General features: G+C 43.6%; 3 protein-coding genes across 4 annotated transcripts; 2 read left to right on the forward strand and 1 right to left on the reverse strand.

The window, feature by feature from the left end:
- Window positions 1-45531: 45531 nt before the first annotated feature.
- Window positions 45532-99460, forward strand: LOC137536075 (homeobox protein MSH-C-like). The gene is made up of 2 exons (XM_068258053.1): window positions 45532-46691; window positions 98850-99460. Exons 1-2 carry the CDS (start codon window positions 46301-46303, stop codon window positions 99266-99268), a joined length of 810 nt encoding a protein of 269 aa, XP_068114154.1. The 5' UTR covers window positions 45532-46300; the 3' UTR covers window positions 99269-99460.
- A 22290-nt stretch (window positions 99461-121750) lies between these two features.
- On the reverse strand, window positions 121751-161285 carry ZNF511 (zinc finger protein 511). The gene is made up of 7 exons (XM_068255356.1): window positions 161078-161285; window positions 159784-160219; window positions 144854-144927; window positions 130564-130765; window positions 126969-127093; window positions 126044-126196; window positions 121751-122147 (listed from the first exon to the last, which is right to left on the reverse strand). The coding sequence occupies exons 2-7, from the start codon at window positions 159934-159936 to the stop codon at window positions 122078-122080; spliced, it is 777 nt and encodes a 258-aa protein (XP_068111457.1). The 5' UTR covers window positions 159937-160219; window positions 161078-161285; the 3' UTR covers window positions 121751-122077.
- A 19-nt stretch (window positions 161286-161304) lies between these two features.
- On the forward strand, window positions 161305-227331 carry TUBGCP2 (tubulin gamma complex component 2). 2 transcript variants are annotated; one of them, XM_068255354.1, is made up of 18 exons: window positions 161305-161510; window positions 165552-165714; window positions 174951-175079; window positions 177688-177861; window positions 177978-178137; window positions 180523-180730; window positions 182840-183039; window positions 184223-184412; window positions 189114-189259; window positions 190907-191087; window positions 191872-192052; window positions 200042-200214; window positions 203690-203818; window positions 206454-206574; window positions 207329-207472; window positions 221853-221981; window positions 222061-222224; window positions 224061-227331. In XM_068255354.1, the coding sequence occupies exons 2-18, from the start codon at window positions 165565-165567 to the stop codon at window positions 224170-224172; spliced, it is 2691 nt and encodes an 896-aa protein (XP_068111455.1). In that variant the 5' UTR covers window positions 161305-161510; window positions 165552-165564; the 3' UTR covers window positions 224173-227331. The 2 variants fall into 2 exon arrangements, with proteins under 2 accessions (XP_068111455.1, XP_068111456.1); XM_068255355.1 differs by having other exon boundaries at window positions 165555-165714.
- Window positions 227332-288358: the final 61027 nt, after the last annotated feature.

Below are 288358 nucleotides of genomic sequence, written 5' to 3' on the forward strand. Positions count from 1 at the left end.
CTATCATTTAAAAAAATAACAATAATATTCCCTCTTGACATGCATTTTAAAAAAAAGTTTAGACCCTTAGGTAACTATTGATGTTTTTTTATTATTGTAAAAAAAAATTCAATTTCAAATTGTATTTGAGTATTTTGGGTGTGTGGGAGATAAACAGTTAATTTTAAATGTAAAAGTGTGTCTATTCATATAAAAAAATGTACACTCACCTAAAGGATTATTAGGAACACCATACTAATACAGTGTTTGACCCCCTTTCGCCTTCAGAACTACCTGTAACGATTGGTGTAGCAACACAGATGTCTGATTATGTGTGATCTGCAGAATCACCAATAATACAGACGTTATACCTGATTATGTGGTGATCTGCAGTATCACCAATAATACAAGTATAGCTGGCAGAATACAAAGTATGTAGTGCTTGGTGCAACAGTAACAGAATAGTTTAGCTATACCTCACCAGAGGAGCTGGTGGGTAGTATTAGAACACAGTTACTGATTAGTTTGGCTTAACCTCACCAGAGGAGCTGGTGGGTACTATCAGAAGAGCACCTCACCAGTGACAAGGGCTCACTGGTGAGTAGAAAGGTCAGGCAGGCTAGGATCAGTAACAAGTGGGCAGGTACAGTACAGAATCGGCAGGCAAGAGAGTAGTAAGATATCAGGCAGGTTTCAGCAACAGAGTCAGATGGGCAGAAGTACAGAAATGATAAGCAAGAGCAGAGTCAGAGGGTAGCTAGAGTCATACACAGAATATCAATAAACAGTAATATAATAATCCTAGTCTTGTGTGAAATCCCTGGTTTCCTCCCAGATCAAAGCACACCGGATACTATCTAAGGTCTGAGTGCTAGCACATAAGTATTCGCAACAGCAGACAAGTTGCGAGTGAACAGTGAAGGCTTATGAAGCAGAGGAGACCCCACAGCCGCGCCCACAACAATCAACCAATCCGGAGCGCCGTGAGTCTCCTCTGACATCAGCCGACCGGCTGGTCAGCTGACGCGCCTCCTCCCTGCATAAAGGTCCTGTCTCCCAGCACGCCCGCGAGATACGGCAACCCTATGTGCAAAAGACAAACCCGTTCTTCGGCGTACTAGACGCCAGAGGCACGGGTGAAGTCCCTGAACAGGAAGGCAAGGCGGCTGCGGAGACACCCTGCGTGCCCGCAGCCGCCATTAATTCTATGTGGCATTGATTCAACAAGGTGCTGAAAGCATTCTTTAGAAATGTTGGCCCATATTGATAGGATAGTATCTTGCAGTTGATGGAGATTTGTGGGGTGCACATCCAGGGCACGAAGCTCCCGTTCCATCACATCCCAAAGATGCTCTATTGGGTTGAGATCTGTTGACTGTGGGTGCCATTTTAGTACAGTGAACTCATTGACATGTTCAAGAAACCAATTTGAAATGATTTGAGCTTTGTGACATGGTGCATTATCCTGCTGGAAGTAGCCAACAGAGGATGGGTACATGGTGGTCATGAAGGGATGGACATGGTCAGAAACAATGCTCAGGTAGCCCATGGCATTTAACCAATGCCCAATTGGCACTAAGGGCCTAAAGTGTGGCAAGAAAACATCCCCCACTCCATTACACCACCACCATCAGACTGCACAGTGGTAACAAGGCATGATGGATCCATGTTCTCCTTCTGTTTACGCCAAGTTCTGACTCTACCATTTGAATGTCTCGACAGAAATCGAGACTCATCAGACCAGGCAACATTTTTCCAGTCTTCACCTGTCCAATTTTGGTGAGCTCATTCAAATTGTAGCCTCTTTTTCCTACTTGTAGTGGTACTTGATGAGTGGTACCGGTTGGGTCTTCTGCTGTTGTAGTCCATCTGCCTCAAGGTTGTGTGTGTTGTGGCTTCACAAATGCTTTGCTGCATACCTCTGTTGTAACGAGTGGTTATTTCAGTCAACGTTGCTCTTCTATCAGCTTGAATCAGTCGGCCCATTCTCCTCTGACCTCTAGCATCAACAAGGCATTTTCGCCCACAGGACTGCCCCATACTGGATGTTTTTCCCTTTTCACACCATTCTTTGTAAACCCTAGAAATGGTTGTGCATGAAAATCCCAGTAACTGAGCAGATTGTGAAATAGTCAGACCGGTCTGTTTGGCACCAACAACCATGCCACGCTCAAAATTGCTTAAATCACCTTTCTTTCCCATTGTGAGGATCCGCTCGGCTGCCTGCGCAGGCAGGCAGCCTTTTGACCACTGTCCAGGTCTGCATTCTGCAGGTCTCTGGAAGAGAGAACTTTTGTCAGTTTTGCAGCTTGCTGCTGAGGAATTTGCATACGTTTGTCATGCAGATTGCCTAGCCACATCCTTTGTAGGCTTGCTCTATATATACCATGTGATATCACAAACCTGGGCTGGTCATAAGGGTTAGTCCTGTGTAACACTCCTGGAGTGTCAGCCTTGCTCATTGTTTGAAGATTAGCTTAGAGTAATTCCTGGGACTGCACTAGGCAGGTTCCCTAGTGCAGTTAGGATTGCATATCTGTTTTGTCTGTTGCGATTGTCCTGTCCCAGTGGTGGTCGACAGGAGATCGTTCTGATCTTTGTTCTTGAAGTATAGCTGGAGCAGCGGTTGCTACCAGCTATCTCATCTGCCTGTCTAGCTTGGATCGCACTCGCCTTGCGCTAGTGCTGTGGATCCTTCTGTTCTGTCTTCCTGGATCGCACTAGCCTCTAGCGCTAGTGCTGTGGATCCTATCTCTCACTTATTCTTGTTTTCGTGTATCTGTCTTGTCTGCTACGAACGCTTGCTGGAGGCTCGGTGAGGTAACCGTTAAGCAAGCGCTCGCGTCCTCTGTTTCATGTTTGTCTGTCGGTGGTTAGTTAGGCATGCTTGTCTCTGTTGTGCTTAACACGCGGAGACCGTGCATAAACGCGTGCACTGTTGCGAATGAGTGCGGTGTTCGCGTTTAGTTAGCGTTTGTTATTTTCCTTATCTTCTCATTGTATGATTTGCTGTGCCTTTGCTACTCTCGTTCTCTGCCTTGCTGTAGCCTTGTGTCACCTCTGACAATCGCCTCTCTCGCGATTGCGTTCCTACTTCATATCTGCTGTTGTGTATGCACCGTCGCGGGTTGGCGACTAGTTTGGTGCACACACATACAATCTGTCCCTTTGCTCAATCTCATTCGCAATCGCTTCTCAGGCCATTGCGTTCTCACTCGGTCTCCTTTGTTGTGTGTCCGTCGTCTCAGGTGGCGGCTGGATTGGTGGACATACATACATTCCTCATCTGTGCTTATTCGGTCTTGTGTCACTGTTAGCAATCGCCATCTCTGGTGATTGCCTTCTCACTTTATCTTCATGGTGGTGTGTTCATCGTCGCAGGGTGGCGACTAGTTTGGTGGACACACATACCCTCTGTCGCTTTGATCTCTCCCTTTCAGGGCTATCTTGCCCTGCGTTTCTTCCCTTCGTACAATTCCTGTCTGGCGTCTGTGGCAGGGCAGAGGAGCTGTTCCTCTGCACTCCACAGCTCCTCCTGTCGACAGGAATTTCCCTCTACAGGTGCATTGCACCTTTTGCTGGGTTCCCTCAAATTATACGCTTGTGGAGGATTTCCGCAGTGTCAGCGCACGTCATCACGGAGAGAATTCCACATTCTTTACACCCATTCTGACATTCAGTTTGGAGTTCAGGAGATTGTCTTAACCTGGACCACACCCCTAAATGCATTGAAGCAACTGCCATGTGATTGCTTGATTAGATAATTGCATTAATGAGAAATTGAACAGGTGATCCTAATAATCCTTTAGGTGGGTGTATGTAGATGTAGTTTTACTATTTGGCCACAAGTTGGCCTCAGTACTTTTTTTTTTTTTGGCTTCCTGTAAGTGTACGCTTACAGGAAGTGAAGAGGGGAGGTGTAACAGAACAATTGCAGCTTCTCTATAGAAGCCAGCAATCATTCTAACAGGGACTTAAATCAATAAATGGGATCTGTGTTCCCATTCATTGATATCCGGGCTAACAGGCAGCCCTGTGGACCCCGGCGGTTGCAGTCCAGCGTGCATTTTTGGACGTAGAAGCTACATTCTAAAAGCTAAAGTAGTTAAGAGGGGTAAATTGTGGATGGAAGTGTGTAGGATTAAACCACTGGTTCTTTTTTAACAGGAAACTCACTTTTGTCGGGATAAAGTATGCCCTTGTACATGTTTGATAAGTGTTTTTTTTTCTAATTCCCCAATTAAAAGGCTAAAGGGTTTGCTATTGCAATTGAGAAGAATTGTCCATTTGTTCTTTTGGAGGAGATGTCTGATGAGTTGGGTACATATATTTTTTTTAAAGGCCAAATAATGGGGCAAATATATATTTTTGCTAATATTTACCCCCCAATGGGTCTCAGGCAATTTTTTTTTAGGTCTACATTAGAACAATTGGAATGATTTAAGGAAGTATGTGTTATATTTGGAGGGGATTGCAATTGGGTCTCTGATCCTTGATTGGATGTGCCATTAGGTTCCAGGGCTTTTTCTGCAGTGGTGAATAAATTCATAAGGAAATCCATTGGAGATTTGCATCTTGTGGATGTGTGGAGAATTCTTCATCCTTCAGAGAGGGATTATTCATTTTTTTCTAATGTTCACAAGGTATATACTAGGATTGATATGTTGTTTTTGGATAGACTTAGCAATTCCCAAATTGGATATACTGGAAATATTACTATTTCAGATCATGCACCTGCACGGTTTGACTTATGCTAGGTACACACTATGAGATTTTCTGGCCGATTTACTGTCAGATCGATTATTTCCAACACCTGCTTTCCAATCGATTCCCGAGCATTTTCCAATCGATTTCCATTCACTTCAATAGGAAATCGCTCGGAAAGCAGATCGGACATGTTGGAAATAATCGATCTGAAGGTGGCCTCTAATGATCCAATTTCTAGCGAAAAATCGCTCGAGCGATCAGAAATTCTGATCGGACGTGAAATCATTCACTACACCATCAACAAACCAATATTTGCTTCCTATATATCACTAGAGATGGCCCGAACCTCCGATTTTCGGTTTGTGAACAGGGTTTGGTTCGTGCGAACTTCTGCGAACCGCAATAGACTTCAATGGGGAGGCGAACTTGGAAAACTAGAAAAATTTATGCTGGCCACAAAAGTGATGGAAAAGATGTTTCAAGGGGTCTAACACCTGGAGGGGGGCATGGCAGAGTGGGATAGATGCCAAAAGTCCCGGGAAAAAATCTGGATTTGACGCAAAGCAGCATTTTAAGGGCCGAAATCACATTGAATGCTAAATTGCAGGCCTAAAGTGCTTTAAAACATCTTGCATGTGTATACATCAATCAAGGAGTGTAATTAAAGTACTGCTTCACACTTATGCTGGGTACACACTATGAGATTTTATGGTCGATTTACTGTCAGATCGATTATTTCCAACATGTTCGATTTGCTTTCCGAGCATTTACCGATCAATTTCCGATTGCTGTTAACGGAAATCGATCGGAAAATTTGCGGAAATCGATCGGAAAGCAAATCAAACATGTTGGAAATAATCGATGTGACAGTAAATCAACCATAAAATCTCATAGTGTGTACCCAGCATGACACACCAAACTCACTGTGTAATGCACCGCAAACAGCTGTTTGTGTTGTGACGGCCGTGCTGGACTGGTGCGCACCATGGCCAGAGTGCAGGCGATGGTGGTTTTTAGGCCCATATGGTCGCCAGGCTGAGGTAGCTCAATGACATAACAACAGTGACAGTCCAGCTGATCGAATTTGGTCTGTTCACAATGAAGCAACGACCTTATTGTCTTTGGTGTGCCACCCACCGAGACACTCATATAGCCGGCGGTAATTGCTTCATTGCAATACGCAAGCCCCTTCACCGCGGCAAGGTAATGATCACGAAGGGGAATTAGCACATGTACATGCCTTTTGTTTTGTTGTTGCAGCTGCAGTGCAGCCAGAAAAATTAGGCAGGCATGTACATGCACCAGAAAAATTAGTATAGCGGCCGCTGCTAGCATCAACTTAAAAATTAAGGAATCCACCTGGAGTACTGGACCCTGTTGGTGGTGGAGGAGAAGGCAAGTGGCCTGCGGGCAGATATGCTGTGTGGGGAGCGACTTAGTCTTGGGGCAGGCAATCACACGGCGTGCAGGCAGAGATGCTGTGTGGGGACTGACCTAGTCTTCGGGCAGGCCTGAGTGTGCTTTGCAGACCAGGCATCCGTGGTCAGATGGACCCTTGACCCAACGATGTGTGCCAGAGATGTCACCACTTGCCTTTCAACATCCTGGTACAGTTTAGGTATCGCCTCTTTTGAGAAAAAATTGCAGCCTGGTGTTTTCCACTGCGGTGTGTGGCTTTGCTTTTGTGTACTGCTTTTCCTCAGGTGGTCATCCCGTTGCAGTTTGTGCTTTGTAATCATGTGCCTTCAAATGCTTACCTTGAGAAAATGTATGCGTGCTCAAACACCAAGTTTTAACCCTAGCAAGCAGGGGAGGACTGGGACCTTTTGGCCTGGGGGGAAAACACAAACTAGAGGCCCGTTTTCATGGCAGCCTCAGCCTAAATAACGCCACACATGCTCTCTACTTGCTATATGCCGGTAGTCACGTGTGGTGCCAATGCAGAAATACAGCAAGGATACTTGTAGGACAGCAGGACAGGTAAAGTATAACTGCACAGGCATCGGGTCACATAATAGATTTGGAGGGATGACAGCCAGGGGTTTCCGTTATGTCCGTCCTGATTATGTTACGTCCTTTCGTGATTATCACACGCCGTTAGCGCTGCACACCTAATCAACCACATCGGCCTGAGATTTCCCAGCATCTCAGATTCGACCAATTTTCGCCTGAAATCAGTCAAATTGTCGATTGGGCATGCATGTGGCAGCACCGATTTTCATCCAATTCGATAATAATTATCAAAACATTTAGTTAATCCCCCAGTTGACAGATGTGTGCCACCTTAATTCCCCACCAAGGGTCACCCCCCCACACACAATTATGTTCAAAGAGGGACTGTCCCTTCAAAAGAGGGACAGTTGGGAGCTATGATTGTGAGAGGCCAGACAATTTTTTTACCTACGGACTCCGCAGGCAAGCCTCTGCTCTGCATCATGCTGTATATATTTACCACTGCTTGCCCACCCTCTAATTGCTCTGTAATTGTGCTTTTATTTTCCTCAGCCAGCTAGCCTAGTTGTTCACATTGCCTTCTAAAAAAATGAATGCATCAGGCCCTGCACCAGCCCTAAATCATTAAATGAGAGGCAGCCTGGGGGAAATCTCCCCCCATCCCCGCTGGCCAGTCCTCCCCTGCTAGCAAGGCTGGCTTTGCAAATCTGGCCTAATTGGCTATTCATGAGTCATTGCTCATGCAAATATGCATTTGCTTTCGCATGCCAAACTATGCAGGGTCAGAAAACCAATACCGCAAAGCGGTCACCCTGTGGGAATTAGTTCATGCTACATTAGCACTATCCAGGAGCGCCACAGGGAGGCTTCCCAATGCCCCCATACATGCCCCCATAATTGCATATCTTCCACTGCGGTGTGTGGATTTGCTTTTGTGTGCTGCTTTCCCTCAGGTGGTCATCCCATTGCAGTTTGTGCTTTGTAATCATGTGCCTTCGTAAGGTAGTTGTCCCTATGCGGGTTTTGGTCTTTCCACGGCTCAATTTTCGGTGGCAGAGAGTACAGATGGCATTGCTCTCATCTGAGGCAGACACACTAAAAATTTTCCACACCGCTGAGCCCTGGGGTGATGGCACTTTGGTGGTGGCGGCCCACTGATTGTTAAGTGGGGTGCCAGAATCAGAACAGGAGGAGGAAGATATGTCACGCTTCCGTGCGGAAGCTGAGAAAGATGAGGTGTTCTGTGTTAAATAGTCAACTACGTCCTGACAATATTGGGGTTTGATGGCACGTGCCTTCTTCTGAACACTGTACTTTGGTTGAGGGCCGCACAAAATCACGACAGCGCGACCTCTAACAGATCTGCCAGGTGGCCTGCCTCTGCCTTTTGTTTTGTCCATATTGGGGGGGATGAAGTGAAAGGTATGCACTGACTTGACTAATACAATGTGCAGTGACACACGTGCAGTTAACAAGTATGCACAGAGTGGTATATCACACTGCGTGCACTCACGTAGGTGGGTGCACTGGACACAACAGGTAGGTATATGCAGGGATGGGTATTAAAATGTGCACCTGTCACACACAGACAGGTAGCGGACAGGCACAGTGACACTGCATGGCTCAACTCATGTAGGTAGGTGGGTGGGTGCACTGTGAACAGCAGGTAGGTGATATATGCAGTAATGGGTATTAAAATGTGCACCTTTCACACACACAGGTAGTCAATGAATGTGCTGGGCCTGGCAGTGGCACACACACAGTATGCATTATCAAGGCTGTCTATAAAACACAAGTGTCAGTGGGACACACAGAAAAAAAAATAGATCACAAGAACAAGATTAGCTCTCAAAAGAGCTGTTGTGGGGTGCTATTTTAGCAATAAGAATCAGCAAGGAGCAAGCTAACAAGCCTGAAAGAGCCTAACTAAGCTTTCCCTATGAGAGAGTCTGCACTGCACCAGCTGTCCCTTCTCTATTTACTGCAGGCACACGAGTGAGTATAATGGCCGGTGGGGCCTGCCTTTTATAAGGGGGGGGAGTGGCTCCAGGAGGGAGTGTAGCCTGATTGGCTACAATGTGTCTGCTGACTGTGATGTAGAGGGTCAAAGTTGACCCTAATGGTGCACTATGGGGGCGACCCGAACTTCTGGAAAAATTTGCAGTTCTCCGTGAAGTTCGTTGGGAACCGTTCGCCGGCGAACCGTTCGGGCCATCTCTATCACAACCAACAAGAAAATCCAAATTTTGGTTCGATGAAAATCCAATCGGACGACTATTTTTATAATCGTTCATAATCGATTGTGCCCATCAACTGAGATGATTTACAACCAATCCGATCAGAATTTCTGATCGCTCAAACGATTTTTCGCTAGAAATTGGACTGTTGGTGGCCACCTTCACAGTCATATTTCTGGCGAAAAGTCATTACAGCAATCAGAAATTCTGATCGGATTAGTTGTAAATAATCTCTCTTGATGGACGCAATCGATTACAAATTATTATAAAAATCCATCGTCCGATTGGATTTTTGTCAAACCAAAATTTGGATTTTCTTGTTGGTTGTGATAGATAGGAAGCAAACATTGGTTTGTTGATGGTGTAGTGAACGATTTTTCGCTAGAAATTGGACCATTAGTGGCCACCTCGACAGTAAATCGGCCAGAAAATCTCATAGTGTGTACCCAGCATAAGAGCTTAGGCAGAGAAATAGATGAGATTGGCATTGGAGACTCAATTGCAATCTGCTAGATGACACTGACATTAGAGATAAGGTGAAAGATACAATAATAGAATATTTTGATAAGAATGAGTTGGAGAACACGGACAAGGGCATGGTGTGGCAGGCCCATAAGGCTGTGGTGAGAGGGGTTCTTATCTCCCAGGGAGCCCAAAAAAAAGAGAGAATATTCTGAGAGAATTTTGGGCTTATTGAGTGAAATAAGGGCTTTAGAGACAAATAATAAGAGTACTTTGGATCAGGGAGTCCTTGCTAAACTAAATGTGGCGAGGAGCAGATTATCTGATTTGTTGGAAGGTAGATTAAGGTAAAATAATAGGATTTATTCAGCTAAATGGTTTGAACATGCAAACAAAAGTGGCAAATGGCTAGCTAATGCTCTAAAAGGACAGCCTAATGGCCCATACTCACGGGCAACTTTTTGGCCTGTCGCCAGCACACGTGAGCGTGTGCGCGACAGGCCGGCGACAGCTCGTCGCCAGGTCCCTCCGCATACACACGGCGGAGGGACCTGGCAACTGATGCGGCGGAAGCTGTCGCTGTTGCGCCTCCCCCCGCCGGAAGCCCAATGTGTTACTTATCTTGTTGCTGTCGCTAGTCCGCGTACTCATGCGGACTAGCGACAGTTGCGGCGGAGTTGTGGCGGCGACTGTCGCCAGGCGATTGAGCGGTTCAATCGCCCGGCGACATCAGCGACGAGCGACAGTTCGGGGTGCGCGCCCGTGCAACGCCGCATACTCACGGGCGATCTGTCACTGCAACACGCGCGCTGCGTGTTGCGGCGACATTTATAGCCCGTGAGTATGGGCCATTAGAGTATGTATGTTTCTAAGATTAAGGACTCAAAGGGGGTCTCGGAGTTGCACGCACACAAAATTGCTAATTTTATTTAAGGATTACTATTCCTCTTCGTATGGTCTTTCCAAAGATAGGTCAAACAATTTTGTGAAAGGGATGTGGGAGTATGCCTAAAATATTGCAGGATAGCAGGGAGGTAATGGAGAGGGAGATCTCTGAGGAGGAAGTGACTGCTATGATTAAAGCAATGAAGTTGGGTAAATCGCCAGGACCAGATGGATATTCCCAAAAATATTTTTACACTTAAAGTGATATTTTGGTACCTCCTCGGTGCATATTCTGTAATTCTCTTAAAAATTGTAATGCCTTGCTTTGGGAGGAGCTAGAGCAGGGGTCTCAAACTCAATTTACCTGGGGGCCGCAGGAGGCAAAGTCAGGATGAGGCTGGGCCGCATAAGGAATTTCACAATCGCGGCGCATCGCCGTCTCTGCCCGCCCCTCTCACTCTTACTTCACAGAGAGGGGCGGGGAGAGGCGGCGATCCGTGCGGCGATTGACGTCAGGAGGAGCATAGCTGAAGCTGAAAGCTCTGCCCCTTCCAGGAAATGCCTGCGGATTGCCCCCCGGGCGATTTGGATCGTTTAGCGGCGGGGATGCGGCGGATTACTTGGGAGCACTGAAACGAACTATAAGGAAGCTTTTGCCGGCAAGGGCCACAAAATATTGTATCGAGGGCCGCAAATGGCCGCGAGTTTGAGACCCCTGCGTTACAGGCACATATAACTGTTATTCATAAAAGCGGAAAAGATCCTGCTTTATATCAAAGTTATAGACCTATTTCATTATTGAATGTGGACATAAAGGTTTTTGCAAACATTTTGGTGGAAACAATTAAGCCTTGGCTCTATAATTTGATCAGGTGGGGTTTGTGCCAGGACAGGAAGGGAAAGATGATAAGGCTAAAGCTATGGCATTGTTTAGATGGTCTTCATTGAAAGAAATTCCTATGATGGTCTTGTTGACGGACGCGGAGAAATCATTTGACTGGGTGAATTGGGATTTTATCATGAAATTTGTGAGATTTGGGACGAATATGTTACAGTGGGTTAGTGCTTTATATTGTAATCCTACTGCTTGGGTTCAGGGCCGGGCCGAGGCATAGGCTGGAGAGGCTCCAGCCTCAGGGCGCAGTGTAGGAGGGGGTGCACAATTCATTCAGCTGTCATTCCTAATTGTGTTTGAAGCAGAAACAAATAAGAAAAGGGGATACATGGCAGTGACTGCAAGCCAGATAACTAGATATTAAGGTGTTGGGGAGGTTGTGGGCCCTGTGGCGCTTCTTAGTCTAATAGCAATCAGTGTGTGACGGCTGGGGTGGGAGGGATGGAGGGGCGCACTTTGGTGTCTCAGCCTTGGGTGCTGGAGGACCTTGTCCCGCCTCTGCTTGGGTTAGAGCGAATCAGGCCCTGTCGGATGCCTTCTCCTTGTCTGATGGTACGAGGCAGGGGTGCCCCGTCACCAGTAATATTTATTTTGACTTTGGAAGTTCTTTTTTGTGCTATAAGGAGGTTGGGAAGTATTCACCGGGTAAAGGTGGGAAATGAGGAGCATAAATTAAGTAATCTGACTCAAACATGGACTTTCCAAAAGGCCCATGCTTTTTCAGCGCTTTTTTTAGTTTACAGTATATGTTCCTACAAAAATACAGCTCTCATACTTCAACAGATATGGTTGTGATTTTGTAGTGGCCAAGGAGACCATATTTTCCACTGTGCTTTAACTCATCATAGAGGTGCTTTACAACCCTCCAAAGATCCATGCCTATTGTCCTCCTACACCCTTCTACATCTGAATCTTTACTGAGGCTACTTGTCTGGAAGTTAAGAAGGTAAAGTTATGCTGCTGCTGCATTCATAACAGATTGCAGGTGTCAGAGTCTGGTCTCAGGAAGTCCAAAAAGGATGGTGTTGCAGTAGTCCAGACAGGAGATGACCGGAGCATGGACCAATAATTTGATGGTGTCAGAAGTTAGGTAGGGGCAAAGTTTGCAATGTTGTAGAGATGGAAGTGGCAGGACCTTCCTGCAATGTTAACTTAATGATCACAGACCTGAGCATTTTATAATTGAAACTATATAACCCCACCTTTACTGCAGTCCACAGCCCAGGGACAGGACCTCAAGTGACAATGGCCACATGCTGGTTTGTCAAATCAGTTGAGGTAGAGCAGGCCACAGAAGTTAAAGGGACCCTGACTTCTAAAAATAAACGAAATTGGTACTTACCTGGGGCTTTCTGCAGCCTACCGTAGGTCGGGAGGTCCCCCGGCGTCGTCCTGGCGCCTCTCCCGGTCCGGGTGTCGCTGGTGCGGTATGCGGTGGAGGGAGCGGGAGAGGAGCCAGGATGATGCCGGGGGACCTCCCAACCTACGGTGGTCTGCAGAAAGCCCCAGGTAAGTACCAATTTAATTTATTTTTACTACTAATTTATTTTTAGATCTTGGAGTCCCTTTAAGTAATCTATTCAGAGTGAATTTGTGATTAAGGGGAGAGTATCTGGGCTTCCAGCAATGGATTGAAAGTGTACCTGCAGGTATCTCATGGTGCCTGCACCTATCCAATATTGTTGGTTTGAACTGTTGCAAGCTTCAGGAAGTGAGTAATGCAGATGCTCTTACTGAAGTGGAATAAGGTAAGTGGAATAAGGTGAGTGGAAATCAGAAAGGAAAACCAACTTCTGCAAGATACGGTGCTAGCTGGATTGTCAAGTTCATTCAAAGGGCAAATAAAGTTAAAGGCTTACAGCCCTCACAGGACAACAAGAGAAATTGCATTTTTCTGGCCTTCTGTACAAGATCCTACAAACAATATGTAAGGCAGCTAACTGGGCTTCTGGTCACACCCTTCTACAGTATTATTATGTGGAATCAGGAGCATTAACCTCAGTGGAATTTGAAGAAATATTATTTTCTCTGCTGTAAGAACTGCCATATAATTATTTTTTGTTAGCTTCTTGTTCAGGGTCAGGTTAATGTTAAGTGGGAAGGTTAGGTATCAGGAAAAGGTTAACATTAAGATAGAGGTTAGCGATATGTATCAGGAAGTGGTTAATGTTACACGGGTGGTAAGGGTTAGGTGTCAGGAAGAGGTTGATGCCACTGGGAGGTGTAGGGCAGGGCATTTTGTAACAGGAATAAGTTACATGTAGTCAAATGACAAGACAGACAGATTGAAGCACCACTGAAACTATCATCACAAAGCTGATATATTTCGCTGGCACCAAAATAAACAATACCTTATAAGCTATGTATTATGACACAGCAAATATGAAGGAGAGATTGCCTTACTATAAAAACAAATGCTGTAATTGAAAGGTCATATAATTTCTTGTTGTATATGAATATCATGATTTGCTATTACAGGAATATTCATGCAGAAGTATAAACATACTTACAATCACAAACAGCCTTTCTTGCTTCACAATCAGTTTCCACCCCCCCCCCCCCCCCTCAAATGCTCAAATGGAAACTTTTAACTTTTCCAAGCTTCTTGCATGAATTTCAGTTTCCAGTCCAAGATAAATTTTCTGATCATATTGAAAAGATTTACACATAATGAAATATTTCTATAGCTGGGTGTCATATGTTATTAATATATAGCTAAACATAGTGCTTGCCATATGCAGTGTACAGTGTTGCTTGTGTTCCCAATAATAGTTTTTCCTCCCCTACTGCCCTATGTGTAAGCTACCTTAAAATGCTTGTTCCACGTGATAAAATATAAAGCTAACATGCATATTAAACCACATGTGTTTAAGACAGATAGCCAAAAAAACTTTTCACTGTATAGCTGTACAGCCAAAATGCAGAGTTCTATATATGTCAGCACGACTGTTCAGCCAACAAATACAGAGAGCCTTATGTACTAAAATAAAGGTTTGTTAAATGAACCTATGATCCCCATCAATGCTTAATGGAATATAATACTGTACAAGCAATCATTTAGGAAGCAAATGCAAGACCTCAAGTAGGCATGATGCTTTGGCCCTTCATTATAATAGTTGTTCAAAGGTTGAGCATTTAGTAAATCTCGATAATCAAATGTTCGTGTGTCTGAGCCTGGATACTTCACCTTCCAGAGCCAGTGAAATCTGGATTTTAAATTATGTTTCAACAACACAACATTTATTATGACATTAAAAAAATTCTAATCAACTGCTGTAACTCCTAAAGGACCACCTCATGCCAAAGTGCGTGAGCTTGGCGGCAGCCCCAGAACCACCTAACGCCAATTGGCATTTAGTCCTGGGGCAGGAATTTGCAGGAGATCGCTTGAATGATGGAGCTCCGCTCAGTCATCAGTCTCGCTAGAAGACTGTTAGACGGCGAAACCGATCTATGGCAGCGTTGTACTGGGCGGCAAGGAAACAATCCATTGCGCTGATTGGCTGGCGGGGGGAGGGAGGGATAATAAGATAATTAAAAAAAGAAATGTATTATTATATTAACCCCCCTGGCGGTATGAAAAATTCCGCCAGGGGGCAGCGCAGCAGTTTTTTTTTTTTTTTTTTTAAATCATGTAGCGAGCCCAGGGCCCACTTCGATCGCCTTCGTCGATCTCCGATCAGGAAATCCCGTTCAAAGAACGGGATTTCCCGAAGGGCTTCCCCCCGTCGCCATGGCTACGGGATGACGTCACCGACGTCAGCGATGTCGGGACGTCATTGGGAGTCCCGAACCACCCCTCGGCGCTGCCTGGCACTGATTGGCCAGGCAGCGCACGGGGTCGGGGAGTGGGGCAGCGCGCCGCATCAGATAGCGGCGATCGGGCGGGGGCCGGCGGCGATCAGAGTGCTGGCGCAGCTAGCAAAGTGCTAGCTGCGTCCAGCAAAAAAAAAATTATGAAAATCGGCCCAGCAGGGCCTGAGCGGCACCCTCCGGCGGCTTACCCCGTGTCCAGCACGGGGTTACCGCTAAGGAGGTTAAACAAATAAATGTTTGTAACAAAAAATAAACGTTGGCGGAGCAATCAAATTGGGGGTGACTTGTGCTGAGTTGTACGGCCCTGCAGCGAGGCCTTAAAGCTGCAGTGGCCTATTTTGTAAAAAAATGCCTGGTCACTGGGGGGGGGGGGGGGGGGGGGGGGGTTTAAGCTCATGGTTCTCAAGTGGTTAAAATTGCATAAATGGAAAATGTTTTCAAAAATTCTTGGCTTCAGTTTCCTCGTTTGAATAACTTTTCTAAGACACTACTTTATTTCTTTTTAGTTTATTAATTTATAATAATTTTGCAATAAACATGTTTCTAATCAGCTGCGTACTGGGAATATAAATGTGAATGTACAGTAAGATTTTATTTGAAAAAGAACATCTGCATCTCATGTATAAATATTTTCCTGGCTTGTAGAAAGACTTTTATATTTGTTTTATTTCTAATTTTAAGTGAAGGAATATCTACAAGTTTCAAAATGATTTCACTGGTTCTTATCTATGTAAAAAAATACTATAAATACTATAAAATGTATTATGTCCTTTCTGCAAGATGACTTACTGATGCTAAAAAATACTAGGATTAAAAAACAGAACTACGGAGCCCATATGCAATTAACATTTTATATGTATATCGGAGGCGCCAGCCGCCAGAACGCCTCCTCCATCAGTGTCGCCAATCATCCCCTTCTTCAAGCAGCGGCCGTTCATATCGGAGGCCTTCAGTCCCGCCCCCTTCATCAGCGTGACCAATCATCCCATTCCCCTTTCTTAAAGTGCCAGACTCCAGTCACAAAATGTAACAGAGCAGCCAGCAGTAGAACAAGGGTTCACGGCGGGACCACACAAAATACTTGGGGGTAGTGGTGGAAGAAGCATCATCCTGGTCTGAAAGGCCTTAGAAAGAATGTCTTACATCAAAGTGGTGCTCGGGTCAAAAAAGGTTGGGGACCCCTGACCTAGGTGATAACTTAGGAGAAAAAGTGAATTGTATATAGGCCCATAATGCATTCAAAGTTACTTTTAATATATTTTTAATTATCGTGTCATTTTGGGGGCATACCGTTGTGTTCAAAATTATTCAACCCTCACTGAAATTGAGTGTTTTGGCCAGTTTGACATTGATTTTGATAATTTCAGCCATCTTGTTTACAATTAACTCAAAGAGACACTTGTAAGTCAGATAAATATAACATCACTTTTATAATGAAATAACCACAAATGTCTTTTCTGTGCTCACATCATTATCAGTTTTATTCAACCCCCAAGTGACATTCATTCTTAGTACTTAGTACAACATCATTTACCAGTTATAACAGCTTTTAAACATGAAGCATAGCTTGACACAAGTGTCTTCCAGCGAGCTACAGGTATCTTACCCCATTCCTCATGGGCAAAAGCCTCCAGCTCAGTCACATTCTTAGGCTTGCGCGCTGCAACTGCTTTCTTGCTTTCTTAAGGTCCCACCAGAGGTTCTCAATTGGATTTAAGTCTGGTGACTGCGATGGCCACTCCAAAATGTTCCAGCCTTTAATCTGCAACCATGCTCTAGTGGACTTTGAGGTATGCTTGGGATCAATGTCCTGTTGAAAGGTCCAATGTCTCCCAAGCCTCAGGTTTGTGATGGACTGCATCACATTTTCATCCAATATCTCCTGGTACTGAAGAGATTTCATGGTACCTTGCACGCGTTGAAGCTTCCCTGTTCCTGCAGAAGCAAAACAGCCCCAAAGCATGATTGACCCCCCGCCATGCTTAACAGTAGGCAAGGTGTTTTTTTCTTCATAAGCCTTGTTCTTCTTCCTCCAAACATAGCGTTGATCTATGGGCCCGAACAGTTCTAACTTTGTAGAGAAACAAGTGACACCAGCCAAGGTAAATCCAGCTTCATTTCTCCTTTGCAGAGTTGACTTCAGATATCAAAAGAAATGTGTGCACATGTAGATCACTGCTCACCCAGTCAGCTCAAAAGCAAATGGTCCCATCAGACAATGATCACCATATATCTGTACCTAGCTCAAGAAAGATGGTTTTCCTTACCATGACTTATTCTATTTCAAACACACAGTTTATGTTGTTAAATCATCATATTCCAAGTCTTAAAATAGAGCACTTTTAGAAAGTTATCATCATTCAACTGTCCAATTTCTTAACATGGTTTTCACTGGTTGGCATCTTATACAGATCCTGCTGGAAAGCATAATCATGATGGGCAGCACGGTGGTGTAGTGGTTAGCGCTCTCGCCTTGCAGCGCTGGATCCCTGGTTCGAATCCCAGCCAGGGCACTATCTGCAAAGAGTTTGTATGTTCTCTCCGTGTCTGCGTGGGTTTCCTCCGGGCACTCCGGTTTCCTCCCACATTCCAAAAACATACGGATAAGTTAATTGGCTCCCCCTAAAATTGGCCCTAAACTACAATACTTACACTACGTAATATAGACATATGGCAATAATAGGGATTAGATTGTGAGCTCCTTTGAGGGACAGTTAGTGACAAGATATATATATACACTGTACAGCGCTGCGTAATATGTCGGCGCTATATAAATACTAAATAATAATAATAATAATAATGCTTTCAATGTAAAGTAAAGCAACATCACAAAGCTTTATTTCAAGCTGAGGCTTGTAAACTAAAATAATACAGGAACTTTCCACTGAGGCTAATGAGAGTTAAATGGTAAATAAACAGACAAGGTTCATATTTTGCTATTGTACCATTGTGCAGTATATATATATATATATATATATATATATATATATATATATATATATATATATATTAGTAAAAAAGGCCGCCCATTGAGAAATGGGCGCTAGGCTACGGGAGACCCCCCCACCCCCCAGCAATGCTCACCTTTCCTCCACCACTGTCTGCAGTTTATGCACACAGGTAGATGCTGCTTGCTTGGCAGTTGGAAAAAGCTGTTATTTCCCACAATGCAATGAGGTTCACAGACAGCAAACTGTCAAGTCTGGAAGCAAGGACACACACACACAGGGACAGGACACAGAGACAAAGGGGTTTTATTATATAAGATTCCATTCAAGTACTCTGTCTCTTGGGCCTGATGCGGTACAGTAGCCGTGTGCCCGTTATTTGTAGCTGCAGTATGCATAACAGGTGGCCCCTGCACTTGCTATTTATCAGGCACGTCCGGAAGCCAAATATCCCACATTTGCCAATATTTGTATAAGCACCTATGCACCTATGTAAAAGTGCCATAATTCTGTGGTGCCTGAATTTGTTCATCTTCGCAGCAGGGGTGGAAGACGGTTAATGCTAGGTGTGTGGGGGAGGGGAGTCTAAGGTTAGGTGTCAGGAAGGGGTGGTGGTTAGGGTTAGGCTTCGGCAGGGGTGGTTAGAGTTAGGCATTGGAGGGTTCTGTGTGCGAGTAAGGTTAAGGTTAGCTGTAGTAAAATATCAGAAATACCATTGTAAAGTAGTAGAATATTGATAAATGTTAAGTATAAATTATGCACTACTTAATGTCTCAGGTGTCCTTTAAGTGTAGACTTAAATTGACCCTGAGATGGCAATAGTGGCATAATTTATGCTTACCTTGTGCTTCCTCCAGCCCCATGAGGTCCGTGGGCTAAACCGCTGTCCTCTCTGGTGGCTATGTTCAATTGTAAAAGCTCCTGGTATTCTGGCTGGCCGCACTCTGCTGCACATGTGCAAACCAGCCACGCACCGCCTGTCACACTCCCATCCCCGAGAGCTTACTGCACCTGCGCACTGTGCAGTACTACTGTGCAGGCACAGAATACTCAGAGGAAAGGGCTCTCGCACAGCCTGGCTTCGTATGCACAGACGCCCACGACTGGCCAGAATACCGGGAGCTTTTACAATTTAAAGGAGCCGTCAGAGAGCACTGCGAGGGAGCCCACGGACCTCATGAGGCTGGAGGAAGCCCCAGGTAAGTATAAATCATGCCATTGTCCCCGTCTCAGGTACTCTTTAAGGTGCACATTAACAGTGCATTGACTGATCAGATCATTTAGATAAGATGAAAACAAGCTGTGATATGTGTGTAAAAAAAATCCACCATGTGTATCCACCCTTTCTTTAAAGTGGACCTGAACTCTTGCACAGGACACAAGGAAAACATAACAGAAATGCACCCTGTATGTATTTAAAGAGTTTAGCTTTTGTAACTCCCCCTCATTTGTGTCTAATCACTAGTAATTTGATCTCCCCTTGTGTCACATGACTGCCTATGGCAGATAAGCAGATAAGCCCATTTGAAAGTACAGGCTGTAAACAATTATTCTGTTTCCATGGATCAGAAAGTAGAAACTGTGCAGATTTATTTTAGGATTTGTATCAGCTGTAACAAAGAAATGTCAGTCAGTCAGACGCGAAACGGCCGTCGCCCCACCACTTCATGCCTACACCCAACTCCAGCACCGCTGACCTTGCTCACCTGGACAGGTAAGAGGTGTCTCACATGCCCATATGCAATTCCATTTTTCACCTGTGTTTTCTCCTAGGTGATATTTTGAAACTTGTTGATAAAATTACTTTTAAACCATCAGCAAGCAAGAAAATGCTCAAAATAGTTTTGATAGTACTTTTTACCTACCTTTTGATACTTTTTCCATTGCAAAGTGGTAAAATATTATTTTAAATCGAAAATGAATTTTTTTCTCGAACGAGAAAACTCAGGTGAAAAAGTGAATTGCATATGGCCCCATGTCTTCATGATATTGGATATTGCAATGATATGAAGTGTCACTGCTGTCACTGTTGTCAGCTATGTTGAAACTATGGCTGTCACTCTGGAATAATTAAATTCAATAGACGGAAGGTGCACGTAGAGGATTCTTTTTTCTTGGTTTGAAAACTTATTATGCTGTTGTGTATCTTTTAGAGCAAAGAGGTGTTTGGGGTTCAGGTCCAGGATACCAGAGACAAAATGAATATGAGAAATGGGGGGAGCAGGCATGAATGGTGAGCTGTGCTGATGCTCACCACTTCCCCCATTCTCTATTCTGCCCCTCCGATCCTACTAAATGCCCTCCGGCACCCTCTTCCTGGTCGGCAGGGTCAGGCATCACTGCGCCTTGCAATGGGCTGGTTGCGCGCATCCTACAGCCCACGATCGTGGCTGGTAGTGCTCACCATACATGCCTTCTCCCCCTGTTTCTTGTTTTAATTTGGGCTCTGATATCCTTTAAGGAAAAATTGATAATGCAGTCATTCAGGATTGATTAAGCCCATTAGCATCTCTGTTCCCATACAATATGATTTGCATGAGCTGATCAAATATACAATCGTTCACAGAACTCAGAACTTCCTCTCTGCTCTAAAATATATGCAACAGCACAATATCCATTAAATAAAAACATTTATTTGTTATAGCTGATACAAATCCTGCAATAAATCTGTAGTGCGTCTACTTCTTGCTTTTATAGAAGCAGACATATTGTTAACACCCTGTATTTACCAATTAGCTCTCTACCATGGCAGGCAGCTGATACAGCTGAGGGATCAAATTACAACTTGGAATTAGACACAGATGAGGGGAATTAGACAAGCTAAACTCTCTAATTACATACAGAGTGCAAGTCTATATGTTTTCCTTCGGTCCTGTGCAAGAGTTCAGGTCCACATTAAGTCTTTGGTAGGGACTAGTGTTGGGCGAACAGTGTTCGCCACTGTTCGGGTTCTGCAGAACATCACCCTGTTCGGGTGATGTTCGAGTTCGGCCGAACACCTGATGGTGTTCGGCCAAACCGTTCGGCCATATGGCCGAACTAAGAGCGCATGGCCGAACGTTCCCCGAACGTTTGGCTAGCGCTGTGATTGGCCGAACGGGTCACGTGCTTCGGACCCGAACGCGCTCTGATTGGCCGAACAGGTCACGTGGTTCAGGTAAATAAATACCCGATCCACGTCATTTCTCCGCCATTTGTCTGTGGGTTTAGATTTGGGTAGGCAGGCAGGGTAGTTCTCGCTCCAGCCAGGCTAGCCAGGGTCCCCCCAGTCATTGTGACGCTGCTGGGAACAGTAGTACACCGCTCACCCACACTATATAGCATTGTGTTTACTGCCACTCTGTGTCTCTGCTGGGAACAGTAGTACACCGCTCACCCGCCACTGTATAGCATTGTGCTCTGTGTCGCTGCTGGGAATAGTAGTACACCGCTCACCCACCACTGTATAGCATTGTGCTCTGTGTCGCTGCTGGGAACAGTAGTACACCGCTCTCCCACCACTTTATAGCATTGTGCTCTGTGTCGCTGCTGGGAACAGTAGTACACCGCTCACCCACCACTGTATAGCATTGTGCTCTGTGTCGCTGCTGGGAACAGTAGTACACCGCTCACCCACCACTGTATAGCATTGTGCTCTGTGTTGCTGCTGGGGACAGTAGTACACCGCTCACCCACCACTGTATAGCATTGTGCAGCAAACAACACAAGCCACAGCTAGTGCCCAAAAGGGAATGGTATCGGCAGTGTCCTTGGAGTGGGAAAATTTTCTGACTCCCATGCAGCAGCCCACAGAACAGCAAGCGTGCAGATCCACCTCCAACACCGATCGCCTGGAGAAGATGGTCAAGGACTACATGTCAGATGGCGTAGCTGTGTTGAACAATCCATCTGCACCCTTCAACTATTGGGTATCGAAGCTAGACACCTGGCACGAACTGGCAATGTACGCAATAGAGGTGCTGGCTTGCCCGGCAGCCAGCGTTATGTCGGAACACTGTTTCAGTGCTGCCGGAGGCATCGTCACAGATCGGCGTATCCGCCTCTCCACAGAAAATGCAGACCGTCTGACTCAAATTAAAATGAATCAATCCTGGATTGGAAACGACTATGCAACACTCCTGGACCCCAACCAAGTAACATGAACAATGAACATCTGTGATGGGTTAGCGTTACCGGTCCCTTTTCCTGGAACCTCTCATCTGTATTACATTTATGACTGCATGCCGACAAAAAGCATGTTACCTGTGCAAAGAAAACAGACATTTCCCGCATTTAAAAGACAGTTTTCCCTTTGAAACTTTAAAATCGATTTTCTCAAAAACTATAAGCTCTTTTTGCTAAATTTTTTTTCCTCTTGTACCCACTCCCAAGGTGCACATACCCTGTAAATTTGGGGTATGTAGCATGTAAGGAGGCTTTACAAAGCACGAAAGTTCGGGTCCCCATTGACTTCCATTATGTTCGGAGTTCGGCTCGAACACCTGAACATCGCGGCCATGTTCTGCCTGTTCGGCCCGAACCCGAACATCTAGATGTTCGCCCAACACTAGTAGGGACTAGATTGAGAGAAGTTCCTCTGAGGGACAGTTACTTATGTGAATTATTTGTGGTACTCTGTAGAGTACTGCAGATGCAAATGTTAGCATACATAATGATAATAATAACCAGTAAAATTAATTTTGCAAGTGGCGAGTGTCCATCCAAGTTTTCATTACAGCCCATTACAGTTCCTTAAATTTTGGATCGCATAGCAATAGATGTTTCAGTACTACATTGCATCACATACATTTCTCCATGCTAGATCATGCTTTTTGCATAAGATTCCTCAACATTGATTGAAAGCACTGATTGACCCCTGATTGTGATTCTGTAAAAGAAAATGGATCTTCATTAAAGAGAACCTAAAGTGAGAGTGATATGGAGGCTGCCTTCTTCATTCTCTAATAAACAATGCTAGTTGTCTGTCTTTTGTGCTGAGGTTCTGACTCTAACTACTGGTCCAGAATGAGCAGATCAGATGCTTTGACTCTGGTCTGACTCCACTTGTTGCATGTGTGGGACTCAAAAAAAATAAAATCTAAAAGCTCAGCATGACAGCCAGGCAACTGTCATTGTTTATAAAGCAATGAAGATAGCAGCCTCTGCTTCAGGTCACCTTTAATTATGTGCGAGAAGTTTTGAATCGGGATGATACCATTTATTGTGCTAACTTAATCACTTAATCCTATCTGGACAGATATATCCATCCAGATAGGCTACACTGCTGCCGCTGCCTGGTGGTCACGATCGTGCGGGCTCCCGCCGCCTTCCATTAGCCTGGAGATTAATGAATATTCATTGATCTAAGTTTCCGTATGAAAGACCGACACCGTCAACAAGACAGCTCCGTCTTTCACAAATCCCCTTCTGTCCCATCCACTCATTACTTCCGCTTTGTGGAGGAAATTTCTACACGCAGAAGGGTACACGGTGAACCGCAAACTATATGCGAGTTCGACCCGCCCCCTATACTACATCATTAGGCTCAACTTGACCCCCTACATCACAGTCAGCAGACATAGGGTATCCGATCAGGCTACCCCCCCTTATAAAAGGCAGGCAGCGTCAGCCATTTCCCTCACTCGTGTGGCTGCAGTAATTAGCGAAGGTAGAGTTGCTGCAGAGACATAGGGAAAGCTTAGTTAGGTTCTTGTTAGGCTTGTTAGCTTATTGCTAAAAAGCACCCCTCAACAGCTCTTTTGAGAGCTAATGTTGTTCTTGTGGTCTATTTTTTTTCTTGTCTGTGTCCCACTGACACTTACATATACAGCCCAGTCAGTCAGTCACAGCTGGCCCTTGGCCCCTTGCTATTTCCTACTGTGCCACTGCCAGGCCCAGCACATTCATTGCCTACCTTTTCACTGCACGTGTGTGACAGGCAGCTGCACATTTGTAATACCAATCACTGCATACCTGTTCATGTTTACTGCACCTGCGTGACAGAAGCACGCAGTGTTATATACCAGTCACTGCATACCTGTTCACGATACCTGTGTGTGTGACAGCTGCACATTTGCAATACTAGTCACTATATACCTGTTCAGGGTACCTGTGTGTGTGTGACAGCTGCACATCTGTAATACCAGTCCGTGCATACCTGTTCACTGCACCTGTGTGACCACACTCTGTTTTATATACCAGTCCGTGCATACCTGTTAACTGCACCTGTGTGACAGCTGCACATTGTATTGTAATACCAGTCATTGCATACCTTTCACTGCACCTGTGTGACTGCACATTGTATTAGTCAAGTCAGTGCATAACTTTCACTTCATCCCCCCCAATATGGACAAAACAACAGGCAGAGGAAGAGCCAGAGGCAGACCCAGAGGCAGGCCACCCGGCAGGTCTGTTCGAGGTCGTGCTGATGTGATTTCGTGCGGCCCTGGACCAAAGTACAGTGCTCAGAAGAAGGCACGTCCCATCAACTCCCAAGATTGTCAGGGCGTGGTTGACTATTTAACACAGAACACCTCATCTTCTGCAGCCACCAGTGCTACTCCAAGCACCACATCCGCTGCATTTGACACTTCGCAGGAGTTATTTGGTGGGGAATTCACTGTTTCACAGCCATTATTGTTACAACAAGATGAAGGCACTAAGCAAGTTACACCACCTCATATGTCTGAGATAGGCGACACTATGGATGTAACATGTGAGGAGGAGGAGGATGAAGTACCTACTGTTGGTGCAGTTTTAGAGGTGTCTGATACAAGCGAAGCTGGGGAGTATGATTATGATGATGATTATTATGATGATACGAATGTCACGTGGGTTCCCAATAGAGGAGATGAACAGGGGGACAGTTCAGAGGGGGAGTCAAAAAGGAGTAGGAGGAGATGAGTTCCTGAAAGAAGCAGGGTAAGCTTGTTGTCATAAACAGCTGGTGGCAGTGTTCGGCACCATGTATCGCCACCTATGGACAGCCAGCCAATATGCCCTTCAATGTCAGCTGCTGACGCCACCATAGTGCCATCACCCAAGGGTTCAACGGTGTGGACATTTTTTTATGTGTCTGCCTCAGATGAGATCAATGCCATCTGTTCTCTCTGACACCCACGTAGGGACAACTGCCTTACAAAGACACATGGAGAAAAGGCACAACCTGCAATGGGAAGACCACCTGAGGAAAAACAGCACACAAAAGCAAAGCCACCCTCCTTCTTCTCTTCCTCCTTCAGGTGCATCATCTTCAGCCGCTTTCTCCCTTGCACCTTCACAATCACAGCCACCCTCCTCCACTCCGCCTCTCACCTTGAGCGGTTCCTGCTCCTCTGCACACAGCAGCAGCCAGGTGTCCATGAGGGAAATCTTTGAGCGGAAGAAGCCAATGTCTGCCAGTCACCCCCTTGCCCGGTGTCTGACAGCTGGCTTGGCGGAACTATTATATCACCAGCTGTTACCATACCAGCTGGTAGACTCTGAGGCCTTTCGAAATTTTGTGGCCATTGGGATACCGCAGTTAAAGATACCAACTATTTCTCAAAAAGGGCGATAACCAAACTGTACCGTGAAGTTGAGAGGCACGTGGTGTCATCTCTGGCACACAGTGTTGGGTCAAGGGTCCATCTGACCACGGATGCCTGGTCTGCCAAGCATGGTCAGGGCAGGTACATTACTTACACAGCCCATTGGGTCAACCTGGTGACCGCTGGCAAGCAGGGAGTACGTTCCTGTGCAGCGGATCTAGTTGTGACACCTCCATGACTTGCAGGCAGGCCTGGACACTCATGCCTGCAGGCTCATGCGGCCATTTGAGGAGGTGACAAACATGGTGAGTCGCAGTGAAGGCGCCATCAGCGACTTGATCTCATATGCTTTCTTCCTGGAGTGTGCCGTGCGTAAGTTGTGGAGGAGCATGAACAGGAACAATTACAGGAACAGGAGGAAGAGTTGTGGGATCAATTCTCAGCAGAACCAGATGTTTCCTCAACACCTGCGGCAGCAAAGAAGGGGGAAGAGGAGTCAGATGATGCGGAAGGTGTTTTTTTTTTTTTTTTGAGAAGGAGGCGATAGAACCACAGCAGGTGTCTCAGAGGGCTTGTGCTGCTCAACTTTCCTGTGGTATTGTTTGTGGCTGGGGGGAGGAGGCGAACTTACCTGACATTACTGAGGAAGAGCAAGAGGAGATGGATAGTACGTCTGCAACCAAATTTGTGCAGATTATGTCTTTCATGCTGTCCAGCCTGTTGAGGGATCCCCGTATAAAAAACTCAGGGGGAATGACCTGTACTGGGTGGCCACGCTACTAGACCCTCGCTATAAGCACAAAGTGGCGGCGATGTTACCAACTTACCTGAAGGCAGAAAGGATGCAGCACTTGCAGAACAAGCTGGCAACTATGCTTTACAGTGCGTTTAAGGGTGATGTCACAGCACAAAGGAATAAAGGTACCACTGCCAGTAATCCTTCTCCCTTGTCCACGCAGGCAAGGACAGGATGCTCCAGTGATCTCATAGTGATGTTGGACATGCGGACATTCTTTAGTCCAACGCCTCGCCTTACCCCTTCCGGATCCACCATCCACCAACGCCTCGACAGGCAGATAGCCGACTACCTGGCCTTAAGTCTGGATGTAGACTATGAGCAGCGATGAACCCCTGGACTGCTGGGTGCGCAGGCTTGACCTGTGGCCAGAGCTGTCACAATTTGCCATCCAACTTCTGTCTTGCCCTGCCTCAAGCGCCCTGTCAGAAAGGACCTTCAGCACAGCTGGAGGCATTGTCACTGAGAAGAGAAGTCGCCTAGGTCACAAAAGTGTTCATTACCTCACTTTTATCAAAATTAATGTGGCATGGACCCCGGAGGGCTACTGTTCGTCCGAAGACTAAGTCAGTCCCCACACACAGCATCTCTGCCTGCATGCCGTGTGACTGCCTGCCCCAAGACTAAGTCGCTCCCCACACAGCATCTCTGCCTGCAGGCCGCTTGACTGCCTTCTCCGCCACCACAAACAGGGTCCAGGACTCCAGGCAGATTCCTGAATTTTTAAGGCCGCTGCTAGCAGTGGCCACTATAATAATTTTTCTGGTGCGTGTACATGCCTGCCTAATTTTTCTGCCTGCACTGCAGCTGCAACAACAAAACAAAAGGCATGTACATGTATCAATTCCCCTCCGTGATCGTCACCTTGCCGCGGTGAAGGGGCTTGCGTATCACAATGAAGCAATGACCGCCGGCTATATGAGTGTCTCGGGGGGGGGGGGGGGCACACCCAAGACAATAAGGTTGTTGCTTCATTGTGGACAGACCAAATTTGATCAGCTGGACAGTCACTGCTGTTCAGTCATTGAGCTACCTCAGCCCGGCGACCATATGAGCTTGAAAACCGCTATTGCCTGCACTCTGGTCATGGTACGCACCAGTCCAGCACGGCCGTCACTACACAAACAGCTGTTTGCGGTGCATTACACAGTGAGTTTGGTGTGTCAGTGTGAAGCAGTACACTAATTACACTACCTGATTGATGTATACACATGCAAGATGTTTTAAAGCACGTTAGGCCTCCAATTTAGCATGCAGTGTGATTTCTGCCCTTAAAACGCTGCTGTGCGTCAAATCCTAATTTTTCCCCGGGACTTTTGGCGTGTATCACGCTCTGCCATGCCCCCTCCAGGTGTTAGACCCCTTGAAACATCTTTTCCATCACTTTTGTGGCCAGCATAAATGTTTCTAGTTTTCAAACTTCACGTCCCCATTGAAGTCTATTGCAGTTTGTGAAAGTTCGATCTTTTTCGGAAGTTCGCGTTCGAGGTTTACAAACTGAAAATCGGAGGCTCCAGCCATCTCTGCAAGGGCATCTTGTGGCCAAATAGTAAAATTACATCTGGAAATAAAAATTTCCAGATAATGAAATGTTTTTGTAAAAAGAATAAATAAATAAATAATACATAAATAGGGACTGAACTTTTTTTTAATATGTATGTAGTAAAGTATATTACTGTTATTTTTTTTTAATTATGGGCTTGTAATAAGTGATGGATGCAAATCTGAAAAAATGCACCTTTATTTTCAAATAAAATATCTGTGCCATACATTGTGATAGGGACATCATTTAAACAGTGTAATACCCACGACAAATGGAAAAATAAAATACATGGGTTTTAATTGCGGTAGCATGTATTATTTTAAAACTATAATGGCCTAAAAATGAGAAATAATGATTTTTTTTCCATTTTCTCTTAATCTTCCTGTTGAAATGGATTTATAATAAGATAATTCTTAGCAAAATGTACCACCCAAAGAAAGCCTAAATGGTGTAGGAAAAAACAAGATATAGATCATTTCATTGTGATAAGTAGTGATAAAGTTATTGGAAAATGAATGGGAGGTGAAAGTTCCTCGGATGCATAAGGTGAAACGACACTGAAGGCTGAAGTGGTTAAAGGACAACTGAGGCAAGAAAGATATGGAGCCTGTCATATTTATTTCCTTTTAAGCAATACCAGTTTCCTTGCTATCTTGCTGATCCTCTGCCTCTAACTTTTAGCCACAGATCCTGATCAAGCCTGCAGCAGATCAGGTGTTTCTGACATTATTTTTAAATCTATCAAGATTAGCCACATGCTTGTTTCTCGTGTTATTTAAACACTACTACAGTGAAAAAGATCAACAGAACAACTAGGCAACTGGTATTGTTTAAAATAAAATAAATATGGCAGCCTCTATATTCTTCTCACGTCAGTTGTCCTTTAAGCTCTCACTCAAGGGTAACTGACTGCAACCAAATCTAGTATGGCTCCAGCCAGAGTGGGTATAGGGACTTTCCAGCCAGGAAAGAACCTACTTTCCCCCGAAAGTAGTACAAATTATACTGATGCCATGGTAGTACATGTCAGAGTGATCAAAAGCCAGTTAACTGGAACTTGGGACATGGTTAGCGTGCCTTGAGGGTCTTGCATCAATCGTATGATCCAATGAGCAATGTGTAGTTTAGGCAACCTAATAATAATCCACCCACAGGCCACCTTCAATGGGATGTGACTAATCCTTTCTGTGTCTGATGCTAGGTACACACCATACAATTTTCTGGCAGATTTACCTGTCAGATCGATTATTTCCAACATGTCCAATGTGAATTTTGACACATTTTTAAATTTCCTGATTTTTTTAATTGTTTTTTTTTCTATAGATTTTCGTTCAGTTCTATGAAAATCGATCAAAAAATGATAAAAAAGAGATAAAAAAAAAAGAATCGGAAAATCAAAAAATCAATCAAAATTCAGAGCGGACATGTTGGAAATAATTGATGTGGCAGGTAAATCTGCCAGAAAATTGTATGGTGTGTACCTAGCATAAAAGATTGTTAGCCTATAAGAACACTTATCCCAGTATTTATTCAAAGCTTAGCTTCGCTTCGCTTCATCTATGCAAAATGTACTCTATACTGAACTGATGCCAAAAAACTTCCAATATACTCCGAGCATTTGAAGGTCTGTGTCTGTCTGCAGCAAACTGTGAGGACATACAAGAGACAGTTTTCAGCAAATTGCAGTTTTTATTGGACAAAGAAAAAATACTCACACTGGCTCTGAGGATCTAGGTAAAAAACACTAGCGTTGCGTAAAACGCTATCGTTAATGCGTATAATATAAGTCATTGGGCTGCAGGAAAAACGCATTTGTTCGCATTTTGCAATGTGTATTTTTAAAAACGCTGAGTTTGCTGCATATTTTTCCAAAACGCATCTAAAATGCACATAACGTATGTCAACGGTGACGCAGAGGTATAGCATTTCATTGCCTTTGTAATGCCTTTTGAATGCATTTAAAAAAAATCCAAAAAAACAAGTTTGATGATGTATTTCCGCAAAAAAAAAATGCATACAAAACCCACTTGCGCAGGATGGCGGTCACAGTGAGGCTCTCTTCTTCCTCGATCACGTCAGGTGTAGTGATCTCGCAAGGAGTGATACCTAGCGCTGTGACAGCCTTGTCACTTAACTGTCCTTCCTAACGGCTCACAATCTAATCCATAACTTTGGCTGATGCCTATGTATGGGTAATGTACTTGTAAAAACAAAACAGAGGACATCAAGAGCCCAATAGTGCAATATTGTCTGGTAAGCTCAATATATAATGTAATGTCTAAGGTTCTTATACTCACAAAGGTGGGTTACCATCAGGCAACCACTTGACAGGCAGGTGGGGAGTATTAGTACCTGACCCCACTCAGGTATAAAAGTCGCTCTCTGTAGATAGGAAAGTGGGGAAAGAACCCCTCCACCAGGGGTGGACTTAATAGTGCTGTAATATGTACGAACAGAGGCGCCAAGCAGAGTAAAACAATGTTCTAAAAAATGATAAAAAGAGGGAAGTTGAGGTGGACTTACCTCCCTCTGGTAGTAGACATATACTCAAATGCAGAGTAAAAAAATATACAATTTATTCGCAGCTCCATAAAATCGCAACGCGTTTTGCGGTCAACAGTCCCGCTTCATCAGGCAGTACAGGAGCATATAAAACTGGTTCAGGTCCATAAAGCGTGTGAGCGCTCACACGCTTTATGGACCTGAACCAGTTTTATATGCTCCTGTACTGCCTGATGAAGCGGGACTGTTGACCGCGGAACGCGTTGCGATTTTATGGAGCTGTGAATAAATTGTATATTTTTTACTCTGCATTTGAGTAGATGTCCACTACCAGAGGGAGGTAAGTCCACCTCGACTTCCCTCTTTTAATAATTTTTTAGAACATTGTTTTACTCTGCTTGGTGCCTCTGTTCGTACATATTACAGCACTATTAAGTCCACCCCTGGTGGAGGGGTTCAAAATGCACTTAAAAGGCACAAACGCATATGCAGCAAAACGCAACTTTTCACGCAATGCCTAGTGTGTTCCCAGCCTCAAATTAATTGTATAATAATACTTCAGATATAGTGGTAACTAGCTGATGGCCCGGCATTATTATGTATTTGGCTGGTGTTGGCTCCACCTACTTTTTCTAACCCTAACACACAATTACCTAATTACTCAATGACCTACTTTGTGAGCTTTGCAGTCTTTGGCATCAATAATTTGCATTGAAATGAAACAAATCTGATTGGCTGTGGCTCCACCACCTTTTCTGAATTTGAACCCCAGTCACCCAATGATCAACTTTACCAGGTTTGAGGCTTGTGTCATTAACATTGCAAGAATGGCAGCAATTAAATATTCCCCTTGAAAATCAATAGGTGCATTTAGATTTGCTTTTGTTGGCTCCACCCACTTTTCTGAAAATTAATTCCAGTCACCCAGTGACCAACTGTGCAAAGTTTGAGAACCCTACCATAAACAGTGTAAGAATGGCTGCAGTTTACATTTTCCCAGTGAAATTTGTATTTGTCTCCGCCCACTGATGACCCGGCGTTGCCAGGTTATGTATTTGGCTGGTGTTGGCTGCACCCACTTTTTCTAACCCTAAGGCCCCATTCACACTTGCGTTTTGCCTTGCAAACGGACCGGATCCTGATCGGATCCTGATCGGATCAGGACCTGATCCTGATCGGAACCGTACGGTTCCGATCAGGATCCGATCAGGATCCGGTCCGTTTGCATCAGGCATGCATCAGGCTGCCATCAGGATCAGTGGGCAAAAAATAGCGAAATTAAATAAAAAAATGTTGGGGTCAGCAGAAGGTGCACCTGGTGCACCTGTAGAATCAGGTTCCTCCGCTGTAGGCCTCACCTCCACCTCCGACATTCTGCCAAAACAGCTCCAGCACGTCTGTCACTGCTGCTCCACTCCAGACATGCTTGGCCCATGTGTCCCCATCCGAAATGGCCGCTTGGATACACATAGGAATTGGGGTAGAATGTCAGGTTTTTGTAGGCAGTGTGTTCTGTGCCTTCCGTTCCCCATTGGTTTCTGTGTGCCTGATGGTGCTGTCAGGCTCCGATCAGGCTCCGGTCAGGATTCGTGGGCCGGAGATCCGGACCCAAAAAATAGCGCATGTTGGAAAAGAGTCCGGAGTCCGGATCCGATCCGGCTCCGGTACGTACGGAACGGACGCGTGTGAACGTCCGCATAGACATTACATTGCTATGCGGAACGTACGTTCCGTTTGTACAGTATGCGTTCCGGATCCGATCCGGAAAATCCTGATAGCGAACGCTAATGTGAACCGGGCCTAACACACAATTACTCAATTACTCAATGACCAAGTTTGTGAGCTTTGCGGTCTTGGGCATCAATAATTTGCATTGAAATGAAATAAATCTGATTGGCTTTTTTTTAGCTTCACCCCATTTTCTGAATTTGAACCCCAGTCACCCAATGACCAACTGTACCAGGTTTGAGGCTTGTGCCATTAACAGTGCAAGAATGACAGCAATTACAATACATATTTCCCTTGAAAATCAAAAGGTGAATTTTGATTGGCTTTTGTAGGCTCCACCCACTTTTCTGAATATTATTCCCAGTCACCTAGTCACCAACTGTGCAAAGTTTGATAACCCAACCATTAACAGTGTAAGAATGGCTGCAGTTTACATTTTCCAAGTGATGTTTTTATTTGTCTCCGCCCACTTTTTGGTTAAGGGGATAAAAAGTGTCTCATATATTATTCCAGGTAATATACTATGTGTGTGCCAAATTTCATTCAAATCCGTTTAGCCATTGTTGCGTAAATGAGTAACAAACATCCAAACATCCAACCTTTCGCATTTCTAATATTAGTGAGATGAGACGATGTATTGCTTCAAATACACATTGTAGTATTGCAAAGAACAATTAGGTACACTCGGGAAACTGGAAATACATAATCCAGATGGATTAACAAAAGTATCTAGAACAGGAACATGTGGTGTGATGTTAATATATTCAAGTTATGGTACTTGTGCTGATTGAGAAATAAAATTATGTCCTTGTTTAGTTGTCTATACTCTATAGGATAATGTTGACATTCTGTTAAATTGGTATACAGTGCAAAAACAGAGTAGCATTGTCTAAATCAGGACAATGGAAGGGCAAAGAATGTACAAGATTTTGATAGGAACTGTGCATACCTAATTGTATATTTCTGATGCTTACTCAATTAAAAAAAGAAATAATAGAAAAAGAGTATGCTTTCAACTAATAAGCTGTCTTCAGACTCTACACCTCTATGATGACAAGATGCTAGAACAGACAGTTTATATACATTGAACATCAAAAGGAGGTAGATAAAGGGTTTTGCAAATACAGGCGGTCTCCCTACTTACAAATAGGTTCCATTCCAGGCTAGTAATTGTAAGTTGTATTTGTTTGTAAGTTGAGTCCTGTGTTATAAACAGTGAAAGGTGGGTACTTGATTTACTTTTAGCCAACTCTGGATTTGTACTAGTATACACTACAGTATGTTTTTCAGTTGTTCTCAATGTTCTTTTAAAATGTTTTCAACTACTTATAGCAGTTTATCCAATACTGCAACATGTAACAACAAAAATATGTATTAGCAAAACAGTATTGTGTATAGTATTGTACATGAAAATAAATTTGTCTTCATCTTGGAAATGTTGTAACTCGAGTCATGTGTAAATACGGGACTGTCTGTATACGTAGATCTGATTCAGATGCCTTAATAACGAACGGACATTTAAAAAGTTATTGCAAGGATGTTTACTAATTTATGACAAATAGAGAAGACTGTTTGTCTAGCTGTCACATACCTAGGACTCAGACTGTGCCAGGTGTAAGGTATAATGAAGGTAAGAAATGCTGAAATAGCATATAAAATTGCAACGTAAGGGTGAGTTCACACGTCACGCTTAGCCAATGATTAAATGGGTTTTTTAAGGTTTAAAGAAAAAAAGTTTCACTTATCTGGGGCTTCTACTGCCCCCCTGCAGAAGTCCTGTGCCTGCGCCGGTCCCCTACGGATTTTCAAGGGGGGGGATTAATAAAAGGTCTCCCTCCGCCACGCACAATGCAGTATAATAATAAGGTAGAAATCTATTAACCCTTCGCACTCTCACATGCAAATGTTCAAACAAATGCATTCACAGATTCACTCATCCAGGCACAACTGTTATCTCTACAGCTAAGTTAAAGGAAAGGTTCAGGGTAACGTGGGAAAAAATAAAAATCCATATCCACTTACCCGGGGCTTCCTCCAGCCCATGGCAGGCAGGAGGTGCCCTCGCCGCCGCTCCAGAGGCTTCCGGTCGTCTTCGGTGGCCGACCCGACCTGGCCAGGCCGGCTGCCAGGTCAGGCTCTTCTGCGCTCCACGGACGGGCTCTTCTGCGTCCCACGCGGGCGCGCTGACGTCATCGGACGTCCTCCGGGCTGTACTGCGCAGGCGCAGAACTACTGCAGAACTACTGCGCCTGCTCAGTGGAGCCCGGAGGACGTCCGATGACGTCAGCGCGCCCGCGTGGGACGCAGAAGAGCCCGTCCGTGGAGCGCAGAAGAGCCCGACCTGGCAGCCGGCCTGGCCAGGTCGGGTCGGCCACCGAAGACGACCGGAAGCCTCTGGAGCGGCGGCGAGGGCACCTCCTGCCTGCCACGGGCTGGAGGAAGCCCCAGGTAAGTGGATATGGATTTTTATTTTTTTCCACGTTTCCCTGAACCTTCCCTTTAAAAGCCGGGGTTTTAGTTCACAGAAGAATGCATTCTTATGCTTAGTCACCTATACTGCGCAGAAGTACCCAGGTAAACATAGGTGTCCTAACTCTGGCCCTGTAACATGCATAGTGCAGACATGCAAACACATTCATTGCATCAAACCTATCAATGGATTAGGAGCACACATCCTGACGTCCTCTCCTGGGACAGATAGTGCATCTTACCAATCGCACAAGGGAGATAACGTAATGTATCCATGTGCACCATGCACATACACCAGCATAAGCTGTGTGCATGCTGACAAACACACCCCCTTCAGCACCTCCCTTTCCTTAACTTATTTAATGTCCTAACTAGATGCGATGTGCCTGGATATATGTATTTTGTTCTTAATAATAAGGTAGGACATCATGCTGGGTACACATAATGCAATTTCCCGTCAGACCGACAATGGGACTAATCAAGAGCAGTTTGGATACAGATAATAATGAGGACAGCTGACATTGCTAATGAAGGGGAAAGTGAAGCATTCACACAGCAAGGCACAGGGCTGTGCTCATACCTGACTCTGTTAAGTTCACCAGAGCTGTTCCATGCTCTGTACACACGCTGTTGCTCTGTCCAAAGTCAACTGTAGCAGAGAAAGAAAGGGAGCAGTGCTGTAGATATTCTGGTGTCTCAACTTGTGCCTGTCTCCAGACACTGCACTGGCCCTGGTCTGAGGGGGGATTCTGGGCAGCTGTAATCCCCCCCTGCATTTGCCTCTGACCGCGGCTCACTGCGCCTGCACGTCCACTCTCCCGCTCACATTGCCGGGAGCATCCGGCGCAGGCACAGAGGAGAAAACTTTGTACTGCACCGGCGCAGGGCGCTCCGAGCGGCGGGAGAGGGAGCGAGGACTCGCCCCCACGGCTGCATAGGCGCAGTGTCGTTAGACTTGTAAGGTGATCAAACGGTAAGTGAGCCTCAGTGGGGGACCAGAGGATCCTTGAGGGACAGGATGTCTGCAGGGGGCCAGTAGAAGCCCGAGGTAAGTGAAGTTTCTTTTTAAACTTGAAAAACACCTTTAATAATTCTCTGCAAACGAGCAGAGATGTGTTTGACATAGAAGCAACACCATTGCCTGACATTGTCAGAGTATTTATTTGCAGCATCAGGGTCGGGACCCAATACAGCACTTTTGTGAGTGTTTTTGGACCGCTGACAATCGCCAGCGATTATAAAAAAAAGGCTTTGCCAATGAAATGTAATGGTAGTCAACCGACTTAAGCAGTTGCGAATAGAATTATTTGCAGTCACAGGACATGCAGCATTTGGTGAGCATTTGCACTCTAATGTATTGTATTAGAGCATGGAAATTCTTTCTAAAATCACTTGCAAAGCACTACTACAAAATGCAAGCGATTGCGATATCGCTTTGCGATTTGTTGTGAGTCTCAGCCATTACAGTACAGTGTACAGTCAACTACACAGCAGTACAACAAATGTTACAGTATACAATCAGCACGAGGACTCTCCAACTGTCACAGAAGACCAGCAATAAAGAGTGTATTATATATTGTCTGCTTGCTCCATGTATATCTCACGTTGCTCTTTTTTTTACAAACAAAAATGTTTGTGACTCTATTGTACAGCAGGCTAATGTAATGCCTCCACTTGCTATTGCTCCATTTAGCAATGAATTCTCCTCAGCCAAGATTGTGTACTGTTTATTATTACTGAGTTAATAAACGTTTCCCAGAGAAGAGAGGAGACTGGCCGGCTGTGAACAGGCTGATTGATACCTAGGAGCCCCCGCAGCGAGAAGCACAATATTATTATCACCATGCACCGAGCGCTAGACATAACAGCGTTTAGCTGAGATCAGCCCAATGACTTACAGATGAGGCGGCCAGCTCCGTGCTGGGCACTAACCGTGCGAAGAATGCGAAGTCCTGCTGGCCCATAGGACGAATAATGCAGCCCCTTGTGCACAAAGACCAAGGGAGGGGACCGGCACACATACCTTACATAACTATACAGGAAATGTCTCCAGCATCAAGACATTCCACTTCTCAGTCGTGATATTCAACTTAAACAGTATATGGATGGACATTATCATCATCATCAGCTGTTACATCGCGCCTATCGTGCCCTTCTCTTCAAACAGGATCCTAATAATTATTGGGCATCAATTAGGTGTTTCATGGGTGAGATCTTGCTTGTCCTCCCAGTAAAAAGATAACACTTTGGTAAATAGAGATTGTCCTGCTCATTATTTAACGTTTTAATATTATTACAATATTATGTACTGTAAAAGCACTGAATGGAAAATATGAAGGTGTCTCATACAGCAGAAATGCATTGTTACCGGTCCATCAAGCCGTTTCCCTTTCTCTAGATAATGGTCCATCAAACCGATACCTTGCTCTAGATAACGGTAAATGAAACCGATACCTTGCTCTAGATAATGGTGCATAAAACCGATACTTTGCTCTATCTGTATCCCGATGTCGGAGACTGTAACTAGGTTGAAGCTAAACATGGTCGTTTTGTCTGTGCAGCTTGTGAGTCTTCAAACCTCCATTTAGTTAATTTACCTTAATTTAGGTCATACTTGCCTTTTTGAAGCAATCATGTGATAACATTGCGCCAGTATCCATTTTTGCTTATGAGGAACTGGCTTGAGGTGAAATGCAGCCAAGTAAACTACATTTTGAAATGTAATTAGTGGGTTTGCGGGCCCGTTCACACTGCACGCGTTTCCAGCCGCGTTTTGGAAACGCGTGCAGGTGGCCAAAACGCACGACATCAGACATTGCATAGAGTGCAATGTCTGATGTTCACACTGCATGCGTTCCGGACCTGTGCGGTCCGGGGACGCATGCTGCACGCAGATTTTGCAAAAACGCGTGGCTGTCCCATTCACTTTCAGTGATGGGGTCAGCCACGCAACGCACACAAACGCGGATGGCCATGCGTTCGTACGCGTTGCGGTCCGCACGCGTTTCCGCACGCATGGCCATCCGCATTTCTGATCTGAACGGGCCCTAAGATGGAATGTGTTTTTGTTTTTTAGCGTTGTAGTTGAATTTACCAATAGTATAATTTGCAGTACAATGAAAGTTGTACAGTACAGAGGGCATCAGAACTCAGCCCACATAGAGCTTTGTGGACATCAAGCGTACCTGCAGAGCTCATCAGCCAATTCGATGTTTATGGACTGCTCTCTCCCCCACCCCCTTCCTGGTGGGGCTGCTAGCCTGAAAGATGAGCCTGTAATAATTACCCTTAATCAGCAGAAAGCATTTGTTCCTTTGAAGATACCATATTTATCTGCAGAACCTGAGCTTCAGTCCTGTCATGGAATCCTCCCTAAGTATTTCCCCAAAAAATGCACATCTCCCCCTTCTTGTGACTTGAGCACGACTGACTATTTATTTAATTGAATTTCCTTGAATTTTGCTGAGTGCTTATAATAAACTCAGCGTAGATCTGGATTTCATTTCACGATGTAATTAAAGGAGACAAGACCTCGCAATCTAGACTGGAGGGTGGGGCAGAGAGGCACTGAGTGCTACTAGCTGCTGCGAGAAGGCTGCTACACTGCACTGGTCACACAACACTACATCCCAGCCATATATATTATTATTTGCCCGGTTTAATAAGTGTTTCTGGACATTTTAAAGCATCAAATACTCCCTACTGTTTGTAATGTCATCTTAAGAGCTCCCTGACACATTTACAGTATATGTCAGCATTGCTCTATAATTGTATAAATGCTTCCCAAACATTCCCTCACGCTTCATTTGAAGCATTCTCTATTTTGTTTGTGTATGATTTATAATTTTCTTTTTATAAAGTAACTATATTCAGGTCACTGTGCCAAGTCCAAATCCAGTGCACCCACCTGAAATACAAGATGGGGTCCATGTAGGGTTTATAACAAAAGTTCTCAGGTAGTGCTGCCTGTACCACAGGGGACACTTTTAATAGGGTGAGACTAGAGCCCAGCATAACAATACATAGCCATGGAATAATGACCATATCTGTGCATATGTCTATTATACCAGGGTATATAAGCTGACACACCAGGGAGTCTTGGAGAATAAAATGCAATTGACAAGGAGGTACAGGCTTTAATAAAGTCTTGGAATGTAAAATACTTGGTGTAGCTGCTTAAAGCGGATCCGAGATGAAAAACTAACTATAACAAGTAACTTGTCTATATATCTTATCTAAAGTTTAGATAGTTTACACAGCAAATCTGGCTGCATACAGCTTCAATAGAATATAAGTATTTCTTCCTGTGATACAATGACAGCAGCCATGTTCTGATTGTAAAAATTACACACAGGAAAGCTGCTCTCCATCTCTAGCCCTCAGCCTGTGAAAACTTCACTCCCCTCTCCTCCTCCCTCCTCCCCTCTGCCTCTTAAATCTCTGGCTAGTAACACCTCCCCCTCCTGCCCAAACTGAGCTCCCATAAGCCCTTGCTCCATGGCTCTCAGAGTGCCAAGACACTGGGGAAGCTGTGGGCGAGGCTTGTTTAGTTTATAGGGAATTAGAGTATTAAAACAAAAACAAAAAAAAGTATTTGGCTTGAGGAATGCCCTATAAATTATATGGAACAAAACTATGCAATGAGTAAGGCTACTTGCACACCAAGACGTTGCGTTAGGTGCTACGTTAAGGTCGCATAACGTGCACCTAACACAACGTATGGTGCTGCAAGTGAGGACGGTAGAGTGAGCCGCGTTAGGCGGCTCGATTCCTATAATGTCTCCCAGAGTGGCGCTGATTGGCCAGCGGGACCACGTGATGCGGAGCGAGACACTCCGCATCACGTGGTCCCGCCGGCCAATCAGCGGCTGCCAGTGCAGTGAATATTAAGTAGCCATGTGCGCGGCTACTGTAGCTGGCTCTCCCCGCCTCCTCTCCGCCCCCCACTGCGCATGTGCAAACAGTCTAACGCGGCTATAGCCGCTGTAACGCCGTAGCATGCTGCACTTTCCGGAGAACGTGCAGCGTTACATGTAACGCAACGTGGGCTGTGTGAACAGCCCACTTGTGTTACATTGCTGTGAGTTGGGGGAGCGTTACAGGCGCACTGACGTGCGCCTGTAACGTCTTAGTGTGTAAGCAGCCTAAAAGTTTATCTCAGATCCACTTTAAATACTACTCCACCCTGTTAACTACCACTAAACTGAGTTGGGGTTTTTTTGCAATAGCTCACCAGTATATAGTTTGCCAATCAAATTTTAATAACTTGATTGTGCATGCAAGTTTTATGCAGATATGCAGGATGGAATTGGGCCAATTAAAATTAATAAACAAGTGCATTTCGTTGGCCCAGTTCCAAGCTGCATACACTTTTCATGAAATTTACATGCAAATTCAAATAATTCTCATGTCGCAGACCATCTCTATTGACTAGCTACTTCCTAGGACTACGAAGTTTGCCTTCCACATACATGACAAGTGATTTCTATTATTATTTAGGAATGTTGAGAAAGTAGTTTGCATGTATTGTTCTTCCTTTGACACAGGTCACACCTGACTGATTAGCCCACTAGCTAAATCCAGAGGACATTAAGCAAACACAAGCAAAGGTACGCATGGCGTCCCGCTGACTCCAAGTCAACAAAACCAAAACTTGCAGGCGGCAGGAACCGGAGGAAACGTGAGTGACTGTGAGGGCACAGGATGGCTGCAGTGGGCTGGTAGAAGCCCCAGGTAAGTGAAACTCATTTTTTTTTAAGTTTAGGTTCCCTTTAAAATGCTGCCAGAAATTTCTTTCTGCAAGTAGAAGCACTCCAATCTATTCAGGAATCTCTCTGTTGTTATTATATTTTCTCAGTCCCCAGGCTCTTTTCTGTGCCATTGCCAATGACCCTCCCACCTTCCTGCTTCTTACTGATTGGCTGAGCAGATTGCTGCCTAGCTGAAACATTATCCTCTGCTCACTGGTGTTTATAAACAAGGCTGATGTGACTCAGCAATTGGAGGAGAAAAGAAAAAAAGTTAAGGGAAGAAATTACATCAGGGTTTAGCCTCAAACTGTGGGCAAAAGACATGGTTCCCACCAGGAACAGAATTCTCTTCATTTACTATATAACATTCACTGAAATCAAAACATGGACAGTACAATACATGTGTTATGTAAGTAGATCAAGTATGTATCTACTTATATATGTGTTTTTTCCCTGGCATAGTATGGCTAATCCTCCTGCTTTAAAGCCCACCTGATGTGAGAGGAATATGGAGGACTACCTATATATTTCCTTTTAAACAATGCAAGTTTCCTGGCTGTCCTGCTGATTCTCTGCCTGTCATTTTATTCATACACCCTGAGCAAGCATGGAGATCAGATGCTCTGAGAGAAGTCCTAATGGTGTCCATACATCTCTCGACTTGGCAGCCAATCAACCATCCAATTATCTAAGTGGATGAAAATTTGTACCGCCAAGAGCATCTATTGATCAATGTATCTATCGGACATGCTGCAAGATATCGGGCAGTCATGGGCGATTGGTTGAACGGCAATAATGGCGAGTGATATCGGCATGTGCGACGAATAACAACAATAACAATAATATTTATATAGCGCTTTTCTCCCTGGGGAATGCAATTAAACCCTCCTTCGCTCTTCCCCTAGTGAATATGTGAGGATTAGCTGCATGTTTATTTCAGGTGTGAAATTCAGATGTTAGCATGATCAGCAGGTCTGCCAGGTAACTGGTATTGTTTAAAAGAAAATAAATATGGCAGCCTCCATATCACTCCCAATTCAGGCGTCATTTTTTACCTGGTACCCACCATGGAATTTCCCGTCGGATTGAGAAGTCGAATCAATAATTTCTGACAGGTCTTATCAGGTTTCCGATTGATTTTCCAATATTTTTCCGATCACTTCTGCACAAATTGGATTGGAAAAACCTGATCAGTAAATCAATTAGACTTGTCGGAATGTATAATTTTGACCCTCCAATCTGACATGAAATTGCATGGTGGGTACCAGGAATTAAAGACAAGAAAATTAAGTGGGACAACAAGCGCCACTAAGTGTTGTATTAGATCATATTCATGAAAATGTTGGTGTATACGGTAAATATACAGTATATATATATATATATATATATATATAGATATATATAGATATAGATATATATATACACTCAGTATAGTATATACAGTAAATATACATGCAAAACAGGGTCACACAACTGGGTGCCCAAAGTCTGAGAAAGCTTTAACCTCCACTTACGTAACAAAACTGCTCAGGTATCCAGTTCTCCCCACACTCCCAATACTAGTAGCATATATATATATATATATATATATATATATATATATATATATATATATATATATATATATATATATATATATATATATATATATATATATATATATATATATATATATATATATATATATATTAAAAGCAACACACAATGCTTAATGATGTATTTTTCCATAACAGTGTTTGTTTTTGATTGTGGTGTTTTTGTTTTGTTTTGTTTTTCAGGTGGGCAGTAAAGATTCTTACATCTCATATATTTCAATAATGTTATATTTTACGGACACCTCGTATTTTATAACCCTACTAGTCAATCTGGCATGGACTGACATTTTCAAACATGTGATTGATAGCTCCAGGGACTGACTGAAGGCAGCTGCACAGACAATAGAACTAATGTTTCTGCTCAAAAAACAAACTGTTTATTAGCTGGTTAAATGAGGACAACTGTACAAAGGTTTTTTTTCCTTCTTTCCAACCCTTTGCATGACACAGAGACATTAGATGGGCAGAAAATGCTAATTAGTTATATTAGATTGTAAACAAGAAAAAAAAGTAATAAACAATATATGTGCGGTGCTACGTTATTTGAATGCATTGTACAGTTACTTTTATTGAATGCATTGTACAGTTATTTTTGATGCATTGTTTGTGAGTGTACAAATTGAAAAAGGTTGATTTTAATACCCCAGAAACGCACCTTCTTCATTCCTGAATTGAAGGCAAGAACTACAGTATATAGTGTACATAGCAAGTAGTGCTAAACAGAATGCCTTTGCAATGTATGGAAGTATAATTCATACCACAAAACAGACCCTTCAAGAGACTGCAGGCATGTGGCATTATACAACCACAGGACAACGTGTTCCTGATTGATCTGACCAGAGCTGTGATCTTATCGGAGCTAGTGTTCTGTGATAAAATGTTATCAAGTAATGAGAGGCAGACCGCTAAATGCTGGTTCCTGCCAGGCAGCGCTTATCGCTACCATCTATATTATAGACATCAGTGTGTGTCATATTATCCGACCCATTGCTCACTTCTACAGCTGGAGGCAGTGGGGGAATATTGCCGGCGTGATGTGTATCTGCTGTAACTGAATAAATCGTACGTCCTGTAGACGTTTATATACGTCATAATAGTTGTGTGTTTACTACAATTATAACCCATTTGTGCGATGGGTTATGTAGAATACACGTGTAAATGAACGTGTCAGATAAATGATCGATGTAATGTAACTGAGTATTACCCATGTGTGTTACTGCTGCCACAGGTGTGTGTGTTTTATATATATATATATATATATATATATATATATATATACATATATATATATATATATACATATATATATATATTAGCTGAATAATTCGATAGATAGATAGATAGATAGATAGACAGACCCTGCGGTAGCTACTGCCATTTGAGATATTAATAATACTTATAATTGACAAGACCCCTTGAACCGGCTTCCCTCCAGCAAGTCCATGCGGCCACTGTGATGCTGAAATCCTACCTTTTGGGGCACCCGATATACTGCTGCGAAATCAATTCATGTCAGCTGAAGTTATACAGTCACGAGTTTATCAAAACAGCAATCCTTTTGGAGACTGTAAAGAGCTAAAATGCGAGGTTCGTCTGATTATTCCCCTGTTGTTACGTGTTCACCTCTACCTGTCTTTACCAAGTACGTCTAATTATATATCATTCTAGTTACTTTAGGTAAGTCGGGAATTACCTGAACTGACATATTTTAATTTAACCTGTATAAGTATTTATTCTACCACTTCTCAGTCACTAGTCAGACAGCTCTTTATGTAACCACTTTTTGTGTATCTATAAAATATGTATCTGTCTTTTCAAACAAATAGCACCTATGTATCAAAATTATCTGTGTTTCTACACATTCTTGCAACTAGTATCTTTCTAGCCATTTATATAGGGCATTTATCATGCCAGTGATGCTACCAGCTGCCCCTCACAGGAGCTCACAATCTTATGCGCCTATATCGGTCTCATTTCAGCATAAGGAAGCCTCCCATCAGTTTGTTTTGTGATGCAGGAGGATATTGAGTGCTGGGAGGAAACCCATGCAAACGTGAGGAGAAATTAGAAATTCCAAGTAGATTAGATTGTAAGCTTCGCAAGAACAGGGCTCTGTCACCTTTTTTGTGTCTTGGAATGTGCTTTACATTTTGCTCATCATATTACACTTATCACTGTAATTACTCTGTCTAATTCTTCATTTTGTATCAATGTCTATATTTTATGTATACCATTATCTATATTATGTACCCCGTATTTGTTTACTTTATACATTGCCACTGAATATGTTGCCGCTTTAAAAAATGAATAATAAAAATAGTGTCCTGGCTCAAATTCCAACCAGGGACGCTTTGGGGCAAGATAAGAGTTCTATCTATTATCGATCTATCTATCTATCTATCTATCTATCTATCTATCTATCTATCTATCATCCATTTATCTTTCTATTTAGCTGTTATCAATATGTCTGTCTGATTATTTATGTATCAATCTATGAGGTATCCAAATGTGAGCTATCTGTTATTTTCAATCTATTAATCTATCCTACAGCTATCTGTCTGATTTCAGTCTAGTTATCCTAAACTTATCACTGTGTCAATCCATGTCTATCATTTATCAAATTAATCTATTTAGCATTAGCTGAGTATTTACGTTCACCAAACCATCCATTGCAAATCTATCTACCCAGTCAGTATCTACCCAAAATTTTGTGTATCAAAATTATCTATCATTTACCTATCTTTCACTGATTAATGGCCTATCGACAAATGAATGATAGATAGGTAGATAGATAGATAGATAGATAGATAGATAGATAGATAGATAGATAGATAGATAGATAGAAGGGCTTTGTGAATGGCTATCATCCAACATTTATCTGTGTGTTTATGTATAAATCCCTCCAACTGACCTGTCCGTAATTTTTTTTATCATTTTCATAACGAGAACAAACTCTCCAGGTCTGCAGAATAGAGTAGCAGAGGCAGATGCTGTATGCAGTGGGTTGCAGTTGCACATTCGCTGCCAGCCAGCCAGGGTTTGGGCTCAGGCTCTGCCATGTCCTAGGCTGCTCCGGGCTGGCACGGGTTAAGCCAGGGAACAGGGCCGGCTGTGAGAAGGACAGTCCTGCGCTAGTGAGCGCATTCTCCCCGAGGTAGCTTCTCTGTTTGATCCCGCCGAGCCTGGCGCCTAGCAAAACATAACTTGTCTGCCTTATTAAATGCCCTGACTTCTGCTGAAGGATTGCCTGGTGATTTTCAATTCAGTGAACAGCAACAGTCCTGAGCGCGGCCATAAATTAACCATTACTCAGCTAAGTGGAGCAGCTCCCAGGGCTGAATTGAGCTGCTAATGAACTCCTCTGTACTCTGGCTTTGATGCCCAGAAAATAGTGTCGCCACTATGTAATAATAATTACTGTTATTAATTGTTCTGACAGGGGAAATATGTGTTGTTTAATTAAGCTGACAGCTTAATTAATGCTGGGAGAGGAGGGGCTCCTAGAGCCGCAGCTGGAGTGTGTGCCAGACCCTGGTTCAGTGGGCTGACACTCTAATCGCAGCAGGACGTGTAAACAACTGGATATTTAGTTTGTATTTAGTTGTGTAGTATTAATGTCAGCTAGGCTGGCACTGCAGTGTCTAATGCAGATTACACGTGTTTTGTGTCATTTATTTTTCTATGGAGTAGTGCTGTGTAGCTGTTAGGAACACACGTTTGTTATTTCAACGCTTTTTAGTGTAAACAGCAGAGGAAAGTACACAATAACTGCGCTAATAAAAGCAGCCTGATCTCTTTTATATGGCTGCCTACTGATTGTTTGCACTCACATAGCCCCTCACTGTGCAGCCATTAAAGCCACAGCCAGAACTATTTCATGAACTCTTCATTCCGCTCTCATTGTGCCTTTATTTTGGCCGAGTTTGGGATGAGGGAGTGTATGGGCCAATTGAAACCCTCTGAAGTGACGTTGGAAGGGGGTCGGTCCTGGTGATTGGAAGGCGGTGCAATGAAAGGAAAGTAAGAGGAGTTTATTAGGTGTGGAATAAGGGGACAGGAGGCTGGAACCTTCATCTCTGAGCAGAGCCCTGGAGTCTGGGGAACGTCCCTCCACATTGCCCACTGAGGGGAGGTTAGAGATATGTATTGTTCCTTGCTGCCATGGTTCCTGGTCACTCACATCTGACTGACACCTAGAGCATCGGTGTAGATATCCTAGCCGAGAAGTTCTGTAGCAGCACCTCCTGGCTCGGGACAGCTCCTCTCCTTTCCTGCTGGTGATGACCTAGTCCCCTGGGACCTGGGACAGCTCCTCATCTACTAGTGACCATCTAATCCCAGCCATGGGACAGTTCTTTCTCTACTAGTACCACTAATAATCTACCGGAACAAGGCACAGCTTCTCTCTGGTCCAATTCCCCTGAATCTGGACAGTTACTTATCTATTGGAGATCGACTATTCTTCCAGGACGTGGGGGATCTCTTCTCCTGGTCGGATATACTGTCTATTACATTGGCTGTCATTTTATGGCCCCGTATCCCCTGACTATGAATCCTGAGAAGTCAGGGTCCCCGGGGACACCAAGCCCTAAACATCCAGACGATAGCAAGACAGAGATGCCCGTTGCCAGCAACACTCCAGGGGCGGCCTGTGGGTGGAAAAGCCAAGCTTTACCTTTCAGTGTGGAGGCTCTGATCTCAGACAGAAAGTCCAGCAAGGCTCATTCACCGGACTCCCTTAGCACTGGAGAGCCACAGGCTTCATTTCCAGCTAGGGTGCTGAGTGCAGAGAATGGACCGTCTTCTATCGGTGGTCTGCCTCATTTGGATGAAAGGTGTAAACCAGACCCTGAAAACTATGGAGAAAAGGGGAGCAGCACCTGGTTCCAGAGTCCCTCCTATTCTTCTTCTCCATCTAGTGAGTACAGATAAGCGCCTATTCGTGTGAAATATTGTGTTTTTGTAAGTCTTCTACTCTCGGTTTCCAACACATCTTTCCCTGAAAATGAAAATAAATGTGTCCTCCACTATGAAAATGTCAACCTGCAAATGGGGTCTGACAACACGGTTTACAACCGATTTTTCCCCCCAAACTTTTCTTATGCTAATCTAATATTATTAAGCCAAGTTCGCCATCAGATTTTATAGGAGAACTCCAGGAAAACATTGCAATGCCAATCTCGGTTGGAATCTTCTAAATTCTGAATGACATTACCAGTGTCACATCAGATTCACCAGAATTGTACATACAATACAAACAGAGATCTTTTAAAGAAAGTAGTAAGTACAGGTAGGCAGATTTAACACATATGTAGAAGTGGAACCAAGCAAGTGAAGCTGATCTTCTAAAATAAAACTTAAAGATTATAAAATATAAATACTTCTTTATATAAATGCTGATGTAATTTGTTCAGTGCAGGAGGCATAAACAGCTAAATAAAGACAATGGTTATGATTATGATAACCACACAAATAATAATAACAGTAATAATGACAATATTAATAATCCATAATGATTATTATTATAATATTTATCATCACGTTTTGTGTTCAGTGCCTTGACCAAATATCACCAGCACTGATATGCATTAATATTGATGCACTAATTTAAGTATATTATCTACAGGAAAACAGCTCCAGGGTGTTCATCTGATACAAAGAAAGAGTAAATTACCACATCACATAGCTAACTTATTCCAGAGTTTGTCCCTGACAAAACATGACATTCCCCAAATGGTGTAATGGTTAATTCTCACAAACGTGTACATATCAGATGGGTCCAGGACAATGAAATAGCTCCAAAGGCATTGGCGAGGCATGGGTTAACTAAATTTACAGATACAAGATAACACTAGAGGGGGACACCCTTCATCTAACATCACAGGGTTAATATGCTCATTGTTCAACAAATATCAACTTTCCTGAAATTCTAACACTTGCAGAGAGGCGGAAATGCTCCCACTGAATCGAGATCTTTGTTGTGAAGAACTGCAGTATCTTTAGACTATTCTTCTGTTTCAATAAATTCTCCTATCAAACAAAATGTTCTGCAGTTGAGAAATGTCATCTGGAGATCAAACGGAATCTGCTTCTGAATAATGACTCTCTCTTTCTCCTATCCAACAAGACTGTTATTCACAGGCCCTCTGTTTGCAAAGCCATAATGTCTGCAAGATCCCCAGCAAAGAGAGTTCACTGTGGGCTAATTAGAATAATAAGGTCACATATGATGGGATCCCCTTTAAATCTAAAATACCACAAAATGAAAATGAGTTTAGCATGTAAAAAAAAAAGTAGAGTAGAGACTGGAATTAGTAATCTTTACTGTATATGCAAAACATGGAACATAAAGATCAGTACTGCTAGGAGAACCCATAAGATTTTTTTCTAGGCCCCATACAAAGTATACTTTAGGGTTGCATATGCAAGGTTAAATTAATGGCCTTTCCGACGCAGACCTGTGACAGCTTGTACCCCTAAAGGCAGCCCTGAGGAGGGTAGTCAGCTATGGCTGCATATGTAAGAGCTAAATATATTGCCCTATACAACAACATCTCAAGGCAAAAACAAATGTATGCACTGCAATTTATTAATCAGCATCATATATATATATTAATTAGGTACTGTATATGTAAAATACATTTTATCAGTATCACTGCCAGCATCAGTATCAGCAGTAAGCACCGTAATGGGCCAACATAATTTACTACATAGTTTTCTCTCTGTCAATAAATATATTTTGAAGAAAAAAAAACCTATAAAATAACTTCACTATTAGCTTACAACATTCCACATTTTGGAGCTCATAATGTTTTTAAATGCAAAAGGTTACGTAACTTTATTTTTGATGATCATGATGATCATGTTGTAGTTATCTGGTACTGTCAGTGAGGAGTATTTTTTTAATTTAGAGTGAAGTAAGGGAGGGGGTGGTGGATGCCCTGAGGCCTGCTCGGACACCACATGAATCCTCTACAATCAATTCTCTTTGCTTCATGCTGTTTTGGTTGTGCTTGTTCAATAAAAGTTCTTTATGAAAGGAATGGTACTTCACAGCCCCTCTTCTCCGGATCACACTGACCTGTATTCAGTTCATAACCTGGGAGCCGCAGTCACATTTTCACTTTGATCTGAGAATTCCGGCCTGCAGAACGAGGACTGTTTTAGTTTTGTTTGTAATGTGAGTTAGCAGAGCCATCGCACGGAAAATGGCATTCCTGTGCCCAGGGAGAAAATTCAAATGCTTTGGAAGCTGTAATGTTACACAGCATTAAGCCCATGTATGGATGGGCATGTTCAAACTGATGTGAAAACTTTCACTATAAGAATACCTTTAAGAGTGGGTATTTATAAGTTGAGTCCACAAGCAAGCATGGCCTGTAATACTAATTCATGTCAAGTGTTCTTATTATGAGGTCCTCCATACCCTACAATAAAGTCTAATGTACTAAATCTGCCAGGTCATAGAACCATAAACAGTCATATTATGTGTCAATAGCCAAGCAAGCTATACATTTATACATAATTATAAAAATGTTTTACTTTAAAGTGTTGTGGAACATGTGCAGTCACTAGATACTGGATCTCATCCTGCCTCTGTCAGCTTTAGGCCTCATTCACAATGAAGCATTTTACCAGCGATTTTAGCAGCTTTGGCAATTGCTGGTGATTGCTAGCATTTTGAAAAGTGCTAATGCAATGTAATGTGTATAGCAGTGTTCACACTTAGCGATTGCCTGCGATTTGCATTCTGCTTAAATCACAAAAGTGCTGCATGCAGCATTTTTTTTTAGTGATTTTGGAGCGATTGCATTTCAATGTTATAGAATTGCAAAACGCAATCACTCCAAAATCACTTTCCGGTACAGTGAAAAATCACTGGAAAATCGATTTACAATAGTGAAATTAATTGATAGTGATTTTGCTAGCATTTTGCGATTCCCAGTGTAAAGATGGCTTTAAGGTCCAAGATTTTAATCACAAAATCATTACACTGCCATTGTTCTTATGTGATTTCTTCTGTTATTTACTTAAAGAAGTGGATGTTTCTTCCAATACAAGTTCCATTACAGCCAGTGGGGATTTAAAATAGTTTTTTCTTCTGGTTTTCTGTTACAGTACCCATGATTATTTTTTATTTTTCATTTTCTTCAGACTGCTCTCCCATATTATGTTTTCTGACTTTTTTCTTTGTTATTTGTAAAAGTTTTTTTAGAATACTCATCAGCTGTTACAGAGGGCTGGCTAATTTCAGCTCCACTTTATCATGATAGAGATTTTAAAGCGATTTAGTAAAGCAAAAATGCAACGAAGAGCAGTGCAGTTCTATCAGGTTAATTTTTTTTTATAAATACCTCTTCATCTAAAAGTATGTTTGGAGTGAACAAAGTATAACTTCCAAAGGCAATTCTACAACATTACTGAATACGGAACATTGACCAATCATATGTAGCAAAGAATTGATTGATTTTAACATTTTAACTACTGTTTTTTTAATGTTATTGTTGTAAAAAACTATTGCCAGTACTCAACCCCCCCCCCCCCACCCCCACCCCCATCATATTAAGGCAACTCTGGGAATGCTGGGCTCCCACAGAAACATCAGATAACTTTAACATTTGGAGGTATTGTACTAGCAGGGCCTTGTGCACAAAACTTGTTGTATGAGATTGGAACAAGCAGAATGGGTTGAGCATCATTTTTTTTACTTGAATATATAAAGATAGAAACCGATTTTATTCTGTGATTATTGTCATTTTGATATTGGTTTAGATTGGTCAAGTCCTACCCAATTGAGACACCACACCACATGTTATACAACCCCATAAAAAACCCTAAAACAAGATAAATTGTATTTTAAGGGTTTGGAATAATAGCACTGAGTGTGAAAGGTGTGGGCAGCCCAGTTGTACTCTTGTTGATATACGTATTACTTTAGTTTGTCACTAAGGTATAACTTCTCTACACTTCATTGGACCCATGCATTAGTAAATCTATCCAACGTGGTTGACTAGTGGTAAAGTCATACAAATATCCTTGCATTTTGTTGGAGACTTTGTAAGGACAATAATTTCCTGTCAACCAAGCAAGTCTGTGGTGGCTTCAGACAGGGGACATTCAGTAGGATAAATGGTGAATGTGTAAATGTCACATTGATATGATTGTGCATTTGAAGAAAGTTGAGACTTTTAACTTTTCAAATTAGGTAGCCACAAGTTTGTTTATATAGGTACTTGTGCATGTGTACAGGGTTATTGTGACATATTAACATCATCAATAGTAGGGTTATAAATGTTAAATCTTGTCTCATTTACTAAATGGTGCATTTAATAAGTGGGACATTTAGTGTCATTAAATTATATTAATAAATCAACATCTACGGGGAGGTCTTGTCACATAAGTGTATTTTTAAATGGATTTTGAAGTGATGGTAGCTTGTATAAAGACATAAGTATCAGATTTTGTGAGTAAAGGAGATCCCAAAGAAGGAAAAAAATAACATAATTTATTTTAAAAGTATCATAATAATAATATCACTTAATTATAATTGTATATGTGTTTTATTTATTTTCTGTCTCCATTATGCCACTTAGATAAATCTTTGGAATATATTCATAAGGAAAAATATTTAACATTAAAAATTCCTCAAAACATTGATAAAATTAAGATTGTTTGTTCTTCCAGTGTTTGCATGAATGTTCTCAAAGTACTTTGGTACCCTACCACACCATACTCTAGTATCTTATATTAAATATACTCAGCTCTGATTGCTTTCTGCAGTGTAAATAAGTGATGCACACTTAGAAATACAGTAGGCTATTCAGAGCCCAGGGATGGATGCTTAATGGTAGGACAGAAAAGTGGGTACTTCTCATGTACACCACTCACACACCCATACCCAAAATGCTCACGCTTAGTAAATGAAGGTAAGGTATCTATGCTGACAGCCCAGGAATCCATTGCTTGACAATATAATAGGCAAATTATCAGACAATCGGTGCAAATTTCACCTGTTGTCTAAAGCTGGCCATACCCTTCCCTATAGATTGGCCCCTGTTGTGGCAAAACTATCTATTCTTGATAGGTATCAGTTCACAAATGAATCAGTTCCTACCATAGACAACACATCAATTTTCAATAGATTCCAGCAGGGAATCTACTGAAGATTGATCGAACTGCTACATTGCACTGTTCGATACAGTGTGACGCTATCAATCAATCAATCAATCAATCAATCAACTTCCACCCCTGCCTTGCCCCTGATCAACCTATTTCCTTTTCCTGTTTATTTGATACTTTTGATCTATTTTTTGTTTAAAATCGAGATTGCTAGGAGAATTGATTACGATCAGATAAGTTGAATATGCAGACAATCAAAGAGGAAAATTGATGAGTGTATGGGTACCTTATGACTTTACCATCTTGGGTGAACAGTACTTCACTTTTTTAAACTTTTTTTTTAATTCAGCCTATTGTATTCACTGAGGAGGTCTCCTCCCTCTCTCCTAGTAGCTCCTCATAGAAAGAAACACATTTGTATGGTTACCTTTCATGATACAGATAATTTAATTGGCTTCCCCCTAAATTGGCCCTAGACTATGATACATACATAGACATGTAACTGTGGTAGGGAATAGATTGTGAGCCCCTCTAAAGGGAACAGTTAGTGAAAAGACAATATATACTCTGTACAGCGCTGCATAATATGTCAGCGCTATATAAATACTTGCAATAAATACATAAAATAAATAACTAATGGTGACTGGACCATGCTTTTCCCTACCAAGCAAACGTGTCACTTAAATATTTGTGAAAAAACTAAACCTCTAGAGAAGCCATTAAAGGGTACCTGAAGTGACAAGTGACCTGATGAGATAAATGTGTATATAAAATCCCAGTTTCACTTACAACTAGCCTATGTTTTCTTTTTAAAACTGTAAGGGTTAAGAATTCAGGGTTCTAAATGTGAAATGCAGTTGGACTGTAGCCTACCGTAATTCACTGATAACTAATTTCAGTTGGACTCCTGTGTGGCTAAGAAACACATCTGAGTTCAGGCAACAGGTAAAAAAAAGTTTTATGGTTCAAGATACATGTGGGAACTGAAAAACATTAACTATTGCTCTGATTCCCCTGAGACAATAAAAACTTAAAACCTACACTTAAATCAGAGATAAAACGATGGGATTCTATACATACAATTATTTATGTCATCGGTTTAAGTTCTCATTGGGTTTGCTTTAATATCTTGTAGAATGATGGCTGCTACTTAACTCCAGATTTGAGAACCATTTTTTTGCTCCACAGGAAGTGGAATTTTCCTGGGCTGAACCTGAGTTGTATAACTGTATTCTTTCCTATAATAAAATATTTTTATACTTAATAATGAAATACAGTAGTAACAACCCCTTTCCTATTGCCTGAACTCAAACTTTGCAAGAAGCTAATTGAATATGGAAGTTTGTTGTTTAATTAAGCTTGATTCATTAAACTTCTGCATCAAATTAGTCCTGTGTAAAATCCAGTTCAGCCACAGGTGTTCCGCTCATCGAAGAGCAAAAGAAACCTGCCTATTACCCACCTTCCACTCTACCAGTGCTTTAAACATCTCCTGTAGGTGAACAGCCCAACTTCAGGGACAAATGTTTTCCTGGTCTCATGTAGGCACTTAGGGTTATATCCACCATGTGCTGGTAAACTTTACGTGTGCAGGCAGCGCATGTAATGTTCACCTTACTTTACACAAATTATGTAATGCATCGTGTAATTAGTGTAAGGGCCCATTCACACTGGGGCGATTAGTGGCCGTTTACTGCCGATCGACAAATCGCCGGCAATCACTTTAAAAAGAGCTAGTTTCATTAAAATTATATGGCAGTTATCTCACTGGTGGGATTTGCGATTCACAATTTTAGAGCAATCTCGATAGAAATGTAAAAAAAAAAGTAAATCGCGATTGCTGAAAAATCACAAAAATGTCCAATAAAAAATATGTGTTTAAAAAAAACCCATCACAAAAAGTTAGTGATTTTGCTAGCATTTTGGGATCCCCAGTGTAAATGGGCCCTTACTCACAATATACATGCAGTACCTACATTTCCTGTATAACAGGAAATGTAGGCTTGCCTGTATAATGTGGGTTATTCTGTTTGCATAACACACTAATGCTGGGAATACATGGTTTGTTTTTGCAGTGATTAAATGGTTCGATAGATAATTTCCGACATGTCCGATCTCTCTTTCGATTCTTTCGCCGCTCGATTTCAAAGAGAATGGACTGCAGAATCGAGCGGCAAAAACGATTGAGGGCAGAAACACACGGCAGAAACGAACTGTGTATTCCCAGCATAAGGTCCTAATAAAATTCACTTTTTCTCCTAAGTTTTCTTCTACGAGATAATATTCATCTTTTATTTAGAATAACTTTATAGCACTCTGCAATTGAAAAAGTACCAAAAAGTAGGTGAAAAAATAGTGTCAAGTATTTTCTTGCTTGCTGGTGTCTTAAAGGGACCCTGAGCAGTAAAAAGAAACAAAATTGGTACTTACCTGGGGCTTTCTCCAGCCCACCGTAGGTCGGGAGGTCCCCCGGCGTCCTCCTGGCTCCTCTCCCGGTCCATCCGCCGCATACCGCACCGGCGACACCCAGCCCGGGAGTTGGGCTCCCACTTCCTTAACGATGACGCTCTTCATCATCACGCCGGTCGCTGAGCATTATCATGGTGGCCGGCGTGACAGTACTGCGCATGCGCAATTAAACCGCGAAAGCCCCAGGTAAGTACCAATTTAATTTCTTTTTACTGCTCGGGGTCCATTTAAAAAGCATTTTATTGATAACATGTAAAATATAACATGGGACAAACAAAAAAGTGAATTGGATCTGGCCCTATGTGCATTGCCTAAAGCCTGGTAAACTTTGTGTGCTCTCTGCGTATGTATATTTTACAAGAGTTTTGTAAATATACCTCTCAGCTACACAGCTTGCTTTTTTTATGTGTGGAAGCTCCTTGACTAGCTGACATTACATAAACCACTTATTATTATTTAGCATTTATGTAGCACTGACATCTTCCGCAGAGCTGTACAGAGTACATCGTCTTGTCACTTAAAGCGGAACTGAAAAAAAAAAGTGTTTCACTAATATGGGGCTTCTGCCAGCCCCTTGCAGCCTTCCTGTCTCGCACTGGTCCTCCACGATCCTCCATTCCCACACCGCCAGCTAGTTTCATTTCTGCCGACATGGCAACTACACCTGTGCACCCGGGACACACGGATCTTTCTTCGTGTTCCTGCCCGCAATAGCATCCTGCGCTATTAAGTATGACAGTAACAAAAATAGTTGGTGGCGGGAGAACAGAGGATTGTGGAGGACCAGTGCGGGACAGGAAGGCTACAAGGGGCTGGCAGAAGCTCCTGGTAAGTAACACTTTTTTTTTCTTTCAGTTCCGCTTTAACTGGCCCTCAGAACTAGGGCTCACAATCTAATCCCTAGTTACCATAATTATATGTCTATGTATGCATCATGTAGTTTTTGTATTATAGTCTAGGGACAGGGGACAGGGATTTAAGGGGAAGCCAATTAACTTATCTATATGTTTATATAAAGTAGGTAGTCAGACAGAAGCTTCTTTAGCAACCACTACCTGTAGCACAAACTTCTATATCTATGGGCTGCAGTCTTTTCAGAGAGTTCAGTCTGTGGGCTCTATTCACTAAGGGCAGCTCGGTAAAATTATTTCGGTCGGTAAAATACTCCATTCGATATTTTACACTTTTTTTTCCAAATTCACTAAAGATCTTTTGCATGAGGCAGAAGTTCGGTAATTTACAGAACAAACATGCCTCAATTCACTAAGCCCTGCTCAGTAAGTGTCACTTACCATCCGTGTAGCAGGTCAGTGGTGAGGCAGGGAGCTGTGTGTGTGAGGCAGGGCTCTCTGTCCAGTGCATCTCTGACATCCCTTTAGATGTAGAGATGGCCCAAACTGTTCGCCAGCGAACGGTTCCTGGCGAGCTTCCGTGGTTCGCGGCAACCGCAAACTTTTCCAGAAATTTCGATTCGCCCCCATAGTGCATCATTAGGGTCAACTTTGACCCTCTACATCACAGTCAGCAGGCACATTGTAGCCAATCAGGCTACCCTCCCTCCTGGAGCCACTCCCCCCCTTATAAAAGGCAGGCAGCGTCAGGCATTGGACTCACTCGTGTGCCTGCAGTAATTAGAGAAGGGAGAGCTGCTGCAGACTCTCATAGGGAAAGCTTAGTTAGGCTCTTGTAGGCTTGTTAGCTTGCACCTTGCTGATTCTTATTGCTAAAAAAGCACCCCACAACAGCTCTTTTGAGAGCTAATCTTGTTCTTGTGATCTATGTTGTTTTTTTTTTTTGTGTGTGTGTGTCCCACTTGCATTATATACAGCCCTGTCAGTCAGTTGCAGCTGGCCTTTGGTGTAATTCCTACTGTGCGACTGCCAGGCCCAGCACATTCAGTGACTACCTGTGTGTGTGTGACAGGCAGATGCAGATTTGTAATCCCATCCCAATCACTGCACCTGTTCACTGTTCAGTGCACCTACCTACCTACCTATGTGAGCGCATGCATTGTTAATACCACAAGTCATTGCACCTGTTCACGGCAGTACGTGTGTGTGTGTGTGTGTGTGTGTGTGTGTGTGAGACAGGTGCACATTTGTAATATTCATCACTGCATATAACTACCTGTTGTGTTCAGTGCACCCACCTACCTACGTGAGTGAACGCAGTGTGATATTTAATACCACCAGTCACTCTACCTGTTCACGGTACGTGTGTGTGACAGGTGCACATTTGTAATACCCATCACTGCATATACCTACCTGTTGTGTTTAGTGCACCCACCTACCTACGTGAGTGCACGCAGTGTGATATACCACTCCGTGCATACCTGTTAACTGCACCTGTGTGACTGCACATTGTATTAGTCAAGTCAGTGCATACCTTTCACTTCATCCCCCCAATATGGACAAAACAAAAGCAGAGCCAGAGGTAGGCCACCTGGCAGGTCTGTTCGAGGTCGCGCTGTCATGATTTCGTGCGGCCTTCGACCAAAGTACAGTGTTCAGAAGAAGGCACGTGCCATCAACCCCCAATATTGCAGGACGTAGTTGACTATTTAACACAGAACACCTCATCTTCCTCAGCTTCCGCATGGAAGCGTGACATATCTTCCTCCTCCTGCTCTGATTCTGGCACCCCACAACACTCAGTCGTCCGCCACCACCAAAGTGTCATCACCCCAGGGCTCAGCGGTGTCTGCCTCAGATGAAAGCAATGCCATCTGTACTCTCTGCCACCGAAAATTGAGCCGTGGAAAGACCAAGACCCACATAGTGACAACTACCTTGCGAAGGGACATGATTACAAAGCACAAACTGCAATGGGATGACCACCTGAGGTAAAGCAGCACACAAAAGCAAAGCCACACACCACAGTGGAAGATACCAGGCCGCAATTTTTTCACAAAAAAGGTGATACCTAAACTGTACCGTGATGTTGAAAGGCAAGTGGTGACATCTCTGGCACACAGCGTTGGGTCAAGGGTTCATCTCAACAACGGATGCCTGGTCTGCAAAGCACGCTCAGGCCTGCCCGAAGACGAAGTAAGTCCCCACACACAGCATCTCTGCCTGCATGCCGTGTGACTGCCTGCTTCAAGACTAAGTCGCTCCCCACACAGCCTCTCTGCTCGCAGGCCGCTTGACTGCCTTCTCCACCACCACCAACAGGGTCCAGGACTCCAGGTGGATTCCTGAATTTTTAATATAATTTTTCTGATGCGTGTACATGCCTGCCTAACTTTTCTGGCTGCACTGCAGCTGCAACAACAAAACAAAAGGCATGTACATGTGCCAATTCCCCTTCGTGATCATTACCTTGCCGTGGTGAAGGGGCTTGCATATCACAATGAAGCAATGACCGCCGGCTATATGAGTGTCTCGGGGGGGGGGGGGGGGGCACACACAATATTATAAGGTCATTGCTTCATTGTGGACAGACCAAATTTGATCAGCTGGACTGTCACTCTCCTGTCATTCAGCTACCGCAGCACGGGACCATATGGGCTGGAAAGCCGCCATCACCTGCACTCTCGTCATGGTGCGCACCAGTTCAGCACGGCCGTCACTACACAAATAGCTGTTTGCAGTCACTGCATACCTTTCACTGCATCTTTGACTGCACATTGTATTATACCTGGCAGTCAGTGCATACCTTTCACTTGAATGGATGGCAAACTTGCCCTCCATAACAGATTCTTGTTAAAGGATTTAAAGTTGATTCATCTAATTTACAGCAGGGCCTCGAAAGTCCTCCTGTATTGTTATTTTTGGTCACTACCTCGAGACGTGCATGCCATGCCAGCTGCCTTCCTTGGATGTGTGGTAGCCGTTCCTGCTCCTTTGCCCACAGCGTGCCTGCTGCCTTCCTTGGATGTGTGGTGGTGGTAGCCGTTTCTTAGGCTCCCACTCTTGACCGGAATCGAACCAGGATTCCCCGGCCATTACCGGTGGTCACCATGGTACTGAGAAAGTACCATCGAAAGTTTCACACAGTTGAATGAATGGCAGACTTGCCCTCCATAACACATTCTTGGCAAATGCTTTCGATTTGGTTCATCTTGCGCTGGGTCAAGGGTCCATCTGACCACAGATGCCTTGTCTGCAAAGCACGGTCAGGGCAGGTACATTACTTATACAGCAAATGGGTCCGTACTTGGATGTGTGGTGGTGGTAGCCGGTTTTCAGGCTCCCACTCTGGACTGGAATCGAACCCTGATTCCCTTGCCATTACCCGTGGTCACAATGGCAGACTTGCCCTCCATTACAGATTCTCGTTACAGGTACTGAACAGCCAGCAGAAAATGTAATTTAAAAAAAAAATAGATGTAAGCTTTAACAATGGTAGAGAAAGAACCATCGAAAGTTGATAAGGCAGTCAGACATTACTTGATATCACTGAGGAAGAGCAATCTCACCATGGTGCGCACCAGTCCAGCAGAGCCGTCTCAACACAAAAAGCTGTTTGCGTTGCGTTACACAGTGAGTTTGGTGTGTCAGTGGGAAGCAGTACTCTAATTACACTCCCTGATTGATGTATACACATGCAAGATGTTTTAAAGTGACTTTGAAACTAAATTTTCAGCCTTATTTCGTCTATTCTATAAGTTCCTATGCCTGTTCTAATGTGGTCTGTGTTACTGCAGCCTTTCCTAATTGCACAGTGGCTGTGTTATCTCTGTTAGATAATCTAATCTTCTTTCCTCTGACGGCTTTGTTGGGTTCAGGCAGGAATGTGCTGTCTGCTGTTAATAGGCATAAGCTATACACACCATCTCCACAGCCTATCACATGCTGGTTAGCAGCTATGTCTTTTGTTTGTAAACACTGCCTAAAACTGGCAATTACAAGCCAGGATTGCAGCAGGGAGCATCAGAAACAGCACAGAGGGGCCCAGGAGAACATAATGAATAGAATGGTATGCTTTTTACTGTAAGAATTTTAGAGTACAGATTCTCTTTAAAGCACTTTAGGCCTGCAATTTAGCATTCAATGTGATTTCTGGCCTTAAAACGCTGCTTTGCGTCAAATCCAGATTTTTCCCCAGGACTTTTGGCATCTATCCCACTCATCCATGCAAAAACTCAGATGTTAGACCCCTTGAAACATCTTTTCCATCACTTTTCTGGCCAGCATAAGTGTTTCTAGTTTTCAAAGTTCGCCTCCTCATTGAAGTCTATTGGGGTTCGCGAAAGTTGGCGCGAGCCGAACTTTTGCAGAAGTTTGCGAACCCGGTTCGCAAACCTAAAATCGGAGGTTCGGGACATTTCTATTTAGATGTACTGCAGCCACCAAGGGGAGCTTTTCTGCGTGCCAGAATACAGATTTTCTCATCTAAAGGGACAAAGAACAGGCACAAAAAAAAATCACCTTCCTCTGCTCTGAGTGTGAAGACCCACCTGATACCCTGTCGCATCAAATCAGCATGAGAAGCAGGGCTGTGTGGCTCTCCCTATTGGCTGCCTGGCTCTCATGGCTGCCTGGCTCTCCCTAAAGGCTGTCTGTCAAATCTACCGCACAGAGAGAGCATGAGTGAGTTATCGACTACTGTGAGCTAGAGAAAAATAACAATGCCCAGTTTACCGAATGCGGAAATCTGTGTGAACTGCATTGACATTTCTTGAAGCATTTACCGCACAAGTCGGTAATTTAACTCACAAGTCGGTAATATAAATTTTCTGCGCGGTAATAGGTTAAGTGAATTGGAATTTGGGAAAGTGATCAGTAAAATCAGCTGTTTTCAGCATTACTGAATGCGGTAATGCTTAGTGGATAGAGCCCTGTGCTCTTTTGAAGTGTGAACTGCATGTACACTTTACTATGCAGCAGCTAACTTGAGATTTGATATTTAGAGCTATTTGTGGGTGGGGTTTAACTGCTTCTGGATGGCGGTGATTGAAATCTATGCCCTGTTTGGAGGCTGTTATTCGTGCCAGGGCGTAGTTTTCACCTCAACACCATCCTGGGGTCTGGCCACTGTCATCGCTCCCACCAATCGCATCACTCTCTGCCCGACGCAGCTCACTCTCCCTGCTGTTAGTATGACAGCAGAGTTCCATGAGCCAGTCAGGAGTCGATTTAATTGGCTACTGACCCTGTCATCAATGTGAGCAAATCCCATTGGCTTACATTGATCACAGGTTTAGGAGCCTATTTCATCAGCTCCTGAATGGCTCACAGAGCTCTAACGTCATAGAACAGCAAAGTGGGTGGGCTGATTTAAGTGACAAGACAATATACTCTGTACAGTGCTGCGGAAGATGTTGGCGCTATATAAATAATAATAATTTTGAAAGGAAAGCACCACACTTAATACAGTGACACTGCCTCTTCTGACATCATTCTGAGATCACTCCTGTTTATTTTAGCAGTGTGAATATCTGAACTATCTGTCTCTGAGAGCTAGGCAGTTCCTGTCATGTGATCAGAATTTTCACGCTCATGTTGGGCATTAGTCCTGACTAGTCAGAGATGACAATCCTGGTGCACTCTACGGATGTAAACAGAAGACGTTTGAACTGGGAAGCAGTGATTCCAGGGGTCACATCTGCAGAAGAAAACCATGTTGTTCAGTGGGATGCCCCACTTCACTACCAATGCTGACTCAATCTAATTCTTCTACAATTAACAGAAATTTTCCATCCATTTTGATCAAGCATTATTTTTGGCAGATATTAATTGGTTTGCATCAGTCGAACCTGCAAAATCGATTATGGCCACCTTTTATTTCTGTAGGGTTTGTTATATATTTCAAACTCAGCATCTTTACTGTCTCATTTATAACTGGAGGAAATATTTTTGCTGCATCAGGATTGGGAATTGTGTAGAAGACTCCTAGTTCTCAGTCTCAAATAATAGGGGAGGCAGTTTGCGGACCTAAACGCTGTTCAATTATTTTTATCAAATCAAAATGTTTTCTCAAGAATTGTACTGTTGTGGTGAAAAGATAAGTGGAAAAATCCTTCCTTTTATTAATCTCTGTAATGTACTTCATCTTATTTGAAGAGTACCTAAACCAAATAGAAAAAAATCGAGTTTCACTTACCTGGGGCCTCTACCAGCCAACTGCAGCCTCAATGATTGTCCGTTCCCCCGCCGCGGCTGAGTTTCCTTTTTGTCAGCAGGGCCACTGCACCTGTGCAGCCCTGGCCATCTATATACTTGTCCGCGTTGCCGTTTGCAACAGCGTCCTGCAAAGGCGCAGGGCGCTATTGCGAATAGCAATGCAGACAAGTATACTGATGGCCAGGGCTGCGCAGGCACAGTGGCCCGCCGACTCCCAGTGGAGTGAAAGTCAAACTTAGCTGTGGCGGGGGAAAAGAGGATTGTTGAGAAGCGGCGTGGGCACAGGACGGTTGCAGGGGGCTGGTAGAAGCCCCAGGTAAGTGAAGACATTTGGTTTAAGTTCCCTATAAGACAACATAGACTGCTGAGCTTCCCAGTGTCTTGCTAAACCTTCACAGAAGGTGATGGCGTTGTATAGCTTTGTATGACTGTTTATGGCTGGCTACACTTGCTTATCTATCATTGAAGCACATTAACATTCATAGCCTGGACCACTGCCCAGGAATGGTAAGTAGTAATGCATTTTTCATACATGTAGCAAGCTGCTAGTTATACATATGATTGTTCATGGACCAGTTATATACAAAATATGCCACAAATATGCAGTTTGATTATGAACACCTGGAAAACCACTATGCAGTTTTCCAGGCATTTGCATGGCAGCTGTTAGTGATTATGAAGCGGCTAAACCAAGCGTTTATCCGATCTTATACCCAAACCCCCACAATAAACTCCATCGTTCACTAAAATAACACATAAAAACTGCTACAGCCTGTTCACACATATGCGGTTGGGTGTGGTTGCCGCAACTCAAACACTGCAAGTTGCCGTCATCACAACAACTTTCAGCTGCGATATGAGGACATGACCAAAGGCTTATGCAGTGTGTGGTTCTTAAAGGCCCCATTGTGCTGTGGTTTTCCACCCTCAGTGTAAAAAAATAATTTATGACACTAAAGCATTTGTGACACTAAAGCAACAAAAGAGGACATAACTTTCACACATACAGTATGTGTGTATTAATGTTACGTATGCTTTGACTGCGTATTTATCTCATACGTATTTATTCTGTGCATATTTTGACCTTTTCCCACACTTATACATGAGTGTCAAGCTTATTTGGGCTAGTAATACCACTGCTTTATCACTCCAACATCACTGTTTGGAGGTCAGTCTAATTTGGAAACATATAAGAACATGCCCACCAAATGTTGTGCATTTTTCATTGCCATCTCCTGCAGGTTAGTCTCCTCATGCTCCTTAAAGTGTTGTCTTTGACAGTTGGTTAGGTGATCCCTTTATGTGACTTCCATTCAACACAATGTAATTAAAGGGGCACTACAGCGAAAAACTGTAAAAGTTAAAATATGTGCAAACATATACAAATGAAAATTACGTTTCTTCCAATGTAAAATGAGCCATAAATTACTTTTCTCCTATGTTGCTGTCACTTACAGTAGGCAGTAGAAATCTGACAGAAGAGACAGGTTTTGGACTAGTCCATCTCTTCATAGTGGATTATCAGCAAGGTTTTCATTCTTTATAAAGATATTCCCTAAAAAGAATTTGAACAATGATGCTGGCCAGCTTCCCCGCTCCCTACACAGTTTTTTGGCAGTTGGACAGAGCAACTGCCATTCACTAAGTGCTTTTGAAAATAAATATATCCCTGAGAATCCCCTATAAAGAGATAGACTAGTCCAAAACCTGTCACTTCTGTCAGATTTCTACTACCTACTGTAAGTGACAGCAACATAGGAGAAAAGTAATGTATGGCTCATTTTACTCTGGAAAAAAATGTAATTCTTACTTGTCTATGTTTGCACATATTTTACATTTTACAGTTTTTCGCTGTAGTGCCCCTTTAACACTCATTCTAGTTATACTGTATGTGAATAAGTCCCTAAAACATTTGGCTATTTGATGCTTCAGTGACCTAGGTCACAGCACAGTCACAATGGGGTAAGGAATTGTCTGTCAATATCAAAAATTTTCAATTAATGAATTCACATAAGTGACTGCAGGTCATATGTAAACAGTACACGTTATAATATTAACTTGGTACATTAAAGACATGATCCTCCATCAGAAAAATAGAGAATGTGTGTATGATGTGAAAATATCCAACAGCTCAGCACAGCTAAATGCCTTACAAATTAAAAGCATAGTTCTTTCTTTTTTAAATAACTATGGATGAAGGCATGGTTGACACTATGCGCATTGCGGTGTGTAAGTTATAATAACACAGCAATGCACAATAATGAAACAATGGGCCTATTTTCACCATCGCCTTGGATCCACAACGCATCAGGTTCTGACGTAACAACACCAGTGGAGCTGTGCATTACCAGACATCACACTTGTTAAATCTTTTGCGAAGTGCAATGAATTCTGTGTGAACTTGGGAATAAAAATTCTCAAAAAAAATGCATAATACATACAAAATAGGTCACAAATCACATACTATAGGTATAGAGCTAGGCAAAAAAAGGTAGATAAATATTGCAGCTATTGCAAATATCACATCTTTGGTCACAAAATAAAACTGACCTTAAATAAAAATGGTAATATCCTAATGTATAATGTAAACCATGAGTAAATGCATGAAGACTGCCTGACACAGTTCATGGTCAACAACCTACTTCATCACAGGGCATAAGAAATGTCAATTTTAGCTTGATCAACAGATAACCAATCTGCACAGCACAGATTAGTAACTGAAGTACCAAAATAGAACATCTAGTAGGTTTACTTGCCTGGTAAGATATGGACCTTAGAAGAAATGTAGAAACGTGATATAACATTTAGAGTTGGGCCGAACCTCCGATTTTAGGTTCGCGAACCGGGTTCGCGAACTTTCGCGGAAGGTTCGGTTCGCGTTAAAGTTCGCGAACCGCAATAGACTTCAATGGGGATGCGAACTTTGAAAAAAAAAAAAAATTATGCTGGCCACAAAAGTGATGGAAAAGATGTTTCAAGGGGTCTAACACCTGGAGGGGGGCATGGCGGAGTGGGATACACGCCAAAAGTCACCGGGAAAAATCTGGATTTGACGCAAAGCAGCGTTTTAAGGGCAGAAATCACATTGAATGCTAAATGACAGGCCTAAAGTGCTTTAAAACATCTTGCATGTGTATACATCAATCAGGGAGTGTAATTAAGGTACTGCTTCACACTGACACACCAAACTCCACTGAACAGAACAGGTATGCAGTGGCGGGTTCACTGAACAGAACAGGTATGCAGTGGCGGGTCCACTGAACAGGTATACAGTGGCGGGTCCACTGAACAGAACAGGTATGCAGTGGCGGGTTCACTAAACAGGTATACAGTGGCGGGTCCACTGAACAGAACAGGTATGCAGTGGCGGGTTCACTAAACAGGTATACAGTGGCGGGTCCACTGAACAGAACAGGTATGCAGTGGCGGGTTCACTAAACAGGTATACAGTGGCGGGTCCACTGAACAGAACAGGTATGCAGTGGTGGGTTCACAGAACAGGTATGCAGTGGCAGGATCAATGAACAGGTATGCAGTGGCAGGATCAATGAACAGGTATGCAGTGGCAGGATCACTGAACAGGTATGCAGTGGCAGGATCAATGAACAGGTATGCAGTGGCAGGATCAATGAACAGGTATGCAGTGGCAGGATCAATGAACAGGTATGCAGTGGCAGGATCACTGAACAGGTATGCAGTGGCAGGATCAATGAACAGGTATGCAGTGGCAGGATCAATGAACAGGTATGCAGTGGCAGGATCAATGAACAGGTATGCAGTGGCAGGATCACTGAACAGGTATGCAGTGGCAGGATCAATGAACAGGTATGCAGTGGCAGGATCAATGAACAGGTATGCAGTGGCAGGATCAATGAACAGGTATGCAGTGGCAGGATCAATGAACAGGTATGCAGTGGCAGGATCAATGAACAGGTATGCAGTGGCAGGATCAATGAACAGGTATGCAGTGGCAGGATCACTGAACAGGTATGCAGTGGCAGGATCAATGAACAGGTATGCAGTGGCAGGATCAATGAACAGGTATGCAGTGGCAGGATCAATGAACAGGTATGCAGTGGCAGGATCAATGAACAGGTATGCAGCCAGGGACAAGCTAAGGCTAACTAATCTTTCCCTATGAGAGACTGCAGTAGCTCGCCCTACTCTAACTAATGCAGGCACACGAGTGGCCACGGCCGCCGCTGCCTGCCTATATAAGGGGGGGTGGGGCTCCAGGGGCTAGTGTAGCCTAATTGGCTACACTGGGCCTGCTGACTGTGATGTAGAGGGTCAAAGTTGACCCTCAGTGCATTATGGGGCGAACCGCAATGGGGCGAACTTTTCCGCAATAAAGTTCGCGTGCGGTACCCGCACGCGAACCACCTAGGTTCGCGCGAACCAGGTTCGCCGGCGAACCGTTCGGCCCAACTCTAATAACATTCACACAGCAATGTAGGAGATACAGAATAGTGTAAACATCGAAGAGAGCAGTCTGTAACTAGGCCAGATAATGATTAAAATGGGGCCAGGAGCAGTGTGCCAATAACTAAACGTTTGGGCTTTAATATTCACATAGGTGACTGCTGAAGATGCAGGAATGGGTATTGGCTTTGGAAGCAATAACTAACTCGTTTTTTAAAGAGACATTTAGATCCAATTAAAAACAAAAAAGAACTTTAACATACAGGGTATTATCAATACCCCTTTAAGTTATATATTGTAACACAATATACTACTCACAATTATAACAAGTATTGTTATTGTTATTTTTGTTTTCTTTCTTTTTTTATAGCACCATCATCACCTGTAGCACTGTAAATGTTTACAAACAAGTAAAAAACTGAAATAATGCAAACCATAAATATGATGTCAATAACTTTTGTCTGAAAAGTCATAAAGCAAGGACAGCAAACAATAGAAAGTTATGCCCTTATGAGCATATACCCTTGAAGAAATACAAAATAAATATAAAAAAAAAATGCCTCATTAAAAAAAGAAAATGAACAGTGTGAACGTGAACACTGAACCTTAATGAAAAAATTACCAAATAAAATAAACTAGCAAATGTAAGTGAACAGAAAGTCATGTCACTCTCTAAAATGATAGTAATGTATTAAAAATAAAATGTATAAAGCCCATGGGTTTGGAGCAAAATTGAAAAAATACATTTTAAAGTCAGGATGAATGCTTTAGTGCATGATAGTTTATAAATTATGGGGAACGTCAGAGCATTGTGAAAGTTGCCAGTGAATAGTTTGTGGTCAGCCATTTGGGACTGAGCAAGTAAATGTGTCTTGTTTTTTTTTTAATATTCTATAGGCGTTCTTGTAGCATTGCTGCTGATTTATGACCTTTTGATTCTATGTTTGACTTTTCTTCTGGCAGAGAAAATATTATTGAACGCTACATTTACAGTATATTTTAGGATCTAATGTGTGACTTTTATCATTATTAATCCATTTATTAATTTAAGCTTCATGAAATTCATTGTTTGCTACTGGAAATGACAAAAGTTATATATCTCCACTTTTCCTATCCCTGAGAAACTGATGGCTAGCGACCAAGACTATTCTCATTCAGGGGCGTAGCAATAGGGGGTGCAGAGGTAGCGACCGCATCGGGGCCCTTGGGGCAGAGGGGCCCCGAAGGGCCCTCCCTCAACTACAGTATTAGCTCTTTATTGGTCCTATGCTCATAATAATCACTTCTATAGATACTTTGAATAGTGGTAATCATTAACAAGCGGTTACCCATCCCCTTCTTGCACCTCTGACACTGTAGTTGCCATTGGCAGGTTTTGGTGCACTGTATCAATTGTTATGTATATAGTGCTTGGGGGGCCCCGCTGTAAAACTTGCATCGGGGCCCACAGCTCCTTAGCTACGCCACTGTTCTCATTGCTTCAGCTTCATTTAGCAACCTGGCATTAGTTCATCAAACAGTTTTTCATACGTTAAAGGGGATGGGGGAGGGAAGTTCCTGTTAGGTTAGGTAAAAGTTAACTGTTAGGTAAAAGACTTAACCTGTAAAAATATCCAAATGACTAATTTCCTAACTATTAATTTAGTGAATGAAATGTCCACAATATGAAATGAAATAATAAGCCCTTATTACGCACTGACCTGAAATGCTCTTGTGGAGTGTCTCCATCCTGAAAACTAGCAGTTATTTTACAGCATAATACAGATACAGTAATATTCTATAAAACTTTATATTCCAATTACTTGGGGGATGAAACAGAAAGCTCCAGAGCATTCATCCTAATCACTTATACACGACTGTGTAGAGTAATAACAAAAATTCATATTACTCATTTTGCTTTAGTATTTGCTTTTCTTTGCAGAGGTTAAGTAAAGATGAACTTGTAGTACAAAACGAAAATGTCACTTTACTTAATTCCATGTTTCGCAACAGACATGTTATTTAATAAATGTATACAAAATATAAATATGTAGTTAAAAGAGCTATATGTGTGTTTTCTTCCTGTGCATGATCAAATAATGTATTTTCCATACTTGTGTACATTGCTTTACTAAGCTATATAATACAACTGAAATACAATAAAGTGCAGGACAATATTTTGTATGGAGGAAATGAAAAGCTTTAACCACTTCACCACTGAGGGGTTTTACCCCCTGAGCACCAGAGCAATTTTCACCTTTCAGCGCTCCTTCCATTAATTCGTCTATAACTTTATTATTACTTATCGCAATGAAATGAACTATATCTTGTTTTTTTCGCCACCAATTAGGCTTTCTTTAGGTGGGACATTATGCCAAGAATTATTTTTTTCTAAATGTGTTTTAATGGGAAAATAGGAAAAATGTGGGGAAAAAAATAATTATTTTTCAGTTTTCGGCCATTATAGTTTTTAAATAATGCATGCTACTGTAATTAAAACCCATGAAACGTATTTGCCCTTTTGTCCCGGTTATAAAACCATTTAAATTATGTCCCTATCACAATGTTTGGCGCCAATATTTTATTTGGAAATAAAGGTGCATTTTTTTCAGTTTTGCGTCCATCCCTAATTACAAGCCCATAGTTTATAAAGTAACAGTGTTATACCCTCTTGACATAAATATTTAAAAAGTTCAGTCCCTAAGGTAACTATTTATGTATTTTTTTTAATTGTAAATTTTTTTATTTTTTTTTAATTACAAAAAAAAATAAAAAATTGGGGAGTGTGGGAGGTAATGAGTTAATTTTATGTGTAAAAGTCATTTATTTGTATGTGAAAAATGTGTAGGGTGTAGTTTACTATTTGGCCACAAGATGGCCACAGTAACTTTTCGTTTTAATGCGACCTCCAAGCTTCCTTCCGGAAGCTTGGAGGAAGAATAAGGAGGCTGGACACGTGAGTTTTTTCTCACAATGATCGCGCTGCCCATAGGAGAGCAGCTGATCATTGCGGGGCTTAAATCAACGAACGGGAATGGATTTTCCCGTTCATTGATCTCTGGGCGAGCGGGCGGCGGCGTGTTTACTAGCGGCGGGCGGCGTGTTTACGAGCGGGAGCGCGGGCAGCGTCGGGAACGCGGAAAGTACGTGTTTCTCCGTCCCTGGTTTATAAAGGATGGAAAAAGGGGCGGAGAAATACGTACGCGCGGGGGTAAAGTGGTTAAACAATATTTTTTAGAATACTACTGGGGCCTATTTTATTTTTTGCATTTTCAGTACAGTGGGGGCAGGGCCGGCGCTACCATAGAGCCAAAGGGGGCAATTGCCCCAGGGCCCCAGTGGCTACAAGAGGAAAAAAAATGTTCAAATCGACCTTATAGTTTTTGAGAAAATCGATTTTAAAGTTTCAAAGGAAAAAAAACACACATTTAAAAACCTGCCAAATTTAATTGTTAATAGCAAATCCACCTTAAATGCTAGAAACCCTAAATGTGCAGGATAGGTTAAGGAGATCATTGGGAATAAGAGGAAAAAACAATTTTTCAAAAAGACCTTATAGTTTATGAGAAAATCGATTTTAAAGTTTTGAAGGAAAAAAGTATACTTTTAAATGCAGTAAATGTCACTTTTAGTAGCAAACCTAACGGTAGTGTAATTTTACATGCATCAAATGAAAGAGCAATACATTTCCTGATGGGGTTTCCAGGGGGTCCATACGCAGCCGCAACGCTTTGGCCAGCGATCGCTATACAGCCGCAATATGGCTGTATGAAGATCCCTGGCATTTTTTCCTATTTTCCCAATTTTTTTTTTATGTTTAGAGTATGGGAATTTAAAAAAAAAATGATGTGGGGCCCCCCCTCTTGAAACATTTTAACCCCTTGTCCCCCATGCAGGCTGGGGTATCCAGAATGTGGAGCTCCAAACGATTGGGGCTTCACACCCTGACTATACCAGCTGCAAAAAAGGTCCCTTAATGCCGATTTTTGTTCCGGGGTATCTGTTGGGGGGGCAGGTTTATTTTGCCCTGGGGCCCCATTGTTGCTTAAACCGGCCCTGAGTGTGGTGGGTTCAGTTAGAAACCACATACAGAAACAATTTTTTCACTAGCATGATTTTCATATAATCTATCTATCTATGCCTCTACAATCAGAATCATTTTATTTCACCAAGCACGACTGGGTCCTGCCCGGAGTTGGACACATACAAGACAAATAGACAAGATAAGACATACAATAGAGACATTTCACATACAGAAGTAGCATAGTGTACAAATACAGAAATTCCAGGCAAAAAAATAAATAAATTACCCCAACTAGTTTCTAAATTCAAAAGCACATAAAATAAGCCCATAAGGGAACCTAAGGGGGACTAATAAATAGCCCATTTGCAGTGCATCTAAAATACATTTTAGTTATTATTATTGCATTTTTATTAAAAGTGCAGGATAGTGTTGCAAAGTGCAAACTTTACCTTATTTTCTGGTTGAACTCCATCGACATATGTCTTTTTTTCAAACCAAATAACTATGTAAATATGTAAAGTGTTACATAAGATATACTTTGCTTGAACTTGCTGAATTTGGGTGCAATTGAGACAATCCTGACATCTACGAATAGAAATAAACATCCAGAATTGTCATTTTTTGACAGAATTGTCATTTGGTCAGAATGAGTGATGGGTGCAGAATGTGATGAATAAGCCAATGCCATTTCAATCGGTGACGGTAGTGGCATAGGCCTAATCAAAGCCAGAAGCTGCCAATAAATCCACCTACAGCTATGTAAATGTATTAGCTTCAGGTTAATTGATTGGCAGATCTTGGCTTTAATTCAGCCTCTGTCGCCTTTGATTCCAGTTTAGCAGAATTTATGCATATTTGTCAAATGTTACTGCTCCACACTAGTTACTAGCTAGGATAGATGTTTTCAGAGAACTGCTTTAAGTTCTAGAATGATGCAGCTAAAGTAGGAAAAGTCAGATATATCTATTCTCATCTGTCCATAAACATTAACACACATAACAGGGTGATCAGGGTGTGCAGGCAATAACATTGTTGTAAAGCAAATAGCACTCACTTGTAAGATTGGGCCTGCATGTTGGAATACTATGCAAAGTTCATGCCTAGCATTGAAATTCATAGGACTACCTCTTTTTAAAGAGTAACTGTCAGGCATAAAATCCATAATCAATTCTCTATTACAAACTGTGAAGTAAGTAAAAAAGATGCTAACAAGGCAATTCAGAAGTTTAAAACCAATTTCATTTTTGTTTTCAATAGATTATTAGTCCCCAATACAACCAGGCTCTTTTCTCATACGCTGGCCGCAAGAGAGAAGTTGTAATGCATGCTAATTAAGCCTGATTGGCTGAAGCCTCTGTCCCTCACCTCTGATTGGCCGCCTGTTCTTTAGTCACTTGCAGCTGCTAGGGCGCAGAGAGGGGGGCCAGATGGTGTCATCCGTCACTGTCCTCGGCCCCCCTCCTGTTGAGTGCCCCTCTCCGCATCCCCCCTCGCCCCGCATCCCTCCTTGCATCTCCTCTCCTCCACGGAATTTTACTCAGAGAAGCGGAGAGGTATAAAAGCAGTGCACACAGACTCACCTCCATATGGTTCCATGCACTGGAGTTCCTGTCCATACACTCTGCACTACCGCCGGCGGTACTGCAGAGTGTATAGACGGAAACTCCAGTGCGCGGAACCATATGTAAGTAAGTCTTTGCAAACTGCTTTTATTCCTCCCCGCTTCGCTGAGTAATAGTGCGGGAGGCAGTGGCATGCTGTGAGCCCCGATGCAAGTTTTACATTGGGGCCCCTAAGCACTCTGTACAGAACAATTGATATGGCGCCCCAAAATCTGCCAATGGCAACTACAGTGTCAGAGGTGCAAGAAGGGGATGGGGAGCAGTTTGTTAATGATTCCCACTATTCAAAGTATCTATAGAAGTGATTATTATGAGCACAGGACCAATAGAAAGCTAATACTGTGGTTGAGGGAGGGCCCTGCGGGGCCCCTCTCACCCGATGTGGTCGCTACCTCTGCACCCCCTATTGCTATGCCCCTGGTGGGAGGAGAGGATATGCAAGGGGGATGCAGGGCGAGGGGGGATGCCGAAGCCTGTGGGACCCAAGATGGCCCCTGCCATGGACAGAATTCTGTCCATTTCACTATATAAAATACCCTGAAATCAAAACGTGTACAGGGCAATACATGTGTTATGTAAGTAGAGCAAGTCAGTATCTACTTAAATATGTGTTTTTTTTCCCTGGCATAATATGGCTAATAGTTGTTCTTTAAGCATAAAAGACAGTCGGTGATTGATTTATAAATAACTGGTGAATGAGAAACATCAGCATTCAGTCATATCTGCTGCTTTCTATGAAGAGTATGGAAAAATGCAGCTTAATGTAAAAGTTGCCATATGTATATTCAGCTAAAGCTACTGAACACACATTTAGTCACCTGATCATTCATGATTGTTTCGAGTGACATTTGACTGAAGATATATTATATAAACCCTCTGTTTGGCTCTCTATTGAGCATCCTGTTCTTTTCTAGGACGTGGGTTGTAAAGCAATAGAAATCCTTCTTCATGGGGACTAAAATATCGGCAATCCCAGTTTCCTTCAAATATCCAGCTTGTCCGATGAGTAGAGAGGAAACTGACAGCATCATGACTAGAGATGGACAATGAGAGGCAAATCATTATGGCTTACAAACAAACAATGCAAACTGTATGCATCGTGGAAAAGGGCCAATCAAACGTAATTTTTGTTAATTTTGATTGTCTCAATTCCAAGTTGCATACAATTTGCATTAAATGTATAAGCAAGTTTGAATGATGTGCATCTCATTGAGCAGCTCCACTAATGATAGATTATCACCTGAAGTGGGCACATATTATTGAGTGACAAAAGACTAGCATATGTAGGCACATCTTAAAGGACCATTATCGCAAAAAAAAAATTATAATAATCTTTTTTTAAGGGAACCTAAACTGAGAAGGATATGGATTTTTCCTTTTAAAAAAATACCGTTGTCTGACTGTCCTGCTGATCCTGTGTCTCTAATACTTTCAGTCACAGCCCCTCAACAAGCATGCAGATCAGGTGCTCTGACTGAAGTCAGACTGGATTAGTTGCATGCTTGTTTCAGGTCTGTGATTCAGCCACTACTGCAGCCAAAGATCAGCAGGACTGCCATGCAACTGGTATTGTTTAAAAGGAAACATACATATCCCTCTCAGTTTAGGTTCCCTTTAAACTCAAAATACTAATGTACACATACATATATGAGATGTATATCTGTTCCTGGGTAAAATGCACTATAAGTGACTTATTTCCCGTGTCACTGTCACTTACACTTAGTATTATTAATCTGAAAGCTCTGACAGGGTTTTGACTAGTCCACCTCTTAATGAGTGATTCTCAAAGGTTTCTTTATTCTTTCTTTTTTCCTTGAAAAGACCTATATAAACTTGACGGCCAGCCTGCTTACTTGCTACACACTATTCTGGCAGGACTGTACTGCAGACATCAATGGCGTGCTTTTGGAAATAAAGGAAATCTTGAGAATCTCCCTGTCAAATTAAAGTGTACCTGAGATGAGCCATAAAAAAAATTAATACATTCCTGGGGCTTCCTCCTGCCCCCTTTGGCCTGATCCCTTCCTCGCCCCCATACTTCCCCTCCTGGATCTTCTGTTATCGATCGCGGTAGCTTCGGTCAGTCGGGTCCAGTTGGCGCAGGCGCAGTGCTGGCACGTGCTCCCCCATCACCCTCCCACGGCCCGGACTGGCAACAGGAGCGTGGCAGGGTGCTGTGCGTGGCCTGGCCGCGCATGCGCGGTAACACCAGACCAGGAGCAATAAAAAATATGCAGGAGGTGGAGGACGCGGGTAGGGGTAGATCAGGCCGAAGGGGTCTCATCTCAGGTTCTCTTTAGTGGCCTGTCCACAGTGCTCAGTTGCATTGCAGCATAATTCTGCATGTCAACTCACTGCCCATAAAATTCTATGGGGCTGTTCACAGTACTGCATTGTAACAGATAGTGTTATTCTACTTTCTGCATGCAGGCTTTGTACTAAAGTCTATGTCCAGTCTCCATTTCAGTGCATTTCTATATAATGCACTGCAAATTCAATTGAAAGTTACTAATATCATAAAACACTGTTACATTTAAAATGTTTGTATACCTACACATAAATCTGACCCATAGTAAAATGCACGTTAATTACTTTCTTCCCATGTAGCTGTTACTCACAGTAGGTAGTTCAAGGCTGGGTTCACAGTGGTAACAAATATATTTGTAATACCTCAACAATAAAATAATATTAATATGCATCATTGCTAGAACAATATGAATAAGGCTATGTTCACATTGAAGCATTGTAACAGAGGCAAATTACGCACTAACATACTGCAATTAAAGTCTATGTGACTATCAGAGTGCATCCGGTGTTTAAATCCCAAAATGGAGCATGCAGTGTGTTGCCGTATAGTGCGTGCGTTAACAGTGACAGTGAAGCATACTTTTCGTTGGCTATATAGTGCGTGCATAAATTACAATGAGACTTTTCCCCTACATTGCATTATGTTCCTGTTTTTACAGGGAACGCAGGCCATTTGGTCTGGCGCCATCTTCCCTTGGACTTGAATTATTGTTTTTCTGATGAAGTGAAGGAAATTCAGATTCACAAAATGCATTGAGTGTTACAAGCTCTTCCCAATTTCTGCACTATTATACAATAATAATTAGTGTGGATTACCTCACCTACATTGCTGTTGTAAAGGGAAGTTATGCCTATCCATACTCCCCTATTTGGAGATAGTGCCTCTTGACTTTTCCCTCCCACAAATTAGAGAAATGTATAAATTGATATGATTGACAGCCGACAGGAACTGTTCAAAGTCTATGTTTTTATGTTTTTACCTATTGTTGATCATACTTTTTATCTTTTGTTCAATAAATATGATTTTACGTAAACAAATTGCCTATCTTGTGTCCCCTTACCATCCAATAAGCATCATTAGATTAGACATCTTTATTTCTATCCTCCCGGACCCTGGAACCAGCTAGGAGACCCCCCCCCCCTTTCTCCTTAGTTCTCACCACCCTCCATTCTGGTGTATAGTTGTCCCCCCCAGGGCCCCTGGCTGCCAAGTATTGGGCAGGGGAGCGACTCACCTGTCCCAGCCACTGTGCTCTTCCACATAACATGCCACCAGGCTACAGAGAAGAGGCGGCCAGTAGGGACAAAGATGGGGAGCATGCAGACTGATGGAGGAGTGTGCTGGCTGGGACAATGGAGTCACTCAACTGCTGCATTCTTTACAGGGGCCCTGAGGACCACTCTACACCTGGTGGGGGTACCCGGTAGCAAGCTTAAAAAAGTAGGACCATCAAGTTTACAAGTGTACAGTAATACACTAGTATTATCTTTTGTCATGTCATTGCACTTTTTGGATTTGTATGACTGACATGTTTTAGGAAATTAAGATAAGAATTATGCACTACCTGCCAATAGTGTTGCTTGAATATGGGGATGTACAATTTTAGGACTATTTGGCAGAACAGCCCAATGTGTTCCACTAAAACCTGAATCTTAACACCACTGAAGTCCACGGAGGAAAAATTCTAGTGGTATGTTTGTCTCTCTGGGGGACAAAATGGAACCACAATTAACATGGGAAGCCCACCATGTTGCTATTAAATGCATTATGCTATTATTATAAATAGAGAAATGTGTCCATAAGTGAGGAGAAGACAAGTCACAAGGCTTTGGGGCAATATAGAAAAGATTACATTTTTTTCATAGATCTGTCTGAGGTAATCTCACAATGCTGCACTTGGTGCTAGATAAATAATAGATAATAATATTTGTCAAGTGCTATTTTACAATGTGTCCAGTGTCACTTTGTAACCATATGTTAAAGCCCAACTAAATATAAAAAAAAACAGCAGGACCCCTACTGCTGACCAAATCAGTACTACCCTGCATGTCTGCTCCTGGCCAAACAGAGCTCCTGACACATTAACACTAGGTGGTACTCAGTGCTGTTATTGTCAGTTGTTCTACCTGTTGTAACTGATATTTGAATTACAGCCCTGTGTTCTTCCATCTTCTTTGCACTAATACCAGCACTGAGGACTGTAACACAAAAAAGCAGAGTTCTTCTTTAACTTAAGTTAAGATTCATACACAGTAGGGTTCTTCTTTATTTAAGCTTACTTTTTCTAAAACACAGTGAACCAGATTAGAGGCTTAGATCTGCCTAGAGAACTTCAAAGCATTTCACAGCAAGGCTTACTATCTTTTTGCAATATTACAACTTTCAATCCCATACTCAGACTGCTACATGCACTGCAATTGTTGTCTCCACAAGGTCTGTTGCTGTGGAGAGGGGAGGAGATAAGACATTGCTCCTGGCAGGTGGTGTTGATCAGGGGATGGACATCACTAAAGATCCAAAGATCTTACGGCCGACATCGGGGATCTTTATGTACATACGTTAGATTTTTGACCAAGACGGTCCTCAAACAAGTTTAATCCAGCACATGTACTTAGATGTAATAGTACTGAAACCCAAGGGCAAGTCAGAACTAGTCCTCTACTGAGCAGAAGCTGTTTGCCTAAATTTGTGAGAAGCAGAAGTGCTATCTATGATAGTTATAACTGATCAGTAAGTTTCGGATGATGATCCTGCGCCATTCTGAGACTGAATGGCTGATTTTAAGACATTCTGAAAAATAGTTAAAGTTCAAGTAAAACGGTCACTGGAGAAAAGTTCTAATTTACTTATGTACCTAGGGCTTCTTCAAGCCCCACCAAGCCTTAAAAGTCCCTCGGCCTTGGTTTGCTCCCATTGCGCTCTGTTGATCAACTGTGACCCTCCAAAAGATTACCAGACGCGGGCTACTGAGCATGCAAGAGCACAAGTGAGGAGTGTGCACAGCTAGGACTGCGCATTTACAGTAGTTGCCGACCAGTGAGTCAGTAAACTTTTGGAGGGGTTTAGCTGATCAACGGAACACAAAGGTAGGAATCTACATCATCATTGTTTACTTTCACATCTGTATTAAATGCCTGTAAAGAAATGTAGAGCTAAAAGGAGTGTTTATAAATGTTGACAAAATGGCCATGACAACCAGGGTATGGCTGCGTGATTTACTGTCACAACGATATTATCATTATCGGGCTATGTTCACAGTGGCCATTGCGTTGACTGTAACAGCAGAGAAATGTGTCGAGCAGTGAGGAGAAATCAAGTTATAAGGCTTTGAAGGCAGCATAGAATAGATGACATTTTGATTTTCATAGTTTTTCCTAAGGTAAACTAAACTATCAGGTTAGCCACGTGTTGCATTGCCTGCAGAGACGCATAGTCAATGAAAGGTATGTTTCACTGTAACTGTTAATGAGCGCACTGCATACAGTGTGTTACAAAGCTGCATGGAATTATGCTGCAACGCCTACTGTGAATGTCACATAGGCGGTGCATTGCTGTGGCAAGTCGTGTTACAAAGTAGCCGTTATGCCACACTGCAACACAAAAAGTGATGCATGTTACCATAGCAATAGTTGCACTACTCGAGTACCACGAGTCATGCGTAACTCGCTGTACTACAGATAGAAGTAAGGGTAATATTGCAGTGTGCTGTCTGTGCACGGCAATATTACCACAGGTATGTGCATCATCCAATTGTCTCATGGCAGACAAACCCACATAACTCTCAAATTCAGTGTCCAGAAGGAAGGAAGGACATTTTTAGAGTTTGGGCAAAACCATAATTCCTCCTACCCTGCCCAACCTTGATTCACCTGCTGGACCAATGCTGAACTTGATTGTCATACTTCCTCTGCTGCCAAGCAGATTGCAGTCAGCTGTGTTTTTGAACAATCCTGTTGCTGCTCCTCTCCGATTTGCCTGCTTGTGACATTGTGCACTTAGATTGCCATATATCCATTACTTCATCCAAAGCTCCTTTATTTAAGGACTCCACCCTTGCTAGAACTTTGCCAGACCTCCACTCATGATTGATGTTTTACTTACTGTTTTCTTATCTCCTGACTTCTGTTTTCTTATCTCCTGACTTCTGTTTTCTTATCTCCTGACTTCTGATTTTCTTTGAACCTGACATGTCTTTATTTCCTGATTCAGTTCTGCCTGGTTTGGTATTTTCATTAAACTAAACTACACATAAATGTTTAATTAGTTGTGATTTGTTTGCTGTGTCAAGACTGGCTGCACTCAGAAGCGTATCAGGAGGGGTGCACATTGGGAACCTGTCATAGGCACCCCTGTCACTCATCGGGGGGGGGGGGGGGGGGCGTCTGAGCAAATAAATCACTCCCCTCCCTCAGGTCTGAGCACCTCCTGGCTACTTCCCATGATTCTTCTGGCCGCGACGCTGCCGCCAGTGCTGTTACCGCTACTATGCTGCTCGGTGCCCAGCCCATACACTAGGAGGAGAGGTTTCTGTGTCGTGTGGCGTCTCGTTACCCTGGCAACATCGGCGCCACTTGCATCCCACTCGCTCCTCCTTATTGGCAGCATAGAGCCATGTTGTGCCGCCAGGGCTGATGGGGTGAGAGAGAGGAGGTTGGAGGAGGAAAGTGTGTGTACCTGTGTAGCACGGTGAGGTGACACACGCACAGCCTGAGGCAGGCAAAGTGAGTCGCAGAGGCAGAGAGCTGAGCCTGAAAATAAGTTAAATCAGGTAATTAGAGATAAAGTTAAGAACAACTGTAATAACACATTAACAGGGCCGGTTTAAGCAACAATGGGACCCTAGGGCAAAATAAACCTGGGCCCCCCCCCCCCCCCCCCAACAGATACCCAGGAGCAAAAATTGGCATTAAGGGACCTTTTTTGCAGCTGGTATAGTCAGGGTTTGAAGCCCCAATCGGTCGGAGCTCCACATTCTGGCTACCCCAGCCTGCATGGGGGACAAGGGGTTTAAAAGTTTCAGGAGGGTGGACCCCACACAATTTTTTCTTTAAAATTCCCACACTCTAAACATAAAAAAAAAAATTGGGAAAAAAGGAAAAAAATGCCAGGGATCTGCATACAGCCATATTGCGGCTGTATAGCGATCTCTGGCCAAAGCGCTGCGGCTGCGTATGGACCCCCTGGAAACCCCGTCAGGAAATGTATTGCTCTTTCTTTTGATACATGTAAAATTACATTACCGCATTTAAAAGTATACTTTTTTCCTTTGAAACTTTAAAATCGATTTTCTCAAAAACTATAAGGTCTTTTTGAAAAATTGTTTTTTCCTCTTATTCCCAATGATCTCCTTAACATATCCTGCAAATTTAGGGTTTCTAGAATTTAAGGTGGATTTGCTATTAACCATTAAACTCGGCTGGTTTTTAAATGTGTATTTTTTTTTCCTTTGAAACTTTAAACTCGATTTTCTCAAAAACTATAAGGGCGATTTGAAAATTTGTTTTCCTCTTGTAGCCACTGGGGGCCCCTACAATCTCTGGGGCCCTGGGGCAGCTGCCTCCTTTGCCTCTATGGTAGCGCCGGCCCTGCACATTAATACAAAATATGCAACAGCAGCAGCCAGCCACTACTTTCTCACTGTCCCACATTTTACAATTTCCATACTACAGCACAGCAGGGCCCTGAATATGGGAGAAAAAAAGTAATCCCTTCTGTTAAGCTTTGAAAATTTGATAGGAATTATGTTACATATTTCTTCAGATTGTTTGCCCTGTGTATTTGGTTTCCGTTGCTAACTGAAACGAAGTGAAAAGCAAAATCACTCAGTTTGTGCAGGTGTGGAAAATAAACAACAGTTGTTCCTGGTCTGTGCACCTAATTCTTCCTACAGTAAGGGGAATGTAGCTGGGTTGTTTGCACCAAAAACTGGTGGAACACATAGGTACAGACTTCAAACCAGAACTGTAATACAACTTGGATTTGCTGTTAGTTTTGAAAAACTAAAGCCAACTGCGAACTGAAATCTAAGTGTAACTGTTAATATTATTAAATTGCAAAACATTTATGCAAGTGAATATGTTTTGCAAGCAAATGTATATTCATTTTTAGCAAAACTAGAAGTTTAGTTTTAAATGTACCTAAGGGTAACCTTGAGTTAAAGTGGACCTGAACAATAGTACATGATACAGTAAAAAAAGGGATTTATTTCCCAAATGGCTGCTGAAAAAATTCACTAGACTGTGTTCTGTGTTTTTTTAATCTAGATCACAGTATCTTATCATCAGCTATAAATCAGAGCTGTGAGTTGTGTGTGAGCTGTGCCATGGCAGTTCTCTGCCCTATGTAAACACAAACTTAACCTTTTTAGTACTTCTAGTGAAGTGAATCCAAGTAAAACTTCAGTTTTTTAGGATTTACATAAACTGTAAAGAAGAGGATTTTTTTGCCTAAAAGTTATCATGCTGTGGCTAATCCTTCAGAGAAGAGAGGAAGTTCTGAGTTTAGTTCCACTTTAAGAAACACACACCTAGGAAAAAGAAAGCCCCTGGCTCCAGATATGGATCCAGTATCCTGTTGCCAAGCACAAAACCCCACAAAAAAATTGACAAGGTCTTCTCAGATTGAAGATTGGAGCCGTGCTCCTCTTCATGAGTGAGCGCGGCTGTACTGCGCCTGTGTGAGTATGGCTGTGCTTGCACAGTAAGTCAGAGCCAGGTGCAGCCGGGCTTATGCATGAAGAGGAGTGTGGGCCTAAACATCAGGAGGGTCCCGATGAGTAGTGGCGAGGAGGACACGGGAAGCTTCTACAATATCCAGAGGCTTCCCCTTTTCTTCGGTAAGGGCTTGTTCACACTAAGGACGCGTTTGGCTTTTTTTAAGCGCAAATGATTTTCAAAATCGCCCTAAAGGTGCTTGTGCAATGATTCCCTATGAGAGTGTTCACATATGAGCGGTTCGATTCCAATCCACTCACCAAAGCACTGCCTGTACCATTTTTGGGGTGATTTGCCTCAATGGAAGATAAGGGAAATCGCAAAATGCTTGAAAAATCCAAATACATTGTATTTTTTCTTTTCCGGGTCAAAGAGTTCACTTCCTGACTTTCATCAGGAAGTGAAAAAACAAATTGCTCTGCAAAAAGCGCTTACAAAAGCACTTTACAAAAAAATCGCAATGCGCAGGTAAGCGCCGGGAGGCGTTAAAAATTATCGCGCACAAAATTGCAAACCTCTAGCGTCAGCGATTGCAATTTTAGATGTGAACAAGGCCTTAGCATGTGTTTTTTTAAATGAACTTCGGCTCAGGTTCTCTTTAGGTAGCCAAATACATTATAGATACACATTTGGACATCAGACAAAAATGGACATTAGACGAGGAAAGAGGGACAAGGGGGATTTGCTTCCATAGAGGGACAGTTGTTAGCTATGCATCTATGGTTACATTGGTTAGACAGCAGCATGAATGGTTAGTAACTTCTGTTATTGGTGAGAAAGAAATAGACCACAAAAACATATTGCATTAACATGAACTCCATTAGATTGGAAAACTGGGTAGGACATTTGTGAAGAACAAAAATTTAGCCTTGAATAATTTTGTGACCAGCAAGTTAATAGTATAGTAGCTGCATTTAAGGACACAGTACTTAACGTGGCCCTAAACTTTAGGGCCTAAAGTAACCCTAAACAATAACGTCAGTGAAAATTGCATGCCAAAACGATTGTTATTCCAGAAGTAGGCCCCTGATAATAATATGCAAATTAGCACTATTGCTGATAATTTCAGGAAGATGTTTTCCAGTGTCAGAAAGATGTGTCTCCCTTTGACCATCCAGATTGACCCTTTATTGTGATGTATTCCTCTTCTGTCCAATATGGATGCTCATGAGCACAGATATCAGTTCTTCTTTGCTTTATTTTATCTTCTTTGCTTTATTTTATCTGCTCAATCTCTGGAATCAACAAGATGTTCAGTTTTCACAGTGTGCAACCTCTAATGCAGCTGTTTTATTACATTCTGTTTTAGTTATCTGGGTCTTTGTCAAGTTTGCGTAAAAGTTTTACCTGTTGATTGAATGCTTGTTTACTGTATATGATCAAGATTGTAGTATATCTGCTTTTCGTTGTTCATGTTGCATTTCTGTATAATCTGGTTCTATGCTTGTCACAGAAACTCAGATACAGAAACGACTATAGCCAAAAGATCAGAATTTTCCGTTTTTTGTTCTTGCCTTTTTTAGATCTCCACACGACAATTTCTCGACAACCTTGCCTCCTGGCTCCCACACATCCTCTCCTCTGACCTCCCCCCCCCCCCCCCCATCATCCCCAGGGATTTCAATATTCCCATCGATGAACCCAAGAACTCTGTTGTAACCCGGCTACTCACCATAGCCAACTCACATGGCCTAGTACACTCACACTGCAGGTCACACTCTCGACCTTACATAGTTACACAGTTATTTTGGTTGAAAAAAGACATACGTCCATCGAGTTCAACCAGTATAAAGTACAACACCAGCCTGCTCCCTCACATATCCCTGTTGATCCAGAGGAAGGCGAAAAAACCCTTACAAGGCATGGTCCAATTAGCCCCTAAAGGGAAAAATTCCTTCTCGACTCCAGATGGCAATCAGATAAAATCCCTGGATCAACATCATTAGGCATTACCTAGTAATTGTAGCCATGGATGTCTTTCAACGCAAGGAAAGCATCTAAGCCCCCTTTAAATGCAGGTATAGAGTTTGCCATAACGACTTCCTGTGGCAATGCATTCCACATCTTAATCACTCTAACTGTAAAGAACCCTTTCCTAAATAAATGGCTAAAACGTTTTTCCTCCATGCGCAGATCATGTCCTCTAGTCCTTTGAGAAGGCCTAGGGACAAAAAGCTCATCCGCCAAGGTATTATATTGCCCTCTGATGTATTTATACATGTTAATTAGATCCCCTCTAAGGCGTCTTTTCTCTAGACTAAATAAACCCAGTTTATCTAACCTTTCTCGATAAGTGAGACCTTCCATCCCACGCATCAATTTTGTTGCTCGTCTCTGTACCTGCTCTAAAACTGCAATATCTTTTTTGTAATGTGGTGCCCAGAACTGAATTCCATATTTCAGATGTGGCCTTACTAGAGAGTTAAACAGGGGCAATATTATGCTAGCATCTCGAGTTTTTATTTCCCTTTTAATGCATCCCAAAATTTTGTTAGCTTTAGCTGCAGCTGCTTGGCATTGAGTACGATTATTTAACTTGTTGTCAATGAGTACTCCTAAGTCCTTCTCCAAGTTTGATGTCCCCAACTGTATCCCATTTATTTTGTATGGTGCTAGACCATTAGTACGTCCAAAATGCATGACCTTACATTTGTCAACATTGAATTTCATCTGCCATGTATGTGCCCATATAGCCATCCTATCCAGATCCTGTTGCAATATGACACTATCTTCCTGAGAGTTGATGATTCTGCACAATTTTGTATCATCTGCAAAAATAGCAACATTGCTCACTACTGCATCTACTAGGTCATTAATAAATAAATTGAAGAGCACTGGACCCAGAACAGACCCCTGTGGGACCCCACTGCTAACAGTCTCCCATTTTGAGTACCTTATATTCACTAAATCCACCACCATTGCAGACCTCGACATCGCACTATTTCCAACCATTAGACCATTACCTTCTCACCTTCAACCTCCTCACGGAAGGCACCTCCAAACTACCCACCCACCTGGTCGATGGCAGCGAGACCTACGCAAGCTCAACCCTGGCGTCCTTGCTGACTCCCTCCATGCCCTCTCCTCCACTCTCCCCACCCTAACCTGTCCTAATCTTGCTACAGCTCAGTATCACCAAACTCTCTCATCAGCCCTAGAGAAAGCTGCTCCACTAATATTCCGCCGCAACCGACCCCCTAACCCCCAGCCATGGCGCACTACCCATACTCGCAACCTCCAAAGGGAAACACCTGCCACTGAACGAAAATGGAGGAAAACTTGACTTAACCAGGATTTCCTACAGTACAAGACTAACCTGCTGCAGTTCCACACTGCCCTTGCTCATGCGAAGCAGGAATACTTTACCAAGCTCATCGGAGCGCAAGCTTCCTATCCCCGGCATCTTTTTGGCACCTTCAACTCCCTGCTTAAACCCACCCCCCCACCCTCTGTTTCCTCCCTCTCTGCCACAGATTTAGCCACCCACTTCACCAACAAAATAGTCTCCATCCGTCAGGAAATATCCAATCTTCACCTCCCACCCGCTCACAACCAACTCCTCCTCCACCCTATCCTCCCCTCACCTTCTTCACTCCTACTACCATTGAGGAAGTCAACCACCTACTGCAGACTTCCCATACCACTACCTCCCCCTTGACCCCATCCCTTCTGATCTACTTCAGCCTCACTTCACGGGTTTGGCCCCAGTCTTCACTACCCTGTTTAACCTTTCCCTATCCACAGGCACCTTCCCCTCAGACTTCAAGCAGGCCACAGTACTGCCCCTGCTCAAGAAACCCTCCCTCGACCCCTCGCTACCCTCCAACTACCGCCCTATCTCCCTCCTCCCCTTTGCCTCAAAACTCCTTGAGCGTCTGGTTCACAAATGCCTGACCCAGTACCTCAATGCCAACTCACTACTAGACCCACTGCAATCTGGATTTCGGCCTGCCTACTCAACCGAAACGGCTCTCACCAAAGTGGTCTATGACCTTGCCTTAGCTAAAGCTGAAGGTAAATACTCCATTCTCCTCCTCCTTGACCTTTCAGCAGCTTTTGATACAGTAGATCATCCCCTACTCCTCCAGTCCCTCCAGTCCATGGGCATTCACGATCTCGCCCTGACCTGGCTTTCATCTTACCTCTCCAAACGCTCCTTCACGACCTCCTTCAATGAGTCCTCGTCCACCCCCAACCACCTCTCAGTGGGAGTCCCCCAAGGCTCGGTCCTTGGCCCCCTATTGTTCTCCCTATACATATACTCCATTGGCAAGGTTATCTCCTCCATGGGTTTTAACTATCATCTGTATGCAGATGACACCCAAATCTACCTCCATACCCCTGACATATCCACCACTACAATGGACAAGGTTTCCTCCTGCCTATCTGCCATCTCCTCCTGGATGTCCGCTAGGTTCCTGAAACTAAATCTAGACAAAACGGAATTTATGATCTTCCCACCCCGGTCATCCCTGGACCTCCCAGATGTGCAGGTCACTGTTAACCACACTATCATTCGCCCTACCTCTCAAGCCCGCTGTCTGGGTGTCACCCTGGACTCCGCACTCTCCTTCACTCTCCTCATCCAAAACCTCACAAAGTCCTGCAACTTCCACCTTCGTAACATCTGTAAGATTCGCCCTTTCCGGACCTCTGCCACCACCAAACTCCTCATCCATGCCCTCATAATTTCCCACCTCGACTACTGCAATGCCCTTCTGTCTGGTCTCCCTATGACCCGAATTGCCCCAATGCAGTCCATCATGAATGCGGCAGCCAGAATTATCCACTCCTCCCATCGCTCCACCAGGGCGGCTCCCCTCCGTGAATCTCTCCACTGGCTTCCTATCCAGTCCAGAATCAGATTCAAGATATTGTGTCTGACCTACAAATCCGTCCACAAAACCTGTCCAACCTACATTTCTGATCTTACTCAGAGATACACACCAAGCTGCTCACTCCGTTCCTCCAATGAACTTCGCCTGACTCCCCCGCATCACCCAGTCCCATGCACGCCTCCAGGACTTCTCAAGAGCCGCTCCAACACTATGGAACTCCCTACCTCCACCCATTAGGGCAGCCCCCTCCTTCGACACCTTCAAGAATGCCCTCAGAACTCACCTTTTCACTCTGGCCTATCACCCCTCACAATTACTCTAAACCCACAGCTGAACTCTGGTCCCCTACCTCTCATGTCCCTACCTCTCCCTCTAGATTGTAAGCCTTTGGGCAGGGTCCTCCTCCTTTTGTGTCCTACCTGATCATGCACCTCCATTACTGTAAACCCATGCTATGCATTTGAGTGAACCTAACTTGCCTAATCTCCATGCTCCCATCCAGTGACTGACTAAGCATTACCTTGTACTCATACTGTGCTGTGTGATCTGGTTTTCTTGTATTCCTGTATTGTCATATTGCTGTATGTCACCCCTAAATATTGTCTGTAACCTAAATTAATGTCCAGCGTTGCGTAATATGTTGGCGCTTTATAAATACAATAAATAATAATAATAATAATTTTGAAGCAATGATGTTGAAGGTGTTATTTTTGCATTGACTATCTAGCCAACTTGTGATGTAAGGGAAGGCACTGAAATAGCCATATTCTGTTACTTTTGGTATATTAAAAACTCAACGTGAAAATTGCTGCGCTGGGTCCTTGGCAGGGAACACTGATAGAATGAAACAGCATAACTATCAGGCACCTGAACTTTTTAAACAGGTGAAAAAAAAATCTTAGCCTTTATATGTCTCTCACCGTAAGTTTCATTTAACATTCTACAAGCTGCACCCTCTCTTTTGTAATTAACCACTGACAAATACAACCCCATTTGAATAGTTTTGCAAAGCATGCGCTTTTGTTTGTAATCTCATTTTGAATAATAGTTTGATTATATTTGCCACATTTACATAGCAAAAATGCCACAATCATCTAAAGATTTGCCAAAAATCATTGACACTATTTTCTCCATCCAGTTGTTTTGAAAGCCTTTTCAGAAACATGGTTTAAATCTCAAAATATTACAGAGTAAGCTCGATACAATATAAAAGTGTGTATTCCAATGATACAAAATAATAAACAGCATCTCATAAAAAGTGCTTAAAACATCCTGAAAAGCCCTGGAAATTAACAATTGAGGCAGCAAGTGTATTCGCATGAGGGGGTCCCACTGTGCAAAAAAAAAACAAAAAAAAACAACAGAACAAACCCCCCATTAGTCAATATACGTTATAAGTTACTCCCATATCAAGTTGTACCTATCTATACTGGCATTCATAAGGTAGAAAATTCAGTCCGTCAGCATTATTTGGTTTGGTTAAATAGATTTTTCTGTTAGATTTTCTGTAAAATTTTCTGTAATTAGATTATTGTCTGTAAAGTGTACTGGTAGAGACTGGTCATTATCTCTGGTGCATTGTCTTCTGGTTATCTCCTGCTGAGTAGAAGTTAATGCTTAATTGCTAGCCAGATAGATGGTTAGATAGATAATTTTCAACATGGCAATTGTATGGTGGCAATTGTATGGTGTATACTATGCATAAGTAAATGGATGTTGTAGGTTTAGTTTCAATATTCAGTTAGTTTTGTAACATCCTCCTCTGGTGGTCACAAGCAGCACTGCACAACTGAAAATGCATCCAATTAAAGGAAACCTGAAGCCAGAGATATATGGATGCTGCCATATTTATTTACTTTTAAACAATAAAAGTTGCCTGGCTATCCTGCTTCTCCTCTGCCTCTACTACTTTTAGCCATAATCCCTGATCAAGCATATGCAGCAGATCAGGTGTTTCTGCCATTTTTGTAAAAGATTAGCTGACAGACAGAGAACATTTATATTGCGCTTTTCTCCTGGCGGACTCAAAGCGCCACAGCTGCAGCCACTAGGAGGCACTCTATAGGCAGTAGCAGTGTTAGGGAGACTTGCCCAAGGTCTCCTACTGAACAGTGGAGACTTTCACACTATGTTAACTGTATAACTAAATTTGTGGTGTATTTGCCCCCCCCCCCCCCCCTCCAGGTTGGAATGAAATGGAAGGCTTTGCCTCCTTTCTTCCGATTTAAGACGACTATCGCGTCAGGTGTCTCGTGTCTGCACGCGGGAGGTTTGACCTGCCACAATGCGTTGCATATATGGTGCACAACCTGTTTCCATCTAGGTGTCCTGAGCTTCCGCTGTTTTTTGCTCTATGGGTTTAATCATTACATTAAATATGAAAAGGAATTTATTTTGGCATGTAGCCATTAATACTGAGCTGCTGAGTGTTTGCAGCTCCTTATTTGTTGACAAGATGCCTTTAGATGATTATAGTTGGTGCAGATTATTTTACTTATTTTCAAACTTTTCATTAAAGTCTAGTTTTAATTATTGCATAGGCATGATTGGTATGCATGTGCATGTGAATAAGGTATATATGGAGTGTCTCCACAACCTACCTGCATTGCTGTTTGCCTAAAGCGCACATACTGCTCCGCTTCCTCCCTGTGGGCATTCAGTTGTCTGGGAGATGAGGGGCGGATGTGCGCAGACAGTGGTTGCGCGCACTTCCTCCTTCTCCCCCTGCCCACCAGAGTGATGTGGGCGGGTCTGGAGTGTGATGGGAGGGGGCTCGCGTCTGCTGACGTCGGGTGGGCGATGCGGATGGGTGGAGCCATCCATATGGATGCTTGGATAGGACACGAGGGCTGTTATAAGCAGCCAGATGCTAATTTGCAGTGAGCCACGCCTCCTGAGAAAACAAGCAGACGCTCGTGAAACATGTCGAGGCTGTGAGTGGTGTCACCGCTTGCTTGCCTGGCCACCTGACTGCAGCCACTGCACTGGACCCAGCGTTACCCTGTAACAGGGACGGCATTCATGCTCTCAGTCGTGGAGGAGACCACCGGAGACTTCCGGATACATACTTCGTTTGCCTGGTCTTTCAAGCAGCAGTACTTGCGGGTGACCACATCATCTAATTCATACATAGCCATGCTTGGGACTGCCAGTGTTTAGTTCGTGCAATCGAGTAGACCTGTTTGTGCATCAGCGGACAGCACTTAGAGCACGGTGTTTAAACTTGAACTTTGTGCATAACTGTGCCGCTATACATCTACATGGGACAGTGTTGTTTTAATGCCTGTCTTGCTGGCTCTCGCTTGGCTTTACTTTATCTGAGCGGCTGTGCCATCTGAGGAGGTCAATTGGACTGCTTTCTCTCACATGGAGCTTAATTTTGGAACTTATATGAATAGCAACTAACATGCTTCACTGCTTCTCTGCTTAAACTTGTTTCTCCGCTTTAACATTATGGACTCAAGGTGGTAATTACCACCTGTTTCTGATAATAGGTTGCAACCTGTAACAAGTATAACTATTTGTTGATCCCATCACCCAGGCTTGAACATTTCATGCATCCATTTGGATATGTGGTGTCTGGTATGTTTGGTCTGAGTATGAGTGCATAGTTTGCTTTAGGGGTAGCTGGGGTGGTTGGTAGCGGGGTGGTAGTCAGGTTTTGAGGCTAAGCTTTTTAATATATATATTTTTTGATACAATACATTTATACAGTATTCAAAAATACTTGTATGCTTTATCATTGGCATGTAGTGATGTGGTGGCTGGATGGTGCAATGGTTAGGGGCTCTGCCTCTGACACAGGAGACCAGGGTTCGAATCTCGGCTCTGCCTGTTCAGTAAGCCAGCACCTATTCAGTAAGGAGTTCTTTGGGCAAGTCTCCCTAACACTGCTACTGCCTATAGAGCGCGCCCTAGTGGCTGCAGCTCTGGCGCTTTGAGTCCGCCAGGAGAAAAGCGTGATATAAATGTTATTTGTCTTGTCTTGTCTACCATTCACTGCTCATTCACTCCTTCCTAACTGGTTTTCCTCCTACTGAATAGGTGCTGGCTTACTGAACAGGCAGAGACGAGATTCAAACCCAGGTCTCCTGTGTCAGAGGCAGAGCCCTTAACCAAGCTACTATCCAGCCACTAGCTGCAAGCTTGTTTATGGTGCTATTCAGACATTACTGCAGCCAAATAGATCAGTAGGGCTGCCAGGCAACTGGTATTGTTTAAAAGGAAATAAATATAGCAACGTCCATGTACTTCTGGCTTCAGGTTCCCTTTTAGACTAAGGGTGTGTTTAAAGTGGTGCGTTGCGGTGTGATGTAACAGCCGCATTGTAACCTGGCTTTCCGCACTCCTATGCATCACTTATAGCAACATTCACAACTTGCGGCATCCCAACGCACTGCATGGATTTTCATTGACTATATACTTTACTGTATTTGAGGCAAAGAGCAGAGAATGTGTGGTGCAACTTTCCTGTTCTATTGCATTGCATTCCTGCTTTTACAGGGAACGCAATGCACATTATGAACCTAGCCTAAAAGGTGACCACACATGATACTATAAAATAATCACATTTTACAGCAATTCGCTAAAAACAATTGGTTGTAAAGAAAAAGAGAAAGTTTTTTGTTGTTGTTTTTTTTAAATTTGATAACATTTCTCATATTCTCTTTCAATAAAAGAAGATTGGGAGTGGTGAACTTTTCTGATTCATTTTTATGAAAATTGAATAGTATAGAGTAGATGGTCAATGTCTTGATTTATAGAAACAAGCAATGTTTTTCATAATTGGGGAAAAAACACTTGTGTGACATATTCTATATGACAGATTTTTTAAATGTTACAATCAGTCAGAAAAACAAATTGCGATTCTTGAATTGAAAGTAGATTTAAAACGTGTTATTATTTACTAAATAATAATAAAAGAATAATAATTGTGTGCTGTGTTGCCCCAGGACCGCCTAATGCCAATCGGTGTCAAGTCCTTGGAGCAAAGATTAGCGGGGATCTCGCTTCGCCACTGAGTAAAGCTACGTACACACATACGACAACGATCGTTCGTTGTGAACGTCGAACGATCTTTTAATTAATGAAAGAACGATTGAAGCAAAAGTAGCTTTTAAAAGTGTGTAACGATCTGATCGTTTGTTAACGAACGATCCGGAACATGTCACAGTAGAATACAGGAAAATGCATGTTTTCTGCGATGGATATGATGCCAACGAATGTTTGGCTCACGTCTAGCCATTATTATATCTTCTGTACGGTGAAGATGTCACATACTGTTCCTGGAAGTGACATCATAGGAAGTTCCGCCCACATGTAACGAACGGTTCAAAACGTACATTACGGGGGCGTGGCCGGAAGCTTATGGAGTGAAGACGCAGGTTGGTGGAGCTCCCGCCTAGGCACCGCTAAAATATCCGACAACACTGATATGCACACCCAATAAAGAGCCACAACCTGCATCAAACGCTAGCTCAACTTCTCCTGCATCTGCCAAGGTAAATTATGTCCAGGAGACAATCGGAGGCAGTTGCGAAACTCCAGAAATACCGCATGGGTACTCAAGAGCAAGATGGCGCCGTGACGCCGGAGGAAGAAGAGGCCTCTCCGCCCACACTCAACCAGATAATGGAGGCGATAACCAGCTGTCAAGGCAGTCTTACCGCTATAACCTCCAGACTTGAGGAGGTGAAGACAGACACATCCCTACTCCGGCATGATCTACAGAACCTCCGCTCTAGAGTCATTAGTGTACTGGAAGACGACACCAGGCCTCTCCGCTCGGACCTCACGGCAGCACAAACTGACATACGCACCATGAGGGAGCGCCATGACGATCTGGAGAACCGAAACCGGCGATCCAAAATCAGAATCGTCGGGCTTCCTGAGAAAGCTGAAGGGACAAAACCCGCCGAGTTCACGGAACAACTACTAATAGACCTGTTTGGTCGCGACACGTTTTCCCAGGCCTTCATAGTGGAACGTGCTCACCGCATCACTCCAAAAGTGCCCCCCCCCCCCCCCCCGGGCGCGCCACCCCGCACTTTCATTCTAAAGTTACTGAATTACAGGGACCGTGACACCGTCCTACAATCTGCCCGGGAAAAAGGCGAAATACACTTTCAAAACGCACGCCTCTCCTTCTATCCTGACTACTCCATAGAAGTACAGAAACAGCGGGCTTGCTTCTTTAATGTAAAGAAACGGCTCCGGGATGCAGCTATATCTTACGCAATGATTTACCCAGCCAAGCTGCGGGTGGTGGCGGGGGGCCGCACACACTTCTTTCTAAAACCAGAGGAGGCCTCCAAGTGGTTGGACGAAAATAAAGCTCCGCGAAACTCCCCGAGGCATGAGGATGCCGAGTGATGTGCTGGATACCTTCCTCTATAATTTCTAAAGGTACTGTTCTTCCATATATGCCGAATAACTTTGTGCACACTAGTTACAATCTTTGCCATTATTGCCATAGACTTCCTTCTCCCTCCTTCCCCTTCTCCTCCACATTGTCCCTTGCCCCGCACAAGTAAGGCACAAAGCTGCCCCCAGAAACCAATGCTACTCTTTGCTCAGTGTGCACTTCTATTCTACCCCCATTAAACAAGGACGGCATATTCAAAATACTTTCTACTCCAGCCGAGTGGTATACAGTACCTCCCTGTTCTTTTCTGGACGGTTACCAGCATTGAAGGAACTGAACGTTCTTCAGCTAACATGGTAGCATGCTTCCACATCTCTTTACGCTATGTCTCCAAAAACTTGAGCCTACAGGATTTCCGAATTGCTCTCTGAGTTAGCCAATCCTAATAACCTAAATCCTTTTTCTACTACGTAGGGTCTTGTTATGTTATTGCGCTATATAATCCTATTGTCATTAGTACCCTGCTGCAGCAAACTAGGGTGGTATACATGTGCAATATCTAACCACACTTTCATTCCCTGCATATAGCGGTGTGTTGGGTGTGTATCTGTACCTTTAAGTTTGCAACCCTTTATAGGAATCCTAATCTAGTGTTTTCTCTCCACTCTTCGGGTTTCCCCCGGTAGGTGGGTCGCACACTTTAGTGCGTGCACCTATCTCTGGAAATCCTCCCTAGGGGACTTTTTGGGAACAAAAGTTTTGTCCTTGACAAAACCGGGTGGTATGGGGTGTTTGGGTTTTTTATTTTTCATTCAATGTTTAAGTTTGGTTTTCTGTTTTAAGGCTTTATACTATGTGGATGTGGTATGTAATTTCGTAGTAGCTCTTAGGCATATAGATATGGTCGTGGTGCACTTAAGTACACTACTGAGAAGTCAACCAAATGGCTAAATGTCTAAAAGCAATTTGTTGGAACGTTAGAGGTTTAAATGATAGGATTAAGCGGTCCACAATCCTGAATTACTTAAAGGGGTACAAACCAGATATCACTGTCCTTACTGAAACACACCTAACTGGTAATAAGACACTTGCCCTCCGCAGAAGCTGGATTGGCTGGATGTACCATGCTACGTACTCACAATTCTCCAGGGGAGTCTCTTTAATTATTAGCAAATGTATCCAATTCAATCCACTCCAAGTGCAAGCGGATCCAATGGGCAAATATATTTTTGTTCACTGTGAAATTTACGGTACCCCATTGCTTATACTAGCTTTTTATATCCCACCCCCATTCTCCTCTGCACCCATAAAAGAAGGTATAAATTTCATGCTACAGTTTCCAGGGGTCCCCTCTTTATGGTTGGGAGACTTCAACAATGTCTGCAATGCATCTAGGGAAAGACGCCCCCCGCAAGAAAACAAAAACACCACCTTTTATAACCTCATGTCAGATATGCAATTGGTTGACACATGGAGGCACGTACACCCCACTGAACTGGCCTATACATACTCCTCTAGCACCCACAATACAATGTCGCGGTTAGACTACATATTTGGCTCTGCCTGCCTTGCCCCTATGATTGAGGACGCTCAGATTTTACCAAGGTTGCTCTCTGACCACTCCCCCCTCACAATCTCCCTAAACTGGGGCCTAAAACCCCATTCACTTACTGGAAATTTAATCCATTTTGGTTGGAACTTATGAAAGCTGATACACTCCCTAAACACATTGATGATTTCTTCTTTATCCACAGGGATGAGGAGAATAGAAAACTTTTATGGGACACCTTTAAGGCCTACCTCAGAGGTGCTTTAATACAAGCGGTTGCCACACATAAATCTGCCACCCACAACAAGCTGCAAACACTGGCCACTCAGGTAACACAAGCCACAAACCAATACACTGCCCACCCAAATCCTGAAAATAGGAGAATAATGGACAAATCCCATAGTGAGCACTGTGAGTTACTAAAAGAAATGACCCTTAGTAAATTATTTTTCAATAAACAGATGAGATACGAAATGGGAGAAAAAGCTGGCGCACTGCTAGCCCACCTAGCCAAACCACATACATCCCCTCCAATTATCCCTTCTGTAGCTGACTCGACAGGCAACATCGTATCCTCACCCAGTAAAATCAATAAAGTCTTCTATGACTACTACTCAGACTTATACTCTAGTAAAACCTTAGCATCAAAATCAGACGCTGAAATATACCTTTCTGAACTTAATTTACCACGACTCAATGAAACGCAACGTACATACTTAGAGGGCCCCATCACACTAGAAGAAATAGAATGTGCCATTGCAAGCTTTCCCAACAAAAAAAGCGACTGGCCTAGACGGCATCCCCTCTGAAATTTACAAAAAATATGCAGATGAAATAGCTCCCACACTACTAGAAGTATTTCAACAGTCACTAGACACTATGGAACTTCCACGTTCAATGAGAGAGGCCCTCATAGTCGTTTTGCCCAAACCTGGCAAGGACCCACAGCTCTGTGAATCGTACAGACCTATTTCGCTTCTTACAACCGATGTGAAGGTTCTTGCCAAAATCCTTGCCACAAGGCTTAACACAGTTATACTTTCCTTAGTACATACCGACCAAACTGGGTTCATGCCAGGTAAAAACACAGCTATAAATATACGTCGTCTATTCTCCAATATGCAATGCCAACACACTAATGTAGGTAAAAGGGCCATTGCCTCGTTAGACATGGCTAAGGCCTTTGATTCTGTGGAGTGGCCTTTCCTGTCTGCGGTCCTTGCCAGGTTTGGGATTGGAGAAACGTTCTGTAAATGGGTCCAACTACTCTATACCAACCCCCTTTCCCGAGTCTGCACAAATTCCTGGATATCAGACACTTTCCCCTTGGGAAGAGGAACACGGCAGGGGTGTCCCTTATCCCCCTTACTATACGCCCTGGTAGCAGAGCCCTTGGCACACAGACTCAGAAACCACCCTGAGGTGGTGGGCCTAAAAACCCCCAACTCAGAAGACAAAATAAGTATGTACGCCGATGATACAATTCTATATCTGGCGGACAGTGGACCCTCCCTCTCCTGTGCCCTGGATACAATTGACGAAGCAAGCTATTATTCTGGGCTGTGTGTCAATCGCTCGAAGTCAGTGGTACTCTTGTTAGATGATCCCGGGGACCTATCCTCCACTTCAGTAATACCTTTACAAGTAGTGCAGTCCTTTAAATACCTCGGCGTGCACATCTTCACGTCCCCCAAGCAATACCTCACGGATGAAATATACAATCTAATTCCCTATGTGCAAACCCGCTGTAAAACTTGGGCCAAACTCCCTCTTTCTGTGATAGGCCGCACGAGCCTAATTAAAATGATATTGCTACCTAAACTGCTATATCTCTTCCACCATTCTCCCATATATATTCCCCAAAAAATGTTCAAGCGCCTTAGGTCTATTCTCCTGGCTTTTATTTGGGGCAATGGCAGAGCCAAACTAAAATACACATTGCTACAAAATTCAAATAACCTTGGGGGTATTGCCTTCCCCTCCTTTCACTTGTACTACCTGGCCTCACAGTTGCAGCACCTGGCTGCTTGGTTTGTAGTCCCACATGCAGTGAAGCCCGAAACTCTAGGGTATGACCCAGACCCCCACAGAGAGTGCTTGGTGCTAGAGGTCCTTTCCACACACCTCCCACCCAAAAGACAAGACAATACCATTTTGAGACAGTTTGTTGGTGTATGGAAATGTGTTAGGAAGGAATTCTCTATTGATGGGCATGAATATTATACGCCTCTTTGGAGTAACCCCGCACTGCCCGAATTTAACACCATCCCTGACCACAATTTCTGGAGTACACATGGTATTGTCTTCTTGGGACACATTCTTACGCAAGGGCAACTACTTACTTTCCATGCCTTGGTAGCTAAGTTCAAATTACCTACCAGTCAGCAGTTTAGATACCTACAATTGAAGCACGCCTTCATGTGTCAATTCAAGCATCTACCCCTTAAGATATATAACCCGCCCATCATAGATATGATAGCCAATGGCCCTACCCCACATTTGATAGGGAACATATATAAAGTAATGGCCAACAATAACGCCCTGGAGCGCACAATGAAATCCAGGGACAAGTGGGAGGTAGCGGGTGTTGAGATTCAGGATGACGACTGGGAAGATGCTCTTTTTATGGTTAAGAAGTCCACTCCTTGCCTGCGTGAACGCAGCACACAACTATATATATTACATCAAGTATACCTTACCCCAGCTATAGTCTCTAAATACAATTCCGCTCAGTCAGATACCTGTCCCAGATGCTTAATTGCTTCCCCCTCCTTCATGCATTTGTTATGGGAGTGTCCCCCCCTGACTGCTTTTTGGACCCAAGTCACCAAATTCATACACGACAAAATGGGAAGCCCCGTCCCACTGGACCCCATTCTATGCCTATTAGGCGTTATACAAGATGAAGACCTAGATTCCTCCTCCAAAACCCTCCTATCTGAAACACTTTTTATGGCCAGGCAAGAAATTGCCAGTAAAAGGCTGTCTCCTTTGCTGCCGACCATATCCAATTGGAAGAAAAGAGTCAATAACTCCATCCCATATAAAAAGTTAATATATGCCCACAGAGGCTGTGAGAAAAAATTTCACCTAGTCTGGGACAAATGGAAAATATCTTAATGTACCTCCCCTCCCACCATTCCTAGTAAACCTCCTCCTCTAAGTTTCCCTGCGAACCCTGACCTATAAATAGAATAAATGCTTGACTGCACCCTAGACCTAAGAGATCTCCTATGTCATGCTCAATTTGGTGTATGCCATCAACTCATTGAGAAGAAATAGTTCCACATCCACTTGATATACCTTCTTCAAAATGCCTGTACTGTATATGCATCTATAAGTTGTATATCTGTTTTTCTTGCTCTGTTGTCAGACATTTCCCCACTGATGTACACCCACCAGATGCAATTATGTACTCTCGTACTTCATTCCCTTTTACTCTGTACAATATTTGAAATTATCAATAAAGCCTTGTTTTTTGTTCAAAAAAACGTACATTACACTATAAAACTAACATTACGTACATTACATTACAGTACGAGAACTCATACTGTAGGTATGTATGTAGGTAGAGCATTTAGATAATGCAGTGTTGAAAACACATTAAAAAAGACACTCTGTCCTGTTTTAGTGTCCATTAAAATTACATTTATGGTATAATCATGGAGCAATTATCGTGTCACAGGACACATTCATAGAACAAACGTTAAATAACGAAAACCACTTGTTGTGCTTGCGCATTAAAATGAAAACTTTTATGGAGATAACGAAATGCGCATGTCAAGCCTAGTACGAACGACCGTTTTCTAACGATGTACTCGTTTTGCAAACGATCATCGTTTAAAAAAATCCGCCAAGGCAGATCTTTTGTTTTTAACGAACTAGCTCGTCCATCGTTTGGCTTAATGATCGTTGGAGGTTTTTTTTTAAACGATTGTCGTTTGAAATGATCGGGGAACGATCATTTCAAACGACTATAGTCGCATTTGTGTACGCACCTTCACAGAGCTCCACTCCATAAACAGCTTGCCAGCCACGATCGGAGCTGGAGGGCTGTAAATTTTTTTTTAAAAAGCCCGCCAATACTTTTAAATTGCTGCGATTTAGTGCAGCTGTAGGGGGGACCGCTTTGTCACTGAGCTGTCCCCAGGTGAGGCTCACAAAGAGATCCCTTTCTTAGGCTGATGCCTATGAGAGGCGATCACAGGGATTGGTTCTCGGGGGGTGGAAAATTTTGAAAAAGCACAATTTAATACAAATTAAAATGAACAAAAAAAAAAAATACAGATCACAGCAGCAATCAGATGCCACCGACAGAAAGCTCTGTTGGTGGCAAGAAAAGGAGGCAAGATTAATTTGTGTGCTAACTTGTATGGCCGTGGAATAAACTGTTAAAGCTGCAGTGGCCTGAATTGTAAAAAATGGCCTGGTCACTAGGGGGGGGTGTAAGCCTGTGGTCCTCCATCAGTTAAGCATCCACCAGGGGGGATAAAGTTAGGTGCCGACCAGGGGAGGGTTCCGTGTGAGAGTAGGGAGAGGTTAGATCATAGTAAAATATCTATGAATATTACCAATATTTTACTATATGAATGAAGTAGCAGGATATCTGTACATTTACCAATATTCTGCTACTGCTATCCTGTGCCTTTTTAAAACAGGCACCTTTATCAAATGTACACCTCTTGATGGTCATTTTTTCAGTATGCAAATTACATAGTTGTATGTAGACATACTGGCACTTTTTGCACGTAAAATATTTATTCTTACTACAGCACTGTGTTATTTAAAAACCAATAATCGCCTACCTTTTTTGGTTCATGACCTATATAATGAATTAGTAGGAATTCATCCGACAAATGTACTGTGATGATATACAAGACAGTTCCCCATTTTTATTTTAATTGATTTAAATTTTCCTCGGGATACGTCCTGTAATAAATAACTAATTACTCAAAATAGTAACTGTTCTAAAACTTTTTCTAGTGTGACTGGCTGAGAAACATTTATCTCTTTGCTGATTTGTATTTTTAATGGTTTTACAGTCAGCACACAATTGATCAAGGGTGGTGCAGGTCCCATCCTTTGCTATCCTATCCTATAAAACTCGTGTCTCTGCACACTGCAGCAGTTAGAACATGAGGACGACGGGGCCAGGGGCGCCGGCGTGTGCGCGCACGCGGTGTCTGCGTGGGCGCTTGCGCGCGTCTAATGAGGGAGAGATGCAGTGCAGGGAGTCACGTCAGAGCCTAGCGCCCCTTTTTAAGCCTAGTTTTAAATATATTGTCTGCGCCCTACAACATGTCAGTGTAAACGTACTACCTAAGGCTTGCCATCTTTCTGAAATGCCTCAACGGTTGATCCAGCTCAGGGATGTCTTTGAGAGCCATATTCATACCAGTAATCAGAAAGTGACAGAGCTATTTGACAGAAAATAACACTTTACCCAGCTTACCTATGGTAATTAGAGCTATGCTGTCTTTCATAATGTTGTTAACATAAATTCATATTTATTTCTGTTTCATTCACTAATACAGTCATAACTGCTGAAATGTATAAATTCACAGATTGTAGCTCATAATGGTGTCATGTTTCCTTTTCTTAGGACACCCAAGCCCTCCACCATGCACTTTGAGGAAGCATAAGAATAACAGAAAGCCAAGAACGCCATTCACCACTTCCCAGTTGCTGGCCTTGGAAAGGAAGTTTCGACAGAAGCAATATCTTTCCATTGCTGAGAGGGCGGAATTTTCAAGTTCTTTAAATCTCACAGAGACTCAAGTGAAAATCTGGTTTCAGAACAGAAGAGCCAAAGCCAAGAGGCTGCAAGAGGCTGAACTAGAGAAGCTAAAAATGGCTGCCAAGCCACTGTTACCATCATTTGCTTTACCATTCCCTTTAAGTGCCCACCAATTGGCGTCCACTTCAGCTTATGGACCTCCCAATTCATTTCAGAGACCAGGCATTCCTGTTCCAGGACTGTTCACAGCACCAGTCACATATGGAATGTATTATCTCTCTTAAAAATACAGACAATGCAAAGCACTATATCAATGTTGCTTCTGAATGATGCTGGAAGGCAAAGTAAGAAAATGAGTATGCTTCTTAATTCTAGCCCTACAAAGAGACTGATGGGCTGAAGGAGGTGCATATCTGAAAATGGAAATATTAAGTACTGAATCTAAAGTAGCAGTCACATTATATTGCATCTCTATTCAGAAGAATGTTTGATATAAACTCATTTTACAGTGACTGTGTAGAAGGCACTTTACTCTTAGGTGACTTCTCTTTTTCAGGTGTCTAAAAATTCTTCAGGAAAAAACTTCTCTTATTGGTAGTAAAGGAATTTGATATTTTCCAGCTTTCTTTTGTACACTTAATTTGATGAAGGAGAAGCACTGGGGTTTGGTTATGAAAGTTCACCAATTGCTGTGAAATGATTTGTTTTTAAATGCTGTTTACACAATAGTCATCTACTACTTCCAGTATCTTGTCCAGGTTTCTCTACACACATGCCTTATAACTGACCACATCTCGTCTTGTCATTATTATTATGTATTTTTATATCTCTGACATTTTCTGCAGCATTTTACAGTATAGAGTAGCAGTGGCGTAGCTAGAGATCATGGGGCCCCATAGCAAAATATTCATGGGGCCCTCAGATGGAGGCACTCTTAAGCTATGCCCCCTGCCTCTACCCTATGGATGTGAGTTTATTGAGCAATTTACATTATCATGCAATTAATATTGCACATAATTCATGGGCACTGAGACAAAGCCAGAGCTAGGAGTAACACAAAACAGTTACTAAGTGAATACATTAAGTACCCACTGGGCCCCCTATGCTCCAGGGCCCCATAGCAGCTGCTATGGCAGCTATGGCTATTGCTACGCCCCTGTAGAGTAGTCATTAACCTCGGAGGAGCTCACAACCTAATCCCTACCATATCGATAGTCTAATGTTGTTATCATAGTCTGCCAGGAGGGAGCCAATTTTACTTATCCATACGTTTTTCGGATGTAGGGAAAAAATAGTGCCTAATGGAAACCCTCTCAAATATAGGGTGAAAATACAATGTTTCTCTTTACTGATAAGTAATCATGATACATTGGCTGAAGAACCAACATGCTGCTCCATTAGCTTGTAGAGCAAAGAATTTCAGAGCTGGGCCACTCTAAGCAGAAAAGGTCATATGTGTATTATTCACCCGAGCTGAATGTTTAGAGTTACCCTGTGAACCCTTATGCTGGATACACACGTTTAGATTTCCCGTGCGATTCGCGGGATCGAACAGATCGAATCGAATATTTCCAACATACTCGATTCGGATTTCGATCGTATATACTTACGATCATATATACTTGGCATACTTAACATGCAAATCAATGGCAGAAACAATCAAAATCCGAATCGAGCATGTTGGAAATAATTGAATCGATCTGTTCGATCTCGCGAATCGCACGGGAAATCTCAACGTGTGTATCCAGCATTAGGCATCCTGATTCCCTTTTCTGTAACTAACCCTAGCCTTAATATCTAGGTGTTTGACCTAACCACCTCCCATCCCATACCTAACAATAACCTTAATTTTTGCTCCACTCCTATATGTCTTTCCTTAGCCTTGCAGATATTTGAGCCATGTCCAAGCTAAGTGCCTAACCTTAATATTGAACTTTCAACCATACCTAACGCCTCATGCCCAAGCTATAAGTGCCTTACCTTAATGCTGACCTTTTACCCATGCCTAGCCAACTAAGTCCAAGCTAGGAGCCTAACCTTAAAGAGAACCCGAGGTGGGGTTCTCACAAAAAAATCCCCATACAGAGGCTGGCTCTGCCTATCGAGCCCAGCCTCTGTTGCTAATCAGATCCCTGCTAAATCCCCCCTTCACTCAGCCAGACCCCATAAATCATAGCCGCGCTATGCGGCTATGTTTACCTTCTTAACGTCAGTCTCGGCGCTCCCCCCGCCTCCTGCAGAGCTCCGGTCCCCGCCCGCGTCCCTTCCCTCCAATCAGCGTGGAGGGAAGGGACGTGGGCGGGGACCGGAGCGATACAGGAGGCGGGGGAGAGCGGAGACTGACGTTAGGAAGCTAAACACAGCCCGCTGCGACACGCTGAGTGTCGGCAGCGCGGCTTAGATTTATGGGGTCTGGCTGAGCGCAGGGGGGATTTAGCAGGGATCTGATTAGCAACCGAGGCTGGGCTCGATAGGCAGAGCCAGCCTCTGTATGGGGATTTTGTTGTGAGAACCCCACCTCGGGTTCTCTTTAAGAGTAATCTTTCACCTGTACCTAACTATAACCTCCACCCTTGAGGTAATCCCTAAACTATTTTCCAATCATCATTAAGCTTAACCTAATTTGAAACTTCATTTAGCCTCATGCTAAAGCAAGACATACGCCATCTAGTTTTATTGTACATTCCTCCATAGTCTTATGCCTTCTGTCTGGTATGATGGTCAACAAATTACATATACTTTGGACAGATTGTTTTAGGTAACTCATTCTACATAGATTCGGTAAGATTGTGCAAAATTCACACAATCAAGCTTGAATGATGTATAGATAGTGGTAAAGTTCCCAAGACATGCACATGAACACCCCCTTCTCCTTCCCAGGTGTTTTCTTTTTAATGCTCCAAAATTATGATATTCACCCAGGTCCATAATAATAAGAGTTATGTGTGTGCAAATTAACACAGCAGAGGAATCAACTTGTACTGAAATTCACAGTTTCAGTACATCGAAATTCTCCAATGTACATGACTTTGCTTTTGTAAATTACATTTAGAGCTGGTTCACACTTTTTACAGAGGAACTGTCGCGAAAATCTTAATATTTAAAACACATACAAATAAATAAGAAGTACATTTCTTCAAGATTAAAATGAGCCAGAAATGACCTCTCCTATGTTGCTGTCACTTACAGTAGGTAGCAGAAATCTGACATTACCGACAGGTTTTGGATTAGTCCATCTCTTCATGGGGGATTCTCAGCATTGCCTTTATTCTTTACAAAGACATTCCCTGAAGAAGATTTATACAAAGATTCTGGCCAGCCTCCCTGCTCACTGCACACTTTTTTTGGCAGTTAGACGGAGCAACTGCCATTCACTAAGTGCTTTTAACAATAAAGAAAACCCTGATAACCCCCCCATGAGAATATGGGCTAGTCCAAAATCTGTCAGTAATGTCAGATTTCTACTATTTACTGTAAGTGACAGCAACATAGAAGAAAAGTAATTTATGGCTAATTTTACTCTGGAAGAAACGTACTTCTTATTTGTATATGTTTGCATGTATTTTAAATATTAATATTTTTGCGACAGAGGTCGTTTAAGCACTAGTGATTTGAAAAGTTCTTGCTAATGTAACGCTAGGGGGAATTTTTACGAAATCATATTGTTCCAGTGAGATCATTCAAATAGCATTACATTACTATTACTATTAGGGGCAGCACAGTGGCGTAGTGGTTAGCTCTCTCGCCTTGCAGCGCTGGGTCCCTGGTTCGAATCCCAGCCAGGGCACTATCTGCAAAGAGTTTGTATGTTCTCTCCGTGTCTGCGTGGGTTTCCTCCGGGCATTCCGGTTTCCTCCCACATCCCAAAAACATACAGATAAGTTAATTGGCTCCCCCTAAAATTGGCCCTAGACTACAGTACTTTCACTACATAATATAGACATATGGCAATGGTAGGGATTAGATTGTGAGCTCCTTTGAGGGACAGTTAGTGACAAGATATATATATATACACATTGTACAGCGCTGCGTAATATGTCGGCGCTATATAAATACTAAATAATAATAAAATAATAATAATTACTAAGAGCTTTTAAAATCACAAAGCGCTTACAAAAGCTTGTGTAGTGTGAACCAGCCCTTAGAGAAACATTTTTGGAAAACACTTTGGGCTCATTCACACTATGTGCTGCGCTGTCAGTTTTGACGCAAAACACATAGTGTACGATCTACATGGCAACATGAAAGTCCATAGACTTTCATGTTACCATTCACATTACAGGTGTGCGTTCCCATGCGTTACGATGTAATAACGCTTCTGGGAACATCTAATCGCACAACGCACACATTCTCCTGATGGGTTGGCTGCCGACGTCTGCACTCCCAGCGCACCACAACGTGTATTCTATGTGATGGACGCACGATGGCAACGCATGCACGAAATCGCATTCGTGTATGCGCTCTGTAGTGTGAATGAACCCTTTTGTAATGGTATAGACACAATGACATGAAATGCTGACAAACTGCCTTTCCAACAGCTTTCCCTGCCTCCTGTACTCTGTTGTGACAGAATTACCTACATATCTGAGATCTGCATCAACACATCAGGTCTAATGATTACTAACTTGGGCACAGACAGGAAAGGAAGGGATTACTAACAGAACAAGCAAGATCTGGGCCCACATGCAATTAACTGGTAATGGTAAGACATTATGAAAACTGGTAGATAAGATTCAATTAAAAATTGAAGACCACGTGTGATAATTACATGTAGGACAATTTTTTTTCCATAGTCCATTTTGTTTTAGCAATACAAATAAAGGAAATATTAGGACTCTCCATGTGGATAGGTAACTATCAATAGGTTCAATTGCTGGGAAGGGCAGGTAACATTAACAGTAGGGGATAGTTTCATAAATTAGAAATCTCAACCCAAGGACCCCCAAGGGTGTTGAGAACCTAGGATCCAACATATTTCGTTCTGTTCAAACTACCATCAATTATAAACAATAATTACCACTCCAATGTCACAAAAAAATATATGGTACGCTCATTCACTTACCGTAATTCACTTAACAGAATGCAGTTGTAAAAATACTGTATTTTCATTAAACTTGTGAAACATTGTTTGAGATTGGTTTATCTCACTTATATGATGCTACCAATAATAGATACCTTTTATCAGCTCATATTCATATTTATTTATGATCATGATCAGGTATATTAACCAGTTCAGCAGGTGTTTTCACCTCAAGGACGGAAGCAATTTTCCCGTCAGCGCTCCTCCCATTCATTCACCAATAACTTTATCACTACTCATCACCCGTAAATTTCCTATATCGTGTCTTTTTTTGCCACAAATTAAGCTTTCTATGGGCGATACTTGTTTTCAGTTATTACTTTTTTTTTATCTGCTTGGTAACTGGGGTGGGGGCTTTGAGAGAGATTGATTACCGGTTATATTATTTTTTAAATTAAAAATATGTGGTGTGTGTAATTTAGCCTTTCGCCACTCGATGGCGATAGAAACACTCCCTGGATTACCACGAAGTGTTTAATTTTCTACATTTTAATTCACAATCTTTATTATGAATGCACATGGCCCCTGAACAGGGTCATGTCCATTCGTTACACGCACTGCAATTGGTACAGGGAAGCCGTGCTTCCCTTCCCCAACCGCCGGCATGGAAAATTGCTGTGGTGCGCAGGGCTGCAGCGCACGCATGCACGTGCACTGCCACTCAAACACTGGACGCGGATACGCTGAACTGGTTAATAAAACTTTTTTTGTAAATAAAAATGAAGACATTTCATTTTATAGGTGGATTCCAGAACTTCTCTGAAGCTTTACAGAATTAGGTATGATCACTGTGATATGAATTACTAGCACTGAATCCATTTTGCATCAGCTATAGCATAATAATCATAATAATATGGTGATAGGTGTAGTATTCATGCATTGCTGTGGGCTGTTATAGGTACAAATAAACCATTATTTATATGGCTTGGCTATACAATACATTTGTTTGCCTCCTACATGTAACTGTGGCAACAGTTCTAAGTTGTTTTTTTTAACTAATACTTCTTCAAATTATCCTGTCTACTTATCAGGCTCTTCAGTGGTAGATTAGTGGTTATGTTTTACTATGTTAATTATGTTCAGCTCCCCAAATGGGTGCCAATGTAAATATTCACATTTACCAACATAAGTTACAATAACTTTTTAACAGCAACTCAAGTTTTTATTGGCTCTTCTTATTTTCTTTTTTTTTAAACACGTGGGCCCATATGCAATAAAACCTTTTTACCTAAGTTTTCTCCTAGGAGATAATTTTTTGAACTCATTTTAAAATAACTTTTCAGGGTGTTTTAATCAAAAAGTATCAACAACTAGGTGAAAAAGTACTATCAAAATATTTTTGAGTATTTCTAGCTTGCTGATGGCTTTAAAGGGCCTTTTATTGGCAAGGTGTGTAAATATCACCTAGGAGAAAACTCAGGAGAAAAAGTGAATTGCATATGGGCCATGGAGTTGATTCAGAAATTATATCTCATGATAAATAAAATAAATAAACAGTCATGTGATAAAGATTCATGAAGCAACTTCATAATAAAGTAAGCTTACAAATGTAAAAGACTTTGCTCCTCTTTAAAGAGAAGATCCGAGGTAAAAAAATAAATAAAAAGATTCTACTTCCTCCATCCCCTAGCAGCCGATCTGATCCTCACCGCAGCTTCTCTCCTAGTCGGTGGCCCAGGGTCCCCTCCTGGCAAGGTCAGCATCTTCTGTGACCGTGTGAGCACACAGCCGCGCCGCTTGCTATCACACTCACGTGGCTTGGAGCGTTCTGCACAGGAGCAGAAGTACTGCACCTGAGCAGAACGCTCCAGACCACGTGAGAGCAGTCATGAGTGGCCAGCCACGCCCTTGCGCAGGTACAGAAGATGCAGACCTGATGAGGTTGGCATCTCCAATGGAGGGGACCCCAGGCTGTCGACTGGGAGCGAAGCTACGGCAAAGGACATATGAGCTGCCAGGGGCTGGAGAAAGCCCCAGGTAAGTAGAACCTTTTTTTTTTTTTTTTTTTTACCTCGGATTGTACCTTTAAAGTGAACCGAGATGAAAGCCATCTCAGGTACCGCACTTTCCTGGGGTTTCCATAAGCCCTCGTTGTCTCCCCTGGTGGCTCCTGTCCCCGCAATACGGCCTGAATGCCTGGCCGAGTCACACTAAATCATGCATGTAGTACTGCGCAAGTGGAGAATGCTCCCAGCAACAGAAGCGTGACAGGGAAGCACGCCTGGCAGAGCCACGCATGTGCAGCAAAGCGCAACTTGGCCAGGCTTTCAGGCCATATTGCAGGGGACAGGAGCCACCCGGGGAGACACCGAGGCACTAAACAGCCTAAGGAGGTTTAAAGGGAAGAACTACTGCACCTGCACAGTACAGCCCGGAGGACGTCCGATGACGTCAGCGCGCCCGCGTGGGACGCAGAAGTGCCAGGCCTTGGAGCGCAGAAAAGCCCGACCTGGCAGCCGGCCTGGCCAGGTCGGGTCGGCCACCGGGAGCCTGCGGAGCGGCGGCGAGGGCACCTCCTGCCTGCCACGGGCTGGAGGAAGCCCCAGGTAAGTGGAAATTGATTTTTATTTTTTTACTCCCCTCCCTGAACCTTCCCTTTAAGGAAGCCCCAGGTAAGTACGGTACCCGAGAAGGCTTTCATCTCAGGTACACTTTAAGCCTCATACACATGTGCCAGGACTGTTGCCTGCAGGCACTTTGGGGACAAGTTTTGTACAGACGCCTTGCTAGCCTGTTCAGTTGCTATGGAGTGGTTAGAAGGGCCAATAGAGTAGCCCATGACTGAGCGATACAGAGTAGACTCGGTGAGTAAGAGAACAATGACCTCAGCCTACACTTGGGCGAGACAATCCACCAGGCTGATCTCTGACAAATTGTGGGGGATTAGGGACTGCTGTATACATGCTAGATTCTCATCAGGGACAGCCCTGACCAGCCCCTTTTGGCTGAGAACCATCTAGCGTATGTACAGGGCTTTTGTTTAGCTGCTGTTCATAGGTCAACACTCTCTTAGCGTTTAGATGTAGAAATTTGTAGATAAACCAGGACAGAAGGAAGCCAAATTATCCACAACTGCTTAGTAAAGTTTTCTTGGCATTAACCCAATCAAACCTGATAAGGTAAAGAAGAAATATATGGTGGTTATGAAGAAACTGCAGTGTACTAGAAACTGTTTATCTTCAAATATTTGTATACACACACACACACACACACACACACACACACACACACACACACACACACACACACACACACACACAAAAGTGTATATATTATGAACATATTATTTAACATTATTATAGTTATTTGGGATTTGTATAGCGCTAGCATTTTCCATGGTGCTTTACAATAGAGAATACACAGTACAGGCAGTTACAAGGCAATGGGTTACAGGTTAGCAATGAATCATACATGAAGTTGGATATATATAATGCTTTACACACCAGTAATAACACATAAGGGGAAAGAGCCCTGCCCAAATAAGCTTATATGATCACACACACCTGAAACCATTGTGCGGCAAATCCAGTAAGGCTTCAGTCAAACGTCTGATCTGCATGCTTACTCAGAATCTATGGTATTAGAAGCAGAGGATTAGCAGGACAGCCAGGAAATTTGCATTGCTTAAAAGGAATTAACCTCCCTGGCGGTAATCCCGACCTACGTTCGGGCTAGCCGCCGGAGAGGATCGCATGGCCCCCTGAGGATTTTTTTAAATAAAAATTGTTTTAAATGTTTAAGCTAGCACTTCACTAGCTAAATATTCCCCCCAAGTGCCTCCACTCTCCCCCCGATCACCTCCGGTATACGTACCCCCAGGGATCCCGCGATGGCGCACCCTACCAATCAGCTCCAGGCTTCGCTATGGGAAGGATCGGGACTGCGTATGACATCATGACATAGATGACATCATGTCCGATCGTTGCCATAGAGACCACTGAAGCTAAACAGTGAAGCTGCGGCTCTCGCGGGATCTCGGACGGGTAAATATTACCGGTAGCGATCGAGGGGATCAGAGGGGTGCCGGAGGACTTGGGGGGCATATTTAGCTAGCGAAGTGCTAGCTTAAACATTTAAATCAAATTTTATTTTTAAAAAATCCTCCCGCGGACGCAGCATCTGAAACGGAGTACCGCCAGGGAGGTAAAATATGGCAGCCTCCATATCCCTCTAACTTCAAGAGTAACTGTCGGGCATAAAATCAATTCTTTATTTTTACCTGGTAAACAAGTAATAAGGATGCTAACCAGGCAATCAAAAAGTAAAATCACTATTACTTTTCTTGTTGATAAATGATCATTCTCCAGTTTACCTGACTCTTATTTGGTACACACAAAAAGGAAGGTAGTGCAAAAAGGAAGGTCATGCTGGGTAGTCCTTTTTTGCTTCTTTACTTCCCCTCAGACTTAACAAATACAGCCTGATTGGCTGAAGCCTCTTTCCATCCTGTTTTCCCCTTCCACACCTCTGTTCCTCTCTGATTGGCCAATATTCTCATGCTGACACAATGCACTTTCTATAGTGAAGGGCGGGCAAATCAGGCAGAGGAGAGTAATGGCCCATACTCACGGGCTACATTTGTGGCCTGTCGCCAGCACACATGAGCGTTTGCGCGACTGCTCGTCGCCAGGTCCCTCCGCGTACACAAGCGGAAGAGGGATCAGCTGTGCGACGGAAGCTGTCGCCGACGTTCCTCCCCCCCCCAGCCGGAAACTCAGTTCTCTTGCTATCAGGGTGCTGTCGCTAGTCTGCATACACTCGCGGACTAGCGACAGTTGCAGGGAAGTCGCGGCGGCAACTGTTGCTAGGCGATTGACTGGTGCCTGGCGACAGCAGCGACGAGCGACGGTTCAGGGCACGCGCGCCACACTCACGGGCGACCTGTCGCTGCAACACGCGCACGCCATGTGGTTGCGGCAACAATTGTAGCCCGTGAGTATAGGCTGGAAATTACATCAGGATTTGCCTCAAAACAGCCACAGCTAAAATGGGAAATGTTAAAGACACTTTTTTTACTGTAGAAAAATCACTAAAATCAAAACGTGGACAGTGCAATACATATGTTATGTAAGTTGAGCAAGTATTTATCTACTTATATATGTGTTTTTTTTCTGAGATAGCATGGCTGACAGCTCCTCTTTAATGCTGGGAATACACGGTACGTTTTTCGCATTCGATTCGGCGTGCAATCTATTAGCCATTCGATTTTCTGCTCCATTCTCTTATCTTCCACTCGTTTTTCTTAACTTTTTTCCAGTCACTTCTATGAGAAATCAAGTGGAAACGAATAGAGCAGAACAGCGCACATGTTGGAATTTTATCATCGAAGGTATCTATCGGAACGATTCTTAGCAAAAAACGTACCGTTTATTCCCAGCATAAGGGCCTTAGCTAAAATTATATGCTTGCCTAAAGAGGTGAATTTTCAGGTTCTGCCTAAAGATAGCCAGTGTGGATATTCACATACTCTATTGTCTGGGACAGTTCACCTTAAATTGGACGCAAATGCTTGCACACAAGTCACAATTCAGTCTTCAATCCACATATTTATTGTTTAGAAATTCACTGCTTCTGTCTTATTTATTTAGCCAAATCAAACTGTCTTTTCAGTAGCTGTGAATACTCTTCCGGGATCTCTGTTGTCTCTTCAGGTTTGATACTTACCCAAGTAGAAGGAAGGCTCTGGTTAGAGCCTTCCCATTACTCTGTCTTTGTACATCTTTGCTATTCGTTCTAGTAAGGCAGAGGTGGGCTGATGGAGCAGCGCATGAGGAGCATCACATGGTGGGAGGGAGTGAGTGGAGAGAACAAGGCCCTCTGCAAGAGGGCCACTGTACACACAATAGATTCTCAGCAGAGGCAGTGGTTATCGGCCACCTTGGCTGAGTTTAATCTAGCATGCATACAAAGCTTGAGTGGGACCACTAGGAAAACCACAATGGTGTGTAAGGATAGCGAAATGGGCTTACTTGATGATGTGATGGAAAGTCCAGCAGCTTTTGCTATCAAAAAGACATCTACTTACCACACTTGAAAATGAAAAATTAAAAATTCCAGTTGACAGAAAATCAGATCCTCTCTGGTGTGTTCTGTGCCTTAATTGAACGATAACAAATGTACTTAACATCATGGCATGAAATAAAAATGTTCTACAGAAATTAGAAATTTTTGCTGCATGAGTTTTTCTTTGTAGAGTACAGGCATGTGGACTGCATTTGTTTGTGAACATATTATTTTGAAAAATAGCATTTACTATAAAGTGATGCACACTGGTGATGTGAACGCAATGCACAGTAGTACACAATTTATGTATACCGAGTGACATATCACTATAGTATAGTTACAATGGACTGACTAATAACGATCCTGCCTTTTCTGACACACAGGAAAGAACATGGATATAGATTTTGCAATTACAGCAATTTCTGGTGCATATCTTTAATGCCTTAAAGAATCCTTGTAAAAATAAGAATCACAAAGTCATTCAAAAGGACTGCAATTTAGTATGTTTAGATTTCATCCGGTTACTGCTATATCAGTCTGAAGTACAGTGACATGTCACACATTTCCTGGACTGCGTGGCCTTACAATCAGGTGGTGCCAGAGGCATTTTCAGTGTTGAAACTACTAATAGGGCAGAAACCAACTTTTACTATAGAAAATAATAAGTTAAGAACACAATGTTTATACCTGTATGCATGCACTGAAGACATATCATCTTTGTGACACATAAGTAAAAAGAGCAATAGTTGGACAAGTTTTTTACATTGATGAGACACCCATTGAGTTATTGGTGTATATAAAGCATATTAATGCTAAGATCTTAGGCCTAGTGGCCAAGGCTTTAACTGCTTTTATTGGTAGGCTTCAACAAAGAATCGTAATGTGCAGTAGTTGATGAACTTCATTTCCTAATATTGGAACAAGATGGGAATTTCTTGTTCTTTTTTCCTATGTGTGATTATTAATTGGGTTGAGGGCATACGAGAGGAATCGGCACGGGAGACTTGGGTGCAGGATACAGCCGGTATATGGCTGATCCTGCTGCTGCACAAGTTCCCGGCCATGTTAAATACTATTCCCCCTCCAGGCCACCATGGATGGTGGTGAATGGAATAAATCTGCTTCCAGCAATTATTGTGTTTTAAAAGAAACTTCAGCTCTGTCTTCTGACGGCGTCAAAGTCACTCCCTGTGCGCTGCTATAGCTGTAATTCCAATTACGGCCTATGGTGGTGCCAGCTGCGCCCAAGTCTCCCGCACTGTATTCACTGTGTTTGGGGTCGAGGACCCACTTTCCCCTAATTTTATATTATTCCCTTATTCTGGAAAGTTACTTGGCCCTGTTTGACCTAACATGGCTTGTATGCTCAAATGTGTGTGTTAAATGCCATATTTGTGACACACACCACAATATTTACATAAGAACGTAGTATAGAAATGATGGCATCCACATCTTGTATGATATCAAAGGGGTTTGGTGAAAGTAATGAAATCAAAACTACACAGAAAACATAGAGCCATATGCAATTCCCTTTTTGTCCTGAGTTTTCTCCTAGGAGATAATTTTTCATCTCTCTCTCTCTAAAATAACCTTTTAGCACTTTGCAATTGAAAATGTATCAAAAAGTTGGTGAAAAAGTACTACAAAAATTATTTTAAGTATTTTCTTGCTTGCTGGTGGTTTAAAGAGCATTTTATTGACAAGCTGTAAAATCTAATGAAGGAGAAAACTCAGGTGATAAATTTAGTTGCATATGGGCCATAGACTCAACATTATAATACATAAATCTTTTATTCTGTCAATGACTGATGTACATAATAAGTTTAATGTATATTGAAATAAAAAATGATATCTGTTTTGGGCTTCAAAAAAATAGTTGATTTGTGTTTTTCCTTGTTACCTTTTTAGACATGTTATTTTAGCTGTTTGCTCTCATTCCTGGAGACTTCCCATTGGGCATTATTACAATTGTGGTGCCAACCAGAGTTGTTTCTGGCTATTTCGGTGCCCCAGGCAAGCTAGCACATTCACTTTACCAGAACGGTTTTATTTCAGACACATTGTGAAACCTCACCAAGGAAAGTAAAAAGAATCCGGGCACCATCAACTGCGATCACCACACTTTATTCCATCCCCACAAATTGACAAATACAGGTGTAAAGGGCTGATCTGACAGCCGTTTCGCAAGCAGGCACGCTTGCTTCCTCAGAGACTGGTCCTTGGTGATGTGATGATTCTAATCGTCTGGAGGCACATCAAACTAAACCACCAACCCCCACCTGTTTGCCATCAGCAACTAGTGCCGATTCTGTTTACTCTTCAAATCTGACATTGTGAAACCTGTAGTTCACCGCCCTGGATTTTTCATTGTTACTTGGGGTTGAATATGGGGCTGTGCCAGCACTCCTATTTGATGCAGCAATCCCACAGATTTTCCGATGTCCCCAACTGTATCCCATTTATTTTGTATGGTGCTAGACCATTAGTACGTCCAAAATGCATGACTTTACATTTTTCAACATTGAATTTCATCTGCCATGTATGTGCCCATATAGCCATCCTATCCAGATCCTGTTGCAATATGACACTATCTTCCTGAGAGTTGATGATTCTGCACAATTTTGTATCATCTGCAAAAATAGCAACATTGCTCACTACTGCATCTACTAGGTCATTAATAAATAAATTGAAGAGCACTGGACCCAGAACAGACCCCTGTGGTACCCCACTGCTAACAGACTCCCATTTTGAGTACGATCCATTGACCACAACTCTTTGTTTTCTGTCCATTAGCCAGTTAACTATCCATGCACACAGACTCTTCCCCAGTCCTTGCATCCTCCACTTTTGCACCAGACTTTTGTGGGGAACAGTGTCAAAGGCCTTTGCAAAGTCCAAGTATATCACATCTACAGCATTCCCAATATCCATATTAGCATTGACTACCTCATAAAAGCTGAGCATGTTAGTCAAACAGGACCTGTCTTTAGTAAACCCATGTTGATGCTGAGAAATAAGATTATTTTCTAGTATGAAGTCATGTATAGTATCTCTTAGTAACCCCTCAAATAGTTTGCATACAACTGATGTTAAGCGTACAGGTCTATAATTTCCTGGATCTGATTTTTTGCTCTTCTTAAATAATGGGAAAAGGTGGGCTGTACGCCAATCCACTGGGACTCTGCCAGTAGAAAGATAAGGTAAAGGGGTTTATTTATAACTGAACTTAATTCCCTTAGGACCAGAGGATGCATGCCATCCGGGCCAGGTGCCTTGTCTATTTTTAATTTATTTAGTCTTGCCTTCACTTCTTCCTGCGTTAAGTATTTAGTATTACAGTTAGAAGATTGAGACTCTTCTGCCTCTGTAATTTTCAACAGTGCTGTTTCTTTTGTGAAGACAGAAGCAAAGAAAGCATTTAATAACTCTGCCTTACCTTGGTCATCCAACATTGAGTTCCCACCCTCATCCTTTAGGAGTCCTATACAGTCAACCTTTCTTTTTTTAGAGTTAATGCACTTGTAAAACTTTTTTGGGTTAGATTTGATATCCCTAGCGATTTGTTTTTCAGCTTCAATCTTTGCCTGCCTAATTTCTTTTTTACAATTTTTATTGCACTCCTTATAATTGCTTAGTGCAGCCTCGGTCCCCTCCTGTTTTAAGACCTTATAGGCATTCTTTTTCCTCTTCATTTTATCTTTAACCTTTCTATTCATCCATAGAGGCCTTTTTTTATTCCTAGATATTTTGTTTCCATACTTTATCTGATTAACGATCTGTAGTGGAATACCAGGCATAGGAGAAGAAGGGGAGGCGTCAATGGGCAAAAGAAGAGATTTGTGCCAGTTTATAACTAAATCTGAATAGGTACCGAAAGTGTTAATAGAATCTAGAGCAGAGGATAGAGATGGTTGCAGATCTGCAAATATAATAATAAATAATCAGCATATAGAGACACTTAATTTGCAAGCCCACAATATCCTTCCTGGATCGGAGCACTTCCGCCTGAGGTTTCATAGCTAAGGCAAAAAGAGCTGGGGAGAGAGGACAACCTTGACGTGTGCCCCGACCCAGGGGGGGGGGGGGGGGGAAAGGAGGAGACATAATTACCTGTACGCACTCTGGCTCTAGGTGAGCAATATGGTGCTTTAAAGGACTTCCGAGGCCAAATTTAGAAAAAAATAAAATTTAAAAAAAGTTAGATACCTGCATCAGTTTGGAAGACATTGAGGACACCGTCCGCGCCATTCCGCCGGGTCCCCGCCGCTCAATAGCCCCCGAACGGCTCCGGATCGCACGGCGCGGCTCTCCTGCCTGCACAATGATGGCCGCTGCGCAGTCCGCATAGCCGCAAGTGCGGCTGCGCAGCTCTAGGGCCTACCCCCGATCCACGCTACAGGAAACGTGGATCGGGGGGGTTGGCCCTATAGCTGCGCAGCCGCACTCGCGGCTATGCGGACTGCGCAGCCTTAGCCAGCTCTGGCGGCCATCTTTGTGCAGGCAGGAGAGCCGACCCGGGCTGTGCGGTCGGGAGCCGTTCGGGGGGCTATTGAGCGGCGGGGACCCGGCGGAACGGCACGGAGGGCGCGGACGGCGTCCTCAGTGTCTTCCAAACTGATGCAGGTATCTAACTTTTATTTTTTTTTTCTAAATTTGGCCTCAGAAGTCCTTTAACCACCCTGGCGTTCTATTAAGATCGCCAGGGCAGCTGCGGGAGGGTGTTTTTTTTTAATAAAAAAAAAAAAACTATTTCATGCAGCCAACTGAAAGCTGGCTGCATGAAAGCCCACTAGAGGGCGCTCCTATCTCGTATTTCTGATCACCTCCGGCGATTCGCAGTAACAAGGAAGGCCGCAATGAGCGGCCTTCCTTGTTTCGTTTTGCTCGTCGCCATGGCGATGAGCGGAGTGACGTCATGGACATCAGCCGCCTCAGATCCAGCCCTCAGCGCTGGCCGGAACTGTTTGTTCCGGCTGCGCAGGGCTCGGGCGGCTGGGGGGACCCTTTCGCCGCTGCACGCAGCGGCGATCAGGTAGCACACGCGGCTGGCAAAGTGCCGGCTGCGTGTGCTGCTTTTTACAGGGAGCAAATCGGCCCAGCAGGGCCTGAGCGGCAGCCACCGGCGGTAATGGACGAGCTGAGCTCGTCCATACCGCTAAGGTGGTTAATATACGTGATGTATTGCCTATGTTGAATTTTTTAAGAACTGCCCAGAGATATGACCACTCAACCGTGTCGAAGGCTTTTTCAGCATCTAGGGATGCTATTACTCTAGAACCGGAGTTTGAATGCTTTATGGAAAGATGTGTAAAAAGTCTGCGCAAGTTGACATCACACCCTTTTCCTGGTATAAATCCTGACTGATCTTTGTGTACAATGGATGTGATAACACTAATTAGTCTAGTGGCCAGGATTTTCGCTAGAATTTTCCTGTCCACATTGAGTAATGATATGGGGCGGTATGAAGAGCAGAGGGTGGGATCACGACCTGGTTTGTGTATAACAGTAATTAAAACTTCCGACATGCAGGGGCGTATCTGGGTAGTATAGTGCCTATGGCAAACAATGAAACTGCGCCCCCCCCCCTTCAGTCAGAGCCCCCCTTCCCCTCTAAGAACTGCATCCTACATGCATAATTTAAGTAGCCATGTTTCCCAGATAACAGCATTAATCTGATCTGAGGTCTGAATGACAGGGAGGCATGGATGGAGGCAGGCAGGCTAGTGCAGCACAGTGGCAGGCATGGCGCCCATGGTGCTGTGGCGCCCGTGGCACAAGCCATGTCTGCACCCCTCTAGATATGCCTCTGCCGACATGGAGGGGAGACTGTACCAGTTTTCAGCACCTCCTGGTACACAGATAGGAGCTGAGATGCAAACTGGCCTTTATAGGTGGAGTAAAGTTCAGAGAGTAGTCCATCGAACCCAGGAGCCTTTCCTTTTTTAAGGGATAGAATTGCTTGTTTAACTTCAGTCAGGGTTATATCTGCCTCTAAGAGATCAGCATCTTCCGCACTAAGAGTGGGGAGAGTGATATCATGTAGATATGATTCTATTTCATTATTAGCCTTCGACACGGTTGAGGTATATAGGGTCTGGTAGTATAATCGGAAAGCCTCATTCATATCTCCTGGAGGCATTAACGTCTCCCCTTTAGCGCTAACCAGCTGTGCAATTTGAGTTATACCTTGTTCTTGCCTGGTTAGACGGGCTAATAACTTCCCAGTTTTATCTCCATGTTCAAAAAGTCTAGTTTTGCATATTTGGAGCTCCTGTTTAGTATTGTCTATCTGCTTACTAGATAAGGAAAGGAGTATACTTTGCCAGGTTTGGATTTAATATATAATCTTGTTCTGCCTGTTTTGCATCTCGTTCTAAATTAGTTTATATAATAGCAGATTGACGCTTCTCTTCTGCAATACTAGCAATGTAAGCTGCACGGATAACCGCTTTATAGGCATCCCTGGTGATAAGGGGAGGGGGGGGGGCTGGATCATGTTTAATGAGTGGTATTCCCTCATTCTATCCTGCACCATATATTTAATCCTGGTTTCTGCTAACCAGTGCGGAGACAATCTCCATATACGAGTAGAGGTAGTATTTCCAAGGTCTAGAGCTAGTTTTAGGGGGCAGTGGTCTGAAATACCTCTAGGAAGCAGTGTAATATCATGCACCAGGGACTGAGCAGAGGCAGAAGCATATATTAAGTCTATCCTAGAAAGTGTATGATAGGATGCAGAATGACAGGTGAAACCTGGTTCTAAAGGATATTTCCAACGCCAAACGTTGGTTAAGGAGTATGCCTGTGCCCAGTCCGAGAGAGCTGCATTGCCTGGAGTGACGGATTTTAATCGGTCCAGTTGCGATGAGGTAACCATATTGAAATCACCCATAAAAAAGCAATATGGAGTAGAATAAGTAAGGGAGAGTTCTGCACGTTCATGTAGCAACTCAGTGGTGCCTGGAGGGGGATTATATACTGTAAACCCACTAATAGTATCTTGGTTTCATGGAATTTGCCATGGACTAGAACATATCCACCTGATCCGTCAATCTGGAGATCAAGAAGCTGAAAAGGAAGGGTTTTTTTTATTTAAAACACTCAAACCTCTAGAGTAGGAAGAGTTGTAATAACTCCCAACCCATGGCTTCTTGAGTGCAAGAATCCTGCTACCTTGAAGGTGCGTTTCTAGTAGAATAAGTATATGGGGTGAATATTTTTTAAGATAATTTAATACTAATGATCTTTTAAAGAGAGGAGATAAGACCTCAAGTGTTCCAAACAACACAAGTTACTTGGTGGCTGTTAGGTGACATGACTACACTGGAGAAGATCAGGATTCAAGTAATCATAAAGCCATAGCTTGAGCTCTAATGCTTGATAGAGACTGTAGCTAAGGACTGAGACTAGTTCCCATCCCCCACCCATCCCAAGAAAACACCCACCCTGCATCTTCACCCAACCTGAAGCTGCCTTATCCCTAGAACAAAAAACGTATCCCCTTAACTAATCTAACCTACGCAACCAGATCTTATAGCAAAATCACCAGAAATGAACTTCTTTCCTTCACTCTCCCCGCAAAAGGAGGGAGGGGAAGAAGAGTGGCGCTCGTATCCGCTGTCCAGCCCATACATCTTGCAGATAGTGTTGCACAACACCATCAGCCCTTAAAGAAAACCTGAACTGAAATTAAAAGTCAAAATAAGCATACACAAGCCATACTTACCTTCCATGTAGTCTACTCCTCAATGTCTTTCTCCTGTCCCGCGTCCTGTTTGTTCACTGTGATCAAGGGGATTTTCCGTCTTCCATTTTGAAAATGGCCATTACCCATAACAGCTTTCTGGTCAGCACACTGTTAAACTGTAACATCGCCCACTTGAGCCATAGGGAAACATGGACATTACCTGGTACATCAGTTTTCCTCTCAGCTATAACTGACAGCAACTGATATATTTCAGATCTGACAAAATATTGTCAGAACTGGAAGGGATTATTGTCAGAAGAAAATGGTGAGCTTCTGAGAGGAACTGATGGCAAGGTAACTATATAATGTTCATTTGAAGTTACCTCATGTGTTTATTTTAAATATTTTTACTCAGTACAGGTTCTCTTTAAGCATCCTAGGAAAGCAAACCATACTGCATAGAGAAAAAAAAAGGGGGGGGGGCAGTCATCACCCTTCCCTCAATAAACACCTTAGACGTAACATTGTAAACATAGAAATTTGCAGAATGTAGTAAGGATTCACAAAAAAAAAGGTGCATAAAGGTTCCTTCAATAATGGATAATCTCTAAATTGAATAGTGGAAACCTGTAAAATGAAGAGAGTTAGATCAGAGCCAGCAATACACAGAAAATGCAGTGATGGTGCCATCTAGTGGCATTGATTAAATATGGTTCTGCAATAGCTGAGATAAGCAGAACGGTTCAATAGTAAGACGATTATGCATAGCCTATCGGCAAAGTCAGTTTAATCACAAAACTGAGGAGAGGGTAGTGATGTAGCGAAGTCAGCCATTCTTATTTGGAAGAGTGTCAAGCCATTCAAACACAGCCTCTGGGGTATTAAACAAACGGATTGTTTCTCCGTCTTGAACGCGCAGGCGGGCTGGGAACAACATTGAGTATTGGATCTCTTTTTCTCTGAGTTTAGCTTTTGCATTTATAAAGGATTTTCTGGCTTTCTGAGTCTCAACCGGGAAGTCAGGAAAGAGCATAATGTGCGAGTTTTCAAACCCAAGTTGGCATCCTTCTCTCTGAAATTGAGAACTTTGAAAATAAGTGGCCTTGGAAGGGAGCCTGGGGGGCCTTGTTTAGCCGGTATGCGGTGTGCCCTTCAATCATGAAGTATTTGGAAAAAGTTTCAGGTGGGAGAAGTTTTTTCAGCAGAGATTCAACATAATCTGGTACATCTTTACTTTCAGCTCCTTCAGGGAGACCCAGAATACGGATATTACACCGTCGATTGCGGTCTTCCGCGTCCACAGCGTGGCCTAGTAGCGCTTTCATTTTTTTCTGCATAGTGGGGATAAGAACCACGTGTTGTCGGGAAGTGTCCTCCACTGCAGAGAGCCGGTCTTCTAGCTCTTGACTCTTCCCCTTGTTTTGGATAGTTCATCCATTACATCAAAACGTGCGTCTATATTGCCCACTTTAGCCGTAAGTGACGATTGGAATTGTTTAATGGCGTCCATAACATCAGCAATACTGAGTTGAGGTGCCTCTTCCTCGCCCTGATCAGTAAATTGGGCCTGCACTTTATCAATCTGTGCCTTATCCCCTTTCGATCTATTCGTTTTAGAGGGTCCCGGTGTTGGAGGGGGTCTCCCAGGGGATGGTGACCTGTCTTTCCTCTCCTTATTGTGCTTGCTCCTGGCCGCCATGTCTGTTATATCATAAGGGGTAAAGCTGTGTGAGGGTCTCTGCGGTTGCGGGGCCTTACGATCACACTGACCTGATGGTGAGCAGTTGCTGCCATTTGACTCACCGCACAGGAGGGGAGCACCAGTCCTCCAGAATGGCCTCGGTATACAGCAGATGTCCAGCTTCGATCACAGAGACTAGCGTCTAACCGCCCTGCCAGGAAGATGGTGGGCGGGACGAGTTACGCTACAGTGGAGTCCTCCGTGTAAGTAGGCCGCAGATGGATTCGGACACCGGTAAGTCCAGGAGCAGCTCAGGGGCATCAGCAGTGTTTCAGGCAGAAGGAGGGAGGTTGCTCAGGGCAGACAGCGCCAGCGGCGAGTACCAGGATGGCTGGTTAATTAGGCTGGACGGCGGAGCTCTTGGAAGTGCGACTTTTCACGGCGCCATCTTGGCCACGCTCCCCCTGATCCAATTTTTGGGAAAAAAACTAAGGGGATTGTCAGTCTAGCACAGGTTATTTCAGAAGATTCACATATACTTCCTATGGAAGAACCTATCCATAAATATCAAATACCCACCTCAGCTCACTTTAGAGCCTTTCAACAAACATTCTTTACAGCCCAATTTGGATCCTCCAGTCCGCCAATTTCCCAATATCCCCTAATTGGTATCCTAAAACACAAGGTGCACAAGGACTTATCTCTTATCTATACACACACACACACACCATTTAAATGCTAAGACTGATAACCAGACATTGAAGGCTTTTGATAAATGGGAACTCTGTAATATTACGGTCACCTCGGACGAGCATGAAGATTTTTTCATATAAGTAAAACTTTTCTTCCACAGCAGCTCACAACCGACTCATTCAGCTATATATCATTCACCAAGCATGTTGGACCCCCAAATCCATGTTTCTCAAACAACTGCGAGGTGATGCAGATTGTCCTAAATGTGGAACTGCAGATGCAGACTTTATCCACCTCATCTGGTCGTGCACTGCTGTGGGAAACTTCTGGTCCCAAGTACTCCAAACCTTATCCAAAATTTCTTGTTTCCCCATGGGTCCTGACCCCAAGCTTTGCCTGTTTGGAATTATGGAGGAACTAGACAGTCAACAACACCACAGGATATTTATTAGAGAAACTTTATTCCTAGGTAGGAAAACAATAATTCTCAAATGGTTAGCACATTGGAAATCCATGGTCCTTGAAGTCATTCAATTTGAAAAATGTTTATATTTACACCGTAAATTTCCGCAAAAGTTCTCCTCGATCTGGCAAGATTGGCTAGACGCACAATCTACGGTTGCGTAACCCCACTCTATACTTACCTCTGTATATATCACTGGCCTCAGCGTGACATGTCACGTTTTGTTTATTATTTTCGTATCAGTGCATTCTATTAGTTATATACCCCATATGACTTTCAATGTCATGTTGCATAATAGTAAAAATCCTTCTCTTATATGATTACATGTAGATGTTAATTCTAATCTACTTTTGATATATCATATCCTGTCATAATAAAGTATACTTTCACTCTACTGTATTATGGCATGTACAATTTAGACTATGTAACCTGTTATTATCCCTGGATAAAACCTTTAAAATTTGCTTGGAGAAAGTGGTGGACATGAAAGACTGTCTAAAAAGTGCAGTGCAACGCGTTTCGCAGGCCAAACCAGCTTCATCAGGCAATAAACGTGGGGACAAAACAGAATTTCAGCACTCACTAAGGTGCTACACCTGCTATTGCCAAAATTCTGTTTTGTCCCGTTTACTGCCTGAAGCGGGCTTGGCCTGCGAAACACGTTGCACTGCACTTTTTGGGGTACTATATAATAAATGTGATTGCAACTATTCAGTCTTTCGTGTCTGCTTTATGGAGGTATGTCCACCACTTCCTCCCAGCAAATTTTAAAGGTTTTATCCATTTTTATCCTGTTGGCGGCCTCTGTTCTCCTACTGCTATACCGTGTCCACCCCTGGTGGAGGGGTGATCTACCCCTTTTTCTGATCTACAGAGAGCCACTTCTTATCCCTGAGTGAGGACAGGTCTAATCTCCTCACCTGCCTATACAGTGGTTGCCTTTGTGGTAACCCACGCTTGTGAGTATACTCTTCTCACTGATTATCCTTACTTTATTTTTGCATAACATACTACACTATATTGGGCTCTCGGTTTCTCTAAATGTTATTATCCCTGCATAATAATTCTAATGTTTTTAAATTATCCTTTATATTATTAATAAAACTAATTAAAAAAACAAAAAAAAACAAACAAGATTTTCAACATGAGAAAACAAGAATTTAAAATCGTATTTTTATTTAAATCTAATAAATACAAAGCGTGGAAAACAATCTTAGAAAAACATAGAAATTGACCACACTCTTACACCTATAAAGAAAAAAAAAAAAAAAAAGCCGATATTCTGTAACGCCTCCTGACAGTTCATTACCTAAAAACAACCCCCAGTACCTGACGATGAGAAAACTACACAAGATCACCATTCTTAAATAACCATCAGATGATCAACACAAACTTGCTCGTTAAGGAGAGAGGCAACACGTTCTTCCAAGACACAGGTCTACATTTATAATGCTGCAGACTCCAAATTTACTTTAATTTGTGATTTTCACTTCTTTTTCTTTGTATGCTTAAATCCTCTCACAGACCCATGGCCAAAGCAGATAGTAGATGGAACCCTTTAAAAACACACACATAAGCAAATCAGGCAAATAATAACAGTGATATTTTAATTTGTTCTTTGTAAGCCTTAAAGTGAACCAGAGACGACACACCCGCATATATTTTACTAATATATATATATATATTGTTAGAGTTTAAAACCGATTTCGGGTTTGTTCACATAATTTAGAGCAGATGGCTGTGCAATCGGAACGCAACACGTAAGATCACACACACCATCTGCGCCGCTATGCACTGCGCTGATGATCCCATTCACCAGAGTGAATGGGTAAGCGCTGCGCTTCCCGAAAAATGCATGCAGCCGTGTGATGGCGCATCACACTGCTGCGTTGTGCATATGATGGGAACTATGCACTTCTGCCGTTCTCGCATGTCGCACATCATACACGCTGCCAAAATGCGCACGGCAGCGCGTATGGTGTGAATGAGGCCTTAGCTAAGAGGAAAATGGTGACTTTTTTTTGCTTTTTGAAATCCAATACGCAGTTACATTACCAAACATTGCTGCAGGCAGGATATAAAATATGCATCGTTTTTTAGAACAACAGACCCTTACTGCATAATATTAGACCTGTGGTCCTCTGCATCTATTGCTCGCTATGATATAGTACGGTAATTGCTCCTCCTCAGGATTGTCTGATATACAAGTAATGCATCCACCACTAATTTAATGCATCCTGAATTTTTGAGAACCAAGGTATTGCAAATGTTTTCAAATTTTTTTATTACTTATAATCATCATGATTTACATAAACAGCATTTTCAGTTCTTGTAAAAACTTTGTCCCTAAATTACTGTTTTATATCAGTAAAAGTCAATAGCCCTGTACTGTAAACACAAAACATTGAGGCATTAAACTCAGGACCATCTATGTCACGCTAAAGGTGTGTACACACCTGTGACGGATGTTGCCCGTTGGGGGATCAGGACCTGGTCTCCTTGGGTGAGATCGCTGGGCCGGGCTGCACGCTGGTGTGTCAGCTGTGTTGCTATGCGGGTGTCAAAGACAACAAGCAGCGCATGCATGACTTGGCGGACCAGCCAAGGGTTGAGTGGGGTTGAGTAGATCCGCGCATCAGATCGCTCACGGGTTGGGGGTCACCGGCTGCTGTACATACGCCTGATTGTCAGCTGAGGCAATTGTTGGCTGCCTCAGCCAACTTGAGTCAGGTGTGTGTATGACTCTTAAAGAGAACCCGAGGCGGGGTTCTGAGAATAAAATCCCCATACAGAGGCTGGGTCTGTCTATAGAGCCCAGCCTCTGTTGCTATATAGATCGCCCCTAAGCCCCCCCTGCGCTCTGTAATCCCCCGATAAAACACAGTCGCGCTGCTGACATGCAGCTTGCCAGAGCGCGCTGTGTTTACCTCTCCTCTGTCAGTCTCGCCGCTCCCCGCATCGCTCCGGTCCCCGTCCATGTCCCTTCCCTCACTGCTGATTAGAGGGAGGGGACGCGGGCGGGACCGGAGCGATGCAGGAGGCGAGGGAGCCACCGAGACTGACAGAGGAGAGGTAAACACAGCCGCACAGCGCGGCTATGAGTTATGGGGTATTGCAGAGCGCGGGGGGGGGGGGGGGGGGATGGGGCTTAGGGCTTAGGAGTGATCTATATAGCAACAGAGGCTGGGCTCTATAGACAGACCCAGCCTCTGTATGGGGATTTCATTCCCAGAACCCCACCTCGGGTTCTCCTTAAGACTCATTTATCTTGAAGCACACCTATATCATGTTATTAATCACAATCTTTAATGCTCATGAACACTAGCGTCACTAGGGGGGTGCGGGGGATGCGGTCCGCACCCCACTTGACACTGACAGGGGTGACAGGCTTGCCAATGCCAACCTGTCTATTATGCCTCCTTACACTAAAGCTCAATGCCGCCTGCAATAACAAGAGCGCATCGCTCTAGTTAGTTACAGGCACTCAGGCAGAGGATCTGGGCCACAGCAGAAGTAACATTTCCCTTCTCTTTCCGCCCTCCAATCAGTAAAGCCCTTTACCACGCTGGTGCCTCTCTCCAACCAATGAAACTGAGGCAGCCAGCTAAGAGCCCGCCCACACCATCCCCGTCCAGAGTAAAGACCAGCAGCAGCTGCAGGAGAGAGCAGCGTGGCCGTGTTTGTGACAGGCGGATCTTCCACACTCCACACAGATTTCTGTGTACTCTGCAGCCTGGTTCAAATGAAAGGTCCTGTCCTTTGTTTGTGATCTTATCTTTATTATTCCACTCTCTGCACTTTCTGGCCGCTGTCTGCCTTCTCCCCCTCTTTTCATTTACACTTTGCTTAGCACAGACACCTTCTCTTTCTCAATGGGACAGATTATTTTCATATCAACAGCAATTGATTCCATTGTATATTAGCTCATAAAACATGAATGATCTTTTATTTCATGTATTTGTCAGTGCAATACATTTACTCTCAAGGGGGCCATACATCAGGCAACTTGGCGGCTGATAGACTATCCAATTACAATCGAAAGCCAATGAAAATCGCTGCCACCAAGAGCATGCCCGACCGACAATGCAACCAATTTTGGGCTGAAATTAGCTGCATTCGTCAGTCAGACATGCTGCAAGATGTAGGGTGAACTTGCTTGATAGGGTGTGCGACGGTAACGGTGAGCGATATCAGGACAGGTGACGAAACCCCCAGCGCTTTTTCCCGTAATGTGTGTGTGTATATATAATGTGTAAATATGCTGTAATGTGCGTTTATACATTACCTGTCCTGTGTCGCGGTGGCCGTCCGTCTTCCGTCTCTCTTTAATTACCCGCGTACATGCTGCTAGTGCGTAGCATACCGGCACGACGTCACACAAACACGACACCGGGAGCAAAGTATGCGGATAATTGAAGAGAAGCAGAAGATGGACGGCCACGTCGACACAGGACAGGTAATGTATAAACACAAATTACAGCACATTTTTACATTACACACACACACACACACACACACATACATACATACATAAACACAGTGGCAAGGTGGAGAATGTGGCGTGCTCGGCCTATTCCCAAGATATTCCATGCTGAAATTGAAAATCGGTGTGGGGGGTGCTCGGGCGTGCTGGGAATAGTCCGCACCGGGTGTCAAATACCCTAGCTCATGAAGTTTAGGGCATTTTTTTCTTCTCAAGAGACTTCTCAAAACATGCCTCGCAGTATCACAGATTAATTCACAGCATTTCAATGTGTACCCATGCAAGATTTAAGAGAAATCTCTTCACAGGCATCAAACAAGTTGCCTGCACAGCCCAGCCATCTCCCCATCAGGAGAAAAAATGTGCCTTCTCACATTTTCAAATGCACCTCAGGCATGCAAAACTAGTCATTCCCAGGAAAAGAAGAGTGTATTGCACTCTTCTCCAAGCTTTTTCAACCAGAAATCCAACATATCCCTGGCAAAGCACCAGAACTCAATGGTAACAGAAGGGGAGCTGTGAAAGGACTTCAGGAATGCCAACACCATCAACCTGGACTCCCATCAACCACGATTTCCATCAGTTTTTAGCAAGCCACAGAACAGAGAGAAGAGGAGGCCTACAGCTCCAGTATACATAGCCCTGGAGACTGCTATGAAGAAAAGCAGTCAGTTTGCTTTGGGGGTATGGGGGAGGTTGGGGGGGAAGATGATACAGCCCAGGTCTGCAGGATCAGGGTCATTTTACAGCTAAGAATTTGGGAAATAACCCACACCATTTACAAACCTCCCCTTAGGGCAAGCTTTCTGTCTAGTATGATTGAGACGCCTGTTGTGGATTTGGTGTCAAATGCCTGTTCTTGTGCTGGTGCTGTATTGATTAGTACTGCCTTTGAGTGCAGCTCTTTCCAGTCAGTGGTAAAGTTATAAAAGTTTTTTTTTTAACTTTAATGACATGACCGTAGTTTACCTGGACTTTGCATAGGTGGTTGAAGTTGTACTTTGTCGTAGAGCACCACAGTCACCAGAAGGTAGTTCACTGATCTCCATGGATTCCACCACAATGCTGTTTTCAGTTGTAACGTCCATGGACAAACCTGCAATACCTTCTCGTATCTTACTGCTGCAATAAAAATAAATATTCTTCATGGCCAATCTACATTAGATGCTTGTTAATACTTTTTTTTCCTTTCAGCTGCATTCTGTTTACTTCATAGTAAAACATTCCTTATTTTAATATGATTTTAACCAAGTTTAACCACTTCCGGATTCTCGGAGCGTATATACACGCCCCTGAATCCTGAAGTGTATACCATGGACGGCCGCTCGTATGAGCGGCCGTTCCATGTCAGTTCACGGAGGGTGTCTCCGTGAACACCCTGCGAGCCGATCGGCGGCTCGCAGGGTAAATGTAAACACACGGGGAAGATCTTCCCCGGTGTTTACATGTATACGGCGCTGCTGCGCAGCAGCGCCGTAGAGGAGATCGGCGATCCCCGGCCTCTGATTGGCCGGGGATCACCGGCATCTGATAGGCTAAAGCCTATCCCATCAGGTGCAGGACGGAAGCGCCGCTCACAGGGGGAGGGAGAGGGAGGGAAGGGGAAGGAGGCCAGGAAGCGCTGCGGAGGGGGGCTTTGAAGAGCCCCCCCCCGCAAGCGCAAGCAGCCGGCGGCGATCAGACCCCCCCAGCAGGGCATCCCCCTAGTGGGGAAAAAAGGGGGGGAAGTCTGATCGCCCTGGCTGCTAGCTGATCTGTGCTGCGGGCTGGAGAGCCCACGCAGCACAGATCAGCACAAAATTTCATGGTGTGGAAGTGGTTAAAGTCCAATATAGACATGAAGCTATACAATTAAAACATATACGGTAAATAAGGGCAATCAAGGTAAACTCACGTCTTAGATTTCCTGGGCTTGTCAAATCTAAAGTCAGAAGGATACAGGTGAGTCTTGATCAAATGATTTTTTCTCTCTCCACAGGTTTTAAATTTCTCTACACATCCTTCCACCAAACACTGAAACTGATAAACATGAAAACTTCATTATTAGTCTTAAAAAAAAAACCTATATGAGAAATAACATTTACATAATCCATATTTAGCAAAAGTTTCACTTGCTGCTGACAGTTCGAGACTTATGATGGACACTGACTGTTAGCAATAAGAAGAATGTTGTGAATATGCACTCTGGGCAGGTGGTTCATCAGCTCCTATCATCCTTTTTACACAGCTATAACCCGCTGATCCATTTATTTAAATAAAATCTGAAAAAGGATTCTTGTAACAGGCTGTTCCTTTTGCAAGGAAACTCACTGATGTCTTAATTCAAAGACACAAAGTCTGTCCTTTATATAGCAAAGAATTCTATTGCTTTTGTCTCACACTATGTACAGCAGGGGTCTCGAACTCAATTTACCTGGGGGGCAGCAGGAGGCAAAGTCAGGATAAGGCTGGGCCGCATAAGGAATTTCACAATCGCGGCGTATCACAGAGAGGGGCGGGGAGAGGCGGCGATCCGTGTGGCGATTGACGCCAGGAGGGGCAGAGCTGAAGCTGAAAGCTCTGCCCCTTCCAGGAAATGCCGGCAGATTGCCCCCCCGGGCGATTTGGGGGCTCTGCAGCCCTCGTTTAGCGGCGGGGACGCGGCGGATTACTTGGGAGCACTGAAGCGATCTATAAGGAAGCTTTTGCCGGCGAGGGCCACAAAATATTGTATCGAGGGCCGCAAATGGCCCGCGAGTTTGAGACCCCTGATGTACAGTATATGTTATCTGTAGTGGAAGGCTTACAGTTTTTATATGGGAAATGTAGGATTGGGTATAGAGCTTATGTTATTGCACAGCTTCTATTTAGTATGAATAAATATAATCACTTCAAAATGTTATTGTACTTGAGTGTGCTTAAAAATGTCATAAATGGAATCACAATGCAGTATACTTGAAATACTGTAGTTTCAGTTCCATTTTAAAATACAGACATGTCCAGTATGTACAATGTAAGCTGATCTTTGATTACCTTAAAGAGACTCCGTAACAAAAATTGCATCCTGTTTTTTATCATCCTACAAGTTCCAAAAGCTATTCTAATGTGTTCTGGCTCACTGCAGCACGTTCTACTATCACCATCTCTGTAATAAATCAACTTATCTCTCTCTTGTCAGACTTGTCAGCCTGTGTCTGGAAGGCTGCCAAGTTCTTCAGTGTTGTGGTTCTGTGATGCATCTCCCCCCTCCAGGCCCCTCTCTGCACACTGCCTGTGTATTATTTAGATTCGGCAGCTTCTCTCTTCTCTCTTATCTTTTACAAGCTGGATAAATCCTCCTCTGAGCTGGCTGGGCTTTCACATACTGATGAATTACATACAGGCAGAGTTGTCTGCACTCTGCAGTAAGAAACAGCCTGTCACTTCAGTGGAAGATAGCTGCAGGGGGAAAGAAACACACAAATGATCTCTTGAGATTCAAAAGGAAGGGTGTATACAGCCTGCTTGTGTATGAATGTATTTTCTATGTGTGGACATACTGTACATCAACCTACTTCCTGTTTTGGTGGCCATTTTGTTTGTTTATAAACAAACTTTTTAAAACTGTTTTTAACCACTTTTAATGCGGCGAGGAGCGGCGAAATTGTGACAGAGGGTAATAGGAGATGTCCCCTAACGCACTGGTATGTTTACTTTTGTGCGATTTTAACAATACAGATTCTCTTTAAAGGACAACTGAAGTGGAGAATATGGAGGCTGCCATATTTATTTCCTATTAAACAATACCAGTTGCCTGGAAGCCCTACTGATCTGTTTTGATGCAGTAGTGACTGAAAAACACCAGAAACAAGCATGCAGCTAATCTTGTCAGATCTGACAATACCGTCAGAAACACCCGATTTGCTGCATGATTGTTCAGAGTCTATGGCTAAAAGCATTGGAGGCAGAAAATAAGCAGGACAGCCAGGCAACTGGTATTGCTTAAAAGGAAATAACTATGTGAGCCTCCATATCCCTCTCATTACAGTTATTTACTAATACTGACCTATTGTATGCTGATCACTGTTGGAATGATCAGCTTGTTTTCATTTACTTTTGTTGTAAACTGTATGTTTCCACAGCTAATCAAGGTCTATAGTGCATTCTGCAGATGCTCAAATGGTAAATGATGCCTTTCATCAACCTCACCTACCCTGTGCATCACCACTACTAGCAAACTATCCACCCACTCTTCACCTATCCTCCTACTTCCCATATCACAACCCGAGCCTCACCCATCCTCTTACCCTTGCCCAACACAAATGCGTACACACCTATACCTCATTACTTCCACCACCTTGATTAGCTCTCCTGCCTTACCTCTTATCTATCCCATTTCGCAAGTATTCGTCTATTTCCAATCCCCAGTTGGTGTAACCACTTAATCTCTCCTACTACATCCACTGTGTGTAGGAACAGAAGGGGCACAGATGGCATAATGGGGCAGTGGAGGCAAAGAAGTGGCATAATAGGGATGGTGGAGGCCCAGAAGGGGGCAGAGGTGGTACAAAGGAGCACAGAAGAGAGCCAAGGAGGACACTTTTGTATTTTAAGACAAGCATCTGTCCAGGTTTCTATACTTGTAATAGTATACCTGTTCCAAGCTAAGAAAAAGACTACAATCCCTATATAGTTTGTTAACTGGGGACTACCTGTATTTGCTAATTTGGGGTAGGAACATAACCTCATGCTCTGGAGGCTGCAGTCAAATAAGTTCAAAAACGTTTAGCAGACCTCACTAACAATCCTAAGTGCTTAATAAAACACATTTTCTAATACGCCAGGTGTCGTCTTATAGGGCAGGCGCTGTAACTTCCGAGCCGGACTGGAGAATCTGCGGTTGCCGCATACCGTATGCGGTGACTGTATGAAAGCAGAAAGGGCGGTGCTGTACAAGTATGGTAGAAGAAAATCCACTCACCAGGATTCCTGGAAAGAAGTGACTTAATGCGGTCCCGATGACGAGGTGAGGGGTGCACCTCACTGGGAAATCTTTTTATACAACAACCAATCGTCGCCGGTAAAGTACATCCCTTGCCGTGATTGGTCGTTGTTGTATACTGGGTACCACATACGGTACAGCACCAGTATCTGTACCTGCTTATACAGTATAGCACCAGTACATACAGTACAGTATACAAATGTCCAAGAGTCAAGAGGGGTAGTCTTATAGGGTGAGTATATCTCAAGATGTATATTTCAACTGCGGGTCATCTTATACGCCCAGTCGTCCAGAACATATGGTATATACACATACACAAATTAGAGATGCTCAGAAATCTCTTGAGATTCTTTAGGAAATACGACCATTTGAGTCATGTCATGCACAATTAAACTGAAAATGTATCATCCCACTGGTTCAGGTTTTGGCTGGCTGAATATTCTGACTCTGTAGTGCCCGGATAATTTTGGAGCAAAAGATCAGTAAAATCAATCTTTTTATCAAATGATATTAATGTGAAACTACATGCCATATTGCTTTTCTCTGCCATGATCAAAAACAAAGAATCATGCCATTCCAGTATGTGAATGTCCAGAAGTCGAGCTGATGGAAAGGAGCGTTTGCAAGTTGAACAGACATTTCGATGCAGGGTGTTGTAATGATGCTCATATGATTCCAATGTGTCAAAGACCTGAGAGCATCCTGCTGCCTGACACGGAAACTCTGACACCCTGAAACAGAATTAGACAAAGGTGATTTTCATCTTTATGACTTTTATCAACTTATACACATATCTAATTCCGGTATCTTTTCTGTTGATGGGTTACTAAAAAGAATACATTTATTTAGACAGAGTTTATGCCTTTTTTTTTTCCATTCAGTATCTTGGACATTTTTTTTAGATATGTTTTAAAGAAAACCTAAACTGAAAATTAAAAGTCAAAATAAGCATACACAAGTCATACTTACCTCCCGTGTAGTCTATCACCACTAAATGCGCTAATGGGATAAAGTTCAAGTTGCATAAAATTATCAAAATCACTACCACAGCACGGATTACTGCAATATAAAAATTAACTTTTATTTCTCATACATAAAATACCAAATCCTACAAAACCCTATATTTAAAAACACCCTCTAATAGGGTACTACCTGTGAAAGTCCCACAGTGCGCACTGTATATATGACCCAGGGCGATAAAAATCGCCTATGCACTTGATATAAAGCCTGAAATGACTGTCACAATGTCCATAAAAATGTATCCATCTGTAACTGCAGTGTTCAAAAAACATCCGTATTCATAATTGTGCAATAGTCTATGAGGTAGAATAAATTGTGTAAATTTCAACAATGCGCTCAAACAGTTGCATAGTCGGATTGGGCCTCAGTAGATATAAAGTTCATATAAAGCCGCTAACTGTGCTTAAAGCAGTACGATCAGCCATACTATGCCAGGGAAAAAAAAACCACATATATAAGTAGATAAATACTTGAGCTACTTGCATAACATGTATTATACTGTCCACGTTTTGATTTCAGTGAATGCTATATAGTAAATGATGAAAATTCTGTTCCTGGTGGGGGCCATGTCTTTTGCCCACAGTTAAGGTTAACTCGTGATGTCATTTCTGCCCTTCATTTTTTTTCTTTTCTTCTCCAATCGCTGAGTCACCTCAGCCTTGCTTGTAAACACAAATGAGTAGGGGATTAGGTTTCAGATAAGCAGCTGGCAGGGAAATAAAGGGAAGAGGAGGAATAGATTATAGATAAAAAGAACCCCCAGCATGCAATTCTTTGGCACCGACTACTAAAGAGCTAGTGCTCCTTAAGTATGTGATAACTCCAAATCATAACAGCAGAAAAAGTTTTGAAAGTTTTGAATGCAGGAATAGCATCTTTTTCACTTAATACACTCAGACCAGTTGCTGTTGAAATTTGATTTTATGGTGACGATACCGCTTTAATATTGGCCATGAGTGTAACAGAGGAAAATAAAGTATCACCATTTGTAGTCACCAGTTGGATTCGCTGGATATTAGCGGTAGTAGTTTTAGAGACCCTGCTTCACCACTCTGGCGTCATCTCGCCTTGTGGCAGTCAGTACTCCATGTCACCTGCATAAGGTTTACTGACCCAGTTAGTGTCCAACTCCCAGCGGTAATTCTGATTAGCACTGTAGCGGCACAATAGAGGCGCACACTGCGGGTCCATCACCCGTGTCGACTGGTTTCATGCCGGTTTTCTCAAGACACCTCAGTGTAGCTAACTGTGTAGTTTTAAAGCCCAAGCTGCAATGACATCACTTCCTTTTCCTGTAAAGCCATAATGCTCAGTATGGAATAAAAACGTCTGCACTATAGGTGCCATTTTGTTGAAGTCCCATTAGTTACTATTGCCATTTCAAAGCAGTGTTTCAAACAGGAAGAGATAAAAATGACCCATACAACTTCCACAAAGCTTAATACAAAAAGTGAATATTAAAAAGACTAATTTGCAGCATCCATGCTGTGGTTCAAATCATTTGATCAAAGTATACCTACTAAACAAACATAAATGCGTATCAGTATGCAGAAAACTTATCCATATTCATTTCACATATATATATTGCCATCTAGTGGCTTCAAAAAATATTGCATGGTATAAGTTTCCACTAATGACTATTCTTATCATAAACAATGGTCAGTGGCAATGCTATCCTTTTAGGAATATTATATTCAATCAAGATATTTTATTTCATACAATATCGGGATAGTGGGGGCCACGGAAGTCCAATGTGGATGCAAAGCACCATAATTAACTAAACCATCCAAAGTAAATTATATATTCACTATGTCGTCATTTAAGACTATCCATACACCCCAATATCTCGAAACATCAAAACTTATTTTTTATATTATATAATAAGTGTTGCAAAGCAACTGGCCAGAGTTAAAGATACGATACTTTCTATGAACCTTCTAAAAATGCAAATTTTTTTTCATGTAGCGAGATCGGAGATCAGGAGATCCCTTGGGGGGGCGGCTGCGGCGACGCGTATAGCGGCGGATCGGCGGCGATCGGGCACTGCACGCAGCTAGCAAAGTGCAGCAAAAAAAAATAATTATGCAAATCGGCCCAGCGGGGCCTGAGCGGTGCCTCCCGGCGGCATAGCCCGTGCTGAACGCCAGGGAGGTTAAGACCTGGGGGTTGCATGGCACACAGATCTATTTTCCACCTTGTTTCGATTTGCAGCAATCTTCTTTCAATATCACCTCCCCTGATATGTGGGTGTACTCTGTCAATCACATAGAAGCAGCATTTATTGTACTTTCTACCATGATTCAAAAATAAATGTCGAGCAACCGCAGACTTCAAATTCCCCGACAAACACATATGTATGGTCATAGATTCTCTGTTTAAATTGTCTTGTCGCCATACCGACGTAAAAAGCGCTGCATTTACACGAAAATAAATATATTACTGCCTTAGTATTGCAGTTACCAAAATATCTGCATTCTATAGTTCTGTTTCTACTCATAATTTTGTGTGACGATTTTTGACCAACATATCTGCATTGGTTGCAATCACCACATCTAGGTGTTCCTTTATAACTACAACACTGTTTTCGATTCTGTTGGAAATGACTACTCACTAATTGGTCCTTAATGGACCTACCTCTCCTATAGACCACATTGGAAACGCTCGGAACCAAACTCCCAAGACTGGCATCACCTGTTAAAAAGTGCCAATGTTTTCTCAAAATTGCTTGAATGCTCTTGCTCTGTTTAGAATATCTCATTGACAATCTCAAGTCATTATTAATCACTTTCTCTCTCTTTTCAAAGATCAAACTATGTCTATCAGCTTTTTTGGCCCTTCTGTATGCTTCACTCAACCATTTCTCTTGATAGATAGATAGATAGATAGATAGATAGATAGATAGATAGATAGATAGATAGATTTTGAATATAATGAATATGAATATGGGTAGGTTTTCTGCATACGATATGCATTTATATGTTTGTTGGTAGGTATACTTTCATCAAATTATTTGAACCACAGCATGGATGCTGCAAATTAGTCTTTTTAATATTCACTTTTTGTATTAAGCTTTGTGGAATTAAGTTGTATGGGTCATTTTTATCTCTTCCTGTTTGAAGCACTGCTTTGAAATGGCAATAGTAACTAATGGGACTTCAACAAAATGGCGCCTATAGTGCAGACATTTTTATTCTATACTGAGCATTATGGCTTTACAGGAAAAGGAAGTAATGTCATTGCAGTTTGGACTTTAAAACTACACAGAGGTGTCTTGAGAAAACCGACGTGTCCGGTGAAACCGGTCGACACGGGTGATGGTCCCGCAGTGTGCGCCTCTATTGTGCCGCTACAGTGCTAATCAGCATGACCGCTGGGAGTTGGACTCTAACTGGGACAGTAAACCTTATGCAGGTTGCCGGGAGTGTGACATGGAGTACTGACTGCCACAAGGCGAGACGTCGCCAGAGTGGTAAAGCAAGGTCTCAAACTTCTACCGCTAATATCCAGCGAATCCAACTGGTGACTACAAATGGTGAGACCGTTCCATACTTTATTTTCCTCTGTTACACTCATGGCCAATATTAAAGGGAAGGTTCAGGGAGGGGATTAAAAAAATAAAAATAAATTTCCACTTACCTGGGGCTTCCTCCAGCCCGTGGCAGGCAGGAGGTACCCTCGCTGCCGCTCCGCAGGCTCCCAGTGGTCTCCGGTGCCCGACCCGACCTGGCCGGCTGCCAGGTCGGGCTCTTCTGCGCTCCATTTCCTGGGACTTCTGCGTCCCACGCCGGCGCGCTGACGTCATCGGACGTCCGCCAGGCTGTACTGCGCACGCGCAGAACTACTGCGCATGCGCAGTACAGCCCGGCGGACGTCCGATGACGTCAGCGCGCCGGCGTGGGACGCAGAAGTCCCAGGAAGTGGAGCGCAGAAGAGCCCGACCTGGCAGCCAGCCTGGCCAGGTCGGGTCGGGCACCGGAGACCACCGGGAGCCTGCGGAGCGGCGGCGAGGGCACCTTCTGCCTGCCACGGGCTGGAGGAAGCCCCAGGTAAGTGGAAATTTATTTTTATTTTTTTAATCCCCTCCCTGAACCTTCCCTTTAAGCACAGTTAGCAGCTTTATATGAACTTTATATCTACTGAGGCCCAATCGGACTATGCAACTGTTTATGCGCATTGTTGAAATTTACGCAATTTATTCTACCTCATGGACTATTGCACAATTATGAATACGATGTTTTTTGAACACTGCACTGCCCTATAAACAGCTCATTACAAGGTAAACAAAACCAAACACAACATGAAACCCCTCATAATTAGCAGCTGGAATATTCAAGGCTTGAATGCTTCAGCTTTTAGAACCAAAATAAACGACCCAGACTTTGAAGAAAGACTAAGAAAGGTGGACATACAGATCCTCCTAGAGACATGGACCCAGACAGAGGACGAGTCATCAGTACCCATTGGTTATCGGGAATTCACTGTCGCAGCCCAGAAACACAAACAGATCAAGCAGGGCCGCTGCTCAGGAGGGATTATAATCTGGTATAAGGAGGAGCTCCAAGAATACATCAAACCAGTGAAGAGAGGGAACAGCCACATCTGGTTAAAGTTAAGCAGCCCCATCATCTCTTCTCAGACTGACATTTACCTCTGTGCAGCATATATTGCACCAGCAGAATCACCATACTCTAATCCAGAGAGCTACCAAGTTTTACAAAGGGAAGCTGCTCACTTCCAAACCTTAGGGAAAATACTTATCTATGGTGACCTAAATACCAGAACAGGAACAGAAAAAGACTACCTCACCTCAGAAGGCAATTTCCATATATTTGGACCAGAGACCCAGTACCCTGAAACCATACAGAAAGATAGAAACAGCTATGACAGCACAGTCAATAAGTATGGGAAACAACTGCTGAACCTCTGCAAAGGTCTAGGACTTCACATCCTTAATGGTCGAACCAAGGGGGACTCTCTAGGGAGATATACACTAAACTCCCATGTAGGTAGTAGTGTGGTGGACTATGCCATCAGTGACATGGACCCTGCAAGCATCCGTGCTTTCATAGTCACCCCACAATCACACCTGTCAGACCAGAACCAAATCCTACTATACATCAATTCCTCAAGCAAACCCTCTGAACAACAACATCCAGGAAGCCTGTGTAACCTACCACCCACTTTTAAATGGTCCAGAGAATCAACCATAAAGTACAAGGAGACTCTCAACAGACCAGAAGCAATACAGCTACTCCTGGACTATCAAACGTATACCTACAACCCTGATCAACAAGGTGTGCAGCAAGCAGCAAAGTACTTCAACCAGATATTACACACCATTGCAGAAATGGCCAACAGAAGGACAGCCCAAAAGAGACCATCACAGAAAAACTCAAACAAATGGTTCGACAGTGAATGCAAGTCACTAAGAAACAACCTGCGAGCCATATCAAACAAAAAACACAGACATCCAAACAACATAGAATTGAGGACAGCACATGACGCCGCACAACGTCAATATAAAGCGACCATTAAAAAGAAAAAACAAAATCACATCCAAAATCGACTCGAACGGCTTGAAGAATCCCTGCAAGACAACTCCTTTTGGGAGACCTGGAAACAAATTGGCAAAAAACCCAAACAAAATCAGCATATCCAAAATGGCCAAGTCTGGCTACAATACTTCAAAGACCTATACAGAGATATTCCTATAAAAGAACTCAGCCCAGAACAAGTACAAATATTCAGCAAATTAAAGAACCTGGAGGAGAAGGTGAAAGATTTTCAAAACCCACTTGACACACCTTTCACACTGGAGGAAATAAAAGAGAAGATAAAATCCATGCAAGGCAAAAAAGCTAGTGGCACAGATGGAATCCTATCAGAAATGATCAGATCTGACACCCCAGAAATCCATGCTGCAATATGGAAACTATTCAACCTGGTCCTGTATGCCGGTTACTTCCCTGAAGTCTGGAATGAAGGACTTATAACTCCCATTTACAAGAGTGGAGATCGCTATGACCCAGCCAACTACAGAGGCATCTGTGTGAGCAGCACACTGGGAAAACTGTTCAACAGCATCCTGAATAAGAGAATCCTCACCTTTCTCACACAGCACAATGTTATCAGTAAGAGCCAAGCAGGTTTTATGCCAAACCATCGCACCACCGACCACATCTACACCCTGCACACCCTTATCAAGCACCATGTACACAGACGAAGAAAGGGAAAAATATTTGCCTGTTTTGTGGACTTTAAAAAGGCTTTTGACTCAGTGTGGCATCCAGGTTTGTTCCTGAGACTCCTAGAGAGCGAAATAGGAGGGAAAGCATATGATGTCATAAAGAGCTCATACACTGGGAACAAGTGCAGTGTGAAAGTAAATGGGAAAATAACACCTTTTTTCCCCCAGGGTCGGGGGGTAAGACAGGGTTGCAGCCTGAGTCCAACACTTTTCAACATATACATCAACAAATTAGCCTCAGCCCTAGAGGCTTCACCAGCACCAGGACTCACCCTGCATGACACAACAGTGAAATTTCTACTGTACGCAGATGACCTCTTACTGCTATCGGCAACTAAAGAAGGTCTACAAGACAGCCTAGAAATCCTGGAGAAATTTAGCACAACATGGGCACTCCCCATTAATTAAGAAAACCAAAACCATGGTGTTCCAGAGGAAAAACGGGACAGCCCAGAGCCCATCCTTTATACTCAATGACTGTGAAATCAGCAGAACTGATACATATACCTACCTTGGTCTGGAAATCAACCAATCAGGAAGCCTTAAGTCAGCCATGGAGGCCCTAAAAGCCAAAGCATGCAGAGCGTTCTATGCCATCAGGAAAGAACTGTACCACCTCAAACCACCAGTAAAGGTCTGGCTGAAAGTATTTGACCGTGTCATCACCCCAATCCTACTGTATGGAAGTGAAGTATGGGGCCCCACCACCTACCCTGATCAATCAAAATGGGAATCCAGCCCAACAGAAATATTCCACCTTGAGTTCTGCAAACACCTTCTCCATGTCCACCGGAGTACCTCAAACAATGCCTGCCGAGCTGAGCTGGGGAGATTCCCATTACTGCTTGAGATACAGAAGAGAGTGTTGTCCTTCTGGGCCCACCTACAGAGCAGCAGCCCTGACTCACCCCACTACAAAGCCATGCTGCACAATGAAGACCAAGAAAAGCCGTGTGCGCTGAAAGTCGTGGTCAGCTCTATACTCCCTCCAACCCCCAACCCACAGGTCATAACAAAAGTCCAGATAAAACACACCACAGCTAAGAGCAAAGAAGACTATGTGGAAAAATGGAGTGAAATAAAACAGTCACAAAAGATAACCATATACCAGTCTCTACAAAGAGAATATAAAATGGCCCCATACCTGGAAAAGCTGCAAAACTCTCAAAAGAGGAAAATCCTGAGTGTCTACAGATTGAGTGCTCACAACCTCGAAATAGAGTCTGGGAGACACAGACAGACGTACAAACCCAGGGAGGAGAGACTATGCCAACACTGTGAGCAGAAGACCATTGAGGATGAAAGCCACTTCCTATTGCACTGCCCCAAATATACTGCAATCAGGGACACTTACTTTAAGAAATTGTTGGAACTATTCCCAGACTTTCTCACACTAGAAGATGAGAGAAAAACATATATCCTACTGGGAGAAGATGAATCCACAGATACAATCGCTGCACACTATGTCACAGCATGCCACAGACAGAGGAGCATAACGGAACTGTAAACCTAAAAATGTCCACAGACTGCTTAGCCATTGTCCCCATACCCCACCCCCTCCCATGTCCCCTATTTCCCCTTGCTTTGGCAATACCTGTAATGAATTTTAGTCATGCCAATAAAGCGATCTTTGATTTGATTTGATTTCACTGCAGTTACAGATGGATACATTTTTATGGACATTGTGACAGTCATTTGAGGCTTTATGTCAAGTGCATAGGCGATTTTTATCGCCCTGGGTCATATATACAGTGCGCACTGTGGGACTTTAGTACCCTATAAGAGGGTGTTTTAAATATAGGGTTTTGTAGGATTTGGTATTATTTTATGTATAAGCAATAAAAGTTCATTTTTATACTGCAGTAATCCGTGCTGTGGTAGTGATTTTGATAATTTATGCAACTTGAACTTTATCCCATTAGCGTATTTAGTGGCGATTGATTTATGGGTGTTTCAGATTTAGATCAATAGGCTGTATATTATTGTCTCCCGTGTAGTCTACTCATGAATTTGTTTCTCCTCTCCTGTTTGTCCACTGTGATCAAGAAAATTCTCTGTCCTCCATTTTGAAAATGGCCATTACCCCATAACAGCTTACTGGTCAGCACACTGCTAAACTGTAACATCGCCCATTTGAGGAACACATGGACATTACCTGACACATCAGTTGTCCTCTCAGCTATAACTGACAGCAACTGATATATTTCAGTTCTGACAAAATGTTTCCTCGGAGGGGTTACAGGTAGCTTTTAAAGCAAACCTGAACTGAAAAAAAAAACAAAAAAAAAAAAAACTTATGAGATAATTGTGTGTGTAGTTATTATGGTGAAATCAATACTATTAACATAGAACAGTCTCATATTTGCAACAGGCCATGGCACTCACTAAGGCTCTGTAGAGCCCCATTTGTGAATGAAGCCAGCATTGCTGAGTTAAGTAAGGCTACCTAGTTTGTGTCACAGAGCCAGATTTATCAAAGCATTACCAACAGTTTTTTTTTCTTAAACGGTTCTAACCAGCAGGGGAACAATAAACTTTTTAAATCCTACTTAACCACTTCAGCCTTCAGTGTTTTTTCACCTTATGCTTCCGCGCAACCTTCACCTCCCATTCATTAGCCAATAACTTTATCACTGCTTATCACAATGAAATGATCTAGATCTTGTTTTTTTCTGCCACCATTTAGGCTTTTTTTTGGGTGGTACATTTTGCTAAGAATTATTTTATTATAAATTCATTTATACAGGAATATTAACGGGCAGCGGTGGGAGCGGCAGCAGGAGCAGTATTTTGGAAGTAGCAGCTACATCCAAAATGCTTAAAGGGATACTTAAGTGTGAGATAAAAAATGACTTACTTACCTGGGGCTCCCCTCAGCCCCCTGCAGCTGAACGGTGCCCTCGCCGTGTCCCTCCGATGCGCCTGGTCTCGCCGGCGGCCATTTCCGGTTTGGCCGTCACCAGCCGACAGGCTGTGAACGCGGCTGATTATCCACGTCCCCAATAGCGCCCTCTATAATGCTATTGCGGCCGGGGACGCGGATAATCAGCCGCGTTCCCAGCCTGTCGGCCGGTGACGGCCAAACCGGAAGTGGCCGCCGGCGAGATCAGGCGCATCGGAGGGACACGGCGAGGGCACCGTTCAGCTGCAGGGGGCTGAGGGGAGCCCCAGGTAAGTAAAAGTCATTTTTTATCTCACACTTAAGTATCCCTTTAAGTAGTTAAGGAATGTGCACCATCTAGTGATTTCTTAAGATGTCTGAGACAGTTCTGCATGAATTTCTAAAAACCTACCAATATTTTGTTTGACACACTTGATAAATTTCCCCCAGTGTGCCCGACTACAGAGCAACTACCGTAATAAGTTTGCAAACATTCACTTAGAGTGAAGATCTGATATCACTGGCTATATGCATGGGAATAAAACTACTAAAGACAAAAATGACATTCACGCAACAGGCTTTTTTGAGATGATTATATTAACAATCATCATTGTCCTCTTAACTCAGTTTTCTTTAAACAAGAGCTTTAATCCAGGATTGAACATCATCCCAATCAGTAGCTCCCATAAGTAATCTTTTATTGAATAGATCATTGGGGACATGGCTGAAACCCATCCCAGTGTGATGTCAGGGTGTTTCCTCTCTGTGAACCTTGTTGCATTGTGGGAAATAATGTGTGTGTGTGTGTGTGTGTGTGTGTGTGTGTGTGTGTGCGTGCGTGCGTGCGTGCGTGTGTGAAATAAATATTTAAGATCATCTTAGTGTAAAGTTCCTCTTTAAAGAGAACCCAAGGTGGGCAAATGGGACACAGGGGCATGTTCTCTGCCTCATGACATACCTGTGTCCCCACATCGCTGCTCTGCATGTCTCCCCCCCCCCCCCCCCTCACTGCACTATAGCCCCCCGAGATTAGCGGCATCATTTGTCGCCATCTTGGAGGTAAACACAAGGAGAGGGATTTCCTGTTAAAAGCGCCCACCAGGGGCGTTCTTACAGGATTTCCAGAGCTGCCATTGAGCAGCTCTCTCCCTGGCCGCACCCCCTCCTCCCTGCACACTGGATGAGAGGATGAATCTCTCATCCCAGCGTCTTGACCTATAGGTCACGAGAGTGAGAGTGGGCCGCGGCACCGAGCAGCAGTTTTTGCGGCTACCTGATCCGCTCAGCCCCACGGATCAGGTAGCCTACTTTTTTTTTTTTTTTTTTAGCCCACCTCGGGCTCTCTTTAACCACTTGAGGACCGCGGGCTTTACCCCCCTTAAAGAGGAACTGTAACGACAAAACGGCCCCTGGGGGGTACTCACCTCGGGTGGGGGAAGCCTCAGGATCCTAATGAGGCTTCCCACGCCGTCCTGCGTCCCTCGGGGGTCTCGCTGTAGCCCTCCGTGCAGCGGTGACGCAATATTTACCTTCCTGGCTCCTGCGCAGGCGCTCTGATGCCTCTCGGCGCCGAAGTAGGCGGAAATACCCGATCGCCGTCGGGTCTGCTCTACTGCGCAGGCGCAAGTTTCCGGCGCCTGCGCAGTAGAGCGGACCCGACGGAGATCGGGTATTTCCGTCTATTTCCGTGCCAAAAGTCGCCACAGCGCCCCCGCTGGAGCCAGCAAAGGTAAATATTGAACTGACAGTCGGCACAGTCGCCGGCTGTTCGGAGGGCTGCGGCGAGACCCCCGTGGGACAGAGGACGGCGTGGGAAGCCTCATTAGGATCTGGAGGCTTCCCCCACCCGAGGTGAGTACCCCCCAGGGGAGGTTTTTGTTGTTACAGAGTCTCTTTAAGGACCAGACCCTTTTTTTCTATTCAGACCACTGCAGCTTTCACCGTTTATTGCTCGCTCATACAACCTACCGCCTAAATGAATTTTGGCTCCTTTTCTTGTCACTAATAAAGCTTTCTTTTGGTGCTATTTGATTGCTCCTGCGATTTTTACTTTTTATTATATTCATCAAAAAAGACATGAATTTTGTCAAAAAAATGATTTTTTTAACTTTCTGTACTGACATTTTTCAAATAAAGTAAAATTTCTGTATACATGCAGCACGAAAAACGTGGACAAACATGTTTTTGATAAAAAAAAAAACCCATTCAGCCTTTATTTATTGGTTTGGGTAAAAGTTATAGCGTTTACAAATTATGGTGCAAAAAGTGAATTTGCCCATTTTCAAGCATCTCTGACTTTTCTGACCACCTATCAGGTTTCATGAGGGGCTAGAATTCCAGGATAGTATAAATACCCCCCAAATGACCCCATTTTGGAAAGAAGACATCCCAAATTATTCACTCAGAGGCATAGTGAGTTCATAAAAGATATTATTTTTTGTCACAAGGTAGCGGAAAATGACAGTTTGTGACAAGAAAAAAAAAAAAAAAAAGTTTCCATTTCTGCTAACTTGTGACAAAAAAAAAAAAATGAAATCTGCCACGGACTCACCATGCCCCTCTCTGAATACCTTGAAGTGTCTACTTTCCAAAATGGGGTCATTTGTGGGGTGTGTTTACTGTCCTCGCATTTTGGGGGGTGCTAATTTGTAAGCACCCCTGTAAAGCCTAAAGGTGCTCATTGGACTTTGGGCCCCTTAGCGTACTAAGGGTGTAAATAAGTGCCACAAATGTGGTACCGCCGTACTCAGGAGAAGTAGTATAATGTGTTTTGTGGTGTATTTTTACACATACCCATGCTGGGTGGGAGAAATATCTCTGTAAATGACAATTGTTTGATTTCTCCCACCCAGCATGGGTATGTGTAAAAATACACCCCAAAACACATTATACTACTTCTCCTGAGTACGGCGATACCACATGTGACACTTTTTTGCAGCCTAGGTGCGCTAAGGGGCCCAACATCCTATTCACAGGTCATTTTGAGGCATTGGTTTTCTAGACTACTCCTCTGGGTTTAGGGCCCCTAAAATGCCAGGGCAGTATAGGAACTCCACAAGTGACCCCATTTTAGAAAGAAGACACCCCAAGGTATTCCGTTAGGTGTATGGCGAGTTCATAGAAGATTTTATTTTTTGTCACAAGTTAGTGAAAAATGACACTTTGTGAAAAAAAAAAAAAAATCAATTTCCGCTAACTTGACAAAAAATAAAATCTTCTATGAACTAGTCATACACCTAACAGAATACCTTGGGGTGTCTTTTTTCTAAAATGGGGTCACTTGTGGGGTTCCTATACCACCCTAGCATTTTACGGGCCCAAAATTGTGAGTAGTCTGGAAACCTAATGTCTCAAAATGACTGTTCAGGGGTATAAGCATCTGCAAATTTTAATGACAGGTAGTCTGAGGGGGCGAATTTTGTGGAACCGGTCATAAGCAGGGTGGCCTTTTAGATGACAGGTTGTATTGGGCCTGATCTGATGGATAGGAGTGCTAGGGGGGTGACAAGAGGTGATTGATGGGTGTCTCAGGGGGTGGTTAGAGGGGAAAATAGATGCAATCAATGCACTGGGGAGGTGATCGGAAGTGGGTCTGAGGGGGATCTGAGGGTTTGGCAGAGTGATCAGGAGCCCACACGGGGCATTATTAGGGCCTGATCTGATGGGTAAGTGTGCTAGGGGGTGACAGGAGGTGATTGATGACTCAAGGTGTGATTAGAGGGGGGAATAGATGCAAGCAATGCACTGGCGAGGTGATCAGGGCTGGGGTCTGAGGGTGTGGGCGGGTGATTGAGTGCCCTAGGGGCATATAGGGGTCTAATCTGATGGGTAGCAGTGACAGGGGGTGATTGATGGGTAATTAGTGGGTGTTTAGGGTAGAGAACAGATGTAAACACTGCACTTGGGAGGTGATCTGACGTCGGATCTGCGGGCGATCTATTGGTGTGGGTCGGTGATCAGATTGCCCGCAAGGGGCAGGTTAGGGGCTGATTGATGGGTGACAGGGACAGGGGGTGATTGACAGGTGATCAGGGGGAATAGATGCATACAGTACACAGGGGGGGTGATAAGGAGGGAGCAGTTTAGGGCATTAAAAAAAAATAGCGTTTACAGATAGTGACAGGGAGTGATTGATGGGTGATTAGGGGGGTGATTGGGTGCTAACAGTGGTCTGGGGGGTGGGCAGGGGGGGGGGGCTGAGGGGTGCTGTGGGCGATTAGGGGGCAGGGGGGGGGGAATCAGTGTGCTTGGGTGCAGACTAGGGTGGCTGCAGCCTGCCCTGGTGGTCCCTCGGACACTGGGACCACCAGGGCAGGAGGCAGCCTGTATAAAACACTTTGTATACATTACAAAGTGTATTATACACTTTGTATGCGGCGATCCGGGTACTAGTAACCCGCCGGCGCTTCCGAACGGCCGGCGGGTTACAGCGCTAGGGGGGGCGGAGCCAGTCGTCGGTGGTTGATCGCATCACGAATGACGCGATCGCTCCGCCCATGCCCTTACAAGGACCGCCACCATTTGTACATGCGGCGGTCCTTGCGGGATCCACTTTCCAGCCGCCCCTGTGCAGTGGGCGGTCGGGAAGTGTGTTAAGCAAGCCCATTCAAAGTTTTAAAGAAGTGATCCTGAATAAAGACATAAAATGGTATATCTCAACTTTCAACATACTTTGACCTTTCCTCCACTTCTCCAATGCCAGTCAACACATCTTCAAGGTATAAATGGCGATGTACATCTCCATCCTGTCAAAGAAATAGGATTCAAGTTATGAACACAGTTAATACTTATCCATTTACAGCTATAACTGACTGTAATGCCTTTTCTCCATTTCAGTCCATTTTAGTCTTAACCTCCCTGGCGTTATTATTATTTCCAGATTTAAGGTCTAAAAGCCATACAATTTTTTTCCGCAAGCTTTTAGACCCTAAAAACAAGAAGACAAACATACCTCAGAGAGGTCAGCAGCAGCTACCAGGGCTGTGGAGTCGGTACAAAAATTCACCAACTCCTCAAGTTAGGATTCCACCGACTGACTTCGACTCCTGATGTGCAGGTACTCTGCAGGGGAATGATGGGATTCTTCCTCGATTACACATTCTTCAGGTACAATCTGAACCAGGTTTATGGGTGATAGACAACACCTCTGTATTCAATGTGCACAACATTACATAGTTATTTGGGTTGAAAAAAGACATACGTCCATCGAGTTCAACCAGAGAACAAAGTACAATACCGGCCTGCTCCCTCACATATCCCTGTTGATCCAGGGGAAGGTGAAAATCCTTACAAGGCATGGTCCAATTAGCCCCAAAAGGGAAAAGAAAAAATCCTTCCCGACTCCAGATGGCAATCAGATAAAATCCCTGGATCAACATCATTAGGCATTACCTAGTAATTGTAGCCATGGATGTCTTTCAATGCAAGGAAAGCATCTAAGCCCCCTTTAAAGAGAACCCGAGGTGGGATTTAATTATGCTAGTGGGGCACAGAGGCTGGTTGTGCACACTAACACCAGCCTCTGTTGCCCCATGGTGTGCCTCCAAGACCCCCCTGCGCGCCGCTATACCCCCCGCAGTGCTGGTGACACGCAGCGTGTCGCCAGCACAATGTTTACCTCTGCCTGTCTGTTAGCGCTGATCCCCCGCCTCCTCCGTATCGGCGCTACCCGCCCGCGTCCCTCCCCTCTAATCAGCGGGAGGGAAGGGACGCGGGCAGGTAGCGCTGATACGGAGGAGGTGGGGGAGCGGCGCTAACAGACAAGCAGAGTTAAACATTGTGCTGGCGACACGCTGCGTGTCACCAGCACTGCGGGGGTTCTCTTTAAATGCAGGTATAGAGTTTGCCATAACTACTTCCTGTGGCAATGCATTCCACATCTTAATCACTCTTACTGTAAAGAACCCTTTCCTAAATAAATGGCTAAAACGTTTTTCCTCCATGCGCAGATCATGTCCTCTAGTCCTTTGAGAAGGCCTAGTGACAAAAAGCTCATCCGCCAAGCTTTTATATTGCCCTCTGATGTATTTATACATGTTAATTAGATCCCCTCAGTGGAATCCCTGCAGCTCTGTGGGGAGGCCATATGTATAGTACTACTATGTAACAAAGTAAACCTGAGAAAGATGAAATTAAAGTTTTATACATACCTGGGGCTTCCTCCAGCCCCCTTCAGGCTAATCAGTCCCTCGTTGTCCTCCTTAGCCACCTGGATCTTCTGCTATGGGTCCAGGTACATGAGCCAGTCGGGCGTAGTGCGCATGCACACACTCCGCCGCCGGGAGCGTACTACACTTGCGCAGCACTATTGCGCAGGTGCAGAATGCTCCTTGCTGTGGGAGCGGCACACGGCCAGACTGCGCTGACTGGCTGAGTTACCGGGACTCATGGTAGAAGATCCAGGTGGCGGGGGGGGGAGGACAGTGAGGGACTGATTAGCCTAAAGGGGGCTGGAGGAAGCCCCAGTTATGTATAAAACTTTTCTTTTCATCTGTCTCAGGTACTCTTTAATTCATAGTCCTCAAACAAAAATTGAGCCTATCAAATTATTTGATTTCATGAACAAAGGGAGTGCATAAATTTGCATAAACCAGCATCAGCGCAGAATCATTTCCATCTCATTGACCATCTCTATTAGTGACACAGCTACACATCAGGCTTTATTCTTACAGCATAGATGTTATTTAGTATTCCTGCGTACACATCATTTACACAGTCACAATCAGATATGTTTATCTGACTTTAAAAATACGGGGACTACTTTATTGAAGCAGCACAAGTAACTATTTTTTGATTGGTTATTTAATTTTTATGGACTAAGCAGAGCTACTACTGTATATAAATTAATTATGACTATTGTCTATCATATTTTCTATTTTAATTACAGTTTAAATTCTTTAGGAGTCAGTGCATTTTTTCCCGACTGACTCCAGGTACCCAAAAGTTGCTCCGACTCCCACGTCTACTCTGACTCCACAGCCCTGGCAGCTACTGCATAAAACTCACTCTGGCACGAGGATTACCACCCTGTTCTGTGGCTTTCTGTCCCGAGCCTGGCTCGGAATTACCGCCAAGGAGGTTAATGACTACATCTACATTCTCTTAAAAATGACTCTTAAAAAAACTTGGAAATCTTTAATATGGACCTGAACTCAGCATTCCTCTCTGCTCTAAGGCCTATTTCACAGTGGGACGTTGCGTTTGATGCGACGTTAAAGTTGCACAACGTGCCCATAACGCAGAGCATGTAGGTTATGAAATTGGACGTTATTTTGCACTGCGTTGTCTCTTGGTGCGCCGTTTTCGTCGCATACTGATGGAACAAAACCGGCGCATGTATTACATTAAAAAAAAAATGAATTACTGAGCATGTGCAACACACAACGCAGCAAATGTATTGCTAAACGCACAGCATGCAGCACTTTCTAAATATTGCTACTCGTTACACACAACGCCACGTGTGCACCGTGAATGTCGCACAGACTTTGTATCGCTGTGCGTTAGTCTGCGTTATAAATTTTTATAACGTGCAACTTTAAACGTCCCACTGTGAGAGAGGCTACACAACATCCTAATAACCTTTAAACAAGTTTGTTACAGCTGATACAAATCCTAAAATAAATCTGCACAGTTTCTACTTCCTGATTCATGAAAGCAGACATATTGTTTACATCCTTCCTGTACATTCAAATGGGCTTATCTGCCATAGGCCGTCGTGTGACACAGGGGGGTTTGAATGAAAGTACAACTAGTGATTAGACACAAATAAGGGGGAATTACACAGGCTAAACTCTTTAAATACATGCAGGGTGCATTTGTTAGGTTTTCCTTGTTTCCTGTGTAAGAGTTCAGGTCCACTTTAAGTGTTCCTTCAAAACTCTTTTTTAGACAAGCAAACATTCTAACTTCAAGAGAACCCGAGGGAAGAGTGATAGGGAGGCTGCCATATTTATTTTCTCTTAAACAATACCAGTTGCCTGGCAGTCCTTTTGATCCTGTGTATCTAATACTTTTAGCCTGACCCTGAACAAACATGTATCAGATCAGGTACTCTGACTCAGCTTATACCGGCTTAGCCATATGCTTGTTCCATGGTTTTGACTCAAGACATTATTAATGCCAGAAAATCAACAGGGCTGCCAGGCAACTCCATATCCCTCTCAACTCCGGTTCACTTAAAGCTATTCCCCTTCAACCTCTTGCCAAGTTGCGCTTACTAAAATATAACCTAAAACACACAGCCTTTAGGTACACATTCTTGTACATTACCCCTACTCCTGTTTACTACCTATTCCTTTAGATTGTACAATTGCAAGGACAGGGTTCTCTCACTCTTTTGTGTCTTGGAAAATGCTACCTATTTTGTTCATCTTGTTACATTTATCACTATAATTACTGTGAAGCCTACCAAGTCTGTGTTATGTACTCACGTCTATATTTTGTGTATACCATTGTCTGTAGTATGTACTCCATGTTTGTTTCTTACTCGTTCAGCACCACAAATTATGTTGGCAATTTACAATTGAGGTTGTGTGAAATATGTCCTAATCTGCAATGCACTGAGTCTGTGCATCGCACCCAGTCACCCCATCATCACCCACGTGAGATAGTCAGACAGGGGCCGAGATAGCACCAGCCAGTCCCTTCCAATGAAAACCGATAACCTGACCCAATCCACCTACTCCCTCTGCTGCTAAGAAATTCAAATTTTGTGAGCAGCACTGAAGCTACAGAGCCACAGTCATAGCTTTCTGTGAAGATCATCTTCAGTCAGTGTGTCATAAAGCATTTAATCTATCCCACACCATCAAAGGTGTCTTTATAAATGGTTAAATAAAAGAGAGGTGAGAACTTGTCTCTTATTGCAGGCGGGGCGAACAGAAGTACACGTTTTTATAAACACAGAGGGTGTGGTAAGGGTTAAATGCTTTATTATACACTGAACAGGGTGTAACTCTGCTAAACAGAAGCGGCAATGCTGGCCACAAAGAGGTAATCTCAGCTACAGGCAAGAAGGTGGGCAAGGACTGTGCCAGCGAAGCAAATTGACTCTCCAGCTGCAGTTTTTCTAAAGCCTGGGTTACGCGATTGGTGTTTCCAAAGCAACGGTATAGTGCCCTATTTGCCTTTAATAACACACAATGTAATGTTTTGCTTTACTACTAGAAACTCCCATGGGCTTATCTGGATCTTTGCACAGGATCAGGCAAATTTTACATTGCAAATAGCAATTCTGATTTTTACTAGATTCTAGCAACACAAGAAGAAAAACATACATGCAGGACTTTTTTTTCTTCCCCATCGCATAAAAATACAAAAAAAAAAAAAAAAAACTAAATCACATGTAAAATCGCATCAAAATCGGAATCAGAATAGCATGTAGTGTAAAAGAGCCCTTAAAGATGGTCTACAAGATGCTAATAAATCTGATTTACATGTACATTTTATACAGCCTGGAAAAGGACCAATCATATGAACTTCTTGCCAACTCTGACCGTTGCATACAAGCCAGAATTAAGATTTGTAAGATTAATAACTGACATCTGTCTAGTTAATCAAGCTATCAGCAGAGCTGGACGAGGAGATGCTAATAATTCTGTCTTCATACAAAATGCAGCTTGAAATCAGCCCAATTCCATATGGTGTACAGTTACAGCAAGTCAGAACTATTACAATCTCACTGACCACCTTTAAAGGACTCACGGGGCGAAATACAAAAAAAAAAAAGTTAAATACCTGCATGAAATTTTAATGCACGCAGGACGCCATCTGCGCCGTTCCCCCACTACTCATTAGCACCCCGGGCCGGCTCCCGACCCCACAGCCCGGGTTGGGCTCTCCTGCCTCCACTAAAATGGCCACTTAAACTGGCCGCCGCTGCGCAGTCCGCACAGACGCGAGTGCGGCTGCGCAGCTCTAGGGCCCCCCCCCTGATCCACGCTACAGGCTGTCTCCTGTAGCGTGGATCAGGGGGGCCCTAGAGCTGCGCAGCCGCACTCGTGCCAGTGCAGACTGCGCAGCCGCGGCCAGCTCAAGCGGCCATTTTAGTGGAGGCAGGAGAGCCCGACCTGGGCTGTGGGGTCAGGAGCCGGCCCGGGGGGGCTAATGAGCAGCGGGGGCCTGGTGGAACGGCACGGAGGGCGTGGATGGCGTCCTCCGTGCATTAAAATTTCATGCAGGCATTTAACTTTTTTTTAGTATTTGGCCTCGTGAGTCCTTTAAGGTGCGTACACACCTTTCATGGATGCCGCCCGTCAGGGATCAGGACCTGATACCCTTGGGCAACATCGCTGGGACAGGCTGCACACACACGCATCAGCTGTGTAGTTGACGATGCGCTGTGTTGCTATGCGGGACGTCAGGGGGAGGACGAGCAACATGTGACATCATGAGGGGACAAGCGGCACGTGAGTGACGTGGTTGACGAGGTAGCGGCGCAGACAATGGGATTGGCGTTACTGGGGGTAGGTAGATCCACCCGACAGATCACTCGTGGGTTGGGGGTCGCCAACTGCAGTACACACACCTGATTATCGGACGTAGTAGTAGTTATCAGCCACCTCAGCCATCTTAAAGTGAACCTCCGGGCTAAAAATCTACTCAGCAGAACTGAAAAGGCTTGGTGTTTCTTTAACACAGTTTCACAGCATCCGAACTTTGTTTTTCTTACTAAAGTATAATTTTTAGCTGCATTTTTATCTAAGCTCCACCCATCAAAGAAAAAAAGCCCAGGCTTTTTTTCCCCTGATGCTGTGCAGAGCATGATGGGATTTCCTATGTTGTTATTCACATTGCCTAGCAACTGGGAGAGGTGCTCAGGACACAGGACAGTTGGAACTGTGTCTCATGCTCCCTGTCACCTCCTTTCAACCAAAAGGATGGCTGCCATCATAAACTCAAACATTTGCCTGTTCTTTTAAAAACAGTGTGGGTAAGAGATTATATTACCTATTTTAATTAACATAACTAATGTAACTTAATGACAATATGTTTGTTTAGGCTGGAGTTCCTCTTTAAGTCAGGTGTGTACGGGCTTTTAGAAATCAGCCTTCTGAAAATGTTTAGCTCAGGTGAATTCTGCTTCCCCAAAGTCAGAAATCATGCCCATCTCTATTCATGGTTACACAAAACAGTCAGATTTCCCATACTTGACGTTAGACATCACATCCAGTTGCCTAGCAATGTTCCTGCTGGCTAGAAACAGTTTACTGAGTAGGTGCAACAAAGCTGTATGAGAGGGTGGATTAGGACATAGACAGTATGGTCTGATGTATAATTATTTTATCGTCTGTAACAGAAGGCGGCACTAAGTCAAAGGGTGAGACACTACGTGCAGTCTTAGGGGAAAGACTAATGGAATTTGTACTGAAGGCTAGGCTGACACTGGGGAGCCGCATGCCCTGAACAGGATTGCAACGCAATGGAAAAGTCACATTGCGACACCTACAGTCAATGAAAAGTATATTTCTTTGCAACCATGTTAACCAATACTGCACAGCATGCCTTGTTAGGGCCCTTTTCTACTATATCAGTTGCTGCGAGTTATAACTGACAGCACAACTAAAAAGACAGGTCCTGTTTGACTAACATGCTCAGCTTTTATGAGGTAGTGAACGCTAATGTGGATATTGGGAATGCTGTAGATGTGATATACTTGGACTTTGCAAAGGCCTTCGACACTGTGTCCCACAAAAGTCTGGTGCAAAAATTGAGGATGCAAGGACTAGGGAAGAGTCTGTGTGCATGGATAGGGAACTGGCTAATGGACAGAAAGAGAGTTGTGGTCAATGGATCATACTCAAAATGGGTGACTGTTAGCAGTGGGGTCCCACAGGGGTCTGTACTGGGTCCAGTGCTCTTCAATTTATTTATTAATGACCTAGTAGATGCAGTAGAAAGCCAGGTTTACTTACGGTAAGGCCTTTTCCAGAAGTCAGCAAGGACAGCACCCCTCATGAGACTTGTCTCTCTTCCCTCACCGTGGACAGGAAGCTAATGATTAGCATAAAAAAAATTAGGCAGACAGTATACAACCTGCTCCTCCGCAGTTACCTCAGTTATAAAAAAAGACGACCCGGAAAAAAATGCTATACATCAACCTTATATATTAGAACCCATATACCCCGGAAATTAGGGCGGGTAGTAGGGGAGCTGTCCTTCCTGACTTCTGGAAAAGGCCTTACCGCAAGTAAACCTGGTTTTCCCATAAAGTCATGTCAGGACAGCACCCCTCATGAGAGGATAAACAAAGATATACCTCTAGGGTGGGATCACAGCTTGTAGGACCTTTTTTCCGAAGGATAGATTAGAACTGGCCAGTATGTCCAGTCTGTAATGCTTAACAAAAGTGTTATGACTGGACCAAGTTGCTGCTCTGCAAATCTGCTCAATAGAGGCTCCTGCCTTCTCTGCCCAGGAAGCTGAAATACTCCTTGTTGAGTGAGCTTTCACTGAAGATAATGACAAGCTGTCGATGTCGCCCGTTTAATCCATCTTGCTAAAGTAGGTTTAGACGCCAGCTTTCCCTTGAATTTGCCTGCAAACAAAACTTCTCCAAGATCTGGTCTCCTCTAGGTAGCGAAGAAACTCCTAACATCCAAACAATGCAATCGTTTCATTAGCTGGATTATTGCAGAAGGACGGGAGATAAATTTCCGGTGAAACTTAGACACTACCTTGGGCAAAAAAAGAAGCGTCTAACTTCAAAGTGACTGTCATCAGAAATGATAGAATATCTCTTATAGAAAAAGCCTGTAGCTCACTAATTCCTCTAGCCGTTGTTATGGCAAGTAAGAAAACGGTTTTCAAAGTTAATAATTTTATAGATATCTCATCTAAAGGCTCAAATGGTGGGTCACACAAAGCTTGAAGGACTGTATTGAGATCCCAAGTAGGCACCTTTGATCTAACTATTGGTCTTAGTCTCTTCAAAGCCTCAAAGAATCGGATAAAATATTCTTCCTGAGCTAACTTTCGCTCCAAAAAAAACACTAATAGCAGAAGTTTGAACTTTTAAGGTATTGATACTAAGTTCTTTTTGAAAACCACATTGAAGGAATTCTAGGACTGATAATGGAGTGCACATCAGCAAAATTCATTACACACCATTCATTGTAAATTCTCCAAGCTTTCTGGTAGATTTGTCTTGTGACCTTCTTCCTACTCTGAATTCGAGTCTCTGATAATTTATCCGAAAACCCCTTATTCTTCAGAATGCTCCATTCAGGCTCCATACAGAAAGATGAAGCATCCTTAGATTTAGATGGAAAGCTGGTCCCTGTAGAAGAAGGTCCGGTCTGGTAATAATATTGGATATGTACTGGCTAAACCCTTTAGAAGAGTGAACCAGGACATCTTCAGCCACATGGGTGCTATGAGAAGAACCTGCGCTTGATCCTTCCGTATTTTTCTCAATACCTGAGGTAGAAGCGATAGAGGTGGAAAACAGTACATCAGACCCAGATTCCAAGTTATTGAAAGTGCGTCTATCACCTCTGGATTGTCCTGTGGGCACAGGGAACAAAACCTTGGACATTTTGAATTCTCCTTTCTGGTAAACCGGTCCATAACTGGAATTCTCCAATGCTTCGTTATATCCATAAATACCTCCTGGTTTAGTGTCAATTCGTCCTGATGTATGCTGTCCCTGCTTAGCTAGTCGGCTAGATGATTTAATGTTCCTTTTAGGTGAATGGCTCAAAGATTTTAGGCTGATCTCGGCCCAATGAAGCAGACGAGATACCCGATTCCATAACTAATAACTCCTCATTCCTCCCTGACGATTGATATATGCCACCATACAGCATTGTCTGTTTCGAATCAGTACATGCTGATGGGAAACCTCTATACTGAAGTGCTGCAGTGCTTGCCAGACTGCCTGCAATAACCGACTATCTTTCTCCAGACTTTGCTCCAGTGACCCTGAGCTTTAATCAAATGCAGGTGTGATCCCCATCCCCAGGTACTGGCATCGGTTGTGATGATTGTCTGTGATGGAAAATTCTATAGACGACCCTCTGAAAAATGTTGCCGGTCCAACCACCACAATAAGGAAACTTATGTTGTAAAGGGATTTTTACTCTTGTCCAGAGATCCTTGTTCCAACTTTTTAAGACCCATAACCGCAGAGGTCTGGAATGGAACTGACCCCATAGGATTGCCGGAAAAGATTATGTTAACATTTCCAGAATCACCATGGCTTTTCTTAAAGTAATAGAACCTGCATTCTGAAAAGAAAAAAATGTTAAGAATATTGTTTATATCTTTCTTTCAAGAAGAAAAGGTTTCTCACAGTTTGAGGAGATCAAAAACTCCCAAAATTCCATATTCGGTAAAGGGACCAGGGAGGATTTAGACCAATTAATTAACCATCCCAGTGACTGCCAAAAAGCTAAAGAAGTCTCCATCTGAAAATTAACAGATTCAATAGACTGTCCCCATATTAAAAAAAAAATCATTCAAATAACCCAAAATGTTGATGGATCTAGCCCTCAAAACCGCCAAAACTTCAGACAAAATTTTTGTAAACAACCAGGGAGCTGATGCCAGACTAAAAGGTAATGCATTAAATTGAAAATGTCTTACCTTCCCATGAAGCTCTATGGCAAACCTTAGATACAGTTGAGATCTCAGGTGAATTGGTATATGCATGTAAGCATCTTTTAGATCCAGAGGCTAGAAAACAGTCTTTTTGTAAAAGATTTGTTACTGATTGAAGGTTGTCCATACGAAACTTCCTGTATTTTACTAACTTGTTTAGGCGTTTTAAATTTAGGATGAATCTGTATTCCCCTTTTGGTTTCTTTACCAGAAATACTGGTGAATAACACCCCTGCCCTATCTGACAGGTAGGAACTTCCCGAATGACTCTTTTTTTGAAGGAGTGAGGCTCTTTTTGAAGGGCTATTTGTTGAGATAGATCTATAGCGGCTGGAGTGACTATAAAGTTTTTTGCTGGAGCCTGGTCGAACTCGATGGCGTAGCCCTCTAGAATGATGTTTAACAACCACTGAGTCTGAAAGACTTGGATCCAGTTTTCGTAGAAGTAGGAAACTCTCCCTCCCACCGCGATACTGGCGTCATTGTTTAGAGGACTGAGTGACAGAAGTGGGTGTGGTTTTTCCCTTCTGTGATCAATTAGGGACTCATTTTCTTCTAAAGGAATTCTTGATATCAGATTCGGTTATATTGAAACTACGAAAAGACCATTTATATTGAAACTCTCTCTTTAGTAGGAAAATTCTGTTTGGCGGACGCCGTTCTTTCCAGAGTGTCATCTAATTTTGAACCAAAAGTAACCCTCCTTCACAAGGAATTCCACATAATTTGGATTTTGATGAGTTATCTCCCTGCCAAGTTTCATCCCAGTAAGGAGACAAAAATATAGAAACGGGAGCCCTCAATAGTGTATTATTGATGATATTAGATGACAGTATGATAAGCAATTAGAGATCGACTCACAAACACGGGTTGCCGGGGTACAGGCAACCACTATATGCACATATGGGGATTTTAAACCTGTCCCCCCTCAGGTTAAGAAGTCGCTCTCTGTAGTAGGAAAAAGAAGGGGGGTTTTCACACCCATCCACCAGGTGGATAACAATGTACGATAATTACAGAGGCGCCAACAGAATAAAAGCAAGAACTGTATTAAAACGATAAAAAACAAGGGGGTAAGGGTGGACTTACCTCCCCAAATTCCAAACACAACACTGATCAGTATGCAAAAAACATTTAATCTGTACTCCAAATAAAACAAATGCAACGCGTTTTGCGGGTCTCAAGCCCGCTTCTTCAGGCAAAATACAAAAAGGAGCCGCTCAGAAGTTGTGCAACATAGCGCAGCACCTCACAGTGTTGTGTTTGGAATTTGGGGAGGTAAGTCCACCCTTACCCCCTTGTTTATCGTTTTAATACAGTTCTTGCTTTTATTCTGTTGGCGCCTCTGTAATTATCGTAAGTTTTAACCCAGATACCTCTTCTAGATGAATTAACTAGAGCGGATGTTCTGGCTGTTAATTTAACTGTGTCGTCAGCAGCATCAGTCATAAAGTCTGTTGCATTAAGAAGATTAGGAAAATCATTAAGAATCTCTTCTCGAGGTAGTCTGTAAAAGCCAGGTTTTCAGGGATCTACCCACAGCTGTGGAAGCCACGGCTAATTTAAAAGGTTAAAATAGAAGACTCCAAGGTTCTTCTGAGTAAATTTTCCATCTTTTTGTCTGTGGGATCTTTAAGATTTCCAAAATCTTCGAACTGCAGATCTGTCTTTTTGGACACCCTGGAAAATGATATATCAAGTCTAGGCACAGGCCTCCAAAATTTTTGGTCGTCAGGGCTGAAAGGATAACGTTTAGAAAGCAAACGAGGCCAGAACGCGCGTTTTTCCGGCACATCCCATTCATTCTTGATCATGTCCTTCAAGGAAGAATGAACCGGGATAAAAGAAGTTTGGGTGTCTGCCAGACTCTGATACATCCTATCCAGGGGAGTCAAAGATTTTTCCTCCACTGTAATACCCATAGTAGTATGCATAGCTGATAGTAAATCCTTCATTACATCAGGTGAAAAAGCAAACTTCTGTACTTTATCCTTTCTACGTTTCCTCAGAATCGGATATCTCTTCCAAGAGATAGCCAATTCTCCTTCAGATAACTCTGAACATTCAGAATCCATATGTTTCCTTTTCTGCGTCTGTTTCACATGAACAGGCGGAGGAGGAGGAGAAGGAGGAGGTAAAGAAGATGCTTCTACTGCAGCACTAGCAGGAATGGATACTGAAGTAGCGGGTTGTTCTGTGGAAGCTGGGGAAGGAATAGCTGAATCTTTAATCACTTTAACGGCATTGGACATTTCAGCTCTCATCCATCCCATTAAATCCTTAAAGACCATAGGTGACTCATCCTTTACCACCTTATTGGTACAATATTGACATAGCTTTTTAGAAGAGGATGATGAAATACGAGTGTTACAAATAGCACGTTTCTCTTTAGTCTCAGATTTAGTTTCTGTTTTAGATTTATCCGTCTTGTCAGATTTTGCTGGTTTGGGCTACAAGACAAAACAGAAAAGAACTAATCAGTATCCACCCCTTCTATATACAATCAGATTGTCTCAAAAAGAAGCCTGCCATGCAGCTTACCAGAGAAGGGTCAGAGCCAGGCTCTGCAGACTGCGGAGGAGTAGGGCCTGTAGTATCCTCCATGACCTATTCTGCTGGTCCTCCTCAGCGCTGCTCCTGTCTCCAGACATGGTTGGCCCCAGCGATACTACCGTCCGGGACAGAAAAAACAACTGAGGTTACTTTGCGGAGGAGCAGGTTATATACGGTCTGCCTAATTTTTTATGCTAATCTAATCTTTAGCTTCCTGTCCACAGTGAGGGAAGAGAGACAAGTCTCATGAGGGGTGCTGTCCTGACATGATGTTCTGGGAAAGCAATGTTGCTATTTTTGCAGATACAAAATTGTGCAGAATCATCAACTCTCAGGAAGATAGTGTCATATTGCAACAGGTTCTGGAAAGAATGGCTATATGGGCACATAAATGGCAGATGAAATTTTGGTCAGACCAATGGTCTAGCACCATACAAAATAAATGGGATACAGTTGGGGACATCAAACTTGGAGAAGGACTTAGGAGTACTCATCGACAACAAGTTAAATAATCTTACTCAATGCCAAGCCGCTGCAGCTAAAGCTAATACAATTTTTAGATGCATTAAAAGGGAAATAAAAACCTCGAGATGCTAGCATAATATTGCCCGTTTAACTCTCTAGTAAGGCTTCATCTGGAATATGGAATTCAGTTCTGGGCATCACATTACAGGAAAGATATTGCAGTTTTAGAGCAGGTGCAGAGACAAGTAACAAAATTGATACGTGGGATGGAAGGTCTCCCTTACCAAGAAAGGTTAGATAAACTGGGTTTATTTAGTCTAGAGAAAAGACGCCTTAGAGGGGATCTAATTAACATGTATAAATACATCAGAGGGCATATAAAAGCTTGGTGGATGAGCTTTTTGTCCCTAGGCCTTCTCAAAGGACTAGAGGACATGATCTGCGCATGGAGATAAAGCGATTTAGCCATTTATTTAGGAAAGGGTTCTTTTACAATAAGAGTGATTAAGATGTGGAATGCATTGCCACAGGAAGTAGTTATGGCAAATTCTATGCATTTAACCAGCCTGGCGGTATGGACGAGCTCAGCTCGTCCATTACCGCCGGAGGCTGCCACTCAGGCCTGCTGGGCCGATTTTAATCAAATAAAAAAAGGAGCACACGCAGCCGGCACTTTGCCAGCCGTGTGTGCCACCTGATCGCCGCCGCAGCGCGGCGATCCGCCGCGTGCAGCGGCGAAAGAGGGTCCCCCCAGCCGCCCGAGCCCAGCGCAGCCGGACCAAACAGTTCCGGCCAGCGCTAAGGGCTGGATCGGAGGCGGCTGATGTCCATGACGTCACTCCGCTCGTCGCCATGCGACGAGGAAAGCATAACAAGAAGGGCCGCTCATTGCGGCCTTTGTTACTTCTGATCGCCTGTACACATTAGGAGCGCCCTCTAGTGGGCTTTCATGCAGCCAACTGCATGCAATAGTTTTTTTTTTTTATTAAAAAAAACAAAACGTCCGGTCGCCAGCCTGGCGATCTTAATAGAACGCCAGGCTGGTTAAAGGGGGCTTAGATGCTTTCCTTGCGTTGAAAGACATCCATGGCTACAATTACTAGGTAATGCCCAGTGATGTTAATCCAGGAATTTTATCTGATTGCCATCTGGAGTCTGGAAGGAATTTTCCCTTTTGGGGCTAATTGGACCATGCCTTGTAAGGGTTTTTCGCCTTCCTCTGGATCAACAGGGATATGTGAGGGAGCAGGCTGGTGTTGTACTTTGTTCTCTGGTTGAACTCGATTCGATAGACGCATGTCTTTTTTCAACCCAAATAACTATGTAACTAATGTGCAAAGTGTGAGTTTCCCTACAGCTCAGTTCACATTATGCTCATTTTAATTGAAACCGTTTTCATAATTCACTACTATAGAAAGTTGAAAAGCAACAGTATTTCAGCGTATAGTCTAAAAAAGGCCTTATGCAGGCAGATTTCACCTCACTACAACACATTGATAAAAACTACTATTAGGGCTCTTTAACAGTACATGCAATTCCGATTTTGATGCGATTTTACATGTGATTCTGATTTTTTATGTGATGAAAAAAGTCCTATATGCTGCGTTTTTTTTTCCCCTTTTTCTGTTGCTAGCATCCAGTGAAAATCGCAAATCGGAACCAGATTTGCAGTGTAAAAGAAGCCTTATAATATAATTACATCACATTGGCAATGAGATACTGTCTGGCGACGCAACGCCATTATCCTGACACGTTGTCTACTCACAACAATTTACCGATGTCATGCATCTTGCAGTATGTATGCAACAACGCACATAACAAACCGCATATAGTATGAACTAGGTATTTGTATGAACTAGGTATTATCCTAAATCTGTTGATTGTACAACCAACATTGTATGGACAACATTAAAAAAATATCATAAAACAGTTTGATGTGAGTTTTATTATATCAGGTTCAGTAACTGTGTGCTACTTATTCCCACCTCAAAGAATTCATGATCACTTGAAAACTGAAACCTGCGTGGGGTGAAAGTCCGGGGAATCTCCACATGTTCCCACACCGGCAGAAGCGGTACCTCAGACAGACTCAGCACAGTTGAAGTGGACAGCGTAGAGAGCAGCTCTGGGGAGATCATGGTGCTGCCTTCTTCTGTTGGAGGTGAGAAACCAGAACATCTCCCACAGTCTTTCTCTATTTCGGTTTTCGGATGAGTTACAACTTTGCCTTCCAGATTTAGTCACTCTCCTTTCCTGGTGTGTCTTGGGACAGCATTCAACGCTGCTAGATTTCCAGGCAGACAGGTATGTTTCTGTAGATCACACTTTCGGTTACGCATGTATCACAGCATACGCCAGTGTTTCCCAAGTTGAGACACATCATGACAAACATTCCTATCTTCGTGACATCACACATGTATACTAGAAAATAAATAAAAAAAATGGTAGCTGCTAATCATTGGCTGCTGCTTCTGCAGGCAGATTGGTGTTGAGGACGGAGTGAAAGTATGCATGCTAGGGAGATGTAGGTGAGGGAGCAGGCTGGGCAAAGGTAAGTGAGGGAGCAGGCTGGGCAAAGGTAAGTGAGGGAGCAGGCTGGGCAAAGGTAAGTGAGGGAGCAGGCTGGGCAAAGGTAGGTGAGGGAGCAGGCTGGGCAAAGGTAGGTGAGGGAGCAGGTTGGAAGGAGTCAGGTAAGGGTGCAGGTGACCGGTGTGTTGAAATTTTTTGCAACTTTATCAGATTTTGCAACCGGTTGCATTTATTTATACGTATAGCTATCAGAAAGTGCAACCTAACCATTGACTTTAACCTAACTGTATCAGAAAATGCAACCCAACCAAACCCTACTCTCACACAGAACCCTCCCCTCTTGCTCAACTAATAACCCCCCCTGGAGGGAACAATCCCCCCTCTTCCTCAACTAATCCCCCCCCCCCCCAGGGAACAACCCCCACCCCCCTCTTGCTCAACTAATAACCCCCCCTGGAGGGAACAATCCCTCTTCTAGCCCAATGGGATCTGTGGTTGCAAAAAATTACAGGCGTGTTAACAGAGAGAAGCCACGCCTACACAGTCATACACTGTCCTCTATGGCAAGTTGCAAAATATGATGGGTAGCAAAATTTTTCACTACACCGGCTAGGAGAGGCAGAGAGGTAGGTGAGGATGCTAGCTGGTAGGAACAGGGGAGTTAGCTGGTAAGGGAGTGTGGATGACTAAATATGCTGCCTGGGGAGAAGCAGATAACACGACACACCGTGCTGCAGCAGAGGCACTCACCCAGGCACAACAACTTGGAACCAGTAGTACACAAGCCTCCCGCCTCCCTTTCAGAGATCGCATACTAGCTGAGGGAGGCGGGGTTCACTAGGAGGAGCCAGGGGAGTGAACTCTAGAGAGTATGTAGAGGAGAACACTTCAGGGGGCGGAAACAAGAACTTCTTCAGCGCCCTCTAGGCAGGCACTAATGCCACTACATCCGGCATTGTGCGCTCCAGCCCTCGTTCTGCTTCAGAGTACGGTGCGTTCCACGACTCTCTGCAGAGCCCCGCGCTCCTCTCCCGCTGTACTGTCGTCATGGAGATTCCATCCGGTATTTCCGGCTTTGATGTACTGTAATTTGGGACCAATACGGTGTTTTTTTATGCCTGACTTTCATCAGTCCCCGCGGCCAGGGACGTAGCACATAACAGTTTGTGTCTTGCAGCGACAGGTGAGGAGTGCTGTCCTGTCATCCCATGCTACTGGTGCTGGCTGATAGATGCTTCCCATTCAGCCTACCAGGATCTTATGCACTATCAGAACAATTAAGTTGTGAGCTATAAGTCTTATAGCTCACAACTTCATTGTTCTGATAGTGCCCATCCTATTTACTTCTACACCTGTGAATTAGAAAAATGTGATTCTGCAGTGATACTGTGTAGTGTAGATATTTTATATACAGTGGACATACACATTCATGGGTGTCCACAAAAATTTTTCCAGGGGGGGGGGGGGAGAGACCATGCCGAAAAATGGGGAGAAACTGTGAAGAAAAATTGGGGTGGTAGTGTGGCGTAGCGTGCTGTGCCAAAAATAGGCGTGGCCATAGACCAGGATGTGGGTGTGGTCATGGGTGGAGCCAGATTTTTGAATTTAGCAATGGTGGGACATTAGCCTAGGACTATAGTAGGAATTAGATTGAGAGTGCCTCCGAGTTTAGGTAGTGACAGATTCCCCCGAGTTTAGGTAGTGACAGGAGCCTCCCAGTGTATGTAGTGATAGGTGCCCCCCTCACCTTAGTGACATCAGCAGCCAGAGTAAGACCAGTGAGAGCGGTCGCACGGTACTCCGTGAACACCATGCTGCATATGCGGAAGTCATGTCACTTGCCCATATCAGTGTGGTGTCTGCGAGGTCCTAGCGCCCGCACTCACTTGTCGCCGGCTGATCAGAGGTCTGACGCTGGGCTGCCTGCTGTCACTATGCAGAGGGGGTCGGCCCCATTTTGCCCAACGTGCGAACGCCCATGTACACATTGATCCCCATTGTTAAATCTTTACATTGGTGAACCAGTAACACATAGCATAGCTTAACTGAGATAGAAAGGATCGGTGTGTTTTTTAATTTATAAAACATCATATTTTTCTTCACATGAACTCTTCAGGCTAGGTGCACACATAGCAGAAATGCTAGCGTAGCGTAAAACACTGTGTTTTTGTCGCTAATGAAAGTCTATGGGCTGCAGGAAAAAACGCATATGCGTTTTACAGTATGTGTTTTGCAAAACGCTGGTTGTGTTGCATAATATGCAGAATGGCTGCCAAAACGCACATAATGAAAGTCAATGGGAACGCAATGGTATTCGTTTTCCATGCGTTTTATATGCGTTTTTCTTTAAAAAATTGTTTAGTGATGCAATTTCGCTTCCTGTTGTCTTCCTAGTGATGTACATAAAATGCAATTGAAAAATGCATACAAAATGCATATGCATTTTTAATTACCGAACCACAAACGCATAAAAACGTATCAGAAATGCAAATGCACAAAAAACGCAATACACATGCCAAAAACCGATACCTTTCACGCTATGTCATATGTGAACCTAGACGTATGGTATATGTGACCAGGGGTGTGTCGGGGGTGTGATCAAGGGTGTGGCAGGGGCATGGCAAAAGTGTCCCTCTTTCATATCTCAAAAAGTTGGAAGGTATGGTAACAGTTGGATTTGACAGCTATTCTCACCCTGTTCACTGATACAGAACTATTTGTCTGGGAACTCAAGCATGCTGTTGCAATGTGGTAGCCACTGTGGTGAAGGATATTGCGACCTATAACATTTTGCAACTTGCTGTACAGGCTGTGCTTAACTGCGCATGTGCGCCTTCTTTCATTTATCTCCTGCTGTAATTTGTGCAACCGCAAGTGTTTAGTTACCTCCGGAGGGGTTATTATTTGCTTACCAAGGGAGGGAAGTTATTACTCTCCTCTGGGGGGGTTGTTAGTTGCCCAGCAAGGAAGAGGGGTTATTAGTTTCCTCTCTGCATCTCTCTGCTCTCATGCGCTGCGCTTTCTCTGCATCTCTCTGCTCTCATGCGCTGCCTTCTCTCTGCATCTCTCTGCTCTCATGCGCTGCGCTCTCTCTGCATCTCTCTGCTCTCATGCGCTGCGCTCTCTCTGCATCTCTCTGCTCTCATGCGCTGCGCTCTCTCTGCATCTCTCTGCTCTCATGCGCTGCGCTCTCTCTGCATCTCTCTGCTCTCATGCGCTGCGCTCTCTCTGCATCTCTCTGTTCTCATGCGCTGCGCTCTCTCTGCATCTCTCTGTTCTCATGCGCTGCACTCTTTCTGCATTTCTCTGCTCTCATGCGCTGCACTCTCTCTGCATCTCTCTGCTCTCATGCTGCTTCCCGGGTGACCCACTTCTCCCGCCCCTAGAAACAGTCCAGTGTCAACTGGATTTTATAGAATCTTAGGAGCACAACACATTCCATACAGGACTCAACCCTCCAAGGATGTAATATCCAATCTTATGTTTTATTCCATTATTGTGGACATAAAAAGTATACAAGTACTTGAGAAAGGGCCACTGCCCGAAACGTCGTGCTATCATTGTATACTTTTTATGTCCGCAATAATGGAATAAAACATAAGATTGGATATTACATCCTTGAAGGGTTGAGTCCTGTATGGAATGCCTTGTGCTCCTGAGCCTGTATACATTGAGAGGTGTGATGGACCCCTCATCCTAATAGGACTCCCCAAAGAATTTGTACCATAAATTCTGAGGCTGGTGGACCATTGTTTTCCTAGTTTTTATAGAATCTTCACATCACAGTGAACCAAATAGCTGTGTGTTGTGGGCAATGCTGTAGTTTGCTGTGCTTTTACATGAAATCAGTTTTAATTATGTTTGGTGCACCACATCCTACCAAAGTAGGTATTGTGCAATACTGTTCATACACATAACATAGTGCTAATTATCCTTACCTTGTTCTGTAAGGATAAGTAAACCTAGGATACAAAATACAAAACTCGCTTTCCCATCTCCTTTTCTCTGCTAATGGAAAAGAAAAATGCCAGTCTCTGTTTAGAACTGTTGATTCTCACATAAAGTGCCATCTACAGCCACATCGTTGTGCTCTGACTTTCTGTATGGCTGTATGGACAGGTACTTGTGATGTATCTCAGGAAGAAAGAGAAATGTATTTTTCAATACAGCCCCATGGTGCACAGAGAAAATGTGCCTGCTGATGATGATGTCATATAGGCCACGTGGTAGGAGATTCAACAGCCCCCATAACGTGGTAGGAGATTCAACAGCCCCCATAACGGCATTGCCATTTACGATTTCACGCAGCAAGGCGGGGACGGATGAATGAGCTTTGTTATAACTTTTATTGGTCTATAAATGTACAATACAGTCTGAAGGAATCTAACAAAATGGGGTATTATATAGATACGCTCTTGATCACTGAGTAATCATCAATCCCAACTCTGTATTAAAACATCACAAGTCCTGTATAATTACCAAGATGGATAAAACATATGTTGTAATAGAGGGTTGGTCTTTAAGATCACTCTGTGATCAGGTGTGTCTAGTCTGTACACTATTGATTCTGTATGTCTCAGCTAACCATACAGGCAAAAAAAAAAAATGGGTTTGCTTCGCTTTATTCTGGGAATACACGAGATTTTTTAGCAGATTTACTGTCCGATCAGTTTTTCTGATCGATTTTCCGTTCGTTTTTCCGATCAATTTGCATTCACTTCTATGAGAAATCGATCATAAAAACGATCGAAAATCAGATCAGACCTGTCGGAAATTATCTATCGAACCATCTATCTGCCAAAAAATGTCATGGTGTATTCCCAGCATTAGGGCCATGTTTTTAAAACATGTGCTGGAAGTGAATTCATGCAAGTATCTTCTGTTTTAAAGTGGATACGAGATAAACTTTTACTCATTGCATAATTGTGTTCCTTACATATAGTTTATAGGGCATTTTTCATCTCGGATCCGCTTTAAGAGGGAAGTGTTGTAGTTGTCAACATTCTACAAGTAGTTGAGCATTATCCTTGTAAATGACAAGCCTTTTCTTCATCTACAAACACATTAAAGAGACTTGGAAAGCAAATCAATGGACCAATGCTATATTCTGTTTTGTTCAAAGGACAGTAAAGAAAAGACACGTGTGTGATGCACATAGTTCATTCATGCATTATTTTATGAACCTTGTCTATACTGACTTGCTTATCCTTCCTGACTTAATCAGCAGATCAATAACAATGAGTGAATTTCGGATACATCATGATGTCAATGAACTCATTAGCTTGCTTCGTGTGCATGGCACAGAGGGAGCTGAACTTTACATTGACCTTCTGCAGAAGAATCGAACTCCATATGTCACTACAAGTGTGTCTACCCACAGTGCCAAGGTAATAAGCTACTGTAACCCATCTTTACACATATTGTTACTAATGAATAGATTTAGGAAGGGTTAGGTCTTCTGCCAAATAGTTATAGTTATTTCAGTGTTATTAGGAGAATTACACTTGATCACTAATGCTATCTTTGGTTTGTCATTGAGATAGGAAGCATCAGATTGCAATAAAAAAAACCTGCAGTGGTTTGAACTTTTATTCACTCTTTGCAGAAGTTATACTGCTGCGTCTTCACTTATAGGTGATATAAAAGGGGATTACCATTATTTTCAATGTTTTTCCAGTCCTAACTCTACCTCCAGATGCTACTACGCTGTATGTAATAAATAGTATAGAAGACTCTAAACCAGTGGTTCCCAACCTTTTATGAGGTATCGCCCCTTAGGGGAAGATTACTCACCCCTGTCGCCCCCTTTCTCTTAGTACGGTATACCCTTACGCCAGGTGGTGGTGCCAGTGAAGGGGGTAGTGCTGTGACCTTGCCAGCTAAAAATAGCCGGTGACTCAACTACTTTGCGCCAATTCCCTTACCGGTAAAATGTCAGCTATTGCAGCCCCGCACGTTGTGCAGCCCCGCATGCGCAGTAGGAGCCTGCGTCCCATTAAATTGTGCAGCCACGTAAAACGTCCTAAATCTCTCCGCTTCCGCACCACGTACACGAAATTTTCAGGGGAGGGAGGGGACCCCCAGATCTAGCTCTGTGCCGAATTGCAGCCCCCGAGCCCCGCTGGTTCCCGAGACTGATTGCAGCAAACCTATCTCGGGAACTAGCGGGGCTCGGGGGCTGCAATTCGACATAGAGCTAGATCTGGGGGTCCCCTCCCTCCCCTGAAAATTTCGGGAGTGTACGTGGTGCGGAAGCGGAGATATTTCAGGTAAATAATATCTAACTTCCCACTGAGCATGCGCGATACTCAGTGAGGAAGGCTGCTTCCGGGCTGCAATATCTGACATTACACCGGCGCGTGACCAACGAGCCCGGAGGAATTACGCAACTCTATCATGCACACTTGCATATTTTATACAGATCATATTTTTTGCCCATAATTTTCTTAAAAACGAGTGACACTGTGACACTTTATTTTTTCTGCCTTTTCATACTGATCGCCGCCCTGTCGCCCCCCACAAATTTGCCGCCCCCCTTAGAACCCAAATCGCCCACCTGGGGGCGATCGCCCCCAAGTTGGGAACCAGTGCTCTAAACCCTCTAAAAGCTATATTCAAGCAATTGTAAATCTGTGTCACTTAAGACATGCTGTGCTATGTTACGTAATGGTTGGTAACTTCTAATTCAGAGTTAAAAAGATTACAAATGGTTAACCTGGTTATTTCATGTGACAAAGCAGTACTATTTCAGTATAGTACGCATTACATTTGAGAGAGCACAGTGTTCTCCCCAGAATTTTTTTCCAGCCGGGTGGCATGAAATTGTAGCCGGGTGGGGTGCGAAGGGGATGCAGGGCTGGTGCAACTCCTATACCTACAGCATAAGAAGATGATGAGGAGGCGAACTGATAACAGCCGGGTGCTCACCAAAATTAGTTAGGTGACGCCCCCGTCTACAAGAGCCTGGAGAGAACACCAAATATGGGTGTTATAGTTGCATTTCATACTAGGGTGATTATTGCATTTAATATGGGATGTTAATTTCAGGTTTCATACAGCGGTGTTTGTTGCATTTCATAAAGGGGGTGATTTTTACATTTCATATGATTGTTATTAGCTGCTGGGGTCAAGGGGTATTGCAGATAGTAAACAGAGGTCAGTATCATACTAAATTATCTGCAATACACCTCGACCCCAGCAGCAAATAACATCCATATGAAATTACATGCAAGAATCACCCCCCACACACTGTCCTTTCAAGCCACTTGCACATACCTTCAACACTGGATCTATGTTCCATTTTACTATTTTTGCAGCAGCAGCAGCGGCAACTTTTCACAGACTTTGCCCAACTAGTACAGCTAGGGCTGGATTTGTAATTTTTACTGCCCTCGGCAAACTTTTCTCAACTGATGTCTGGCAGATTTAATTACTGAGATTGAATCTGCCAGTTGCTAAAATCAAGTAATATATGGGCACTTACATCTAATGGGCAACCAAGCAGGCAGATGAGACAGACAGCATTCAGCAGCAGCCTCCATCCCCAGCAAGTCAGCTAATCTACATTGCAGCCATTGTTTGTTTTCCCAGAGTAGCTTGAAAGCTCCGTGTACTCTCCACAGACTCTGCACTATATCAAGAAGTGCATTAGCAGAGGTCTCACTCATGCCTGGGGAAGGCGCCTAAGATAGCTGGTCTTTACCTTGAGGCACAGCATTTGACCTGAGGAAGCGGTTGTTCCGCGAAACGTGTTGTCAGTTGAAAGTGCCCAATAAAGCATTTATCTTTTATATTACTTAAGTGGATGTACTACTTCTTTAAGGTAGGACCATCTTTTTCTCCTTGCTACCTTGTTTTTTTATTTTATATTTGATTTTATTGGTTTTTACTTTACCATAATCCTATAAACATAACACGAATATACTACGGGCGCCTCCTACCCTGTCCTGTTAAGGATGATTATCAGTTAATGTGCAGAGTTCTGAACTTCACCAGCACGGCATGCTTCAGAGAAGCTTATGTTGTAGAGAAGAAGCCAGGAAACAGAGGGGGTGGGGCAGAACTCATTGCCATGCACTCTGCACTGCCCTATCCTATCTGGAGCTGAAGATTCATGCAGCCAGGACGGAGGAGACACGCTGTGTGGATTCGCTCGAGGGAGGGGGAGAGAGTCTGTCTGCAGCTTCAGGCTCTCTCCCAGCCTCAAGTAACACAGGGACAAGACTAGTTTCCCTGCGCTTTATTCCTATTTGTACCTGGCGGCTGCCTCTGCTAGCTGAGCTGCCTGCAAGCTAATAGACCCAGGCAGCCAGAAAAGCGGGGCATAGAAGGGGCTTTCCGTTATGGCGGGTGACAGACAGTTAACCATCCCTGCCTCTTAGAACCCGCCCAGCCAATCACTGTTCAAGCAGGAGGTCACACAGGCAGAGGAGCGCTCCTATAGTGTATAGCTAGAGCTGAGTGCTGATTTATAGTAGGCAATGGAACACTCCTGCCTGCGGAAGATTTATGTCACCAGCTTTAGCTAGTAGGTAGGCGGACGGGATCTCAAAACAGCCGGGCGGCCCGCCCACTTAAAGGGAAGGTTCAGGGAAACGTTGAAAAAAATAAAAATCCATATCCACTTACCCGGGGCTTCCTCCAGCCCGTGGCAGGCAGGAGGTGCCCTCGCCGCCGCTCCAGAGGCTTCCGGTCGTCTTCGGTGGCCGACCCGACCTGGCCAGGCCGGCTGCCAGGTCGGGCTCTTCTGCGCTCCACGGACGGGCTCTTCTGCGTCCCACGCGGGCGCGCTGACATCATCGGACGTCCTCCGGGCTGTACTGAGCAGGCGCAAGGGCACCTCCTGCCTGCCACGGGCTGGAGGAAGCCCCGGGTAAGTGGATATGGATTTTTATTTTTTTCCACGTTACCCTGAACCTTTCCTTTAAATAGTCCTGGGGAGAACACTGGAGCATTTTTAATATCGATTTTAAGTAGTGCCAGCTTCTTGCATAGTGCTGGACAGTATAATTAAGATATGGTAACATAAGGCCTGGGGCCACTGGCATCGTTTGCAAATGGCCGGCAATCGGTTAAAGGAGTCATCAATCAATTTCCCCTATCCCCCCGATCTACTTTACCTGGGGCTTCCTCCAGCCCCTTGCAGCTGACATGTTCCACACCGCAGCTCCGCTCTCAGCCGCCGGCCCGGGATCCGCACCGGTGCAAAGGACGACCTCGAGGTCGTCACTGCTTCTGCATGAATCGCCACTGTCAATCAAGTCCACTTTGTCCGGACTGGACTGTGCAGGTGCAGAACGCCTGCACAGTACAGTCCGGACAACGTGGAATTGATTGACAGAGGCGCTTGCGCAGGCGCAGTAGAGGACGGCCTGGTGAGAGTGTGCGGGGACCACGGGCCAGCAGCTGAGAGCGGATCTGTGACTTGTCAGCTGCAAGGGGCTGGAGGAAGCCCCAGGTAAGTAGATTGGGGAGTAGGGGAAATTGATTGATAACTCCTTTAAAGAGACACTGAAGTGAAAAAAAAAATATGATAATGAATTGGTTGTGTAGTACAGCTAAGAAATAAAGCATTAGGAGCAGAGACATAAGTCTAATATTTGTTTCCAGTACAGGAAGAGTTAAAAATAGCCATTAAGGGCAGCACGGTGGCGTAGTGGTTAGCTTTCTCGCCTTGCAGCACTGGGTCCCTGGTTCGAATCCCAGCCAGGGCACTATCTGCAAAGAGTTTGTATGTTCTCTCCGTGTCTGCGTGGGTTTCCTCCGGGCACTCCGGTTTCCTCCCACATTCCAAAAAAAAACAAAAAAACATTAAAGAGGAACTGTAACGACAAAACGGCCCCTGGGGGGTACTCACCTCGGGTGGGGGAAGCCTCAGGATCCTAATGAGGCTTCCCACGCCGTCCTGCGTCCCTCGGGGGTCTCGCTGTAGCCCTCCATACAGCGGTGACGCAATATTTACCTTCCTGGCTACTGCGCAGGCGCTCTGATGGCTGTCGGCGCCGAAGTAGGCGGAAATACCCGATCGCCGTCGGGTCTGCTCTACTGCGCAGGCGCAAGTTTCCGGCGCCTGCGCAGTAGAGCGGACCCGACGGAGATCGGGTATTTCCGTCTATTTCCGTGCCGAAAGTCGCCACAGCGCCCCCGCTGGAGCCAGCAAAGGTAAATATTGAACTGACAGTCGGCACAGTCGCCGGCTGTTCGGAGGGCCGCGGCGAGACCCCCGTGGGACAGAGGACGGCGTGGGAAGCCTCATTAGGATCCCGAGGCTTCCCCCACCCGAGGTGAGTACCCCCCAGGGGATGTTTTTCATGTTACAAAGTCTCTTTAAGCTCTGCAACTTTGAAAGTCATGCAGAGCTCTGACTTCTGATTAGGTTATCTCAACTGTATTGTGTTTTTCTTTTGCAGAAAACAGTTCAAAAGTTCACTGCCTGTTCTGCAAAAACTTTTAGAATGCTGATTAATGTGTAAACTGCAAGTATTAGAGAATGATGCAATGTTATAAAAATAAAAAAAAGCTGTATAACTGAAAATAAAAATATGAGAATATTTTTTTGCTACCAATGTTCTAGTAATTACCCCTACTACACAACCAATTCATGATATAATTTTTTTTTTCGCTTCAGTGTCTCTTTAAGTGCTGCAATAAGTGGAACCCTATGGGGTGGTAGAGCGATCCCAAAGCAATGTATTCAGCATTTTTTGGACCAATCACGGAGCAATCGCATTCAATGGCTGCAGAGTCAAATTGCGATCGCTCCAGGAATTGCGTTTAAAATTACAGGATTTTCCTGATTTAGAAATTGCAAGCAGTTTGAGATTTCCGAAAAAGTGCTGCCAGTGGTCCCTAGGCCTCAGACACAGGAAATACAACATACTGTATGTACTCTAGTATAAGCCAACCCCCAAACACCCCCCCCCCCCTCTCACACTCACAGCCATGGCTGGCCACAACCATATATTTGAAAAGCACATAAATTCAGCAGATTGCAATAATAAGCCAGAACATAAAGTAGGCCTACAATGGAGATGGACATGTAAAGGACAGCTATTGCAAAGTTTAAGCTGGCATAAAGATAAAGCAAGAAAAATATACTTGGATTTGTTAAAAAAAAGATAAATCAAAGAATGCCGAGCCACATAGTCATGTCTACAACTTGATATAGGAATGCAAGGATTTTCACCACTCAGTAGACACTGTTCCTGTATGCCTTCCAAGGCTATAACTCAAGATGAGGTTAGCTGGGACCTCCCATGGAAATGTCAAGTGTGTGGTCTCCCTCAGATGATGCACCACTGTGCATATAGTGGGGGCACTGTGTGGGGTTACTCAAAGAATAGTGACTCGCGTATAAGCTGAGACCCCCACCTTTTGGGCCCAAAAATTAGGCGTATATACAGTAAGTGTGACACTACAAAATGTTTTACAATAAAACGGCGATAAAACAATAGGGGAGGGAGCTCTGTCCTTGAGAGCCTACAATCTAAGGGCAGGAGACACAAGGTGGGGCAATTAGGAAGCTGTGTATTGATTATTGATAAGTTCCATATTCTCCAGGAGTTGGATACTGTTCAGGGTGTGCTTTTAGTTGACTTATAAGTTGCCGGAAAAGTTGAATGTAAATAACAGTTGTAGAGCATGGAAAAATCGTATGTATAAATTCTCTTAAAGTGGACCTGAACTCAGATCTTCCTCTCTGCTCTAAAAGATAAGCAACAGCATAATAACCTTTAAAGAAAAATGTTTCTTTATTACAGCTTGCAGAACTCCTGCAATAAATCTGCAGTGTGTCTACTTCCTGGTTTCATGGAAGCAGACAAAGCATTTTCTTATTAGCTGTGTCTGCCGAGGACTGACGAATTTCTGTGCTGACACAGCTGAGAGATCAAATTACACTTGTGATTACATACAGATAAGGGGGAATTAGACAGGCTCTTGTCTCTTATAAGCCACACAGGGTGCAATTTCTCTCTGTTTCCTTGTGTCCTGTACAAGAGTTCAGGTCCACTTTAAAGTGAACCTCCAGACTATAAAAATCTACTCAGCAGCACTGAAAAGGCTTGGTGTTTCTTTAACAGTTTCACAGCATCAGAACTTTGTTTTTCTTACCAGAGCCTAATTTTTAGCTGCTTAGAAGCTAAGCTCCGCCCCGTCAAAGAAAACTGCCCCGGCATTTTTCCCCTGATGCTGTGCAAAGCATGATGGGATTTCTGATGATGTTCTCGTTGCCTAGCAACTAAGAGGGGTGATCAGGACACAGGACAGTTGGAACTGTGTCTCATGCTCCCTGTCGCCTCCTTTCAACCAAAAAGATGGCTGCCCCCATGAAATAACAAACATTTGCCTGTTCTTTTAAAACAGGGTGGGTAAGAGATTTTATTACCGATTCTAGTTTAATTAACATAACTAATGTAACATAATGGCAGTATGTTTGTTTAGGCTGAAGTTCTTCTTTAAGAATTCCAGTGGAAATATTTATAACATAACTATATTTAACTGTTTTTAATTTACTATAAAATATCAGTACATTTTTTGTAAATTGGGGTTCCATTCAGTTAAATACAAATTGATGCCAATTTTACTTCATACTGGTCTTAATTTACATTCAATATGTTTTTTGTGCATTATATGGTACCAGGGCAAAATATGGGCTTGATTCACTAAGACAAATAGCATGCCTTATCAGAGTTAACACTCCTTATAAAAGCTAACGCGCCTTATCAGAGTAGCATAGCGAGTGCTACGAACTTATGCCTGCTAATTGGCAGTGACGAGAGCTCCGCTCGTCCTTCCCTGGGCCCCTGTGGGTTTCGTAGCACTCACTATGCTACTTATATAAGGCGTATTAGCTCTGATAAGACATGTTAACTTGGATAAGGCATGCTAGTTGTCTTAGTGAATCAAGCCCTATGTGTTAAGAGAGAGCTCAGAAGAGAAAACACACAGGGAAACAGTACTTTTAAAGTGACACTGACTTGAAAAAAAAACATATGATATTGTATGTGTAGAATGGATAATTACCCATAATAGAACATAAGTAGTAAGGATACTGGTCTCATATTTTTGTTTTCAGTTATATAGATTTTTTTTTGTATAATATTGCATCATTCTCTAATATTTTCTGTTTACAAACTACACTCTGTATTTTAAACTATGAAAGAAAGCAGAGCTAATGACCCATTGAAATTCCCTTTAGTAAAGGTAACCATACACTGGTCGATTTGCCATCAGATCCCTCTCTGATCGAATCTGATCAGAGAGGGATCGTATGGCTACCTTTACCTGCCGCCGCTCCCCCCGCCCGCATGCCCGCATACATTGCCTGCTCCGCCGGCGCGACTCCAGTCCCCAGGTCACCGCTGCTCCGTCTCCGCTCTGGTCTCCGGCCCCGGCATGCTTTACTTCTTCCTGCCCGGCAGGAAGTTTAAACAGTATAGCGCCCTCTACTGTTTAAACTTCCTGCCGGGCAGGAGGAACTGAAGCATGCCGGAGACCAGCGTGGACACGGAGCAGCGGTGACCGGGGGTAGTCACGCCGGCGGAGCAGGTAATGTATGCGGCTCTATTGCGTCGGTCGTTGGGTACTCAACGTCGCTAGCGACACGCTTCCTACCCGCGGGCGATCGGTAATTTTCCGCGCGGAGCAATCGACGGGATCGGACGAAATGGATCGAAATTCGGCGTGTAGCACGAACGATTGGCAGCAGATTCGATCCCAGTGATCAAATCTGCTGTCGAAACGGCGGCAAATCGGGATAGTGTATGGCCAGCTTAAGACCTTATCTGCAGCTCTTACTGTTTCTTTGATGTATAAGTGCTTCAGACAAGCAGAGACGAGCTCAGAGATAGATAACAACTGAAGTTTATTAACTCTATCTGCACTGGAAACAATATAAGACATATCTTTGCTACTAATGTTCTGTTTCTTAGCTGTACTACACATACACTTCATTATCTCATAAGTTTATTTTCTTATCAGATTCCCTTTAAAGTGAAATGAGCTCCATTTTTAGCACCCAGAGCATTCCAGTAGCACATTAAAAATGCACATTAACAATGTGATTCTATACAAAAAAAAAAAATATATATATATATATATATATATATATATATATATATATATATATATATATATATATATATATATATTCTATCTCTTCTTTTTACAATTAAATGTTTTTTCACAGGCTTTTTTTGCTCTATTTCTGCCAGTCTCCTTTAAAATTAATAAAGGGTTGAAAAGAAAGTAAGTAATCAGTGCTATGGGTAAAAAATTTGCCCTTTATCTCACTTTGCCTACTTCTTCAGGTCTTGTGCCTAATTCTTGAGGTGCTTGTGTGGTCTTACAGTCAGCCACTAGGCATGAAATCTGAAGAAGTGGACAAAGTCTCACAAAACATCTTGGAAGGTACCAGGAATACTTGTTTTCACCCATAGTACTGACTTGACTTCTTGTAGGAGGAAAGTGATGACATACTTACCTTTTTAATACTTTTAAACTGTTTTGGGTGCCTCTATAACAGTAACTAACATTTACATGTGCATGTATACCTTATTTAAACCACAAATAAAACAAGTTAAAGACAATGGTATCGAAGCACTGTGCATCCTGTTTTCTGTAGGTGAAAATTGCTGAATTTTCTAAGACACCAGAAGATTTTCTCAAGAAATATGAAGAGTTAAAGTCCAAGAATACCCGTAATCTTGACCCATTAGTGTATCTACTTTCTAAGCTCACAGAAGACAAGGAGGTAAGGGAGTTCTTGGTAAATAGCTGGACATACTGATTGCATATCTAACCAACAACCAATTGATTGCATGTGTGTGCTGTCTGCTTCTTTTACCTGGTTTTTATTTTTGCTTTTTGTTTCCCTGGATAAATGGTTTCGTACACATTTGATAGCTGAAACGTGTGTCTGTACAGATTTCCATTGTATTTGCTGTAAATTTTAAAGGGGAAGGGGCAGAAGTGTCTTCTTTAGGAAACATCAACATCTGATTAAATAGTAATTTTCAAGGAGTTCATGGTACATTGGCATTTTCATTTAATATTAACCACTTAAGGACCACAGGCTTACACCCACCAGTGACCAGGCTATTTTTTACAGTTCAGTGCTCTGCGGCTTTGACAGCTCGCTGCAAAGCTATGCAACTTTGCACACGAATGAATCTGCCCTGCTTTTGTTGCCACCAACAGAGCTTTCTGTTGGTGGCATCTGATTGCTGCTGACGTTTTTTTTTTTTTTTTTTAATTAAATTTTATTTTTCATTTATTTTCTTCCCTCCCCCCGAGATCCAATTAGTGATCACCTCTCATAGGCATCGCAGCTCTGTAAACAGAAAAAAAACCCATTGTGGGCTAGCAAGCTGTTTACAGAGAGGAGCTCGGTAACTAAAGTTGGGATGCACGCACGATCCCCGCTAGTCTCCGCCCACCGCTTTTGCCATTTTTTGCCGTTAGGCGGTCCTGGGGCTTCCACCTTCCCGACGCCTATTCGCGTTAGGCGGTCGGGAAGGGGTTAAAATAAGATGTTTGTCTCTATAAAAAAAGGGGACTGAGGGAAAAAAGGTACATAGATGTAACCTATAATATAAATGAAGCATTCAGTCAGCGCCACGGCCAATCAGAATGTGTGGGGTACACTGACAGTGTTGTGGCCAGTGTCAGGGTGGGGCAGGAGAGAGCGTGTGCCGGGCGGGAGGACAAACAGTGGCTGGCTTAGAAATTACTATTATAGATGCAAATCTGTTATAGATACAAAACTCCCACCCAAAACAGAATGCAAGATGTGCATCCTGACAGGGCAACAGACACCCAGCAAATGAGTTTGAAAGGAGATATCAAGGAAATATAAATAAAAATCCATGTATAGCTTGGTCCGAATGAAAAACTGTAAATAGAATTATGCGACTAACATAAAAATAAAAATAAACCAAAGTTTATTTAACGCATCCTTATATTGTGTAGGGGCAAGGTCTTAAAGAGAACCTGTACTGAGTAAAAATATTTAAAATAAACAAATGAGGTAACTTCAAATGAACATTACATAGTTACCTTGCCATCAATTCCTCTCAGAAGCTCACCATTTTCTTCTGACAATAATCCCTTCCAGTTCTGACAACATTTTGTCAGATCTGAAATATAACAGTTGCTGTCAGTAAAATTTTAGTTGCTGTCAGTTATAGCTGAGTGGACAACTGAAGTGCCCGGTAATGTCCATGTTTCCCTATGGCTCAAGTGGGCGATGTTACAGTTTAACTGTGTGCTGACCAGAAAGCTGTTATGGGTAACTGCCATTTTCAAAATGAAGGACGGAAAATTCCCTTGATCACAGTGAACAAACAGGACGCGGGACAGGAGAAAGACACTGAGGAGTAGACTACGTAGAAGGTAAGTATGACTTGTGTATGCTTATTTTGACTTAATTTTCAGTTCAGGTTTTCTTTAAACATGGGTGTGGTTACAGGAGGTGACTAAACAGTATTTTCATTATATAGTAGTATAGTGTCACCCTGTATTGTGGCCACCTTATTCTGTTCTCAGTTTGAGTATACACACATATAGTTCATGCATGCATTATTTTATGAACCTTGTCTATTCTGACTTGCTTATCCTTATTGTCCTATTAAGCAGATCATTAAGAGATCATTAAATAGTGCCTCATAGATGGACCCAATCTGCATGTATAGAGTCCCATATGAAGCATATGTAGCATCCTATTTAATGCCATTTTGTTGTCACCTCTTTGCACTGTCCCCTTATAGTGTTCCCTGGTGTTTTAGTGGTCCCCACTTCTCACCATGCAGAGATCAGCATAGCAAGTATGCTGGATAGCGTTCTTGTTAAGACTTGAAGGATTTGAGCCTTTGGCCGGGGTTCGAATCCCTGCCTAAGCCACTACGTAAAACAGTGAGGAGTCTTTCAGTAAGGCTCCCTAATCATCTTGGTTGCCTGTGGAGCTAAGCGCTGCAGTATCTTACCTCTACCGGTTTCAGCGACAGGTGTGATTCTTCCATACCTGCCCTCCAGCCATCCTTTGTCTAAATAGTGTACCGGGTCCTGGCCTGATGACATCATCAGGCTGGGACCCTGTTTATTTGGCTGGCACTGGGAAGGGTAAAATACTAATTACATCAGCATTGCTTCAGACTGCTGATGTCTGCATGGAGCATGGGGAGAATTGGGCATCAGAGAGGGTTTCTCTGATTAGTCGTTAACGTATCCTCTAGGATACCAAATGGTTGATATAGTAAGACTTTAATTTATTTTGATAAAGAAAGTGGCAGGGTTACTTTGAAATAAAAATTCACAACAAACTTAATTGTGCACGAATGTGACGCTTTTCCTATCGTTACCAGACACTTCAGTATCTGCAACAGAATGCTAAAGACCGAGCTGAACTAACTGCCAGCAATGTGGCATCTAGCAGCCTTCCTATCCCTCCAACCACATCCAAGATCTCCATGCAGGAGTTTGAGGAGCTGCAGAGGCAGTTGGGGAGTGTAACTGCATCAACTTCCAGTGGCCCACAGGTGATTATTGGATTATTTTATTCTTATTAGGAAATTATTATATTGGATTATTTTGGTTTAAGCCTTTCAGTACACACTGCCAATTATTGCCTTTATTTCTGTTCTCTCTTCATTAGCCAGCGGAAGTTATGCGGAAATATCTGAGAGACAAGCTTAATAAGAAGAATGCAGGGCAGCCAGTCCCTGTGTTCCCACCGTGGGTTTATGAGAGGCCAGCACTTATAGGAGACTTCCCTTCTCTCGCAAACATAAGTACAGATGTAACTGTGCCCATAGGTATGTGTGGATACATAGTCACTACAGGTTTCCTACATTGCTTTTCCTATATGGCTTTTCTATAAGTTTTATTCTAGTACTGCATAGCTACAGTAAAATTGCAGTTATGAGAACATTTTTATACAGTGTCTTTTTCAAACCTTATTAATCAGTTTAACTGCAATATTTTTTGTTGGCATAGGAAACACCTGTCTTAAAAGGACCACTGTTGCGAAAATCTTAAAATTTTAAATGTATGTAAACATATGCAGATAAGAAGTATGTTTCTTCCAGAGTAAAATGAGCCATAGATTACTTTTCTCCTATGTTGCTGTTACTTACAGTAAATAGTAGAAATCTGACAGAACCGACAGGTTTTGGACTAGCCCATCTCCTCATGGGGATTCTCAGGGTTTTCTTTACTTTTAAAAGGACTTAATGAATGGCAGTTGCTCCATCCAACTGGCAAAAAAGTGTGCAGCGAGCAGGTAGGCTGGCCAGCATCTTTGTATAAATCTTTTTCAAGGAGTGTCTTTAAAAAGAATAAAGGGCATGCTGAGAATCCCCTATGGAGAGATGGACTAGCCCAAAACCTGTTGGTGATGTCAGATTTCTACTACTTACTGTAAGTGACAGCAACATAGGAGAAAAGTAATTTATGGCTCATTTTACTCTAGAAGAAACATGCTTCCTATATGTATGTGTTAACTGTATGTGTTAACATTTATTTTAAGTTTTAAGATTGTCATGGCAGTGGTCCTTTAGGCCTCTTTTACACCAAGGCGCTGCGTTTTAGGGGACGTTAAGATCGCATAACGTGCCCCTAACGCAACGCATGGTGATGTTTAAGTTGGACGTCAGATTGAGCCGCGTTATGCGGCTCTTGGTGCGCTGTTTTCGTTCTATCTATACTGATAGAACAGCCGCTCCAGGATAGTGATGGGAAGTCCGGATCTTTTCAAGAATTTGGATGATTCGAATCGGATCATTGAAAAGATCCGGATCTTTGAACCGAATCATTTGAATCATTTTACTAGGGAAGCAGAATGGGGGTGACATGACTAGCAGGACAGGACTTTCCCTGCACTGTACATTCTGTATGTTCCTGTTTCTTCCAGACAGACATCCACTGTGAACCGAATCGCTCATTGTGATAATCCGGATGATTCGACTCACAAAAAAGATCCGGATTAAATGAATGATTCATTCATGATCCGGACAACACTATGAGTCCAAGTTACGTCACCACAGTGCAGTGAATATTAATTAGCCATGTGGCTAGTCACTGAGCATGTGCAAGCAGTCTAACGCAGCTAAAGCCCAGTATAACGCAAAGCATGCTGCACTTTCCCAGAACGTGCAGTGTTACAATGTAACGCAACATGGGCACTGTGAACAGCCCTTTGATTTTTCATTACTGTGCGGTGGGCTGCGTTACAGGCTGTTCTAACGTGTGCCTGTAATGTCTTACTGTGAAAGCAGCCTTAAAGCAAACCTGAACTGAAAATTAAAAGTCAGAATAAACATACATGAGTCATACCTACCTCTCATATAGTCTACTGATCAATATCTTTCTCCTCTCCTGCGTCCTGTTTGTCCACTTATATCAATTAGAACTGGTGAGCTTGTGAGAGGAACTGACGGTGAGGTAAGTATGTAATATTCTTTTGCAGGATTAAAATGTGTTTATTTTAAAATTTAATCTGTTCATGATCACTTTAAATTATGCCAGCCCGGAACATTAGGGGGATTTGCATGCGTCTTGCATAAGAGCCGTGCCGGCATTGCGTCTTGCAAGGCGTATGCTGTGCATACAATGGAAATGGGCCATAAATGAGTGGAGTGCCAGTTACTCTATTCACAGTACGTATCACAGTGTGGCACTTTACGTTATATACAACAACAATCCTCCAGCCCAACATCTTGGAACAGACACCTGTAGTCTGTGTTTCAGAAATAATGATACACAGAACAGATAGTCTATAGTGGATGGCTGCAAACAACTCCCAGAAGCCATGTGCTCTGTGCTTGTTATTTACAAATTAGAGTTGGTGATACTTTTTTGAGTTTTACTCAAATTTTTTTTACACCCCTCATTTCTCAATAGACCATGACATACAACTGAACCTGTGTGTGTGTGTATGTATGTATATATGTATATGTAATATGTGTGTGTGTGTATATATATATATATATATATATATATATATATATATATATATATATATATATATATATATATATATATATATATATATATATATATATATATATATATATATATATTATGAATATGATCGGTGGGCAAAAAGAGGGTATTCAAAACGTTCTTTTACAATTATAGCCCACACACTCTGCAGAATTGTGTTTCAATTTGAAATAAGCATTATTTGTGTTTTATTACAGGGACTCTTCCACTGCCTTCCCAGGAGGCAGCTATTGTAGAAGACTTGTTGTACATTCTGATTGGAGTTGATGGACGCTATATTACTGCACAGCCACTGATTGGACGTCCGTTACGCTCCTTTTCAGTGGATCTAAACCTGGACATGTCTGTAAGGGAGCTGGTGAACAGAATTCTGCCAGTAGCTGCCAGCTACTCCACTGTAACCAGGTGCTGAATCATACCTCTTCACGGCGATGCATTAGGAACTATAATGTGGAATGTTTCAGTGTAACCATTATGGAGCATCATAAAATTGTATGATGTTCAAATGCAGTGATTCATGGAAATGCTTATAAATCTGATCTGCATCTTTTTTTTTTTTTTAGGTGTTATAATGTTCAGAGAAGGAAGCACAAGGATTTTAGTTTAAAATTGTTATATGGCTAAAAAAATTTCAAGTAGTGTCTAAGGCAGACTTTAGACAAATAGACAAGACAAGACAAATAACATTTATATTGCGCTTTTCTCCTTGCGGACTCAAAGCGCCAACCACTTCACCACTGAGGGTTTTTCCCCCTTGAGCACTAGAGCAATTTTCACCTTTCAGCGCTCCTTCCATTCATTCACCAATAACTTTTATCACTACCCATCACAACAAAATGATCTGCATCTTATTTTCACCACCAATTAGGTGTTCTTTGGGTGGTACATTATGCTAAGAATTATTTTATTCCAAATGCAAATGCATTTTAACGGGAATAATAAGAAAAAAATGGATAAAAATTCATCATTTCTCAGTTTTTGGCCATTATAGTTTTCAAATAATACATGCTACCATAAATAAAACCCACATTTTATTTGCCCATTTGTCTTGTTTATTATACCATTTAAATTATGTCCCTATCACAATGTATGGCGCCAATATTTTATTTGGATATAAAAGTGCATTTTTTTCAGTCCATCACTATTTACAAGCCCATAAAGGTAGTCCCTTGTTAATGAACGAGATAGGGACTGTAGGTTCGTTCTTAACCTGAATCTGTTCTTAAGTCGGAACGCTGTGCAATCTCTGTCCCCTGTGTTTCCAGTGTCCCCCTCTGTGTCGCCTTGGTCTCCATTGTGCCTCCTTGTGTCTCCATTGTTCCTCCTTGTGTCTCCATTCTGCCTCCTTGTGCCACCTTATATTCCAGTTATGCATCCTTTGCTACCTTTGTGCCTCCTTTGTGCCCCTTCTGCCTCCTTTGCTCTCCTAGTGCCTTCTTCACTCCCTTTGTGCCTTTCATGCCCCCTTTGCTAAAGCATAAAAAAAATAATAAATAAATAAAAAAGACAATAAAAAAATACATAAATAGTTACCTAAGGGACTGAAATTTCTTAATATGTATGTGCCATCTCTGTCCCCTGAGCTTCCAATGTCCCCCTCCGGCCAATCAACGACGTCCTCTCTTCCATCAACGCTACTCCCACCGGCTTCACTAATGTTGCGTAGTGACCCAATCAGTAGGAGCTGCGGGAGCTCCTTTTTGATTGTCATTAAGCGACACAAGTGAAGCCGCTGGGAGGAACGGTGAAGAGAGGGAGGACGCCCCGCCATGGAAGAGGTGAGACTGGTTGCAGTTTCCGCTGCACATACTCTGCTTTAGGAAAGAAGGCACAAGAGGTAGTCCCCGGCTTTGTGACGTTATCGCGGCAGATCGTTGGGAATTTGGATCGGCGGGGCATTTGTAGGTCGGGAACTACCTGTAATAAAAAAAAAAATAACTACTATACCCTCTTGATATACATATTAAAAAGTCTCCTAGGTAACTATTTATGTATTTTTTTATTGTCTTTTGTTTCTTTGTTTTTTTTATGCAGTACATTTTTGGGGATACTATGGGAGAGTGTGGGAGGGAAGGAGTTAATTTTAGATTTAAATGTGGGTCTTTTTATTATATGTAGGTGTATTTTTACTATTAGGCCACAAGATGTCCTCAGTCATTTTTTTTCCTAAACATCCTGTAAGCGTACTATTACACTTAAAGGAAGTAAAGCGTGGATGTGTAACTTTTTTTTTTTTTTTACAATGATCACGGCTTCTCATTGAAGCCATCGATCATTGCAGCGGGACTTAGAACTGCGTTCCCTTTCATTGATCTACAGGTTAACGGGGGCGTCAAGTGGGAGCACGGACAGCTGCGGTCGCAGCGGAGATGCATATATCTACACCCCAGACACTGAAGTGAAGTCTGCCTGAGTGTAGATATACTGTCTGCGGGCTCCAAAATAGTTAACATACATGTGTAAACTTTGCTAATATGTGTGGCGGTCACATCTCATCTCTTCTACCTCCTACAGATTCATTGAGGAAAAATCATCATTTGAATATGGTCAAGTGAATCATGCTTTAGGTGCTGCAATGAGGACACTAGTGAAGGAGTATATGATACTTATTACTCAGCTGGAACACTTGCAACGCCAAGGACTTCTGTCCTTGCAAAAACTGTGGTTCTATATCCAACCTACTCTGCGCACAATGGAGGTATTGGCATCCCTTGGTAAGTATATTTTCATTAGACATTCTTCCTGTCTGGGACAACAATTTGCCAGAATATAATTCAGATCAGTAAAACACAGTTTGACATTCTTCCTTGCTCGCTGACAGATCATTTGTTACATACTTTATGTATCATTTACTGGCAAAACATTTACCAGTTGTTCCACACTACAGCTACATACTCTCCATTGCCCACCACTTTAATAACCAGAGGCTTACAGAGAGTCAGACCTTGCTTGTAAGGTCTAGAAAATACAGAATCTGAGACTCCAGCATCAATAAATCCATATCTTGGATATATCCAGTTCCTTTCCTCCAGTACTGTACCTCCTCTGGCATAGGTATTCCAGAAGAATGCAGTGGACTGTATGCTGGGGTTGACCCAGGCAATAACAGAAAAGATTATTTTGAAACTTACATCAAAGGCCTATCTATCCCTGAGAGCCAAACATGTCAATCGTGTCTATATATGTTAAATCCCAATAGTGGTGCTGCCTTCTTTTTTTTTTTTCTCTCCTCAGCAAAATCAATAGTTCTTGACTTGATATCTGGACATTTATAAGTGTGTACAGTTGTTCCCTAGTGTTGCTGGCCTCCTCTTTTCCAGACAGAATGTCTATGTTGACCCCAATTCTCCATTAAAGGATCTACAATGGCCACAGGAGCATCAGATTGGACTGTGGAACAATAAAAGAAGGTGTTTTGCTCTGAAGGATTATGTTTTCTTTGGCTTCCAAAGACATTTTTACAATGTCTGTTTCATGTTTTTTTTATATTGTGTAAGGGGTCCCTCATCTATGTTCCTTGTACTGTTGTCCAATTTATCACTTTTTTTTTTTTTTTTTTTTTTACTTAATCAAAACTTCTACCAATTTCTGTATGTGACTAACCATATAGGCAAATTATCAGTGATCCCTTGCACTTCACTCTGTTGGAGCCCGGGAGCAGAAGCTATTCATTCAAACAATGGAGTGCATCTGCTGTCCATAGTTTTTTTTATTTTATTGCAGCATATTAAACTGCTACGGCCAAGTGTAAATGGATCCATGTAAAAGCATGGATCTATTGGTCCTATTTGTTGGTATATTAGGGTAAAATACATAGAACAGAGGAAATGTAGACATTTATTGGATAAAGCTATGTTCCCAAGTTCTAATTGTTGCAGTGTTTCTTTTATCCCTCAGCCACTTCATTAGATAAAGGACAGTGTCTGGGTGGAGCCACGCTAAGTTTACTGCATGACCGAACATTTGGTTACACCGGAGATACCCAGGCCCAGGAGTTGTGTCTTTATTTGACTAAGGCAGCTAGCGCTCCATACTTTGAGATATTGGAGAGGTGGATTTATAGAGGAATTATCAATGATCCTTACAGGTAAGAAAACATGTTATCACCTCAAGGTTAACACTTTAAACTGCATCCAGTTTACTAATTCTTTATGTCTTTCCTACAACTTTGTAGTCTAAAATATCAGTTTCTAAATAGTCTACTACATGAAGAGATATACATGGAGTACCTATGAGTTTTTGAGTAATAACGCTGTAACAGTTCTGTGCTGACAAAGCTGCTTAAAATATCCATTGTTTATCATGCACTTTGTTTATCATGCATGTTTGTGAACCTTCATTTTTGTGGCTTTCTTACATGACAATTATATACAGTGCAAGGATTTTACTAAGCATCTGTAGCTACCCCTTTCTTTCAGGTGAAATTCTGAGCTGTTAGTGCTAATGATTATAAAGGAATATCAAGTAAAAAAAAAAATAGGCTTGCAAACAAAAATTTCACATCTTAAAATCTATTTACCTAGCTCTTCCCCCCCGAACCAAATTTACATAAAGTGTGCAATAATTGTTTAATCATAATTAGGCAGGTGCATAAATTTGGACACCACAAAAAAAGAAAATAAATCAATATTTAGTAGAACCTCCTTTTTGCAGACATTAAAGCCTCTAAGCGCTTCCTATAGGTTCCAATGAGAGTCTGGATTCTGGTTGTAGGTATTTTGCTCTTTACAAAACATCATTCAGGTTTGATGGCTTCCGAGCATGGACAGCTCTCTTTAACTCATAGTCTGGTCTGGGGACTGAGATGGCCATTCCAGAACGTTGTACTTATTCCTCTGCATGAATCCCTTAGTGGATTTTGAGCAGTGTTTAGGGTCGTTATCTTGTTGAAAGATCTAGCCCTGGCGCAGCTTCAGCTTTGTCACTGATTCCTGGACATCGGTCTCCAGAATCTGCTGATACTGAGTGGAATCCATGCGTCCCTCAACTTTGACAAGATTCCCAGTCCCTGCACTGGCCACACAGCCCCACAGCATGATGGAACCACCACCATATTTTATTGTAGGTAGCAGGTGTTTTTCTTGGAATGCTGTGTTGTTTTTCCTCCATGCCTTTATGCTCAAATAACTCAATTTTAATTTCATCAGTCCACAGCACCTTATTGCAAAATATAGCTGGCTTGTCCAAATGTGCTTTAGTATACCACAAGCGGCCCTGTTTGTGCTGTGGGCGGAGAAAAGGCTTCCTCTGCATCACTCTGGCATACAGCATCTTCTTGTGTAAAGTGTGCCGAATGGTTGAACGATGCACAGTGACTCCATCTCCAGCAAGATGATGTTGTAGGTCTTTGGTGCTGGTCTGTGGGTTGACTCTGACTGTTCTCACCATTCCTTGCTTCTGTTTATCTGAGATTTTTCTTGGTCTGCCACTTCGAGCCTTAACTTGACCTGAGCCTGTGGTCTTCCATTTCCTCAATATGTACCTAACTGTGGAAACAGACAGCTGAAATCTCTGATACAGCTTTCTATATCCTTCCCCTAAACCATTGACGGTGAACAATCTTTGTCTTCAGGTCATTTGAGAGTAGTTTTGAGACTCCCATGTTGCTACTCTTCAGAGAAAATTAAGAGGAGGGAAACTTACAATTGACCCCTTAAACACACTCTTTCTCACAATTGGATTCACCTGTATGTAGGACAGGGGTCACTGAGCTTACTAAGCCAATTTGAGTTCCAATAATTAGTTCTAAAGCTTTTGGAATCAATAAAATGACAGTGTCCACATTTATGCACCTGCCTAATTTTATTTAAACAATTATTGTGCACTTTCTATAAATCCAATAAACTTAATTTCACTTCTCAAACATCACTGTGTGTCTTCTATATGATATATTTAACTGACATTTTTTTAGCGTACCAACCGACAATTTATACAAGAAAAGTATGACCATTAACAAGGTTGCCCAAACTTTCGCATCCTGCTGTATCTCCCCATAGGTAGCCAGAGATGACCTCCGTATAGGTAGTCCCCTCAGTGGTGGCTGGATAGTGGTTAAGGGCTCTGCCTCTGACACAGGAGACCAGGGTTCGAATCTCGGCTCTGCCTGTTCAGTAAGCCAGCACCTATTCAGTAGGAGACCTTTGGCAAGTCTCCCTAACACTGCTACTGCCTATAGAGCGCGCCCTAGTGGCTGCTGCTCTGGCACTTTGAGTCTGCCAGGAGAAAAGCGCAGTATAAATGTTATTTGTCTTGTCTCAGTATTAGTAGCCACAAGGTCCCCTGTATAGGTAGCTAGAAGGTAGTTCCCCCAGTATAGGTAGCAAGGTGGTTGAAACATGCATTCTTATGCATTTTAACCAAAGACGCTTCATACTTTACAAAAATACATGTCAACATGCATTTTAAAAATAGTCCTTGGCCCATATGCAATTCCACTTTTCTCCTACGTTTTCCCCCCGTTGAGATAATGTTTCATCTTCTATTTAAAATAATTTTCCAACACTTATCAACTGAAAAAGTACTAAGAAATAGGTTAAAAATGCTATCAAAATTATTTTGAGTGTTTTCTTGCTTGCTGGTGGCTTAAAAGGCATTTTATTGACAAATTTAAAAATATTATCTAGGAGAAAACTCAGGTGAAAAAAGTGAATTGCATACGGCCCCTTATCTCTTTCTATTCAGTTCATCATCCCATCCATCATTTTGTAATTTGAAGTGTCTGTAGAAAAGGAGAGAAGGCAAAAGAGGAAGCAATAACAAAAAATCAAAGGGGAGAGATGAGGAGGAAAAGTCCTGGAAGGGATTCTTTGACAGCCTTGTCAGAAATAATCCTGCTTTTAGTGTGCCCAGATTGTCATCTCGTAGATTATCAGAAAGTTGTTTTTTTTTTTTTGTTTGTTTGTTTTTTTAGCCCTTGAAAGTGTTTTTCAGAAATCATTGCATGCTGTACTTGGCTGCATGTACTGCCTGACCCCAAATCTTGTGTGAATGACAAGTTAGAGGAACCCTTTCTTGATTATTGCCTGTGAGTGTGATGTGATGTGAGTGTTTACATAATTCTCAATAGGGCTGAGTGGAAAAAAGCACCAAACATTGAGAGCGAAGAGAAGAGACCCCAAAAATATTTGGAGTTTGTATTTCTTACATATGCACTAATATCTTATGCAGAGAAAGGGAAGCTGAAGTGGAAAAAAACCTTTGTAAAACTCTGTAGAGACTGTGATAAATAGACCACCTTCAACAAGTTCTTCTGAGCATAGGGTGACCTTATTTTCACAATTACAGGTAGTCCCCCGTTAACGAACGAGATAGGGACTTTAGGTTCGTTCTTAACCTGAATATGTTCTTAAGTTGGAACATTGTTCCAGCTGTCCCCTGTGCCTCCAGTGTCCCTCTCTGTGTCACCTCTGCCACGTGTACCTGCTTATACAAGTTTAAAAGCCATTTTTTCTTTCAATTTTTTAAAATCGATTTTCTCAAAATCTACAAGTCCAATTTGAAAACTTGTCGGGCGTTCGTAAGTCAGGGACTACCTGTACATAAAGATTTGTGCCCTTTGTTCTGACAAATTAGGCAAGTAATCTAGGTAGCTTTCAGGTTTTATTGGCTACATTGCACATCATAGGAGTAATGTCCAGTTGGATTCTCCAGATCCTACACTAACCAAGCAAGTCAGTTGTGATTCAAACACATGACCAGTGATATGATAAGGATGCACAGACTTCATTTTACACCTGCATTCTATATGATAATTTTTTTATGCACAAATAAAAGGTAATGATATGCAGAAAAATCTTGAAACATGTAAACGTGCAATTAGTGTTGTATTATATTTTCTGGTTGAACTCATCTGAACCAGCAGCTGACAGGCAGTTAGTTAAGCAGTGTGTAGCGCTTACAAGTCAAACATGGCCTGCAGGCAAAATGTGGCCTGCAGAGCCATCAAATTTGGCTCCTAAGTGGTTTCCCAACTTTGCATTATCTTTGACTCACTCTACCAGAGAAGCTATATTGGGGTTGAAGCCCTTGATCACCAGGTAAACCATATGGGGATGGTAGGGGGAAAACAATAGATAACAGGAAACTGTATAGAGGCGGGAGGGTGGTCACTAGACGCCAGGGAACTGTATTGGGGAGTGGGCCACTAGAAACCAGGGAACTGTAGAGGGGAGGGAGGACCACTAAACACTAGGGAACTGTGTAGGGGAGGGAGGTAGAACCACTAAACACCCAAGGTACTGTGTAAGGGAGGGAGGACCACTAGTTACCAGGTACTATATAGGAGAAGGAGGAGGCATTTCACGTTTTTTTTTTTTTTCAAAACCTATTCCATCATTCCCCTGTTTAAGTTGAATAGTGCAGATTTGAGATGTACAGATCTAAAATAACATTTTCTGTGGCTCAATCCCATCATTTTTACGATATTACTACATTTTAGCCCAGCTAAACTTAAAATAGTAGTGACTCATGCACTGTCCAGTTCACAATTTCTATTTATTGATACTGACCCGTATCGCACACAGGTGATGAGGAGAACAGACCATTGTTCAGAGTTGACTCAGTCCACAAAGTGCCTATCGGACGTAGGATGGGGGGGGGTCAGGCAGCAGGAGAGAAAAGACTACATCAGTGTATGCATCACCATTTCAATATATAATGTATATAATAATGTCCTAAGACTAAGGATACACATTCCTCTTGAGATGGCGAAATAATTTGGGCTATACTTATGGTGATTTGTGTATTTTCTTGCTCCTTCTATCATTCTGGTGTTTTGTGGTTAATACAGTGAATTTATGGTGGAGGAACATGAGCTGCAGAAAGAGAAAATCCAGGAGGATTACAATGACAAGTACTGGGATCAGCGTTACACGATTGTACAGCAGCAGATCCCTTCATTCCTGCAGAAGGTGGCAGATAAGATTCTCAGTACAGGTAACACAAATAAATGACTGCCTTTGGTTTTCTGATGGATTTACTTTGTAATTATTATTATTAAAAAGAAAAGACGTTTCTGTGACTAAATTATTAGAAAGGCAGATGTTCTGACATACAGTGGGTTGCAAAAGTATTCGGCCCCCTTGAAGTTTTCCACATTTTGTCACATTACTGCCACAAACATGCATCAATTTTATTGGAATTCCACGTGAAAGACCAATACAAAGTGGTGTACACGTGAGAAGTGGATCGAAAATCATACATCATTCCAAACATTTTTTACAAATAAATAACTGCAAAGTGGGGTGTGCGTAATTATTCGGCTCCCTAAGTAAATACTTTGTAGAACCCCCTTTTGCTGCAATTTAAGCTGCCAGTCTTTAGGGTATGTCTCTACCAGCTTTGCCCATCTAGAGACTGAACTCCTTGCCCATTCTTCTTTGCAAAACAGCTCCAGCTCAGTCAGATGGACAGCGTTTGTGAACAGCAGTTTTCAGATCTTGCCACAGATTCTCGATTGGATTTAGATCTGGACTTTGACTGGGCCATTCTAACACATAGATATGTTTTGTTTTAAACCATTCCATTGTTGCCCTGGCTTTATGTTTAGGGTCATTGTCGTGCTGGAAGGTGAACCTCCGCCCCAGTCTCAAGTCTTTTGCAGTCTCCAAGAGGTTTTCTTCCTAGTTTGCCCTGTATTTGGCTCCATCCATCTTCCCATCAACTCTGACCAGCTTCCCTGTCCCTGCTGAAGAGATGCAACCCCCAAGCATGGCTTGTGGCCAACTGCAAACGGGACTTCTTATGCTTTCTGTTAACAATGGCTTTCTTCTTGCCACTCTTCCATAAAGGCCAACTTTGTACAGTGCATGACTAATAGTTGTCCTATGGACAGATTCCCCCACCTGAGCTGTAGATCTCTGCAGCTCGTCCAGAGTCACCATGGGCCTCTTGACTGCATTTCTGATCAGCGCTCTCCTTGTTCGGCCTGTGAGTTTAGGTGGACGGCCTTGTCTTGGTAGTTTTACAGTTGTGCCATACTCCTTCCATTTCTGAATGATCGCTTAAACAGTGCTCCTTGGGATGTTCAAGGCTTTGGAAATCTTTTTGTAGCCTAAGCTTGCTTTAAATTTCTCAATAACTTGATCCCTGACCTGTCTTAGACCTGTCTTGTTTGTTCTTTGGACTTTACGGTGTTCTTTCTCCCAATATTCTCTTAGACAACCTCTGAGGCCCTCACAGAGCAGCTGTATTTGTACTGACATTAGATTACACACAGGTGCACTCTATTTAGTCATTAGCACTCATCAGGCAATGTCTATAGGCAACTGACTGCACTCAGATCAAAGGGGGCCGAATAATTATGCACACACCACTTGTCATGTATGATTTTCGTTCCACTTCTCATGTGTACACCACTTTGTGTTGGTCTTTCATGTGGAATTCCAATAAAATTGATTCATGTTTGTGGCAGTAATATGACAAAATGTGGAAAACTTCAAGGGGGGCCGAATACTTTTGCAACCCACTGTAATTACCAGCAAAGTGATGGCTTTATCTGTCTGACCTTTATTTGAACAATTGCAGTCTGAACTGGCCTCCATAGCATGCATCTAATAATCAGTTTCTGCATGTGTTGCCCAGGTAAATATCTGAATGTGGTGAGAGAGTGTGGCCATGATGTCACCTGCCCAGATGCCAAGGAGATAGTGTACACACTGAAGGAACGTGCCTATGTGGAGCAGATTGAGAAGGCATATAGCTATGCCAGCAAAGTACTCCTGGATTTCCTAATGGAAGAAAAGGAACTGGTAGCACATCTACGGTAGGAGAGCATATATACCACATTCATAGCTACATCAAGCATCTGCCGGAGTGTCAGATTCTCTTTAGATGTTTTACCTATCCCTAATATTGTTTTATTGTTGTTTATTGGAATTTAATCATATGATACATTCTACCTGTAAAATATTTGCTGTATCCCTTTTACGAGATGTCCTCCTAGATCAGTGATGGCTAACCTTGACACTCCAGCTGTGGTGGAACTACAAGTCCCGTGAGGCATTGCAATACTCTGACAGCTCTAAGCATAACTCGGGGAGGCAGAGGCATGATGCATAGTTATTATCATTCTGCCTTACAAGACAGTGCCGTTCTTGTTTCCTTCAGTTTCCACAATTACCATACTGAATGTGTTCCGAAGTATCCTGCTGAAAAGTAGAGATGTACTTGTGCAAAAGGATACTAATCCTCCCAACAACATCCTAAGATGTTGTTGGAGATTTACCTATATTGTGCATGAACATGTTATATTTGATGGAGCAGCGTGGTCTGTACATGCAGAAACCACTGTCAGGAAATGCATCTTACATAGAACAGAGAGGAACACAGACTGAATACAGGAAATAACAATCCTATAACGATCATCACATTTTTACACACAGCGACACCTTGTGGTTGTTTTACTATACTGCAGATTAGGTAATAATCCTGTTGATACTTCCAACAATATTCAGGAGTTCAATTTAACTAATCTCACATGGCAGAAATTTAATTTGTGTATCTCTCCATAGCTTTATTTCCCCTAATTCATTTTATTTATTTTTTAGGTCCATAAAGCATTACTTCTTCATGGACCAAGGGGATTTCTTTGTGCACTTTATGGACCTTACAGAAGAGGAGCTAAAAAAAACTGTGGAAGATATAGTTCCAACCAGACTAGAGGCTCTGCTGGAGCTGGCATTACGAATGAGTACAGCTAATACCGACCCTTTCAAAGATGATCTAAAGGTACTGCATATATTTTATATGTGCGTCTTCAGCCCAAAATATTAGATTCCAAGAAATCTCTATCAAAATTTTGGGCTATTTCCACTGGAGCTGAATCACAGCGGTTTCCCACATATAACTTTTGTATGCAGAAACGCAGCCTATTGAAATCAGGCTGTATTCAAATCACACAAAAAATTGCCAGCAGCAGTTTTGTATTGCAGCAGTACCCCGTTTTGAAACCAGAACATAATATAGTTGGATCTGCCTAGGCTCTCTGCTAACTTCCTTACCCCCCTTCCTTCTCATCTGTCTACTCTGTTGTGCACAGAGACAAGACAGCTGATCTATGTGTTCAGTCATGTCTCAGGAGCAAACCTGAGAAGAGAAAATATACAGAAGTAATGAACCATGTAAAAACATTGGTTGTTGCATCACTAGCAATAACCATGCACCAATAAATTATTTCATACTAAATAATTCTCTTTTTCTGGATCACTTACGAAAAGAAAACTGATTTCTATACAGAAATACAGTAATTCAGAACTAGGCAGGTGGTGGTTTCGGAGCTTAGCGTAAACCAGGCACCCCTATGTAATGTTGCGCAGGATGCATAAGGGTAATTAAGGGCTCCTGCAGTTGCCGGAACCCGAATTACATATCTCTCCGAGTTGTGACAACTCATATGGGGAATAGTATTTAACACCGCCTGGAAGTTTTGCAGCAGCAGGGACTCCTGGTGCCCAAATCACGGGCAATGCGTACATACATACGCATGCAGAATACTTTATAAGTTAATGTTTTTTTCAATAGTTTTTCTATACCTGTATAGTCCTCTGCTTCTTTTAGGCTTTCTTCCATGACAACACTAAACGCACAGAGCAGCTATCTTGTCTCTGTACACACATGAGCAGACATCCTGACTCATCAAAAGGCAAAGGATGAAGATGAAATTGGCTGAGAGGCTGGGTAGAATTGCAGATCCAACCAGCATTGTCAGATTTCAACATAGTTTGCAGCTGGCTGGAGTATGAAGAAGAAAACCTTTACAGGGTAAGAAACAGCAATTAGTGATTTAATTCATATATGGGGGTCCCCTAGGTTCCATTTCAGAAGATTGTAAGTTGAATTTGTTAGTTAGTTAAAGCGGTATCGTCTCCATAAAAATCAAATTTCAACAGCAACTGGTCTGAGTGTATTAAGTGATAAAGATGCTAATCCTGCATTCAAAACTTGCAAAACTGTTTCTGCTGTTATCAGGGCTGTGGAGTCGGTCCAAAAATCCACCGACTCAGACTCCTCAGTTTAGGATTCCACCGACTCCCGACTCCTCTAATTTGCATATTACAATTTTGTTGATTAAAAGTAGGTATGTAACGTGAAATTCGTCTCTTAACTGCCAACACTTAGGAATTTTACAAGACAACTGAAGTGAGAAGAATATGTAGACTACTATATTTATTCCCTTTAGACTAAAACTAGTTCTTGGTAAGAGTACTTGTAACAGGTACAAACCGGAACAAAGAACGTCTATCAGGCCCTAGGCAATGTAAGTGTGGGTACATGTAAGAATGATGTGCAGGTACTCTGCAGGGGAACGAGGAGATTCTTCCTCTATTACACATTCTTCATGCACAATCTGAACATGGATCAGGCCCTAGGCAATGTAAGTGTGGGTACATGTAAGAGTGATGTGCAGGAGAATGAGGAGATTCTTCCTCTATTACACATACTTCATGTACAATCTGAACCAGGTTTATGGGTGATAGACAACACCTCTGTGTTCAATGTGCACAACATTCTCAGTGGATTCCCTGAAGCTCTGTGGGGAGTGCATATGTAGAGTATAGTACTACTGTGTAACAAAGTAAACCTGAGACAGATGAAATTAAAGTTTTATACATACCTGGGGCTTCCTCCAGCCCCCTTCAGGCTAATCAGTCCCTCTCTGTCCTCCTCCGCCACCTGGATCTTCTGCTATGAGTCCAGGTACTTGCGCCAGTCTGGCGTAGTGCGCATGCACACACTCCGCCGCCAGGAGCGTACTACACCTGCACAGCACTATTACGCAGGTGCAGAACGCTCCTGGCTGTAGGAGCGGCATGTGGCTGGACTGTGCTGACTGGCTGAATTACCAGGACTTCTAGCAGAAGATCCAGGTGGTGGAGGACAGCGAGGGACTGATTGGCCTGAAGGGAGCTGGAGGAAGCCCCAGGTATGTATAAAACTTTACTTTTCATCCGTCTCAGGTACCCTTTAATTTGTAGTCATCAAACCAAATTTTAACATATCAAATTATTTGATTTCATGAGCAATAAATCAGAATCAACGCAGAATGATTTCCATCTCATTGACCATCTCTATTAGTGACACGGCTACACATCAGGCTTAATACTTACAGCATAGATGTTATTCAGTATACATAAGAGATTCCTGTGTACACATCATATATACAGTCACAATCAGAGGTGTATATCTGACTTTAAAAATACGGGGACTGCTTTATTGAAGCAGCACAAGTAACTAATTTTGATTGGTTTATTTCATTTTTGTGGACTGAGCACAGCTATTACTGTATAAATACACATTATTTTTAATGACTATTATGTGAGAAATAGAACATTTTATCATATTTTCTATTTTAATTACAGTTACAAATTCATTAAGAGTCGGAGTCGGTGCATTTTTTTCCGACTCCGACTCCAGGCACCCAAAATTGCTCCGACTCCACAGCCCTGGCTGTTATGGTTTGTAGTTATCACATACGTTAGGAGCACTGGCCCTAGTGCCAAACAGTGCCAAAGAGTTGAATGCTGGGAGTTTTTTTATCTATAATATATTCCTTCTCTTCCATTTATTTCCCTATCTAGCTGCTTATCAGAAACACCATCTGATTACTTGTGTTTACAAGCAAGGCTGAGGTGACTCAGTGATTGGATGTGTAAATAAAAAATAGACAGTGCAGTTGTTAGTATACACCTCAGTGGGAAGACTCTGGGAGGAAGGCAGCTAATGAATACACAATGAGCAAGAGAAGGGAGGGGGGAAAACAAGAGTCAGGGGGGATATGATGTCAGCAGCTTGGCAAGATGGCCACTGCCTAGAATAGGATTTTCTGCTTTTCCTTTATAAAATTCACAGGAATCATTACGTGGATAGCACAATACATGTGTTCTGTAAGTAGAAGTAGTATTTATCTACTTATATATGTGTTTTTTATTTCTAGGTTAGCATGGGTGTCGGTTGTTCTTTAAAGTGAATCTGAAGCGAAAATATACCGGTACTTATGAGATGATGAATTGTATGTGTAGTACAGCTAAGAAATAGAACATTAATAGCAAAGAAACAAGTCCATATATTGTTTCCAGTACAGGAAGAGTTAAGAAACTTAAGTTATCTATGCAATAGAGCTTTTCTGAGCTCTGCGACCCTGGTCGGCTACGATGTTATTTTCTGGAGCACTTATACATCAAAGAAACAGTGATTGAGAGCTTCAGATAAGGTTATTACTGCTCAACGTTCAAAGGGTCATTAGCTCGGCAAACCACACTCTGTATTTTAAACTGTAAAATAGAGCAAACTGCAAATATGAAAGAATGATGCAGTGTTATAAAAAAAAAAAAAAAAAAAAAAAAAAAGCTCTGTAACTGAAAATTAAAAATATGACACTATTTTCTTTGCTAGTAATGTTCTATTCCTTATTTGTACTACACATACAATTCATTATATCATAAGGGTTTTTTCCTCTTCAGTGTCACTGTCCTGTGTTAAAGGATACCTGAATGAGAGCGCTATGGAGGCTGCCATATTTATTTCTTTTAAACTTTACCAGTTGTCCTGCCAAATTGAAGTCAGAGACATCTCATATGCTTGCTTATTCAGGGGCTATGGCTAAAAGTAAGGTGTACTTTAAAGTGGATCCGAGATGAACTTTTACTCCTTGCATAATTGTGTTCCTTACATATAGTTTATAGGGCATTCCTCAAGCCAAATACTTGTTTTGTTTTAATACCCTAATTTCCTATAAACTAAACAAACCACACCCACAGCTTCTCCAGAGTGCCTTGGCGCTTGCAAAGGATTGTGGGATTTCAGTCTGGGCAGGTGAAAAAGGTGTTACTAGCTATAGATTTCAGAGGCAGAGTTTTCACAATCTAAGAGCTGCAGTGCAGATACAGATCAGTTGCCTGTGTAATGGAGCAGATAAGAGTGGAGTTTTCACAGAATATGCAGATTAGCATGCCTAGATACAGATAAGCTTGCCTGTGTGTGTAATTGTGTATTAGTAACAAGCAGAAAACATGTCTGCTCCCATTGTATCACAGGAAAAAATATTAATATACTGTTGAAGCTGTTTGAAGATAGATTTGCTGTGTAAACTATCTAAACTTTAGATAAGATATATAGACAAGTCACTTGTTATATTTAGTTTTTCATCTCGGATCCGCTTTAACAACTTCACCTTCAAGGGTTTTTCCCCTTAAAAAACCAGAGCAATTTTCACCTGTCAGCGCTCCTTCCATTTATTCGCCTATAACTTTATTACTACTTATCACAACAAAACAATCTATATCTTGTTTTTTTCGACACCAACTAGGCTTTCTTTGGAGAGTACTTTTTGCTAAGAATTATATTATTCTAACTGCATTTCAAAAGAAAAAATGAAAAAATCATTATTTCTCAGTTTTCAGCCATTATAGTTTTAAAGTAATACATGCTACCATAATTAAAACCCACACATTTTATTTGCCCATTCGTCCTGGTTATTGCAACATTTAACATTTTTCCTTAGTACAATGTATGGTGCCCATTTTTTATTTGGAAATAAAGGTGCATTTTTTTCAGTTTTGCGTCCATCATTACAAGCCCATAATTTAAAAAGTAACCGTAATATACCTTCTTAACATAGATATTAAAAAAAGTTCAGTCCCTAAGGTAACCATTTATGTATTTTTTTTTTTAATTGTATTTTTTTTATACATTTTTTTTTTTTGGGGGGGGGGGTAATGATTGGGGAGTGTGGGAGGTTAAGGGGTTCATTTTAAATGTAAATAAAGTCTGTTAATGGGAAAAAAAATTGCATAGATGTAATTTTACTATTTGGCCACAAGATGTCCTTGTGCATAACTTTTTTATGTGTAGTATTACTAGGCAAATGGGAAGTAATGCGTGGACATGTAAGTATCTATTTTTGTGATTGACGGCGACATCTCATTGATGGCACACACGGGGACTTAGATCAATGAATGGGAACTGTGCTCCCATTCATTATATCTCCTGTCTAACGATCAGTGGCGAGAATAAGGGTGGGGGTGAGCGGGAGTGAGCGGCAGCAAGGGACGTAGTAGCTACATCCCTGCCAGGGCAGCCATCAGGGGGAGGGGGGGGGGACACTGACACTGCAGTGAGAGTCCCAGGGCTTCTGGGGGCCCTGGGCTCCCCACAAAGCGCTGGATGGGCCGCATGTGCAGGCTGCGGGCCTGTGGTTCACTAACCAGCACACCGCGTTCCAGCACGTGGGGAGCAGATGAGTGAGCCAGCTACAGCGGACTTTCTATACTGGGGCACCACCTATATCTGGCTACAGGATGCCTATACTGGGCCATCACCTATACCTGGCTACCTATACTGGTGCGGGAACCACCTATACCTAGCTACCTGTACTGGGGCACTACCTATACTTGGTTACCTTTACTGAGGGCACCACCTGTACCTGGCTACCTATACTGGGACACCACCTATACTTGGCTACTTATACTGGGGCGGCTATAGCTTGCTACCTATACTGGGGGCACCTGTACCTGGCTAACCTATACTGGTGCACCACCCATACCTGGCTACCTATACTGGGGGCAACTATACCAGGCTACCTATACCAGGGCACCACCTATAGTCGAATACCTCTACTGGAGTACCTGTATCTTGCTGGCCTATACTGGGGCACCTTTACTTTGCTGGCCTATACTGACGCACCAGCTATAACCAGGCTACCTATACTGGGGGCATCTACCCCAGGCTACCTATACTGGGGCACTACCTATAGCTGACTACTTATACTGGGGGAACCTATACCTGGCTACTGATACTGGTGGCACTTATGCCTGGATACCCATACTGGGGGCACGTATACCTGGCTAGGGCAGGGGCACGAGCTGAGACAGAAGGGGGGACAAGAGGTAACACGGGGGATAAAAGAGACACAAGAACAGAGGCAGACAAAAGAGGCACAGGGAGAAAAGAGATGAGACGGGAACATGAGGTCACACAGACACAAAAGAGGCACAAACTGAGGTGAGACAGAGGGGGACAAAAGAGGCACAGGAAGAAAAGAGGGGGACAAAAGAGAACGGAGAAAGGATAAAAATGGATCTAAAAGTCCCTATCTCATTTGTTAACCAGGGACTACCTGTATTTTGTCTCTACCCACAATATGCCACTTTTTGCCGCATCACGCTGTGCATGCCACTTTCTTCAGCGTCGGAGTCATGCACATTTTTCGTGGCAGCGCACCTTGCGCACAGACATGGGGGTGGGGTAGCTAGTGGGTGGGCACAGCAACCAGTGGGTGGGCCCTGGGAGGGTGGGGGTCCAGGCCTGATGATGTGTGAGGGGCCCCAAAATTTCTGGTGGCGGCTCTGATCCCTGCGAGAAAATATGGGGAAATGCAGGGATGTAGTTACTCGTCCCGAGGGAGGGGGAAGTGGTTTAAACATGGTTAAATGTAGATAATTTATTTACTTTTGGACAACTCTGGAATTGAACATATAGTATAAACAATGTTTTTTTTGTTGTTGTTGATGTACTTTGTTCAATGTACTTTTATACTGTTTTAAACTACTTATAACAGTTCATACGATAACATTAACAAAAATGTGTAATAAAAAACAGTATTGTATAATTTGTATCTGTGTCTTTGAAACTTTGTAACGAGTTGTTTGTAAGTAGGGGACTGTTTGCGCTTTACCTTTTTAAACAAGTTTTTCAACATTTTATTGCCATGTACGCCTTTTGAAAGCCTGTGCTCACCAAGTACCTCCTGGTAAGGTAAAGATTCTCAAGTACTCCTTGACACATATATTTAACCTTTCCTGGACCAACACAGTACAACTCTATGTCTAGCAGGTTGTCCTGTGGCTCTGACTGGATGTAGACTCTACGTCGCATTGACGGCGCATCCCCGCCATTACCGTCGATCTCGCCGCTCTGTCCCCGCCGCAATCCGCTCGCCCTGCCGTTTCTATGACGGCAAAGTTCTGTGAGCAGGTCAGTAGCCTTTTTCATTAGCTCCTGGTCCTGTCATTACTGTAAGCCAATCCCATTGGCTTACATAGATTGACAGGGTCAGGATCCAATGGAAGTGGCTCCTGACTGGCGCACAGCACTATTACACTGCCACTCATTATACTGTGCTCATTATTAGTCTGACCCCCAATTTAGTCCTTCTTTTTACAGTACCCCCTATTATAATGTGCTCTATTATACTTCCTCCACAATGCAGAAAATGCCAAGGAACCCCTGCTGAGTCCTCAAGGATCCCTGGGGTTCCAGGAAACCCTGGTTAAGAAAGCCTGGTGTAGCCCATTGCAACTTTACTGGCATAGATCCCATCAGGCCCAAATATCAAAAAGTCAATAGATCTTGATTTCTGAAAGCTAGTTTTCAACAATCACCATTGGCAAGTCTAATTTCTTTGCTTTTCTTACTGTTGGTGAAAGTGTTAGGGTACTTTATATTTAAGTTTGATTTAAAATGTTTTAAAACTGTGCCTTATTCCTTAATGCCGTATACTTTATTATTGTAATGCTTTATAAAGCACAAACCTATATTACACAGCAATGTTCAGGCTGCAAATTTGGCACTAAGAATCTAGTGTATAGTGACATAGAATGTATGGTCATTTCAGTAATTTCGAGATACTCAGTCTGATGTTTCATACAAAGACTAAGGACCATCCTTGTTACACCGAAAGGGGAAATTATTTTGTCTTTTTTTGTTGTATTCTCTCTGCAGATTGAGCTGATGCCTCACGATCTCATCACCCAGCTTCTCCGTGTCCTCGCAATTGAAACCCGCCAAGAGAAAGCCATGATTAATGCTGACCCCACTGAGCTGGCACTGAGTGGGCTGGAGGCCTTTTCCTTTGATTACATTGTCAAGTGGCCACTTTCACTAATAATAAACAGGTAAACATTAATCAATAAGTTCCACTGGCTAGGAAAGGCAGCTTCTCTTTCGTGATCTTCAATCATGTAGAAAAAGGCACTCCACAGGCTTCAAACTTTCGTTTGTTTATTGAGCATGGACACATACATGTTACGGGTCACCTGACCCTTCCTCAGGATCAGTCCAGGATCAGTAGCCGGGCACCAGCGGGCTGAGGAAGTAGGTCACGATATTCCAGCAGAGCGGCAGGACAGGGTGCTGTGGACAGGCACTACTACATCAAGGAGGGCATCCAACTCATCAAGATCACGGCTGCCAATGGGGTGAGCAGGGGAGGGGGTGACATTGGGAAAGGTTAAAGGGATACTGTAGGGGGGTCAGGGGAAAATGAGCTGAACTTACCCGGGGCTTCTAATGGTCCCCCGCAGACATCCTGTGTCCGTGCAGCCAGTCACCGATGCTCCGGCCCCGCCTCCAGTTCACTTCTGGAATTTCTGACTTTAAAGTCAGAAAACCACTGCGCCTGCGTTGCCGGGTCCTCGCTCCCGCTGATGTCACCAGGAGTGTACTGCGCAGACACAGACCATACTGGGCCTTTTGGAGGGACAGTCCCTCTTTCCTCCTCATTTGTCCCTCTTTCTCTGTAAATATATATATTTCTCTACTAAAAATGTGTTTGTAAACTTTATTCCCATCCATTAAATTGATCTATCACTAATTTTATAATGTTAATATGAAGGAAACTGAACCAGGATAGAAAGGAACCAGTGTGGTTTGAATTATAAAACAACATATTTTACTTATGAAATCTTTATGGTATGCGTGGCTAGGGGTGTGGCAGGGGGGCATGACTTAAGTGTCCCTCTTTCTCAAAAAGTTGGAAGGTATGTTTAAGGGGAGGAAGAGGTGTTAAAGTGCAAGCATACTGGATCAGGGCAGAGGGGTGCCCTATAGTACACTGCAGGGTGTAATGACCATAGAATGATTGTGTATTTATAAATAGAATGGTTGTAGTAATGCTTCAATGTATGTGCTGTAATGTATTGTGCTTTAAGAAGGGTGATGGGATGTGATCACTAATAAGCTAGCTGTAGGTCGGTGCAATCATATGTAGAGTGTGGCGGGTGCTGTAAGGGGGCATACTGAAGTGCAGTAATATGTGGAATGTGATAGTGGTACGGTATTGCATGAAATGTGTCTGAGAGTGCAATAACCTATGTTATAAGGAAATAGTATTGTTTGAGTTGTCTATTGGGAGATATGTGGAGCTGCTGTAAAGTATTAGGTTAGAGTAATGGGGGTGAAGGGACGCATGGAACGTGATGGGGAGTGCAGTAATGCATGGGACGTGATAGGGGTGCAGGGATGAATGTGATGTGATAGGGGGTGCAGGAATGCATGGGCCATGATAGGGGGTGCAGAGGACGTGATAGGGGGTACAGGGATGTCCTATGCTGTAAGCAGAGTTGCCGGCCCTGCTTTCCCCGGGCGCAACCTACCCGGCTACTTTTTCATGCCACCCGGCTGGAAAAAAATTCTGGGGAGAACACTGGAGTAGTGTATTTGTACTATTGTTTGGCTTGTGTTTGGGGATATTTCTTCTCACTTCCTGCCACATGGAACAGGAAGTAAGGTGAAAGGGAATAGACAGCAATAAAAACACTTGGATTTAGTAGTGTGGAAAGATGTCACAAATGTACACTTAATCAGTTGGTGTGTGTTAGTACGCGATTTTCCCATAGCAGTGCATTGTGAAAAACATTTCAGTTAAAACGTGTTAAGTGTGAAAGGTGCCATAGGAAAACATGGGCATTACTTTGAAAATCAGTTTTCTTTCATTTATAACTGAGAGCAACTGATTAAGTGTAAACGGGGCCTCACTGTTGGAAGAATTTTATCATTTCTTGTTGCAGTTACTAGAACAGAAGTGAAGAAAACAAATTAATACAAATATCTGACAAAGATTTTGCATTTCCCTCAGTAAACTAAAATACGTTTTGCCTGTATAAACACTTTGTAAGGTATCCAAGAGTGGCCAAATGGTGCATTGGGCTGCATGATATATGAGTGGATTCAGCTCTCATCTGGCCCAGTTCCCAATCTGGGCACTATGGCTTCAATTCATCAAAGGGTGTTCGATAACAAAACCCCAGTCCTTAAAATACCGCATTCGGTATTTTACACTTCACTGTGCTAATTCATCAATATTTTCCCATGTGTGGTAGAGGTTCGTTAAGTTACCGAACTACTAAACTACTAGGCTTCAATTCATCAAAGGCTGTTCCATAACAGCAGAGTGGTGCAGAGCAGCTTGGAATGTCCCTGTGTTGTTACAAGCTGATAACAATAGAAGGCATCCAGACATCCCTTTAGATGTAAAGGTGTTATAGTTACTGTTATTTATACTGCCTCTGCTGCTCTGAATCTGTCGATCAGTCTTTCTTAACATTTTATTTATTTGCCACAACGTAGATGAACTTCCTGGAGACATTACAAATGCCATGCTTGGTGATTTCACCACCAGCATCTTTGCATTATCTAACAGGGCCTGAAAGGGTTACACCAGCGAAGGGATTCTGGGGATATCTTTTGTCCCGTTCTCTCTGCTCACTGCCTGGGGGGTCTGAAAGCTTGTGTGGAGAAGCCTGTGTGACCTATCAGGGGCACTTGCAGGAGAACAGGGGCTGTTTCTATTGGCTGCCTGCTCCTGCTAATCATGAAAACATTCACACAGAAGGCTTTCAAAGCCTGTAACTACAGGGGAGAGCTTGAGATAAACACCGAATGTGTTAGCGAATGTGGGAACCTTGATGAATTAACATTTGTTGAGCACATGTCGGTAATTTATCTCATTGCTGTGTCATTTCAGCTTCTCATTCTGTAACAGCTTTGATGAATTAACATTTTCTAAAGTGCTTCGTTAAGTCAGCTGTTTTCAGCATTACCGAATGCGGTAATGCTTGATGAATTGAAGCCTATATGTATGGAGTCTGTTCTTCCCATGTTTGTGGAGGTTTCCTTACTACGCTCTAGTGTTCTTCCTCATTCCAAAAACATAGTAGTAGGTTGATTGGCTCTTCCCCCACCCACCACTGGATCAGCCTTATGGTGGCCATACATGGTACAATTTTTTCATACAATCTTACCATTTCAATGTAGTATAAGGGTGAATTAAGTGAATATACTGAAAGGATAATGTAGCCAGTTCCCTTATATTACATAGAAATGGTAAGATTGTATGAAAAAATTGTACCATGTATGGCCACCATTAGACTGTGATAGAGACATTTAATTGAAAGGGTCCTTTGAGGGACACTTAATGACAATTATTCTTTGAATTAAGTGCTTTCTGGAAGATGCCCGTGCTATATGATTGCACAATCATAATAATCTCGACTGCTTTTGCTGTGTACAGGCAACTTAAATAAAAAAAAATATTTTTTTTTTTTTTTGAGGCATTGCATGTTTACATTTTTTTCCCCCTTCTATCTGCAGAAAGGCTCTAACACGCTACCAGATGCTTTTCCGTCATCTGTTCTACTGCAAGCATGTTGAGAGACTACTGTGCAATGTATGGATCAGCAACAAGGCGGCCAAGCAGTTCTCCCTGCATTCCGCAAAATGGTAACTCTGCTTTACATTTGACCTGATCATCTTCTAGCTGCTAGCAGAGAGGACTGGAGAGCTGTGACTGCAGCTCCTCAATGTGATTGTAGCCTACATGTTTGTATGCTTTATGTGACCTCTTTTCAGAGATGACTTTTGTGGTGCAGGCAATTTGTTGAATTATCTGTACAATCCTCCCTCCATTTCAGACCTGCCAGAGATGATGATATGCAGAAAAGGGCAATAATATTAAATTTAAACTAGAGATGAGATCAAATCTCCTGATTACAAAATGACATTTATTATTTCAAATCAAGTGATGCTAATACAACAATGAAACGCTTATAAGGTGCTTTTCTCCTGTAGGACCTAAAGTCTCAGATCAGTACATGGTGATGTGTACAGGGGAAAAAATTATGTGATCATAAATGCCAGACTAAAGTTTTGATTTAAAGGTGTCCAGGGTTGGAGCTGACTTGATTAAGTTTGGCAAGGCATTCCACAGGATAGGGGCAGCATGCCAGAAAGCCCTAGTTTCAAAGGTTTTTTAGTTGAATTCTGAGGGTGGTCAAGTTATTGGATCCTTTTTGATCTGAGGTTGTGGGAAGTGTGCCGCATTTGCAACAATTCCTTGAGGAATCTGGGAGAAAAGTCATGTAGGGATTTGAATGTTAGCATGACAAATTTGAAAAGGATTTTCCATTTTATGGGTAGACTGTGGCAGCATGTATATGGAAACAGCTAAGGGGATAGTATTGAGCCCTGGCGCAGACCATAATATAGTGGTACAGGGCCTCAAGGCTACCCTATGTGTTCTACCAGCCAGGAACGAGGAGAATCATTGGAGGATCTAAACCATCAAGACTCTTGCAGTCTGTTAAGCAAGATTCCATGATCAACTGTATCAAAATCGGCTGAGAGATCAAGCAGTATCAGGATGGAACACTCACCTCTTTCCCTGGACAAGGTCTGTTTCACAGCTCTGATGCTTCTTGAAGCCAGATTGTAGGGGGTCAAAGATGTTCCTTGAGAGCCTGGCTTTTCTGCACACCAAGTGTGTTTCTATTCAGAAAAACGCACGTGTTTTTTCACAGCAGCTAATGTAATTGATACAGAAAACTGACAAAATGTGCAGAATCGTGATGCAGGATGTCAGTTTTTTTTCCTGTGCGCGAAAACCTATACATGGTATTGTTTTTAAAAGGAAATAAATATGGCTGTCGTCATTGTTCTCACTCACTTTTGTGCACAGTAGTGCAACTTTTTTCTTGGCTTGATAACGGGCGGGGTGCTGCCGAGACACTGTGAGGCCTATATCTGTCGAGTACCATATGGACATGGACTGAACTATGTCGACAAGTTGGCATCTATGCTGCATCTTTGAATATTTACCTGGCTGTACCTGGCCCTGGAAAATTACTTTATCCTCTTGTGGTGATTGATTCACAGGGGACTTTTGGCTGTCTTGGTACTACAGGTTGCCACGGTCAATTAATCCTACATTCCTGCATAAAGATGCATACATTTCACAAGTCTGCCTGTCTGAGCACTGCTGGGCTGACCGTTGCACTCACTGCTGATCCTCTGGGTGTACGTCTACTTCCTTGTATAAAAGGATCCCTAGGTGTGAGGCCTATGGAAGCTGCCATATTTATTTCCTTTTAAACAATTCCAGTTGCCTGGCAGTTCTGATGATCATTCTGATCAGTAGGGTCTAAATCACACACCTGAAACAAGCATGCAACTGATCTTGTCAGATTTGTCATAGACATCTGATCTGCATGCTTGTTCAGGGTCTATAGCTTAAAGTATTAGAGGCAGAGGATAGTCAGGACAGCCAGGCGATGAGCATTATTTAAAAGGAAATAAACATGTTAGCCTCGATATCCCTCTCACCTTGAGTTCCCTTTACTATTACGTTGCATGAATCTGGGTTCTAGCGAACTTTTTAAACAGATGATTTAAATCACGACACAGACTGTTCTGGCCTGTTCTCCCTGCGTCTGTCTAAGGTTTATTATTATTATTCCTAAGCTGATAAGATGCTAGAGGCCTATATGACTTAGATCGACATTGGTTATATTGTATATTTGTTACTTGGTATTAACAAAGGGCGCAGAGAAAATAACGTATTAATAGATCACATCTTGTTTGACCTTAAAGAAAACCTAAACTGAAAATTAAAAGTCAAAATAAGCATACACAAGTCATACTTACCTTCCATGTAGTCTACTCCTCAGTGTCTTTCTCCTGTCCCGCGTCCTGTTTGTTCACTGTGATCAAGGGAATTTTCTGTCCTCCATTTTGAAAATTGCCATTACCCATAACAGCTTTCTGGTCAGCACACAGTTAAACTGTAACATCGCCCACTTGAGCCATAGGGAAACATGGACATTACCTGGTACATCAGTTTTCCTCTCAGCTATAACTGACAGCAACTGATATTTTACTGACAGCAACTGATATATTTCAGATCTGACAAAATATTGTCAGAACTGGAAGGGATCATTGTCAGAAGAAAATGGTGAGCTTCTGAGGGAAACTGATGGCAAGGTAGCTATGTAATGTTCATTTTAAGTTACCTGATGTGTTTATTTTAAATATTTTTACTCAGTACAGGTTCTCTTTAAGTAAACTTTCACTAAATTTGCAGGTTTGCTGGAGCATTTACCCTCCGCCAGAGGATGTTGAATTTTGTACAGAATATCCAGTATTATATGATGTTTGAAGTAATGGAGCCTACGTGGCATATTCTTGAGAAAAACCTCAAATCGGTAAGTAGTACAGCAAGAAGGTTATTCTTAATTTTGGTTTATAGACTATTTTAGATTAAAAAAAAAGAAAAAACTATTTTTAGAAATCGCCAGTTAAAGCGGAATATAACCCTGCATTTCAACTTTGCTCTAAAACATTATTTACAGCATATTATATGCAACCAGCATTTTTTTTTACTAGACCAGCATTTTAAGGGTTACACACAGAGCTTTAAAGTTTGGTGGAGAGAAATGCAGACGCATCCGAAGTTTGGATAGATACATTTAAGTAAACACAATGTAACAAGTGTGGAATGTGACTCACACTCTGACTGTGCAGGAGCTCCCGGACACAGAGAGAGAGTGAGTCACATTCCTCACTTGTTACATTGTGTTTACTTAAATGTATCTATCTGAACTTCGGATGCGTCTGCATTTCTCTCCACGGAACTTTAAAGCTCTGTGTGTAACCCTTCCAATGCTGGTCTAGTAAAAAAAAATGCTGGTTGCATAAACAGTAATATGCTGTAAATAATGTTTTAGAGCAAAGTTGAAATGCAGGGTTATATCCCGCTTTAAGTAGGCTGTTGAGTTAGTCTAAAAGAGAGGTGTGCTCACTTTTGTGAGATACTGTACAGTATTTAAATATGTCAGCCTTTAATTTGTGGCCTGCCCTGAGCAGGCTAATAAATATTTTTCTGGTCAGTTTTACTTTTTGCCTTGAGTGCCATTCAAACAAATTTTGGTTGATAAATATTTTTGTTTTGTGCAACAGGCTTCTAATATTGATGATGTCTTGAGCCACCACACCAGCTTCCTTGACAACTGTCTGAAGGATTGCATGCTTACTAATCCAGAATTACTCAAAATCTTCTCAAAACTCATGTCTGTATGTGTTATGTTCACCAACTGCATGCAGGTAAGTACCAGGCATATACCATATTCACTTCTCATTAAAGGGAACCTGAGACGACAGTGAGGGAGAATTCATACATACCTTGGGCTTCCTCCCGCTTCTTTAGACCTTTGGCTCCCTCGCTGGTCTGCTGGGCCGCCTCGATCCGACGCTAGGGTCCTCTGAAGTTTCTCCGGTCAAGGCGCACTGCGCATGCACGGCCCCTCATTGCGCTCCCACCGCTGGGAATGTTCTGCTGCGCACACTGCTCCTGGTGATGGTAGCGCAATGTCGGCAAACCCGCAGCCGGGACTGCGCATGTGCCAACTGGAGAAGCTTCAGAGGACCCTAGCGGTGGATCGAGGCGGCCCTGGAGGACAGCAAAGGAGCCAAAGGTCTGAAGGGGGCTGGCGGAAGCCCAGGGTATGTATGAATTTTTCCCCACCCTTATCTTAGGTACACTTTAATAACTATACAACTTAAATCGCATATGTAAGGGCTATGAGCAAAGGTAAATGATGCAAGCATATACACAGTGAAACTATAATTACAATCAGTTGCGTAGCAAGACATGCAATGGAATTAAAAATAATCACTTTGTTCAAAGTATTCACATTTTGTTGTCTTGCAGCCTAAATCAAAGACACAACAAAAAAAAATGTTTTTCAGCTGTATTTTCAGAATGCGACAGTAATTTTTTTTTTATAAAAATAGTTTTATAACTATTGCAGTTAAACAGTAAAAAAAAAATCTGTGCGTCTCATTATGTCTGGCTGCAAATCAAGTGGTTATTCTTTTCCACACCCACTTTATGTAATAAAAGATGAAGAACTGTACAAATGAGAGGCTTACCCATTTAAGCATAGTCTATGTAACCAAAGACATTACATTTTAGGTGGTCGAAACAGTAAATTGGCATAGATGTGGTCAGTCAGCAGCAGAGAAAAAAACAAATAATGCCTTCTACAAAAACTGAGTGATGATGAAGGATGCAGACGTGATCTATTCAGATAAACATTTTGCACAGATACTGGGTTAGCAGTGAAAATCTCTTTATGGACTTTTTCCTTTCACCACTGCATTCTGCTAGGAGAGTGTGACTGATCTTTGTTTTAGCAGACCATAGTGAGTAGTGTTAGTGGTCAAGTCTACTAAGTGTTGTGTAAGGAAAAAAGCTTGATAGGAGCACACTTGTCTTTTTTTGTGCACATTTTCAGCACAGTAAAACTGAGAACCCAGGTTAATCAATGTGTTTCTTCACACTTGAATGAGTTTTTCGCACGCAGAAAAAGAAAATGACAGAAGCGCGGCACTGTGTGCATTTTCTGTAACAATTACACTGGCTTCTCTGAAAAACTGAATGCGTTCTCCAGTAGACAAATATACATGATTTGCAGAAAGCGCACTCAGAAAACTGACAAGGATGTGTGACACCTGTGAAAGGCCTATTTCAGATGGGAGGCTGAACTGCGCACTTGTCAGGCAGTCCTGTCTGCTGCCCATGAACTCCATTCGGGTGCAGTTAAAATGCAGCCAAATTACAGCATTTGTAACTCCACGTGTGTTAGAAAGTGACATGGGGTGCCGTTACTACGTGGCAAAGAACCGCTACGTCATGCCTGAACATGAGTGCAACAGCACTCTGGTGTAACTCCATATGGGGACGCTTGTCCAGCGCCGGTATCAAGCACCTGCCCAGTTCTGTAGAGCAGCTGAGAGGAAGTCCTAGAGCGCTAAATCACGTTTGCCAACCACATTGTTCCCCTCTCTAATCCGCCTTCTAGAAACCATGGAGGAGGGACAGCAGTGTGCCCCACTGCTGTGCTCCTCCCCTCTCCTTGCAAACAATGCATTCCTAGGCTGTAGCTTAGAAAAAGTGCCCATATGGGGTTTATTAGTTAATAAATAGTTCCATGGTCACAATCTAATGTTGGACAGTAAAAAGTAAAGTCAATTTATTGGGAATGTAGCTAATAAAAACAATTAAAAAACATATAGTTAAAGAGAACCAGAGCACCCTCATGTATTTGATTACATTTATCAGTGGGAACATGACAGTAAACACCTACCCTGCTTTTAGTTTCATTGTTATCTGCTTAATTAGTCTATTAGCAACTGTGATAAGAATCCACCGACTATTCAGTCGAGGTTTGACCTGGAATCATTATAGCTGAGTCACTCTTCTGTGGAGTCTTTTCAAGCCCAATCCTTCCCCCTCCTGGCTTAGATTTCCTGCTTTGCATACTGAGAGCTGTGATGACATGGGAGGGGCTGCTCCTGCTGAGAGAGCAGCTCTGTGGCTGCAATATGATCCCTGTGTGCTCTGTGTGCACTAGATACTGATGATGACTGCAGTTTCATTCCTATGAGAGACACTTCCTACAGGCAGCTGTACATCATACCAAAATGAAAGCACATAGATGAAAGGCTGCATTTAGCCTAGATGGCAGCATAGTCTCATATAGCCTAGACAGTACATCCAGAACAACTCATAACCCGGAAGGAGAAGGGATATGAGCCGGCGGCCATATTTGATTTTTCCTGGAGCAATAATGTATAAAAAACACTAAAAAAGGCACGCCAGAGCGGCAAAATTATCAGGTAGAGCATTTATTCTTTACAAGCTATCAACTGATATGTTTATTTTGTGTGAAACGTTCATCTCTGGTTCCCTTTATATATATCTCTGGAAGCTAATTGGAATGAGCCACCCCTCAACAGCAAAAGTGCTTGAGTATGCAATATCTCATATAAATAAGTACTGTATATTCCAATGAGAACCAGTTATAATGAGCCTGTGTGTACAAATATGCTAACAGCAGTTCAGAAATAAGGGCCTCCTTCAGAAGCACCCGGAAGCTGCAAGCATGTTAGGCTGTCTCCCTGCCTCTCTCCGAGCTTGTTCACACCTTTGGCGTTTTCGCTATTTTTTTAAGCACCGGCGATTTTGAAAATCGCCTTAAAAGCGCTTGTGCAATGAATCCTAATGGGCCTGTTCATATCTGTGCTTTTGTCAGGTTTCCGCCGACCAAAGTGGTGCCTGCACTATTTTTTGGGCTATTTTGCTACAATGGAAGCTATAGGAAAAATGCAAAACGCTCAAATCATTTTTGCGGAAATTACCTTTGCGCTTTTAAGAATAAATACATTGTAATTTTTATTTTCCAGGTCAAAGAGTTCACTTCCTGGCTTGAGTCAGGAAGTGAAAAAAAGAAATCACTCTGCAAAAGCGCTTTACACAAAATCATAGCGTGCAGGCAAGTGCCGGGAGGGGGGAAAAAATCACTCTGTCGCAAAACGCGTCCATCAGCGATTTCGATTTTAGATGTGAACAAAGCCTCCCTGTGCAATACTTTGGATAAGGCCCCATTTTGCACTTTCTTTTTTTTTTTTTTCAAAAAATTTTGATTGGATTTTTCATTTTTAAAAGATACATTAAGGCTAACAATATGGCCAAATAGTATCATAACAGACAACAAAACATTGATCAAATGTCATACAATGGAAGAGGTGATAAATGTGGCATTGGTCAAATATCATACGATAGGGGGGATGATGACATAATCTTAACGTAAACAAGGGAGCGAAGCTTAATTAGAAAACTTTATAGAAGTGTGACCCAGAGGACCATGTCCAACAATCTGGGATCAGTATATGGATGGGGAGAGGGGGTAATCCCAGCTTCGGGCTGGGGAAAACTGTGAGCCCTGGTGCCCGTCGTCCAGCGATAGACGGGCGACCCAGAGGTCGCTATGGTAAGCTCAACTGGAGAGTGTGAGTGGAAGAGGAAGAATTAGAAGGAAGAGGGTGGAAAGAGAAAGGAGAAGGAAAAAGAGAGGAAGAAAGGAGAAGGAAAAGAAAAGAGAGAAGAGGGCTGTCCCGTCTCATAGCCTCCTGATCAAGGAGCTCTCCATGAGGGGGTGTTCTAGTTGGATCCAGGGGTCCCAGGTCTTCTCGAATTTTTTGTGGGTGTCCCTCAAGATGCTAGTCAGTTTCTCATTGATCATGAAAGAATTTATTCTAGATTTCACCTCACCAATAGTGACAGAGGTTTTTTTCCAGTTTTTGGCGATTGTCATTGTAGCTGCTGAGAAAACGAATGAAGCTAATTTGTTCTGGTATGAAGTTAGCGAGTCTATTCTTTCATGAAAAAGGGCTTGCCAGGGGTTTCTGGGGATGGTTACGTGGAAGAGGGTTGAGAGTAGCCTATAAACTTGGCACCAGAATCTAGTAAGCCTAGGGCAGGTCCACCAAGTGTGTAACATGTCTCCGTGTGATCTGCAGCCACGGAAGCAGAAAGGACTGGCAGAGGGAAACACTTTTGCTATTCTTGCCGGGACAAGATACCAGCGTGTCATAATCTTATATGCCGCCTCTATAGTATGTAAATTCGATGAGCAGCAGGAAATCCTGCTCCATATATTTAACCAGTCTTCTCGATCCCTCGTGCCTGACAGGTCGGATTCCCATCTAGTAATATAAGCATGGGTGAGTGGGAGCGCCGGGCGAGTTAGAAAAGAGTAGATTGTTGAAATCAGCCCTTTAGAATTGGGGCGGTGGAGGCATATGTTTTCATATGGCGTGAGATCGAAGGGGGGTTCCCTATTTTGGGTGAGGGACTGTACCCAGTGCCTTATTTGTAAGAAACGGAAGTATTCTCTTGGTGGGACTTGAAAGTTTTCTTGTAGGGCTGGCCAGCTGTACACCCCTCTAGGATTGATAAAATGTTTAACCTTGGTGAGGCCGTTATCCGCCCACCACTTGAAGGCTTCCGGATTATCATGCCCTGGGGGGAAAAGTGGGTTATTAACTAGAGGTAGCAGAGGGAGGTGAGGGGAAAGGAGATGAGAGGAGTATCGGACTGAGTCCCATACTTGGAGGCTATGGAGCATGGGAGGGCTAAGAGCGGGGGGCCGCATCTTTGGAGGTAGCCAAAGGAGGGTGCTTGGGAGCATAGGAGCGCTATCTGGGATCTCAAGAAACACCCACAACGGGGTGTCACGGGTTTGGAACACCCGAGTTAGTTGTGTAATAGTTGCTGCTCGGTAATAAGAGCTGATCTGGGGAACTCCCAGGCCACCATCTAGTTTATGAGCGAAAAGGGTTGACTTATTGACTCTAGGGTGCTTACTACCCCATATGAAAGATTGTATTTTATGTTGGAAAGTGCGTAGGTAATGGGGGGGGCACTTTGACAGGGAGAGTCCGGAAGTAATAGAGAAGCTTAGGTAAGAATGTCATCTTGATTGAGTTGATCTTTCCTAGCCAAGAGATCGGGAGCGTGGACCATCTGTCTGTTAGTGAAGACAGGGATTTAAGAAGTGGTGGATAGTTAGCTGCAAAGAGGGAGGCATAGTTAGGGGTTAGAGTGATACCAAGGTAAGGTATAGATTGAACCCATTAGAAAGGGCAAAACTCTCGGAGTTGAGTAGTGAGATGAGGCGTGAGGGCGATACTTAGGGCTTTAGATTTTGCCGCATTGATTTCTAGACCAGAAATTTGAGCAAACTGTTCCAGGGCTTTAAGGGCATTAGGGATGGAAATGTGAGGTTGTGTGAGGAACAAAAGAGTGTCATCCGCAAACATAAGTAGTTTGTGAGCCAGGCCGGCTCTCTCTACCCCTTTGATGTCAGTGTTGTCTCGTAGGAAACAGGCAAGTGGCTCTAGGGCTAGAATGAAAAGTAGGGGGGAGAGTGGGCAGCCCTGGCGAGTTCCTCTCTTTATAGGGAAAGTTTGTGAGGTGTGGCCTGAGAATCTCACTGAAGCTGTGGGAGTGGAGTACAGTCCCCCAACCCAATTCAGGAAGTGGGGATCTAGTCCCCATTTGCTTAAGGCATGTTTGAGATAATGCCACGAAAGGGTGTCAAAGGCCTTAAAAATGTCTAAGGACAAGGCTACGCTTGGGATTTTATGGGAATGTAAGTAGTGGGACAGGAGAACTGCACGTCTAGTATTGTCCTCTGCTTGGCGGCCTGGGACAAAGCCTACTTGGTCACGATGGACTAGATCTGGCAGGACTCTATTTAGACGTAAAGCTAGTATTTTCCCCAGTAACTTGAGATCCACATTAATAAGGGAAATAGGGCGAAATTGGTGGGGTGCATGGCAATCCTGTTCAACTTTAGGGATCATAGAAATATGAGCGGATAGCAAGGAGCTAGGGGGCGATATACCTTCCCGTAGTTTATTGTAACAATCGGCTAAAGTTGGAGCTAGTGAGGTTGCAAATTTTTTGTAGTATTGTGCTGTGAAGCCGTCTGGGCCTGGGGTTTTATTGACCTTAAGGGTTTTTATGGCAGAAAGAACTTCTAGAGGGGTGATAGGCGCGCTAAGGTTGGCAGCTGTGACTGCGGTGAGTTTTGGCAAACTAATTTGGTCTAGAAAATCATGGATGGCTTTGTCTGAAGTAGGGGTAGTATTGGTATATAAGCCTGAAAGGAATGTGGTGAAGATGTCCACTATTCTGCGGGGATTTGCGGTTACCTGACCAGAAGTGTCACGTACTTTCAAGGTGGTAGAGTGAAGGGGCTTATTGTTTAAACATTTAGCTAAAAGGGCTAGGGGTTTATTAGCGTTGTAATAATACAGTTGTCTCCTCCAGCGCAATTGATGCTCTACTTTGTCCATTAGGAGCATGTCTAGCTCTGTACGGAGTTTATCTTTGATAATCCTATTAATCCGGGTGGGGCGTTGTTTCCAGGTGTGCTCAGCTGCCTCAAATTTATTGGTTAACCACCCTGGCGTTCTATTAAGATCGCCAGGGCAGCTGCGGGAGGGTTTTTTTTAATAAAAAAAAAACGATTTCATGCAGCCAACTGAAAGTTGGCTGCATGAAAGCCCACTAGAGGGCGCTCCTAACCCATATTTCTGATCGCCTCCGGCAATCCGCAGTAACAAGGAAGGCCGCAATGAGCGGCCTTCCTTGTTTCGTTTTGCTCGTCGCCATGGCGACGAGCGGAGTGACGTCATGGACGTCAGCCGCCTCCGATCCAGCCCTCAGCGCTGGCCGGAACTGTTTGTTCCGGCTGCGCAGGGCTCGGGCGGATGGGGGGACCCTGTTTCGCCGCTGCACGCGGCGGATCGCCGCGCTGCGGTGGCGATCAGGCAGCACACGCGGCTGGCAAAGTGCCGGCTGCGTGTGCTGCTTTTTACAGCGAGCAAATCGGCCCAGCAGGGCCTGAGCGGCAGCCACCGGCGGTAATGGACGTGCTGAGCTCGTCCATACCGCTAAGGTGGTTAAGTCAGTGATCTTATGAATTCGTTGGCGTTTAAGTGAGCTAGCCAAGCTAATCAAGAAGCCCCGAATGGTAGCTTTATGAGCTTCCCATAGGGTCAGTGGGGAGGATACAGAGCCCGTGTTATCGACAAAATATTCAGTGACTTTGTCCTTTAATTGGTTAAGTATTTCCTCTTTAGAGAGCATAGAGTCATTTAAACGCCAATGAAACTCTCTTTTGAGCGGGAGCGACAGTGAGCAGCAGATGGAAACTGGAGAATGGTCAGACCAAGGGGTAGAATGAATTTTGGCAGCTGGGGTGAGGTGTAGGTATTTCTGTTGGGTAAATATGTGATCTATACGGCTAAAGCTGTCATGGGCGTTTGAGTAAAAAGTAAAATCTTTAGTGGTAGGATGAAGTTCTCTCCAAATATCTACATAGCCATACCTATCCAGCAGTGCTTTGATTTTGATGCCTTGGAGGTCAGTAGGTTCGGAGGGGGGGCTAAGAGTATTAGGTCTCTGTCTTTCTATTCTAGGGTTGAGAGTGACATTAGTATCACCTGCAATTATTATTTGGCCAGTTCCATGTTGTGTCAGGACTTGGAGGAAGTGAGAGTAGAAGTTGGACTGGTGTGCGTTGGGTGCATAGTAAGAGGCAACGGTGATTTCCCTGTCGTATATGGAACCAGCTAGAATAAGGTACCGGCCCGTAGGGTCAGCAATTTGTTTTGTGCAGATAAACGGGAAATTTTTCCGGAATCCAATAATAACGCCGCGGACTTTAGTGCGGGCACAAGCAAAATGGGCGGTGGGAAAGTGGCGGTTTAAATACCTGGGACAGGAAGATTGATCTAGTCTGGTTTCCTGTAGGCAGACTACATCTGCCTGGCATGCTTTGTAGTATGAAAATGCTTTGGAGCGTTTATTGGGGGAGCCAAAACCCTGGGCGTTGTGCGAAAAAATCTTGAATGTATCAGAAGTCATGGAGGATATATATGAAAAACGAACCAATGATGGGAGGCTACGAGGCGGGAGGCCCAAATGAGAGAGAAACAGAGAGGAGGAAAAAGGAAAGTGAGAAGAGAAGGAGCAGGTAGTGAGAGGGACGACCTTAGGTCAGTCGTAGGGTGAGCTCAAAAAGAGCAGAGTACCAGATGAAGGCAAGTTCTAACAAGTACATGGGGAGAGCATGTGTAGACCGACTGCCCTGCTGGCTAAATGAGAACTTGAGATAGTTGGGGGAGTCCCAACGGCTGTGAGCAGGGTGGGAGGGGGGAGGGGTTTTATAGTAAGAGAACAATATATCTGGAGGAACTGTAAAGTTGCCAAGTGAAAAGTTTAGAGGTATATGTGGAGGTTTGGACTAAATAAAACTTAATTATGAAAGAGAGCCAACAGGGGCTTAAAATGCTATAGGCATATCAACAGGTATAGTAGTCCACTCAATGGTCGCAACAGCAGCGGGGCGTGAAAAAGTGTTAAAAGGGGAAGATAAGTGTCAGCAAGTGATATATTGCTGAGAAAGACTTGGGAAGCATTATTGATCTTTTGGCGCCACCCGGTGGAGGCAGACTTGAATTATTACATGGGTATAACGAGGAAAAATCCTCGTGTTGGGCTTAATCTGCTAGGCAGAAAAAGGCTGTGGAGTGTGAGGTTGAATGGAGGCAGGGAACATAGTGTGCGACCAGTGAGTGTGCAACATTCGCATTATAACAGGGCTAAATAAGAGTGGGGGTGATTCCTATTGAAGTTAATAGGAGCCAACAACGGAATATCAAATACACCATATGCTACATTTAAATATTCATGCATATCATGGAGAAGTAGTAGACATTTCAGGAAAGGGGGAGAGGGGTGCTCAGTGACGGAGGGGCACTTATAGTGACCCTGGGGTATGAGCTGATGTTGGTTAGGTGTAGGGGAGAGGATAAGGGGGAGGGAGGGAGGGTAGTGGTGAGGAGGTAGAGGAAAGGGAGGAAAGGGATGTTCAGTGACGGAGGGGCACACTTGGTGTCCCTGGGGTATGAGCAGATAGTGGTCAAGTATAGGGGGAAGGGTGAGGAGGGGAGAGGGTATAAGGGTACATTTGTGGGAGCATATGGTCATAAAAAGTGGCAAGTAGTACCTCATATGCTAGAAATAGTACATTCAGTGCATAGGTAGCTCATATTGAGCCAAGTTAAAGGCTGGAAGCGGCTTAATGGAGTAATCCTGCACTATATCACAGTCATGACACATATCGTAAAAGGATTCGGAAGGGGGGAGGAAGGTCAAGGAAGGAGGGAGAGGGGTGCTCAGTAACGAAGGGGCACACGTGGTGTCCCTGGGGTGCAGGCAGATAGTGGTTAGGTATGGGGGAGAGGGTAGAAGGGAGAAAGGGCACAAGGGCGCATTAGTAAAGTCATATAGTAATAGGAGCGGTAGGTAATTTTTCATATGCAAATAACAGTGCATTCAGTGTACAAGTAGTTTCTATTAAGCCAAACTAAAGGCAAATAACGGTATAAATAAAGAGCCACATACTATATCACGATCAAAAGGTTTGTCATAGGTAGATTCGGGGGGGGCGGGGGGGGGAGGGAAGAGGGAGAGGAGTGCTCAGTGACGGAGCGGCACACATGGTGTCCCTGGGGTGTAAGCCAATGTTGGTCGGGTGTGGGGAAGAGGGTAGAGGGGAGGGAGAGGATAAGGCAACATTCTTAAAACAAGAATAACCATAAAAATAACGAGAGATGCCCAGTGTGCAAACAACATATCTCAAGTAAGAGCATCGCAAACTAAGTATGTTAAGAACTGATAACAGTAATGAGAGTGCTCAGTGACAACGGAGCACACATGACATTCCCTGAGTGCAGGTGGGGGATGTAAAAAGGAGATGGGACACTGATATCACTGCAAGCTATCGTTCAAACCAAGTCTTTTGTCGATTAGCTGTGAAAAGTGTATATAGAAGCTATATTAAGCATCCTGCGATGCTGTTCATACGTGAGCGTTCCATGTAATAGAGCTGATATGGGTGGATTAGGAAGCTCCCGTCAGGAGATGTTCCGTGGGCCATCAGAGTTCGAAGAGGGGAGGGAAAGGGACAACGGAGATCAGAGTCTTACCCAACCATGTCGGTAGATGGCAAATTCAGCGTGGCCTGTAGTCAGGATGGCCTCAGTAGAAGGCAGCGAAAAACAGAAGAGTGGAGCCGATGGATAGCAAACGTAGAGTGGTCAATCCGGTGGTAGGTTGCTGCGTCCGGGCTCTGTGAATCCTGTCAAATTCCAGGCGCTCTATAGGAATAGAAGGCACTAGTTCCTGGAACAGGGCTGTCGCAGTGGAATTAAGATCCAAGATGGTCTCTGGGAGCCCGCAAATTCTCAAATTACTGCGGCGGGAGCGGTTTTCAGAATCCTCCAGGCGTAGTTTTGCCTCTGCTAGCTCTGTCTTCATCTCGCCCATCTCCTTCTCGTGAGTGTTTACGATTGTGTTGATTTTATCAACTTTATCTTCTATTTCTCCTGTGCGCGCTGTCAGCTCTCTTATTTCCTTCTTCAATTGAGAAGCTACTTTGTGGGCTACGGTATCTAGTTCCCGGTGGAGAAGCGCTTTGAACTTATCCAGCATCATCGCGTCTTTCGGTGTCCACTCCAGGGCTGTGTCGGTGGAGCGAGAGGAGCGCGGGGTAGCATGTTCCGACCTGCTGCTTTTCAGTCGCAAGCGGGAGGCGACTGTGGCATCTGAGTGAGAGGAGGCCGAGGACGCCATGCTTGACGGGCCGCGGTGCCTCCTGGATGATCTGACGGAGGAACTCGGGGAAGACTCTCTGGATCCTTTTGAAGTGCGACCCATAGATGCACGAGGGTGAGCAGGTGTTGTTGCGGGGGGAAAAGTGCGGAAAAGAGCCGTTGGGAAGGTGGATATACAGGGCTATGGCAGTCGGTCTCGCTGAGCTGCACTAGAAAGCGTCCATCTTCCTAGCGCGCCAGCCACGCCCCCCCCCCATTTTGCACTTTCTGTCACTATTCTTATGTACTTTGCACATACATATGGATATTTGCTGCTCAACTTTTTGCACTTAACTATAATCTGAAGCTATTAAAACTACTTCTTTTTATTTCCCAGTCCTTTTTAGCATTAAGATCAAAGATGATTCACCGCATCCCCGCAGCAGAACAATGTATTTTTCCCCCAAAATACCTGGGGCAAAATTCTGCATTACTTCCTGGAGAAGGCAGACCTGAGCGCAGTAGCTCTGCCTCCAGTCCAGTCAATCTCCGCCTCTCCCCGCCCCTCTGTCTTTTTTCACTGAGAGGGGCGGGGAGAGATGGAGATTGGCACAGATTGACTGGACTGGAGGCAGAGCTACTGTGTTCAGCTCTGCCTTCCCTTGGCAGCAAAATATGCGACTTGGAAAGTCGTAGAATTTTGCCCCGGGATTTCTGGGGGATAAATACCTCGTTATACTGCAGGGATGTGGCGAATAAGCTTTGATCTTAATGCTGAACAGGACTGGGAAATACAAATATAGGTAATTTTAATGGCTTCAGTCTCTCTGTAATTAATGGATATCTGCTGTTCATAACATTGTTGCACTGGTCACTTTATGCACACTGTTTGTTTGCCGATAACACTATTTTTGTTAAATGCTGTGATGATTGCATTTTTGCACTGAATTTTTTATGAACTGCTGTTTAGTCCTAGTTAGCATATTTGTACACCCAGGCTCATTATAACTGGTTATCGTTAGAATATACTTATTTATATGAGATATTGCATACTCTAGCACTTTTTCTTTTGAGGGACAACCGATTACAATCATCTTCCAAGGAGATTTTAACTGTGTTTTTAATTGTTCTTATAAGATACATCCATAATAAATTGATTTTACTTTTGACTACCTAACATTGGATTGTGACCATGGAGTTATTTTTTTAATAATGAAACCCATATGAGCACTCTTTCTTTTTTGTGGTATTGGAAAATGATACATTCATGTAGCTAGTAAATGTAGTTTGTGAATTCATGATGTTTGCCATTTTTAAACCTAAATTGAAGGCAATAAGGCACTACAGAGTGCTGGCTGGAGTGCACTGCTCTGAACAAATTAATCAGTGCTGCTGGCCAGGGATCTCCTTTACTTGTCATACATACCATGAGCTGTGTGATATTGTGCAAATAATGCATATGGTTGCATTTTGAGGCATTGGATGGGTGGTCTCATTCATCTGCAGTGAATGGGGCTGCTCTGTATGGCAGATCAGTGGAAGCTTCAGGACACGGATATCTACGATCTGCTGGTCCATAGCCTCCTCAACTTCATACCCATTTCAGGCTTTGGCCTAATACCTCCCCGTGACCAATTATGGTTCAGGATACATTTATGGACGTACAATTGACTATGCATGTTATGTTTTTATAACCTGTTGTCACAACTATTGAAACCTCACCTGCTTAAAGGGCTGTGAAACGCATGTCTGTAATATTAATTATGTTGACACATGGACTTTTATATTTGTTATATCCTCTGGCTAATTTTAAGCTCTTAATTTAAAGCTATATTTCATAAACTCTGTCGTCATGAATTTGCTATGGACGTGTAAAACCCTCACTATATATTTTTGGGTTTTTTTCGGTTCTTTGTATTAAACTACTGAGGGATGGCCTATATATTACCATTATTGATTTATAACGTGCCAACATATTCTATGGCGCTGTACAAAGTAAGAATAAATCATGGGGTACATAATAATACAGAAAATGGTATACACCAATATACAAAATACAGATTGGTACAAAATACATTGAATTTAATATATTTAACCACTTGAGGACCGCAGTGTTAAACCCCCCTAAAGATCAGGCCATTTTTCTGTTAATAGGCCACTGCAGCTTTAAGGCCTCGCTGCAGGGCTGCACAACACACAAGTGATTTCCCCCGCCCCCCTTTTCCCTTTTCTCCCCCCCAACAGAGCTCTCTGTTGGTGGATTCTGATCACTCCCCCAAAGTTGTTGTTTTTTTTTTAACCCATTCGCGTTCCGTCGTTTTCACTTGAGCAATGTTCACCTCCCATTGATTAGCCTATAACTTTATCACTACTTATCACAATGAACTGATCTTTATCTTGTTTCTTCCGCCACCAATTAGGCTTTCTTTGGGTGGTACATTTTGCTAAGAGCCACTTTACTGTAAATGCATTTTAACAGGAAGAATAAGAAAAAAATGGAAATTCATTATTTCTCAGTTTTCAGCCATTATAGTTTTAAAATAATACATGCCTCCATAATTAAAACTCACGTATTGTATTTGCCCATATGTCCCGGTTATTACACCGTTAAAATTATGTCCTTATCACAATGTATGGCGACAATATTTTATTTGGAAATAAAGGTGCATTTTTTCCGGTTTTCATCTATCACTATTTACAAGTTTAAAATAAAAAAAAATAGAAATATTTCATCTTCACATTGATATTTAAAAAGTTTAGACCCTTAGGTAAATATTTACATGTTTTGTTTTTTTATTGTAATGTTTTGTTTTTTTTATATTAAACATTTTATTTGGGTATTTTTGGGAGGGTGGGATGTAAACAATAGTTTTATAATGTAAATGTGTCTTGAGTTTTATTTTTTTTTACTTTTAGTTGTAGTTTTACTTTTTGGACACAAGATGGCGGCCATGAGTTTGTTGACATGGCATCACTCTAAGCGTAACATATGCTTAGAGAGACGCATGGGGGAGGCAACAGCCAGAAAAAGCTAAGCTTCCGAGAGAAGCTGTCGCTTTTCAGCGGGGGAGAGGAATCAGTGATCGGGCACCATAGCCCGATTCACTGATTGCCTGGCTAACGAACCACGGGTCGGGAGCACGCGTGCACGCGCGCGATCGGCCGCGGGAGCACGCATGGTTCCTGGACGTACTTTCTACGTCCAGGAACTAAAATAGGTTAAACAAATGTTTATTTTATTATTTTTCTATTAAATTGTACCATTTTTTCATTTAACTCCCCCCGCCAGACAATCAGTGGAGATGCGTGCACATCGGCGCACACGATCTCTTGCTAGCCCCATAGAAGGCCGTTGGAGCGGTCCTGGGGCTGCCGCCGCGTTCACGCAAATTGGTGTGGAGTGGGCAGTTAGAGGTTAAATGCAGAAAGTGTGCATTGAATATAAACTTCATTTTCCTTGCATTGTCAGAGGTTCACACAGAGTATGCAGGTGCAAACTGAGATGGAGCGATTAACCCTGGAACATGGAACAATGATGGGACCTCCAACACAGGGTGAGAAAACGGAGGAAGCCATGAAGAAGAAACTCACTTCCAAGGTAACCAATAAGGAAGCAGCAGATTCAGCAGACTTCAGCTGACACTAACAACAGTTACTAATTCTTTGCTATTATCCAGTTTTTGGCAGAACATGTCGATGCATTTCAGTCTTCAACGGGCTTTGAATCCACCATCAACAATTTTGACAGTAACTTCTCCACACATCTTATGGACCTTCTTGATAAACTGAGCATGTACAGCACCAATGATTGCGAGCACAGCATGATCAACATCATATACAGGTTAGGATAGTTTTATCACAACTGATGTATGTTGAAATATGTGCATTCATGTTTCTAATGTTTGTCTTCTATGGATATCATTACTCTGAGGCCGTTTTCACACAAGTTGGTGGTGCGGTGCGCATTACTACGTGGTATTCCCCGTCTGGCATTGAGCCAAGCAGGAAGTGACGCACGCTTGCAGTGACTTCCTGCTTTAGGGGTATGTGGAATTGCACGGAAGCGTATTGTAAAAACATGCTTCCAAGCATGCGCGCCATGACGTCGTGTTGGTAACTCGCCACAGGAGCTGCGCAGTAACGCAGTTCTGCAGCTGCGATGGGGATGCAGTGAAAACGTCACTTTTTCATTGCCTGGCGTTGGGGTGCGGTAAAAATACCGCACCGCCCCAGTGTGTAAGGGCTCTGAATGTTATCATGATTATTGTTGTTATTAATTTATATAGCCCTGAACTTTACAACCATTTGCAGAGCACACTGAACAAATCCTATCACTGACTGGCTCTCAGTTACCACAACACTTCTCCCTAACTTCCTGCTTGGCTACCTCTTTGACAGAAAACATAGTCCACTGACATTGGTCACACTATGTATTCGTCACTATTCGAACACTATAGAGTGGATGTGCTCTCACAACAAGAAAAGGTTTTGCTCTGCCTCTCAATAAAAGGGCCTTGGCCTTTCACCTTGCCGAGTACACAGAGGATTGTGGGAAATCATGACGTACGATGCCCTCTCTCTGCTAGGACATTAGGTAACTTAAGACCCTTCACTTGCAATTTTATGTAGTTAGGTGTACACAGGAGATGGGCTTTATCTAAATGTTGTGCAAGAAAAATAACTTGGCCAGAAGTGCACTTTAAAGTGAACCTAAGTTTAACTTACCTGGGGCTTCTACCAGCCCTCTGCAGCCGTCCTGTGCCTGCGCTGTCACTGCACAATGCTCCAGTCCCCAGAAGCGCCCCTCTTTCAGTCGGGCGACTCAGTGAGTCGATGGCTGCCCCACCCTCTTTCAACTGGATGCGAGGCCCTGGTCCACGGGATCAGAAGGCACTGTGGGTGACAGGAGCATTACAAAAATAAATTGCAGTGTGTTATAACTAATAATCGCACACACTAGTGGTGCCCAACCGTTTTTTTTTTTTACCCGAGGGCCATGCTTCATATTAAGATAAATCTCGTGGGCCAGTCTCCCAGGGTCCCCTCCATAGCAGCTGCCGACCCGTCACGCCGCTTGCGTTTGCACTCCAGCAGCTGTGAGCATGCTGCGCAGGTGCAGTACTTCTGTGCCTGCATAGCATGCTTATGGCTACATGAGCACAACTGTGAATGGTGCAGAAACTGCCGACTAGACAGGTTGGTGGTTGCTATGCAGGGGACCCCATGAGACCGACTGGGAGCGGAGCTGCAGCGAGGGACACATAAACTGCCAGGGGTTGGAGGAAGCCCCAAGTAAGTAGAAATGCTTTTTTAAAAAAGTCTATTTCCTTTAAAAAAAGGTACCCATATCCTTGCCTTTTCACACTCAAAGTATCCCCCTCTTTAAAATGTGTCCCGTGTCCTCTCTCCCCCTCTTTACAAAGTGCCCCCCATGCTGCGATCGTTTAACTTTGGTCCGAAGCTTCAGCACATGTACGTAGCCTCAGAGGCTGTCTTCATATCCCTGCAGCCTGATAGGCGTGCCGCACACTGCCAATCACGGCGCTCCGGTTGGGCGCCACTGGCACACACTATATCTAGCTATGTTTATAAGTAAGTAGCCTTAATGAAATACCTCACTGTGGAGAATTACTTATGGTGAGTGCAGTAATGACTAAACAAACATTTTATTTCTCAGGTTGGATTTTAATGGGTTCTATACAGAACGATTAAAGAGACTGTCTGCTGAGAGAAGCCGTAAAACACCTTCCCAGGCAGGTCATGTCCGACAGGCCGCGACTGCACAGTGACACAAGCCTTTCCAAGTATCCTGAAGCATCCTACATGTCCATAATTCATATTTATTGCTTATGTACAGTCACATTAATCTGCTAAAGCTGAAAATGAAATAACATTGTCATTCAAAATAATTGTTCATGATCATTTTGGGTGACAGTTTGATACAGGTGCCTCTCCTCAGCAATTGACTTGGGGAGTGGGTTAGTAAACTGCTGTGTTGAATGTATTTGGCTTGTTGATATTGTATTTCTCTGCTGAAGGATACCTTATGCATAGAAAAAACTGTAACAGATTCTCTCCAAATTCCTATTTCATCTCTGAAGTTTCCAGTATAAACCACCACTTGCCACCCTGTAAACCTTATGTTCTTGTTCTTCCTGGTGCCATTTGCATTTAGCCTAGTATAGACCATTATCAGAACTTAGCACAAAGTGATCAGGTGTCCAAGGAGACACATTTCAGTGCTTGACCATTGAGGGACAAAGGAAAAGCATCAGAAAGAGCTCCACGACTTATGTGAGTAGATTAACAGATTTTTTTTCATGGTCTGCTTGACGTCTTATCATACTGCACCAAGAAGCTGAAGAAAGAATGGGAGTTGCTTTTTGGCAACCATTGGTAAAACTTCATCCTGCCACTTTTAAGTGAAAAGGGGTAATTGGAGCAAAATTAGGGCATGCATGCTAAACTGACAAGGGTTTTTTTGGGGGGACAACATGTTGTCCAGTTGCACCCCTTGTGTGGCCAGCTCAAAAATGTAAGCTGTTCATGTTTTGCAGTTCTATGCTTCAAAACATTCTTTCTAGCAAGTTTTGGCCTATATGGTTTTTTGGTATGAAATATTTGAAGATAAATATCTAATCTTTAAACTCGTTTTTTTTACATTCATTACAATTGATACTTACTACTCCCCAAAGTACTGTTTTACTCTCTCAAACTGTGGCAAGTGTCTCCCACTAGAGAAAAAATGTGGCACCTCACAGTATTACCTATTCTGTTTGGCACTGTCTGGTTTTGCATGCCTTTAAGGTAAGTGTGCATGCGTGCATAAGCAGCAACCATCCACCTTCTGTAAGTGGCTGTATCTGGAAGATCTGAAATAGGAGGTAGGTGACCACCAGTTGATAATGGGGTCTGTAAAATTATTCATGTTTACATGGGTGCTTGCCTAATAAACCAGTGCTGTGCATCAGCATTTAGGAACAACATGCAGAACAATGCCTACAACCCCCTGTGTGCACAACTACAATGCTCTTTAAAGCCAAAGTCCAAGCACAAAGATTTACCCAATCCCTTGTAGGAATTCAGTGGCACAGCTTGTTATATATCTGCTTGATTGATTTATGTCAAATAAATCAATTTGTAGTATATATTGAGGAACCTCTAACTGGTTCCTTCCATCACCATAGACTTTGGGTCCCGTTCCCTGCCAGGTGACATGCTTGGTACATGTGTACGAGGCTTAAGTCTTTCACCTCGCCTGCTTCAGGTCATGTCACTGGATTTTGAAAACTCGTACAAAACGGTGACATTAAGACACTGATTACTAAATAACCACATGCTATATCTAGATCTATCCCTGCCGATGATTTATTGAACCAGGGAAAACCTGCAAAACTTTGCCTTACCACTAGATATAGTCAGTGGGATTCAAATAATTCTGACTTAAAGCGGACCCAAACCAAACATTTTTTTAATTCAAAATATTTAGTTGCACCACTCTGACACATACAAAGATAAATAAACACTCCTTCAAGCCTATGAGCATTTCAGTGCATGCTTTTCACCCTTCTCTTTTTCATTACTAGGGTTATACAGGTGGCAGTCATTAGCAATTCCTCCTTTGCCGCACACCTACTCTACCAGTTTGCCGGATTATGTCCCGGCAATATGAAAGGAAGGGAGGGGTTCCTCCAATAAATGTAAAATATTTTATATTTTTCATCATGCAGCTGAAAAAACGCTGCTATTTATTATAATAATTTAGAAAATAGATTTTATTTCTGAAATCTTGTATTTTTTATTTGGGTCCACTTTAAATCACACAAATGTGATTTAAATTTGGTCAGCTGGACATGTATTTGATTGGCTCAAGCTGCATGCTATTTGCTTTAAATCTGCAGTTAATGTAGAACTATTTTCATCTCATTGACCATCATTCGGAACGCTGCCTAATCTCACCCATGTGACTTTCCTTAGTGGAAATCAGCAGCAAATCCGACTGGCTGCAATCCTGTCCTCGCCCCATTTGATGGCTGCTCAGCCACTGCATTTGCACAGAAGTCATATATGTCTTTTGTACCAGGATGTGTAGACAAGTTCATGTTCATTATATAGTAAACCTCTATAAGATGGCTTTTATTGATTAAGTGATCAAATTGTGAAACGTACACTGTAAAAGTAAGGAGGTTGCCTTCAGTATTGATCTTCTTGTCCTACATTACTGAAATTGGTGCATTGTAATTGATTGTATTCTTTTTAAGAGATGAACCCACTTTCTATAAGCAAAGAAAACACGAGAACAACAAGCCAAATAGTAGCATGTTCTAACTACTGAAAAAAGATAAATGGTGTACATCGAAGGTAGTCACAGACCCAATTTGCCAAACGGGCAACCTGCAATGAGGCAGAAGGGAAAAGTGAACCCATCCCAGCTCAGGACTGTGAGGTCTCTCTGTGGTTTGTGGTTGCATTCCAAACAAAACATATATTAAGTAAAACTTTAAAAAATCAACCTCTCAAAACAGGTAATATACACAAACAGCAGGAAAAGAGGTGCCCAAATAAAATAATCAAAAACTGTTTAAAAAAGTTAGTAGATACACTAGAATGATTCCATGTTTTTTGGATAGAACCCACTTTCACAGGTAAAAAGTTGAGTCTGTGCAAGATACAGTAAGAGTCTATCCAGGTAAACAGTTTTTAATTATTCTATTTATTCTTTGGTTCTCTGTCAAAAACATTATTTTGCTATCAGCATCATACTGTTGTTTTATATATTGTTTTATATGGAGGCTGTTTTTCATCTGTGTGGTATTGCTTCTAATGTATTCTTTTGTGTGACACTTTATTAAAGCACTTCACATGATGTGCAATGATTCTTCCCTTTTTTTATATTGTTGCACCGCTGTTTGAGCTGTGTTTACGCTAAAATAAACAACTGCCATTTTCCCTGGTGTTGCTGTCTGTAATTTTCTTGTAATAAGTTTCAAGCCTCCCATGCTTAAAGGATACCAGAGCCGAATAAAGCTAGAGAGACGGGAGCAGGCATATCCTGTCGCCTATCCTGATGCCCACCGGAAGAGGATCCCTGTTGGCTTTTAGGTAAGTTATGGGGGGAGGAGGCAGAGAGAAGAACGGGGGGAGCGGTGAGCATCAGGATAGGTGACAGTATATGCCTGCTCCCCCCGTTTCTCTAGCTTTATTTGGCTCTGGTATCTTTTAATGACAAAGATAATTTGTTTTTTTTTTACTTTACTCCACTAAGTTAACCCATACTAGCACTGGGTCAGCCTATGTTGATCAAATTAAATGTTGGACAAAGTCAGACACTTTGATGCCCTTCGGTACCATGATGTGCCACATAATTATGCTGGTGGGTGTGCTGGTTCTGGCCCCACTGCCCCTGCTGATGCTGGGTTGCCTCCTCGCTCTAGTGCCAGGGGGTAGATACCCTGCCATATCCCTGCAACTTTACACTCCTGTGATCAAAAGTAAGTGCTGGGAAGGCCTGGGTGGTTGCTAAAATGGATTGGAACAGTTTTAAAATAAAACTCCAGTAAAATCTGACAATTTTGTTAGTAATGTGTGGAAGGGGTTTATTAGCATCTGTCTGCTTAGTATTGATGTCTGTGTTCCAGTTGGCATCATTTCTGTTTCAAATAGTTTTATTAGTTTTAGTTTTCCATTTTCATTAGATATACAATATCAGCCAGTATAGGACAAAATTTGGACTACAAGGAAGAATAACACATTGTTAAAGGTGCCAATATTTCACATGGTCAAAATATTCTCGCCATAGGCTTAAAACGCAAGGCGGATCTCTCAAGACCAGTCTCATCAGCCAAACGACGGACGGTACACACGCCTGATTTGACGTCCGGACGACTGAACGACGGGACGTCCAAATGACCCGTCGTTTAAAAAAACAAGACATGTGTATGGGCCTTAACCCTCATTGATAAAGAATTACAGCCTCTTTCCTGGAACAATGTGAAAATGTGCCATTTGGAGGCACCAAAAGGATAAAAGTAGCTAAAACGTAAAAAAACTGGGGAGGCAGTGGTGGACTTACCTCCTTCAAGCAGACTCAAAAACAGCTTGATATTATATCAACAAGCAAATTTATATATGTACACTCCAAAGGGTCAAAGCAACGCGTTTCACAGGTGTGGCCCTGCTTCATCAGGCAATAGGGGATTGAACATACAGCAACAAGTGTCTATGACTCAGCCTAGTGCCTCTTTCCTGGAACAGAACACCTTCTTAGTGCAGGGGTAAGATTAAAAATTGTCAGTAGTTCATAGGATTTGGCTTAGAACGGTGTCAGACTGTGTAAAAGACTGTATCATTAAAGGAAAGCTGAGGCGGAGGACAAAAAGTTGACTTTTACTTACCAGGGGCTTCTTCCAGCCCCCAGTAGTATTTGAGGTCCCTCTGTTCTGCTGTTACCCCAACTAAACTCTTCGACCAGGCTGAGTCACGCACTACAGCGCATTCACTGTCCCGGGTGTGCGCCTTCTCCATTGTGCTCCTGGGGCCTTTAGTATTTTGCGCATTTGCAGATTGTAAAGACTATTATTGGCGAATGCACAGAACACACCTGGCCAAGGGAGCATGATTGAGCAGGTGCACGGCTGGGACAGCACATATGTTGTAATCCTCATCTCAGCTAGTCTTGGACTTTAATTGGGGTGACAGCAGAACAATGGTGGGGACCTGGAGGGCACCAAGGGACCTCAAAGACTACAGGGGGGCTGGGAGAAATCCCAGGTAAGTGAAAGTCAACTTTCCCCCCCACCTCAAATGTCCTTTTAAAGGGACCCTGAACAGAAGGAAAAAAAATGCCATACTAAATTTACCAGGGGCTTACTCCAGCTTCCTGTAGTCCCTGAGGTCCCTCTGCGTCCTCTGCACTCCCTCTGTTTTCACGCTGGCGGCTCTGCAACTGTGCATGCGTGCGTCTGATTTGAGCGTTGTGTGTATGCACGGTTCATTCTTTCAAGAACTGCACAGAATGCTAATGGCAATGGGCAAGTGAAACGGGTGCACAACGACTCCCGCTCAAGTCGCGCTCTAATGTAGCCGCCAGCTGTAGAACAGAGGGAGCCCAGGAGACGCAGAGGGACCTCATGGACTATAGGGGGCTAAAGCCCCAGGTAAGTTCAGTATGCCATTTTTTTATAGTTGAGACTATACAACATCAACCTATTTTTTAGTTTTTAGCTTTTAAAATAAAATTGGGGGATTCTAAAAACTTAATTTTTAGGAAGTGGAGGATAGATACAATTGGTTATCTCAGTTTATTTTCATATGTGTTTTCCTTTAAAGTGTACCTGAGATGGAGGGACTAAAATAATTGATATTTACCTGGGGCTTCCTCCAGTAACGGTAACTTGGCTCAATCGCTCTCCTTCATGCACACGCGCTCTGTCTGCTCCTGCACAGTACTGCGCAGGCACAGAGCACTCCTGGTTGCAGGAGCAGCGCATGCACGACAGAGAACGACTGAGCCAAGTTACCGGGAGGACTACTGTCCTGGGGAGAAGACGAGGGAGCCCACGGCCTGAAGGGGCTGGAGGAAGCCCCAAGTAAGTATCAATTATTCTACTGCCTTTGTCTCAGGTTTCCTTTAACCATTCTTATGCTATCCAAAACTAAAATAACACATTTTTGGCTGGAGATTATAATTATTTTATGTAGGGTTACAATCTTTTGCACTGTACAGAGTAGACTATAGATAGAGTGGGTAACATAAATACAGGGTGGGCCATTTATATGGATACACCTTAATAAAATGGGAATGGTTGGTGATATTAACTTCCTGTTTGTGGCACATTAGTATATTAGTATATGTGAGGGGGGAAACTTTTCAAGATGGGTGGTGACCATGGCGGTCATTTTGAAGGCAGCTATTTTGAATCCACCTTTAGTTTTTTCAATAGGAAGACGGTCATATGACAGCAAACTTATTGGGAATTTCACAAGAAAAACAATGGTGTGCTTGGTTTTAACGTAACTATTCTTTCATGAGTTATTTACAAGTTTCTCTTTGTTTACAGCCATTGACATGTCGCCGAGATTAACACATGAGGAGTGGATAGAAATTGTGTTGATGTCTGGTGAACGCAGTAACCAGGTCATCGCAGCAGATTTCAATGCAAGACACCCTATGAGACCACCCATCTTCAATGCTACAGTTGGCAAACTGCTTGCTAAGTTTCGTGAAACTGGTTCAGTGTTGGATTTGCCAAAATGTGGACGCATGAGATCTGTTACTAATGAAGAAACCTCAGTGGCTGTCCTAGCTTAATTCAGCAAGAGCCCACAGCGTAGCACTCGCTGCATGTCACTGGAGAGTGGCATTAGTTGAACATCCCTTCGGCGGATATTAGCTACTCACAAATGGCACCCTTACAAACTCCAGCTACTGCGGCATCTCAACAAGGATGACCCAGATCGGCGCACTGAATTTGCAGAATGGGCAAAACAAAAATTGGAACAGGACCTTCAGTTTACACAGAAGATTTTGTTCAGTGATGAGGCAAACTTTTATGTGAATGGTGAAGTTGAGACTCTGAAGTGAGTCTAAAAGCATGTTCTTACTATAAAGCACCTTAGATAGTGCTAAACCACCGCATCCCCGCAGCAAAATGAAGGGTTTATACCCCTCAAATCCCCTCTGAAAAATCCAAGACTTTCTTGGTCGTGGATTTTGCTGCTCATGGAGGCAGAGCTATGAGCTGCAGCTCTGCCTCCATGCGCGTCAATCTGCCGGCGGATCTCCGCCTCTCCGCCCCCCCTCTCAGTGAAGGAAGATTGCAAAGAAATGAACAGCGCTACTTAAAAACAGATGAATGCTTACCTGCAAAAATGTGCAGACCCCACTCATGGGATACAAATACACAATGAGCACACATACAACCTGTCTACCACTTGGAGTATGTTAGTTTCCACTAACCGCTTGCAATGCAATTTGTTAGGTACTCGTCCCTCCCACTGTCGAAGAAGTCTTTCCTCCATGGGAGGGGACCTAACACTAACTAAAACCTACCTATGCATATGCATAGCCTGGGCGCGCTACCAGTAAAATTAAGAATTGCGCAGAAAAAGTGGGATCAGCGCATCACCAGGCCGCAGTGAAGGAAGATTGAGACGGGCGGGGAGAGGCGGCGATCGACGCGTTAAGAGGCAGACCTACAGCGCTAAGCTCTGCCTCATCACAAAGCGCTCCTCCGAGTTTGTAGAGGGGATTTGGGGGGTATAAACCCCTCGTTTTGCCATGGGGATGCTGCGATTTAGCACTATGTAAGGTGCTTTACAGTAAGAACATACTTTTAGACTTGCTTCAGTCTCTCTCTAACAAACAAAGCCACCGCTATTGGTCTGACACTAACCCACATTGGATAGATCACCCCAAGACTGTTGGAACAAAAAAAATTGATGGTATGGTGTGGTATATGGGGTACAAAGATAGTGGGGCCATTCCTTATCAATGGAGACCTCACGGCCACCGAATATGCAACATTGCTACATGATGATGTGTTTCCCTCTTTATGCACTGAACCTGGCAAGTTCCCTGAGTTTTTCCAGCAAAATGGTGCTCATGGGTGTCAGGTCCGAGCATTCCTAGATGAACAGTTTCCTGGAAAGTGGATTGGTCATCGTGGGCCAATTGAATGGCCCCCAAGGTCTCCCGATCTGACCCCCTTAGACTTTTATCTTTGGGGGTCATCTGAACGCAATTGACTATGCTGTGAAGATACGAGATGTGCAGCACCTGAAACTACGGATACTGGAAGCCTGTGCTAGCATTTCTCCTGCGGTGTTGCAATCAGTGTGTGAAGAGTGGGAGAAGAGGGTTGCATTGACAATCCAACACAATGGGCCGCACATTGAACACATTTTATAAGTGGTCGGACACTTGTAAATACCTCATGAAAGAATAAAGTTATGTTAAAACCAAGCACTCCATTGTTTTTCTTGTGAAATTCCCAATAAGTTTGATGTGTCACATGACCCTCTTCCTATTGAAAAAACAAAAGTTGGATTCAAAATGGCCACCATGGTCACCACCCATCGTGAAAAGTTTCCCCCTCACATATACTAATGTACCACAAACAGGAAGTTAATATCTCCAACCATTCCCATTTTATTAAAGCGGTTTAAAACTCTGACATAATATTCAATAAAAACATGTTTTCCTATTTTTTATGTGCCATACGGTTATCATATTTGCATTTGTGCATAAGTATTATTATTCATTTAGAAGTTATAGATTCCCAAAAGCACAGTTTTTTGCTTTGTGAGCTGACTTTGCATTTTATTAATAACTGGTTTTATTCATTCAGGCAGACATACACCATAATTGCTGGTGTATTGTCTGGCTATTCCTGCTTGTTATTTTCTTAAGTTTGTAAAGCGCTTATATTCAGGCAGACATGCTTTGACTATCTGTCTGTGTTGAGCAGCTTCTCCACAGTCAGAGAATTTGTCACATTCCTCACTTGATATATTTAAGTAAACACAAGATAACATTATCTAAAGTTCGGATGTGTCTGCATTTCACTGCATAACCCTTCCAATGCTAGTCTAGTAAAACAAAAATGCTAGTTGCATATAATATGCTGTAAATAATGTTTAGAGTAAAGATGAAATGCAGGGTTATATTCCACTTTAAAACAGTATTGTCACCATAAAAATAAAATTTTAGCAGCAACTGTCTGAGTGTATTAAGTGATAAAGATGCTAATCCTGCATTCAAAACTTGCAAAACTGTTTCTGCTGTTGTGGTTTGGAGTTATCACATACTTGTGTGTCAGCATTAGCTTGGCAAGATGGCCACTGCCTAAAATAGGATTTTCTGCTTTTCCTTTGTAAAATTCACAGGAAGCATTACGTGGATAGCACAATACATCTGTTATGTAAGTAGAAGTAGTATTTATCTACTTATATATGTGTTTTTTTATTTCTAGGTTAGCATGAGTGTCGCTTGTTCTTTAATTAAGGTGTATCCATATAAATGGCCCACCCTGTACATATGTAGTTCATGCATAGTAACAGTAATAATCTGCAGTATATGCTGACTGGATAGTACAAGTAAACAAAAGATGAAGGACTCAGCCTTAATGGGCCCTAATGAACTTACTATTCAGAGAAGAATGGAGTGGATGCATTAGGTAGGGTGATGGGGAAAACTGTACAGGTCCTTTGATAGCTGATGCAGAAAGAAAGAGCTGCAGATACAAGACTAAAGCGCGACTAAGACAAATCGCTTCCTCTGAACCTACCTTCTTATGACCCCAGGCCCCTCTCATCCATCCAAGGTCATAACCCCCCCCCCCCCCACCCCTTCGCTTAGTGACACCCAGCTCTGGGGCCTCACTTGACCTTGGCAGGCCCTATTAAAGGAGTGCAGGTCATCTGGGCGCCGGGCAGTTCGGCACAGGGCGAACCGATTATCGCCTCTCCTGTTGCCACTAAACTCCAAGACCATGTTAAATACTATTCCCCCTCCAAGTTGTCGCAACTTGGAGGGAGATGTAATTTGGGATCTGGTAACCGCCAGGGCCCTAAATTACCATTATGCAGGGCACGTAGCATATCATTGCTGCTATGACTGCACCCAGCTTCGGCACACGGTGCTTCGATATTAAAGGAAACCTGAGATGTGAAAAAAAATAAGTGTTAAAGGGAGCCTGAAGCAAGTATCCCAAAAAAATAACAGATACGCACCTAAGGAGAGGGAAAGCTCTGGGTCCTCCCCATTCCTCCTATGGTCCCTGCCTTCCAGCGCTAGATCCCCAATTAGCAGTCCCAGACTGATCGATCAGAGACTGCTCTCTTCTGTCACTTCCACTGCTAAGGGAGGCTTCGGCAATTACTCGGGCTCCTGAAGACGGCCGTTCCATACTGCGTGTGCGCTAGATTGTGTGCTTGCGCATGCTCAGTGTGGAGCGGTTGTCTTCGGGAGCACTCGGGCTCTCGAAGATTGCCGAAGCCTCCCTCAGCAGCGGAAGTGACGGAAGAGAGCAGTCTTTGACCTAACAGGATCTAGCGCTAGGACGCGGGGACCGTAGGAGGAACAGGAAAGCTCTATAGGACCCAGAGCCTTCCCTCTCCTTAGGTGAGTATCTGTTTTTGTTTTTTATATTCACTTTAGACTCACTTTATGCGCATGCTTGTACTCGCCCCAACCAGCAGATTTACGGTGCAGGCTGTCGGAGCATGCAGGCGCCCCAGCAGGACGGCAAAGGAGCCATCGGCCCGAAGGAGGCTGGAGGAAGCGCCAGGTATGTCTATTTTTTTTTTTCTGTTCATCTCAGGTAGACTTTAAGTGGCCTCTTTTAGACCAACAAAGAAGACTGGGACAACTAGTTGGAATTTAAGGACACAGCTTTATTACAGTAATACAGAGATCATTACAAAACATAATCAACAATAATAAGTAAGTACAAATGATATCATACCAGTCCATAACAATGCCCCCAATATTGTTAGATCACAACAAACCACCGTACCAGTCACTGTTTACCCTAGCTAACTACTTCCGAAGCTGGGACTGCTGCTGCCATAATTAGTCCAAGCGGCATTGTCAGGGACCCGCCATCCCAATTTGGGAGTTGCCCTTCAACCCCGAATGCCCCCCACACTCAGGGCCGCCCTTCCTGTGAGTCTAAATAAAAATACATAATTGCCTAGATCATTCAGGTGTACTCCGTCCCCATGGAAGAAAGCACGGTCATTTTTCCAAACCAAGAGGTGTATGTACATTTGTGCCTGTGTTCAATCTAACAAAGTGATGTGGGCAATTTACCCAACGTCAAGAAGCTATGCAGCAACAAAAATATCCTCCCTATTGGCATGATCCTACAGGTAAAATGTATCTTCCCTAGCTAGGTACTAGAAATTTTTAAAAGTAATCTTCTTTGACTCTAGTGCCTCATCGACTGCAACAATTAAGCAATCTAGCTTTTCTTGGGGGAGCCTGTATTCCATGGCTTAGGTGTCCGCTTCAATACTTAGAAACTTTTTGATTTTTGTTGGACCCACTGACATCTCCAGAGTGAGTGGTACACCTAAATGACTGAAAACAGTTTCTTGCAATACCTGGCATTGTGATGATCCAGGTGGGCTAATACACAAGAAATCGTTCAGGTAATGCACTAGTCCAGGGGTGCCCACACTTTTTTGGGTCGCGAGCTACTTTTAAAATGACCAAGTCTAGGAGATCTACCAACATATGCACGCACTCATGCAACCTCCCCCACACACACACACGCAAGGAGAGGCTCCTCATTTGCTCCTCTTCCTCAGCCACGCCTCTCCCTTCAGCCTCACCTCTCCCCTTCAGCTGCCGCTCCTGGTAGGAGACAACCACGTGGCAGCTAAATTTGACAGGACACGGCCGCGATCTACTCAGAGGGAGGTCGCGATGCTGCATTCCCACTGTACCACCCACTTCAAAAAAGTACTGAATGCCTCTAAGTAGGCACATTAAATTGTGAAACCTTATGGCAAACACCCATTGACATAGAACTTGTCTTCAATTTTGCAGCCTCCAAAAAATGGATACTATCCTGATACAGTAGCCTAAATGTTGATTTAATGTCCACTTTTGCCAGCAGGGCCCCCTTTCCCATCTTTCCTATCCAGCTTCATGCCTCATCTAAAGAAGCATAAACCACGCTTGAAAGTTCTGCGTCAATACCATGGTTAATAGAACCACCTTTGAGGTGTGAGAGGTGGTGTATCATTCTAAATTTTCCTTCCTCCTTTTTTGGGATGATCCCCAGTGGTAAAATGTTGAGAAGGGGCTATTCAACCAAGACTCATTTTTGAAGTTTTCTCGGATGATGTGAGGAAACTTGTAAGCGGATTTCAAATGTTTACATGGATTGTTCAGTATACTGGAAATGCAAGGAATCCTGAAATGGTTGAAAAAACGTAGATTAGTAAGTCTCTGTTCTCCCTATTGGAGTATATATTTAGCCATGATTGCATTGCGTTGATGCTCACTGGCTTCGTCCCCTTTTCCACCTGTTCTTGTTGCCCGCTGGTGTGGGAGCGCCCGTAATCTCTTGAAACATTTTGTTTGGGTCCCTCTTCCGTGGTCTACCGACGCCGGGCCCTTCGTCAACCCTGGCTTAATAAGGAGATCACTCCCGGATAGCTGAATGGCACTGGCAAAAAAATGACTTGCCTGGGCATTTCCAGAGTTACAAACACGTGTTGCATACACTCAGACAGGCCCACTCAGCAGCCAAACATTCATATTTTTCCTCACTAATCACCTCACAGAGTTCCACAACCCTAAACTGCTCTTTGCTAAACTCCCTTCTCCAGCCTTCGCCTCCCACTCCCTTATCTCATCTGAGGACTTTTGTCTCCTTCTTTAGTGACAATCACCAACATCATAAAAAGCTTAATGCTGGGAATACACGGTACATGATTATGCCGCCGGGTCAATTCCCACTCGTCCCCGCGGGCGATTCTCTTACCTTCTGCTCGTTTTCCTTATCTTTTTCCATTGTCCCGCCCACGGTATCAAACGTGGAAACAATCCGGCGGGTGATCAGACCTGTCGGAAATTATCAATCGAGCCATCTAATGGCTCAATCGAGCGGTACAAGCAGCGGTACCATGTATTCCCAGCATTACACAGCAGCCTCTTCTCTCCATACAAACCCCAAACCTTACATCCTCCCTAACAATCTTCTCACCACTATTTGAACTCATTGGCTATCATTCATGAACAGGCTGTCGGTAAAGAGAATCAGTGCGGGAAAACGCCGCTGGCGGATTTTTAGACTTCTGGGTGGGCATTCATAAAGATGTATCCGTGTGCGGAAGCAGTGCGGAGATTCCCCGAGCTAAGCTGGCGGTAGACAGGCGGTAGGCTTGCGGAGACACGGAAGTTGCCGAGTTGATACATTTCTCCGTGTTCCGCTCTGCTGCAGCTGCCTGGGAGGTCTGTGTGTCTCCATTCATTTACATTGGTATCGCCACATCAGAGGGAGCGGAACTTCCCGACCTCACACCGCTTGCGGTGGTCTTTATGAATGAACATTTTGCTACATTTGTACCGATAATCACCGCACAAGGCGGTGATTTATCACTCTGCTCGGTAGTGTCATTTTTCCATGCGGAAAGAGGCTTTATGAATGCTGACTTTGCCGAGTGGTCGGTAAAGTCAGCTGTTTTAAGCATTTCCGCATGCGGAAATGCTTTATGAATGATAGCCAATGTCTCCTCTCTCATCTCTAAATCACATCTCAGCACATGTCTCCTCAACCACATGCCCTCTCACCTCATTACTCACTTATCCTCTACCATTTCACCTGCCTTAACCTCCCTCTTCAACCTTTCTCTCACCAAAGGCATCGTTCCATCCACACTCAAACAAGCCCTCATAATACCTATACTTAAAGAGAACCCGAGCTGGGTTTGAAGAATGTGATCTGCATAGTGAGGCTGGATCTGCCTATACAGCCCAGCCTTTGTTGGTATTCCAACCCCCCCCCTAATGTCCCCCTGCACTCTGCAATCCCTGATAAATCACAGCCGTGCTGTCGACACACAGCGTGTCACAGCGGCTGTGTTTTTCTCTATAGTGTCAGTCTGCTGCTCTCCCCACCTCTTGCAGAACTCCGGTCCCGCCTGCCTCCCTTCCCTTCTCGCTGATTAGAGGGAAGGGAGGGGGGCAGGGTCCGAAGCTCTGCAGGAGGCGGGTGAGCAGCCGAGACTGACACTACAGATGTAAACACAGCCACACAGCGCGGCTGTGATCTATGTCTGATTTCAGAGTGCAGGGGGACATTAGGGGAGTTTGGAATACCAACAGATGCTGGGCTGTATAGGCAGATCCAGCCTCTGTATTCAGATCACATTCTTCAAACACACCTCGGGTTCTCTTTAAAAACCTTTGACTCCCCTTCCCTGGCCAACTACTGCCTTATTTATCTCCTCCCCTTTTTCAAACTACTTGTCTACACCGACTTAGTCCATCACCTCACTGCTTATTCTCTGTTTGACGATCTCCAATCTCGATTCTGCCCCAGCCATTCAACCGAAACTGCCCTACTCAAAGTAACCAATCACCGGACAACTGGTGAGTCTAAAGCTTCTAGTTTATTCTCATCCTCCTAGACCTCTATTCTGCTTTTGAAACTGTGCACCACCCTTCTCCAAATACTATAATCCATGGACATTCAGGGTCTTGCTCTCCTGGTTTTCCTCTTATCTCACAGATAGGACCTTCAGAGTGGCCCACTCCGGCACAACCTCCTCTCCACCACCCCTCACTGTTGGAGTTCCCCAAGGCTCAGTCCTCAGACATCTTCTTTTCTCTATCTACACTTATGGTCTTGGTCCGCTCATCAGTTCCTTTGGCTTCCAATATCACCTATACGCTGACAATACCCTGTCTCAATGCAATCATTCTCACGTTTTCTAAAACTCAATATGGACAAGATTGAAATCCGGTGTTTTTCTCTGGTCGTCTCTTCTCTTTCCTGCTTACAAGACTTCTCTCGATCCTCTCACCTCTTCTTGAACACTCTCCCTCAACACATCCGCCACTCACCCACACTTACTCTTTAAAGGTGCAAACTGGAAACTCAATTCTTCAGGCAAGCATACTGCCCTACCTAGGACACTTCAGCCACTAACCACCATTTCTACCATCTCATACACAGCTTCCCTTTACCTACTGCGATATCCCTTATACCGCGGCCGATCGACCAACCAATTAGATTATTATCGAATTGGATGAAAATTGGTGCCACCAAGTGCACGCCCGATTGACGATGCAACCAATTTCCTGGCAAAATTGGTCACGCTGCTCGATCGCAGCTGATGCAAGAAGTCGGGTCAAAGTTGGTTGATTTCGGAACATGCGATGAAACAACGAAACCTTCGCCGCTGCCCCCCTAATGTATGAATGTGCCATCCTGTGTGTATATTTATACATTACCTGTCCTGTGTCAGCTTCCGCGTGTTGTCCATCCTCCGGATAGCTCAGCTGCATACACGCTGGTGGCGGCGCATAGCGTCTGACGTCATGCGCATGTATGCAGAAGAGCCACTCGGAGGACAAATAGACACCACGTGGAGGCTGACATGGGACAGGTAATATATAAATGCACACACGGGGGGGGGGGGGGGGGGGTAACATTTATACATTAGGATGGGCAGTGGCGGGGCGGACACGGCGGGCTCAGCCGATTTTCATGCTAAATTCAGAAATGCCTGCAGGAGGCCGCAATAGCAGCATAGGGGGCGATATACAGGCTGGGAACGCGAACAATCACTTGCGTTCCCATGCCTGTCGGCCGGTGACGGCCAAACCGGAAGTGCTCGCCGGCGGGTCCTGGGGCATCGGAGTGGAGCTGTGAGGGCACCGATCGGCTGCTGGGAGCTGAGGGAAGCCCCAGGTGAGTAAATCTCATTTTTTACATTTGACTTAAGGTTCACTTTAATGCTGGGAATACACCATACAGTTTTCTGTTAGATTTTTCTGTTAGATTTTCTGTTGAATGGTCATTATCTCTGGTGCATTGTCTTCTGTTTATCTCCTGCTGAGTAGAACAATGCCTAATTGCTCGGCAGATAGATGGTAAGATAGATACATTTCCAACATGTTGAACTTTATCTATCTGGCAGGTAAATCTAAAGCCCCATCTACACTATAGGCCCATACACACGTCGGATTTTTCTGAACGACCCGTCGTTTGAACGTTCCGTCGTTCAGTCGTTCGCACGTCAAATCCGACGTGTGTACAGACTATCGTTCGGTTGATAAGACTGGTTTCCAGTCTTATCACGCGAACGATAGTCCGTACACTCGTCTGATTCCGCGTGCGAACGACTGAACGACGGGACGTTCAAACGACCCGTCGTTCAGAAAAATCCGACGTGTGTATGGGCCTTATGGGACATTGCAGCGATCCGGCGGCTTGATTAGCCGCCGGATCGCCTCTTCCGCGTGCCCGCCGCGCGTGCGCCGCATTCGATTCCCCGCTCGTGCCCGTTCGTCCCCGCCGGCGCCGCTTATCTTCCGCTCAATTCCCTGCCATTGTCCCCTCACGGGGAGCAAGCAGGGAATCGGCGGTGCGGAGATCCACCCTGTCGGATCTTATCAATCGAGCCGCATTAGCGGCTCGATTGATAAGGAGCATCGCGGCCGCATCTACTCGTGTAGATGCGGCTTAAAGCCCAATCTACACGATACGATTCTTTGTGCGATTCGATTACGATTCTATTTACAATCCGATTAAATCCGACATGTCCGATTTTAATTCGATTCAATTTGATTCGATTTGCCATTGCAAAACAATGGCAAATTGAATTGAATTGAATCGAATCCCGATCGGACATGCCGGATTTAATTGAATCGTAAATAGAATCGTAATCGAATCGCACAAAGAATTGTATCGTGTAGATTGGGCTTAACAGAAAATTGTATGGTGTATGTATTCCCAGCATTAGGCCTTTTGGTCAGGGCTCTCTTCCCCCTTTGTCTCACAACAATGTTGTGTAATGTTTGTGCATAACTCCCACCCCTGTGTAAAAATCTGTAGTTGATTTGTTCACTGATTCAGTGGTAATCCACCATTGTCTTGTATTAACCGTTGTATTGTTTATTTTGTTATTGTCATTTGTCATACCCTGTATGCTGTTGTACAGCGCCACGGAAGATGCTGGGGCTATATAAATTAATAATAATAATAACTGTGACCTTTTTCACTATATTATAATTTTCGGAGATACTGAATTTTTAGGTTTTCGGTACCCATAGGCCATAATCAGCAAAATGAAAAGACACAAAAGCTTGAAATATATCACTGGGTGTAATAAATCGATATGATAAATGAGACTCACTTTTTGAATTGAATTAATAAAATAAATTAACTTCTCAATGATATTCTAATGTATTGAGATGTACAGTACTAGCATTCTTCATTTGCAATCTAGTAAAGCAGGAACTTTGCCACAGTTTGAATATTTGTAAATAGGCTTATTTGTTTTTAGTTGCTAAAAAAGTAATGTCATACTGTAGCAGAAGTCACCTGTAATCACAGCTGTGACCTCTATATTCCACTTGAGGGCAGTATTTGCAAAGCTAACCGACTCTCAAGCCCTCTTACTACTGTGGAACCACGAAAAAGTCCGGAATATTACTAATAATCCAAAGCGGATATTAATATAAGTCTTTGTGCAATACAAATACTACAGATGTTATTGGTTAAAGCTAAAAACTGAACAATTAGAATTAATCACATTATGTGTAGCTCACGTCTGCTGATTTCTATAGAATGTTAGTCACACGACATGCAACATTTGTTCTGTAGAAAAACATGCTATTTACATCTGAGTGATTAACTCACTGGGGATGGGAGCCTCTGGTCCCTTTAAGGACCAGAGCCTTCTTTTAATTTTTTTTTTTCACTTCCCGATCACTGCGATTGGCTCAGTGATCAGTTAGTTAGGAGCCAATGAAAACGGCTGTTGACCAAGTTATGGAGCTCGCTTCTGAGCCAGTGGTAACGTGTTATTGCGTCCTGAGTTTGGGAATGGGCAGAGTTACAACTATGCCGCATCAGGCTTAAAGAGGAACTGTTGCGAAAATCTTAAAATGTAAAATACATGCAGGGACGTAACTAGACATCACTGGGCCCCCCTGCAAAACTTTGGAAGGGGCCCCGCCACCCCACTCGCTTTCTGCACAGGAAAATGGAGGACCAATGTGTTTTCCCCATGCAGAGAAAAACACTTAGACTTAAAGGACTTACGAGGCAAACTAGACAAAAAAAGTTAAATACCTGCATGAAATAACAAAGCACGGAGAGCGCCGTCCGCGCCCTCCGTGCCGTTCCGCTGGGTCCCCGCAGCTCAATGTGCGGCGCCCCCCGGGCTGGTCCCAACCCCACAGCCCGGGTCGGGCTCTCTTTCCTCCACTAAGATGGCCGCCGGAGCTGGCCGCGGCTGCGCAGTCCGCATATGCGCGAGTGCAGCTGCGCAGCTCTAGGGCCTCACTCCCGATCCACGCTATAGGCCATCTCCTGTTGCGTGGATCGGGGGGAAGGCCCTGGAGCTGCGCAGCCGCACTTGCGCACATGCGGACTGCGCAGCCGCGGCCAGCTCCGGCGGCCATCTTAGTGGAGAAAAGAGAGCCCGACCCGGGCTGTGGGGTCGGGACCGGCCGGGGGCACATTGAGCTGCGGGGACCCGGCGGAACGGCACAGAGGGCGCGGACGGCGCCCTCCGTGCTTTGTTATTTCATGCAGGTATTTAACTTTTTTTGTCTAGTTTGCCTCGTAAGTCCTTTAAAGGAAATGTCAGGCATTCTATGCTACCCCCAGATCTACTTACCCAGGGCTTCCTCCAGCCCCTTGCAGCCGACAAGGACTTGTCGCAACTCTGCTCCCAGTACATACATACACACACAGCCGTATTATTTTACTACATGAGAGCACATGCTATATGGAAGAACAACAATGACAAGCTGAACATAAGATATAGTATTCACTGTAACTTTGGCAAAACATTCAGAATGTCACTGATTGATACTGTTATTACAGGATATTGGACTCAGTATGAGACAACAAGCTCTCAATGAGGCAGCAACAGTCAGACATCAATCTTTCCCATTCCACTGTGTCCATAATCAGACATCATAAGGTCACTAGCCTGTGTGTGATAAGAATCTAGGAATCTCTTCTGAGGGAAGGTCTACAACTTTTTTTTCCAACTGTGACTCCTTTGTTTGTAATGTTGTACATGAAATCATCAGAACTGCTGAAGTGTGAGACGGATGTTTTTTACGAACCCTAGGGAGCAGGGACAGTGTACAAATTCCAAAGTGTGTAGGATTCCTTATCTGTGTGGTAGACACATGCAGTCAAAATAACAATGGTAGGAGAGTAGACTACGTTTTCTCTCCATGCTCTTAGTTTCTTGTCAGTCTCTTAAACTTTTTCCCCCACGGGGCCCCCTGTGGCTTCTGGGCCCCCCTGCGGAGGCATCCTTGCAGGGTCTATTGTTACGCCCCTGAATACATGCAAATAAGAAGTACATTTCTTCCAGAGTAAAATAAGCCTCTCATATCTCATAGTCTTTCTCATATGTCGCTGTCACAGTAGGTAGTAGAAAGCTGACATTACCAACATGTTTTGAGTTAGTCCATCTATTCATAGGGGATTCTCAGCATGGCCTTTATTCTTTATAAAAACATTCCCTGAAAAAGATTTATACAATGATGCTGGCCAAGCTCCCTGCTCACCGTACACATTTTTGGAAGTTGGACTGTGCAACTGCCATTCACTAAGTGCTTTTAAAAATAAAGCAAACCCTAAGAACCCCCTATGAGAAGATGGATTAGTCCAAAATTTGTTGGCAATGTCAGATTTCCACTACTTACTGTAAGTGGCAGCAACATAGAAGATAAGTAATTTATGGGTCATTTTACTCTAGAAGAAACTTACTTCTTATTTGTATATGTTAACATGTATTTTAAATTTTAAGATTTTCGTGACAGAGGTCCTTTAAGAAGCCACAACTGAACTGGTTAAGAAGGTATATAGAATTATCATTATCTGTACTGTTGGAGATTCAACACCAGTTTGTTATTAATTCACGACTCTAAATAAAGTGCCAACTATAAATAATATTTCCTTTCCAAAACAAAATGGGACAGCCTATATATAGTGTGTTTACTTAGGACCGGTTCAGAAGGACGGCTGCTGGTGATTCTACCCATTGTTTATCTCAGTGCATTTACAGTCAATTTCATGTAATTGGTCAATTACATTTTTCAAGGTGCTGCATGTAGCTTATAGCGATGGCAGTGTTTACAGTTCCGCATCCCCCTATGTGACGTGGCTATGGAATGACAGGAACTGATGCCAAATGCTTTTCTGCTCAGTAGCAAAAAAGTGTCCAGCATCGGCAAAACTAGCTGCCAGCAGCCGGCCTTGTTAACTGGCCCTAAGAATTGTGGTATAAAGGCTGGGTTAAACAAACACTGAAATCAATCTTGGACACCTCTGATAACTAATAAGGAAAAACTACTGTGAGAATACGCGGAAAAGCCGCCGCCTGTGCCAAGAGCAAGGCGGCTGACTCCGCGTCCAACGCGGCGGTTTGCACGCATAGACACGCGTCTGGTAGTATTATTATTATTATTATTTTTTATTTATATAGCGCCAACATATTCCGCAGCACTTTACAAAGCACAATAAGACGACAAGGGGAACATAGATACAACTAACAAATATACAGCAGAGTTCCAAGCAGCACAAATATTGTTACAAAGACAGTAAACATTAGGAGGATGACCCTGCCCTTGCGAGCTTACAATCTAATGGGTAGTGGGGGACACACTAGGTAAGGGGGTGGAGGATGGATGAGGCAGTGATTCTTTGCCTCTGATTACATTGTGACAAATAAGTAAATAAAGGGCTATAGAATGTTATAAGCTTGTCTGAAAAGGTGTGTTTTAAGAGTGCGTTTGAAGATGTCCAGGTTTGGAGCATGACGTACAGGCTGTGGAAGAGAGTTCCAGATAAGGGCTGATGCTCGTGTAAAGTCCTGGATGCGAGCATGAGAGGAGGTGATCAGCTTAGAGGCCAGGAGAATTTCTTGGGAGGAGCGAAGGTTGCGGGAGGGACAATATCTTGAGATTAGTGAGGAGATGTATGGAGGAGACAACTCGTGGAGGGCTTTGTATGTTAGAGTCAGGAGTTTGAACTGGATCCTCTGGGTAATGGGTAACCAGTGGAGAGAACGGCACAGTGGGGCTGCATCGGAAGAGCGTGTGGAAAGGTGAATGAGGCGGGCCGCTGCATTTAGAAGGGATTGGAGAGGAGCTAGCCCAGTTTTTGGTAGGCCACAGAGCAGGGTGTTGCAGTAGTCTAGGCGGGAGATGATTAAGGCATGAACAAGCATTTTGGTGGCCTCTTGTGTGAGGAAGGGATGGATACGGAATATATTTTTGAGCTGGAAATAGCAGGTGCTGGTTAATGAGGCAATGTGAGGTTTAAAGGAGAGCTCTGAGTCAAGTATAACCCCCAAGCAGCGGGCCTTAGTGGTTGAGGTTATTGGGGTGTTGTCTACCGTTATGGTTGCAATTGGTGGGGGTGTAGATAGCAATGGTGGAAAAATCACAATTTCCGTTTTAGTCATGTTGAGTTTGAGGAAGCGGGAGGACATGAATGCAGAAATGGCACGTAGACAGTCGGGGACTCTGGATAGTAGTGAGGACAGGTCAGGAGCTGAGAGATAGATTTGGGTGTCATCCGCATAGAGGTGATACTGGAAGCCTAAAGAGTTAATTAGTTGTCCCAGGCCACGGGTGTAGATTGAGAAAAGAAGTGGCCCAAGAACAGAGCCTTGAGGTACACCAACAGACAGTGGGTGTGGAGAGGACTTGGTGTTAGAGAAGGAGACAGTGTAAGAGCGTCCAGAGAGATAAGAGGAGATCCAGGAATGTGCTTGTCCCTTGATTCCTAAAGATGACAGTGTCTGCAGAAGCAGAGCATGATCAACCGTGTCAAAGGCAGAGGAAAGGTCAAGGAGTATTAGAATGGAGAACTGGCCTTTGGATTTAGCTACCAGTAGGTCATTAGCAACTTTCGTGAGGGCAGTTTCAGTGGAATGGTGTGTGCGGAATCCAGATTGAAAGGGGTCAAGTAAGGAGTTGGTAGAGAGAAAGGCAGACAATTCTGAATGGATGTGACATTCCAGCAGTTTAGAAGCAAAGGGGAGGAGCGAGACAGGACGGTAGTTGGATAGAGAAGTTGGATCAAGAGAGGGTTTTTTGATTAGTGGTGTGATGATAGCTTGTTTGAATAAGGAAGGAAAAGTGCCAGTGGAGATAGAAAGGTTGAATAGAGTTGTTAGAGCGGGATTAAAGGAGGAGGAAAGCTGGGGGATTAGATGAGAGGGAATGGGGTCCAGGGCACAGGTAGTGAGATGCGCTTTGGAGATTAGTGAGGAAAGACACTGTTCAGTTAGTGTGGTGAAAGATGTTAGAGTGGGAGACTGGTCTTGTGGAGCGGGGGGAAGGCAGTTAGTGGTGGGTGAGGGTGCAGGCGGACAGAAGGAATTTATAGGTGACGGCTGTGCTGGTAAAAATGGTTGCGCGTTGAAGCTATTACGTATTGCATCAATCTTGCTTGTAAAGTATGATGCAAAGTTGTAGTATGGTGGAATACGGAAAAGCCGCCGCATGTCCTGACAGCAAAGCGGCTGTTTCCGCGTCCAACGCGGCAGTTTGCATGCAGCAGCGTGCGCTTGGTGTGGCTGGGTCTGTTAGTGCACATAGGCAGATGGAGAGCTACGCGCGCGCGGGCCTGAACTCAGGACCTTTATACCAGCAGGGGAAGTGTCAGCTGATCAGGAAGATCAGCTGATTCCTGCAGGACTCATGATTGGCTGAATGGCTCGGGCGGGGCGGCAGAGTCCAGCAACTATATATTCTGCTGCTTGTCAGTTGCTGGTTTTCTGCCATTGCTAACACTTATGTGAAGGCACTCAGACCATAGTCAAAAGACAAAAGACAAACACTTATATAGCGCTTTTCTCCTGGCGGACTCAAAGCGCCAGAGCTGCAGCCACTAGGACGCGCTCTACAGGCAGTAGCAGTGTTAGGGAGACTTGCCTAAGGTCTCCTGCTGAATAGGTGCTGGCTTACTGAACAGGCAGAGCCGAGATTCGAACCCTGGTCTCCCGTGTCAGAGGCAGAGCCCTTAACCATTACACTTTCCAGCCTAGTCAGATCCTTACAGTGTGTTTGAACTAGGTGGACCTAGGAATTAACACTTAGCCAGATTCTGTTGATAGCTTAAAGTACTAATTGAATTGTATTATTTGTTAGACTAGTTCCAGGGTGTTGATGATCACGGAACTCACACCCAAGACTAGGGAATTGTATTATCATTTATGTTATACTCCAGACTAGTTCCAGGGTGTTGATCACGGAACTCACACCCAAGACTAGGGAATTGTATTATCATTTATGTTATGCTCCAGACTAGTTCCAGGGTGTTGTGAATACGGACCTCACACCCAAGACTAGGATTGTGCTACTACTGTATTACGTTAGCCCAGTTCAGGGCAAGACCTTATATTAGCAGCAGGGCTTCCTGCAACCCCAGCCTCGGTCCCTTGCTCAGGGGTCCACAGGCTACAGGAATATCACCCACAGTCAGGGGTGAATTCCTCAGGAGTCAGGCCGCAAGCTCCTCTGGTGGTCTTCACTCAGAGTTGTTACTGTTGCACCAAACACTTATACTCTCTCAGGTGTCTAGAGGTTAGACATATCTGATTATTGACGATTCCGCAGATCCTCAATAATTGGGTATATGTATTCTTGGGGATACTGCGGATTGCCAAGGATCAGATTCTCTCTCTGGTTGCTGACACCTATCGTTACAACTACTAAAAAATGCTCTTCCACATTACTAAGCAGACCACCATTTTCAAGCAATATGAGAAAGAAAAATGATCTCTCTGCTGCTGAAAGTGTGAAATACTTGAATGCCTTGGACAAGGTATGATAATATCAGATAAAAAACTTAAAGAACCACTATCACTAAAACATTGCAACATTTAAAACACACGTAAACACATAAAAAGCATGTTTCTTTCAGAGTAAAATGAGCTATGAATTACTTTTTTCCTATGTTGCTGTCACTTATAGTAGGAAGTAGAAATGTGACAGAACTGACAGGTTTTTCACTAGTCCATCTCTTCATGGGGGATTTTCAGTATTGAATTGATTCTTTGCAAAAGCCCTCCCTGGAAAGGATCAGAGCAAAGATCCAGTCCACGCCCTTACCTGCCTGCACACTATTTTGACAGTTGGACTGAGCGATGCCATTCACTAAGTGATTTTGGAAACAAAGAACAACCCTGAGAATCCCCCATAAAGAGATGGGCTAATCCAAAACCTGTCAGATTTTTACTACCTAGTGTATGCCACAGCAACATAGGAGAAATGTAATTTAAAGCACATTTTACTCTGGGAGAAATGTACTTTTTAGTTATGTGTTTTCATATATTTTAAATGTCACAATTTTTTGCGGTAGTGGTCCTTTAAGCGTAATCATCATACTGTTGAAATATTTGTGGCTGATTCAGAGCACAGACAAGTATAAACTAAAGGCAAATAAATAAATGAATAAAGGCAAAATGAGGAAGGTTTCTGCTAGAGAAATACCTTGGATTAAGAGAGTAGCTGCTAAATGCCATTACAAAGCAGCAGATAGGTATTTGTGCAGGATTCTACAGAGGATTGCAATTCTGCATAAACCTATTCGCCCACCCCTTACCAATGCTCACAAGCAGAAATGGCTGCAGTGGGCCCAGAACTACATGACAACAAATTTTCAGTCTTATTTACTGTTGAGTGCCATGTAACCCTTGATGGTCCAAAAGGATGGAGTGGTGGATGGTCACCATGTCCCAACAAGGCTGCAACGTCAGCAAGGAGGTGGCAGATTAGTGTTTTGGGCTGAAATCATGGGAAGAGAACTGTTCGGCCCCTTTAGGGTCCCTGAGGGTGTGAAAATGTCCTCTGTCTGACCACTTTCTTTCATGGCACAAAAAAGAACTGTGCTTTCTGTGATAAAATCATCTTCATGCATGACAATGCACCATCTCATGCTGCAAGGAATACCTCTGCATTATTGGATGCTTTCGGCTTAAAAGGAAAGAAAAAAAATAGTGTGGCCCCATCCTCCCCTGACCTCAATCCTACTAAGAACCTTTAGAGCATCCATAAGCAAAAGATCTATGAGGGTGGGAGGCAGTTTACATCCAAAGAGCAGCTTTGGGAGGCTATTCTGACATCTTTCAAAGAAATTCATGCAGAAGCTATCAAAAAAGTTCACAAGTTCAATGGATACAAGAGTTATGAAGCTGCAATCAAATAAGGGGTTCTATGCAGGGGTCGAGTCCTGCGTGAACGCGGGTGAACGGCGTCCACCCACTTTTTCTTCAAAGTGAACGCCGTTCACCCTGGCTTGTGTGGAGGGGAACAGAGCAGGGAAGGCAAGCTATGGGGACAGCGGGGATGGGCGGACATCTCCCCCCCCCCCCCCATCCCTCACCTTTGTGCTCCCCTTCCTGCCTCTCCCCTCCAGCGTTTTTAAGTGTCGGGCCGGCGGCGAAAGTGGGCGGAGACTTTCTGCGTTCCAGTCGCATGGGACGCTCCACTCTGTGTGCGGCTAGTCTGGTCTTCTAGCTGCACACAGAGCGCTGGGGGCACACCTGGCTACCTGGGCACATATACCCCTGCCTACATATACTGGGGACATATACACCTGCCTACATATACTGGGGACATATACACCAGCCTACATATACTGGGGACATATACACCTGCCTACATATACTGGGGACATATACACCTGCCTACATATACTGGGGACATATACACCAGCCTACATATACTGGGGACATATACACCTGCCTACATATACTGGGGACATACATACCCCTGCCTACATATACTGGGACATATACCCCCTGCCTACATATACTGGGACATATACCCCCTGCCTACATATACTGGGCATGTATTCCCCTGCCTACATATACTGGGGACATATACACCTGCCTACATATACTGGGCATATATACCCCTGCCTACATATACTGGGGACATATACCCCTGCCTACATATACTGGGGACATATACCCCTGCCTACATATACTGGGGACATATACCCCTGCCTACATATACTGGGGACATATACACCTGCCTACATATACTGGGGACATATACACCTGCCTACATATACTGGGGACATATACCCCTGCCTACATATACTGGGGACATATACCCCTGCCTACATATACTGGGGACATATACCCCTGCCTACATATACTGGGGACATATACCCCTGCCTACATATACTGGGCATATATACCCCTCGCTACATATACTGGGGACATATACACCTGCCTACATATACTGGGGACATATACACCTGCCTACATATACTGGGGACATATACCCCTGCCTATATATACTGGGGACATATCCCTGCCTACATATACTGGGGACATATACACCTGCCTACATATACTGGGGACATATACACCTGCCTACATATACTGGGCATATATACTCCTGCCTACATATACTGGGCATATATACCCCTCGCTACATATACTGGGGACATATACACCTGTCTACATATACTGGGCATATATACCCCTGCCTACATATACTGGGCATATATACCCCTCGCTACATATACTGGGGACATATACACCTGCCTACATATACTGGGGACATATACCCCTGCCTACATATACTGGGGACATATACCCCTGCCTACATATACTGGGGACATATCCCACTGGCTACATATACTGGGCACATATACCCCTGGCTACATATACTAGGCAACTATACCTCTGGCTACATATACTGGGGACTACTATACTCATGGCTACTTATACTGGGGACACCTATAGACCTGGCTACCTGGGGGTACCTATTTTGGGGGAACTGCTGTCAGATTATCTGCATTTTTGTGGAATCGCTGTTATGTATTTTGGGGAAAAGCTGCCAGATTATGTGTATGTTAGGGGAACGGCTGCTGCCAGATTACGTGTATTTTGGGGAACTGCTGCCAGATTGTGTATGTTTGGGGGACCACTACTGCCAGATTATATGTCTTTTGGGTGTTACGTGTATTTTGGGTGATCCGCTGCCAGGTTTCGCGTATTTTGGGGAACTGCTTCCAAATTATGTGTATGTTGGTGGAACTGCTGCTGCCACATTGTCTATTTTGGGGGAACCACTTCCATATTATCTGTATTTTGGAGGAACTTCTGCCAGATTATGTGTCTTTTTGGTGAAATGCTGTCAGATTACATCTATGTTGGGGGGGATACACTACGGAAAAGCTCAAACTTCCTTGGCAGACCTTTTACATCACTGCTAAGGTCATGTATATTTGGCCCCACCCATGACCACGCCCACGGTGTGCTTGACCACGCCCATTTTTTGGCGCGCCGCAGAGGTTCTCCACCTGAGTCCACTCACTTCTTTTCCCAGGACTAGACCCCTGGTTCTATGTTAATATGTAACTTGACCTGTTAAGATGTTTTTAATTGAAATGGCTTTTGATTTCAGTAAATATGACCTTCTAATGCAGAAAATTTAACAAAAGACCATTTTCAGTTTTTCACAACATATAAAATGTTTTGAAACTCTGTTGTACGTAATAAATTGGAACTGTTCATTTTAAGTTTTTTATTTTTGAAAAATGTACCATTGTCATTAAGAGGTTTGTCCAGTAATTATATGAATTATACTCTAATGGTTGATGACTCAAACATTATGCTGACTGCCACTTGCATCCACTATTTAGGAAAATCAGAAAAAAATATAACATGCATAATAATTTGGAACACAGTGTATACATACCATGAATTTTGTATGAAATGTTAAAATACAGTAACTGAAAGTATATTAACCTTGGGGGAGCTGTGGAACCCAGTCTTTAAAGTGTACCGGAGACAAGCACACTAAAAATGTTATACTCACCCGGGCTTTCTCCAGCCCCATGAGCACCAATGCATAAATCGCTGTCCTCCTGAGTGCTTCAGTTCACCCGGTATCAGGCCCGATAATCTGGCTCAGTCGCACCAGACGGCTCATCTGCGCAGGCGCGGCCCCTGAGCCAGTTACCAGGACTGATACTAGGCGAGCGGAGGCACAAAGGAGGTTGGCGAGGGACGCATCGGTGCTCATGGGGCTGGTGGAAGCTTTGGGTAAGTATAAAATCTTTTAATTTGCCCATCTCAGGTTTCCTTTAAGTACAGCAGAGCCAACAAACAGCCTAATGCTGGGCATAGACGGGTCGATCCGGCGGCCGATTAGCCGCCGGATCGACTCCAGCCGCGTCCCCGCTTGTCCGATTCCCGCTCGTCCCTGCCGGCGGTCCTTATCAGCTGCTCGAATCCCTGCCATTGTCCGCCGGCGGGAATCGAGCGGGCCCGGGTCGAGCGGCTTGATCGAGCCAGCTGAATATTATCAGCTGGCCGGATCAGCTGGTCGATACACCGTACAGAAACGTACCGTGTATCCCCAGCATAAGAAGTTGGCTTTCACCACTGTGAATACTGCCAGTGATTTGTGCTGGTTGCTTGAGACTGCTGAATAGTTGAATTCCGGGTAATAAAGACTGGTGTAGCATTATTTTATCAGTTAGTTCACACTACTAGCTGACAGATGTTTTGGGGCCCTGGGCGGTCCCCTTTCTCAAAGTACAGAAGTAGACAATTACAGTACCGTGCATCATGCATGTATACAAATAGTGAAATCAAAGGAAATGCCCACAGGCCATTACAGAAATGCCCCCTCAGGAATATGCATGTTTTCATTCAAGTCACAATACTTTTCATCAACAATAATTACATAGTTAAGCTTATCTGTCACTGTCACAAAGGAAATCTTAAGTCAAATAAAAAAATGGGTTTAACTTACCTGGGGCTTCTTACAGCCCCCTGTAGTCATCCTGTGCCCACAACGTCAGTACAAGTCCCTAAGGCCAGCAGCAGTGACCCCCGAAAGCTAGCCGGCCATGCGCCTCCTCACCACGCTCCCACAGCCGAAAGCGCTCTCTGCAGTATTCGGAAATTGGTACTGCACAGTAGCCGCTGACTGGCGGCGACCGGACAACTTTGTGGGGGTCACCGCTGCTGTCTTCAGGGACAGCACAACACAGTTTTCAACCTAGACACCTCAATTCTTTTATTTTTAGCAATAGCAACAGCAGTAGCGTGTAGCAGCAGCATAGACTAAGGACCCTGGCAGTGGGAACACAGACAGCAGGAGGGAAATGGAGGAGTAGCGTGTGGCAGCATCGTAGACTGTGGACCCTGGTGGTGGGAACAGAGCCGTAGATAAACACAACAATAACACCAGAAGGTTCCAGGCAGCAGTAGTGAAACCCACGTTACGTCCAATACAAACTGAGACAACACGGTTGGTTTTCAACCCAGACACCTAAATTCTTTTTTTAATTTTCTACTAACACAGTAGTAGGGTATGTTAGCATCGTAGGCTGTGGACCCTGGCTGTGGGAACACAGACTGCAGAAATGAAATACAACAGTAGCAGTGGCAGGATATTAGTGCGTGGAAGAAGCATAGGCCGTGGAACCTGGAGATGGGAACACAGCGGAATAAACCAAAACAATACCACAGGAGGTTCTGTAAAGCGGTCGTGCACTTGGACTGCACAGTTTTCAACCCAGACACCTCCAAATATTTTTTTATGTAAACAACATTTTTTTTCTATCAACCCAGTTTTTTTGAACTTTGCCATATTTTGCATGGAATTGAACACAGAGGAATTTCAAACACAAATATAAAACTGCTAACGGCAAGGTAGGCTTGAGTGAGGTAGAGGCAGGGATCCTAGCCACGTCAGGTCCTCCTCTCACCAACAGCAGGGGCCAAGAATTCTCCTTCATCCCAAGCCTGGTTCATTTTCATGAATGTCAGTCTATCCACCAACTGGTTGGACAGACGAGAGCGCTTCTCTGTGACCACGACACCAGCCGCACTGAAGCATCTCTCTGACAGCACACTGGAAGGGGGGCAGGACATTGCTTCCAGGGCGTACTGGGCAAGCTCCCTCCAGATGTCCAGCCTCTTGACCCAATACTCCAGGGGGTCTTAAGGGCTCATGGTGTCAAAAACACTAAAAGACCCCATGTAGTCAGCCACCATGCGGGTCAGCTTCTGGAGGTGACTAGAGGAGATGGCTGCTGGCACCATTTAGAGTTGCCTGGTTAGACCCAGCAGATCTCCTGGGCGCCTGCTGTTGACACAGGCACCGGGCTGTGGCTTCCACACCCACTGCTGTCCCACGCCATCAGCTCCACCACTGCCTCCACCTGGCTCTCCTGAATGGCTGCACGTCGATTTTGAGTACCAAAAATGGGTGTGCAGCCCTGCTTCTCTGCACCGCGCCTCTCATCTCCCTCCCTCACAGCTGAGCGCCCGCTGTCTGGCGATGGACCAGCCAGAGAGCCGGCAGCGGCAATGGCCCTGCCCCTCCTGCCTCTGCCCCTGGCAGACATCCTACACACAGTAAAATTAAAACTTTATTAACAGAAAATTAAATAAAAGTGTGAAATGTGTGGTGTTTTTAACTAGTTAAGGACCTTAGTGATTGAAATCTACGCCCTGTTTTGATGGCTATCTGGCTGCCAGGGCGTAGATTTCAATCCACAGACGCCACATGTTCTCTTCGCTCCAGACGATCTCGTCGCTGTCTCCCCGTCGCAGCTCACTTGCTCTGCCATCTCTATGGGGGAAGAGCCCTGTGAGCAGGTCAGGAGCCGATTTCATTGGCTCCTGACCCTGTCTATCAACGTAAGCCGCTACCATTGGCTTACATTGATAGGCAGGGTCAGGAGCCAATGAAAACGGCTCCTGACCGGCTCACAGGAACTCTGCGGTCATAGAGACGGTAGAGTGGGTGGCCCTGGTTCCTGACGTGCGGCAGTGATGGCGATTGTGGTGGGTATGTGCGGCGATTCGTCGCAATTCCGCCGTTTCTGGTACCAGCGGTCTCTGGTCCTTAAGCGGGCAGAGACAGCTGGTACTTAAGTGGTTAAATGGTGAATATGTGGAGTTATAAAAATGGTGAAAATTTGTATTTTTTCTTTTGGGACACAGACAGACAAACAACAAAAAATACAAAATGCTCACAGACAGCGCTGCTGGAAACTGACTAACCAGTAAGTAACTACACTACACTGATTCTCTGATGGCCACTGATGACTAACACTACCAAATGTGCGCTACTAGCAGTACCTAGCTCACTGACTGGGGAAAAAAATAGATATCTAGGCTATAGATAAAAATAGAGATGAAAGGGTTTTTTTACATTTACCTAAAAAAATCAGATATCACTAATACTAATACTACTACTATAATATAAATGCAGCTCAAACTGAAAATACAGTTAGTTCACTTCACTATAAAGAGCACAGTGAGTGAACAACACTAAGTTAATATCAGCGATTTTACTTCCATTTACATTGCCTGTATAGCTATTTGATTGCTGGTGTTAGCTAGTGGCTGATTGATAGTCAGACTCATTGTTAGTGTAGTGTCAGTGTCTGTGCATAAGGATAGGATAGGTTAGGTCAGCTTAGCTGTACTAGTAGTGCAGGACAGGCCTATTGTACAGTAGATAGGGCTGAGGGATTTGGTGAGCTTAGTTTTACAGTTTAATAGATTCAGTGTCTGTGAGTGTTAGGGTCCGTTTCCATTTGCAAATGGGAGTCGATGCGGCTATACCTCACTTCTGCTCCCATTCGCGTCACTTCCGCATCTCCCGATGAGGAAGTGTATTGGAGGAGACGCACAACCAGCACACAATGGAAACTGTTCCATTCCCGTGCATTGTTTACAATGCAGCCGCAATGCTATGTGGCTATAAAGTGGAAATGGGCCCTTAGACTGTTAGTACTCTAGTATTAGCCAGCAGTCTGCAGCAGCATTAGTGTGTCACAGTCAGCGTCAGCTTGTCCTGCCTGTAGTGAAGTCAAGTGACAATCTGAATCTCGAATCTATAACACAGAGTTAGTTGTAGAAAATGCACTTGCTTTAAGACAACAGCACTGGAGATGCTCTTAGCACCTGTAAGGATCCCTCCTGTAGCATGTCCTGTCGGTTGCAGTGGAGCTGCAACCAAGCAGTTTTGATTTCTCTGCTTGCATTTGGTTGCTTAGTTTTGATTGCATTTGCAATAAGTCTCATTGCCATGTGCAATCACTCTGCAGTTTAGAGCAGCTCAGGATGTTGTCATGAATCCACCTATGGATTGCTGCAGCTGAACTGCAGCCAGACAGCTCTGGATTTCTTACATGCATGTTGTTGCATAAAGTGGCATGCATTTGTAATTAGAGTCCTTTCCATCCACAGTCAGCTTGCAGCCTTCAATCAACCTAAGGCCGCGTTCACATCACAAACGCGGATGGCCATGCATGCGGAACGCAACGTGTACGAACGCACGCGTTTGTGTGCGTTGTGTGGCTGATCCCATCACTGAAAAGTGAATGGGACAGCCACGCGTTTTTACAAAAAATGCGTGCAGCATGCGTTCCCGGACCGCACAGGTCCGGAACGCATGCAGTGTGAACATCGGACATTGCACTCTATGCAATGTCTGATGTCGTGCGTGTCGGCCACCTGCACGCGTTTCCAAAACGCGGCTGGAAACGCATGCAGTGTGAACGGGGCCTAACACAGGATTGAGTGATTACCATTTAGCTGTGTGGGAATTTGCATGTCTGCTCTCATTAGCTGATGTCCATACAAAAAGCCTCTACTCCTCTCACACCTTGCCTGTCATAGCATTCAGCTTTGCCTTAGTTGACTGCTGGGTACAGTGAAGTCTTCCTATCCTGATAGCTTGGAGACTGCCTTCACCACGTTGGTGACTGGTGGTATTCCTGCTAGTTCTGTTCCTGTGGATGTAACTATTGCTGCAGTTGCTATTAGCTACGTTCCTTCCTGTTAGTCTTGTCTGAACTTGTGTGGATGTTTGCTATTGCTGGGGCAAACAATCCTTCTGTCTGTCTATTCCTGCTGGTCTTGTCCCTGTGGACGTAACTATAGCTGCGGTTGCTATTGGTTATGCTCCTACTTGTTTGTATTGTCCGTGCCTGGGGCAGCAATTAGATTGCCAAGCATTCCTTCTGTCTGTCTGTTCCTGCTGGTCTTGTCCCTGTGGATGTAACTATAGCTGTCGTTGATATTGGTTATGCTCCTACTTGTTTGTATTGTCCGTGCCTGCATGGATGCTTGCTATCACTGGGGCAGCAATTAGATTGCCAAGCATTCCTTCTGTCTGTCTGTTCCTGCTGGTCTTGTCCCTGTGAATGTAACTATAGCTGTGGTTGCTATTGGTTATGCTCCTACTTGTTTGTATTGTCCGTGCCTGCATGGATGCTTGCTATCACTGGGGCAGCAATTAGATTGCCAAGCATTCCTTCTGTCTGTCTGTTCCTGCTGGTCTTGTCCCTGTGGACGTAACTATAGCTGTGGTTGCTATTGGTTACGCTCCTACTTGTTTGTCTTGTCCGTGCCTGCATGGATGCTTGCTATCGCTGGGGCAGTGATTAGATTGGCAATCATTCCTTCTGTCAGTCTGTTGTCTGTCCTTGTTACTCAGTGTGGTGGACATCAGATGCTCAGTGCTCCGGTCGCACTGAGCAACCATTGTGTCATGTTTATTGTGGCGGTTATCAGAAGCTCAGCGCTGCGGTCGCTCTGAGCAATCTTGCTCCCCTGCTCTGTGTAATCTCCTCCACAAGGGCATTCCACTCTATTACCTCATATCACCCAGCTGCATAGTCTTGCTTGCTCTGGTGGTACTCTGGTTTTCCCGGCCTCAGCCGATATACCTTGCACGTTAAGACCTGGGGGCAACCGAAGTCAGGAGACATATTCAGTGTCCTGTTCAAGCGGGGCTTGTCTATAGGTGAAGACTGTGGGCCGAGCTCAGAGCTACAGCACTAGATTGGGGTATAGTGGCTGAAAGAAAACAAGAGATCTGCCAGGCATTATAGCACTCAACAAAGAACGAATTAAAAAATGGCCGTCACTTTATATAGGGGAGGGCAAAAGCTCCCCTCTTCTGATTGGTTGCTAGGGCCTCGGCTAGGGGCTCTGTGATTGGCTCAACAACATAATTTCCTTGGTTATGAGTGCATTTGAAATCATGACTCGTAATTCGAAATTACGAGTCAAATTCAAATGCAACCACGTCTGCATTCAAAATCACTATTCGTGACTGTGGCCCATCACAAATGATGACTTTGACCATGAAAATGCTGATTCATAATTACGAGTTTGTAATGAGCATCCCTGCTGCGCGCAACCACAAACGGCCATTCAGATTTCATCAGGGGCGTAGCAATAGGGGTTGCAGAGGTTGCAATCGCATTGGGGCCCTAGTGCCACAGGGGCCCCGAAGGTCCCTCCCTCAACTGCAATACTAGCTCTCTATTGGTCCTGTGCTCATAATAATCACTTATAGATACTTTGAATAGTAGTAAACATAAACAAACTGTTTCCCATCCCCTTCTTGCACCTCTGAGACTGTAGTTGCCATTGGCAGGTTTTGGTGCGTCGTATCAATTGTTATGTATAGAGTGCTTGGGGGCCCCAATGTAAAACTTGCATTGGGGTCCAAAACTCCTTAGCTACGCCACTGGATTTCATCCATTGACATCAATGGAAAAAATGTAAAATGCTACCATTCTCACAGTAATAAAGCCAGAGTCTCTAAATTTGGCACTTTGTGACTGAGGTTACAAATTTATGGACAGTGGGTGGAGCCTAAAACAGACAAATTTCAGCCATTCATTTTAAATGGGAAAATGTAAACTGCAGCCATTCTTACACTGCTAATGGCTGGGTTCTTAAACATGGCACAGTTGGTCACTGGGTGACTGGAATTAATATTCACAAAAATGGGTGGAGCCTATAACAGCCAATCAAAACTCACCTATTGATTTTCAAGGAGAATATTTAAAGTGAACCCGAGGTGAGAGGGATATGGAGGCTGCCATATTTATTTCCTTGTAAACAATGCCAGTTGCCTGGCAGCCATGTTGATCTTCTGGCATAAGTAGTGTCTGAGTCAAAACCCTAGAACAAGCATATGGCTAATCCAGTAAAAACCGAGTCAGCTGAGTCAGAATGCCTGATCTGCTACATGCTTGTTCAGGATCTATGGCTAAAAGTATTAGAGGCACAGGATCAGGAGGACTGCCAGGCAACTGATATTGTTTAAAATGGTAATAAATATATCAGCCTCCATATCCCTCTCACTTTTAAGTGCTGCCATTCTTACATTGTCTATGGCAGAGGCCTCAAACCTGGTACAGTTGGGCATTAGGTGACTGGGGAAAAGTGGGCAGAGCCAACAACCACCTATCCAGGCAACTCCGGGTCATCAGCTAGTTAGTGTGTGTGTGTGCGTGTGTGTGTATACTAGAGACACCTTCTAATAAAGAACACCTGTGTATACTAGAGACACCTTTAGCTCTGATTACAGCTAATATTCTTCTTGGCATGGACTCAACAAAATGCTGATACCGTTGCTGAAGAATGTTGGCCCATGCTGACATAATGGCAGCTCTAATGCTGGGAATACACAATGAGATTTTTCAGTCGATTTACTCTCCGATCTTATTTTTGATCGATTTTCCGTTCGATTTTCTTATCTTTTCTTATCAATTTCTTTTCACTTCTATGAGAAATCAAGCAATAAAACGATCGAAAATAAGATCGGATATGTCGGAAATTATCTATCGAACCATCTATCTGCTGAAAAAACTTATGGTGTATTCCCAGCGTAAGTTGGGTCAGATTGAATGCAAGCTTTGAAGTGATCTTTTGGCTCCGTCTCACAAATGCTCAATAGGATTGAGGTCAGGGGACTGAGCTGGCCATGGAAGCAGGTTAAGCTCTGACTTATGTTCCTCAAACCAATTTGAGACCGATCGAGTATTGTGGCAAGGGCCCACGACAGGCGTCTTTTCCTATTTTTCTGTAATACCAAAGGCACTCTTGATAGTATCCTGCTGCTAAAGCCCATGCTTTGCAAAGTCCATGTTGTTGTGTGCTGGGATGTGCTTTGTGATGCAACTGCATTGAATTCAGCTGTAGTTTGTCAGGTTGTTGCCTTGAGGACTATGTGTGCTATTCGCCTTTCACCTCTCTCATTCACCAGCCTTTTTCGACCAGAATAGTCCATATTGCTAGCAGTTTTATTCTCAACTGCCACTCTCTAAACACCCAAGGTACTGTTGGGCAAGAAAATTCATTATTTCAGAGATGCCAGCAGCTCTTCTTGCACCGACAATCATCCCTTGTTCAAAGTCACTTAAATCTTTTGTTTTACCAATTTTGACATTAACTTCTGTGATAACTATGTTGTCCGAAGCTGAGCGTTCCTTATATAAGCAACTCTGCATTGTTACGTCACTCTGTGTCACTTTTGGACTGGTTTACTTTAATGCAATTTTTGACCACTAAGTGTGTGTGTGTGTGTGTGTGTGTGTGTGTGTGTGTGTGTGTGTGTGTGTGTGTGTGTGTGTGTGTGTGTGTGTGTGTGTGTGTGTGTGTGTGTGTGTGTGTGTGTGTGTGTGTGTGTGTGTGTGTGTGTGTATATGTATATACAGTATATGTGTTTCTCGTGTGAGGGGTGGCGCATCCTCACAAGTTTGCTTTAGGCTGCAAAATGTCTAAAACCATTGGTACATCCAAGGTGCATGACTACAATTACCGTACATATTCGGCTTTAAGTCGAGAAATTTAGATCTGATTTCCTGAAGCATAGTATAGGGGGCGACTTATAATCGAGTCAGACCTAAATTTCAGACTTATAGCCTGTTAAATTGCCTTCCCCCATTAAATTCTCAGAAAAGATGCCAATGTGTGTCCACATCTAATTATAGATCTCAAAAAACAGTTCTACACATGTATAGTGTAAGGGTATAAACAACTTTATTTCTCAATCCAAGTAAAATAAATTAAAAACAATTAAAATCTCCCGATTGAAATCAACAGTAATTGATATTCCAGCTCAAGAACACAAGTGTTGCAGTAATTGATAATATAAAAAGTGTATTTAGGAAAGACCAAAAAAGTGCCTAGTGCAAAGTGTCCTATTACAAAAGTGCCTGGTGCAACATTGAATCCGGATACTGTACAAGTAACTCCTGTGCAGCAACAATGAGGACCAATCATATGTCCATATTCTTTGAAAAGTGAAAAAATACTATAAATAGATATGAATTAAATAGATCAAACCCTACGAAGAAAAAAATATAATATAATATGGATCAAAAACACACAAACCAGTGTGTGTGTGTAGAGATCATGTGCATGCCCAGTCCCAACCAAAAAACGCTGGATCTGTCCATGCACACCAGCCCCACACACACAATATCCGCCTCTAGACCACCCAAAAATGACTACAATGTGCAGGGGTATACAAAAAGTGCATCTACCATATAAAACATGGCCTTACCAAAGGTGGCCTGGAAGCCGGGAGAACATCCGTGCCTGACGCGATCGCAGCTCGTCTGCTGCTTCAAAAGAGGCTACACTACACTGGGATTGGCTAGATTATATAGTAGGAATGACGGAGCTCCGTTCTTGCGTGCACGGCCGTGCACGTGACCTACCAGTGGCGTGCGGACCAATCTGCGCACACCGCTCGTAAGTGAACAGACCTGGGTCACGTGATCGTGAGACCACAGGTCCTGGAAGTGAATCTAACTGCGCATGCGCTAGAGGGCTCCGTAAAAAGTAAATAAGTAAATCATACATATACATGCATATGAATATCTGCACTGACATATATATTACATTCAATATTAAATATTACATTCACAATCTCTAGATTATTTTACTCTAATGTCCGTTTTAACAATCCATCCACAATTGGATGTGAAAAATAGACCAATGGTGCCATCTAGTGGCCGAGGAGGAAAACTGCAGAGACGGTTTAGTTATCTGAAAACAATAAAATAGTTCTATCTTCATCAAAATCGGATTAAGATGCTTCTTCAGCCAAATATATTGTGATGGAGAGATAACATCCGGAGAGGCCAAAGAGAGAAATCTGGAGACCAAAGAAGACTATATAAATATATATATTTATTTATACAGAGATATTGTTAACTATATCCAATTAAGGTCAGTATTCCAAGAAAAAAGGAGGAGAAAAATTAAATTTCCGTGGGAGACACATAGACAAATATCCACGATTGCTCACCTCAATCGGGATCAAGGAAAATAAGATAATTGCAAGACATAAAGTCAGTCCCAAACATTGTCAGCCCCTCACAGAAAAAAAGGGGGGGGGGCGCCAAGTGGAGACATGCCACATCAGAGAGCGTGAAATAAAGGTGTCACAAAAGGGGAAGTGAATCAAAGAAAAAACTCCCCTAAAAACATGCATGTCCCAGAGTCCACACCCTTGTGGATAGATACACAAATATGGGTCCCTGGTGTGAACGACCACCAACAGAATAGGGTCACTCACCCATCTTCTCTTCTCAAAAGGTTATATCAATCAATGTTCTATACACCTTCATGGGTGTCAGATACCTAAATAAGGAAACATATATAGAGAGGAGAGAGAAAGGAAAAAAACACACAGACCCATCATCAGTTAATTATACACCCAGGAAACACGAAAAATTTGTATCCTCATTAAGCCCCCGGGGTTGTTTAGTGCGCAATTTATGTATCGATTTTAGCTCGCTCCTAAGTAGTCGCAACACCACATCACCCCCTCTCTCATTGTGAGAGATTTTTTCTATGCCTACACATGTCCAATCCTTGAGACAACCATCATGAAAGAATAGGGCGTGTTCCGCTATTGATGTTAAATTTTTGTTTTCTGCCCTATCCCGTTCGGCCAATTTAACAGTGGATACGTGTTTTTGTATCCGAGTTTTTAATTGGTTCTTAGTCTGGCCCACATACTGTTTTCCACATGGACACTGAAGTACATATATAACGCCACTGGTCTGGCAATTAATAAATTGTCTGATTTCAAATTCCTATCCTGTGACCTTACTAGTAAAGTTTTTGCTGACTTTCATGAGTGGACAGATGGAGCATTTACCACACTTATAGTTACCTTTTAAACCGATCCGGGGATATTCCATTTGAAAGTGGCTCTTGCTTAAAATGTTTTTTATTTTTTATTGTGGGGGCCCTTCTAGCCGTGATGCTTGGGTAGCTGGTAATACAATTCCTCAGAATCGGATCGTTCTGGAGGATACCCCAATGTCTGCCCAATATGTTGTATAGGTGGGGCCATGCTGTGTTATATTGTGTGATCAGTCTTGTCAGGGTATTCTGTTTTTTTGGTCTGGTGGATAGAAGACTATCCCGTGGTGTTTCTCTAGCCCGCCTGAAGGCCCGCTCCACACATTTTCTAGGGTATCCTCGATCTTTAAACCGCTTTTTCAAAATTTTACTTTCTGTTTCGAAGGCCTCCGTTGTTGAACAGATCCTCTTGGCCCTTATAAATTGTCCCACTGGGATATTCTTTTTGAGGTTGGCCGTATGATATGAGCCATATTCTAACAAGCTGTTGGTGGCAGTGGGCTTTCTATAGACAGTTGTCTGTAGTCTGTTGTCGGGACCCTTGTAAATTTTGACGTCCAGAAAATCCACCGTCTCATCTGAGATGGTGTATGTTAATTTGATGTTCAAATCATTTGTATTTAGGTCCTCCAAAAAGGCCACACACTCATCCCTAGGTCCCTGCCAGAGTATGAGCAGGTCGTCGATGAAGCGATACCAACCCAGGACGAAGGGGTGGTACCGCTCCATCCACGCCGCCCACACTGTCTCCCTCTCCCACCAGCCCAGGAAGAGGTTCGGCACCGATGGGGCACATTTAATCCCCATGGCGACGCCCCTCCTCTGGAGATAGTATTGTCGGTCAAATAAGAAAAAATTGTTCCTCATGACATAATCCAGAAGTTCCAGAAAAAATCCCTGAAGATCTCGTTCCATAGTACTCCCCATCTCCACAAAATATTTAACCGCCGAGAGGCCATGTGTGTGGTCAATGTTGGAGTATAAAGATTCTACATCACAGGTTATTAAAAGGGTCTCCTTTTGAACTTCCAAACTATCAATGCATCCTAATAGGTCGCCTGTATCCCTGATGTATGATGACAGGGCCGTTACATGGGGCTGTAGAAATGAGAAAAAATCTCTCACAATGAGAGAGGGGGTGATGTGGTGTTGCGACTACTTAGGAGCGAGCTAAAATCGATACATAAATTGCGCACTAAACAACCCCGGGGGCTTAATGAGGATACAAATTTTTCGTGTTTCCTGGGTGTATAATTAACTGATGATGGGTCTGTGTGTTTTTTTCCTTTCTCTCTCCTCTCTATATATGTTTCCTTATTTAGGTATCTGACACCCATGAAGGTGTATAGAACATTGATTGATATAACCTTTTGAGAAGAGAAGATGGGTGAGTGACCCTATTCTGTTGGTGGTCGTTCACACCAGGGACCCATATTTGTGTATCTATCCACAAGGGTGTGGACTCTGGGACATGCATGTCTTTAGGAGAGTTTTTTCTTTGATTCACTTCCCCTTTTGTGACACCTTTATTTCACGCTCTCTGATGTGGCATGTCTCCACTTGGCGCCCCCCCCCCCCTTTTTTTCTGTGAGGGGCTGACAATGTTTGGGACTGACTTTATGTCTTGCAATTATCTTATTTTCCTTGATCCCGATTGAGGTGAGAAATCGTGGATATTTGTCTATGTGTCTCCCACGGAAATTTAATTTTTCTCCTCCTTTTTTCTTGGAATACTGACCTTAATTGGATATAGTTAACAATATCTCTGTATAAATAAATATATATATTTATATAGTCTTCTTTGGTCTCCAGATTTCTATCTTTGGCCTCTCCGGATGTTATCTCTCCATCACAATATATTTGGCTGAAGACAGAGGCGTAGCTAGGGCTTTCAGCACCCGGGGACAAAGACTATCAATGCGCCCCCTAAGGTGAAGGCTGCGCCGTGCCAAAAAGGGGCGTGGCCACATAATAAACGTGGGCGTGTTTATGGGTAGAGCCAAATGTTCATGGAGGTTAGCAGGCTCACGCTCACCCACCCTCCCTCAGTATGTACCTTCCAGCATGTTCCAAGACAAATTCAGCAATCATGAGCAAATATGAGGCCCCCAACATGACCAACTCAGCAATCATGAGGCCCCCAACAAGACAAATTTAGCAATCATGAGGCCCCCAACAAGACAAATTCAGCAATCATGAGGCCCCCCAACAAGGCAAATTTAGCGATCTTGAGGCCCCCAACAAGACAAATTCAGTAACCATGAGGTCCCCAACAAGACAAATTCAGCAGTCATGAGGCACATAAATAGACAGCATTTCACATAAATAGGCAGAATGCCCCCTTAATATGGTAGACACCTCTAACCTGGCAGCAGTTCCCCAAAATACACTCAATCTGACAGCAGTGGTTCCCCCAAAATAGGTAGCCCCAGGTCTATAGGTGTCCTTAGAATAGGTGGCCAGCAGTGTAGCTGTCCCCAGAATAGGTGACCAGCGGTATAGATGTCCCCAGAACAGGTAGCCAGTGGTAGAGATGTCCACAGAACAGGTAGCCAGGGGTATATGTGCCCAGTATATGTAGGCAGGGGTATATGTGCCCAGTATATGTAGCCAGGTGTATATGTGCCCAGTATATGTAGTCAGGGTTATATGTGCCCAGTATATGTAGTCAGGGTTATATGTGCCCAGTATATGTAGCCAGGGGTATATGTAGCCAGGGGTATATATGCCCAGTATATGTACCCAGGGGTATAATATGCGCCCAGTATATGTAGCCAGGGGTATAATATGCGTCCAGTATACGTAGCCAGGAGGTATATGTGCCCAGTATATGTAGCCAGGGGTATATATGCCCAGTATATGTAGCCAGGGGTATATGTGCCCAGTATATGTAGCCAGGGTTATAATATGTGCCCAGTATATATAATCAGGGGTATATGTGCCCAGTATATGTAGCCAGGTGTATATGTGCCCAGTATATGTAGCCAGGGGTATATGTGCCCAGTATATGTAGTCAGGGTTATATGTCCCCAGAGTAGGTAGCCAGGTCCCCCCCAGCAGGAGGAGAGCAGCACAGAGAAGAGGGAGAGCTGTGCGGACGGTGGAGAAGGGGGCCATCTCCCCCCCCCTCACCTTAGGGTGCTTTCCCTCCCTCGCTGTCCCCTCCATTAATGTCCGGGTGGCTGGCAGTGGCGGGCGGAACTTACCTCCATCTCGTCGCAGCGCCGGATGGATTTGCCGCTACTCGGTCTGGTCCAGACCAGAGCAACGGCTGCGGCACCCGAACTTCCGGCGCCGGAGCGAGACGGAGGTGAGTTTCGCCTGCCGCTGCCAGCCACTTGGACAATAATGGAGGGGACAGCGAGGGAGGGAGAGCACCCTAAGGTGAGGGAAGGGGGGGGAGATGGCCCCCTTCTCCACCGTCCTCACAGCTCTCCCTCTTCTCTGCGCTGCTCCCCTCCCCAAAAGAAACAAAAAAAAACCGCAGCTCAGCTGGGCGCCCTTGGGGACCCGGCGCCCGGGGGCACTTGTCCTACCCCGACCCCCCCTAGCTACGCCCCTGGCTGAAGAAGCATCTTAATCCGATTTTGATGAAGATAGAACTATTTTATTGTTTTCAGATAACTAAACCGTCTCTGCAGTTTTCCTCCTCGGCCACTAGATGGCACCATTGGTCTATTTTTCACATCCAATTGTGGATGGATTGTTAAAACGGACATTAGAGTAAAATAATCTAGAGATTGTGAATGTAATATTTAATATTGAATGTAATATATATGTCAGTGCAGATATTCATATGCATGTATATGTATGATTTACTTATTTACTTTTTACGGAGCCCTCTAGCGCATGCGCAGTTAGATTCACTTCCAGGACCTGTGGTCTCACGATCACGTGACCCAGGTCTGTTCACTTACGAGCGGTGTGCGCAGATTGGTCCGCACGCCACTGGTAGGTCACGTGCACGGCCGTGCACGCAAGAACGGAGCTCCGTCATTCCTACTATATAATCTAGCCAATCCCAGTGTAGTGTAGCCTCTTTTGAAGCAGCAGACGAGCTGCGATCGCGTCAGGCACGGATGTTCTCCCGGCTTCCAGGCCACCTTTGGTAAGGCCATGTTTTATATGGTAGATGCACTTTTTGTATACCCCTGCACATTGTAGTCATTTTTGGGTGGTCTAGAGGCGGATATTGTGTGTGTGGGGCTGGTGTGCATGGACAGATCCAGCGTTTTTTGGTTGGGACTGGGCATGCACATGATCTCTACACACACACACTGGTTTGTGTGTTTTTGATCCATATTATATTATATTTTTTTCTTCGTAGGGTTTGATCTATTTAATTCATATCTATTTATAGTATTTTTTCACTTTTCAAAGAATATGGACATATGATTGGTCCTCATTGTTGCTGCACAGGAGTTACTTGTACAGTATCCGGATTCAATATTGCACCAGGCACTTTTGTAATAGGACACTTTGCACTAGGCACTTTTTTGGTCTTTCCTAAATACACTTTTTATATTATCAATTACTGCAACACTTGTGTTCTTGAGCTGGAATATCAATTACTGTTGATTTCAATCGGGAGATTTTAATTGTTTTTAATTTATTTTACTTGGATTGAGAAATAAAGTTGTTTATACCCTTACACTATACATGTGTAGAACTGTTTTTTGAGATCTATAATTAGATGTGGACACACATTGGCATCTTTTCTGAGAATTTAATGGTCTTTGTATAGCCATTTGCGTGTCCTTTGATACAAAGTTCAGGAGCGCTTACCAAGTTTTTGAATTTAAATTGCCTTCCCCCATGCCAATCATCAGGATCTAGTGCCTCTCGAGTGCTTCTGGTGTCATCTCTCTCCGGCTGACTCAAATGCTGCTCCTTCTGGCTGCACCAATCACTGCAAGACACTGTCCTGAAACATTTTCCTGCTACAATTGAAGAGAAATCGAGAGCCCAATATGGTGTAGTATGTCAAGACAGATTGAATAATTGAGACAGTGAGATGGTAATACTCACAAACATGGGTTACCGCACAGGTAACCACTCAATAGGCAGGTGAGGAGATTAGACCTGTCCTCACTCAGGATTAAGAAGTCGCTTTCTGTAGATAGGAGAAAAAGGGTAGATCACCCCTCCACCTGGGGTGGACTTGAATATACTGGTAGGTGAACAGAGGCGCCAGTAGAATAAAAGTACATAAACATTTTTAAAAAATTGCTGGGAGGAAGTGGTGGACTTGCCTCCGTTAAAGCAGACACCAAGGACTGTGATTAAATAAATAAATACACATTTATTGAAGATACACTAAGGATGCAACGCGTTTCGCGAGCACAGCCCACTTCTTCAGGCAATAAACGGGATAAACAACTGTAAACAAAAAAACAGAAGACACAGACATTGCTATAAAAGTTGCCCTACAAACTTGCATACATATTTACAATTAGTGTAATAAGGATAGTATTGTAAAATTAGTGCTCACTATTTCAGTATGGTTTGGGATAAACTACAAGCAATGTGTGATTGGAGTCTGGAGTAAACTGCAAGTCTATGTGAGGGGAATAGGTGAGTTTGCAGTGGTAAATGGTGAATAATTAAAAAGGATCAAATTAGAAGGTAGGAAGTGGGGTAGGTTATAGTTAGCAAAGGGGAATATTAACAAAGGTAGAGAATAAATTGAGTAGAAAATAAATTATAAACTTACCAGCAATTCTGTTATAGAAAGCAGAGCACCTCTGTACTGTTGTGAGGTCGCCTGCTGCTTTAAATGCATTAGTGCTAGCAGATCTGGCCAATCCAGATGCTGTGTTGGTGTGGGTGGGCGGAGTTAGTGGCCATGGTGACTGGGGATCCTCCAATCAGCTGCTGCCAGCTGTAAGGAGCTGAATGGTGTGCATGTGTTGTTACATAATGACTATGCATGTTCAGGTTGCCATCTAGTGGTGGAATTTTATTTTATTTTTATTTTTTTTATAGGGGCCATTGGCTGAGAAATGTCTAGGCATGGTGTTGTCTGGTACATAATGCCCTTTCCAGTGTTATATTTGTCGTTCTAACAGTTATCATAAAAATTATTGATGGTAAGTAGTGGTAATAATAATAAGAACATTAATGATCATGAATAAAAATACAATCTAAAAATACAATCTAAAAAACGATTAAAGGAGATTTAAAAGAGAGCGACCAAGGTAAAAGAAAAACTTCAGATAGGAGTGGTTGGTAAATTTTGGACTAAAGTGGTTAGTAGATTTTTTCTAAGACTTCGTTAAGGCCCTCAGGAGATAGGGTTCTTAACGTCTGTATCCAGAACATTTCGTATTTTTTGAGAAGATCAGATGCATTCGATTTCCTTGTGTCTACTGAGTCAATCAGTGTAATATTGAATAGTAGTGGATTACTATTGTGATGGGTGCTAAAGTGACGTGACACACTGTGAAGGGGGAATTGCTTTATGATGTTTCGCTTATGTTGTCCGATTCTACTGCGGACCAGTTGAGTGGTTCTCCCCACGTACTGAAGCCGGCATGGACAGGAGATGAGATAAATGACATATTTGGAATCACAAGTGAAATGTTTTTTCAGAGGATAATTGCAGTTGGTAATGGAAGAGGTGAATGATGAACTGGTATTGATGAATTGACAGGCTGTACAACGGGTCTTGTTACATGGGAAGCAGCCTGGTTCTAGTGATTCAGGAGGAGTGGGAAGGGGCTGTCTAGGAGGGCGCAGTTTACTGGGTGCAAGGATGTTACGGAGATTTGGAGCTCTTCTAGAGGTGATGGATGGTGCTTTAGGTAACAATGGTCTTAAGAAGGGGTCCTGCATCAGGATCTCCCATCTGTTGGTGAGTATGTCACGGATGTGTGAGTGTTGGGCATTGTATTGAGTAATGAACCTTGGAGGACCTGTGTTATTGGGTGGTTTGATATCAGTGCTAGGGGGATTCGGGTTTCTGGCTTTGAATTTAGCATTTTTTATCAAAGTTTTGGGATATTGGCGGTCAGTGAATTTTTTTGTAAGGATGTTGGATTGTATGTCGTATTGAACTGGATCTGTGCAGTTTCGGTAGATTCTCCTGAACTGACTGTAAGGTGTGTTGGTGATCCAGGGGAGATGGTGAAAACTTTTGAAGTGAATGTAATTATTGGCATCGACTGGTTTAAAATATTTTTTTGTTTTAACCTTCCTGGCGGTAAGCCCGAGCTGAGCTCGGGCTATGCCGCGCAGGAAGATATCTCAGCCCCTGGTGGAGCGATTTGCTCCATTTAAAATGCTGTACGCGCAGCTAGCACTTTGCTAGCCGCGCGTACAGCTTGATCGCCGCCGCTCTGCGGCGATCGCCCGTACGCAGCGGCGCAAGAGGGCCCCCCCCGCCAGAGCCCTGCGCTGCCCGGACCAATGAGTTCCGGGCAGCGCTATGGGCTGGATCGGAGGTGTCTGACGTCAGGACGTCGGCTGACGTCCATGACGTCATTCCGATCGTCGCCATGGCGTCAGGAGAAGCCAAACAGGGGAGCGCGTTATATACGCGTTCCCCTGTTTGCTATTGATGCCGGCGACGATCGCACTAGAGGGACACATGCGCCCTCTAGTGGTGTTTCATGTAGCTACCACTCTGGTAGCTTTACATGAAACACAAAAAATAAATAAAAAAAAAAAGGATTTTTGCCATTTTGGCAAAAAAAATTAACCGCCAGGAGGGTTAATGTGGTTTGATTCGATATATAGGGTAAGGTCAAGGAATTCTATGGAAGATGTGTGATGGTGGTATGTGAATTGAAATCCTGCTGGGTTGGAATTTAGGTAATCAACAAAGTGTGGGATGATAGTGATGTCACCTTTCCAAATAAAGATGATATCATCAATATAACGTCTATAGAATACTATATTATTGAAAAACTGGTTGCCGGAGGATAATTTCATTTGTTCAAGGTAACCCATGGTGAACCTCAACTGACACGAAACCTCAGCTATTAATTCTCTACAAAAAAATCATGACCTCGTTATCAAACCAGCTGACAAAGGAGGTGGCATTGTCATACTTAATCGATCCGATTATTTAGAGGAAGCAGCTAGACTACTCAATAACCCCATACATTATGAAACTTTGTCATCAGACCCAACACCTGCACTAAACCTCGCATTAAAAACCTTCATTAATAATGCCTATTTATCCAATATCATCACTAAAAATGAAAAAGACTTTATATTCAACACCCAACCAACCACTCCCAACTTCTATTATCTACCCAAAATACATAAAAGTCTCTATAAACCTCCAGGCCGACCAATTATTTCAGGTGTTAACTCCATCACCATCAGTCTTTCTAAATTCCTTGATCAACATTTACAAACACATGTCCAGTCCCTTGCATCATTTCTTAAAGATTCCCAGCAACTCATCCATCTTCTGCAAGACGTCCCCTGGCAGCCTGACTATGTCTGGCTCACATGTGATGTTTCCGCCCTCTACACCAATATCCCTCACTCATTTGGCCTCAGCGCACTGCAACATTTCCTAGCCTCCAATCCCTCCATGCCCACAGCACAACACACATTTCTGCTACAATGCGCCAAATTTATCCTCCAGAACAATATCTTTACTTTCAATGAACAAATGTATCATCAGATTAGCGGAACAGCGATGGGGAGTTCGTTCGCCCCATCGTACGCTAATCTCACCATGGGTTACCTTGAACAAATGACATTATCCTCCGGCAATCGGTTTTTCAACTATATAGTATTCTATAGACGTTATATTGATGATCTCATCTTTATTTGGAAAGGTGACATCACTATCATCCCACACTTTGTTGATTACCTAAATTCCAACCCAGCAGGATTACAATTCACATATCACCATCACACATCTTCCATAGAATTCCTTGACCTTACCCTATATATCGAATCAAACCACATTAAAACAAAAACCTATTTTAAACCAGTCGATGCCAATAATTACATTCACTTCAAAAGTTTTCACCATCACCCCTGGATCACCAACACACCTTACAGTCAGTTCAGGAGAATCTACCGAAACTGCACAGATCCAGTTCAATACGACATACAATCCAACATCCTTACAAAAAAATTCACTGACCGCCAATATCCCAAAACTTTGATAAAAAATGCTAAATTCAAAGCCAGAAACCCGAATCCCCCTAGCACTGATATCAAACCACCCAATAACACAGGTCCTCCAAGGTTCATTACTCAATACAATGCCCAACACTCACACATCCGTGACATACTCACCAACAGATGGGAGATCCTGATGCAGGACCCCTTCTTAAGACCATTGTTACCTAAAGCACCATCCATCACCTATAGAAGAGCTGCAAATCTCCGTAACATCCTTGCACCCAGTAAACTGCGCCCTCCTAGACAGCCCCTTCCCACTCCTCCTGAATCACTAGAACCAGGCTGTTTCCCATGTAACAAGACCCGCTGTACAGCCTGTCAATTCATCAATACCAGTTCATCATTCACCTCTTCCATTACCAACTGCAATTATCCTCTGAAAAAACATTTCACTTGTGATTCCAAATATGTCATTTATCTCATCTCCTGTCCATGCCGGCTTCAGTACGTGGGGAGAACCACTCAACTGGTCCGCAGTAGAATCGGACAACATAAGCGAAACATCATAAAGCAATTCCCCCTTCACAGTGTGTCACGTCACTTTAGCACCCATCACAATAGTAATCCACTACTATTCAATATTACACTGATTGACTCAGTAGACACAAGGAAATCGAATGCATCTGATCTTCTCAAAAAATACGAAATGTTCTGGATACAGACGTTAAAGTGAACCGAGCACCTTTTTTTCACTCAGGACATTTCTATAGCACATGAAAAATGTATGCCGACTATCTGTTTCATTATTAAAATAAACTTTAATTTTACCTTGTATTTTACATTCAAAGTTGTTAAATTGGCCTGTTTGAGCAGACCTGCCGACCGTCCCCATCTGCAGAAAGTTCAGTAACCTCTAATTGTTTTATTGCGCTAATTACCAAGAGGTAAACCATGCCTTTCATCAGCAAAGAGGGTGAATAATTAGGAGTGTGTTTTCAAAGCATGGCTTTGAAAACAGACTCCTAATTATCCACCCTCTTTGCTGATGAAAGGCATGGTTTACCTCTTGGTAATTAGCGCAATAAAACAATTAGAGGTTACTGAACTTTCTGCGGATGGGGACGGTCGGCAGGTCTGCTCAAACAGGCCAATTTAACAACTTTGAATGTAAAATACAAGGTAAAATTAAAGTTTATTTTAATAATGAAACAGATAGTCGGCATACATTTTTCATGTGCTATAGAAATGTCCTGAGTGAAAAAAAGGTGCTCGGTTCACTTTAAGAACCCTATCTCCTGAGGGCCTTAACGAAGTCTTAGAAAAAATCTACTAACCACTTTAGTCCAAAATTTACCAACCACTCCTATCTGAAGTTTTTCTTTTACCTTGGTCGCTCTCTTTTAAATCTCCTTTAATTGTTTTTTAGATTGTATTTTTAGATTGTATTTTTATTCATGATCATTAATGTTCTTATAATTATTACCACTACTTACCATCAATAATTTTTATGATAACTGTTAGAACGACAAATATAACACTGAAAAGGGCATTATGTACCAGACAACACCATGCCTAGGCATTTCTCAGCCAATGGCCCCTATAAAAAAATAAAAAAATAAAAAAAAATTTCCACCACTAGATGGCAACCTGAACATCGGTACATAGTCATTATGTAACAACACATGCACACCATTCAGCTCCTTACAGCTGGCAGCAGCTGATTGGAGGATCCCCAGTCACCATGGCCACTAACTCCGCCCACCCACACCAGCACAGCATCTGGATTGGCCAGATCTGCTAGCACTAATGCATTTAAAGCAGCAGGCGACCTCACAACAGTACAGAGGTGCTCTGCTTGCTATAACAGAATTGCTGGTAAGTTTATAATTTATTTTCTACTCAATTTATTCTCTACCTTTGTTAATATTCCCCTTTGCTAACTATAACCTACCCCACTCCCTACCTTCTAATTTGATCCTTTTTAATTATTCACCATTTACCACTGCAAACTCAACTATTCCCCTCACATAGTCTTGCAGTTTACTCCAGACTCCAATCACACATTGCTTGTAGTTTATCCCAAACCATACTGAAATAGTGAGCACTAATTTTACAATACTATCCTTATTACACTAATTGTAAATATGTATGCAAGTTTGTAGGGCAACTTTTATAGCAATGTCTCTGTCTTCTGTTTTTTTGTTTACAGTTGTTTATCCCCTGTTTATTGCCTGAAGAAGTGGGCTGTGCCCGCGAAACGCGTTGCATCCTTGGGGTATCTTCAATAAATGTGTATTTATTTATTTAATCACAGTCCTTGGTGTCTGCTTTAACGGAGGCAAGTCCACCACTTCCTCCCAGCAATTTTTTAAAAAATTTTATGTACTTTTATTCTACTGGCGCCTCTGTTCACCTACCAGAACATTTTCCTGCTGTTTGCCAGCTCACCTGTTCATGGCCGCCCGGTTCGCTGCCCTTTGTGGCCACCCTGATAGCGGGTCTCTCTAGCTGCCCCAATCGCTGCTCTATCAGGCCATCCAGAATGCTACCAGCCACAGATCAGCAAAAGCGTTCCGCTGTTCCTGGCCGCCCGATCGTTGCTCATTCGCTATCACGTGTAGCATCTTCTGTTTCACCCTTTCCCAGAACCATCAGTGCTGTTGGTCTTAGCCCTGCCAGAATGAAAGAGCAGCAAGACTACTATACCATGCCATTAAACCCTCATGGTCTCCAGGCATCTTCCCCACACTGTGCTGCTGTTAATGTGTAATAACACAATAACAGCAGTGCAGTGTGGGGAAGATGCATGGAGGTCATGAAGGGTTAATTGCCCACAATTATCCATAATAATTAATTGACCATGAATAACTGCCCATTAATCAATTGCACATAAATAATTTCCCATAATGAATTAATTTCAATGGTTATTAACCACTTGAGGACCTAGGGCTTTACCCCCCTTAAGGACCGGCCACTTTTTTTCCATTCAGACCACTGCAGCTTTCACGGTTTATTGCTCGCTCATACAACCTACCACCTAAATGAATTTTGGCTCCTTTTCTTGTCACTAATAAAGCTTTCTTTTGGTGCTATTTGATTGCTCCTGCGACTTTTACTTTTTATTATATTCATCAAAAAAGACATGAATTTTGGCAAAAAAATGATTTTTTTAACTTTCTGTGCTGACATCTTTCAAATAAAGTAAAATTTCTGTATACATGCAGCGCGAAAAATGTGGACAAACATGTTTTTGATTAAAAAAAAAACATTCAGTGTATATTTATTGGTTTGGGTAAAAGTTATAGCGTTTACAAACTATGGTGCAAAAAGTGAATTTTCCCATTTTCAAGCATCTATGACTTTTCTGACCACCTGACATGTTTCATGAGGGGCTAGAATTCCAGGATAGTATAAATACCCCCCAAATGACCCCATTTTGGAAAGAAGACATCCCAAAGCATTCACTGAGAGGCATAGTGAGTTCATAGAAGCTATTAATTTTTGTCACAAGTAAGCGGAAAATGACACTTTGTGACAAAAAAAAAAAAAAGTTTCCATTTCTTCTAACTTGCGACAAAAAAAAAATGAAATCTGCCACGGACTCACCATGCCCCTCTCTGAATACCTTGAAGTGTCTACTTTCCAAAATGGGGTCATTTGTGGGGTGTGTTTACTGTCCTCGCATTTTGGGGGGGTGCTAATTTGTAAGCACCCCTGTAAAGCCTAAAGGTGCTCATTGTACATTGGGCCCCTTAGCGCAGTTAGGGTGCAAAAAAGTGCATCACATGTGGTATTGCCGTACTCAGGAGAAGTAGTATGTTGTGTTTTGGGGTGTATTTTTACACATACCCATGCTGGGTGGGAGAAATATTTCTGTAAATGACAATCTTTTGATTTTTTTTACACACAATTGTCCATTTACAGAGATATTTCTCCCACCCAGCATGGGTATGTGTAAAAATACACCCCAAAACACATTGTACTACTTCTCCCGAGTACGGCGATACCACATGTGTAGCACTTTTTTGCACCCTAACTGCGCTAAGGGGCCCAAAGTCCAATGAGTACCTTTAGGATTTCACAGGTCATTTTGAGAAATTTTGTTTCAAGACTACTCCTCACGGTTTAGGGCCCCTAAAATGCCAGGACAGTATAGGAACCCCACAAATGACCCCATTTTAGAAAGAAGACACCCCAAGGTATTCCGTTAGTAGTACGGTGAGTTCATAGAAGATTTTATTTTTTTGTCACAAGTTAGCGGAAAATGACACTTTGTGAAAAAAAACCAATAAAAATCAATTTCCGCTAACTTGTGACAAAAAATAAAATCTTCTATGAACTCACCGTACTACTAAAAGAATACCTTGGGGTGTCTTCTTTCTAAAATGGAGTCATTTGTGGGGTTCCTATACTGTCCTGGCGTTTTAGGGGCCCTAAACCGTGAGGAGTAGTCTTGAAACAAAATTTCTCAAAATGACCTGTGAAATCCTAAAGGTACTCATTGGACTTTGGGCCCCTTACCGCAGTTAGGGTGCAAAAAAGTGCCACACATGTGGTATCGCCGTATCCGGGAGAAGTAGTATAATGTGTTTTGGGGTGTATTTTTACACATACCCATGCTGGGTGGGAGAAATAACTCTGTAAATGGACAATTGTGTGTAAAAAAATCAAAAGATTGTCATTTACAGAGGTATTTCTCCCACCCAGCATGGGTATGTGTAAAAATACACCCCAAAACACATTATACTACTTCTCCCGAGTACGGCGATACCACATGTGTGGCACTTTTTTGCACCCTAACTGCGCTAAGGGGCCCAAAGTCCAATGAGTACCTTTAGGATTTCACAGGTCATTTTTGTTTCAAGACTACTCCTCACGGTTTAGGGCCCCTAAAATGCCAGGGCAGTATAGGAACCCCACTAATGACCCCATTTTAGAAAGAAGACACCCCAAGGTATTCCGTTAGGAGTATGGTGAGTTCATAGAAGTTTTTATTTTTTTGTCACAAATTAGCGGAAATTGATTTTAATTGTTTTTTTTCACAAAGTATAATTTTCCGCTAACTTGTGACAAAAAATAAAATCTTCTATGAACTCACCATACTCCTAACGGAATACCTTTGGGTGTCTTCTTTCTAGAATGGGGTCATTTGTGGGGTTCCTATACTGCCCTGGCATTTTAGGGGCCCTAAACCGTGAGGAGTAGTCTTGAAACCAACAATGTCGCAAAATGACCTGTGAAATCCTAAAGGTACTCATTGGACTTTGGGCCCCTTAGCGTACTTAGGGTGCAAAAAAGTGCCACATATGTGGTACCGCCGTACTCAGGAGAAGTAGTATAATGTGTTTTGGGGTGTATTTTTACACATACCCATGCTGGGTGGGAGAAATATCTCTGTAAATGACAATTGTTTGATTTTTTTTACACACAATTGTCCATTTACAGAGAGATTTCTCCCACCCAGCATGGGTATGTGTAAAAATACACCCCAAAACACATTATACTACTTCTCCTTAGTTCGGCGATACCACATGTGTGACACTTTTTTGCAGCCTAGGTGCGCTAAGGGGCCCAACGTCCTAATCACAGGTCATTTTGAGGCATTTGTTTTCTAGACTACTCCTCACGGTTTAGGGCCCCTAAAATGCCAGAGCAGTATAGGAACCCCACAAGTGACCCCATTTTAAAAAGAAGACACCCCAAGGTATTCCGTTAGGTGTATGGCGAGTTCATAGAAGATTTTATTTTTTGTCACAAGTTAGTGAAAAATGACACTTTGTGAAAAAAAACAAAAATCAATTTCCGCTAACTTTTGACAAAAAATAAAATCTTCTATGAACTCGTCATACACCTAACAGAATACATTGGGGTGTCTTTTTTTCTAAAATGGGGTCAGTTTGTGGGGCTCCTATACCGCCCTGGCATTTTACGGGCCCAAAACCGTGAGTAGTCTGGAAACCAAATGTCTCAAAATGACTGTTCAGGGGTATAAGCATCTGAAAATTTTGATGACAGGTGGTCTATGAGGGGGCGAATTTTGTGGAACCGGTCATAAGCAGGGTGGCCTTTTAGATGACAGGTTGTATTGGGCCTGATCTGATGGATAGGAGTGCTAGGGGGTGACAGGAGGTGATTGATGGGTGTCTCAGGGGGTGGTTAGAGGGGAAAATAGATGCAATCAATGCACTGGGGAGGTGATCGGAAGGGGTTCTGAGGGGGATCTGAGGGTTTGGCCAAGTGATCAGGAGCCCACACGGGGCAAATTAGGGCCTGATCTGATGGGTAGGTGTGCTAGGGGGTGACAGGAGGTGATTGATGGGTGTCTCAAGGTGTGATTAGAGGGGGGAATAGATGCAAGCAATGCACTGGCGAGGTGATCAGGGCTGGGGCATGAGGGCATTCTGAGGGTGTGGGCGGGTGATTGAGTGCCCTAGGGGCAGATAGGGGTCTAATCTGATAGGTAGCAGTGACAGGGGGTGATTGATGGGTAATTAGTGGGTGTTTAGGGTAGAGAACAGATATAAACACTGCACTTGGGAGGTAATCTGACGTCGGATCTGCGGGCGAACTATTGGTGTGGGTGGGTGATCAGATTGCCCGCAAGGGGCAGGTTAGGGGCTGATTGATGAGTGGCAGTGACAGGGGGTGATTGATGGGTGGCAGTGACAGGGGGTGATTGATGGGTGATCAGTGGTTTATTACAGGGAAGGACAGATGTAAATAATGCCCTGGCGAATTGATAAGGGGGGGGTCTGAGGGCAATCTGAGCGTGTATGCGGGTGATTGGGTGCCGGCAAGGGGCAGATTAGGGTCTGATCTGATGGGTAACAGTGACAGGTGGTGATAGGGGGTGATTGATGGGTAATTAGTGGGTGTTTAGAGGAGACAATAGATGTAAACGCTGCGCTTGGGTGGTGATCTGATGTCGGATCTGCGGGCGATCTATTGGTGTGGGTGGGTGATCAGATTGTCCGCAAGGGGCAGGTTAGCGGCTGATTGATGGGTGGCAGTAACAGGGGGTGATTGATGGGTGGCAGTGACAGGGGTGATTGATGGGTGATTGACAGGTGATTGACAGGTGATCAGTGGGTTATTACAGGGAAGCACAGATGTAAATATTGCACTGGCGAATTGATAAGGGGGGGTCTGAGGGCAATCTGAGCGTGTAGGCGGGTGATTGGGTGCCCGCAAGGGGCAGATTAGGGTCTGATCTGATGGGTAACAGTGACAGGTGGTGATAGGGGGTGATTGATGGGTGATTGATGGGTAATTAGTGGGTGTTTAGAGGAGAGAATAGATGTAAACACTGCGCTTTGGTGCTGATCTGATGTCGGATCTGCGGGCGATCTATTGGTGTGGGTGGGTGATCAGATTGCCCGCAAGGGGCAGGTTAGGGGCTTATTGATGGGTGGCAGTGACAGGGGGTGATTGATGGGTGGCAGTGACAGGGGGTGATTGATCGGTGATTGACAGGTGATTGACAGGTGATTGACAGGTGATCAGGGGGGATAGATGCATACAGTACACAGGGGGGGGGGGGGTCTGGGGAGAATCTAAGGGGTGGGGGGGGTGACCAGGAGCGGGCAGGGGGCAGGGGGGGGGGGAAATAGCGTTGACAGATAGTGACAGGGAGTGATTGATGGGTGATTAGGGGGGCTATTGGGTGCAAACAGGGGTCTGGGGGGTGGGCAGGGGGGGGTCTGAGGGGTGCTGTGGGCGATCTGGGGCAGGGGGGGGGAGAAATCAGTGTGCTTGGGTGCGACATAGGGTGGCTGCAGCCTGCCCTGGTGGTCCCTCGGACACTGGGACCACCAGGGCAGGCGGCAGCCTGTATAATACACTTTGTAAACATTACAAAGTGTTTTATACACTCTGTATGCGGCGATCGCGGGGTTAACATCCCGCCGGCGCTTCCGTATGGCCGGCGGGATGTTGCGGCGGGTGAGCGGTGACAGGCGCTGGCGGAGGATCGCGTCACGGATGACACGATCGCTCCGCCCATGCCCCTACAAGGACCGCCGCCTTTGGGCATGAGCTGGTCCTTGCGGGGTCCACTTCCCGGCCGCCTCTGTGCGTTAGGCGGTCGGGAAGTGGTTAAAACCCATAATCGGACACTTATCTGGGTCGACTTATACTTGCATGATCAAAAAAATCCTGCTTGAGAGGGTCAAATATTTGGGTCGACTTATACTCTAAGTCGACTTATATCCGAGTATATGTGGTATTAATATTACATTTCATCTGCCATAAGCCTGCCCATATGACTATGTTGTCAAAATCCTGGTGTGATATGTCACTATTTTGGTTATTGTTGAGAATTTTGCATAATGTTGTGTCCTTTGATGGCTACATTACTCTGTTTTCTGTCTACTAGATTATTAAAGGAATGCTGAGCCGGGGGAAAAGTTTTATTTATCTGGGGATTCTTCCAACCCCCATTAAACTGGCTGCCCATTTTAATACCCAGTAAAAAGTCCCTCTAATGCTATGTACACATGATGCTATTTTCTGACAGACCGATTATTTCCAACTTGTCCGATCTGTTTTTTGATCAAATTTCCATAGAAGTGAATGGAAAATCGATTGGAAATCAGATCGGACATGTTTAAGATAATAGATCTGACAGTAAATCTTTCAAAAAATTGCATCATGTGTACCTAGCATAACAGTGTCTTTACATTTACCATCCTTAATGCTGTGCTCCTTAATAGTGGTTCCATATGCTGTGTGCCTGTTATAGTGGTGTGCTGTGCCCCTCCTATAGTGGCCCCCCTGCAGCCCCCCCCTATAGTGGTAGCTATGCTCCTTGTCACGGACGGTTGCGGGGCCGCAGGCGCGTCCTGGAACCGCCCGTGAAGAAAAAGCGATCGCACTCGATTCCCTGCATCGATTGCGCTTCAAATCGATACAATCTGGGTTGAGTGTGTAGGGGCAGCTGAAGTCCTTTTCTTAGCAGAGAGAGAGCACCATCCTAAAGGCTGGATGGCTCTTTTGATATGCTAATGAGCCTGAGCCTAATCTGCCCCGGAGAGTCCCTGGCTTCAAGCTGTGCTGATGGCCCATCCATCAGGTATAAGGTGACAAGCACCATGGCAGAAGCAATCTAGTTGGGCTAAAAGCCAGACCCGCTGGCTCCCTCCCAGCAGGGGAGGTGACACCTAGCTGGCTGCTCCAAACTTCAAAGAGCCTTTGCCTGGGAATAACCTGAGTCTCATAGCATATCCATAACTTCCCAGATCTGTCATATTTCTGGGGTTCCTGAGATGGCAGCTTCGCCAAACGTGGGGGAAGTGTAGCATGAGCCCCGGTGCTGGTTCTGAGGAAGTTTCAGAACATTCTGAGGTAAGGACTGCCAGTTAGGCAGTTTGAAAGTGCCTGATGATACCACAGGGGTCCCACCCCTCATGTCTGGTATCAGGGCGCTGGGTAAATCGAGACAGACCTGAAAATGTTAATAAATCTGCCCTTACCTGTACGGTTCTGTGAGATAGAGCCCATATATGGGTAGATATGATTTCTAGTCCCCAGGACAAGGGGAGGGCTCATCTCATCTTCTAAGGGGGTGTGTGGCTCCCCTCCCTCACTCCCTCCTACTGAATCAGGGGCATAAGAATGGCAGAGGACCCAAACTCAGTGTCTTCCGCCCTGAAAACACCTTGAACTCATCAGGTGCCAGCTTGAGGATATGCTGGCATCCACCTGGTCTGAACTCTGATTGAAACCCAGAACTCTGTTTTTCCCACAAAAAGGACATCTTTCCAGGAACTAAGTATTTTTCTCCCTTCTTTTATTTTTTATACTGGCTATTACTGTCTTAATAATTGTGATTTTAATAATTGTCTGTATATATTAATTATTTATATTGCGTGAATAAACGACTTTCTCCAAGTCATTCACTGTCCGCTACCCTGCTTATCAGCACACACAGAACTGATCCCGGGTCTCTGAAGATACGCTACTGTTTGTTTGTTGTTGGCTAGACAGAATACCGTGTGTTTAACCGTTTTATTTGCAGGACTAGTCAGTCAGTTAGTGGGCTCCACGGTCCCATGGTAACCGCGGTGGTGGCAGTTTACTCTGAACCAGTGGGTGACGTTGTAATTACCCGTGTCTCACAGGCTCCCTTCTGAGTTGTCTGCGGCTAATTCTTAATGGTTCCTGCGCATTGACTGCGACCAGAGTTCGCACGATCTGTGCGCTGGCACCGTTTAGAAGGCTAAGTGCGGTCAGCCACTAGGGCTCCTGTGACAGTGTTAGGCAGCGGCTGGGATCTGTGTTGTGCTGAAAGTATCTAAGATAGCGCTAGCGCTATCAAGAAACGAACTAATTAGTTGGTGTACCTGGAAGGCAATATATTTTTTATATATACAGAGAGACTGTGTAGCCAGTACCCCTCCCCAAAAGTTTTATTTTATTTGGCATGGAAATGTCCGGGAACTACCAGAACATGTGCCTAGCAGACCTGGAAAATCTTTGCGAAGAGAGGGGCATTGGCATCCTCCGCAAGAACAAACGGGACCTGATAGCAGACTTGTCCAGATGGGATGCCCAGCAACTGCGGGAGCCGGGAGTGTCCGCTGAAGTGGATACCAGCCCATCTGACAGTCTAGGGGAACCAGAGACTGAAGATCCTAGGCGTACAGAGGTTGAGCATCCTGCGGGCCCTGTTGCAACAGTTACGCCAGAGACTGTCAGTATGGACCCCAATCCCAGAGTTTCTGACAGTAATCGCCCGGAACTGGCCAGTACTGGACTGTCCATGGGTGCTGCTGACCCGGTAATTCAGCAGGCATTACAAAAGCTGATGGAGACTGACCTGGACAAGTACCTGCAGTACATGGCGGAGCAAAAGCGAGAGGCACGAGAGGAACGGGAGCGCCAATCTGCAGAACGCAAAGCTGCTGCTGCTGCTGCTGAACGCCACGCGGAGAGGGATGCCGCTGAGCGAGAACGGGAGCGCCAACGACAGCATGAGCTAAACATGGCAAAAGTGCAACAGGCCAGCCGGAGTTCACCGCCCAGCCTCCCTGCTGAAGGAGCTGCACCACCCGTAAGTGCAAAATTTAAATTTGCTAATATTGAAAAAGACACAGACATTGACTTGTTTTTGCGGTCTTTTGAAAAAGCATGCCGTCAGTATCGTCTGTCCCAAGACCAGTGGGCCAGACATCTGACACCTTTGCTGCGCTACAAAGCGCTTGATGCCTTCGCAGAATTGCCTGCGGAGAAGGATAATGATTATGCTGCTATAAAAGACGCTATCATTACTAAGTACCAGCTGACGCCAGAAGCCTATCGGAAAAAGTTCAGGGCCTGGCAGAAAAAGTCTTCTGATTCGTACCGAGATGTGGCCAGCAGCTTGCTCACCACACTACGCCAGTGGACTCTAGGCCTCACCAAAGGGTCTTATGGCGTCCTGGAGGACTTGATAGTCCTCGAACAATTTCTGAACATTTGCCCTGCTGATGTACGACAGTTTGTGTTAGAACGCAGGCCGGCTTCAGCCACTGTCGCTGCAGACCTTGCTGAGACTTTTGCAACTACCCGGGTGGCTGATACCCGCAGAACTGTCCCATCCAGCTGGAGAGGAGGTCAGTCCAATACCTCGGCAGACTCTCCTGCCCCTGTGAGCCGTCCTCCACAGAGGCCACCCAGCGCAGCTGCTGCACCCAGGCCTGCAGCGCCTGGAGAGGTCACCTGTCACTACTGCCGCCAGCCCGGACACATGAAATTCGACTGTCCGGAGCGGAGACAGACACCACCCGCACCTGGATCATCTGCATCACCTGTACCTCACCCACAGCAGAGGCAACCCGCCAGCGAACCACAGCCTGGATCATCAGATTTTGTCCTGTTTGCCCGCGGAAAAGAAATCCGCGACCGAACCGACCAGCAGCAACTTGTTAGAGTGAACGGCAAAGTTGTCACCGGATTCCGAGACACCGGAGCTGACATCACGTTAGTTCACTCACACCTTGTGCCAAAGGAGAGCATCAGCTCCAGCCGATCCCTTGCCCTTACTGGAGTAGAGGGCACCCTTTTTCACATAGCTCACGCGACAGTGAAGCTGGATTGGGGAGTGGGAGGAATCCAAGAAAGGGTTGTTGGGGTTATGAAGAATCTCCCAGTCCCTGTGTTGCTGGGGACTGATTTGGGCAAGCTTGTGTCCTACTATGAACCTGCCACGACCGCCTTGTCGCTCACGGAAGGAGACGGACTCTCCACCCACCACCAGGTACTTTATACACTTGGGGGAGCACCAGGGGGAGGTGGGTTGAATGTGCCCAGTTCAAGGGTACCAGGTTCAATAGTGCCTGCTTCAAAGGCACCTGAGTTTGATGTACAGACTGTCTGTTGTGATGATGCTGTAACTGTACCTGAGTTTACTGTACAACCTGTCTGTAATGAAAAAATGTCTATACCTGTCAATGTCATTACTGCATGCAATGATGATTTGAGTAATGTCCGTCTGTGCCATTCTGACAGTGTACCTGTGCTAGCAGTACCGCGCAGCTGCACTGCTCAGAACCCGAGCTCAGAACAGGTGGAGGGGGTTCCGGCCTCCTCCCCCTCCTCTGACCGCAGGGATGAGACCTTTCAGCCGCTGGCCTCGTGTGACATGAGCCAGTTGGCTGAAACTGACAGCGCCGTATTCTCAGCCGCACTACAACGTGACCCAAGCCTGGAGGTGCTCAGGCAGCAAGCCGCTGAGCCCCTCGCAGACGGGGCCGCTTTCAAGGTGTACTGGGAAGGTGGGAGACTGTACAGTGAGTCTGTACAGCCCCCTACAGGTAGATCCCACGCGAATACCAAATGGCTTGTGGTCCCGAGTGCGTTCAGGGGACATGTGCTGAAATCCGCACATGGTAATCCTCTGACAGGGCACTCGGGTGTCCGCAAGACACTTGCCGGTATTCGGAACCAGTTTTATTGGCCCTGGATGAACAGGGATGTAGCAAACTACTGCAGGGCATGTGCCGTCTGTCAGGAGCTGGGAAGGTCCAGGGATTCCCGCGGGGTTCCCTTAGGTCCACAGCCACTTAGCAGGGGAACCCTGCGTGGGCTGGCTGTTGACCTAACCAACCCACTGCCCGTTGTCAGCAGTCCCGGCAGACACCACGTCCGACTGCAGTGGCGCAAACGCCCTGTCCAGAACGGTCCATGTCGGGTCAACCCTGAGGGTAGCAGACCGCGACCGGTCCAGGGGAACCGAGCCACAGGCTCCAATAGGTTTTCCCGCCGTACCGGCAACTCGAGGCCCGTCAGCCAGGTTAGCGGCGCCGCCACACATCTTGCGGATGTGTGGCTAAGCCGCAGACAAGGGGGAGGGCTGTCACGGACGGTTGCGGGGCCGCAGGCGCGTCCTGGAACCGCCCGTGAAGAAAAAGCGATCGCACTCGATTCCCTGCATCGATTGCGCTTCAAATCGATACAATCTGGGTTGAGTGTGTAGGGGCAGCTGAAGTCCTTTTCTTAGCAGAGAGAGAGCACCATCCTAAAGGCTGGATGGCTCTTTTGATATGCTAATGAGCCTGAGCCTAATCTGCCCCGGAGAGTCCCTGGCTTCAAGCTGTGCTGATGGCCCATCCATCAGGTATAAGGTGACAAGCACTGTCCGCTACCCTGCTTATCAGCACACACAGAACTGATCCCGGGTCTCTGAAGATACGCTACTGTTTGTTTGTTGTTGGCTAGACAGAATACCGTGTGTTTAACCGTTTTATTTGCAGGATTAGTCAGTCAGTTAGTGGGCTCCACGGTCCCATGGTAACCGCGGTGGTGGCAGTTTACTCTGAACCAGTGGGTGACGTTGTAATTACCCGTGTCTCACAGGCTCCCTTCTGAGTTGTCTGCGGCTAATTCTTAACGGTTCCTGCGCATTGACTGCGACCAGAGTTCGCACGATCTGTGCGCTGGCACCGTTTAGAAGGCTAAGTGCGGTCAGCCACTAGGGCTCCTGTGACATTCCTATTAGGTGTCCCCTGAGCTATGGCCCCTGTGGCTCTGTATAGTGCTCCTTTTGCTATATCTCCTTCTCCTTGTCTCTATGTGGTGGCCATTATTGATTTCCCCGTGATTTTGTTGTCCCCCTCCTATTAATAATCTTCCCTGTGGGTTTAGTGGTAACTCCCTATTTCCATATATATTTCAATGGCAGTGTGCCAATGTAGATAAAGTGGAAAGATATGGCACTCTCTGGTCCTAAAGGAGCAGCTGTGGAAAAGGAGACGATCTGTGTAGGATGGGTGATCTCTATGTAGCATATTCTGAAGTCCAAATCATGCAATGAACAAAGAGAGCTGGGCACTGCTGCAAAATAACACTGACTGGATGTCTTTACAGATCATTTACAGGCATGAACAGTGGTGGGTGAAGGGCTGTGAAAAGGCCTGACCACTCTTTCGCGCATCTGCACTTTTACGCAGGCCAAAGTGGTGAGACCGGCCCTGGACATCTGTATTTCTGCAAATTCTCACCCATGGAGGTATGGGTTTCACATCAAAACAGGTCTCAAGTGGTTGTCGGGCAATGGAAGACACCTGCAGAGAAGATGGGGGTGGCCACAGGTGAGGGGCGTATAGTGGAGGCCGCTCATCATTGGTTGTTATGACCACATCCATAATAGAGACAGGGTCACAGCAGAGTGTATTGCTTAATAATTATAATATCTATTACACCAAGTCTAAGTCTCTGACTACCCAGCAGTTCTAACATCCTCCGTGGTCAAATGGTACATTATCATACACAGACGGATCTATGACAGGGGTGTCAAGCTCAAATACACAGTGGGCCGAAATTGAACAGAACCAAGTCGTGGGCCAACTTCAATGTCGAGTGGCCAGTAGGGAGGGACCTTATAAAGTTCTCTGGTGTCTAGTGGCCCAGAGAACTTAAGATAATAAAAATGTGCACAAACACAAACACATACCCCTCCTATATCTGCACTCTATTTATAGAGCAGTAGGAAAGAGACTTGTGTTTTGGTGACATGACCTAAATCTATCAGTTATATAAACATATTGTACATAACCCAGTGGCTATTATGTCCTCCCACTTATCATGTGGACAATGAGCCCTGTGTTCCCGGAGCCTTATCAGTAGAAGGCCTGAAAGGCCAAAGCTTGGACACCATTGCCTCCTACAGAGAGCCTGCTTGACATCTCTGCACAGTGCAGCTTCTCATACTACATTGGATAGCTTTCTATAAATATATGAAGATCAAAATCATCTGGATGGTCTTCCAGATAGGCCCCGTTCACATCTAAAAGCGCAAAACGCTGGCGTAGTAAAACCACTGGACACTTCTGCGATTCAGAGCAATCATGGTCAGCGCTTTATGCACTTTGCCATTAATCGCTCCAGACTCACGGCAAAAATGTTATACGTACATAATCACAAAATGCCCGCGATCAGCGCTAATCACAGCAGTGAGAACACTGCCATAGGATAAAATTGCACGTGCGCTTTTAAAAGTGCTAGCGCTTTAGCGATTAGCGTGAATCACCCGCTAATCACTCAGGTGTAGTTTCCACACCAAAGCAGTCAGAGGATTGCAGCACAGCGTTATTACTAGCAAAAGTCTGCACCTCAACCATAATACCTCCAAGATAACATGATAGGCTGCGACTTGAGTGAACGAAGTTAAAGGGACTCCGAGCAGTGCAGAAACTATGGAAAGATGCATATCATTTTCAAGCTCTCTTTCTCCTCTTTCCAATGATATATAAACCGCCGCCCTACGCCTTTTAGTTTTCGCTATTTTCGCGATTGAAATTGCCGCGACCGCGATTTCAATCGCGCAAATAAAGAAAACTAAAAGGCGTAGAGAGACGATTTAGGTGTCGCCAGAAAGAGGAGAAAGAGAGCTTTAAAATGATATCCATCTTTCCATAGTTACTTGTATTACACAGGAGGACACTTTCCCCAGTGTCAGCAGCTCCATTCAGCAGAAAAAGTCGGCCTGTGTAATACAATGTAACTATGGAAAGATGGATATCATTTTAAAGCTCTCTTTCTCCTCTTTCTGGCGACACCCAAATCGTTGCCCTACGCCTTTTAGTTTTCTTTATTTTTGCGATTGAAATCGCGGCCGAGGCAATTTCAATCGCGAAAATAGCGAAAACTAAAAGGCGTAGGGCAGCGGTTTATATATCATTGGGAAGAGGAGAAAGAGAGCTTTAAAATGATATGCATCTTTCCATAGTT

Source organism: Hyperolius riggenbachi, chromosome 10 (assembly GCF_040937935.1).
Source record: "Hyperolius riggenbachi isolate aHypRig1 chromosome 10, aHypRig1.pri, whole genome shotgun sequence".
Lineage (NCBI taxonomy): Eukaryota > Metazoa > Chordata > Amphibia > Anura > Hyperoliidae > Hyperolius > Hyperolius riggenbachi.

Excerpts from the sequence above, each read along its gene's own strand:
- ZNF511 (XM_068255356.1), bottom strand. The coding sequence starts at position 159,936 with ATGATCTCCCCAGAGCTGCTCTCTACGCTGTCCACTTCAACTGTGCTG. Across the intron at positions 144,928-159,783 it reads GTGATCATGAATTCTTTGAG|GATGGAGATGTACATCGCCA; the intron begins GTGGGAATAAGT and ends TTTCTTTGACAG. Across the intron at positions 126,197-126,968 it reads AAGCCCAGGAAATCTAAGAC|CAGTAAGATACGAGAAGGTA; the intron begins GTGAGTTTACCT and ends TTTTTATTGCAG.
- TUBGCP2 (XM_068255354.1), top strand. The coding sequence starts at position 165,565 with ATGAGTGAATTTCGGATACATCATGATGTCAATGAACTCATTAGCTTG. Across the intron at positions 206,575-207,328 it reads TTGAGAAAAACCTCAAATCG|GCTTCTAATATTGATGATGT; the intron begins GTAAGTAGTACA and ends TTTGTGCAACAG. Across the intron at positions 222,225-224,060 it reads ATGATCAACATCATATACAG|GTTGGATTTTAATGGGTTCT; the intron begins GTTAGGATAGTT and ends TTTATTTCTCAG.
- LOC137536075 (XM_068258053.1), top strand. The coding sequence starts at position 46,301 with ATGGCCCCGTATCCCCTGACTATGAATCCTGAGAAGTCAGGGTCCCCG. Across the intron at positions 46,692-98,849 it reads CTATTCTTCTTCTCCATCTA|GACACCCAAGCCCTCCACCA; the intron begins GTGAGTACAGAT and ends TCCTTTTCTTAG.